General features: G+C 37.6%; 4 protein-coding genes and 1 pseudogene across 16 annotated transcripts; 3 read left to right on the top strand and 2 right to left on the bottom strand.

Moving 5' to 3' along the window:
* The first annotated feature begins 29,163 nt into the window (after positions 1–29,163).
* LOC118894499 lies at positions 29,164–29,964 on the top strand (annotated as a pseudogene).
* Positions 29,965–96,430: 66,466 nt separating this feature from the next.
* NPHP3 (nephrocystin 3) lies at positions 96,431–139,505 on the top strand. 9 transcript variants are annotated; one of them, XM_036850926.1, is made up of 29 exons: positions 96,456–96,562; positions 97,082–97,141; positions 98,984–99,109; positions 99,683–99,833; positions 101,603–101,755; positions 103,153–103,286; positions 104,688–104,848; positions 106,878–107,034; positions 109,596–109,670; positions 110,994–111,167; positions 113,111–113,214; positions 114,192–114,306; positions 114,563–114,706; positions 115,192–115,289; positions 116,703–116,805; positions 117,234–117,316; positions 118,733–118,871; positions 120,948–121,112; positions 127,721–127,815; positions 128,396–128,518; positions 129,907–130,096; positions 130,249–130,490; positions 131,493–131,568; positions 132,779–132,906; positions 133,791–134,031; positions 136,856–136,981; positions 137,565–137,680; positions 138,264–138,440; positions 138,843–139,505. In XM_036850926.1, exons 2-29 carry the CDS (start codon positions 97,124–97,126, stop codon positions 138,889–138,891), a joined length of 3,663 nt encoding a protein of 1,220 aa, XP_036706821.1. In that variant the 5' UTR covers positions 96,456–96,562; positions 97,082–97,123; the 3' UTR covers positions 138,892–139,505. The 9 variants fall into 9 exon arrangements, 8 of the variants coding, with proteins under 8 accessions (XP_036706817.1, XP_036706816.1, XP_036706814.1 ...); XM_036850925.1 differs by lacking the exon at positions 96,456–96,562 and adding an exon at positions 96,748–96,856; XM_036850922.1 differs by lacking the exon at positions 97,082–97,141 and having other exon boundaries at positions 96,431–96,856; positions 98,993–99,109.
* A 2,582-nt stretch (positions 139,506–142,087) lies between these two features.
* UBA5 (ubiquitin like modifier activating enzyme 5) lies at positions 142,088–163,749 on the bottom strand. Of its 4 annotated transcripts, none has more exons than XM_036850643.1 (13): positions 163,303–163,749; positions 162,977–163,209; positions 157,380–157,425; positions 156,812–156,901; positions 153,130–153,239; positions 152,196–152,282; positions 151,440–151,524; positions 150,559–150,663; positions 150,243–150,370; positions 146,260–146,395; positions 144,980–145,055; positions 144,726–144,832; positions 142,088–144,169 (listed from the first exon to the last, which is right to left on the bottom strand). In XM_036850643.1, exons 1-13 carry the CDS (start codon positions 163,357–163,359, stop codon positions 144,086–144,088), a joined length of 1,344 nt encoding a protein of 447 aa, XP_036706538.1. In that variant the 5' UTR covers positions 163,360–163,749; the 3' UTR covers positions 142,088–144,085. The 4 variants fall into 4 exon arrangements, with proteins under 4 accessions (XP_036706538.1, XP_036706539.1, XP_036706537.1 ...); XM_036850644.1 differs by having other exon boundaries at positions 162,977–163,206; XM_036850642.1 differs by having other exon boundaries at positions 162,977–163,749.
* A 131-nt stretch (positions 163,750–163,880) lies between these two features.
* On the top strand, positions 163,881–267,826 carry ACAD11 (acyl-CoA dehydrogenase family member 11). Of its 2 annotated transcripts, XM_036851125.1 has the most exons (20): positions 163,881–164,166; positions 170,877–170,976; positions 179,247–179,372; positions 180,255–180,416; positions 182,027–182,191; positions 204,990–205,131; positions 205,719–205,840; positions 207,720–207,826; positions 209,466–209,592; positions 215,039–215,116; positions 215,752–215,890; positions 220,117–220,224; positions 222,297–222,395; positions 243,398–243,464; positions 244,092–244,177; positions 247,184–247,255; positions 248,154–248,308; positions 264,547–264,663; positions 265,556–265,665; positions 266,573–267,826. In XM_036851125.1, exons 1-20 carry the CDS (start codon positions 164,018–164,020, stop codon positions 266,685–266,687), a joined length of 2,346 nt encoding a protein of 781 aa, XP_036707020.1. In that variant the 5' UTR covers positions 163,881–164,017; the 3' UTR covers positions 266,688–267,826. The 2 variants fall into 2 exon arrangements, with proteins under 2 accessions (XP_036707020.1, XP_036707021.1); XM_036851126.1 differs by lacking the exon at positions 179,247–179,372 and having other exon boundaries at positions 266,573–266,960.
* Positions 223,078–227,227, bottom strand: ACKR4 (atypical chemokine receptor 4). The gene is made up of 2 exons (XM_036851127.1): positions 226,823–227,227; positions 223,078–224,625 (listed from the first exon to the last, which is right to left on the bottom strand). The coding sequence occupies exon 2, from the start codon at positions 224,614–224,616 to the stop codon at positions 223,564–223,566; it is 1,053 nt and encodes a 350-aa protein (XP_036707022.1). The 5' UTR covers positions 224,617–224,625; positions 226,823–227,227; the 3' UTR covers positions 223,078–223,563.
* Positions 267,827–288,358: the final 20,532 nt, after the last annotated feature.

The raw sequence follows: 288,358 nt of genomic DNA, 5'->3' as shown, positions 1-288,358 counted from the left end.
CTGAGGACCTGCCAAGCCTAGGAAAACCTGGGAAAAATGGAGTCAGCTGCAGTCCTAGACATAAACTTCTGCAGCAAAGTCAGCATGGTATACAGGGTCCAGGAAGAGCATAAATCTCTCTCCTCCCCTCTGCCATGAAGACAAATGAGCTACCCTCATGTCTAGATACCATGTTGGTTGAGAAAAAAAACTCTATGAGCTTGAGTTTGGGGGAAAAACAAAACAAAACAAAAAACTATATACACACACACACATAGATATGTATAAATTCAAAAAATGAGACTATTACCATTAATTGGCATGCTTAAGTTCCCTTGTCAGCCTCCAGCAAGATGTAGACTTGAGAGCAAAATGAAATAAATTATAGAAAATAATACTATAGCATTTGCACATCTGACTTGTGTCATTCATAACCGATTAGATTATGCTGAGGTAATAACCCCACATCTCAGTAGTTTAACACAATTATTTCTTTGCAACATGTCCATTTTACATCCGTGGGGCTATGGGTGGGGAGCCTCTTGTCCACATCGCCATAATTCCAGAACCAGAATAGTGGAGGTTCCATCATCTGGAATATTTCAGGTTCTGCAGGCAGAGGTAAGAGACAAGTGGTGGGTCTTACAGCAGTAATTAGATACTTTGGTTCACATGAACTGTGCCCACAGCCCACAGGTCAGACTAGTTACATGGCCCCATCCAAATAGAAGACAGATGGACAAGAGTAACTTCCGTGGGCCAAGAAGAGAGGCGAACAGGATAGAGTGAGCATTAGAAGTCTCTACCACATAAGGCAGAGACTTATCCTACTACATAAATTATTTTTTAAAAGATTAAATTACCCAAATTTCATGTTATCTCCCAGAATGTAAAATGTAAGTACCCCACGCACCCAGGTCACCTTTTCTTTCTCAAATTTATCTCAGAACTGGTCTGGGCTTCTTCATCCCTAACCCAATCTCCCACTGCTACCTTCCTTCCAAATCCTTTCCACAGTGCCTGCATGAAATTACCCATTCCTGGGAAACTAACTTCTCTATTCTTGGTTCCCTCACTTACCCTTGACTTCCAAACACTTCCTGGCCTTTACCAAGTCCACCTGGACCCTGCAATGCTCTCACAGCAGCCACTATTCCCCTGTATGTCTCTGCTTCTGCAGCACCCATGCAGCCAAACCCCAACATTTGTAGGACTTTCATAGTCCAACATCCTGAGGTCCCAATAGTCAAAGGTTGATTAAAATAGAACTAATCAATAAAGTTCAGTCTCAGCTGTCTGATACTTTGAAAACTGCAAAACTCTGGTCCATTTAAACTGCATTAAGATTTGAGACCAATTCTAATATTTTATGACCTAAGTGCTTTTTATTTTTTAAAAAGCTTTCTTCCTGCTTTGTTGTCACCTTGCTCATGAGTGCTGATGGGGAGCCTAGAACTTCCTCTGATTGGACCATGTATGGGCAAAGCCAGAAAACGTCACCCTGATGTTTGTCCCCATAGCATACGCACTGCTTGGAAATCTGAAATCATCCCAAATAACTCGCCAAATTTGCCCACATATTTGCATTCGCTTTACCATGAGCTTCCATAATACCAAGGATTTCTTTCCTTTCCCTCCCAGTCTTTATCTAGAGGTTGTGAATCTTTCTAATCTACCCTCCAACCTGGACAAAGACAATAATTTCTTCTAAAAATTGGTCCATGGTGCTGACTTAGTATGTGGGGAAAGAAGAACTTTCCCCCAGATCTAAATCTTCAGAGGTAAAGGGTATGATTTAGCCTGATTCTTTCTGCACATTTCTGGAGGGAATTGGTGGAAGTTAAGAACAGAGTGGGTCAGGGAATTCACTGGCCTCTTGTCAGGGAGGGGAACAGCTTCATAGGAAAGCTTCTCTCTTATATGGGTGATGTCTGCAAACTCCCAAGGGCTTTCAGTAATTGTTTGCATCTTCACCATATGTCACTTCCTTGTGCCCTTCTGAGAAGTCATCCAGCAAACTGTGCAAATACTGCCTTAATGAGACTGTGAACCTGAGATACAGATACAGACCTTTTCCTGAAGCAACATTTTCATGGTCTGCAAAGTAGGAAGGAAAAAAAAAGCATTCCTAAAATTAGTGACGGAAGTTCTTACCTCAACCTTCAATCTCTTCTCAGAGGTGTTTATCTCTTCTCTACTTCCCTCCTCAAAAACTCTTTGAATTTAACAGCTTATGTTCCTGATAGTCACTAAATCTTTAGCAGATTGTATTTTCTCAAAGATGGATGCACCAATTTATATATCCTATTCCATATGCTCCTCTTGCAATGTGATTGACACTCTCCCCACTGAGAGGCAGGACCTGTATTCCTTGATCTGAACCTGGGTGAGCTTGAGACTGCCCCTACAAAGAGACTATGGCAGAAGTGAAGCGTGTGACTTCTGAGGGTAAGCCAGAAAAAGGAGACAGCGTCCACCTGGCTCTCTATTTCAGGACACTCACCCTTGGAACCCAGCCACCATGCTGCAAATAAGTCCAAACTAGTCCATGCAGAGAGACCACATGGAGAAGCCCGAATGGAGAGAAACTGTGGCCCCAAGTGGCACCTAGTACCAGCTGCTAGTTGAGTGCACGATCCTTCAGATGATTCCTGCTCCCAGCTTCACATCTTCTACCGGATGCCCCAGGCATCAGGGAGGAGGAAGCCAGCCCTGCTGTGCCCTGTCCAAATTTGTTACCCACAGAATTTGAGAGCATAATAAATGTCTGCTTTATTCCACTCAGTTTTAGGGTAATTTGTTTTGCAGCCATAGTAACTGTAACAAAATCTTTCCTGATATTTTATCTTTCGTTTCATCTTTAGATTACTCTCAGAGTGACTTTTGCAAACAATCTAAAAATTATATGATAACATCCAGAGTAGTGAAAGGGTTATTTCTGCCCATCCACATTTCAATGAAATAAGATTTTTTCCCTCCATTTGGAAAACGAAGGCAATTCTCAAGGTCACGGATGAAAACAAAACAGCTGGAACGTTTCCTATCTTTATTTCTCATAGGAAGACAATGTTTTTAAAACTGAAACTCTGTTCCTCACAAGGCCCTTGAGCCCACAGAAAATATAGTAGTTATTTTTGTGCCTCCTTGGCTTCCTTTAATTTCCAAAGAATTGAAAAGAGTGGAGAGCAGTTTCAAAAAGAGACCAATAGTAACTTCAGGGCCCATTAATCTGAGAGGGAACCAGAACAAGTGGCCTGCAGGGCTGGTTTTCATTAAGATAAAATTAGTAAGAACCTCTTTAGTAAGGAAAAGGGTGGGTGAGGAATAAGTGAGAAATGTCATGAAAATATTAAATAGTAATAAGGGATAAAACCTTTCCAATAATCTTTCTGTAATTGAGAGACAGTTTTCATTTTAACTCACATTTTCATCAAAGTTACAAGGAGATTCAAACTGAACTTCTTTTTTCTGTCTACACTCCCACACCCTCCAGTTACTCATCTAGCCTCTAGCTTTGAATCTTTCCTCTTTTCTCACAAGTCCCAAATTTGTATCTTCAGCCCAGATCTTGTCCCTACACTCTAGACTCATATCCATCTGCTACCCAGCAACTCCACTTGATGTCTAACAGGCATCTCAAGTTCAACTTCTCCAAAAAACAGACTTCTGATATCTCTCCCCAAACCTGTTCCTTTCTCTGCCTTCTCCACCTTAGGTGATAGAAATTCTACCCTTCCAACGGCTCAGGACAAAAACCTTGACATCACCTTGACCTCACTTTCACAAACCACAGCCAACCCATCAGCAAATCCTGATGGCTCTAGCCTCAAGTCATATCCAGAATCTAACCATTCTCATGACCTCCACCACTGCTAATTCCATCCAAGCCAACATCATCTCTCGTCTAGATTGTTGCCACAGCCTTCTAACAGGTCTGCCTGCCTCCATCCTTTCCTTCCTGTGGTATGTTCTCACCCCAGGAACCAGAATAATCCTTTAAGAATATAAGTCAAATCATGTGCTTCCTCAGCTTGGAATCATCTACTGGCTTTGCATCTCATTCAGAATAAATGCCCCAATCCTTAAAATGTCAAATAAGGCCCATCATGATTGGTGCCCTATTACTCCTCTCTTACCCCTCTGCCCCTGGCTCACTCTGCTCCAGGCTCACTGGCTTCCTGACTGTTCCTAGAAGATACCAAGTACCCTCCTGCCATGGTGATTTTGGACTTGCTCTTCCCTTTTCCAGGAACACCCCAAACTCCAACCCCACCCCATATCTGTGTGGCTCATTTCCCACCTCCTTCACCTTATTAACAAGGAGTTCCCTCACCACCCTATTTAGAACAACAAATACCATGCCCTCCAGGTTCCTCTTCCCTATTTTATTTTTCTTCAAAGACCTTATTACTCCTCAACATTAAATAAGTAAATAAACAGACATGTTTGTTCATTCACTTACTGCCCATGTTCCCCATTTAGAATGTAAGTTCCATTAGAGCAAGGTTATATTTTTTAGTCTATTTTGCATATGGCTGAACTTCTAGTGCCCAGAATAGTTTCTGGCATATAATAGTCACATAAATGGTCAGAATAACATACACCTGTTGATGAATGAATAAACAAACAAAGAAACAATTGGACCATAGTTGATTCACAGCCAAGCACCACCTGTGCTGAAGGCAGAAGACACGTGGAGAGCTTTAGAAAATGCCCACATCTGCCTGACCAGCTCCTGGGTACCCAAGTTGCTCTGGAAATTCTCCTGAGTGCAACGTGATGGCAGTTAGACTTGAGGGTCTTGGGTCACTCTTGTCTTCACCCCAGGGGACACAGCATTGCTCCATGAAAAGCATAAGCTTTAGTACCCAGAGACTGGTGTTAAAGCCCACGAACTGTTTGGATGATTCTGGACAAGTTACTTAACCACATTGAGTCTTGGTTTCCTTATCTGTAAAGTAAAAACAATATCAGTTATTTTTCATAACAGATGCAACAAAGATTAAATGAGCTAACATATGGAAACAATGATCTGTAAATTATAAAGGGGTAAATAAAAATAAGGGTTGTAATTATATAAGAAAACAACCTTGATTTGAGCCTACTTAGTAATTAAAGCAGAGTAACATATCCAGTGTAATTGATGGGTACCTGATTAGTCATATAAATGGCCGAAATGACTGGTTGGTTATTGCTGTGAGACTTAACTGGCCTAAAAGGGGAGGAAACTGGGCAATTTTTTAGTACCCACAAGTGGTGGGTACTCTACATTCATTATTTCATTTTATCCTAATAAAAATTCATGGGAGGTAAGTATTACAGAAGTCACATTAAAGTGATAAGTGAGGTTCAGAGAGTTTAAGTAACTTGCCAAAACTCCCTTGGTCAGGTAGCTAGGAATTACAAGGCCATTTCCAAATCACCAAGTCATGCTCTTGGACTTTAAAAATTAAAACTCCCTACCAGTGATTTTTAAATGTGTTAAAGACAGGTTGTCCATATAAAATGTAGATGAAAGGGATATCACAGAAGAATATGAAATATTTCATTAAAATTCATAGAAAATGAGAAAAGCCTGATACAAAAGGATACATACTCTTTGATTCCATTGAGATGAAATTCTAGAACAGACAAAAGCTGTGCTGATAAGATCAAAATAGTGATTACCTCATGTGTGTTGGGTGTGGGGGGCAGGGATTGATTGGGAAGGGGCTATGGGAACTTAATAGGGAGATAGAAATCTCTTATGCCTTGATAATGGGTTATATGGTGTATATATTTGTCAAAACTCATCAAACTGTATACTTAAGACCTGTGCATTTCACTGGACATAAATTGTTGTCTTAGTGTGTTCTGGCTGCTTTAAGACTGGCAGCTTATAAACTACTGAAATTTATTTCTCACAGTTCTGAAGGCTGGAAGTCCACAGTGCTAGCATAGTCGAGTTCTAATGAAGGTCCACTTATGGGCGGCAGACTTCTGGTTATGTCCTCACATGGTGGAAGGGGCAAGGGAGCTCTCTCTGGGGTCTCTTTTATAAGGGAATTAATCTCATTCATAAGGCCTCTATGAATTTGAGGGGGGATACAAAACCATTCAGACCATAGCAATTGCATTTTTAAGGTTTAAAGTCATAAAAATTAATTTTTTTAGGCTTGGAACCCGAGTGAAAGGTAAAGGCACTGTTTTAAGGACTTTTATTAAACCTCAGGAAAATCCAATGATGTAGTTTGGAAATCAGACTCATCTCCAAGATGAAGCTGAAACAATATAGAGTAATTTTTATGGTCCACACAGTCAGCAGGGGTGGAGCTAGGATTCAAACTCTAGTGGGATGTAATTAACCCCCCACTACAGCTGTCTCTGAAGATGGCTTGTCGTGACAACAGTGAAGCTGGAAAAGGGAAGTTTGGGTTCATTTTTTCCAAATATATACCAAGTCTTTAGCCTCAGCATCATGTGGATAAAGAGAATACATGAATACTTAGTAGCCAGTCCAGACCTTATTCAAAGAGGTGCTTTAGTAGGAAATTACAAGGAAAAATGATAATCTGTGAACCATAGGGATAGAAATGATTAGATTTTGTCTCTTATACTACAATGCATCTTATTTCTGTTTCTTCATAATTCACCTTACTTAAAATTTTAAAAAACATTTAATCTTACCTTCATAGGAATAAATAAAGTAAGCATATGGCTTTGAGTTGTAACAAAGAATGAACATTATATTGAATAACCACCATAACCAAGATTAAAGTCATTTCAAATGAACCCCATTTAAAACTAATGTGGAAGTTTTAGCCACATTGTATCACGTGGCCTATTTTCAATACACCTCCCTATGTACAATAGCTTTGATTTAATGTGGTAGAAGAGGCAAGGATAAAAATGTCTCAGAATATATAGGAGCCATATGGAACATTATTTCCCTGAAGTCCCTTCCTTCAATGACTGAATTCACTACATCTTCCTTAGAAAGGCAAAATGGTAGGTAATTTAAATTCAAACAACCATGCAGGACATAGACAACTTAGCAGGTCACAAAAAAGAATTCAGAGGAAGCAGAGAAGATATTAACCACCATAACGAAACAACGGAAAATAAATAATAGAATCTCGCTTACCACACAGGTCTCTAACTCTAGGGAATAAAACTTCCTTGATATTTTTCTCAAGTGAGACATTAAACAGAAAGGCCTCGGAAGAGAAAAGCATTTACTTGGGTGAAAGAAACATAAATAAAATAGTTACATGATATAAATAATGGTAATACTAAAGAATATAACTGGTGCATGCAAGCAAAAACTTTTGCAGAGGAGTTCAGGTCTGTTACAGGAGGCCTTAAAACAGTGCTGTCCACTAGAACTTTCTGTGGTAGTAGAAATGTTCTTTATCTGTTCTGTCCAATGTGGTAGCTGCAAGCCACGTGTGGCTAGTTGAGCACTTAAAATGTGGCTAGTGTAACTGAGGAACTGAAGTTTTAATTTTATTTAAGTTTAATTAATTTAACTTTAAATAACCAAATGTGGCTAATGGTCATTGTATTGGACAGTATAGCCTTAGAATGGTTTCAAAGAAATAGACAAATATTTGAGACTGACCTTATCTTCAAAGAAACCCCTGATGACTCTATCATTTCCCAAACTGACTTTTGAACGTTAATCAGTCTGTATGGTTTAAAGAGTTCAATTTGTTGTAGACACCTGCTGTTCCCAGGGGTGAAACTTATAGCCATGTCTGATGAAAGTTTGCCCCATAGTAATGAAATGGACTGTGACATTCAGAAACACTCTCACTCCTCACGTTGGCCCATGAGATTCCCAGAGTATGGCCTTACACAGAGTTGATGTAGTCCTTTATCTGATTCTTAGATTCTAAACCAAGAAAATAAAAAGGTCTCCGATGGGTTTCTTGGGAAGAAAATAAAATTGGTCTGATAGCCTGGCCTCTCTTCAGCAAAAGCTTGTTGCTGTTGTTAATAGATTTCTTCCATGTGGCCAGCTCTGTCACATGCTATAATGCTATAGCATTATAATCCTCTAACTTTCTATCCTCTACCAAATAAATTTAGTCCTTGGTGGAAACCACCCGTGGAGTCTATGTGGTGAAATTCACTTCAACTAACCAAAGCATTAAGCTTTTGTTATGAAGAAGAAAACAAATTTAGCTAAAGATGGAATGCAGATTTCATTTAATCAACTGGTAATAACTGCCTGGAGCAGTTATTAATAATAAATTAATAATATCCCTAATCTTATATATAGAAAACCCTTAAGACTTCACCAAGAAACTATTAGAACGAATAAATGAATCTAGTAAAGCTACAGGATACAAAATCAACATACAGAAGTCAGTTCCATTTCTATACACTAACAAAGAACTATCTGAAAGAGAAATAAGGAAAATCACATTTCCAAGAGCATCTAACAATAAAATACTTAAGAATAAATTTAACCAAGGAGGTGAAAACTCTGTACTAAGAATAAATTTAACCAAGGAGGTGAAAACTCTGTACTCTTAAAGTTATAACACATTGATGAAAGAAATTGATGAAGAGGCAAGTAAATGGAAAAATACCATATGCCCATATATCAGAATAATAATATTATTAAATATTATTATTAATAAAATGTCCACACTACCCAAAGACATCTATAGATTCAATGCAATTCCTATCAAAATTCCAATGGCATTTTTCACAGAAATAGATACAGCAATCCTAAAAGTTGTGTGGAATCACAAAAGTCCCCCAATAGCCAAAACAATCATGAGAAAGAAGAACACAGCTGAAGGCATTACACTTTCTGTTTCAAACTATGTTACAAAACTATGGTAATAAAAACAGTAAGGTAGTGGCATAAAAACAGGCACCCAGACCACTCGAACAGAATCAAGAGTCCAGAAGTAAACCCACACATATACCATCAACTAATATTTGACAAGCCAAGAATATTCAATGGGGAAATTATATTCATATGGAGAAGAATGAATTTGGATTTGTATCTTACACAACTCAGAAAAACTAATTCAAAATTGATTAAAAACTTACATTAAGACCTGAAACCATAAAACTCCTGGAAGAAAACATAAGAAAAGCCTCCTTGGCATCGGCCCTGGCAATGATTTTTTGGATATGACACAAAAACCACAAGCAACAAAAGCAATAAACAACAAGTGGGACTACATCAAACTATAAAAAGCTTCTGCACAGCAAAGGAAACAATCAACAAATTGAAAGGGCAACCTACAGAATGGGAGAAAATATTTGTAAGCCACATATCTGAGAAGGGGTTAATATCCTAATTATATGAAGAACACATACAATTCAATACCAATGAGACAAATAATCTGATATTAAAATGGACAAAGACTTGAATAGACATTTTTCCAAACAAGACACACTAACGGCTAGCAGGTGTATAAAAATGTACTCAACATCACTAATCACAGGGAAATGTAAATCAAAACCACAAAGAGATATCACCTCACAATTGTTAGATTGGTTATCATCAAAAAGCCAAGAGATAACAAGTGCTGCTGAGAATGAGGAGAAATCACTGTGCACTGCTTGTAGGGATGTAAACTGCTACAGTTACTACAAAAAAAGTATGAAGTTTCCTCAAAAAATTAAAAATATAACTACTGTATGATCCAGAAATCCGACTTCTGGGTATATATTGGAAGGAAAAGAAATCACTATCTTGAAGGGATATCTTCAATCCTATGTTCATTGCAGCATTAATTATAGCCAAGAACTGGAAACTACCTAAGTGTCTGTCAATGGATAGATAGATGCATAAAGAAAATGTTCTGTGTGTATATATATATGCAATGGAATATTATTCAGTCATAAAAGAAGGAAATCCTGATGTTTGCTGTAACGTGAATAACATTTGAGAGCATTATGCTAAATAAAATAAGCCTAACAGAGAAAAACAAAAACTGTATGATCCACCTATATGTGGAATCTAAAAACGCTGAACTCATAGAAAAAGTAGATTGATGGTTGCCGGGAGCTGGGGGTGGGGGAGATGGGGGTATATTGGTCAAAGGGTGTAAACTTTCAGTTACATGGTAAATAAGTTCTGGGGGGTTAATGTACAGCATGGTGATTACAGTTAACAATATTGTATACTTGAAAAAAAAATAATGTCATGAGGTGCCTTGAAGCGCACTTAGGTTTAGTGGAAAATCATGCTGTAATCATTTAGTAATATTTTCCATGGGCTCACAAAAGGGGACTTGTGGCTTCTGAGCTGTCTATCTGCAACCCCTATGTGAAACAATGTTGTGATACACAGTTGAGGAAAACATAATCTAAACACATTTGCCACTAAATATCCAACAAGAGAGCATTATAGATATAACAGAGAGCACAGAGATAATAGAGATCAACTGCAACGGGAAAAATTGTGGCTGGTATCATGGAAGAGGTGGCATTTGAGCTGGATTTTGAAAGATGCGTGGATTGTGGAGTGATAATGTGGAGGTATTACTGGCAATAACAGACACAGGGATGCACAGCATGTCAGAGGAAGGGCAGATGTGTGACAAAGGTAGAAAGAGGTGCACTGAAAGATACTGCTGAAAAGACAACATGGAGCCAAATCCAGAAAGGCTTTGGATGTCATGCTACAGAACTTGTTTTTTTTTTTTTAAATAAACTTATTTATTTATTTATTTATGGCTGTGTTGGGTCTTTGTTGCTGTGCACGGGCTTTCTCTAGTTGCAGTGAGTGGGAACTACTCTTCATTGCGGTGTGTGGGCTTCTCATTATGGTGGCTTCTCTTGTTGTGGAGCACAGGCTCTAGGCGTGCAGACTTTAGTAGTTGCAGCACGCGGGCTCAGTAGTTGTGGCTCACAGGCTCTAGAGTGCAGACTCAGTAGTTGTGGAGCACAGGCTTAGTTGCTCCGTGGCATGTGGGATCTCCCCGGCCCAGGGCTCGAACCTATGTCCCTGCATTAGCAGGTGGATTCTTATCCACTGTTCCACCAGGGAAGTCCCAGAACTTGTTTTGTAGTGATAGGTAGCCAGCAAAAAATTTTGAGCAAAGCTGTAGCATGGTCAGATCTGTATTTAAGAAGACAAGTTAGGCTGCCATGAGCAGGACGGGTAGGTGAAACAAGATGTCAAAGGTAGCAGGACATTCTATTAATTTACTGGTAATATACGCTTCAGAAATTGAGTTGAGAGGGCTTCTCATAACCATGACTGCTGGTTGCCACCCCAACGACCATTTTCTCTTCTTTATTAGTTTATAAAATCTTACTGTTGTTCAGGCAGGAAAATGCACAAAGAAGTTGGGTCTTTCACCTTACTTCAGGAATTGAATCATTGTTGGTCCACAAAATTCATTGCCTTTTGCTAGAGATTTTTTTCAATAGGCACAGAAAAGGCATTCAACAAAATTCAGTGTATGTGCATGATAACTTTTGGAGGTGATGGATATGTTTATTACCTTGATTTTGGTTTCACAGGTGTATGCATATGTTCAAATTCATCAAATTTTATATATTAAACATGTGGTTTTTTTGTATACCAACTATATTTCAGTAAAGTTGTTTAGAAAAACTCTTGTCAAAGCAGGAATAGAAATGAGTTTCCCCCATCCAATAAAAGCTGTCAACAAAAATGTGTAACTAATGTTTTCCCTAATAGTGAAATACTGAACACTTCCACCCCAAGATTGGGAGCAAGGCAAAGATGTCTGCTCTCGCAACTTTTACTAAGCATTGTCCTTAAGGTCTTAGTCGTGGTTTAAAGCAAGAAAATAAGTAAAAAATCATGAAGTTTACAAGGAAGAAGTAAAACTGTCATTATTCACAGTCAACAGACTATATGTAAGAAATGTTTTAAATACTCTACTAAAAAACTAGTAGAACTAATAAATGAATTAACAAAGTCACAGAAAGAAAACAAGATCAATATATAAAAATCAATTGTATTTCTATATTTTAGAAATAAACATTTGGAAGATAGTCTTAAAAATACCATTTAGGCACTATCAGGGAGAGAGGAGAAGATGGCGGAAGAGTAAGACGTGGAGACCATCTTCCTCCCCACAGATACATCAGAAATACATCTACATGTGGAACTGCTCCTATAGAACACCTACTGAATGCTGGCAGAAGACGTCAGACCTCCCAAAAGGCAAGAAACTCCACACGTACCTGGATAGGGCCAAAGAAAAAAGAAATAATAGAGACAAAAGAATAGGGATGGGACCTGCACCACTGGGAGGGAGCTGTGAAGGAGGAAAGGTTTCCACACACTAGGAAGCCCCATCGTGGGCGGAGACTGCGGGTGGCAGAGGGGGGAGCTTCGGAGCCACGGAGGACAGCACAGCCACAGGGGTGCGGAGGGCAAAGCGGAGAGATTCCTGCACAGAGGATCGGTGCCGACCAGCACTCACCCGCCCGAGAGGCTTGTCTGCTCATCCGCCGGGGTGGGCGGGGGCTGGGAGCTGAGGCTCGGGCTTCAGTCAGATTGCAGGCAGAGGACTGGGGTTGGCGGCGTGAACACAGCCTGAAGGGGTTAGTGCGCCACAGCTAGCTGGGAGGGAGTCCGGCAAAAGGTCTGGAGCTGCCAAACAACCAAGAGACTTTTTCTTGCCTCTTTGTTTCATAGTGTGTGAGGAGAGGGGATTCAGAGCGCCACTTAACCAAGCTCCAGAGATGGGCGCGAGCCGCGGCTATCAGCGCTGACCCCAGAGACGGGCATGAGATGCTAAGGCTGCTGCTGCCACCACCAAGAAGCCTAGGTGCGAGCACAAGTCACTCTCCACACCGCCCCTCTCGGGAGCCTGTGCAACCCGCCACCGCCAGGGTCCCGTCATCCAGGGACAACTTCCCCGGTAGAACGCACGGCACACCTCAGACTGCGGCAACGTCAGACCGGCCTCTGCCACCACCGCAGGCTCGCCCAGCATACGTACGCCTCCCTCCCCCTGGCCTGAGGGAGCCAGAACCCCCGAATCAGCTGCTCCTTTAACCCTGTCCTGTCTGAGCAAAGAAAAGACGTCGCCAGGCGACCTACACGCAGAGGTGGATCCAAGTCCAAAGCTGAACCCCGAGTTGTACGAACAAAGAAGAGAAAGGGAAATTTCTCCCAGCAACCTCAGAAGGAGCGGATTAAAGCTCCACACACAACTTGATGTACCTGCATCTGTGGAATAACTGAATAGACAACGAATCATCCCATATTGAAGAGGTGGACTTTGGGAGCAAGATATATTATTTTTTCCCCTTTTCCTCTTTTTGTGAGTGTGTATGTGTATGCTTCTGGGTGAGATTTTGTCTGTATACCTTTGCTATCACTATTTGTGCTAGGGTTCAGTCAGTCCGTTTTTGTTTGTTGTTTTTTGTTTTTTTTTTTAACTTAAAATTTTTTTCTTAATAATTATTTTTTATTTTAATAAATTTATTTTATTTTATCTTACTTTATTTTATTTTATCCTCTTTCTTTCTTTCTTTCTTTCTATTTTTTCTCCCTTTTATTCTGAGCTGTGTGGATGAAAGGCTCTTGGTGCTCCAGCCAGGTATCAGGGCTGTGCCTCTGATGTGGGAGACCCAACTTCAGGACACTGGTCCACAGGAGACTTCCCAGCTCCACATAATACCAAATGGGGAAAACCTCCCAGAGATCTCCATCTCAACACCAAGACCCAGCTTCACTCAATGACCAGCAAGCTACAGTGCTGGACACCCTATGCAAAACAACTAGCACGACAGGAACACAGCCCCATCCTTTAGAGGAGAGGCTGCCTAAAATCATAATAAGGCCATAGACACCCCAAAACACACCACCAGACATGGACCTGCCCAACAGAAAGACAAGATCCAGCCTCATTCACCAGAACACAGGCACAAGTCCCCTCCACCAGGAAGCCTACACAACCCACTGAACCAACCTTAGCCACTGGGGACAGATACAAAAACAACGGGAACTAGAACCTGCAGCCTGCAAAAAGGAGACCCCAAACACAATAAGATAAGCAAAATGAGAAAACAGAAAAACACACAACAGATGAAGGAGCAAGGTAAAAACACACCAGACCTAACAAATGAAGAGGAAATAGGCAGTCTACCTGAAAAAGAATTCAGAATAATGATAGTAAGGATGATCAAAATCTTGGAAATAGAATAGACAAAATGCAAGAAACATTTAACAAGGACCTAGAAGAACTAAAGAGGAACTGAGCAATGATGAAAAACAAAATAAATGAAATTTAAAATACTCTAGATGGGATCAATAGCAGAATAACTGAGGCAGAAGAACAGATAAGGGACCTGGAAGATAAAATGGTGGAAATAACTACTGCAGAGCAGGATAAAGAAAAAAGAATGAAAAGAACTGAGGACAGTCTCAGAGACTTCTGGGACAACATTAAAAGCACCAACATTAGAATTATAGGGGTCCCAGAAGAAGAAGAGAAAAAGAAAGGGACTGAGAAAATATTTGAAGAGATTATCGTTGAAAACTTCCCTAATAAGGGAAAGGAAATAGTTAATCAAGTCCAGGAAGCACAGAGAGTCCCATACAGGATAAATCCAAGGAGAAACACACCAAGACACATATTAATCAAACTATCCAAAATTAAATATAAAGAAAACATATTAAAAGCAGCAAGGAAAAAACAACAAATAACACACAAGGGAATCTCCATAAAGTTAACTGCTGATCTTTCAGCAGAAACTCTGAAAGCCAGAAGGGACTGGCAGGACATATTTAAAGTCATGAAGGAGAAAAACCTACAACAAAGATTACTCTACCCAGCAAGGATCTCATTCAGATTTGATGGAGAAATTAAAACCTTTACAGACAAGCAAAAGCTGAGAGAGTTCAGCACCACCAAACCAGATTTACAACAAATGTTAAAGGAACTTCTCTAGGCAAGAAACACAAGAGAAGGAAAACACCTACAATAACAAACCCAAAACATTTAAGAAAATGGGAATAGGAACATACATATCGATAATTACCTTAAATGTAAATGGATTAAGTGCTCCCACCAAAAGACACAGACTGGCTGAATGGATACAAAAACAAGACCCGTATATATGTTGTGTACAAGAGACCCACTTCAGACCTAGGGACACATACAGACTGAAAGTGAGGGGATGGAAAAAGATATTCCATGAAAATGGAAATCAAAAGAAAGCTGGAGTAGCAATTCTCCTATCAGAAAAAATAGACTTTAAAATAAAGACTATTACAAGAGACAAAGAAGGACACTATATAATGATCAAGGGATCAATCCAAGAAGAAGATATAAGAATTGTAAATATTTATGCACCCAACATAGGAGCACCTCAATACATAAGGCAAATACTAACAGCCATAAAAGGGGAAACCGACAGTAACACAATCATAGTAGGGGATTTTTAACACCCCACTTTCACCAATGGACAGATCATCCAAAATGAAAATAAATACGGAAACACAAGCTTTAAGTGATACGTTAAACAAGATGGATTTAATTGGTATTTATAGGACATTCCATCCAAAAACAACAGAATGGACATTCTTCTCAGTGCTCATGGAACATTCTCCAGGATAGATCATATCTTGGGTCACAAATCAAGCCTTGGTAAATTTAAGAAAATTGAAATCATATCAAGTATCTTTTATGACCACAATTACAGGAGAAGATCTGTAAAAAATACAAACACATGGAGGCTACACAATACACTACTTAATAACCAAGAGATCACTGAAGAAATCAAAAGGAAATCAAAAAATACCTAGAAACAAATGACAATGAAAACATGCCGACCTACAACATATGGAATGTAGCAAAAGCAGTTCCAAGAGGGAAGTTTATAGCAAAACAATCCTACCTTAAGAAACAAGAAACATCTCAAATAAAAAACCTAACCTTACACTTAAAGCAATTAGAGAAAGAAAAAAAAACCCCAAAGTTAGCAGAAGGAAAGGAATCATAAAGATGAGATCAGAAATAAATGAAAAAGAAATGAAGGAAACAATAGCAAAGACCAATAACACTAAAATCTGGTTCTTTGAGAAGATAAACAAAATTGATAAACCATTAGCCAGACTCATCAAGAAAAAAAGGGAGAAGACTCAAATCAATAGAATTAGAAATGAGAAAGGAGAAGTAACAACTGACACTGCAGAAATACAAACGATCATGAGAGATTACTACAAGCAACTCTATGCCAATAAAATGGACAACCTGGAAGAAATGGACAAATGCTTAGAAATACACAACCTGCCGAGACTGAACCAGGAAGAAATAGAAAATATGAATAGACCAATCACAAGCACTGAAATTGAAACTGTGATGAAAAATCTTCCAGCAAACAGAAGCCCAGGACCAGATGGCTTCACAGCCGAATTCTATCAAACATTTAGAGAAGAGCTAACACCTATCCTTCTCAAACTCTTCCAAAATATAGCAGAGGGAGGAACACTCCCCAACTCATTCTACGAGGCCACCATCACCCTGATACCAAAACCAGACAAAGATGTCACAAAGAAAGAAAACTACAGGCCAATATCACTGATGAACATAGATGCAAAAATTCTCAACAAAATACTAGCAAACAGTGTCCAACAGCACATTAAAAGGATCATACACCATGATCAAGTGGGTTTTATCCCAGGAATGCAAGGATTCTTCAGTATACGCAAATCTATCAATTTCATACACCATATTAACAAACTGAAGGAGAACAACCAAATGATCATCTCAAGAGATGCAGAAAAAGATTTTGACAAAATTCAACACACATTTATGATAATAGCCCTGCAGAAAGTAGGCATAGAGGGAACTTTCCTCAATATAATAAAGGCCGTATATGACACCCACAGCCAACCTCGTCCTCAGTGGTGAAAAACTGAAACCATTTCCACTAAGATCAGGAACAAGATAAGGTTGCCCATTCTCACCACTATTATTCAACATAGCTTTGGAAGTTTTAGCCACAGCAATCAGAGAAGAAAAAGAAATAAAAGGAATCCAAATTGGAAAAGAAGAAGGAAAGCTGTCACTGTTTGCAGATGACATGATAGTATACATAGAGAATCCTAAAGATGCTATCAGAAAACTCCTAGAGCTAAGCAATGAATTTGGTAAACTAGCAGAATACAAAATTAATGCACAGAAATCTCTTGCATTCCTATACACTAATGATGAAAAATCTGAGATAGAAATTAAGAAAACACTTCTATTTACCATTGCAACAAAAAGAATAAAATATCTGGAATAAACCTACCTAAGGAGACAAAAGACCTGTATGCAGAAGGTTATAAGACACTGATGAAAGAAATTAAAGATGATACAAACAGATGGAGAGATATACCACGTTCTTGGATTGGAAGAATCAACATTGTGAAGATGACTCTACTATCCAAAGGAATCTACATATTTAATGCAATCCCTATCAAACTAACACTGGCATTTTTCACAGAACTATAACAAAAAATTTCATAATTTGTATGGAAACACAAAAGACCCCGAATAGCCAAAGCAATCTTGAGAACGAAAAACGGAGCTGGAGGAATCAGGCTCCCTGACTTCAGACTATACTACAAAGTTACAGTAATCAAGACAGTATGGTACTGGCACAGAAACCGAAATACAGATCAATGGAATAAGATAGAAAGCCAGAGATAAACCCACACACATATGGTCACCTTATCTTTGATAAAGGAGGCAAGAATATACAATGGAGAAAAGGCAGCCTCTTCAATAAGTGATGCTGGGCAAACTGGATAGGTACATGTAAAAGAATGAAATTAGAACACTCCCTTACACCATGCACAAAAATAAACTCAAAATGGATTAAAGACCTAAGTGTAAGGGCAGACACTATCAAACTCTTAGAGGGAAACAGACAGAACACTCTATGACATAAATCACAGCAAGATCCTTTTTGACCCACCTCCTAGAGAAATGGAAATAGCAACAAAAATAAACAAATGGGACCTCATGAAACTTAAAAGCTTTTGCACAGCAAAGGAAACCATAAACAAGACGAAAAGACAACCCTCAGAATGGGAGAAAATATTTGCAAATGAAGCAACTGACAGAGGATTAATCTCCAAAATTTACAAGCAGCTCATGCCGCTCAATAACAAAAAAACAAACAACCCAATCCAAAAATGGGCAGAAGACCTAAATAGACATTTCTCCAAAGAAGATATACAGATTGCCAACAGACACATGAAAGAATGCTCAGCATCATTAATCATTAGAGAAATGCAAATCAAAACTACAATGAGATATCATCTCACATCGGTCAGAATGGCCATCATCAAAAAATCTAGAAACAATAAATGCTGAAGAGGGTGTGGAGGAAAGGGAACCCTCTTGCACTGTTGGTGGGAATGGAAATTGATAGAGCCACTATGGAGAATAGTATGGAGGTTCCTTAAAAAACTAAAAATAGAACTACCATAGGACCCAGCCATCCCACTGCTGGGCATATACCCTGAGAAAACCATAATTCAAAAAGAGTCATGCACCAAAATGTCCATTGCAGCTCTATTTACAATAGACAGGACATGGAAGCAACCAAAGTATCCATCAACAGATGAATGGAGAAATAAGATGTGGCACATATATACAATGGAATATTACTCAGCCAAAAAAGGAAACGAAGTTGAGTTATTTGTAGGGAGGTGGATGGACCTAGTGTTTGTCATACAGAGTGAAGTAAGTCAGAAAGAGAAAAACAAATACCGTATGCTAACACATATACATGGAATCTAAAAAAAAAAAAAAAAAAAAGACATGAAGAACCTAGGGGCAAGACGGGAATAAAGACGCAGACCTACTAGAGAATGGACTTGAGGACACGGGGAGGGGGACGGGTAAGCTGGGACAAAGTGAGAGAGTGGTAGTGTATATATGGACATATACACACTATCAAATCTAAAGTAGATAGCTAGTGGGAAGCAGTCACATAGCACAGGGAGATCATCTCAGTGCTTTGTGACCAGCTAGAAGGGTGGGATAGGGAGGGTGGGAGGGAGGGAGACGCAAGAGGGAGGAGATCTGGGGATATATGTATATGTATAACTGATTCACTTTGTTATAAAGCAGAAACTAACACACCATTGTAAAGCAATTATACTTCAATAAAAATGTTTTTAAAAAAATATCGTTAACAGAAGGGCACAAACACACACACACACCCATAATTTAACAAACGACATGCAAGTCCTATACACCAAAACCCTATATGCAAAACATTGCTGAGCAAAATTATAGAAGGCCTAAGTAAATGGAGCAAAAAAAAAAAAAAAAACAATGTTGGAGACTCATCCTACCTGATTTCAAGACTTATTAAAAAGGTACCATAATCAAGACAGTGTGGTATTGGTGAAGGATAAATAGATTAGTAAAACAGATTAGAAAGCCCAGAAATAACACATTTATAGTCAATTGATTGGAACAAAAGAGCTAAGGCAATTCAACTGGGAGAAGGAAAGTCTTTTTAATAAAGGGTGCTGGTACAACTGGATAAGTACATGGAAAAATATTAACATGAGATGAATTATAAACCTAAATACAACAGTTTAAACTATAAAGCTTCTAGGAGACACACATATGGTCTGGGGTGGTGGCCCAAGAATTTGCATTTCAAACAAGTTTCCCAGATGATGTGCAGGCTGCTGGCCCAGGGACCACATTTTAATATTGTTTTTTAACAGTGTGGAGCAAGAAAAAAAATACAAGTGCTAACATTTTTTTTTTTCACTCAACTCTTCCCCTTGAATAATTAGAAGGTAAAATAGTAACTTCTCAGGAATAAATTGAAACTATTAATAATTTAGGATTAAGTAGAAATGATAGAAGCTGTGAAGAAACATCTTTTTCAGCCATGTTGAATTTAGGACTAGGAAATCACAGTTTTTTGAGAAGTCTAACTGGATACAGTATACCAAGAGAAATTTACTGCCTTAACCCCAAGAAAAATAGTCGTGCATATAATATGTACCCTTGCTTATGTGCTCAACACGAAGATAAGATATTCAAGTACATTTCAGCCTGGCAGCCCATTCTGCTAGGTCATGCTCCATGATGAAATGTCATTGCCATTTCCCTGGATTAGAAAAAAGCCTTCTGTATGGAGACTTCCCTAATATTCTTCTGTGATTTGCCATTACGATCACTCTCCATGTCATGCTTCTTTTTGCTATTTTCTTTGAAGTTTTAGCCAGGCAGTTTGCAGCTAGTGCATATTCCTTAGAGCAGTAAACACGCTTCAAACAAATAGGTAGCATCAAGGAATTTTGGAGGTTTATAAAGGGGACCTTACAGATGATGATCTTACAGAGAGGCAGAGAGAGTGCAAGGCTTAAGAGCAAGGGCTATAGAGTTTGGCAGCTCTGAGTTCAAATCCTGCTCTACCATTTAACTAGGAAGGATTTCTAGAGCAGTTTCTTCAACCATTTAAGGTCTCAGTTTTCTCACATGTAAGAGGAGAAAATCTCTTGTGAAAATTAAATGGGACAATATGTAGAAAGTACTCAGCCCCTTGCTTGAGCCTAGTGTGAGTAACTATTGTAAGTATAATTGGGATAGTATCTTAAACCATATAAATGCGCATTTCTCCTTTGTATTTCCATATGAAGCATCTCCTTAGCCAGTATAAAGCATTAATCTGGGGAAGGGGATGGCCAGGGAGTATGGAGTAGAAAGGGAAGGAAAAGACAATTAGGAGATTTATTGCAGAAACATAAAGAAAATAGTTAATATTCAGATTCTAGCAGGCAACAAAAATGTTTTTGAGCACACACTGAGAGAGAGAGAGAGAGAAGAAAACTGAGGTGCTGAGCATTTTATCTGAGAGACTGAGTGTTGACCTAAAGGGGCCACATGGTAGGTTTCTTGCCAAACTGATTGCTGTCATGCCTCTCTTTGTATCCAAGCCCTTTGCACCATGACTTTGCATGCCTCCATCAGGTGAATGGTCCAGCAGACTAAACAACAAGTGCAAAGACACTGAGGCAAGAAGGAGCTTGACAGTGTTCAAGAAACACAGAGAAGGCCGGTGTGGTTGGAGTGCAGGGAGAGGGACTGGGGAATGATAGAAAGTGAAGTCAGAGAGAGGACAACACCAGATCATACATAGCCTTTGAGACTAGAAATCTCTGGCAACAGTAGAAGGAAAAGCCCAAACCACTGTGGCCTGCTTATACATGAGTACAGAAAGACCTATGGTTAAAATAGCAAAATGCTTTCATTCCAGTTGGTAAATAGCCACTGTGCTGATCCCCCCTAAAAGTCCCCACAGCTCTGGCCAGCCAGGCCTCTCCTTGAGGGCCACAAACCTTCCAGGATCCTGTAATTTAGGAATTCAGGGTAACTAGAAGCCTCTAACCCTGATCTAGTGCCATGACTACAGATGCATAACATTATCCCCAGGCAAAAGGAAGAGCATTTCTTTATATACATCTTTATGAAGTTCAAAATAAACATGTATTCATTCAATTAGTAAATATTTATTAAGTACCAACTATGGGCCAGGAGGTATTAGAGGTGTCGGGGATGAGTGAGAGTAAACAGGCCAGTTTCTGCCTTCACAAAGCTTAGAGTTTGGACTTTAGGCAAATTATTGCCTGCAGGGAGCAATTTTTAGGCAGTGGTTCTCAACCTAAACTACACAGCAGAATCACCAGAGGGTTTTTAAAAGTACTGATACCTAGGTCCCACCCCAAGAGGGTCTGATTTAATTCCTCTGAGTAGTGGCCAGGGCATTGGAAATTTCTAAAAGTCCGCCAGCTGATTCAATGTGCTACCAGGGCTGAGAACTTCTCTCCTAGAGATATGAGCCAACGTGGATGACAGAGTGGAACTGTGACATTTTAGTAAAATTTATGGTCGCAGACATAGACAGTTAAGTCTTCACTGCATTTTGACGCATAAAGATAAATCAAGATGGAAACATGATTCTTTCAAAGGTGTTTTTCAGAAAGTTCTGGAGGCCGTCTTTGTAGAATGGTGTTCTGACTAATGCTGCCTGGCAGTCGGACCCAATGTTAGGCAGGTCAACTCCACGTATTCTGCCAATACTCAGCAAAACTCTCGGCTTTGTGAAATAGAATTCCTGAGGAGAAGGACCTCTAAATGTGAACACTCCTACTCTTCCCTTCCCCCACCCATAACCTGTCTGCACGTCCCAACCAAAGCCAGCAGTCAGCCTGAGGAATGGGTGAACGCCCAGGACTCCATGCCACAGGTAAGGAATCCAGCCCTCGGGGTCAACAACCAAAACTTGAAGTTGCTTTGCACATGGATTTATTACCTCTCCAAACCACTTTCCAGTTGCTTCCTTCAGCTGTCCATCAAGTGACAAATGTTTAGGATGAAACAGAATCAGAAACTCCTTGAAAATATTTGACCCAAAGGAGAGTCAAGAGGAGCTATGGAAAGGGAAACATGCACCAAATGCTGGGCTGCAGCATAAAGATTTTTCTAGATTCATTGGGTCACAGAGAAGCATCAAAGCACATTCTAGGACAATGAATGTGCTCAGGGCTAGCTCTTGATTATTCCGTCCTAATGAAGGGGGACAATGATGTGAGTTTTCTGAAACAGCAGCTGATTTTAATGAGCAGTTTGGTTTTGACTCTGGAAATCACTACTAGGTAAATAAAAACGTACCCAGCATGTCTGACCATTTTTCAGCTGGGCAGCTTGGAATGTGGCCAAGAATGTAGAAAGAAAATGGCTAGCATTTCAAAATTCATCTGAGAAAACCCACAAAACAGAAACATCTTAGTGGAAACAGCAGAGCTCTGAATTATGATTTAGAAGGCAAGAATTCTTGTCTCTGGTCTATCGTGACCAGGTGTGTGACATGGGTAAGTAACTTCTCTCTGTGCCTCAATTTCCTCACTTTTAAAATGAGGGGACTAGACTTAAGTGATCTCCAGTAGGACAGATGGGTAAAATGGAATTTAATATCTGAGAGAGAGAGAAAAAAAATACTGATATGTGGAGAATGAAAACCACTGTCAGGGAGTAACCAAATTTGTATTTGGAGCCCAAGACACTCCTAGGGGATGAGGGCAGGAGGGGATCAAGATGCTTACACTTTTTCTCAAAAATTAAAACTAGTCAGGGTGAACTGGGGATTTCCCTGAGCTATTCCTAGAGTCAGAGAAGGGCCACGAGAACCCTAGGTAAACTCACCACCAAGGAGAAAAGATAGGACCACCAGCCCAGCTTCTGTACCGACTTAGGAGTTCAAAAGTGTAGTGCACACTGGGACCAGACCCAACCCAGGATCAGGGAGCAGGTTTGAGTCCTGGGGAAGTGGCCATGTGAGTGAGGAGCTATAATGATGGGAGTCCAAGCCAAGTTTGCCTGAAGCCCACCACTGGCTGAACTTACTCCTGAGGGCTGGGACCTTCTCTTTGGCCGCTTAAAGAAGAGCAGTGGCCCAAGCAAGCTACACTAGCAGCTTCTCCTAGAGCCACCAACCTCTGTGGAACGGCAGAGTCCCCAGTCTCAGTTGGGACTCCAGAAGTTGAAACAGAAATGACCAGGACAGCCCTGGCCTATTAGAGGAAGGGGCTCTCAGCAAAGGTCGCTGTGTTTCCTGTTCACTGGGCATGCGAGAGCTCCCACATTCAACTTTGGGCCCCCACCTGAGTGGTGCCTTATTTGCATCCCAAACTATGAATTGGGGCACTCCAGTTACAGAACTATAAGATCCCTTACAGCTCTAATATGATGTGGTTTTAGTGTACCCACACTAAAGTCACAAAGACTGACTTTATTTCAGAGTTTAGCATATAACTATACCCTTAAGTTTGTAGACATTGGGACTCTTGTGTAAAAAAAGGGAGAAACGGGTAAATTAGGGATCCATCTGTGACCATTACATAGTCTAAAATAAACACAAAAGGCGTATCACTGCTAACGATCCATGAATTCACTCCATATGCATGCATTAGAGATCATTAAAGTGAAAGTTGGGAATGCAAAAGATAATTACATAGTTTGAATATCTAAAAATTTTTCCTGATAGAGGGCAGATTTGTATGTATGTGTAAAATATAAGTGTATTACCCCCAAATGGAAACTGAAACACATGCTTGCTTTGGTGGAAGGTGATCATTATATTAATTTCCTGTTTCAAATGGCCTTGGACAATAACCATCAGCTTTGTAAACGTGCGGACCTCTTGATCCAGCAATTTCACATGTAGAAATTTAACCTGATGAAATTTTTCACCAGTATACAAAAACAAATATATATGAATGTTCATTGTCACAACATTGTTAACAAAGAAAAAACTGAAAAGAATTGAAACATTCATTAATAAGGGATTAGTTAGATAAATTAGCAGCCATCCATATGCCAGGATACTCTGAAATTATTAAAAATAGTCAAATGTACTTTTATAGCTGAGAAATAATTTTATGTCAACTGAGGGAGCTGACATTTACAGTTTGTATGTTTATCCCACATCCATTCCCTGCTTCAAATCAAATTTACATTGAGGCTGAGGCCTTCCTTGTGTCAGGGAAGTTTGGTTACAAAGAGCGCTGATCACAAAAAGATAATTCCTCACACAGGTCAGAATGGCCATCATCAAAAATTCTACAAACAGGAAATGCTGGGGAGGGTGTGGAGAAAGGGAACCCTCCTGCACTGTTGGTGGGAATGTAAATTGGTGCAGCCACTATGGAGGTATGAAGGTTCTTTAAAAAACTAAAAATAAAGCTACCATATGACCAAGCAATCCCACTCCTGGGCATATATCCAAAAAGATAGATGCACCCCAATGTTTACTGCAGCACTATTTACAATAGCCAAGACATGGAAACAACCTAAATGTCCATCGACAGATGAATAGATAAAAAAGATGTAGTATATTTATACAATGGAATATTACTCTGCCATAAAAAAGAATGAAATAATGCCATTTTCAGCAACATGAATGGACATAGAGATTATCATACTAAGTGAAGTAAGCCAGACAGAGAAAAACAAATATCATATGGTATCACTTACATGTGGAATCTAAGAAAAAAAAAAAAAGATACAAATGAACTTATATACAAAACAGAAATAGACTCACAGACATAACAAACTTATGGTTACTAAAGGGGAAAGGGGGGGAGGGAAAAATTAGGAGTTTGGGATTAACATAAGCACACTGTTATACATAAAATAGATAAGCAACAAGGACCTACTGTATAGCACAGGGAACTATACTCAATATTTTGTAATAACCTATAAGGGAAAAGAATATATATATATTTATATATACATATATGAATTTGAATCACTTTGCTGTCCACCTGAAACTAACATTGTAAAGCAACTGTACTTCAATAAAAAAAAAAAAAAACCACAAAAAGATAATTCTTAGTGCTTAGCACCAATGACAAGAGACCAGAGAAAGGTATTCTCACCATCCCACTGGCACACTTTTGAGAATGAAAGGGAGTGCTATTAATAATGACATGGAAATAACCTGGACTGTTCTGAGGAAACAGGGACACACTACCTGAACCTTTCTCTGAAGGTTAATTCATTTTCTTAGAAACCAAAGACAAATGTCATCTTTTAATAGATAAGGCCCTTGCTCTCATGGAGACTTAGGTGAGGGGAGATGGCAAATAATAAAGAAAACAAAATAATGAACAAGATAATCAGAGACTAATAAAGCTTTGAAGAAAAAATTTTGAATAGGTGAAGTGATGCAGAGTGGGGAGGTAGAGTGGTCAGGAAGACCTGCTTAAGAAGAAAATATGTGGTGGGAGACCTTAATGTCCAGACAGTGTTGGTTATGCCAAGATATGGGTGGAGCACTCCTGATGGATGACCAATGACCAATGATGCCTGAGGTCTCTGATGTGTTGAAGGAATGCACCCCATGAAAGCAGAATTTGTTGGAGGGTTAATCAAGGGGATGACATGATCTGTATCACGGTCTAGGGGAAGGAATGAAAAAGAAGGAAACAGAGCCAAAGACACCCTGATGGAGGGGGATGGATGATGTGTCTGGGGAGAAAATTAGTAAAGGCAGGAAAAGGGGGGTGGGAGCATGAGAAAGAACCATCCTGGCACCTGCTCCAGACTAGAGGTGGTATAGCTGGTGCTGAGACTGGACAGTGACAGGACTGGCTCGCCTGAGGGGCTAAGGAGTTTTTCAAAAACTCCAGGGAGATCAGAGGGGGATAGCAAGAAAACCTCAAATTGGAGACGTGTAGCCTAGCCAAGAAAAGGCTAGTGCAGAGTTTACTTTTAATCTACAAACAGCAAATGCTGGAAAGGGTGTGGAGAAAAGCGAACCCTCCTGCACTGTTGGTGGGAATGTAAATTATACAGCCACTATGGAGAACAGTATGGAGGTTCCTTAAAAAACTAAAAATAGAACTACCATACGACCCAGCAATTCCACTACTGGGCATATACCCAGAGAAAACCATAATTCAAAAAGACACATGCACCCCAATATTCATGCAGCACTATTTACAATAGACAGGACATGGAAGCAACCAAAATGTCCATCGACAGATCAATGTATAAAAAAGATGTGGCACATATATACAATGCAATATTACTCAGCCAGAAAAAGGAACAAAACTGGATCATCTGTAGAGACATAGATGGACCTAGAGACAGTCATACAAAGTGAAGTAAGTCAGAAAGAGAAAAACGAATATCGTATATTAACACATATATGTGGAATCTAGAAAAATGGTACAGATGAGCCAGTCTGCAAGGCAGAAATAGAGACACAGATGTAGAGAACAAATGTATGGACACCAAGGGGGAAAGTAGAGGGGGTGGTGTTGGTGGTGGTGGGATGAATTGGGAGATTGGGATTGACATATATACACTAATATGTATAAAATGGATAACTAATAAGAACCTGCTATATTAAAAAAAAGAAGAAAAAAGAAGAAAAGGAAGAGGGAGGGCTAAATTAGGAGTACGGGATAAACAGACACAAACTACTATACATAAAATAGATGAGCAACAAGGATTTACTGTATAACACAGGAAAAAATATTTGATATCTTCTAATATGCAATAATGGAAAATAATGTAAAATATATATATATATCTGAATCACTTTGCTGTACACCTGAAACTACACAATATTATACGTCAACTATATTTCAACTAAAAACATCTGTAACAAAGGATATATTAAAAATTTTTTAAACTCACACAACTGTACACCAAAAATGGAGAATCACACCGAATGTAAATTTAAAATTAAATTTTAAAAAGCTTTGGGGAAGAACCATTTCTCAGTAGGAATTCTGGTCTGAAGCATCGGTGCAAGGCCTCTGCCCACAGCAACCTATGAGCAAATGAAACTAGACAGAGCACAAAGGAAAACAAAAGATACTACAGACCCGCCTCTTTGCCCTGGGAAGTGCTTGCGGCATGTTTCTCCAGGCCTTCTGACTTGGGTCTTGGACTGGAACTACACCACCAGCTTTCCTGGACCTCCACTTGCAGAGGTATTTCTTGGCCTCCAAAATCAACTGTGTGGCTGAAGGGTCTTGTTGCTCCAGTCAGGTGTCAGGCCTGAGCCTCTGAGATGGGAGAGCCAAGATCAGGACGTTGGACCACCAGAGACCTCCTGGTCCCACATAATATCAGTCGGCAAGAGCTCTCCCAGAGATCAGCTCGGTGCTTTGTGACCACCTAGAGGGGTGGGATGGGGAGGGTGGGAGGGAGGGAGGTGCAAGAGGGGAGAGATATGGGAACATATTGTATGTGTATAACTGATTCACTTTGTTATAAAGCAGAAGCTAACACACCATTGTAAGGCAATTATACTTCAATAAAGATGTTTAAAAAAAAAAAAGAGCTCTCCCAGAGATCTCTGTCTCAACGCTAAGACCCAGCTCCGCTCAATGACCAGCAAGCTCCAGTTTTGGACACCTTATGCCAAACAACTAGCAAGACAGGAACACAACCCCACCCATTAGCAGAGAGGCTGCCTAAAATCATAATAAGTTCACAGAGACCCCAAATCACACCACCGGACATGGTCCTGCCCACCAGAAAGACAATATCAAGCCTCACCCACCAGAACACAGGCACCAGTCTCCTCCACCAGGAAGCCTAAACAACCCACTGAACCAACCTTACCCACTGGAGGCAGACACCAAAAACAACAGGAACAATGAACCTGCAGCCTGTGAAAAGGAGACCCCAAACACAGTAAGTTAAGCAAAATGAGAAGACAGAGAAATACACAGCAGATGAAGGAGCAAAGTAAAAACCCACCAGATCAAACAAATGAAGAGGAAATAGGCAGTCTACCTGAAAAAGAATTCAGAGTAATGATAGTAAAAATGATCCAAAATATTGGAAATAGAATGGAGAAAATACAGGCAACGTTTAACAAGGACCTAGAAGAACTAAAGAGCAAACAAACGATGAACAACACAATAAATGAAATTAAAAATTCTCTAGAAGGAATCAACAGCAGAATAACTGAGGCAGAAGAACGGATAACTCACCTGGAAGATAAAATAGTGGAAATAACTACCGCAGAGCAGAATAAAGAAAAAAATGAAAAGAATTGAGGACAGTCTCAGAGACCTCTGGGACATTAAATGCACCAACATTTGAATTATAGGGGTCCCACAAGAAGAGAAAAAGAAAGGGACTGAGAAAATATCTGAAGAGATTATAGTTGAAAACTTCCCTAATATGGGAAAGGAAATAGTCAATCAAGTCCAGGAAGCACAGAGAGTCCCATACAGGATAAATCCAAGGAGAAACACGCCAAGACACATATTAATCAAACTATCCAAAATTAAATATAAAGAAAACATATTAAAAGCAGCAAGGGAAAAACAACAAATAACACACAAGGGAATCTCCATAAGGTTAACAGCTGATCTTTCAGTAGAAACTCAGCAAGACAGAAGGGAGTGGCAGGACATGTTTAAAGTGATGAAAGCGAAAGACCTACAACCAAGATTACTCTACCCAGCAAGGATCTCATTCAGATTCAACAGAGAAATTAAAACCCTTATAGACAAGCAAAAAGTAAGAGAATTCAGCACCACCAAACCAGCTTTACAACAAATGCTAAAGGAAATTCTCTAGGCAGGAAACACAAGAGAAGGAAAAGACCTACAATAACAAACCCAAAACAATTTAGAAAATGGTAATGGGACCTACATATTGATAATTACCTTAAATGTAAATGGATTAAATGCTCCAACCAAAAGACATAGACTTGCTGAACGGATATAAAAACAAGACCCGTATATATGCTGTGTACAAGAGACCCACTTCAGACCTAGGGACACATAACAGACTGAAAGTGAGGGGATGGAAAAAGATATTCCATGCAAATGGAAATCAAAAGAAAGCTGGAGTCCAAGTGGAGAGAGTGAGCTGAGTGTTTGTGTAGTCGCGTCCCGGAGACTGGTAGCCCTTGCAGCATAGCCGACTGACTGAAGAGCAGATTGCAGAATTCAAAGAAGCTTTTTCACTATTTGACAAGGATGGTTATGGAACTATAGCAACAAAGGAATTGGGAACTGTAATGAGGTCTCATGGGTAGAATCTCACAGAAGCAGAGTTACAGGACATGCTTAATGAAGTGGATGCTGATGGTAATGGCACAATTGACTTCCCAGAATTTCTGACAATGATGGCAAGAAAAATGAAAGACACAGACAGTTAAGAAGAAATTAGGGAAGCATTCCGTGTGTCTGATAAGGATGGTAATGTCTATATTAGTGCAGCAGAGCTCTGCCATGTGATGACAAACCTTGGAGAGAAGTTAACAGATGAAGAGATTGATGAAATGATCAGGGAAGCAGATATTGATGGTGATGGTCAAGTAAACTATGAAGAGTTTGTACAAATGACGACAACAAAGTGAAGACATTGTACAGAGTGTGTTAAATTTCTTGTACAAAATTGTTTATTTGCCTTTTCTTTGTTTGTAACTTATCTGTAAAAGGTTTCACCCTACTTTCAAAAAATAAATATGCATGTATTAGGACTTCATTCCTCCATGTTTTCTTCTCTTATCTTACTGTCATTGTCCTGAAACCTTATTTTAGAAAAATTGATCAAGTACCATGCTGCATGTGGCTTACTCTGGATATATCTAAGCCCTTCTGCACTTCTAAACTTAGAAGGAGTTGGTCAAATGAGGGAACATGTGGGTTATGCTTTCTTTTTAAGTTGTTTTCTTTAGGAACTGTCAGCATGTGGTGTTTGAAGTGTGGAGTTGTAACTCTGTGTGGACTATGGACAGTCAACAATATATACTTAAAAGTGGCACTATTGCAAAATGGGTGTTTTATCCAGGTACTCATACACTATCTTTTTGTACTGCGGGTCCTGTACCAGAAACAATTTCTTTTATTGTTACTTGCTTGTTGTTTTAGCCACTTAAAGAAAATCTGCTTATGGCACAATTTGCCTCAAATCCACTCCAAGTTGTATATTTGTTTTCCAATAAAAAATTACAACTTACCTAACTAAAAAAAAAAAAAAAAAAAAAAAGAAAGAAAGAGAGCTGGAGTCACAATTCTCATATCAGACAAAATAGACTTTAAAATAAAGACTATAACAAGAGACAAAGAAGGACACTACATAATGATCAAGGAATCAATCCAAGAAGAAGATATAACAATTGCAAATATTTATGCACCCAACATAGGAGCACCTCAATACATAAGGCAAATACTAACAGCCATCAAAGGGGAAATCGACAGTAACACAATCATACTAGGGGACTTTAACACCCCACTTTCACCAATGGAAAGATCATGCAAAATGAAAATAAATAAGGAAACACAAGCTTTAAATGACATATTAAACAAGACGGGCTTAATTGATATTTATAGGACATTCCATCCAAAAACAACAGAATACACCTTCTTCTTAAGTGCTTATGGAGCATTCTCCAGGATAGATCATATCAAGCCTTGTTAAATTTAAGAAAATTGAAATTGTATCAAGTATCTTTTCTGACCACAATGCTATGAGACTAGATATTGATTACAGGGAAAAAACTATAAAAGATACAAACACATCCAGGCTAAACAATACACTACTAAATAACCAAGAGACCACTGAAGAAATCAAAGAGGAAATCAAAAAATACCTAGAAACAAATGACAATGAAAACACGATGACCCAAAACCTATGGGATGCAACAAAAGCAGTTCTAAGAGGGAAGTTTATAGCAATACAATCCTACTTCAAGAAACATGAAAAATCTCAAATAAACCTTACACCTAAAGCAATTAGAGAAAGAAGCACAAAAAAACCCCAAAGTTAACAGAAGGAAAGAAATCATAAAGATCAGATCAGAAATAAATGACAAAGAAATAAGTGACACAATAGCAAAGATCAATAAAACTAAAAGCTGGTTCTTTGAGAAGATAAACAGTATTGACAAACCATTAGCCAGACTCATCAAGACAAAAAGGGAGAAGACTCAAATCAATAGATTAGAAATGAAAAAGGAGAAGTAACAACTGACACTGCAGAAATACAAAGGATCATGAGAGGATCAACTATATGCCAATAAAATGGACAACCTGGAAGAAACGGACAAATTCTTAGAAATGCACAACCTTCCGAGACTGAGCCAGGAAGAAATAGAAAATATAAACAGACCAATCACAAGCACTGAAATTGAAACTGTAATTAAAAATCTTGCAACAAACAAAAGCCCAGGACCAGATGGCTTCACAGGCGAATTCTATCAAACATTTAGAGAAAAGCTAACACTTATCCTTCTCAAACACTTCCAAAATATAGCAGAATGAGGAACAGTCCCAAACTCATTCTACGAGGCCACCATCACCCTGATATCAAAACCAGACACAGATGTCACAAAGAAAGAAAACTACAGGCCAATATCACTGATGAACATAGATGCAAAAATCCTCAACAAATACTAGCAAGCATGGGACGAAGTGAGACAGTGGCATGGACATATATACACTACCAAATGCAAAATAAGATAGCCATTCAGAAGCAGCCGCATAGCACAGGGAGATCAGCTTGGTGCTTTGTGTCCAACTAGAGGGGTGGGATAGGGAGGGTGTGAGGGAGACACAAGAGGGAGGAGATATGGGGATATATGTATACATATAGCTGAGTCACTTTGTTATACAGCAGAAACTAACACACCATTGTAAAGCAATTATACTCAAATAAAGATATTAAAAAAAATAATACTAGGAAACAGACTCCAACAGCACTTTAAAAGTATCATACACCATGATCAAGTGGGGTTTATCCCAGGAATGCAAGGATTCTTCAATATATGCAAATCAATCAATGTGATAAACCATATTAAAAAACTGAAGGATAAAAACCATATGATCATCTCAATAGATGCAGAAAAAGCTTTTGACAAAATTCAGCACCCATTTATGATAAAAACCCTCCAGAAAGTAGGCATAGAGGGAACTTTCCTCAACATAATAAAGGCCATATATGACAAACTCACAGCCAACATGGACCTCAAAAGTGAAAAACTGAAACCATTTCCACTAAGATCAGGAACAAGACAAGGTTGCCCACTCTCACCACTATTATTCAACATAGTTTTGGAAGTTTTAGCCACAGCAATCGGAGAAGAAAAAGAAATAAAAGGAATCCAAATCAGAAAAGAAGTAAAGCTGTCACTGTTTGCAGATGACATGATACTATACATAGAGAATCCTAAAGATGCTACCAGAAAACTACTAGAGCTAATCAATGAATTTGGTAAAGTAGCAGGATACAAAATTAATGCACAGAAATCTCTTGCATTCCTATACACTAATGATGAAAAATCTGAAAGAGAAATTAAGGAAACACCTAGTTACCATTGCAACAAAATGAATAAAATACCTAGGAATAAAGCTACCTAAGGAGACAAAAGACCTGTAGGCAGAAAACTATAAGACACTGATGAAAGAAATTAAAGATGATACAAACAGATGGAGAGATATACCATGTTCTTGGATTGGAAGAATCAACATTGTGAAATGACTATACCACCCAAAGCAATCTACAGCTTCAGTGCATTCCCTATCAAACTAAGGCATTTTTCACAGAACTAGGACAAAAAAATTCACAATTTGTATGGAAACACAAAAGACCCCGAATAGCCAAAGCAATCTTGAGAAAGAAAAATGGAACTGGAGGAATCAGGCTCCCTGACTTCAGCCTCTACTACAAAGCTACAGTAATCGAGACAGTATGGTACTGGCACAAAAACAGAAATATAGATCAATGGGACAGGATAGAAAGCCCAGAGATAAACCCATGCATATGACCACATATGGTCACCTTGTCTTTGATAAAAGAGGCAAGACTACATAATGGAGAAAAGACAGCCTCTTCAATAAGTGGTGCTGGGAAAACTGGATACCTACATGTAAAAGAATGAAATTAGAACACTCCCTTACACCATGAACAAAAATAAACTCAAAATGAATTAAAGACCTAAATGTAAGGCCAGACACTATAAAACTCTTAGAGGAAAACATAGACAGAACACTTTATGACATAAATCACAGCAAGATCCTTTTTGACCCACCTCCTAGAGAAATGGAAAAAACCCCAAAAATTAACAAATGGGACCTAATGAAACTTAAAAGCTTTTGCACAGTAAAGGAAACCATAAACAAGACGAAAAGACAACCCTCAGAATGGGAGAAAATATTTGCAAATGAAGCAACTGACAAAGGATTAATCTCCAAAATATACAAGCAGCTCATGCAGCTCAATATCAAAAAAAACCAAAAAACTCAATCCAAAAATGGGCAGAAGACCGAAACAGACATTTCTCCAAAGAAGATATACAGATTGCCAAGAAACACATGAAAGGATGCTCGACATCACTAATCATTATAGAAATGCAAATGAAAGCTACAATAAGGTATCACCTCACACCGGTCAGAATGGCCATCATCAAAAAATCTACAAACAATAAATGCTGGAGAGGGTGTAGAGGAAAGGGAACCCTCTTGCACTGTTGGTGGGATGTAAATTGATACAGCCACTATCAAGAATAGTATGGCGGTTCCTTAAAAAACTAAAAATAGAACTACCATTTGACCCATCAATCCCCCTATTGGGCATATACTCTGAGAAAACCATAATTCAAAAAAAGTCATGTACCACAATGTTCATTGTAGCTGTATTTACAGTAGTCAAGACATGGAAGCAACCTAAGTGTCCATTGACAGATGAATGGATAAAGGCGTGGCACATATGTACAATGGAATACTACTCAGCCAGAAAAAGGAACGAAATTGCGTTATTTGTAGTGAGGTGGATGGACCGAGAATCTGTCACACACAGTGAAGTAAGTCTGAAAGAGAAAAACAAATACCGTATGCTAACACATATATATGGAATTAAAAAAAAAATTTCTGAAGAACCTAGGGGCAGGACAGGAATAAAGATGCAGATGTAGAGAATGGACTTGAGAACATGGGGAGTGGGAAGGGCAAGCTGGGACGAAGTGAGAGAGTGGCACTGACTTATATACACTACCAAATGTAAAATAGATAGCTAGTGGGAAGCAGTCACATAGCACAGGGAGATCAGCTCAGTGCTTTGTGACCACCTAGAGGGGTGGGATAGGGAGGGTGGGAGGGAGATGCAAGAGGGAGGAGATATGGGGATATATGTGTATGTATAGCTGCTTCACTTTGTTATACAGTAGAAACTAACACAACATTGTAAAGCAATTATACTCCAATAAAGATATTTAAAAAATAAAATAAAATAAAATAAATAAAAGACCATTCTCCACCCCTAAAAAAAAAGGTACTACAAACAAAAGTGAGCTTTTTGAAAATAGGGCTTATATCACATATTTACATTTGGATTTCTCTGACTACTCTTCAAGATTTAAATAGTCGTGAAGATGGACTAGAAAAAGTCTTCCACTTCTGTATTTTTCTGCTACTTCCTTGTATTTCCTGCTATTACTTTTCAGGTAAATGATGACAAGTTATTAAGGTAATAAAGTTTCTTTACTATAAAAAAAGGAAACTTTGGAAGAAAAAAAAAAGAATTTACTTTTAATCATATTCATTACAATCGCAATTTATCTCAGGCTTAGTCACTGGGAATTGAGCTGACTTGAAGCTCTAGGCAGAAGAGGTAATTTAGGTTGTTGGATTTTTCCTCTGTATGGAAATGCTCCACAGTGATGAATATTTTACAATTCGATCTTTTCTGGACTATGTGTCATGTTCCATTGGTCCATTTTGCCAATAACACACTGTCTTGATTTATAAAGACTTTATAAAAACTTAGTTTTAGAATAAGTCTTAAAGTCAGGCAGTGTGAGTTCTCCAACTTTGTTCTTTTTCAAAATTGTTTCACCTATTGTGCAATTTCATATTTTAAAATCTTATTTTAATATTTTGTGGAAACGTTTTTATATTTATTCAATATAGCTGCTTTGTTTACTTTTATCTGGAAAAAAAGGAAAATAAAAGAAAGGAGCGCTGTCAGTAAGGGATACTTTGGGCTGAAAGTGAATCTGTCATTTCTGTGCCTTAAACAAAGAGGGGGTTTATTTTTCCCCTCACATAACAGAAGTCTGAAGATAGGTGTCTGCTAGCATTGGTTCAGTGGCTCAACAGTGTCAGGGCCAACGTCTCTGTGGTTCTCTTGACCTCTCCCTCATGGTCACAAGATGGCAGCTACACCTACTGCCATCTTGTCCATTCACGGTAGAAAAAAGTAACTTACGTCTCCCTGTCCAGAATTGTGTCAAATGCCTCCTTTGGCTTCAAGAGAGGTTGGGTATGGTATTTTTGTCTTTCAGCCTGTGAAATAGACATAGACCAGAAAGAAGGGGTTTGATATGAGAGTCAGGATTACTAACCTGAGGTGTTGGCCACCAAAGATTGAGGAGAGGTTTTAAAAAAGCTTTTCATTGAATTCTGCACCCATGAAAAATATTAGCAAATAAAGCAGTGATTTAGAATCCAAATGAAGCCACATCACTTTCCTTCTCAATGTTGCATGGGAACCACCTCAGAGCCTCCTGATCCTGCCTCTCATGAGCATTAACTCTCCCCCAGCACTCAGGAGGCCTTGAGAGTCGGAGACACCAGCTAGAAAAACAAACCTAGTCTATTGCTGAAGGACAAGAGTGACATTGTGACCAGGCTACAGCATAGCTCTCTTTAATAAACTTTCAACGAAAGAATGTTGGAATTCAATGCATGTCCATGAATTGCCTGTTTCAGTCCCTGAATGGGGAAAACTTGGCATTTCTTCTTTTCTCTCATTCAGTAAATATCTATAGGGCTCCTATGTGCCAGGCACTGGGTGTTTTTTATTCTTCTTCCTTTTATTATTGTTCCCTGTCCTGTTTTCTTGGATTGTTATTCTCTTCAAGTGTCTATGGGGATACGTGTAAAAGTATACGACAATATGTCAAACCTGCAGAGTGCAGAGCACCGTCAGGGCCGTCAGAGCACTGCTCACACCCCTGAGAAGGAAAGCCTGAGAAGGCGTGAAAGAATCAGGTTGCAAGAGAATACCTGTGAGGAATGGTGTTTCTTACAATACTCATGTGCTTATTCACGCATTTATTTGTTCACTAAATATTTACTGAGTCCATTTGCTAGATTCTGGAGATATTCTGGTGAATGTACAGATAAGGTCTCTATCTTCATTGAGCTTAAACTTGTCGTGGACAATATTTTTGAAATATGAACTAATGTTATTTCTCCCAATAGTTCACTTTTTCTTTCCCTGCTCCCAATCAAGTAGCTAGGCTATGCTCATTGCCTCAGGGGAGAGATGGAATAAGCAGAAAGCAGAGAAAAAAAAGGAGACTTCCTATACTTTAGGAGAATAGAAATGACATTAAGCATAAACAGTATGTTAGCATGAACGGACCACACCCACACAGACACCTCACTAGATGGCAAAGATTCATCTGAGCTGAAAGGGGGAAGAGAGATGGAGGGCAAGGGAATTGCCACAGAGGCCAGCGGGGAAAGGAAGGAGCACTCCAGACCTGAAAGGGCTGTGGATGAGCACAAGCTGTATCTCAGCCCAGGGCCAGAGTGAGGAGAATTTGTAGGCACCAAGGAACCAGATGGCAACCAGGCTGCATTTACCCAACACATAGGGAGCACCCACCACCCACACTGGGTCTATACCAACTATCCTTTCCCCAGGCATCCAAACTCCGTGCCCGCCTCTTCTTCCTGGGCACACAGTTATGCTCTATTTCCCAGCCTCCCTTGCAAAAAGATGAAGTCATATCATGAAGCAGGGAGTTCTGGCCAATGGTCTGTGGGAAGAAGTGATATACACCATTTCCTATCTTGCCCATAAATACTTCCAATGCAATCCCCATGTTCCCTCTTTCCTGTTCTGCCAGGTATAAATGACAGGTTACAAGGCCATAGGAAATGGCAGAGCCAAAAGAAGGAAGGAGCCTGGGTCCCCAAGTCCCTTCTTGGAAGAGTCCCTGGGTTTCTGGTCCCACTCTGACCAGAAACATCTGTGTTATGTGAACCGAAGTTAATTTCTCTTGTTAAGCCACTAAAATGTTGAAGTTCGTTACAGAAATTTTAGCCTACTCTGACAAATATTCCAAGCAACACCCCCAGCTCAAGTAACACTTTCCTGTCCCTGGACCTAGTTCACTCCTTACCCAAGTTAGTCCATGAGGACAGGCACCTCACTACAAAATACCAGGACACGGTAAGCACCCTCCCCCAAAAGAAGGTGGGCCCCTCACAATCTACCATGTGGTACGATGATGAGAAAGGGAAAGGTCCTGCTCTTTTACTTGTGAAGCTAAACAGAACCTGCTTAAGATTTTCCCTGAGCTAGGAGATTAAGCACACAAGCATCACAGTATAGAAGGGGAAAGAAATATGCAACAAGCAAGTGTAGAGTTATATGCTGAGCTCTATGGAAGAAAAATACAAATAATCTGGAGAGAATAATAGGTGAGGATATAACTTATATTAGGGAGTGGGAATGAGTGAAGACTTCTCTGAAGAAGGAACAGTTGAACCAAAACCTAAAGGGGGAATCACAGCCAAGCAGGTTAAGAGCCAAGGGAATAGCATTCCAGGCAAAAGGAACAGAATGTGCAAAGGCCCTGAGAAAGGAAAGAGGTTGGCTTATGTGAGGATCTGAAATATGCCAGTATAGCTGTGACACAGAGAAGAGGAAAAGAGTATGATATGGGGATGGAGAAATAGGCAGAGGCAAATTCATACTGCCCCACGTAGACTTGGCTCTTGATTTTGCATTTTATTACAAGAGCCTGGGAAGGTGTTGAAAAATTTTAAGGAGGGATCATGTTCAGGACTGCATTTTTAAAATATCAAACTGGCCAAGATGGAGACTGCTTGGGAGGGAAGAAAAGAGGAAGGAAAGAGCCAATGTAGGAGGCTATTTCAGCAATCCAGGCAAGAGATTAATGGTGTGTTGAATTAGAGGGGTGGCAGCATGTATGTGGACAGAATTGGATGAGTTTAAGATATGCTTGGGAAGCTGAATGGAGTGCAGCTCTTGCATTCAATATCTTTAAACTCTAGTGAGAGATGGGAGCAGGAATAAGTGGTACGAGACAGTTCTCAGCTGGGCCCTCTAAGGGTTGAGAGGATGTGGAAAATGACAGTAACAGCAGCTTCTCCTGTCTGAACCACCATAATTTGAGCAGGGTGGTTTGGAGGAGGTTGAGGCTGCAGGGAGAGCTGGGCTTGGAATCAGAAGGTTGTAGCCCAGTTGGGTAGGTGACTGTGTGCTCACTCAGTTGTGCTGTGCTGTCGTGCCAGAGGGATAGAGCCCAATTAGGTAAGCAACTTAGAAACCTAACAAATAAGGCCTCTGCCCGGACATGATCTAAACACTATGGAGGAGGGTGGCACTCAAATAATTTCACCCTTTACCCATTCTTGTTAGCTAATGATAATAATAATAAGAGGAAGAATAGCTAATATTATGGAGCTCTTTGTGCCAGGCCCTGTGCTAAGGAATGTGTTACATTCTCTCATTTCAGCTCACTAGAACTTTAGTAAGATAGCTATAATCATTACCACTGTTTACTAACACTAGTGCTTAGAGATTAGTACCTTGTCCAAGGCCATGTCTTTAGTAACTACTGCAGCATATATTCAAACACAGTTCTGTCTTGACTCCAGAGCCAGGCTTCTACCTGTATCATCTAACATGTTGAGAAGGATTCTGAAGATGCATTTGGGTTCAATGGGGCAAAGTCAGGTAGATGCAGTCTGGTCAGTCATGTATTTGCCACCTCTGTACCAGTACTGAATGCCTCCAAAATATATCAATCCTATTTAAATAAAAGTATAATAGATGCTAGGATTAAACCTCTCTCCCCTAGCTGTCTTACTATAAAGTGAGTGCCTTATAACCATGCTGCCTTATTCTAAAAGATAAATCAATATGGATTGCATCCAACTTAGAATAACAAAAGAAAATTGTAATTATACTTTCTAACCTTATAGAATATCATATTCTAATATGTCTAATATGTCATTCTAATATGTCTAATGTCTGGTTATATTTTTCAGCCCAACTAACTAGAAAGAATATTATTTGAAGAATCCAATACACAGGGGCCTCTAGACACTTTAACACAACAATTCTAAAAACATTATGAAAGATTAAAAACCTGCTTTGAGATCCTCTTCTCTTTAGAGCTCAACTGGGGAGTCACATCAGGCTAGAAAATGGTTCTGGGGCAAAGCCAAGCTTTGAGCTGTCAGGGAAAGGCTGCATTGAAACAGAACTGCATCATCTCTAGGAACTCAATGTTAACTGGTAAAAACCAACATTGTTGTTCCTGAATGCTCTCATGAGAAAAGAGCATTTTAAACTACTAATGTGGTTTTCTTCTCCTTACCCCCTTTCCTATCCCCAGGGGAGAAAATGTTTATTCTTCTAATATAATTTCTTTCTTCTTTATGTCACCAACTGCCTCGTGATAGTATTACACTTGACAGATCTCTTATTGAGAAGTTGCCAACAACCAAAAGATAATTAGCTTAGTTTTTCAGACATATAAAAATGCCAGAGAGCAGACCATGCACAATTAATTGTAAATAGTGTCTGACTGCTCATATCTCAATGAAATTTGCTGGGGTTGTAAACAATTTTGTATCTTAAAGAATGCTTTGTGCAACAGAATGTTTTGCTGAAAGGAGCCTTGTCCCTAACTTTTAGGGAATAGGATAGGGCAGAGAATCAGCAGACATTCATGAAATGTCTACTTAGTCGGGCACATTGCTAAACTCTGAGGATACACAGAAGAGAATTGACGGTGTAATAAAGAAGGGAGAGAAGATCTGTACAACACCTCTTAGAGTGAGCAAAAGAGATTAGTATAGATATTAGAGTAGTTCTCGAAGTTGTGATCCCCAGACAAATAGCATCAGCGAGGAGCTTGTTAGAAATGCAAATTCTCGGACCCTACATGAACCCTACCGTGAGGGTGGGCCTAGAAATCACCCTCCAGGTGATTTTAATGCACACTAATGTCTGGTAGCCACTGGTTTAGCAAAAGAGATGACAATAAAGTGTAATTGCTTAGATCTTGTATGGGTTACTAGTATCTAACCAATAAATAATGAACTTAGATGCTGGGGCCTTTTGGAGTGATGTAACTCAGCCCTTATGAGGCAGGTTTGAGGTTTCAGTCATGCCAACATCTAAGGCCATTGGGTGTCCCTCCAGCTTTGATTCTTGATACATTTCTGTATTAGTTTCCTATTGCTGATGTAACAGATTACTACAAATTTAGTGACATAAAACAACAAAATTTATTATCTTTCAGTTCTGGGGGTCAGAAGTCCAAATTCAGTCTCATTGGCCTGAAGTCAAGGTGTAGGCAAATCTGCTTCCTTCTGGAAGCTGGGGGAAAATCCATTTCCTTGTCTTTTCCAGCTTCAAGAGGCCACTTGCATTCCTTGCCTAATGGCCCTACATCACCTTGACCACTGCTTCCCTCATCACATCTCCTCTGACTCTGTTCTTCCCACCGTCTTCTTTATAAGGACCCTTGTGATTATACTGGGCCACCCACATAATCCAGGATAGTCTCCCCATCTCAAGATGCTTACTTTAACCACATCTGCGACGACCCTTTGGCCACGTGGGTGGCATACTCACAGTGTCCTGGGATTAGGACATGGACATCTTTGAGGGGCATTATTCAGCCTCCCACAACTTCCCCTTCAGTGTTGTTGGGAGAACAGGGAAGGGGGATGGGGCAGGAGGTATTGAGTTACAGAGTTTATAGGAGGATAGGATTAATAAGTTAGTTCATGTTAAATAAATAAATAAATAAAGTCTGTGGGTTCTGGAAAAAAAATAAGTTATTTCAGTTGTTAGGTTGTTTCACTGTGTTGGGTAGCCATTTCTCCAATAAAATCTCAGTCAAGCATGCGTGGCTTGGGGTACCCAAAAAAAGCAGAGTCAATATGGTCAGCAAGGCCCAGCCCTCCTGAGCAGGCCTGCTTATCCCTGTGTTCACCTGCCTACTGGACATCACTTAAGCAGACCCAGAACTAAACTCTTCATTCCTTGTCCCTATCCTGTCACCCCCACCCCAACCTGTTTTTCCTCCATGAGTCCCCAACCCAGAAATCTACACCATATCTTAGGTTCCTCTTTCTCTTTCACTCCCAAACACCCCCCCCCACCACCACCACAGCCGCCCCACATCAAATCAGCCACTGAGTTCTATCAATCCCATCTCCCAGATATCTCTCTTCATCTTCCACCACCCTAACCAGGCTTGTCTCAAGGGGCTCACCATTCCTTACCCTGAGTTTCTGCAAGAGCCTCCTAACTGGTTCCTCTGGCTCTGGTAGTGCCACCTTTATCACCACTACTGGGAGAGTATTTCCAAAACATAAATCTGTCACCCTTTTTCTATGCTGCTTAAAACTCCCCAATGTCATCTTAGAATAAAGACCAACCCCTTAACAAGGTGGTTAAGGCTCTTCAAGAGCACCCTTAACTTACCTGGTCAGCTTCATGTTAGCCATTCCCTCAACAAATTATTTACAGATCCCAGAATGTACCTTGATCCCTCACACCTCCTACCTTTTGGACAGACTCTTTTCTTTGCTGGAACATCCTCATTCAATTCTGTACCTGGCTGGAGTGACAAATCTTTAAGCCTTCCTCTAGGCATATTGCCCTGGCCTCTTACATCTAACTTAGCACCCACTACTCACCCTGGAAACACTTATTTACCCTAAATTATAGTTAATGATTTAATTGTAATCATCTCTCAGACCATTAGACTGTGAGCTCCTTAAGTGTAAGGATTATTCCCAGGGCCCAGCACAGTGCAGGGCACATAGTAATTGTTCAATACATTTCTTAGTTGAATTGAGATATTACACTGGGAAATGCTAGCTAAGAAAACAAAAAGGAGTGGGAGTTAGGAGGAGAGTTAGGGTAGAGTCCTAAGTGCCTAATAACTGGAGCAGATCAGAAAATTTTAGGGGACACCCATTGGGACATACACCCATGAGGACATAAAGAATAAAAAGAAAGGATTTTCAATAATGTCAGCTGTTCCTGAGGAGCAAAGCCAGAGAATAGACAAGTAAGAAAGCCACCCATGCCATTCAAGACAGCAGCTTCAAGTGGAATATAGAAGGTACAGAAGAAGGTGAGGGAAGATGGTCTGGCTTACAGGGTGTCAAGCACTCTACTGTGCTTGAACTTTACTGTGCATCACAATCTGGGGAGACCTTATTCAAAATGCATATTCTGGTTCAATCAGTCTGGAGGTGGGGGCCCTCAGAATCTGCATTTTTAACAAGCGTTCTGACCAGTCACTTTGAGAAACACTTGAATATGTTGCAGTAAGATACTGACTATAAACTACATTCTAGAGAATGTTGAGATAAAAAAGGAAGAATGTGGGCAGTATATAATTTGAGGGTGTTAGGTAAAAATGTCAAGAGGTGTGTATCAGTAACAGCCAACCACTAGGAGATGTGTGTGTGCACACACACATACAGGGATTTTTTATGGGGATTTGACCTTATGGAATTATGGGAGCTGGACAAGCAGTCTCTGTGAGGCTGTCTTTGCGTCTGGAGCTGGAGTATGAAGTCCACAGGGTAAATAGAAGGGAAGATGGATGGAAAGTGGAGGAGATCAAGAGCAGTCCAGAACCCACAAACATGAGCTGGAGCCGCACAAGGATGGACTGAGACCCATGTCGTTTCTCGCTGCCTCTGCGTGGGGTGGTGTGGTTCCAACTTCACAACTTCAGAAGTTGGAACCTTCCTAATGGAGCTAAATTCATACAGGCTAAATTCCTAGGCCTGGCCTAGAAATGGGAGCACGGAAGGAGGGTCCAGGGGAAGGTAGGGCAGTTGCAGACCAGGCTGCTGCCTCACGGCAACCATGGCAACCGGTAAGTGGCAACGTGTGCAAGCTACAAAATGGCTGCTACTTCACTTCCACCCACCCAATCTCCCACAAGAATCTCACTTTGGCCCAGATAACTAAAAATATACAGGGAGGAGAATTCTGGGAAATGCAGTTCAGCTTAGCCAAGTTAACACATTACAAACCCACCAAAAGGGGGTGTGTGTGAAGAAAGGACAGGGATCACCAGATGGAAAGGCTGGGGAGTCAATTAAGAGGGATAATTGATGGAGCAATAGCCCAGCAAAATAAGGAAGGCAAGGGGTCTGGGCTTTGATGTTTGAAAGGAGGGACATCCTTCCTCTATCATAAATAGAAAGAAGCAGGGTAACAGGAAAAGGGAAGGCAGGGCTGGAGTGGGGAGGGAGTGGGGTACCTTGCACCAAAGCACAATTGTTAGAAGAAAAGGAAAGGAGGCAGACAACTTGAGACCCCATGTGGGGAGCACGGCCGTTCTCAAAGATAAAGAACAACTTGTGTCACTTTCATTCTGACGGTCTTCACATAAGAAAACTTTCAAGAGCAACCAACTCAAAGACAATCTGCAGTCTTCTGGTTGTGGGTACAGGATGAACTGATGTTCTTCCAAAACCCAAACTGTGACATAGTTTTGAAATATGGTTATTAAGCACATCACTATGAAGTTAAGGACGTTTACAGAGCTCACATCTTAGCATATGGTCTGCTTCTTCCTCGTTGAAGTTGTTGGCAGCATAGCTGCTCACAGCTTGGTGTGCTGTGCTAGCACCAGCATGAGAATTTAAGGAATGCCACGCCATGTCAGCCAGTCCATCTAAGATTTCTGGCAGAGAGAGGCCCCAAGGGGAACTTCATGGGGAAGGCAGAGCTCTTCTTTAAAACTTAAACCTACAAGTTAAGGATGTACCCAAACACCAACAAAACTTCCCTAATCTGAGTCTATTGTGAATGAATGGCCTAATTCACCTTCAGCCAATTTATTCTTTGTCTTCACTTCTTCTTGGGGTAGTGATTTGTCTTAGTTGACTTTCTATGCAAAATGGAACAGTTCCTCTTTTTATTAACTTTAACTCTTCTGGTTTCAGGCTTCAAAGAAGCCCTCCAGCTCTAATAGACAAGATTTGATGAACAAGACCCATTCAAACTCTCCTTACTTGATTTTATGAACTTTTGTCATGTCTCCTTGACCTTTTACTTTCTGGACTAGAAAATTTTTTTTTTTTTTTTTCTCCTGAAAAGAATCCATTTGGAGAAAAGAATTAGACTTGAATATAGATTATCTGGACTTCACTTGCAGTTTTCCTACTTGCTTGGGCAAATTAATCTCTGAATCAGTTTCTTCATCTTTAAATGGGGATATCAACAGATACCTCACATGTTAATTATAAGGATTAAATGAGAAAATACATGTATTAGGGCATAAGCTAAAAAGAACCTAAAATATAGAGGCTTAAGTAAGACAGAAATCTGTTTCTTATGTAGTATTCGGAATTAGTGGCTGGTAGTTGTCTCTACATTCTCAATATACAGCTCTCATTTGTGGATGGGTCATCTCCCAGCCAGCGGTGTGGAGGACAGAGATAGTGGTGGCAAAGAGCTTCCTTTTTAAGGTGTGACCCAGAGACCACACACATCACGGTTGTTTATACCTCACTGGCCAGAATGTAGTCATGTGGTCACATCTAACAGCTAGGGGAGCTGGGAAATGTAGTCTCTATCTGGATGGACATATGCCCAGTTAAAATTGTAGGGAAGTGGTTTGTTATTAAAAGGAAGGATAGAATGGATATTGGGGGATAATGAGCAATTTATATTAGCTACCCTGTCACTATTACATAGATTTCTATTATGGTTTAAAAAAACATGACCTTCTATTTCTCATTCCCCTTCCTACTGACAAAGAATCCTATATAGCCAGCAACTTGAAGGAATAGAAGATGAGTTTTTTTAAGGCAGAGAACCATGTCTTACTCGTCTCTACATCTTCAGAACCTAACACAGAATTTTTCTTAATAAATGTTTATCAAAGTGAACAATCATAATCATTCCTAGAGCCCTCATCTGGGTTAAACCCTTTTTGTAACATGTGGATTGTAGACTTTCCAGCTGTAATGAGCTGTATATATGCCATATATATAACACTATTGGCTTCACCTACCATATGATCCAGTAGTTTGCATAGTGAAGCACTTAATATGTTCTTGGTGTGTTGTATTTTTGAGGAGAAAAGAGTAAAATCTAAAAAAAAAAAAAAAAAAAAACCTAGCTCCCAAAGCAAGGTCATGTTCTCTCAAGGTGACTATTTAAATCAAACATGAGGCCATTAACTTTAAAAATGTTTACTATTCATTTTCTTGGCAATCAGAGGAAACCTAACACAGAAACAGCCACTGGGAGCCATAATCTGGTGTACTTAGCTATGTGATAATATCCTGTAGACCCCCTTTCTTCATAACTAGTCCCAGAATGGAATTGTTTTGCCTGAGGTTGGGGAAACCAACTGTAAGTTTTCACAGAATCTCAAATCTTAGATTCTGCCAGTTATGTGTAGTTGCATAAGGTGAGTAGTCTGGGGAAAAACTGACTTAGCTACAAACAGGAAGGAAATATACCAGGAAAACAGAAAAGAATTTAACATTATTGGGCGTCTATCCCGTATCTGACATTGTGCTAGAACGTTATTTAATTTAGTTCAGATAACAAGTTTAAATGAGATAGGCTTTGTTACAGGAAATTTAAGGTTAAATAAGTTAAATAACTTATAAAAGATCACTGTTGCACATTGGGTTTCTAGGAAGCAGACACTGAGACAGAGATTTGTGTTCAGAAAATTTATAGAGCGTATCCTCATGATTAATACCTAGAGAAGAAGGGAAGGAAGCAGGGTTGGACAGAGGGAGGATGCAGTCTCAGTGAGGCCTCAGCTGATCCCATGGGGAGCCCTAGAGCTGTGATGGCCCTTAAGAGTTGTTCCAAGTTGGGGTGAGGGGGCCAGGATTTTATACTCCATGACAACAAGTTGGATGCAATCTATAGCACTTGTAGCAGCAGAAGAAAATAAATTCTTCAGTCCAGAATAGGGATCCGAGCAACACAACTCAAATTCCGCTATAGTTAAACAGCTTGGAAGTAAGTAACAAAGTCAGAATACAAACACAGCTCTGACACCAAAGCCCATACACTTTTCTACTGTGCTTGCTCCGGTAGGCAATCAGCTAGTTGGTTACTTATACATTCTAACATTTTAGAAAATGGTAAACAGGAAAATAATTTGCATCTGGTTCTGGAAATATGGACTTGGTGTCTTACATCATGAGATTTTCCCAAGTTTTATGTAAATAATTCAACCTTGGATCCACTGTTTTTTATGATTAACACCTTAACTAAGGTTATACACAAAAATTTCCTTACTTCTTAAACTAGATCCAACCAAAACAATAAGTATGCTAAAGACTTAAAACATACTCTATCTAGGCTGATTCATTTGATAACTTCCAAATGCTTCATCTTAGAATTCTCTTAGAAATCGGGAATCATTGAGTAGCATAATTTGTGTCAGATGTGTGGCATTTGTTTCTAAATATACTTGATCACCTAAGGCCTAATGTTTAAGTTCAGATATTGGTTCAGAACTCCCAGGAGAAAAAGATGTACAAGGATTCAGAAAGACAATAAAATGCATATGCCTCTCACCTTGATGTGGAAGCCTGAAAAGTATAGCTAAAATTTATCAGCCATGTTCTTCAACTTGAAAGTTATCATGACTGAGCCAAAGTAAAACCCATGGTAGATAAAGCATTCATCCATTCAACAACATAGGTTCTCTATTTACAGAGAACCTATGGTATACAAGGATCAGTGTTGACCAGAGGGCAGACAGCAGAAGCAAGAAAAACTACAATCCTGCAGCCTGTGGACCAAAAACCACAGTTACAGAAAGATAGACAAGATGAAAAGGCAGAGGGCTATGTACCAGATGAAGGAACAAGAAAAAACCCCAGAAAAACAACTAAATGAAGTGGAGATAGGCAACCTTCCAGAAAAAGAATTCAGAATAATGATAGTGAAGATGATCCAGGACCTCGGAATAAGAATGGAGGCAAAGATTGAGAAGATGCAAGAAATGATTAACAAAGACCTAGAGGAATTAAAGAACAAACAAACAGAGATGACCAATACAATAACTGAAATGAAAACTACACTAGAAGGAATCAATAGCAGAATAACTGAGGCAGAAGAACGGATAAGTGACCTGGAAGACAGAATGGTGGAATTCACTGCTGCGGAACAGAATAAAGAAAAAAGAATGAAAAGAAATGAAGACAGCCTAAGAGACCTCTGGGACAACATTAAACGCAACAACATTCGCATTATCGGGGTCCCAGAAGGAGAAGAGAGAGAGAAAGGACCAGAGAAAATATTTGAAGAGATTATAGTCGAAAATTTCCCTAACATGGGAAAGGAAATAGCCACCCAAGTCCAGGAAGCGCAGAGAGTCCCATACAGGATAAACCCAAGGAGAAACACGCCGAGACACATAGTAATCAAAGTGGCAAAAATTAAAGACAAAGAAAAATTATTGAAAGCAGCAAGGGAAAAATGACAAATAACATACAAGGGAACTCCCATAAGGTTAACAGCTGATTTCTCAGCAGAAACTCTACAAGCCAGAAGGGAGTGGCATGATATACTTAAAGTGATGAAAGGGAAGAACCTACAACCAAGATTACTCTACCCAGCAAGGATCTCATTTAGATTTGATGGAGAAATCAAAAGCTTTACAGACAAGCAAAAGCTACGAGAATTCAGCACCACCAAACCAGCTCTACAACAAATGCTAAAGGAACTTCTCTAAGTGGGAAACACAAGAGAAGAAAAGGATCTACAAAAACAAACCCAAAACAATTAAGAAAATGGTCATAGGAACATACATATCGATAATTACCTTAAACGTGAATGGAATAAATGCCCCAACCAAAAGACATAGACTGGCTGAATGGATACAAAAACAAGACCCATATATATGCTGTCTACAAGAGACCCACTTTAGACCTAGGGACACATACAGACTGAAAGTGAGGGGATGGAAAAAGATATTCCATGCAAATGGAAATCAAAAGAAAGCTGGAGTAGCTATACTCATATCAGATAAAATAGACTTTAAAATAAAGAATGTTACAAGAGACAAGGAAGGACACTACATAATGATCAAGGGATCAATCCAAGAAGAAGATATAACAATTATAAATATATATGCACCCAACATAGGAGCACCTCAATACATAAGGCAACTGCTAACAGCTCTAAAAGAGGAAATCGACAGTAACACAATAATAGTGGGGGACTTTAACACCTCACTTACACCAATGGACAGATCATCCAAAATGAAAATAAATAAGGAAACAGAAGCTTTAAATGACACAATAGACCAGTTAGATTTAATTGATATATATAGTACATTCCATCCAAAAACAGCAGATTACACGTTCTTCTCAAGTGCGCACGGAACATTCTCCAGGATAGATCACATCTTTGGTCACAAATCAAGCCTCAGTAAATTTAAGAAAATTGAAATCATATCAAGCATCTTTTCGGACCACAACGCTATGAGATTAGAAATGAATTACCGGGAAAAAAACGTAAAACAGACAAACACATGGAGGCTAAACAATACGTTACTAAATAACCAAGAGATCACTGAAGAAATCAGAAAGGAAATCAAAAAATACCTAGAGACAAATGAGAATGAAAACACGACGACCCAAAACCTATGGGATGCAGCAAAAGCAGTTCTAAGAGGGAAGTTTATAGCTATACAAGCCTATCTCAAGAAACAAGAAAAATCTCAAGTAAAAAATCTAACCTTACACCTAAAGAAACTAGAGAAAGAAGAACAAACAAAACCCAAAGTTAGCAGAAGGAAAGAAATCATAAAGATCAGAGCAGAAATAAATGAAATAGAAACAAGGAAAACAATAGCAAAGATCAATAAAACTAAAAGTTGGTTCTTTGAGAAGTTAAACAAAATTGATAAGCCATTAGCCAGACTCATCAAGAAAAAGAGGGAGAGGACTCAAATCAATAAAATCAGAAATGAAAAAGGAGAAGTTACAACAGACACCGCAGAAATACAAAGCATCGTAAGAGACTACTACAAGCAACTTTATGCCAATAAAATGGACAACCTGGAAGAAATGGACACATTTTTAGAAAGGTATAACCTTCCAAGACTGAACCAGGAAGAAACAGAAAATATGAACAGACCAATCACAAGTAATGAAATTGAAACTGTGATTAAAAACCTTCCAACAAACAAAAGTCCAGGACCAGATGGCTTCACAGGTGAATTCTATTAAACATTTAGAGAAGAGCTAACACCTATCCTTCTCAAACTCTTCCAAAAAATTGCAGAGGAAGGAACACTCCCAAACTCATTCTATGAGGCCACCATCACCCTGATACCAAAACCAGACAAAGACACTACAAAAAAAGAAAATTACAAACCAATATCACTGATGAGTATAGATGCAAAAATCCTCAACAAAATACTAGCAAACAGAATCCAACAACACATTAAAAGGATCATACACCACGATCAAGTGGGATTTATCCCAGGGATGCAAGGATTCTTCAATATATGCAAATCAATCAATGTGATACACCATATTAACAAATTGAAGAATAAAAACCATATGATCATCTCAATAGATGCAGAAAAAGCTTTCGACAAAATTCAACACCCATTTATGATAAAAACTCTCCAGAAAGTGGGCATAGAGGGAACCTACCTCAACATAATAAAGGCCATATATGACAAACCCACAGCAAACATCATTCTCAATGGTGAAAAACTGAAAGCATTTCCTCTAAGATCAGGAACGAGACAAGGATGTCCACTCTCACCACTATTATTCAACATAGTTCTGGAAGTCCTAGCCATGGCAATCAGAGAAGAAAGAGAAATAAAAGGAATACAAATTGGAAAAGAAGAAGTAAAACTGTCACTGTTTGCAGATGACATGATACTATACATAGAGAATCCTAAAACTGCCACCAGAAAACTGCTAGAGCTAATGAATGAATATGGTAAAGTTGCAGGATACAAAATGAATGCACAGAAATCTCTTGCATTCCTATACACTAATGATGAAAAATCTGAAAGAGAAATTAAGGAAACACTCCCATTTACCACTGCAACAAAAAGAATAAAATACCTAGGAATAAACCTACCTAGGGAGACAAAAGACCTGTATGCAGAAAACTATAAGACACTGATGAAAGAAATTAAAGATGATACCAACAGATGGAGAGATATACCAGGTTCTTGGATTGGAAGAATCAACATTGTGAAAATGACTCTACTACCCAAAGCAATCTACAGATTCAATGCAATCCCTATCAAATTACCAATGGCATTTTTTACGGAGCTAGAACAAATCATCTTAAAATTTGTATGGAGTCACAAAAGACCCCGAATAGCCAAAGCAGTCTTGAGGGAAAAAAATGGAGCTGGAGGAATCAGACTCCCTGACTTCAGACTATACTACAAAGCTACAGTAATCAAGACAATATGGTACTGGCACAAAAACAGAAACATAGATCAATGGAACAAGATAGAAAGCCCAGAGATTAACCCACGCACCTATGGTCAACTAATCTATGACAAAGTAGGCAAAGATATACAATGGAGAAAAGACAGTCTCTTCAATAAGTGGTGCTGGGAAAACTGGACAGCTACATGTAAAAGAATGAAATTAGAATACTCCCTAACACCATACACAAAAATAAACTCAAAATGGATTAGAGACCTAAATGTAAGACCAGACACTATAAAACTCTTAGAGGAAAACATAGGAAGAACACTCTTTGACATAAATCACAGCAAGATCTTTTTTGATCCACCTCCTACAGTAATGTAAATAAAAACAAAAATAAACAAATGGGACCTAATGAAACTTCAAAGCTTTTGCACAGCAAAGGAAACCATAAACAAGACGAAAAGACAACCCTCAGAATGGGAGAAAATATTTGCAAACGAATCAACAGACAAAGGATTAATCTCCAAAATATATAAACAGCTCACTCAGCTCAATATTAAAGAAACAAACACCCAAATCCAAAAATGGGCAGAAGACCTAAATAGACATTTCTCCAAATAAGACATACAGACGGCCACGAAGCACATGAAAAGATGCTCAACATCGTTAATTATTAGAGAAATGCAAATCAAAACTACAATGAGGTATCACCTCACTCCTGTTAGAATGGGCATCATCAGAAAATCTACAAACAACAAATGCTGGAGAGGGTGTGGAGAAAAGGGAACCCTCTTGCACTGTTGGTGGGAATGTAAATTGATACAGCCACTATGGAGAACAATATGGAGGTTCCTTAAAAAACTAAAAATAGAATTACCATATGACCCAGCAATCCCACTACTGAGCATATACCCAGAGCAAACCGTAATTCAAAAAGACACATGCACCCGAATGTTCATTGCAGCACTATTTACAATAGCCAGATCATGGAAGCAACCTAAATGCCCATCAACAGACGAATGGATAAAGAAGTTGTGGTACATATATACAATGGAATATTACTCAGCCATAAAAAGGAACGAAATTGAGTCATTTGTTGAGACGTGGATGGATCTAGAGACTGTCATACAGAGTGAAGTAAGTCAGAAAGAGAAAAACAAATATCTTATATCAATGCATGTATGTGGAACCTAGAAAAATGGTACAGATGAGCCGGTTTGCAGGGCAGAAGTTGAGACACAGATGTAGAGAATGGACATATGGACACCAAGGGGGGGAAACTGCGGTGGGGTGGGGATGGTGGTGTGCTGAATTGGGCGATTGGGATTGACATGTATACACTGATGTGTATAAAATTGATGCCTAATAAGAACCTGCAGTATAAAAAAACAAACAAAAAACAAAAACAAAAACAAAAACAAAAACAAAAAAACAAAAAAACAAACAAACGAAACAACAAATACTAAACTTTCATTGGGTTATTTGTATGGAAATATGTTAATATAAATGTTTCAGACATTACATGAAATTTCTAAAAATCTTATATTTGTATTTGTATGGAAATATGTATGGAAATATGTTAATATAAATGTTTCAGACATTACATGAAATTTCTAAAAATCTTATATTTGTATTTGTATGGAAATATGTATGGAAATATGTTAATATAAATGTTTCAGACATTACATGAAATTTCTAAAAATCTTATATGTTCTGGTATAATGTTATAAGTAATAATCCTAGTTATTACTTTAAAATGTATATCTCAGAAATAACTAATTTTCTTGTCAACTGCATTATTATGAACTTTCATCAAATCTTTAAAAAAAAAAAAAAAAAAAAAAAAGGATCAGTGTTAAGTACTCTAAGCACCCTGGCCATGACTTAGCTCTTTCAGAGAAAGCTGATCAGCTTTCCAGCTGCAACGTAACAATATCTTCTTGCTGTCTTGTTTTAGAACAAACATTCTATGTAACAAGTGAAGCCAAATATCCTTGTCAAATGTTTTCATGTATATATAATTATATATAATGTTTCATATATATATTTTATATATGTAATTATATCTAATGTTTAGATGGGACAAAGTTCTGCAATTTGTGATTATGGAAATCAAAAGAACTGGCATGTTTGTTACAATCTCCCTTTCAAGCTAGCATAAGAAAAAGCAAGTCATGTATTTCAAAGTATACACTGAAAAAGGTTAAAATTAAGAACATCTGGAAAATTTTTCACTTGTATATGGCATTGTATTATAATTTGGTCCTGCCCTCCTCCACAGTATCCCTGCCCCAGACACTGAAATGTTTTCTTTCCTCTAGTACAGTGGTTCTCATAGTGAGGTCCCTGGACCTACAGGCATCAGCATCACCTGGGAACTTGTTAGAAATGCAAATTACTGGGTCCCTCCACACTCTCCTAAATCTGTAACTTGGGAGGTGGGGCTGAGCAATATGTGTGTTAATAAGCCCTCCAGGTGATTCTGGTACATGCTCATTTCAGAACCATGGTTGTAAGATTACACATTAAACTATGTTTTTCAATTTCCACTCAATAAATGTTTATTTGGAGTCATGTAATAAGTGCTATACATTATTCAACCTTTGTCACTGGCACTTGTGCATCATGTCTCATTATTTTAAATACATATTTACATAATACTGCATATTATGTATGTTGGACACAATTGTGTTTTCACAAGCTCTCCAGGCAATTCTGATGCATGCTCAAGTCTGAGAGGCACTGCTCTAACTCATTATCCTTTAGTCCTGCCCTAAACAGAAACCTGGCATGATCCACAGCAATAAATATAAACGGTGTACTCGTCTTTAAAGAACAAGAGGCAAGCAAAGATCTAAGAATTCTTGGCAGCACAGAGCATAATTTTGCATTTCCAAGCAATGAAATGCATCAGCTAGAGTGGCAAATTCTGCATAAACATTTGGGCTTGAATCTCCATTCTTTAATCTCCTGTCTGTTGCTTCTCAGGAAATCATTTAATCTTTACAATAGTTTGTTTCCTTGGAGGGCTTTGCCTTGGGCATCTTTATGGTGCCCTCCAGCTCTTATGTTATGGGATTCGAAGCACCTCAATCAATATGTATATTATTATCATTTTTCAGAGATACCCATATTTTTCCATTTCATGTTGTTACTCAAAAGCATATCAAAACTCTTAGAACCCATAATAAGAATACAACCCAGTTAAAAAGTGAGCAAAGAATCTGAATAGATATTTCTCCAAAGAAGATATACAAATGGCCAATAAGCACATGAAAAGATGCTCGACATTATTAGCCATCAGGGAAATGCAACTCAAAACCACAATGAGATACCACTTCACACATGGCTGTTGGGAATGTAAAATGGTGTAGCAGCTTTGGAAAACAGTTTAGCAGGTTCTCAAAAGACTAACATAGACTTCCCATATGACCCAGCAATTCTACTCCTAGGTACATACCAAGAGAATTGAAAACATGTCTACGCAAAAAGTTGTATGCAAATGTTTATAGCAGCATTATTCAGAATAGCCAAAAAGTGGAAACAATACAAACATCCATTGATGAATGGATAAATAAAATGTGATGTATCTATACAATGGACTATCCTCCAACAATAAAAAGGAATGAAGTAAGGATACATGTTACAGTATGGATGAAACTCAAAAATATTATATTAATTAAAAGAAGACAGTCACAAAAGACTACATATTGTATGATTTCATGCATATGACATTCCAGAATAGGCAAAACCATAAAAATCCGTAGATACAGAAAGTAGAGTCGTGGCTACCTAGGGCTGGCAATGCTGAGGGGAAATGGGGGAGGGAGGTGACTGTTAATGAAAAAAAAAAAGTTCTGAAATTGATTGTAGTGTTGGTTGCACAGCCCTGTGAATATACTGAAAACCATTGAATTGTACTCTTTAAATGGGCGAGCTGTATGGTAGGTGAACTATATCTCAATAAATCTGTTACCAAAAAATAAAAGAATATCAGAATATTCTCTCCTGCTCAATTTCTCCCCTTGTCATATCAAATGGCCATCAGTGAGACTAAACTAATATCTTTATGAGTATAATAGTCTGGAATGAAGTACCATCCTACTGTTATTTAAGTCACTATTTGAATACTCAAGCAATGTATTAGATGCAATGTAGATTGGTCAACTCATGATAATTCTATGTTACTTTTAGTCAAACCTAAACTCCTAACAAAAGGCATTTACAAAGATAAATGCTAGAAGCCATCTCTTTTATTATTATACTGTAAATGACCATTGCAAATTAATGGCACGCTTTGAACTGGGCATAAACAGGACATCTACAGAATGAGCAAACATTTCTCAACTCTTTCTTTAATCCTTGAATTCATTCAGTGTGAATTCTAAAAGTGGATGTGAGGGGGTTGCAAAAAGGAAACTTTATCTCTTCTGAAGCTCACTGCCTTTTTAAGTTACACACACACAAATGGTGCTTTGAAAACTTCAGCTAAATTATGCACATGAAAATAAACAACAATCTAGAAAGTAAATTCCTAAAAGACTACATTGATGAGGCTAATCACAATAACAAATTGGGCTTACAGAGCATGCTGAATGTCTGTGGCAATTATCCCTACTTGTTTTATTTGCTCAAGTTTCAGGTAGACCAAAAGACATTCCTTGTGAAAGTCTCCATGACTAATTTTTCCTTAATCAAATCAGGAATGCAAATTTCCTTTCCTAATAAGTAGCACAGAGCCAGAGGACATAATTTTCACGATCGAAAGGACTTTGGATACAGGAGGACATTTCAGAAATCTGGGCCAAATGGTATTTTAAGACTTTAAGAGCTAATAAGAATCTGTGTTATGTTTAACTGCACATTACAGTGAAACAAAATCTTTAAGCTGTGAGAACATAAATAGTTGATTGCTGCTGGTTAATTATGGCCTAGCCTATCAGACTGACAAAAAATCACATCTTCAGAGACTACTGTTTGTATAATTGTTAACATTTGAGGGAATGAGGAGCTGCTTTAAAAAGCTGAAATTTATACAGATTCTATCCTTATGAAAATGTAAGCAGGCATACATTTTTGCATATAACTTCATGAACATACCCCAAGAGGGTTCCACGAAACCCCCTTTCATGAGTTTAAGAACCCACGAAAACTTGAAAAAAGAACCAGAGATAGCACGACACACCCATAGCTATAACAAAAAAAAACGTTGGCAACACCAAATGTTAGCAAGGAAATGGAAAAACTGGAATTCTCACATACTTTGGGAAACCATTTGGCAGTTTCTTAAAAAGTTAAACATGCAACTACACTGTGATTCCACTCTTAAGTATTTACCCCAAAGAAATGAAAACATGTGTCTATACAAAGTCTTATATGAGACTGTCCTTAGTCCATTCTTGATAGCTAAAAACTAGAAACAACCCAATGGCCATTGACAGGAGCATGGATAAATAAATTATGTTATATTCATACAATGGAATCCTATACAGAAAAATATAAAAGAATGTGCTACTTATATCCACAACAATGTGGCTAAATTTCAAAAACATTATCCTGAATGAAAGAAGCCAAGCACAAGAAAGTATGAAGTTCTAGAACAGGCAAAACTAACACACTGCAATAGAAATCAGAACAATGGTTGTTTCTTAAGGGTGTGATGGACTAGAAGGGGGTACATAGGATCTTTATGGGTGTTGGAAATGTTCTATATCTTGATGGAAGTATGGGTTACATAGGTGTATGAATTTGTCAAAATTGATTGAACTGTATATTTAAGATCTATGTGTTTCAATTCATGGAAAGTATACTTTAATAAAATATTTTTTAGAAACAGAGATGAATCAGGGATCTGTAAGTATAAGTAAGAGAATTCAGACTTTTTTACTACATACTTAGGCCAGTATTACTAAAAGCACTGGAAGAGATAGTACTGGAGAAGCACTGGAGAGAGAGTATTGCTTCTTTAAGTTGATTGCTCTAGTAGAAATATGACTATTTTGTAGAGTTTATTTAGCATTTTCCTACATCTTTCATTTGATTCTCATGGCAGCTCCATGGGGGAGGTAGTATGATCACCCTCCCCATTGTGCAGATGATAAAACTGAGGTTCAGAGAGGTTGAGGGTTCTATCCAAGGTCACACAGTCCATTTGCAGCAGAGTTAGGGCCAGAACCCCTATTTTCTAAAGGAGGTTTAGTGCTCATTTTACCTCTACACTTTTAGAGAGAAGAAAGTTATGATAGCCAGAGAAATATCTGAGTTAGATTCTAGAACATGGATATTACTTAGTGAATTAAAAATCCAATGAATTTGACACACGTCATTAAGAGGTTCTAGCCCCTTGTTTTTAGGGTTTAATAATACTTAGTTCACTGAAAAAGCATGGCTGGACCATGCCAACAACTCTCTGGGTTAGTGTGAGTTTCTCTGTTACTCACTATCAAGTTTCACTAATCATTTTAAGGATACATGCAATTAAGAGGCACAGGTGAAGCAGGGAGGAGTCCAGGATCTGGAGTGTGGTTCCCCAGGTCCTCTCTTCCTGCATCAGACATGTACTCTTTAGCCCATGGCAAATAGATGTGTGGGTTACCTTACACAATAGGGAGACTTTAGGTTATGAATCATCTCCATTTTTACCCAGATCATTATGACTTAAATGGAATCCTCCAGGGAGCCATGATTCATAACTCAAAGACTCTAAATTAGTCTTCCATAAGCAATCCTAATCCAGGGTCGGTTTTGCTAAAAGTGTTCCATAAATGGTATGTCTCTTGCTAGTCAGTCTCATTAGTTTATTTACCAGGAGGCCGATTATCAGCATATTCATAAAGAGATTACATTGGGTCACTTGCTTTCTTTACCTCCCAGGAGTGTCCTCCTGGTTACACAAGACAAAGGATGGTAGGCTAGCTGCTTAACTTCTTCCTCCAGGACTGAAATCCAAGTGATACACCACAGACCACAGTCCACTGCTGCCACCACTTACTTCTCGAAATCTCGTATCATAAGGAGGCTTTTCATGAGGGGACTGGAGGGCACAGAGCTGGTGAGGCATATCTGAGCACAGCCATCCCAAGGACCAGGTAACTAGGCCATGACGCTGGCAGTGATTTAGAGGAGTGAGTGATGGGGGGACTAGTGCTATATAAATAAAAAAATTAAATGTTGGAGTCCACTTTTTTTTTTAACATCTTTATTGGAGTATAATTGCCTTACAATGGTGTGTTAGTTTCTGCTTTATAACAAAGTGAATCAGTTATACATATACATATGTTCCCATATCTCTTCCCTCTTACATCTCCCTCCCTCCCACCCTCCCTATCCCCTCCCCTCTAGGTGGTCACAAAGCACCGAGCTGACCTCCCTGTGCTATGCGGCTGCTTCCCACCACCTATCTATTTTACGTTGGGTAGTGTATATATGTCCATGCCACTCTCTCACTTTGTCACAGCTTACCCTTCCCCCTCCCTATATCCTCAAGTCCATTCTCTAGTAGGTCTGTGTCTTTATTCCCGTCTTGCCCCTAGGTTCTTCATGACCATTATTTTTCCTTAGATTCCATACATATGTGTTAGCATACGGTATTTGTTTTTCTCTTTCTGACATACTTCACTCTGTATGACAGACTGTAGGTCCATCTATCTCTCTACAAATAACTCAATTTCATTTCTTTTTATGGCTGAGTAATATTCCATTATATATATGTGCCACATCTTTATCCATTCATCTGCTGATGGACACTTAGGTTGCTTCCAAATCTTGGCTATTGTAAATAAAGCTGCAATGAACATTTTGGTACATAACTCTTTTTCAATTATGGTTTTCTCAGGGTATATGCCCAGTAGTGGGATTGCTGGGTCCTATGGTAGTTTTATTTTTAGTTTTTTAAGGAACCTCCATACTGTTCTCCATAGTGGCTGTATCAATTTACATTCCCACCAACAGTGCAAGAGGGTTCCCTTTTCTCCACACCCTCTCCAGCACTGTTTGTAGATTTTTTGATGATGTCCATTCTGCCCGGTGTGAGATGATATCTCATTGTAGTTTTGATTTGCATTTCTCTAATGATTAATGATGTTGAGCATTCTTTCATGTGTCTGTTGGCAATCTGTATATCTTCATTGGAGAAATGTCTTTTTAGGTCTCCTGCCCATTTTTGAATTGGGTTGTTTGTTTTTTTGATATTGAGCTGCATGAGCTGCTTGTAAATTTTGGAGATAAATCCTTTGTCACTTGTTTCATTAGCAAATATTTTCTCCCATTCTGAGGGTTGTCTTTTCGTCTTGTTTATGGTTTCCTTTGCTGTGCGAAAGCTCTGAAGTTTCATTAGGTCCCATTTGGTTATTTTTGTTTTTATTTCCATTTCTCTAGGAGCTGGGTCAAAAAGGATCTTGCGGGAGGAGGAGCAAGATGGCGGAAGAGTAAGATGCGGAGATCACCTTCCTTCCCACAGATACAGCAGAAATACATCTACATGTGGAACTGCTCCTACAGAACACCCACTGAACGCTGGCAGAAGACGTCAGACCTCCCAAAAGGCAAGAAAATCCCCACGTACTTGGGTAGGGCAAAAGAAAAAAGAAATAACAGAGACAAAAGAATAGGGACGGGACCTGCACCAGTGGGAGGGAGCTGTGAAGGAGAAAAGGTTTCCACGCACTAGGAAGTCCCTTCGTGGGCAGAGACTGCGGGTGGCAGAGGGGGGAAGCTTCGGAGCCACGGAGGAAAGCGTAGCCACAGAGGTGCGGAGGGCAAAGTGGAGAGATTCCCACACAGAGGCTCGGCGCCGAGCAGCACTCACCAGCCCGAGAGGCTTGTCTGCTCAGCCACCGGGGCGGGCGGGGGCTGGGAGCTGAGGCTCAGGCTTCGGTGCTAGCCGGGAGGGAGTCCGGGAAAAAGTCTGCAGCTGCCGAAGAGGCAAGAGACTTTTTCTTGCCTCTTTGTTTCACGGCGCGCAAGGAGAGGGGATTCAAAGCGCCGCCTAAACGAACTCCAGAGACGGGCGCGAGCTGCGGCTAACAGCACAGACCCCAGAGACAGGCGTGAGCCGCGGTTATCAGCGCGGACCCCAGAGACGGGCAGGAGACACTAAGGCTGCTGCTGCCGCCACCAAGAAGCCTGTGTGCAAGCACAGGTAACTCTCCACACCGCCCCTCCCGGGAGCCTGTGCAGCCTGCCATGGCCAGGGTCCCGTGATCTGGCGACAACTTCCCCAGGAGAACGCACAGCGCGCCTCAGGCTGCTGCAACGTCACGCCGGCCTCTGCCGCCACAGGCTCGCCCTGCATCCATACCCCTCCCTCCGCCTGGCCTGAGTGAGCCAGAGCCCCCAAAACAGCTGCTCCTTTAACCCGGTTCTGTCTGGGTGGAGAACAGACGCCATCAGGCGACCTACATGCAGAGGCGGGTCCAAATCCAAAGCTGAACCCCGGGAGCTGTACGAACAAAGAAGAGAAAGGGAAATCTCTCCCAGCAGCCTCAGAAGCAGCGGATTAAAGCGCCACAAACAACTTGATGTGCCTGCATCTGTTGAATAACTGAATAGACAATGAATCATCCCAAATTCAAGAGGTGGACTTTGGGAGCAGGATATATTAATTTTTCCCCTTTTCCTTTTTTTGTGAGTGTATATGTGTATGCTTCTGGGTGAGATTTTGTCTATATAGCTTTGCTTTCACCATTAGTCCTAGGGTTAGGTCTGTCCGTGTTTTTTTTGTTTGTTTGTTTTTACTTAAAAAAATTTTTTTCCTAATAAATGTTTCCTTAATAATTTTTTCCTTATTTTCTATTTTTAGAAATTAAAAACAAATTTGTAATGCTTTTTAATATTTTTTATTTTAAAAAATTAAAAAAATTTTTTTTTCTTAATAAATTTTTTTCTTAATAATTTTTTTCTTATTTTTTACTATAAAAAATTAATAAATCTAGTTTTAAAAATTAAAAAAAAATTTTTTCTGAATACATTTATTCTTAATAATTTTTTTTCTTATTTTTTATTATAATAGCTTTATTTTATTTTATTTTATTTTATCCTCTTTCTTTCTTTCTTTCTATTTTTTTCTCCCCTTTATTCTGAGCCGTGTGGATGAAAGGCTCTTGGTGCTCCAGCCAGGCATCAGGGCTGTGCCTCTGAGGTGGGGGAGCCAACTTCAGGACACTGGTCCACAAGAGACCTCCCAGCTCCACGTAATACCAAATGGCAAAAATCTCTCAGAGATCTCCATCTCAACATCAAGACCCAGCTTCACTCAACGACCAGCAAGCTACAGTGCTGGACACCCTACGCCAAACAACTAGCAAGACAGGAACACAGCCCCATCCATTAGCAGAGAGGCTGCCTAAAATCATAATAAGGCCACAGACACCCCAAAACACACCACCAGACGTGGACGTGCCCACCAGAAAGACAAGATCCAACCTCATCCACCAGAACACAGGCATTAGTCCCCTCCACCAGGAAGCCTACACAACCCACTGAACCAACCTTAGCCACTGGGGACAGATACCAAAAACAACGGGAACTATGAACCTGCAGCCTGTGAAAAGGAGACCCCAAACACAGTAAGATAAGCAAAATGAGAAGACAAAAAAACCACACAGCAGGTGAAGGAGCAGGGTCAAAACACACCAGAACTAACAAATGAAGAGGAAATAGGCAGTCTACCTGAAAAAGAATTCAGAATAATGATAGTAAAGATGATCCAAAATCTTGGAAATAGAATGGAGAAAATAAAAGAAATGCTTAACAAGGATCTAGAAGAACTAAATTGCAAACAAACAGTGATGAACAACACAATAAATGAAATTAAAAATTCTCTGGAAGGGATCAATAGCAGAATAACTGAGGTAGAAGAACGGAAGAGTGACCTGGAAGACAAAATAGTGGAAATAACTACTGCAGAGCAGAATAAAGAAAAAAGAATGAAAAGAACTGAGGACAGTCTCAGAGACCTCTGGGACAACATTAAATGCAGCAACATTCGAATTATAGGGGTCCCAGAAGAAGAAGAGAAAAAGAAAGGGACTGAGAAAATATTTGAAGAGATTATAGTTGAAAACTTCCCTAATATGGGAAAGGAAATAGTTAATCAAGTCCTGGAAGCACAGAGAGTCCCATACAGGATAAATCCAAGGAGAAACACGCCAAGACACATATTAATCAAACAATCAAAAATTAAATATAAAGAAAACATATTAAAAGCAGCAAGGGAAAAACAACAAATAACACACAAGGGAATCCCCATAAGATTAACAGCTGATCTTTCAGCAGAAACTCTGCAAGCCAGAAGGGAGTGGCAGGATATACTTAAAGTGATGAAGGAGAAAAACCTACAACCAAGGCTACTCTACCCAGCAAGGATCTCATTCAGATTTGATGAAGAAATTAAAACCTTTACAGACAAGCAAACCCTGAGAGAGTTCAGCACCACCAAACCAGCCTTACAAGAAATGCTAAAGGAACTTCTCTAGGCAAGAAACACAAGAAAAGGAAAACACCTACAATAACAAACCCAAAATATTTAAGAAAATGGGAATAGGAACATACATATCGATAATTACCTTAAATGTAAATGGATTAAATGCTCCCACCAAAAGACACAGACTGGCTGAATGGATACAAAAACAAGACCCATATATATGCTGTCTACAAGAGACCCACTTCAGACCTAGAGACACATACAGACTGAAAGTGAGGGGATGGAAAAAGATATTCCATGCAAATGGAAATCAAAAGAAAGCTGGAGTAGCAATTCTCATATCAGACAAAATAGACTTTAAAATAAAGACTATTACAAGAGACAAAGAAGGACACTCTATAATGATCAAGGGATCGATCCAAGAGGAAGGTATAACAATTGTAAATATTTATGCACCCAACATAGGAGCACCTCAATACATAAGGCAAATACTAACAGCCATAAAAGGGGAAATCGACAGTAACACAATTACAGTAGGGGACTTTAACACCCCACTTTCACCAAGGACAGATCATCCAAAATGAAAATAAATAAGGAAACACAAGCTTTAAATGATACATTAAACAAGATGGACTTAATTGATATTTATAGGACATTCCATCCAAAAACAACAGAATGGACATTCTTCTCAAGTGCTCATGGAACATTCTCCAGGATAGATCATATCATGGGTCACAAATCAAGCCTTGGTAAATTTAAGAAAATTGAAATCGTATCAAGTATCTTTTCCGACCACAACGCTATGAGACTAGATATCAATTACAGGAAAAGATCTGTAAGAAATACAAACACATGGAGGCTACACAATACACTACTTAATAACGAAGTGATCACTGAAGAAATCAAAAGGGAAATCACAAAATACCTAGAAACAAATGACAATGGAGACACGACGACCCAAAACCTATGGGATGCAGCAAAAGCAGTTCTAAGAAGGAAGTTTATAGCAATAGAAGCCTACCTCAAGGAACAGGAAACATCTCAAATAAACAACCTAACCTTGCACCTAAAGCAACTAGAGAAAGAAAAATTAAAAAAAAACCCAAAGTTAGCAGAAGGAAAGAAATCATAAAGAACAGATCAGAAATAAATGAAAAAGAAATGAAGGAAACAATAGCAAAGATCAATAAAACTAAAAGCTGGTTCTTTGAGAAGATAAACAAAATTGATAAACCATTAGCCAGACTCATCAAGAAAAAAAGGGAGAAGACTGAAATCAACAGAATTAGAAATGAAAAAGGAGAAGTAACAACTGACACTGCAGAAATACAGAGGATCTTGAGAGATTACAACAAGGAACTCTATGCCAATAAAATGGACAACCTGGAAGAACTGGACAAATTCTTAGAAATGCACAACCTTCCGAGACTGAACCAGGAAGAAATAGAAAATATGAACAGACCAATCACAAGCACTAAAATAGAAACTGTGATTAAAAACCTTCCAACAAACAAAAGCCCAGGACCAGATGGCTTCACAGGCGAATTCTATCAAACATTTAGAGAAGAGCTAACACCTATCTTTCTCAAACTCTTCCAAAACATTGCAGAAGGAGCAACACTCCTCAACTCATTCTATGAGGCCACCATCACCCTGATACCAAAACCAGACAAAGATGTCACAAAGAAAGAAAACTACAGGCCAATATCACTGATGAACATAGATGCAAAAATCCTCAACAAAATACTAGCAAACAGAATCCAACAGCACATTAAAAGGATCATACACCATGATCAAGTGGGGTTTATTCCAGGAATGCAAGGATTCTTCAATATATGCAAATCAATCAACGTGATACACCATATTAACAAATTGAAGGAGAAAAACCATATGATCATCTCAATAGATGCAGAGAAAGCTATCGACAAAATTCAACACCCATTTATGATAAAGGCCCTGCAGAAAGTAGGCATAGAGGGCCTCAACATAATAAAGGCCATATATGACAAACCCACAGCCAACATCGTCCTCAATGGTGAAAAACTGAAACCATTTCCACTAAGATCAGGAACAAGACAAGGTTGCCCACTCTCACCACTATTATTCAACATAGTTTTGGAAGTTTTAGTCACAGCAATCAGAGAAGAAAAAGAAATAAAAGTAATCAAAATTGGAAAAGAAGAAGTAAAGCTGTCACTGTTTGCAGATGACATGACAGTATACACAGAGAATCCTAAACATGCTACCAGAAAACTACTAGAGCTAATCAATGAATTTGGTAAAGTAGCAGGATACAAAATTAATGCACAGAAATCTCTTGCATTCCTATACACTAATGATGAAAAATCTGAAAGTGAAATTAAGAAAATACTCCCATTTACCACTGCAAGAAAAAGAATAAAATATCTAGGAATAAACCTACCTAAGGAGACAAAAGACCTGTATGCAGATAATTATAAGACACTGATGAAAGAAATTAAAGATGATACAAATGGATGGAGAGGTATACCATGTTCTTGGATTGGAAGAATCAACATTGTGAAAATGACTCTACTACCCAAAGCAATCTACAGATTCAATGCAATCCCTATCAAACTACCACTGGCATTTTTCACAGAACTAGAACAAAAGATTTCACAATTTGCATGGAGACACAAAAGACCCCGAATAGCCAAAGCAATCTTGAGAACGAAAAATGGAGCTGGAGGAATCAGGCTCCCTGACTTCAGACTATATTACAAAGCTACAGTAATCAAGACAGTATGGTACTGGCACAAAAACAGAAATATAGATCAATGGAACAGAATAGAAAGCCCAGAGATAAACCCACGCACATATGGTTACCTTATCTTTGAGAAAGGAGCCAAGCATATACAGTGGAGAAAAGACAGCCTATTCAATAAGTGGTGCTGGGAAAACTAGACAGCTACATGTGAAAGTATGAAATTAGAACACTCCCTGACACCATGCACAAAAATAAACTCAAAATGGATTAAAGACCTAAATGTAAGGGCAGACACTATCAAACTCTTAGAGGAAAACATAGGCAGAACACTCTATGACATAAATCACAGCAAGATCATTTTTGACCCAGCTCCTAGAGAAATGGAAATAAAAACAAAAATAAACAAATGGGACCTAATGAAACTTAAAAGCTTTTGCACAGCAAAGGAAACTGTAAACAAGACCAAAAGACAACCCTCAGAATGGGAGAAAATATTTGCAAATGAAGCAACTGACAGAGGATTAATCTCCAAAATTTACAAGCAGCTCATGCAGCTCAATAACAAAAAAACAAATAACCCAATCCAAAAATGGGCAGAAGATCTAAAAAGACATTTCTCCAAAGAAGATATACAGATTGCCAACAAACACATGAAAGAATGCTCAACATCACTAATCATTCGAGATATGCAAATCAAAACTACAATGAGATATCATCTCAAACCGGTCAGAATGGCCATCATCGAAAAACCTGGAAACAATAAATGCTGGAGAGGGTGTGGAGAAAATGGAACACTCTTGCACTGTTGGTGGGAATGTAAATTGATACAGCCACTATGTAGAACAGTATGGAGGTTTCTTAAAAAACTAAAAATAGAACTACCATACGACCCAGCAATCCCACTACTGGGCATATACCCTGAGAAAACCATAATTCAAAAGGAGTCATGTACCAAAATGTTCATTGCAGCTCTATTTACAATAACCAGGACATGGAAGCAACCTAAGTGTCCATCATCGGATGAATGGATAAAGAAGATGTGGCACATATATACAATGGAATATTACTCAGCCATAAAAAGAAATGAAATTGAGTTATTTGTAGTGAGGTGGATGGAGTTAGAGTCTGTCATACAGAGTGAAGTAAGTCAGAAAGAGAAAAACAAATACAGTATGCTAACCCATATATATGGAATCTAAGGGGAAAAAAAAAAAAGGTCATGAAGGGCCTAGTGGCAAGACGGGAATAAAGACACAGACCTACTAGAGAATGGACTTGGGGATATGGGGAGGGGGAAGGGTAAGCTGTGACAGGGGGAGAGAGTGGCATGGACATATGTACACTACCAAGCGTAGGGTAGAGATCTGGTGGGAAGTGACCACATGGCACAGGGATATCAGCTCTGTGCCTTGTTCCCACCTAGAGAGGTGGGATGGAGAGGGTGGGAGGGAGGGAGATGCAGGAGGGAAGAGATATGTGAACATGTGTATATGTATAGCTGATTTACTTTGTTATAGAGCAGAAAGTAACACACCATTGTGAAGCAATTATACCCCAATAAAGATGTTAAAAAAAAAAAAAAGGAAATTCTTCCATCTAATTCAACCTGTGAGAAATGCCCCAGGAAATATTTGTCAAATAAATAAATCAGTAAGTGAATGAATTAATCAGTCATTAAAAATAGACATTTATATGCTGAAAATGATCCTGCTCTTTTGAAGGAATGATCTGTAGTTAATACTGTTTTTGTCAAGTATTTTTCTGTTCTAAAATTAAAGTCACAGGGAGTGTGGCCAAGATGGCAGAGCAGGAAGACCCTGAGTTCACCTCCTCCCACAAGCACACCAAAAATATAACTACTTAAAGAGCAAATATCTATGAGAATGACCTGACGACTAGCAGAAAAGGTTTTCCACAGTTAAAGATATAAAGAAGGAACAACCACAAGATTGGTAGGAGAAGTGAAGATGCAGTAGAGTCAAAACACACACTCCCAGGTAGGCAACTCACAAACAGGATAATCACAATTCCAGGGGTTTTCCCAAAGGAGTGAGGGGTCCAAGCCCCACATCTGGCTCCCCAACTCGGGGGTCCTGCATGGGGAAGAAGAGTCCCTTGAATGGCTGGCTTTGAAGGCCAGTGGGGCTTGTATACATGAGAGCCACAGGGTGTAGAAAACAGAGACTCCACTTAGAAAGGGTGCATGCAAAATCTCACATGCTCCAAGACCCATGGCAGAGGCAATGATTTGAAAGGAGCCTGGGGCAGACCCACCTGCTGATCTTGGAGAGCCTCCTGGAGAAGCAGGAGGCAATGAGAACTCCCCCTGGGGACACAGGTGCTGGCAGCAGACATTTTGGGTATCTTGTCTACCATGAAGACACTGGTACTGACAAGCACCATTTGGAGTACTCTTGCTAGCCTAATAGTTCCTGGGGGCTTACCTGCCCACCAGCAGGCCAGCACCAGTCCTGGGACACCCCAGGCTGAGTAGACAGCTGCACAGGGACCTGGCTCCACACACCAGCAGATGGCAGCCACTCCACAAGGCAGGGCCTGGCAGCCAATTAGGCCAAGTCAGTCCCACCTATCAGCTCACCCACAGTAGTCGGCCCCACTACAACAGAAGGGCCCACACCCACACACCTCACAAAGGAAGCACCCCTAGAGCATATAGCTTTGGTGACCAAAGGGGAGTGTGCTGCTGGGCCCCATAGGATGTATCCTACATAAGTTCATTTCTCCAAGATCAAGGAAATGACCTACCTAATACATAGAAATAGGCACAGAGAATTAAGCACAACGAGGACAGAGAGGAACAAGTTCCAAATGAAGGAACAAGACAAAACCTCAGAAGAAGAACTAAGTGAAGTGGTGATAAGCAATATCTGATAAAGAGTTCAAGGTAATGATCATAAAGATGTACAACAAACTAAGAAGAATGGATGAACACAGTGAGAAGTTTAACAAAGAGTTCGAAAATATAAAGAAGAACCAAGCGAAACTAAAGGATACATAACTGAAATTTAAAATACACTAGAATGAATTAACAGTAGTTTAGATAATACAGAGGAATGGATCAGCAGACTACAAGACAGAGAAATGGAAATCACTCAAGCTGAACAGAAAAAAAAAGAAAAAAGAATTTTTAAAAATGAGAAGAGTTTAAGAGACCTCTTGGACCACATGAAGCATACTAACATTGCATTATAAGGATCCCAAAAGGAGAAGGAAAGGCAGAAACCTTATTTGAAGAGAAAATTGATGAAAACTTCCCTAGTGTGGGAAAGGAAACAGACATGCAGGTCCAGGAAACAGAGTCCCAAACAAGATGAACCCAGATAGGTCCACAACAAGATATATTGTAATTAAAGTGGCAAAAATTAGAAATAAAGAGAGAATTTTAAAAGCAGCAAGAGAAAAGCAACTAGTTACATACAAGTGAACTCCCCCCCTAGGACTATAACTAAGTATTCAGCAGAAACTTTGCAGGCCAGAAGGGGATGGCACAATATTTTCAAAGTGATGAAGAGGAAAACCTACAACCAAGAATACCCTACCTGGCAAATTTTATATACATATAATTTATATATATGTATATAACATATATGTAATGTGTGTGTGTGTGTGTGTGTGTGTGTGTGTGTGTGTGTATACATACAGGCTGTTATATATGAAACTCATGGTAACCACAAACCAAAAATCTATAATACATACACACAAAAAATAGAGACAGGAATCCAAACATAACACTGAAGATAGGCATGAAATCACAAGAAAAGAGAGCAAAAGAAGAAGAAAGGAACAGAAAGAACTAAAAAACAACCAGAAAACAAAATGGCATTAAGTATATACCTGGCAATAGTTCCTTTAAATGTAATTGGACTAAATATTTCAATCAAAAGACAAAGAGTGGAGGAATGAATACAAAAGCAAGACCTATATATATGCTGCCTACAAGAGACTCACTTCAGATCTCAAGACACAGAGACTGAAAGTGAGAGGATAGAAAAATATATTCCATGCAAATGAAAAGAAAGCTAGGGTATCAAACTTATATGAGACAAAATAGCCTTTAAAACAAAGACTGTAATGAGACAAAGAAGGACATTACAAAATGTAAAGGGATCAATCCAAAAAGGAGATATGACAATTGTAAATATATATGCACCAACATAGGAGCACCTAAATACAAAATGCAAATGTTAACAGAAATAAAGGGAGAAATTGACAGTAACACAATAATAGTAGGGGGATTTAACACCCCACTTACATCAATGGATAGATCATCCAGACAGAAAATCAATAAGGAAACAGTGGCCTTAAATGACACATTAGACCAGATGAACTTAATAGATATATACAAAGGTAAAATACACATTCTTTTCAGGTGCACATGGAACATTCTGCAGGATAGATTACATGCTAGTCCACAAAACAGGTCTCAATAAATTTAAGAAGACTGAAATCATATCAAGCATCTTTTCCAATCACAATGGTATGAGACTAGAAATCAACTACAAGGAAAAAAACTGCAAAAAACACAAACGCATGGAGGCTAAACAATGTGCTACTAAACAACCAATGGGTCACTGAAGAAATAAAAAAATACCTAGAGACAAATGAAAATGGAAATGCAGCAATCCAAAATCTATGGGACGCAGCAAAAGCAGTTCTAAGAGAAAAGTTCACAGCAATTCAAACCTACCTCAGGAAATAAGAAAAAATCTCAAATAAATGATCTAATCTTACACCTAAAGGAAGTAGAAAAAGAAGAACAAACAAAACCCAAAGTTAGTAGAAGGAAAGAGATCATAAAGATCAGAGCAGAAATAAATGAAATAGAGACCAAAAAGAAAAAGAAAAGAAAAGATCAATGAAACTAAGATCTGGTTCTCTGAAAAGAAAAATAAAATTGATAAAACTTTATCCAAACTCATCAAGAAAATAAAAAGGGCCCAAATAAACAAACATAGAAATGAAAGAGAAGTTACAACCAACATCACAGAAATACAAAGGATCACAAGAGATTACTACAAACAGTTATATGCCAATAAAATGGACAACCTAGAAGAAATGGATAAATTCCTAGCAATGTACAATGTCCCAAGACTGAATCAGGAAGCAATAGAAAATCTGAACAAACTGATTACTAGTAAAGAAATTGAATCCATAATCTTTAAAAATCTCCCAACAAACAAAAGTCCAGGACCAGACAGCTTCACAGGTGAATTAAACCAAACATTTAAGGAAGAGTTAATGACTATACTTTTCAAACTATTCCAAAAAATTGAAGAGGAAGGAATGTTTCCAAACTCATTCTATAAGGCCAACATTCACCCTGATAACAAAACCAGACAAAAACACCACAAAAAAAGAACATTACAGGCCAATATCCCTGATGAACATGGATGTAAAAATCTTCAACAAAATATTAGCAAAAAGGATCAAACACCATAATCAAGTGGGATTTATCCCAGGGATGCAAGGATTGTTCAATATCTGCAAATCAATCAATGTGATAAAGCACATTAACAAACTGAAGAACAAAGATCATATGATCATCTCAATAGATGCAGAAAAAGCTCTTGACAAAATTGCACATCCAATCATGATAAAAGCTCAATAAAGTGAGGATAAAAGGAACATACCTCAACATAATAAAGGCCATATATGACAAGTCTACAGCCAACATCATATTCAGTGGTGAAAAGTTGAAAGCGTTCCCTCTAAAATAAGGAACAAGACAAAGATGCCCACTCATGCCACTTTTATTTAACCTAGTATTGGAAATTCTAGCCACAGCAATCAGACAAGAAAAAGAAATTTTAAAAATCCAAATATGGGGACTTCCCTGGTGGAGCAGTGGTTAAGAATCTGCTTGCCAATGCAGGGGACACGGGTTTGAGCCCTGGTCCGGGAAGATCCCACATGCCATGGAGCAATTAAGCCCATGAGCCACAACTACTGAGCCTGCGCTCTAGAGCCCACGTGCCACAACTACTGAAGCCCGTGTGCCTAGAGCCCATGCTCTGCAACAAGAAAAGCCACTGCAATGAGAGGCTTGTGCACCACAATGAAGAGCAGTCCCCACTTGCTGCAACTAGAGAAAGCCTGCGCCCAGCAACAAAGACCCAACACAGCCAAAAAAAAAAAAAATCCGAATTGTAAAAGAAGTAAAACTGTCACTGTTTGCAGATGACATAATACTATATATAGAAAATCCTAAATACACCACCAAAAACCTATTAGAACTAATATTATCAAAAAGATAACAAATAACAAGTGTTGGTCAGGATGTGGAAAAAGAGAACTGTCATGCACTGTTGGTGGAGATGTAAATTGGTGCAGCCTCTATGGAGAATAGTATGGAGATTCCTCCAAAATTAAAAATAGAACTACCATATGATCCAGCAATGACTCTTCTGGGTATTTTTCTTAAAAAAAAAAAAAGTCTAATTCAAAAAGATATATGCACCCTATGTTCATTGCAGCATTATTCACAATAGCCAAGATATGGAAGCAACCAAAGTATTCATCAATAAATGAGTGGACAAAGAAGATGTGGTATATGTATACAATTGAATATTACTCAGCCATAAAAAAGAACGAAATCTTGCCATTTGTGAAAACATGAGTGGATCTAGAGGGTATTATGCTAAGTGAAATAAGTCAGCCAGAGAAAGACAAATTCTGTATAATTTCACTTATATGTGGAATCTAAAAAACAAAACAAATGAACAATCATAACATACAGCAACAGAGTCATAGATACAGAGAACAAACTGGTGGTTGCTGGTGAGGGGAATGAGTGAAATAGGTGAGGGAGATTAAGAGTTACAAACTTAGAGTTGTAAAATAAGCCACAGGGATTAAATATACAGCATGCAAAATATAGTCAATAATATTGTAATAACTTTGTAACGTGACAGATTTTGTATGGTAACTAGACTTATCATGGTGATCATTTTGTAATGTATAAAATTATGGATCACTATGTTGTACACCTAAAACTAATATAATATTTTTACGTCAGTTATACTTTTAAAAATAATTAATTAATAAAAATAAAATTGAAGTTACAGGATTCTAGAAATTCACTTTGAGGTAGTTACCTGAGGGACAAGTCCTCAAACAGAACTTAGGGTTATAAGCAAGCTCAAAACCTGTCAATATTCTCAGATCTGCCCATAAGCTGAGAACTTCCTGACATGAAACAGAAATTTACCATGAAGTTTACTAAGTAGCTCTAGCTGAAAAAGAATGAAACAAGAAGTCTGTGCTGGCGGCAGCTGAGAAGCAACAGAAAACTGTAAGGGCCCATCTTACCATTAAAGTCCTCTCAAACAATTAGGCTTACACCCATACGTAAGTAGATAAATAGAACAGACCTAGACACATGCTGGTGAATACGGCTCAGATAGGTTGGATACGTTGGAAAGAAATGGACCAGAGGTGAGGATAGGACTTCCAGAAGTCATCTCTCCCTGTAGTAGCTCAAGGAAGAGTAAGGGAGATGATACTCCACCAGTGGGCTAAAGCTCAGGGCAGCTCCATGTGGGGAGGAATAGAGAGTCCTGTTGTAACAAAGGGGCCAGTGGAGCTTCAAGGAGGAATTTAGTGCAGCCCAGGGCCAGGGAATGCAACTCCAGGATCTAAATCCAAGGTAAGTTCCTACTAAAAGTTTGTTAAAGATATTAAAATGTTCCCCAAGAGGCCAGATGCAGTGGTAGCCCAGAGTGGGGGAAGCCCTGGATGGACTCCAATACCCAAAATCTTACTTGACAGCTCCTCTCAGGGCCCTCAAATGACCTTCAAACTCAACATATCAGAAACAAAAAACTTGTTACCTGAAAGCTAGGTCTCAGCCCTGCTGCCCCTTCCCTCACCCTCCATATCCAATTCTTTTTGTCTGACCATTTCTCTCCGTCTCCATCACGATGCTAGTTCAAGCCACTCCCTTTGTTTGTGTGGATTTAGAAGTAGTCTCCTAAAGAATATCTCCTGAACCACTTTTGTCTCCTATAGTAATCTGTTCTCACCCGCTACCAGAGAGGGCATCTTTTCAAAATGCAGATCTAGTCATGTCATACTGTTGGTCAAAACGCTTTAAAGGCTTCTCACTGCTTTGAAGATAAAGGAGAAACTCCTTATGACAGTCTACAAAGCCCGGAATGCTCTGGCTTCTACCCACCTCTCTATAGCCTTTCTAGCTCCACACTGCCCTCAGCCATCTGTTCTGGCCATTTTGTCCTTCTTTAAGCCCTCTGCACTCACTAGATTCTGTCTAGCCAAAGTGCCTCTCATCTAGGAATTCTACCTTATCCTTTCAGACTTTAGCTCAAACAGCTTCTCTCCAGGAAAGCTTTCTTGACCTCCCTGGCCAGGTTAACCCTCTCTTTTCTGGGTGACTCATACTGGGAATTGCTCTACAGTTGCAATTTAACATTGATTCACACAATTTGTTTTTATTACTATTTCTCTGTAGATTCTCTAAGCTCCATGAGTGCAAGGTGAGGGTCTGTTTATTTCTCACCATTAGACCTCAAGCTCTCAGAAAACAGCAAACAGGCCAAGCATTGTTGAAAAACAAAAATGAATGAATGGCACAGAAATGTAAGCCAGAAAGAGCCAGGGACCACCTGAGTGCCTTTCTTCCTGTTTCTGATCTCCCTTATATGTGACCAGTAATGGTTTTAAAACATAGTTTGTCACAAAATGCTCCCCTAGTCCAGGAACTCCTTGGTGAATGTCCTAAGACCTGACTGATGCAGAGTGAGATCCCTGGTTATAACTCCATCAAGGGACAAGGCTTTGGGCACTGTCAAGCCAGCATCTATAAGTCTTATTGATGAAATTAGGATTTTTCTTCTTGCAATGTAAGTGTAATTTTAATGGCTGGTCATCTTTGAGATGTATAGAGTATAAAAATTGTGAAACCTAGGACAATGGGAAAATATTCTTATAATAGTATTTAACATGTTATGCTAGAAATGAAAGAGAAAAGTTATTTTTGAAGACCTTATTAATGAGATAATCTAGAAGAATCATTGCTAGAAAAAGAATTTTTAATCAAATGTAACATCTACATGTATTTTCTGTTAGAGAAGAAACTCTCTTTCAAAGGCTTCCATAAAAGATAGAACAAGTGAGGAATCATACCTTCTGGTTGTTTAATTCACTTCTATTCATATGTTTCAGACCAAGACTCTCTACTTCTTCCATCAAAGTTCTCATATTTAGTGTATTATTTTCAAATAATCCACAGTAAATATCCATAATATGCTTCCTAGTATGACTTTAGTCATTTAAGAACTTTAGTTCTAAAGTCCACGTGTTTGTTTGTTGAATGAAAAGTCTGCTCTTAAGTGTTTTTAGAAATTCCAAAAGGCTCTGTTTTGAAGCACCAAGCCTACTGAAAAATAAACATGCTTTTACAGGCAAAACACACATACTCATGCACATGTGCACATAGATATACATAACATAAAAGTTTTAGAATATCATCAGTAATACTAACATAACTCATTTACTGAGTGCTTACTATGTGCCAGCACTGGGTTGAACAATTTATAGATATTATCTCCTCCCACCCACTACAACTTTGTGAAGCAGACTATATTTCTGTTCCCATTTTATCATTTTAAAAATTCTGATAAAATACTAAGGCTATACTAAGAGTTAAACAAATTGCTTAAAGTTATATCCGTTAAGGGTAATAACCTTGGTTAAATAAAACAGTCTGAAATGGAACAATTAATACATAAACAAACTAAATTGTTGATTGTTAATCAATTTTTGGCAGGGTTGCTGAGGGTCTGGCTTTCCCATACACACATCAGCATAACCTAAAATACCAAGGACTGAAAGAAGGCAATTACTACAGAACAAACAAGATGCTGATTAATATATCATCCTTTCCATCCCAAATAAAAATTTCATTTATCTCACTCACATAATTCAAAAGCTAAAAAAATAACCATGTAGAAAACACCAATTAATAGTTTGCAGTGAATAAATGTTGACTTTGTCTCTGATTAATGCTCTGGAAATAATTAGAATTGATTCCAATAAAGTGGTCTTTCCTGGTTGCTAAATTTCAAGGAGTGAAAATCAAAAGTTCAACATAAATAGACAAAATCTTCAGGAAATCGGGTAAGAGTCACCATTCTGAATGATTATTGTCATCCTGTTTGTGTTTCTATTTCTCACAGGAGTTTTAGTTAAAATCTTAAACAGTCTCATGCTTGAAAATTTTGTCTTTCCTGATTTAACAAGAAGCCCCATGCAGGGGCAAAATTTGCAAAGTAATTACCATGGAGTGGTCACATTATTTCAATATTTGTCAGGGACCATCTTTATCCCTGTAGAACATATGTGTCCTCATTCTACTCTACTGCTCTGTGCCCCCAAGACCCTCGATGCTGTTCTTGATGCAGTCAACATCATTCTTTTCTTTAAGCATTATAAAGCATATTCCTAAAAAATAATTCTGTGGAATCTACTCTACTGAACTGAGACACATGTCAAGTTAATGTCAAAGCTACATTGGCAATGCACTAGAATGTTAGAATAGAGTTCATTTCTTCACTCTAATCATTATTTAAGCAATCATAGTTCTGATTTTATAATTCTCTTTTGGGAGTTGTGATACATATTTCAAAAATCCCCTGAGAATTGGAATATTTCTCTCTTGACCTAGAAAAGGGAAACTATAATAGGTTTCCTGTTGAATTAACTCCCAAAAAAGAACTGTTTGGTAAATTTATTTAAAAATATCTCTCTTTCCATTTGCATTAAGAAAAATGTGACAAAATGAAAACACCCAGTATTACCTTTGCCTAGTGTGCTACAAAAGGAACTCATTCTTAGCATTCAGTCATTGAGGGAGCTCTGGACCAGGTGTCAGGAATTGAATTCTAGATGCTGAGCACTCCGCCACTCACCTTTTCGACCTGCTAAGGGACTCATAGGTACTCTCCATCCAGAACCAAGCTTATTCATCTCTGAAATGGGCTCACAGTAAAAGGCCTACACCAACTTATTTATATCAGCTGCACAAAGAGTCACTGGTCCAAGTGTTCAAAAAACAAAAAATAGACACTTGATTCAATAAAATGTAAACCATAACTGCCAGTATTGGCACTGTAGTTTATTCTATGAGCATCTAATTAGAATACTTTAATGTTCTGTAGGAAAGTACAACGGGGGAAAATGGGCAATTTTGCTAAGCTAGCCTCACCGAGTTAAATCTATTGACGGTACTTTAATAATCCTGTATTTAATATCTTATTTCCTAATTAATTTTCAGAAAGATTCTCAAAAAACTTCAGACTTCCTTACTTTCCAATATGTCTATATGGATACTTATGTGTGGAAGAAAGATGTTTTCAGGGAAAGTAACTAAATTAATAGCATTTAGTTAGGTCCTTTTTTACTGATAACTAGTAGAACTATATTTTGTCCAAACAACAGTCCATCTAACTTAAAATAAATTTAGATAATAACAAGCTTTCTACACAGCCAACAGAAAGGAGCTTACTCCACAAAGGTCAGTGGATTGGTTCCATTTGTCATGCTCTGCAGTGGTTAACAAGAGTGTAGACAGGATGTTTATCATTGTTAACACTAGAATTTTTTATTTCATCATTTCAACCACTTACTTAGTTTGCCATAACAAAGCACTAGCTTAATATGCAGCAGTGAGCTTTCCTTCTGATTTAAAAGCTGTATGAATCTCTGACAGTTCTGAGCAATGCTTTTTATGGCTTTGTTTGCCTTTTTCTAAAATGAAATGACAATTCATTTTCCATAAATAAGCTGAACAGTCTTTGCAGCAGATATTTTTCCTTTGAAGTAAATTCAAAAGAGATTTTCAGATGTGTATATATATATTTTTCTTAAGTTGCAAATGGAAAACACCTCCAAAAGTTTTGCCTTATGACATCTGGTAGAAAGCCTTGTAAAGCTGGATACACTCTACAGGCAAATGACAAACCCTCTGAAAGTCATAATTTACAATTCTTTTTGAACACATAATTTTCCACATGTTAAGATTTGGTGGTTTCTTTCCTGTTATATTAGAAACACAATAATAAAGCCATTGCTTTAGAACAAGAAAGCCTGTTGGCTCTTGGGCTAACAGATTTTATAAAAAGTACAAATTTTGAAGTGTCCTATTTTTCATTTGGAGGTAGCTGTGCTTTTTAAAATTTACTTACTTACTTCCTATACTCAATGTAGAGCTATGGAAAATCTCCAGAGTAGAAGGCAAGAACTTCAGGTTCTGGTCTGGGCCTAGCATTAGTTTTTAAGAAACACTAGTTTTTGAGAAAAATAGTGAAACTCTTTGGGTCTCAGTTCTCACAACTATAAAACTAGGCAAGATAGTCTTCAAATCTTCCAAGTCTACAACTCTGTGAGTCTATGATTTCATAATCCAAAGGAGGGAATTTGATATAAGTAAGATGGCTTGAGTCCATAAGGAATATTTGTGAATTCTAGTATTAACTACCAAGGGGAGTAGCTGCCCATGTAAGGTTTTAGAAAGCACAGCTGTGTCTGATAGTAAAGGGAGTGTTTAGAATGCATCCTCTCCATTAATTAAGGCTTTTCTTTCTTCCTCAATTTTCCTAGGGTATTGTATACATTGGCAATTGAATCTGCTTTCAATGACATGTCTTTTCTCTTAAGGAGCTGTTTTTATTAAATATAATAAATTTATTTTTATCATAAATATAAAATGATACATGTATTTTATTACATTCTTATCTCCTACAAATATATAAAAAAGAAAGTGGATCTCTAGACAGCACACAATATGTTAAGTTAAAATAGCTTATAGGCATAATATTTTGCATTTAATTATTCTATACTATCATCTAGGAGTTACATAAATTTTTAGCATTTATCCATAGGTATGTGGATTATCTGTATTTTATACATAGGGAAACAGGCAGAGGATAAACATGGGATCTACTCCTGAATACATAGTAATCTCTGAGCAGGTCAAAGATGAAAGTCCTTACTCTCCCATCCCAGTGGAAGCTATTATGCTTAGCTCACCATTACTACCTTTCCCCTGCCTCTGGAATTTTATAATTCATATATTTCTAAATATCTTTATAGCACTGACAAAAAATTGACTAGAACCACTAACAACATCAAAAATCATAAGCAAAAACCACAAGCAAAAACTGGCAATAATATGAGTATAAAATGAAACGAGACTAATACCTTTAATATATAAATTCGTGGAACAAACAGCAAATAAAGATAGGATCCTTATTGATAAATCATGGACATGTGAGCATATTATATGATCTGGCTATTCAAAAATGAGGAAAACAAGTTTAATAAATCTAATTTAAAAGTACAAACTCATTAATAATAAAAGAAATACAAATTGACACTATAAGAAATATCTTCTTTAACATGCCAAAGGAAAAAATATTTACAGAGGGCTAACACTCATTGAGAGGATATGATGAGATCACTATTCTCATATGCTGCTAGAGGGAATTTAAGCTGTCACATTTACTGGAAAGTAATTTGGGGATGTAATGTGTATTAAGTGTCTTAAAGATGTTCCATATTTTGGGCCCAGTGATTCCCCTTCTAGGAATGCACCCAAAAGAAATAATCTAAAATGCACATATATATGCAAAAAACCCACCATTTTCACTGCAAATATTATTTATAACAGAAAACAACCTAAATGTCCCAAGATAAATAGTTAAATAAATTATGGCACATCCATAGCATAGAAAGTTATACAGTCCCTAATAATATTCATGAAGTATTTTCAGTGACATGTGAAAAGGTTGATGAAATAGAGGGGGAACAAATTACAAAGCTATATACATAGTGTATCTCCAGTATGTTAATATTTAAGGTAGATCATAGACCTAAACATAAAAATAAAACCATAAAGCCCTTCAAAGAAAAAATATGAGGATATTTTCATAAACTGAGAGTGGGCAAAGATTTCTTACAATGTAGAAAGTGATAACCATAGAAGAAAAATTTGATAAATTAGATTTCATCAAAATTTAAAACTTGTGCTCATCAAAGGACAACATCAAGAAAAAGAATAGGCAAACCACATACTTACAGAAAATATCCACAAATCATGTCTGACAAAGGACTTATATCCAGAACATATAATGAATCACTATAACAACAACAACAATGACAGCATAATAATAATAATAAATTATTTAAAAATAAGCATACTCACAGCAGACACTTCACAAAGGAAAATATACAAATGGCCAATAAGCACATAAAAAAAGTGTTCCACATCATTCATCATTACGGAAATACAAGCTAAAATCCCACTACACATCCACTAGAATGGCTAAAATACCAAAGACTAAAAATACCAAATGTCGGCAAGGATGCAGAGCAACCAGACTCTTACACATACCTAGCTGGAATGTACAATTGATACAACCACTTTAGGAAAAGGTTTGGTGGTTTCTTATGAAATTAAACATACACATATCCTTCGACCCAGCAATTCTACTCCTAAGCATTTATCTGAGAGAAATCAAAACTTATGTCCACAAAAAGGCTTGTACAAGAATGTAAATAGCAGCTCTAGTCACAATAGCCAAAATCTGAAGTCAACTCAAGTGTCCATCACTATGGGAACAGAAAAATTGTGACGTGTTCATGCAACGGAATCCTACTGAACAATGAAAAGGAATTAACTACTTTTCATACAACAACATCGATGAGTCTCACAGATATAATACTGAGCAAAAGAAAGACAAAGACAACATACTGAGTCATTTCACGTATAGAAATTTCTTAAACAGGCAAAACAAATATAAGGTGTTACCATGTGATACTGCAGTCCCAATCCTGGGCGTATATTCAGAGAAAACTCTAATTTGAAAAGATACATGCACCCTAATGTTCATTGCAGCACTATTTACAATAGCCAAGACATGGAAGCAAGTAAACTTCCACTAACAGATGAACGGATAAAGAAGGTGTGGTATATATACACAATGGGACATTAATCAGCCATAGAAAAGAGTGAAATAATGCCCTTTGCAGCAACATGGATGGACCTACAGATTATCATATTGCGTGAAGTAAGACAGAAAGACAAATATCATATGATATCACTTATATGTGGAATCTTAAAAACTGATATAAATGAACTTACTTATAAAACAAATAGACTCACAGACATAGAAAACAAACTTATGGTTACCAAAGGGGAGAGCGGGAGCTGGGGGGAGAGATAAATTAGGAGTTTGGGATTAACATATACACACTACTATATATAAAATAGATAAACTACAAGGACCTACTATATAGCATAGGGAACTATATTCAATATCTTACAATGATCTATAATGGAAAAGAATCTGGAAAAGAATATTTTATATATATATAATCACTTTGCTGTACACCTGAAACTAACACAACATTGAAAATTAACTATACTTCAATTTAAAAAAACAAATGTAAGTTAAAGTAAAAAATGTTGTCTCAAGAATGAGAAGAAGAGCAAATAGGGACAGTCTGGAAAGAGACATGAGGGAATTTTCTGGGTAGGTTAAAATGTTCTCTATCATGGTAAGATATGCGTATTGGTCTGATAGGACTGCCATAAGAAAACACCACAGACTGGGAGGCTTAAACAACAGAAATTTATTTCTCACAATTCTAGGGACCGACAATTCAAGATCAAGGTGCTGGCAGATTTAGTTTCATTCTGAAGCCTCTTCCCTTGGCTTGTAGGTGGCCATTATCTTGCTGTGTGCTCACGTGATCCTCTCTGGGTGCAGAGAGAGATCTCTGGTGTCTCTTTCTCTTCTTATAAGGACAGCAGTCCTATCAGATTAAGGACCCATCCTAATGACCTCACTTAACCTCATTATATGCCCTATCTCCAAATACAGGCACAATGGGGGTTAGGGCCTAAAATTATGAACTTTAGGGGGACATAATTCAGTCCATAACAGAACAGTTACATGAGTAGATCCACATGCCAACATTGCATAGTTATGATTTGTCTTTTCAATGTTCATAAATTCTACCTCAAAAATATTATAAATTGAGGGCTGGAGAGTGGATAAAGGAATAGATGAAACAATAATTACATGAAATAATAATTAGAATGTTGAACAATTTTGAACTTTGTTGATATGTATTCAGTATTCAGTATTCTATCTACTTTGTGTAAATCATTCTATTTACTTTGTATATGTTTTACAGTTTTTATAATAAAAAGTCTAATAAATAAAGGAAAATGACGTGTCAATGGAAGATACTTTGTAGAGATGACAACTCTGTGTGACATTCTCCTGAGTTGAGCTCCATCTTAGGTATGTTTGTATTGTGTTTCTTGGGCAGGTCATCTTCTGGGCTTGATTCACTCATCTAGAGAATGCACTCATAATATAGACTTATTGAGTGTTCATTAGGTGCAAGACACTAGGCACTATGATGGGCTTACCTGACATTATCACCAAAGTCCTATTCAGCATTTAAATTCTATCACCATTTTATGTCATCAATGCAGATCACCCTCTCTTTTGCTACATATAATTCTCATGACTTTTAACCTTTATATCTTGTGTTTATTTTTCCTTCCTGTAGAGATAAGATTCAATAGGCCAGTGCAGCAGTTATCTTTCAGCAGATTTGCTGTCTACTGAAATCTTTTGGTCTAGTGAGATTTCTGGAAGATACATTCAAGGAAATAGATGACACCCACAGCCAATATAATACTCAATGGTGAAAAGCTCAAAGACTTCCCACTAAAATCTGGAACAAGACAAGGATGCCCACTCTCACCACTTCTATTCAACATAGTACTGGAGTCCTAGCCACAGCAATCAGACAAGACAAAGAAATAAAAGGTGTCCAAATTGGAAGGGAAGAGGTAAATCTGTCATTATGTGCATATGACCTGATACTCTATATAGAAAATCCTAAAGACTCTACACAAAAACTACTAGAACTGATAAACGAATTCAGCAAAGTAGCAGGATACAAGATTAACATACAGAAATTGGTTGCACTTCTTTACACTAACAATGAAATATCACAAAATGAATGTAAAAAAAATCCTTTTTTTAAAATCCTATACCATTTATCATATTTTTAATTAATTTTTATTGGAGTAGAGTTGATTTACAATGTTGTGTTAGTTTCTGCTGTACAGCAAAGTGAATCAGTTATATATATACATATATCCACTCTTTTTAAGAAACTATTCCCATATAGAGTATTGAGTAGAGTTCCCTGTTCTATACAGTAAAACAATCCCTTTAAAAATCATATCCAGAAAAAAAAAATATGTAGGAATAAACCTGACCAAGGAGGTGAAAGATTTATATGCTGAGAATTATAAAACATTAATTAAGGAAACTGAAGGTGATCCAAAGAAATGGAAAGATATCTCATGCTCTTGGATTGGAAGAATTAATATTGTTAAAATGGCCATATTACCCAAAGCAATCTACAGATTGAATGCAATCCCTATCAAATTACCCAGGACATTTTTCACAGAACTAGAACAAATAATTCTAAAATTTATATGGAACCATAAAGACCCAGAATTGTCAAAGCAATCCTGAGGAAAAAAAACAAAGCAGGAGGCATAACCCTCCCAGATTCAGACAATACTACAAAGCTACAGTAATCAAAACAGCATGGTATTGGCACAAAAGCAGACATATGGATCAATGGAACAGAATAGAGAGTGCTTAAATAAACCCACACACCTACTGTCAATTAATCTTTGACAAAGGAGGCAAGAATATACAATGGAGAAAAATTCTCTTTAGCAAATGGTATTGGGAAAGTTGGAAAATGCATGTAAATCAGTGAAACTAGAACACATCCTCATGCCATACACAAAAATAAACTCGAAATGGCTTAAAGAGTTAAATATAAGACAGGACACCATAAAACTCCTAGAAGAGAACATAGGCAAAATATTCTCTGACATAAATTGTAGCAATACTTTCTTAGGTCAGTCTTCCAAGGCAACAGAAATAAAAGCAATAATAAACAAATGGGACCTAATCAAACTTAGAAGCTTTTCTACAGTTAAAGGAAACCATAAACAAAATGAAACGACAAATTACAGACTGGGAGAAAACATTTGCAAATGATGAGACCAACAAGGGCTTAATTCCCAAAATATACAAACAGCTCATACAACTCAATAACAAAAAACAACCAACCCAATCAATAAATGGGCAGAAGACTTAGACATTTCTCCATAGAGTCATAGACGTAGAGAATGGACATGTGGACACAGAGGGGGAAGGGGAGGGTGGGACGAATTGGGAGATTTGGTTTGACATAGATACACTACCATCTGTAAAATGGATGCCTAGTGGGAACCTGCTGTATAGCACAGGGAGTTCAGCTCAGTGCTCTGTGACAACCTAGATGGGTGGGATGCGGGGGTGGGAGGGAGGTCCAAGAGGGAGGGGATATAGGTATACATATAGCTGATTCATTTCATTGTACAGCAGAAACTAACACAACATTGTAGAGCAATTATACTCCAATAAAAAAAAAAAGAAGACATACAGATGGCCAAGAGGCACTTGAAAAGATGCTCAAAATTGCGAATTATTATAGAAATGTAAATCAAAACTACAATGAGGTGCCACCTCACACTAGTCAGAATGGCCATCACCAAAAAGTCTATAGGACTTCCCTGGTGGCACAGTGGTTAAGAATCCGCCTGCCAATGCAGGGGGCACGGGTTCAAGCCCTGGTCTGGGAAGATCCCACATGCCACGGAGTAACTAAGTGTGTGCGCCACAACTACTGAGCCTGCGCTCTAGAGCCCACGAGCCACAACTACTGAGCCCGTGTGCCACAACTACTGAAGCCCGTGCGCATACAGCCCGTGCTCCACAACAAGAGAAGCCACGACAATGAGAAGTCCGCTCACTGCAACGAAGAGTAGTCCCCGCTTGCCGCAACTAGAGAAAGCCTGCACGCAGCAACGAAGACCCAACACAGGCAAAAATAAATAAAATAAACAAATTTTTTTAAAAAAAGTCTATAAATAACAAATGCTGGATTGGGTGTGGAGAAAAGGGAACCCTCCTACACTGTTGGTGGGATGTAAGTTGGTGCAGCCACTATGGAAAACAGTATGGAGGTTCCTAAAAAAAAAACAAATAAAAATAGAGTTACCATATGATCCAGCAATCCCACTCTTGGGCATATATCTAGACAAAACTATAATTCAAAGAGATACATGCATCCCTATGTTCATTGCAGCCCTGTTTACAATAGCCAAGACATGGAAACAACCTAAATGTCCACCGACAGATGAATGGAAAAAGAAGATGTGGTACATATACACAATGGAATGTTACTCAGCTATAAAAAAGAGTGAAATAATGCCATTTGCAACAACATGGATGGACCTAGAGATTATCATACTAAGTGAAGTAAGTCAGAAAGAGAAAGACAAACACCATATGATATCACTAATATGTGGAATCTAAAATATGATACAAAAGAACTTATCTATGAAACAGAAACAGACTCACAGACCTAGAGAACAGACTTGTGTTGCCATGGGGGAGGGGAGGTGGGGAAGGGATGGATTGGGAGTTAGGGGTTAGCAGATGCAAACTATTATATATAGAATGGATAAACAACAAGGTCCTATCATATAGCACAGGGAACTATATTCAATATCCTGTGATAAACCATAATGGAAAAGAATATAGAAAAGAATGTATGTGTGTGTGTGTGTGTGTATAACTGAATCACTCTGCTGTACAGCAGAAATTAACACAACACTGTAAATCAATTATACTTCAATTAAAAATATATAAAAAATAAAAATTAAAAAATAGTAGAATAACCAAAAAAAGAAAATAGATGACAATATGGAGAATTTTATGAAAGAACTGAACTCTTTTCAAGGAATTAAACTAAAATTCTAGTATAAATAAGCAAATATAGCTAAATGAATAAATATGAGAATTAAATAGATGATTTCAAAGGCAGATTAAAGTCAGTATAAGTGAGGATTAGTGAAACTGAAGATAGTTAGTATAAAACATCCAGACTGAAGTATGAGAATAAAATAATAGAAAATGTAGAAAACAGATAAGAGACATATAATGTAAAGTGAAAAAGTCAAACACACATTTAATCAAAGAACCAGAATAGGAAGAGAGAGATTTGGGCAAAAATATTTGAGTCAAAGAGATTGGCTAGGATTTGTAAAAATTATCAACCTAAGATATCAAGCCTTCAGCTCAAGAAACTAAAATCCCAACCAGGATGCAAAAATCAGTCAAACTGCTGAAAATGAAAGATAAAGAGCAGATCAAAAAGCAGGCATGGAAGGCAGGGGTAGGGGGGGACACTATCTTCAAGGTCTCAGTAATAAGACTTATAGCTGAATGTGGAACATAGTAATGAAAGCTAGAAATCAATGGAATGACACATTTAAAATTTTAAAAAGCTGCCAGTCTAGAATTCTATATTCAGCAAAAACATCCTTCAAAAAAGAAAGTGAAATAAAGATGTTTTAACACAAACAGAAACGGAGAGTGTTTGTCACCAGCAGACTTTTCCTAAAAGAAGATTACTAAGGGAATTTTCAAGTGACCCCAGATGGAAGCAGGAGAATGCAGCAAGGAATAAAAAGCAACAGAAAGGGTAAAAAGGGCATAAATATGAATAAGCATCAACTATATAAAAAGAATTGTGTCTTATAGGATTTTAAATATATATATGAATAAAATGCATGACAACAAAAGCACAAAAGTTAAGGAGAGTATATAGAGTTTAAGTTTTTAAATTCTTGCATTATATGAGAAATGCTAAAAGTTCTAATTCATAATAAACTCTAATAAACCACGGATACATGTTGAAATGTTTATAGCAACCATGAAAAGATTAATACATAAATGTATAACTAGCAAGCAAATATGGAGAGATGGAATAATATTTTTAAATACTTGAATCTAAATGAAGGTAAGATATAATTTTTTTCCTTTTAAATGGAAGTAGAACTCCAGAATCTGTTGGATCTAAGTCTTTGATTTATTTTGAGGAAAAAAGTTTTTAAAAGAAGAGGAAAAAATAAAAAATTAAGTCATGAGTATTGACAATAAATATTGTCAATTTATATGTGGCTTCTGTAAGTATTGCATTTAAGTCCACGAAGTTACTAACGAAAAATTACCCAGGACCGGAACTTCGCCACAGAGTTCAATCATATACAGAAATTACTTCTAAGGAAAGAAAAGTAATTTCAAAAACATAGGTAGTTCTGGGAAAGCCAATTTACTCTAAGAAGTTGAAACATTCAAGATAATTTAATGTGGAGGAAAGAGAGACAAAAATTACTTTTTAGGAGATGATGAGATGCCTGATATTTTATTTCTTAAGGTAAAGAAGGATATAATTTACTCAAAGGATGTTTGTTCATAATCCAAGGAAATAGTATTTGATAGATGTGGTTTTATCCTCTGAGACCTCACTGCAGCAATGTTCTGTGAAACCATATTAGAATTAAGAATTTTTATTCTTTTAGTAACTGGGTAAATCTCCCAATGTAGAGTTCAAAGAGGATATTTTTACATGAATATATTATCTTTATAGCAAAATCTTTTAAAAGAATTAATTATATGTGTGTATGTACACACACACGCACACACAGAGGCATGAGTGGAAGTAACTGACATCCACAGTTATTCTATAAACTGAAATTTCAAGATAACTTAAATTTCTTGATGAAGGGCCACCAACATCTTTTTTAAGGAAATATATTAACTACTTACATATTACATATTACCTACTTTTTAAAAAATGGAAATTAAAAAAGTATTACATACTTTCCAATATACTTAAAACAACTAAAAACATAAAATACATACTTTTATGGAAAATTAAGGTATAATTATTATTGGCATAGATTATTATACTATCTTACAATGTTCAAAGGGACAACAGGAATGCTAAACTCCTTTTTTAAAAATTCTACACTACCCCCTTTAAAAACAAATTCTCCTAATTTTTACAGTTTCCCTGCTTCCTCCTTGACTTCAGGCCACAGCTGCTGTTTTCACTACTGCAGTGTTCCTGCCCTGTAATCCACTGTAAATTTGGGAGCCAATATCTAACATAATAGTGCATAGGACCTTTATGGCAACCTCAGATCCTCTCCGGTGAATCAGGTGAATGTTGGCCACAGAAAGTGCAAGGACTTTTACAGACATCACTTTTCTCCTTTTCCATTTGTGGCTTTTGGGTGGAATTTCCCATCGGTGAGGTTTCCCTATAAGTGAACTACAAGGAAGTGACAGCCATATGTTCATTGACTTTTATTAATGATGCATATAATGTCAGACCTACTTCCATCTGAACATCAACCTTTTAACTTATTCAGGAAATTGGTTCTATTTAGTTCCCAGATGCAAGTGGGTAGGGTTGGGTGGGAGGTGAGGGAACAAGGAGCTACCATCGACTGAGAAGGGATCATGCGAGATAAAGCTCAGTCACCCTGTGATATCAAATATAATTCTTACAGCCGGTCTATGACGCACCTATTGACAACTCCATTTTACTATTAAGGAAAAAAACAAGACTTGCAGAAAAAAGGCAAAGGTAAAGTGACTTGCCAAAAGTCACATTGCTAGAAAATAGCAGAGCTGGGATTAAAACCCTGGTGTGTTTCAGTGCCTCCTTTTTTTCCCTTCCACTACACCAAAGCTTTGGAAAATCTCAGGGATTAACTGGAAAGGACGAATGCTGGAGAATGTTCTATGGTGAAAACATAGCTCCAACGTTCTGAGCAATATTGTTGTGGCTCTAAAACTGCACAGAGATGAAAAAGATGGCATCAAAATCTAAAATCCTCTAAAGAAAAAGTGAACAACACTTTTTAATTTTTTAAGCATAAATTTCCTTTATTAAAATATAGTAGACATTCAGAAAAATGCAAAAATCATAAGTTTAAATCTCAGTTAATTTTTATAAAGTGAACAACTCATGTTACTACCTCCCAGATCAAAGAATAGAACGTATGGCACCCTAGAAGGCCCCAGGCTCTCTCTCATACACAAAGAAACTACTACTCTGACCTCTATCATCATAAATTATTTTTGTCTGCTTTGGAACATGCTATGAATGACATCATGAAACATGAATTCTTTTGTGTCTGCTTATTTCACTCTACATTTGTGAAATGTAATTATGTTGTTGCCTGTTGAAGTAATTTATTCATTTTCATTATTGTGTAGTATTCCTCTGTGATTATACCACCACATATTCATCCACTTTACTGTTGATGAGAACCTGGGTAGTTATGATACTACTTTTCAAATTCTGGTACATGTCTTTTGGCAAACATATGTATGCATCTCTGCAAGGTTTGTGCCTAGGACCAGACTTTAAGAGATACTAGGCGACAATTTTCCAAAGTGCTCATGTCAATTTACATTCCCTCAGATTAGAAAAGTTCCAGTTGCTCCAAATCCTTGTCCTTTCAGACACTTAAAATTGTCTGTCTTTTTCATTTTATTTTAGTTATTTGGATGGGTATGTAGTGGAGTCACATTTTTTCCCAGTTTTATTGAGATATGATTGAAAATACCATTGCGTATTTAAGGTATACAAAGTGACAATTTGATATATATATATTGTGAAGTGATTACCACAATATGGTTAGTTTACACATCCATCAGTTCATATGTTACCATTCTTTTGTGTGTGTGGTGAGAACATTTAAGATCTACTCTCTTAGCAAACTTCAAGCATACAATATTTTAACTACAGTCATCATGCAATACATTAGATCCCCAGAACTTATTCATCTTATAACTGATATTTTGACTGATATCTCTCCATTTTCCCTACCTCCCCCACCTCTGGTAATCACTATTCTACCCTCTGCTTCTACGAATTCAACTTTTTTAGATTCCACATACAAGTGAAATCTAAAAGTGTCTTTCTGTGTCTGGCTTATTTCACTTAGCATAATGCCTTCCAGGTTCATACACATTATTGCAAATGGCAAAATTTCCTTCTTTCTTAGGGCTGAATAATACTCCATTGTGTATGTGTACCACAGTTTCTTTATGCATTCATCCATCAATGGACATTTAAGTTGTTCCCATGTCGCGGCTATTGTGAATAATGCTGCAGTGAATATAGGGTGCATGTATCTCTTTGAGATAGTGATTTAATTTCCTTTGGATATATACCCAGAAGTGGGATTGCTGGATCATATAATTGTTCCAGTTTTAATTTTTTGAGGAAGCTCCAGAGTGTTTTCTATAATGGCTGTATTGATTTACAGTCCCACCAACAGTGGGGCATAATTGTTCCCTTTTCTTCATACTTTCACCAACAACTATCTTTTGTCTTTTTGATAATAGCAATTCTCATAGGTGTGAGGTGGTATCTCATTAAGGTTTTGATTTGCATTTCCCTAATGATTAGTGATGTTGAACACCTTTTCGTGTACCTGTTGGTCATTTGTATGTCTTCTTCAGAAAAATGTCTATTCAGGTCCTTTGCCCATTTTTTAATTGGATTATTTAATTTTTTGCCATTGAGTTGTATGAGTTCTTTATATATTTTGGATATTAACCCTTTATCAGATATATGGTTTAAAAATATTTTCTCCCATTCCACAGTTCACCTTTCATTTTGTTGATTGTTTTTTGCTTGTTGTTGCTATACAGAAGCATTTTAACTTGATGTGATCCACTCATTTATTTTTGCTTCTGCTGCCAAGACCAATGTCAAGGAGCTTTTCCTCTATGTTTTCTTTGAGTCTTCTTTCCTTTTTTTCTTAGCCCAACTCCAGTTTTATCAGTTATGTTTATCTTTTCAAAAAAACAACTCAGTTTTGTTGATCTTTTCTATTGTTTTCCTATTCTCTGTTTCATTTACTTCTATGCTACTCTTTATCATTTCCTTCTGTAGGTGTCCTCTTCATAGTGTTTAACAGGCCACAAACATGAACAGGGGTGATATCTAAGATTTCATAACCTGAGGATCGATGTATTCCTAGAAAATCCGAGTTAATATGCTAAGAGCATGGTTCCAGAGAATACAAAATACAATGGTATTTGAGTTGTTTTTATTCTGCACTAAGCATAAATAGTATTCTGTGTGCTGAGCTGAAACAATACCACCTGATCTAACATTGTTTCTTGAGAAAATATGGTTCAAATACTAAATACTATCCATATATTTCTTATGAAGAAATATAGTTCTTTCTTGCAATAACAGATCTCAGCTGACTCCCCAGTGTCTGACTTAAGTCAGAAAAGGCATATCCTTTCTCAATTTTATACAGTAGTGAAGAAGACTACATTTTTTCTCTGTAGGAGCTGGTTAAATCTGGCTCCTTGACTGCTTCCTGCCATGTGGGTCATAAGTGTGGGTAAGAAGTGATGTCACTAATGACAGTCTTAAGTGGACATTGGGTACCAGATTTGGGATGTGTGGTTCCATAAAAGAAATTAAGGTTACATTTAACTGTACAGCTGAATGTGAGTAGGGATGGGAGGAGTGGGGAGAACAGTCCTGAACTTCAGAAACAAAGGGACATGCCTCAGCAAGCAAGCAAGAAATGGCTTCTTGCATCTCAGAGGCTGCTTCTGCCCCAGAAAAATAGACCTATTTTATTTGTTAAACAAATGTCCAAAATGTGCAGTATGCTTTAGAACCACAAGTAAATATCTTTGATAGCATATTCTTAACAAGACCCACTGCAGCTCTTTTCAAAGCATGGTCTTCTATATACCCATACATTTCCTTAGTCCAAGGCAAAACGGCCCAGGACAACCCTATCTTTAGAGAACATACTTCATGAGGAATGGATACTCCATATTTAAAATATTCTTATCCAACTTCCCTTCCACTGCAACTGTGTGTGTTGCCTTTGTTTCACCCTTGTACTCACCTAGGCATTAAACCCCTCGCCTTCACCAATTTCTGCAAAAAAAAAAAAAAAAAAAAAAAATCAAAAAATCAAAAATCCAATCACAGCAAGTTTTTTGTGAGAGTGGAAGTTTATTGAAGATTTGGGACATTTTGGGGAAGTACTATACAACATTCCACCATCTCTCTACATTCTTCCTTCCCCTTTTTCCACGTCTTCAATCTCTTCCCCTTCCCAGTTCAAAGTAATTCAGTATGGCCCTCTATCAGTCAGGACAGGCTGGGATGTGCTGTGGTACAAAACAACCCCCAAACCAGTCACTTAATACAAACATTTATATGGGAATGAGACCTTCATTGATGTGCTTTGAAAGTACCCACAGAGATAATCTGAGCCTAAGCTCTACGTTTATATCTTTTGCACCATGGATAGTTACTCGGATATTGAAAATATTACAATATGCCGAGGAGGACCTTATAGTTCCCTAAAAGGGGAACTTTATTTTGGCCTAATGATTGCTAAATAAGAATTTACTTCAGAATCATGTGGGGACTTTAAAAAATTCAGATGCCTGGGCCCCATCCACAGATATTTTGATTCAGTAGATTTGATGTGTGGTCCAGGACTCAATTTTTAACAAGCTCCCCAAGTACTTCTGAAAATTATCGAGGTTTGAAAACTACCCCTCTAGTACAGGGGTCAGCAAACTACAGCCCTCAAGCTAAAGCAAACCCTGCCATCTGTTTTTGTAAATAAAGTTTAATAGGAATGCAGACATGCCCATTCATTTATGTATTGTGTATGGCTGTTTTGTGCTATAATGGCAGAGTTGAGTAACTGAGACAGAGACCATATGGCCCACAAAATGTAAAATATTTACTATCTGGTCCTTTATAGAAAAAGTTTGCAAACCCTTACTCTTGTCTATTTCATGACTAATTTCCAGAGTCATGTGATTACTTGTGATGGGAACTAAGTAAGGCAATGCAGATGATCACTACTGAAAACAATAATACCTGGACTGAATTCTTTACAATCTTTATCTTCATATGAGAAAAATGATTGTTTTTTATATACAAATTACCAGCCAAATTTTTTCCTGAGTTATACTGTCCCCTAATGGTAGAAATGTTAAATCACAGATGCTTAATCAGATTAGATGTTCCCCATTGTTAATCAATTCCTGAAATCAGTCACTATAGACTTTGTAGCAAGGGACTTTAGGAATCAGTTCAGGTGGTAGAACTGAGTAGGACTAAACGGGCTCAGAGAAGGTTGGCAATTTTAATGAGAATTAGAATCCCTTCCCTCTGTAAAATTCCTTTCTCTTCAAAGTCTATTACTCTTTGCATATCCAATTAGATAGTCATTTATCCCAAGGTGATACATTTCTTGGGGACATTTCGGCCATTTGTGATGCCATGCACATCTCCAAAATTGAAGCACAATACTATCAATATGGTCAAAATCACATGTGCACTCACTATGATGAACTATGATGAAAGGAAAGAAAGCTTAAACAGGAATCTGGATGCATATACATATATGCCAAGATGGTTACCAAGAGGGATTGCACACATGTTGGCAATAATGAGTCAGCAGAGGATGAAACCATTGGTTTTCCCCTTGACTAATGATTAAAATCCTCTGAGTCGCTTTTAAAACATGATGATGGCCAAATCCTGCCCCCCGTCAGAATCACTTGGGACATCTGTTAAGGTGATGCTGGACATTTGTAAGGTGGACCACACTTTGCGTAGGAATGAATTAGATCATCCCTAGCCACTAGCCACAATTTTCATGCAAACTCAGTGGTTCTGAGATCTTAAAGTATGTAAGTACCACTTGGAAGCTAACTAAACATGCAAATTTGCAAGCTCCAGTCTCACAAATTAAAACTCAGTGGATCTCAATTTCTAACAAATGTTCCAAGAGATTTGAGAGTCACAGTCTGAGACCAAACATACACTAACCTACACAAATGATATTTATTCTACAAATTACATTTTTTTAAAGGCAGCAGCATTGTTTATTAATTTTACAAGCTACCTGACCAAATGTGGGGAAATTTTTCTCATGTTCCAGGTGTGAGAAGAAATTACCATCAAATTCATTGGCTTAAACTAACAATTTTATTACATTTCATGATTTTGTGGGTCAAGATTTGGGCAGAGGTCGGCTGGATGATTCTTCTGTTCTCCTTGTGGTACTGATTCAAGTCACTTAGTGGTACCCAAGGAGCAAATAGTTTGGCCTGAAGAGTCCAAGATGGCTTCACTTCACATGCCTTGGCTGGAAGGCTGGGCCAACTGGGACTGTTGCCTGGAATGCCTACACACACAACCTCTCCAGTCTGGCAGCCTTGGCTGGAGTAGTAGGTCTCCTTACATGGCAGCTCAAGGCTCCCAGAGAGAGTGTTCCAAGACACAGAAAGTGGAACAGAGTCATTTCTGCCATAGTCTACTGGTCAAAGCAGTTCCAGAGCTCAACCAGATTCAAGAGGAGGAGTCATAAACAGACTGGAGTCATGGGTGTGTGACCCTTTGAAAAACCTCAAGTGCAGCTGCATAGGAACCTGAACTCAAAAGGACTCCATGCTTGGTTTATTGCTGTCTTGAAATTCTTTATAATTTTTGAACAAAGGGCACTACATTTTCATTTTGCACTGGGTTCCACAAATTATGTAGCCTGTCCTCATCATAAACCTCACCTTTCAATGGATAGAGTATTAAAAAATTTGTAGCCATCTTTAACAGGTCATAAGCTGCCTGCCAGAGACTTCATGCCTCACCATAGTTCTGTATTCAAAATTATCCTTTCAAAATGAAGACTGATGTTTGTGGGTTAAATTCAGCACAAAGAAGGGAAACAAATTATGAGGTTGGAAACAAACAAATTCTGTGATAAGTTTAGGATTAAGAAATATGTTGGAAACCAACAACACTGAGTATCTGCTAGCACCCTGTAACTGGTCACCTCTGGGTTCACTCACTCAGTTATGTCACTTAGGCATTAACCAACAGTTATCCAAGGTCAGTATGTGTGCTGAATTTATACATATTGTCCTAGATGAGAAAGACAGCCAGTAATCACTATATAGAAAGGAGTCTCCATGGTCTCAGCACACCTGGATTTGTTTTGGGGGGCATCTGCAAAACTATGTGAAGGTTATTAGGGAAGGCAGTGACAACTCCTATGCTTTTTGAGAACCCCAGCCACATCTGACATCTTTTTGGGTCATCAGTCATTTGCACTACATTATGTTCTCAGCAGGAGTTCAATACGATTGCTGGTGATGAATCTAAGCAACAAATGGCATCATAACAATAACAACTACCAAAAACCAAGATGAATAGAATGGGGACACAATTAATGGAGAACAAGGTCAGGAAAAGTTAAGTACAGTATTTTGCACAAAGGCAAAGATTATTGAATTGAAAATATTGATATGATAAACCCTTGAAAGGTATGATTATTCAGGGAAAGTTTCTTAGAGAAAGAAGCTAGACTTTGAAAGAAATGAGGGTTGGCAGAGTACTGAAAGGAAACAGAAACTACGTTGGTATAAGGACAAGAAGAAAATCAGCCCGACTAGGGTGGAAGAACACGGGTAGAGGGATGTTACTGGATAAATCAGAGGTGAGGAAAGGAGAGTCATTGCTCCAGGGCACTGGTCCTAGGCTGCAGAATCTGAATTTACTCCATAAACTATGGGAAGTTATTGTTTGCTATTGGTTTGGAGGGAATGAGTGATGGCTTTTTATTTTAGTATGCAAGCATAATAGTGGAAGTCTCCAGCTGATGCACATTCCAAAGGAGGTACAAGACTAAGATGCAGAATTTTTCAAAGGAGGTGGTCAGAAACCTAGTGAATGATTTCCTGAACCACTGATCCACATTGAGGGTACAAGTATTAGAAGCTGGAGATCAGAAAGGACTTTAAAAGGGAGGAGTTCTTGAGATACTTGATGGTGGGAATGTTTCCCCTTATCTCAGGAGACTATTTGAAGAAGTTAATATGTATCTCTTGGAGTTTGAAGAACACAGTGGCCTGGTATCTGATTCCCTCCTGAAGAAAATTTAAAGGGGAAAAGAAAGGATGACTAGCTACTTTGATGGAGGGAGTGAGAATTGGCCTGCATTCCCAGAGTTCTTTGAGGTGAAAATGTGTTTCCTGTTGTGGTAGACGATGTGATGCCTAAAAGACTTGTTCCTCCAGCCACTGGAAGTGATGCCAGCAGACAGTCCTCAACTGTCAGTCTCCCAGGGGATTGCTTTGGCTGAAGAAAGCTGATGACTGGCTGGTATGGGGGTACAAAGTCCCAGCCCCCCACCGCAATTTAGAACAACTCTGCAGAGCTATCCCAGGATCAGAACTCCCTGTAGATTGGCTAAGGCCTCTGTTGAGGCTGCAGCAAAGCTCAGCTTCTCCCACTGACCAGTTTTGCTTCTTTCCCTTCCTTTCTACAGGTGTTGACCCCAAGGACACTCCCAAACAAACATCTTGCATGGTTATCTCCATTTCAGAATCTGTTTCCCAGGAAACCTGACCTGTAACACCTGTAGATCAGATGTGGACCCCACCAGCAAGTGAACTAGCATGGATTATCTTGGGTCTGTCCAAGTGGGACCCTGTAGGGAGGAATAAACATCAGCAGACAGGATCCTTAAAGTATCACTGAATTCCTTACAGCTGGGGAAGCAGTGAGCACCAGCTGGAATATAGCTGCACCAGCCCAGGTCAAGAAAACCGAAGATTAAAGATTTCCAGTTATGAGGGGGAGGGAGTCTTTGAAGAACTTACAAAACTATCTCTGAGAAGGGCCAGTTTTAACCTTTTGCCAAGTCCAAAGAGCACAAACATCCAGTTCACAGCAGTGTCAATTAAATAAAGCCTTTCCCTCCCCTCTCCTGTCCTCCTTCCCAGGGCTCCAAACCTGGAGAGGTTAGAAACGCGGCGGAGGGGCAAGAACACAAGATAGCGTAAGAGAGAAGATGCCAACCCCACGCTTTTCTTGACTTAAAAGTTTAAAACTGTTTTCCCATCTCTCTCCATTTTTCATGATATCCCTCAAATTCTGTCATGGTCTATCCTTTCCTTTACTTGGTGAGATGCCCCATATTCCTCTAAAGTGCTGTCTGCAGTGTCCCTTGCTGCAAAAAGTCGAAACCTCACCTTGTCCGTAGGCCCTGACGCAGCGCAGTGGTGGACCTGCGCGACCGCCACGCTGCTCGCTCCGCCCCGCGCGCTCCGCTGTCATTCCCAGCCCAGCCCTGCTGCCCCGCCCCATCCGTTCCGCTCCTCTGGCCCCGCCTAGCCACCCTGCCCCGCCCCGTACTACCCGGCTGCCCCGCCCCGTCCTTCTCGTCCGCCCACTGGCCCTCCCCTTCTCGATGCTCTCGCCCCGCCCCTTCCTGCTGCCCCGCCCCGTTTGGTCCCGCCCCCTCCTGGTAGCCTGGTGGCAAGGAGCGGCGGCCGCCAGCGCCATGGGGACTGCCTCGTCGCTCGTGAGCCCCGCCGGCGGGGAGGTGATCGAGGACACGTACGGGGCGGGCGGCGGCGAGGCCTGCGAGATCCCGGTGGAGGTGAAGCCCAAGGCTCGCCTGCTGCGCAGCTCGTTCCGCCGGGGCGCGGGGGCGGCGGCGGGGGCCGGGCCGGGTTCGCTGCCCCGCGGGGCGGGCGGCGGCGGGCTGCTGGGGGCCAGCTTCAAGTCCACTGGCTCGTCGGTGCCCGAGCTGGAGTACGCGGCGGCCGAGTACGAGCGGCTGAAGAAGGAGTACGAGATCTTCCGGGTCAGCAAGAACCAGGAGTTGTTATCCATGGGCCGCCGCGAGGCCAAGCTGGACACGGAGAACAAGCGGCTGCGGGCAGAGCTGCAGGTAACGCCGGGCCCGGGCGCTCACCGGGGACGGCCGCGACACCCGGGAAACTGAGCCCCGGGGCCGCCTGCCCACCGCCCCGCAGCCTCTTGGCCGCACTGCCAGCTGGACCCTGGACGCCTGACTGCTCTGCATTTTAATTTGAGGGGACATACTGTCTTGGGGTCTAAACTGATTCCTTAACTAACCGCTCCCCCCTTTTCTATTTCTGGTCCATTCATTCAGATGCCTTGAAGCAGTTAGCCTGGAAGTGTCCTGAAGCAGCAAATGCTAATCTCCAGAGAAGTAGGTCCACACGGAGCACACATATACACAAAAGATTTTGGTGACATCTGTTGAGGCAACTCATCAAACCCTTCCTAGTAGTTTTTAACCACGCCTCGCCCTCCCACCCCCCACTCCCCTACCCCCCACTCCCCTACCCCCAACCCCCCTACCCCCCCACAAATTTACATAACTCGGAGGTGGGGCTTCTGTCTCGGTTTCTTTTTTTTTAAAAATTTTTTTAAAATTTATTTTTATTCTTTTTTAAAATATATTTTTAAATTTATTTATTCTTGGTTTTTTTTGGCTGCGTTGGGCCTTCCTTGCTGCAGGCGGGCTTTCTCTAGTTGAGGCGAGGGTGGGGGCTACTCTTCATCACCGTGCGCGGGCTTCTCACTGCTGTGGCTTCTTACTGCTGTGGCTGCTCTTGTTGTGAAGCACGGGCTCTAGGCACACGGGCTTCAGTTGTTGTGGCGCACGGGCTTAGTTGTTCTCAGCAGGTGGGATCTTCCTGGACCAGGGCTTGAACCCATGTCCCCTGCATTGGCAAGTGGATTCTTAACCACACTGCGCCACCAGGAAGCCCCTGTTTTCGTTTCTTTGTGAAGTTCCATGGCTGTTGGATTTCAGTGACCTTGAAGTGAATTTTTCTGGCAGCCCCTGATTTTCACCACCTTAACTGCTGTGGTTGAAAACGTTCCCTAGGTATAGTCAAATTTCCTTAATCCATTTGATTAAATTACTCAAAAAACAATTATTACATGCCCTCCCTGTAAAAGATCTATTTTAACTGATTATTAGGAAAGCTATTTTTTTGTGAGCAAAGTCGTGAGACTTTGTGTCATCAGTTTGGGGCCCCTCTGAGGGTTGTAGTTTGTTTACTCTATTTTTCTTTACTATGGAAGAGACTTCTGGACAGCCCAGGTGTTCCTGAGCTCATTACAGTAGGAATAGAATAAATACCTCAGACCTGATTTTTCTAGAAGGAAGAAGCCTTCTTCCTTCTAGACTAGTCCTTCTAGTCAATCCCTCTCCACCCCCACCCCACCCCCATTAGCTGTTGTATAATTAGCACTGTTATCTGGGAAGACATAAGCAGTTTTATCTGTTGTCTTACAGATTTTCTACTGGGCAGTCTTAATGCATTTGCATATATGAAATGGACTTATGCATTTCAGATATCTGATTGCATGCATCCAAGCCATTGTCTTGGATTCACTGCATATTGCAAAAGACTGAGGTGGAGGTAGAAAAGAAAGCCAGACCAACCAAGGTAGAGTGCACTAAGTGTTGACAAATGTCACAGTCCCAGGTTATTCCTGTTACCAATCCTGATTCCTTATGTAACCCTTTTGATTCCTTTCTCACATATCTAGACATTTTTTAGAAACCTTCTGTATTTATTTAATCCATTCAGTCAGACATTTACTGGAAGCCTGCCGTGTATCAGGCACTGCAAGTGCTTGGGACTAGCAAGAGGAGTAAGACATGGAGCCAAGGAGTGCACAGTCTCACAGAAGTAATTATCCTTCAGGTTAAGCCTTACAAGTTGTACTTTTTGTTCTCTTAAAGATGGGAAAGCTGAGGTGTAGTGAAGATTAAGAACTAGTGCAGTATTTCAAAGAAAAAGCATAAATTTCCATTGAAAGCTTAATGTCGAATATCTTCATTTATAATTCAAGCATATTTGCGTTTTTTTTTTCCATTATGTGTTTGAATAGAATGGCAATATGCCATTCTTGATAACTGGTGAAAAAGTAAGTAGATTTTTAAAATTCTAAGATATTTAATATGTATATAAGATAATGTAAAATTTGGGAGGCATGCTATTTTTGTTAGAAATAACAAGGTAAATTATTCCAGGCACTTCAGAAAACTTACCAGAAGATACTTCGGGAAAAGGAAAGTGCTTTAGAAGCAAAATATCAAGCAATGGAGAGAGCAGCTACTTTTGAACATGACAGAGATAAAGTTAAGAGGCAATTTAAGGTAAATTTCATACATCTTTATCCCCAAAGTGATATGGAATAAAAGCAGTATATTTTAAAAGTTCATATAATACTGCGATGAATAACCAGAAGTAAATGATGTAGGAACCATGAAAGTTATAAGAACTAAACTAAAGCACTTTTTACATTTTTGAGTTGGACGAGGTAAACTTAAGGTAGTTTCAAAGAAAAGGTATAAAAGTGAACATTTTAATAGGAATTTGGGGGGGGCGGGAAGGAAAGTGTTTCTATTAGGGGAAAGCATTTAGAATGTTTGGGGATGTTTTCTATGGGTGAGCATTACTGGCATTAAATGGGAGGGGGACAAATTTGCTAAACATCAGGTAGCACACGAGGCAGCTCCACACTACAGACACACATCCTGCTGGAATTCCAGTGGGTTCCAGTTACAAAACAGTGATGTAGAGGTACTCAGATTATTCATTCTACAAAAGGGGAGATCAAGGACCAAATGAATATTGATTTTATGAAAGAAAGAATTTTCCCTTAAAAGTTTATGATACAATTTTTGATTATGGAAAAGGGTTTCAAAATTAAAATCCTTCTTTTAAAGATTTTTAGGGAGACCAAGGAAAATGAAATTCAGGATTTATTGAGGGCCAAGCGAGAGTTGGAGAGTAAACTTCAGAGGCTACACGTTCAGGGGATCCATGTATTTGATCCTGGAGAGTCTGATTCAGATGACAACTGTACAGATGTTACTGGTAAATTTATTTCCTATTTATAATATTTTGAGATTTCAATATAGGTATAATGATTATAGAGCCAACTTTGAATCCTTTTACTTATAAGTAATTGCTGTTACAAATAGAGTTGCACTTTCTCTTTCTCAGTTGTTATGACAGCTCTTTTCTATGAAGTCCATGATGTAGAGGCTGAGGTTCCTTCTGTCTCATTGCTCTACCAACCTTAACCCATAGCTTTTCTCTCTCTGGTCTAAGATAGCCCCTCTAAGTCCCAACATCACATCTACAATTTAGCCAGGGGGAGGGAGGGAATACCTTACTTTCCTTGAAAGCACAATCTGAAAGATATACAGATAACTCCTACTCAAATCCCATTGGCCAGAACTCTACCTAGGAGGATGGGAAAGTGTAATCATTAGGGGGAGAGCCATGTGTCCACATAAAGTTTGGGGTTGTGTCACTAAAGGAAGAAGGGGAGAATGGATGTTGGAGGACAGTTAGTAGTCTCTGTCACATTATTTTTCCACATAATTGATATATTCTTTACAACTATCAGAATATCTGCATAATATTTCATTGAGTGGTTTCCAGTGCAGTTTTGTGAAATACTTTTAGAGTTTTTGTTTTACAATTAAACATAGAAAGTGTTTTTTCTAGAAATAAAGAAAAACTGGAATCATAGAATGAAAGGGTCCACTGTGTTCCAAGGAAATAATAATGAAGTGTGATTGATTTTGAGAAATATTCTATTTTAAATGCGGTGGAAAAATGCAGTCACTCTCCCATTTATTAAAAAAACTATAATTATATTCTTACAAACTGATGTATTTTGGAGTGAAATACGGCAACTGATAATTCCCTCTTAATTTTCATTTTAGTACCATTGGAATTTGACTAGCATCCTGGGACTTTTATTACTAACTTTTGAGAAAAAAAGTGAAGTGATTCTTAATGGCATTAGTCCTAGTGATTATTTCAGTATTGACATATGTTAAAATGTACAGGGTTTCAAAACTATTATATTCTAATTCTCTTAGCAAGTTAATAAAAATGAGTTAATATTTCCTCATGGGTCTTTCTTCCTATTTCAATATAAACATGAAGAAGGAATGCTTGAGGGAATGTCACTCATTATTTGTCACCCACAAATAATAATCTCAGTTTTGCCAGAGATTTAGCCCAAATACCAGTTTACTTATGTTTAGTCAAGGATGCCATGAATTATTATTTATTTAAAAAAATCAACGTGTTCATAAGTACCTATTGATTCAGAAATTAATTTTTTTGCTCTGGGAGGTTAAAGAAAATGTGCTCTTTACATCCTTAGCTTACATACTAATGAATTACCAATATTAATTACTGGTGTGCCAGTAATAGTCTTCCTTTGAAATTCTTTCCTTCACATTTTACACTGATACCTAAATCATATAGTTAGGAATGTTTTTTAGAATTTTTTTGTTGGGGGGTGTTTTTAACTCCTCTCTGTTATTATAATTCTTTTGGTTATTGTATTCCTAATTTCTTTTCATCTTTCTCTTTTTAATCCCCTTTTTAAGTTTGAGATGATAACCAGAATTATGTTAACCACCACCTTAGAACTTGCCAGAAGTTGGTGGCAAAGTACTTTCAAAATCATTGTTTTGATTTCAAAATCAAAGTTTGAATATCTGTTGTATTTATAATATTGTAGTATTTTTTGCATTAGAAATCCATTGAATATATATGATAAGTTTTTGAAATTTCAGTGAAATTTGGTTTTCATTAGATGAAATCTCTTGCTTTTACAGCTGCTGGACCCCAGTGCGAGTATTGGACTGGTGGAGCCTTGGGAAGTGAGCCCTCCATAGGGAGTATGATTCAGCTTCAGCAGTCTTTCCGGGGCCCTGAGTTTGCCCATAGTTCTATAGATATAGAAGGACCCTTTGCTAACGTCAACAGAGGTAACACACACCATTTGCCAATTACCTTGGTTAATGGTAGTGACTGTTTGTGTACTATAATCTTGTGCTGGGAAAACTGCCATCAGCAGAGCATGAGACTTGTGTTCTGGGTGTCTTCCACTGTCAAACCATCATGTACTGGTGCTTGTCACTGACCAGGAGTGATGAAGTTACATAATTCACATCAGGATCAGATGGTGCCTCCCAGCCAGACTGGCCAATAGGTTCTAATAACTGAATTTCTGGTCTGAGTTCTCGGATATTTTAGTTGAGCGGTGAGAGCCTAATGTAGATTAACTGAAAAACAGTAGTGTTTAGTCTTTCCCTCTGCATCTTTGATGGTGTTGAAGGTTAGAGAAGTTGTGGAGTAGAGTACAAAACTTCAGTTATATAATATAGTATTCTTATTCATTATCTTTTATATAATTTGGTATCCAAAACAGCTCTTAAGATCTGTTCAGAATTTCAATACCACCTCAGATCTGAAATGTTATAAGTAGCTCCACTCTTTTCTTAAAACTTTGAAATATAGGGACTTCCCTGGTGGCACAGTGGTTGGGAGTCCACCTGCCAATGCAGGGGACACGGGTTTAAGCCCTGGTCAGGGGGGATCCCACCTGCCGTGGAGCAACTAAAGCCATGGCTGCTGAGCCTGTGCTCTAGAGCCCGCGAGCCACAGCTACTGAGCCCACGTGCTACAACTACTGAGGCCCACGCGCCTGGAGCCCGTGCTCCATGACAGAGACAGGCCACTGCAGTGAGAAGCCCGCGCACCACAACAAGGAGTGGCCCCTGCTCACTGCAACTAGAGAGAGCCTTGCGTAGTGGCGAAGACACAATGAAGCCAAAGCTAAATAAATGAATAAATAAATTTTAAAAAAACAAACAGAAAAACCTGAAATTATTTATCTATTAGCAAAATGAAGATTATTTTTTTAATTATGCATTTTGAAGTAGTCAAATATGTCTTAAAATATTCATTCTCACTAACTATCTTTTGGTTATTTTTTGTTTTGTACCATTCTTGAACTTTCATTTTGACTCAATGTATTTCAAGAATAATAAGTAGATAAAACTATAGGCCAGCCTGGGAATGTAGGCTCTCCTCAAGTAGCAAACTAATTGAACAGCCCATGTTGCCTAGTTCCCTGACATTTGATTGGAGCCACGGGTACCCCAGCAAAGACCACTGGTGGCATTGATTGCTTTAATCCCCAGGATAGAATTTGAGGTTAGAGAACTGATTGCCTTCTAATATCTTATTCTAGAAGCTTTGTCGGTATTACAAGTGAGATCAAATGATGCCTGTTGTTTTCTTTCAGACTTTTGGGGAATCATCTTGTCAAATGTTTTCTAGTAATCTTTTTTCAGTAACTTATGAGAAATTTTATTTTCAGATGACTGGGATATTGCTGTAGCTAGTTTATTACAAGTTACCCCCTTGTTTTCACATTCTCTGTGGAGTAACACTGTCAGATGTTACCTCATTTATACAGATGAAACCCAGCCCGAAATTGATCTTTTCCTTAAGGTGAGGACATTTATAAATTCTGTATTCACTGATTTAAAATAAAGTTAATATTGTGTCCCGGTTATGATACTATTGATTGCCTGAACCAAGTAGTTTACTACCTACTAGATTATGTCTTAAAGAGTTGGAAGCATCTTGGGCTTTTCTTAAGAAAATGTCTTACTCAGTATTATCAGTATATTCAAATTAAGACCTTGGATCTTTATGCTTTTGAATGCTTCATTACACGTTCTCCACAGTGTTTATGGCCCTTACTGATGGTGCCTGCTATAGTTAATACCTGCCAGCTCTATTCTTGAATCTGTTTCAGATTATGGCAAAATTTAATCCTTGTCATGGTTTTAAATTTTTCAAGGCAGCCATTGGGGTTAATCTAAGGCAGGGGTCACCAAACTACAGCCTGTGGGCCAAATCTGGCCTGCAGTCTGTCTGTGTATGACCTAGAGCTAAGATTGGTTTTTACAGTTTTAAACGGTTGAAAAAAATCAAAAGAAGAATAATATTTTGACATGAAAATTATATGAAATTCAAATTTTGGTGTCTATAAATAAAGTTATATTGGAACACAGCCACGTGCAATGTATTGTCTCAGGTTGCTTCTCACTAATGGCAGAATAAATTATGATGGAGACTAAATGGACCACAAAAACCTCTGCCAAAACAGCCAAGTTCTTAAGCTGTTATTAATTTGCCATCTTGCCCTTTACAGAAAAGTTTACCAACTACTGTTCTAACTGAATTTTAAATAAATATGCATGTCACATGCCATACCTGCTATATTAACATCATCCAGATTGTTGATTAATAAGTTCATTTAGCTTTCCTTTTTGATAATAATCAATTTTGGTAAAAAGACAAAGTATTTTGAAAACCAAAGCTTCTACTCAGTATAGGCTGTTCCCAAACACATGTTGAGGGAATTACTAATTTATTGTGTAATAATAATCATCATTACTAAGTACCTTAATTTGTTATAGACCAACATATTTTTATATCTGTTTGCTTTAGTGTTCTAATATATCACGGCGGACACTTTTTACTATATAAATCTATGGATTTACATTTTTCACCCTATAACAATAAACAGAAGTCATTTGTAATAATAAAAATAACTACCAAAGCAAAATAGCCTAATACTTTACTCCTGTTGTTTTAAGTTTATTATGAGATGAATCATTTTCTGAGCTAGGAAACAGGAAAGTTGCTAAGCTATTACTATTTTTATTTTATAGAGAAACTTGCCTTTTCTCTTAAAGGTTTTCTTTAAGATGTGATCATATATTTTTTAAAGTTTTAAATCAGAGAATATCCAACATAACCTTTTTGATTTTAAGTAGTATAAAGCTGACTAGATCTTTAGTTAAATAAGCTGTGCTTTCTTATGTTTTAATTTGTTTTTAGGACTATTCACCTAAACTTAAAAGAATGTGTGAGACAATGGGATACTTTTTCCATACTGTGTATTTTCCAATTGATATTGAAAATCAGTACCTCACTGTAAGAAAATGGGAAATTGAGAAGAGTTCATTAGTTATCTTATTCATTCATTTAACCTTACCAAGGTAAGATGAAAATTTTATAATTTATTATAGAAGTTAAACTCATAAATAGAATTGAGATTACCAGATGAACTTGAAAGATAAGTTCTAATTGCACTCTTATAATCAAAAACAATCCATGAAATTCAATAAATTCTATGACTTTTAATACGTGAATAAAATAAAAAATTAAAAGTTTCACACTGTTAAGCTTGTTTAATAGGTTATAAGATTAACATCATTCATGTAAAGATCATTTTAATCAGGGGTCAGCAACCTATGGCCCTCAAGTCAAATCCCGTCAGCCACCTGTTTTTATAAATAAAGTTTTATTGGAGCACAGGTATGTTCATTCATTTATGTATTGTCTACAGCTGCTTTCACACTACAACAACAGAGCTGAGTATTTCAGCAGAGACTGTATGGCCCGCAAAGCCCAAAATGTTTACTAGCTGACCCTTTACAGAAGAAGGTGGTGACCCCTGATTTCAATAATCAGCATTAACCTTCATTATTTTCTTTCTTCAGATACAGATTTAGAGGCACTTGAACACTTGCATAGGTGTTAAATCATATTTTTAATTCTCTGAGGAGCTAACTACTTAAATCCAGTAAAGTGAGCAGTTTTCTTATAATGTGAAATATAATCACACCAATGAATCTAGTCTGCAAATGAAGCTTTTTTTTTTTACCAGTTAGATATATAGATAGAAGACAAAATAAGATAGATAGGAGGTTAAATGAGAAGTTAATTTTTCATTCTGTATTTTCTGTCTCATTGGATTTAATCCTTCCAAAGCATTTTTCTCTTTTTATTGAGGACCAACTCTGACTTTAACTGTGTTTGGAAGTGTTTGGAGCCCTAAACTTTATGAGAGTCCCTGCAGTATAACCTATCATTGATCCTTAAGACTCTACCCAGAGGCCAGGTGGCCAGGGAGCTACGTGGTCAAGGAACCTTTTCCCAAAATAAGTTTAAGGATTCCTTCAACTTGATTTCCTTTAGTTGGAGTCCTTTACCTCCCCTTCCCTCTTTTATTTTCCTGTTTTGTTTTTATATTAAGAATATATCCTGTTTTATTCTTTAATATCTAGGTAGTATTTTATCTTAGGTGATAGTATATGTCATTTGTTGTTTTTCTCTTGTTAATTCTTTAATCGTTAAAACCATGTTGTTTTTTCTTTCTGTTTTCTTCTTTTTGCTTTTTTTTTCTGTTTCGTATTGGGGCAGGTATTTTAGTTTTTTATGCAAATTCTGAATCATATAATGGCTTTCCCCTGTATACACACACTAATTTGCCTTTCTAGACAAACTTTCATTTAATGCTTTTTAGAAAGGGGAATTGTTTAGTTTTCCTTGTGATGTAGAAAACACTAGTAGGTTATTTGAAGATTTTTCTGGAATTTAAATAGGAATAGTACAAACTGTAGTTAGGGTACATTGAGCATAGTTAGAATTTTTTTTTAACCTTTACCACGGTCAAGATTTTAATAGCTATCTAACCTTCCCCATCTGCCTCTGGATCTTTCTTACAGTGTATCTGGGGTATAAGGGTTCAGATCATTTATTGAATGAGTAAAGGCTAAAGGACTAGAGAAGAGAAAAATCTTGAAACCTTGAGGCTGATGATATTTGTGTTTTAACTTGAAATTATATAATTGTGAATAGAATTAGGTTTTCCATTTATTTGCAAAGTCTCATGAGTATGGACCATTATTTTGAGCAGTGTTTAACAGTATTTTTGAGAAGTTTTTTTTAAATTAGATTTTAAAAAATTAAAATTATGTATGCTTTAAAATTTAATTTATTGTACAGTTGATTGTACCTACTCTCATTGTCTGCTAGTGAATATATTATACTTTAATATTGACACTTAGCTAGAATAGAGCTATAAAAACATCCATTTTTGGAAAGTTTCACTTATTCTGCAGCGGGGCCTTTTCTGGCCACTTGTCATTGTAGTAAATCCCCCTTCTTGGCACTTAGGTTAATTGACTAACTGTGTGCTGCCACAGTGCAGTGTAGCACAAGAAATACTGATTTCCAATCTAGCCTGTTACTGGAAGACTGTGAAGAAGCTTTTCTGAAAAACCCTGAAGGCAAACCACGATTACTTTATCATCGTTTGGAAGATGGGAAAGTCAGTTCTGACTCTGTCCAGCACCTGATTGATCAAGTTTCTAACCTGAACAAGACCAACAAAGCCAAGGTAAAATTCATAGGTTGTTTTTAAGAACATGCTTGGCAGAGAGAGGTGCTGGCATGTTTGGGGAGAGGAAGGAAGCCAGCGGGGCTGGAGCAGAGCGAGTGAGGGGATATGAGTAGGAGCGGTCACGGGGGCCGATGCTGAAGAACCTTGTTTTTTTTACTTAGAGTGAGGTGGGGAGCCATTGAAGGATTTAACAAAAGAGGAAGAAATGCTATTCTGACAAGACTCTCCTGGGCTGCTGTGTTGAGAACTGACTGTGGTTTGGAGGGAAGGTAGTGGGGTAGGGCAGAGGTGGAGAGCTGTTGCCGTCATCCAAGTGAGAGATACTGGTAGCTTAGACCAGGGTGGTGGTAGAGGATGTGATAAAAAGCAGTAGGATTCTGGATAAATTTTGACAGAGCCAATAGATTTCCTAACAGATTAGTTGTGGACTATGAGAGAAAGAGAGGCATCAACAGCAATATGTGCCTAAAAAGTGTATGATCTGTAAGTGGATAAATCAGAATCTTTACTGTGCTTTTTTCCCAAGCACAGAGTCCTTCTATCTATTGTTGACCAAGGATTAGTGTAAGGAGGAGCCTTTTCATAGTAACCTTTCCTGAAAGCATTGGGAAAAGCCAAAAACTGATGACTAGTAGAAGGATTTGATCATCCCTATATGCGTGGTGGGATATATTTTAGAATAGAGATTACAGGCTTTGCATTACTGCATGCTGAGATAACTTGGTAAATGTTTATAGTTAGTGTTAAGAATACAATCAAAAACAACTCTAGGATTTTGATGAAGTTTCTGTTTCTCTATGCCTAGCCAGAAAATAAGATCAAATATGAATACAAGCATTTTTCTTGAGGCCAGCATAACATAGTGAAGAGTCTAAGACAAGAGTACATTTTTATTACAGTTAATCTCCAGAGCCATTTCATTCTTTGTTTGAATTATTTTAGTACCAGCCTAGTTCACTAGGTGCCATGACGAAAGATATTAATCTTTATCTTTTTTCTATTTTTTCTATAAATATTGCTTTTAAAAATTAGTATACTAGAGGATGAATTTTTTTATATAGGAGTCAAATAAGATCTCTCTACTATGATTATAAATTTAAATGTAGGATAAACTTCTTTGCTTTATTGGCATAAAGATGGATTTTGAAGGTTATGTGTATTGAATGGTACAGAAATACATAAGATGAAATTAAAGTAGCTGTTTAACTCATGTGTGTGTGTCAATGTGTAGGCATGCATACATGTGTGTACACACGTGTACGTGTGTATATGTGTATGTGTGTTTACAAAAAAAAAAAATGACCTTTATTCAGGACATCAAGAGAAGGGACACTCAGCAGAGTGATTAAAACAATAAAGGCCGGTGTTGGTTTTCCCAGCTTTGGAATGCTCATACCCAAAAAGGTGAATTGATTAGCAAGGTATCCACAAGTTCTTACCTGAAGCAGAAATGTGAGAATTCAGCCATTGGAATTTTCCTGAAAAAAGACCATTCCTTTCACCCTGGGCCAAGCCCCCCAGCCAAGCAGGGGAGGAACTGAGAGTGACAGTTGGGGGGCGGGGGGTGCCTTGTCCTCTGTACTGGCTCCCCAACCTGTCCCCCAAGTGAAGGTCGTGGAGCTGCCCTCAGCCTTGGCACATGGCCCCTCCCCCCACCACTCCTCTGGATCATTCCATAAGTAACCCACAGATTTGCTGAGCACCTACTGTGTGCCAGGCCCCAGCCCACAGGAGAAGGCAGAGGGGGCCCCATTGTCTCCCACGAATGAAAGGTTCCCTCTGACCACTACAGCCTGGGACCCCAACCCTTCCATGTTTCCTCAGGTTACCCTGGTTACCCTTCTGAAACAAACAGGCAGAAAGCAAGCACTATTCAGGGAGGGCTTTTATATGAACCTACGTGTTCAGGTTATAGGACAAGAAGAAAAAAACAAAAACTATTTCCCCCAAGGCTGTGAGCTGAAAAGAATCAAGCCAAATTTAGGAATATTTTCCACACTCTCTGCTCCACATGATAAAATTTACTTCTGTTTGCATCCAAGTGCTGGCAGGGACAGAGGCTCCATGGCCTCACTACACACCATGGGGGTGCAGACGCTGCTACCAAGGCCCCAGCACACACCATCCCACCTCTCTGGTTCCTTAACAGGTTCCTGCTGTCACATGTCAAAATGTGCAGGTGTGTGCATCATCCAGACCAAAGTGGACTTTCAGTGGTGACACCAGGTCCTGGACAGAGTTTTGGTATCACCAACTCCAGTCACTTTCTCAGATGGACACATAAGCAAAAAAGAAAGCATACTTTTTGTTTTATTTGCAACATTGTTCACACTAAATCCCTTGTGTGACCTTAGATGAGTTTTTTAACTTGCCTCAGTTTCCTCTTCTATGAAATGGAGAGAATAACAGTGTCTCCCTCATAGGGTTGTGAGGGTAAATGAGCTAATATACACAAAGTACTTAGAACAGTTCCTAACATATAAGCACTCTAAAAGTGTTTACCGCCCCCTCCTCCTCCTGTTATTTTCTTGTTGTTAAACTTCTTTTTTTCCCCCCAGATCATTGATCACTCAGGAGATCCTGCAGAAGGAGTCTATAAAACCTATATTTATGTAGAAAAGATTATTAAACAGGTAAATGTGCATTCCCTGTAAGATTTCTTCTCAAATATCTTAAGAGTGATTTCAATAAAATTGGGTTTTCCAGAGAAAATCGCTTGTTTGGTTGTTTTTGAAAACAATACCAGGGTAAAGTGCCCTCGTTTCTGGCAAGAGTCCATCTGGTGGTATTATTGTGTTATTCCCAGTACCATGTATCTGTATCTCTCAGTTGTCTCACAAACGATTTGATGTTTTAATATCCGTTAAGTATAAAATGGATTACAAAAGTGGTAGGTAAAAAGGAAGTAAGTATATGAGGGATAATGTTCATCCTATTCAACAGAGAGTCTCCTTAGATTCTGTGTGCACCTTGAGTTTTTGTATATTAGAAAAATCTGTCTTAAATTTTTCCACCACATTATCCCCCTAGCAATAGAGAGGGGTGAAAACACACCTCTAGGTGTCTGAGATCATGGATCACAGAGGTGTCTCAAACTGAAAGTTTCTATGATGTCTCAGTATTATCTTGAAACTTTATGTGAATTATATATTCTGCTTGATGTTTACCTGTCTTTTTTTAATATTAAAAATCATTTAAAATTATGTATCAGCAAAAATTCTAATAATGATAAGAAAAAGAAAAAGAATTCCCTATCTTCAAGTAAAATGGGCACCAGATGTTTAGCTTGCGTTTATCCTTACCTGCTGGCCCCTCCCTCAGGGTACCGGGGACCCTATTTGAGAAGTAAGGGACTAAATTACTTTTTAAAATTAACTTGTGTTACAAGTATGCAGATTTGTTATCAAAAAAAAGAGTGAGCCCCAAAATAAGATGAATTGAACAGAGTAAATGGCAGTAAGTGAAAATGGACATATTGACCAACTTTACCATTTGTACGACAACATATTTTCAGTGATTAATATAAAGACTAGACATCATAGCAGAGATATTTGATATCAAGAAACCCCATCTTAGTAATTAAATGCTTGTAAAAATGTAAAGCAGCATATTTCTTAGGCATTAGCACGGTCTTTAAAATTGTTCGCCAGCCAGATATAGCCAAAGATATTGTGTAACATCTTTCAGAAACCAGATTCCCTCTAACTTTATTTTTAATGAATGAGAGTGGTGTTTGTTTTTATTATTTTAATATTTCTTTACTTCTTTTCTTTATTTTTAAACTATTGCTTATTTTTATAGTTATAAATTGATCCCTGGAGGTACCATACAAAGGCCATAGGTTTGGGCTTGCCCTCCGAGGTAGGTGAGGGCCATCTTAGGCCTGTGTGCTGACAATACTGTACAAGGTCTTCACTTCCTTTGTTTGCTTTTGTGTGCTTGCTCTTGGTGTTCAGGACATCCTGGGCTTTGAAAATACAGACCTGGAAACTAAGGATTTGGGCAGTGAAGATTCTATTCCAGAAGAAGATGATTTTGGTGATGTTCTGTGGGACATACATGATGAACAAGAGCAAATGGAAGCTTTTCAGCAGGCTTCAAATTCAGCCCATGAGTTGGGATTCGAGAAAGTAAGCATTTGGAGTATTGTTCCAACAAAGATCAGTTGCTGCTTAAAGCCTGTGTCATAATTGTGGTTTCATCTAATTATAGTCAAGGTTAAGGATTGTGCTAGTATCTGCCCTCATGGCTTAATTATCCATGTTGAGACATGTGCTTAGGTTTGTATCATATGAAAGATGTGTGAGATTCAAATATACTTATGAATATCAAACATGTTTAGTTACAGATTAGGATTTATCAACTACATGTTTATTATGCTACCATCTGCAATTCACCAGACCAAGTTTAGGATACCTAGGAAACTTGATGAAAATAGTAAGGCTCTCTATTGTTCCAATTATTGGAGGAATCAAAATACCAAACATTCAGAAAACAAAGCAGAGTAGTTAATGCAGTAGGCAGGTCAGTCCTTCAGCATCCTTAAATATCTAAGCAAATAAACAAAACTAGAAGTGCACAAAGAATCTGTGTTCAAGTTCAAAAATACTTAATAATATTTTAAAATTAATATAAGAACTAATATCTTAAAGAATATTACAGTAGCTGTCACTAACAGCTGTATTTTTATAGGATTTTTAATGACTTTCATAATTTAGACTCTCAGTGTTTATGTCCTGGTTCCACCATTTCCTCACTATGGATTTTGATCAAGTTACTTAGCTCTAAACTTTGACTTTCTTGTCTGTAAAATGAGGGTAACTAATAACACCTGTCTCACACGGTTGTTTGGGGGACTAAATCAGGTCATGCACATAAAGCACTTGGCACGGTACCTGGCATATGGTAAATGTTAAATTGTTGTCATTTTATAAGAGAGGCATTGCTATCACTATTTTATTATATAAATGAAGAACCTAAGGTCCAGATTATAGTTTGCCTAAGAGCATACAGGGTGTAGATTGCAGATGTGAGATTTTAACCTAGGTCTTCTGGCTCCAAATCCTATGCTTTCTTCTATGGCAAGGGGTCTTAATGTGGGAAACATGGGTCTATAAATGGGCTTTAGTTGGGACCATGAACTAAATTGTTAGGATTTACAAGGTCATAAATCAATTAAGCCCTTTTCTTCTTGAGAAGTATCATTTCTATGAGAAATATTTGAGTTCCTGGGGAATATGATATGACAAACAGAAAAATTGATTGAAAAACTATACCAAGTAATTATTTATTGTAGTTGCTGGAAATTTCTGCTACCCTAAAGCTCGCATAAACTACTTATTTATTACACATTCTTTTGATTCCTCATCAGCTACCATTTAGACCACTGGTACACTTAATAAACATCCTAACCCCCAAGATGACTTTGGAAACTCCTTTATAACGACTGAGATATTTCAGTTTTCTGAGTGTGTCCTTTTCAGCTCTGAACGAGGTTTTCCTATCTGGGGAAAGCCTAGGAAATAGGAGTTCTTGGACTTTGCATGGAACACATGCAGTTTCAGAAAGATCTCAGGTGTCCTAGCTTGGTTCTCAGTAGCATGTTGGGAGACTCCAAGACCCCAGACAAGACCCCCTCTTGTTTCTCTGGAAACTGAGATGGTCTCCAGGACAGGTGTTCTTCTGACCAGGAGATGTAGGATGCCTGCTGGTGCCCTCAAGGCCATCTGTGGTACTTTCCATGGTTCAAGAACTTAAGGTAATGCAGTAGTCTCCCTGCAGCGTTTTGCAGGACATCTGAATGGTGCAAAGCCCCATGGGGATCTGAAAGGTTGCCCCTCATCCATTAATACTCTGGTAGGAGAAATTGGGGCCCATTCTTAGTTTACTACTTTGGACATATTTAACTGGCCATAAAAATAAGCAATTATGAGGGTGCTATTGATTAAAAGTAGATTTCATTTTTTCATGCAGCTTTTCTCCACTGATTTCAGAGGATAATCAGAAATTGACTCTATTTAGTATTCTAAGAGGCATGTTCTTCTTCACAATTTAAATTCATTTTTATTTCTAGTATTACCAACGCCTTAATGATCTAGTGGCAGCAGCAGCACCAATTCCACCCCTTCTTGTATCTGGAGGACCAGGCTCTGGAAAGTCCCTTCTTTTATCAAAGTGGTATGATTCAGTGCAATTAAATTGTTATCGTTGTCATCATTTGAATTACTGAACTCGTTCAACAAAATGAATTATTGAATGTTTACCTTGCTGCAGGGCCTGTACTGAACATTAAAAAAGCAAAAGGAGTAATATAACAGACTCATGCCCTGAGATAGATACAATTTGAAAGTTAGAGAGAAGATACAGAATGAGAAAGGAATAGGAAATGTGAGCATTTGTGATTGTGTACATAAATTATGTAGGTCAGAGCTAAGGGAGTGGTCACTGTGGCATGGAGTTAGGTGAATTATAGAGGGCATGTGCCTTTATTTTCAATTACTGGCTTTGTCTTAAAAGTTTCATTGGGATTTTAAATATTTGAAACAAGACAAAGACTGACTATTTAGAGTAGAATAAATCATAAAGAATATCAAAATAAAGGATAATCTTTACTGCGAATGCAAACTAGTTCTTCAAATTATGGACTAAGGTTCATATAAGCTAATAAACTCTTAGTTTTATTTTAGTTCATCATATTATTGAAAAACAAGTGGTAAGACCATTTTCTTTCACTCATAGTTATTATTTACATTGAGGAGTTAGTGTATGTTGTTTCCTTTTTATTGCCCTTTTATTCAGAGTCATGTTTGGAAATACTATTTTTATACTTAACAAAGAAACTTCCTTTTTCCTTTAATAACATACTTGTAATTAAAGGTTAATGCTCATTTTACTAATACTTTAACCTCAAATGTATAGTGTTTTGGTTTACGTTAGTAACACCAATTTGTAATTAAAATGAAGCTATAATTTTTAATGGTTTATTTAAAAGAATCTAAAAGTGGTGTAAAAATGGAAGTTTCCCATATTAATTCAAAATTGACTGACCATGTAATTACTAACAGGTAGCATTTGGTGCTTACTGCATTGTGAATTCTTTTTTTGTTGACCGTAAAGGAGCTTCATCAGTCTTATAAAAGGTCTTTTTCTTTCAGGATCCAGTTACAACAGAAGAATTCCCCTAACACACTAATTCTTTCTCATTTTGTGGGGAGGCCCATGTCAACCAGCTCAGAGTCTTCCTTGATTTTTAAACGACTGACTCTAAAGGTAGAAAAATATACCGTCTTTTGGAGTTATCAGAATTTTTATTTAGATTCAGAAGTTGTCAGGCCTGAGTACCTGATGATAAACCAATTTTCAGTATTACACATTTGTTTTGGTTTTGCATAAGGTTAAAAATTGTACTCAATGCAGTTGGGTCCTTTTGGTGACAATTTTGGCTTAAAATGCAGAGACAGAAATACTTCTCACCAGTTGTGATACAGTGTAGCTACTTTAATTTGCATGTGTTCTCACCTTGTAGTTGATGCAACATTCTTGGTCAGTATCTGCTCTGACACTGGATCCTGCTAAGCTTCTGGAAGAATTTCCACATTGGCTGGAAAAACTCTCTGCCCGTCATCAAGGCAGCATCATCATCATTATTGATTCTATAGATCAAATTCAGGTACGTTTTCACTTTGTAACCTATTGATATACTCAGAAAGAGACAAAAATATTAGTAGTGACTATAGCAGACATTTAAATCATATGTTTGTGAGAAGAAAATCTTGATGTTGTTTCTTTTATTTCTGCTTAATTTCTAGAGAGGAAGCATGTGGATAAAAAAATATATATATATATATGCCAGTAGATGCTAGTATCTTATTGGGAAGGACCAACTGTATTTTCACAATTAGCAAATATTGTTCATTTTGACATGGTTTTAGGGCCTTGACATTTCCTTACATGCCCAGAATTCAGATCAGTGATAGTAGTGTTTTGCCACTTGTTCTTCTAATATTCTGAGATAAATCATCCAAAAAATAAGATTTTATCCTTAATAATAATGAGAAATTTAATGAGAGTTTCATTTTACTTGGGGAGCTGTTATTGGGTTGCTTTTGAAATATTTTGAATTAATAGATGGAATTTTGTTTTTATATTTTTAAGCAAGTTGAAAAACACATGAAATGGCTGATAGATCCACTGCCAGTGAATGTAAGAGTAATTGTTTCTGTGAATGTGGAAACATGCCCTCCAGCATGGAGGTAAGTGCTAAATTTAATTCTTTCAGATTACATGAAATTTTTAAAGTAAGGTTTTTGATATGTGTATTTCTCATATTTTTCATATGATGTCAGTGAGAATGGGGAGAAGTGGACAAATTCAAGAAAAGGATGCAATCTATAGGATTTGGTGGGAGGTTAGATCAGAGATGTGAGGAAGAAAGCTAGGATAGCTCCCAGGTTTCTGGCTTGAGAAATTAAGTAAACTGTGGTTCCATGAACTGAGATGGGAAACACAAAGGATGGGCAGGTTTGTGGAGCAAAGGTCATGACTTTTGTCTTTGGACATGGTTTGTTTGAGTTGCCGATTGTAGCTCCAATTGGTGATGTCTAGTAGGCAGTTAAATTTATGGGTGAGGAAAACGGGGAAGGCCGGGCTAGGAAAAATAGACCAGAGACCTGTGGTCCTGAAATGCAAGCTTACCTTAACAGTCCTCAAAAAGGGATGCAGTGGCTGAGTTCTGTAAGGCAGTGTTTCTTGACCTATTTTTGCCTCCCCACCCGAGGAGCCCTTTAGTGATTTTCTTCCTAATCACCTGCCAAGAAATGTTAATACTGTACATACATCATATATCGATTCATGAATATAAACAGATATGTGTGTATATTTGTGCTTTATGCATAAAGAGAGTAAGATTTCCCCTCCCCAACAAACAATTTTCACCACCCCATTGAGAATGGATGTTGTAGGGTGTAAAATCTAATTGGATTACAAGTAATCTGTGGACGAAGACTGTCTGATACTATTCCTCACAGGCACTAATACCTATGTTGTTTTACTGATGGTATAGAACATAGAACTGGAAATGTTATACACTTCATGTATAAGCTATTTATAACAGTGTTTGTTGTGATTAATTGCTAAAAAATGAAATAATATTACTTAATATGATTAACAGATTAATTTTTTTATTTTATGAAGGCAGTATAAAAATTTAATTCTTGTAATAGACTTTGACTTGTCTTGTGGGTAGATTACAGCTTTGTTGTATTATTAAAAGAGAATTTCATTTTTCTTTTTTTTTTTTTTTTTAATTTTTTATAGCTACTTTTATTTTTATTTATTTATTTATTTTTGGCTGTGCTGGGTCTTCGGTTCGTGCGAGGGCTTTCTCTAGTTGCGGCAAGTGGGGGCCACTCTTCGTCGCGGTGCGGGGACCGCTCTTCATTGCGGTGCGCGGGCCTCTCACTATCGCGGCCCCTCCCGTTGCGGGGCACAGGCTCCAGACGCGCAGGCTCAGTAGTTGTGGCTCACGGGCCCAGCCGCTCCGTGGCATGTGGGATCTTCCCAGACCAGGGCTCGAACCCGTGTCCCCTGCATTAGCAGGCAGATTCTCAACCACTGCGCCACCAGGGAAGCCCAAGAATTTCATTTTTCTTTTCTTTAAATAAAAGGTTGTGGCCTACACTTCATCTTGACCCTTTAAATCCGAAAGATGCAAAATCTATTATAATCGCAGAATGCCACTCTGTAGACATTAAATTGAGTAAAGAGCAGGTAAGTATTTTTAATTTTGCTGCTTTCTTTTACTCTCTATAGCTTTCCTTCTAAAAACACCTTATATGAGACTTAAAATTCAATATACGTACTCTATATGGTTCTAAGGAAAATTGGAACTTAGTAATAATTACCTTCTTAAATGCATTTACTCTTAAACTAATAACAGATATAGAAGAAGCAATAAAAAAGACTTTGGTCTTAAGGTTTACTTTACTATATTATATTAAGCAGTATTTTAAAAGCAAAAAAGCATTTGCATGTTGACGGCATCTGTGGTCCAGTACCACACGGCAGTGATGCCGCTGATGAGGTGGCAGGAACCGTGTTATTTCTGCAGGGATATTTGTTGATGGCTTGGTTGTAAAGACCGCTTAATTCCAGGGTGGTTTTGTATTTCTGTTTTGTTTTTTGGTAAACTGGTGCAGGAGAAGAAGCTAGAACGACACTGTCGTTCTGCTACAACCTGCAATGCCCTTTATGTCACTCTTTTCGGCAAAATGATTGCGTGGTAAGTGGTGGTTATTTTATGTCATCTTCAGCATGTTTATGTTTGCTGCAGAACGCTTCTTCACCGTGTGAAACTGAAAACTGATCATTATGACAATCTCTTGGGCCACTAAGATTCTGTTTATTCTAACAGTGATACTAACAACCGTGAGAATGTGACTTATGACTGAAGATTGCTGCTAGTCCTTGAATATCAGACCTTGTTGGATATATCTGTCTGGTTTTCATCACAATAACTTTCTCCTGACTGGAGGTTGCAAAAGAAGGCCATCTTTGGTCTCAATTTGGGGCCCACCCAGGAGTGCTCATTGTCGCCTCCTTGAGGCCCCTAGCTCTGAGAAAGTGAGGAGACAACTGAGGCATAAAAATGTTATTTCAGGTGTCTTTCACTATCAGTAGGTAGGTATGTAGGTAGGAATTTTTAATTGTCTCTGTTCCCACGTCCTGATAAACCTTTCATCTTACAATAGGTCTTCTATTTTAGAAATCCATTCATAATTTGCCTTTAGATAAGCAGTAGAGAGTTTTACTACTTTTACTTCTTCATCAGTACAGCCTCACCTAGTTTGTCTGTTCACAACCAGAGGTAAAAAAGATCAACACTTGTTTTGGTATTCATCACAGTAGGTTGTAATCCTAGCACAACTCATATTCTAGACACTAAATCTAGTACTCTTGTCTCTTAATTCCACATTCTCACCTGAAGCACCAAATTTGAAACAAAAAAAATCTTCTGAAACTTTGAATTGTCCATGATATTTTCACTGTCCCCAGAGTTGTGGCGGTACATCTGTGAACATCAGTGGCTTGCATAAGTACAGTTCAAGAGTCATGCATTTCATAATAGTTATTGAAATTATCTCTTTTAAGAGGGACTGTGGAACCATTTTTTTGTTTTACCCTATTCTTTGCATATCTTTATATTTAAAAAAGAAACTACTGGTAAATATTGTGTAATATTTTAAAATAAACCCCATTTACTGATTTTTCTTTAGCCTGATGTTTTCCAAATTCTGGTTCTATTTTTTTTAATTTAATTTGCATGGCTAACTAATAATACTTATTTATAATTATTTTCCTGCTTCCTGTATGTAGGCGGCAGGCCTCTAGGTGATAAGAACCATGTCTCACTCATTTTTATGTTCCATAATGTATAGTAATTACTTGACACATAGTTAAGTCCCAGCATATGTTTATTGAATTGAATTAAATGGTAATACACTAAAATAACTGTGATGACTCTAGCAACCCCATAAAACTAATGTTTTCCTGTGTCATGTTTTATTGAATTGCTGTTGTTATCAGTTAAACAGTACAAAACATAGAGGTTAAAATAGAGCATTGTTTTTATTTACCCCAAATTTTTCACAGATGTTGGCAGACTGTAAGAAATTAAATCTGTTCTCAATTCCAACAGTGCTGGGAGAGCAGGCAATTTAGATAAAATCCTTCTTCAGTGTTTCCAGTGTCAAGATACTGTTTCATTATATAGACTTGTTCTTCAATCTATCCAGGAGTCCATGACAAATGATACGGATAAAGAACTAATGAAACAGGTAAAGTGTAATAAACTAATAAAGGGAAGATTATTTTGCCTTGTTTGTATTTGTGTGTGAATTGAAGTAAACAGTAAATCCTTGTAATGCTAAATATGTTTCGAGCATATACTATACCCACTACCATAGTGTGCTGTGGCCAGAAGTGATATCTCAGGGAATTTGCATTTTCCTGATTATCATGGAGATTTTTTATCTTTTCATGCTTCTTGGTTATTCTTGTTTCCTCTTAGGTGAATTGCTTGTTCAAGTCCTTTACTCAATTTTTAACGGAGTTGACTTTTTCTTGTTGATCTGTTAGGAGTTTTTAAATGTTCTACATATTGAATACAAATCCTTTGTTATAGAGTTTGCAAATCAGTGTCTTTTTCCTGTTCTTGTCTTTTAACTTTATGGTGTCATTATACAAAGTTTTATTTTAATGAAGTCAGATTTATCAACAGTTTCTTTCATGGCTTATGCCTGTTGTATCTTATTTTTTTTAATCCTTTGCTATCATAAAAGTATTCTTATATTTTTTTCCCTTCAAAATATTTTATAATTTTGTTCTTCATGTGTGAGTCCTTAACTCATATGATATATTTTTATTTATTGTGTGAGGAAGGAATCTACTTCTTTTTTTTTTTTTTTTTTTTTTTGGCTATACGACTTGTGGGATCTTAATTCCCCGACCAGGGATTGAACCTGGGCCACGGCAGGGAATTCCCAGGAACCTACTTCTCAATCTTTTAAAATACAGCTAGTTAATTGTTCATTTTATTTAATACATCTTTTCTACTGATTTGGAATGCCATCTGTCAAGTATCAAGCTCACATATAATCATGAGTCTGTTTCTAGGCTCTTCTGTTCCAATTTACTATTCCTTGTCAATACCACTGTCTTAACTATTAGAACTTTAAAGTAAGCTTTGATATTTGGTTAGGCAAACCCCCTCTTAATATTTTCCACAGTTGTCTTGGCTCATTTCCCACATGTATTTTTAGAATTGGCTCAGCAAGTGCCATGGAAACTCAATATGCAATTTTAATTGTAGTTGCATTGGATTTAGAGGCTAAGTTGGGGGAAATTATCATATAAGTCTTCTTCATGGAAAGCTAAATAGCTCTCCATTTATTTAGTCATCTTCTTGAATGATGATTTTCAATAATATTTTATCTTTTTCCCCATAAAAGTCTTAAACATCTTTTGTTAAAATTTGTTTCTAAGGACAAAATTTGTTTCTGTAGTTAAAATAGCATTTTACAATTGTTTGTTGCTGGTTATTCAATTTAATTTTTGGAAATTTACTAGCAACCTTGCGGAACTCTTATAGTTTTAACCTGGATCCATTTTTATGTCGATTTCTCAGGTTGGGGGTTCCCCTGGGTTTGACTTTTCATTCTGCCTCTAAGCCCACAGTCTTCTGTCTGTTGGCTGTTTCCCTCAGGCACTCCGTCACTAGGGACAGCCTTTGAAAGGTCCCTGTGTTGGCAAGCATTCTATCATAGTTCCAGCTCCTTGCTTCACAGAGCTTAAAGGCTCCCCTTCCATCCTGACTGTGGGTGTGAAAACCCAAGCTAAATTACGGGACTGCTGCTTATCCTCTCTCCCCACTTCACCCAGGGACAGCAGCTCCAGCACTTAGCCCTCTAATTTTCAGTTTCCTATTTATTTGGGATACTTGGGGGATTTCCCTTTCTTTTCTGCAGGTTCAGCTGTACTTTTGGAAATGTTTTGTTACGTGTTATCTGACATTAACAGGCATTTGTAGTAGGAGAACTGTTTTCTTCCACCATCTTCCCAGAATCAGAACTTTGTCATTAGTTTTAATAATACATTTCCTGCAGTTTTAATTTTCACTAAACTTTTTCTATATGTGTGTTATCTTTGGTGTGCTAGACTTTATATGTACACTATCTTATTAGTGCCTTTTGGAAAGTGTGTTTTATTTTAAGAAATCTGTTTCTTGTTTTATTAAATCACTTGAATGATAAATTCAAATAAGTTAAAGTTTAAAAGAATTGTGGAAATTTTAATGGCTGTTAGTTACTAATAGAGGTGCTTTATAATCATTGTTAATTCGTTTTTCTACCTAGATTCTCTGCCTTGTAAATGTTAGTCACAATGGTGTGAGTGAATCAGAATTGATGGAACTCTATCCTGAGCTGTCCTGGGCTGTCTTGACCTCCCTTATTCACAGTTTACACAAAATGTGTTTGTTGACTTATGGTTGTGGTTTGCTCAAGTTTCAACATCTACAGGTAAATGTTATCTTAATAAGGTTTTTTTCACTTATTGAAATGTCCACATATCATCGCATATGTATTATGCTATATAATACCACATCATTTCAAATATTTCAATTACAAGACAAAATTGAAATCTCAAATTTGGCATTACAAAAATGTTTTCCAGTGATTTTAGGTTAGACACAAAATTTGGCTAATATTATTCTCATGAAGTAAGTACCTTTGTGAAATGGCTATTACTTTAAAAGGTAGTTTTTTCAATTTTATGTTTCATTAAATTGCTGGTATATTATATATGTTTTAAGAACTTTGGCTCTGTAAGTCACTCTGCCTCAATTCACAGCCCAGCTCTTCACAGCTTAATGTAACCTTGGGCAAGTTCTCTGAGCCTTGGGCAGATGTTTGCAGCTTACCTCAGGGGTTGTAAAGATAATTAATTGAGGTGGTGAATAATTAATTGATCCTGATGAGGTCCTAGGCATGATGTCTAGCACATAGTAAATAATGACTAATATAACTTTTTTTTTCCATATACTAGTTTGCATCTGCTAATACCAAACTCCCGATCCTTCCCTCCCCCACCCCCCTTCCCCTTGGAAACCACAAATCTGTCTTCTATGTTTGTGAATCTGTTTCTGTTTCACAGAAATGTTCATTTTTGTCATATTTTAGATTCCACATACAGTATTTGTCTTTCTCTTTCTGACTTACTTCACTTAGTATGATAATCACTAGGCCCATCCATGCTGCAAATGGCATTATTTCATTCTTTTTCATGAATGTCCATCTGTCAATGGACATTTAGATTTTTTCCATGTCTTGGCTATTGTAAATAGTGCTATTGTGAACATAGGGGTGCATATATCTTTTTGAATTATAGTTTTGTCTAGAAATATGCCTAGGAGTGAGATTGCTGGATCATATGATAATTCTATTTTTAGTTTTTTAAGGAGCCTCCATACTGTTTTCCATAGTAGCTGCACCAACTTACATTCTCACCAATAGTGTAGGAGGGTTCCCTTTTCTCCACACCCTCTCCAGCATTTGTTATTTGTAGACTTTTTAGTGACAGCCATCTGACTCGTGTGAAGTGGTACCTCATTGTAGTTTTGATTTGCATTTCTCTAATAATTAACGGTGATGAGCTAATTTCATGTGCCTATTGGCTATCTGTATGTCTTCTTTGGAGAAATATCTATTTAGGTCTTCCACCCATTTTTTGATTCAGTTTTTTGTTTTTTTGTTATTGAGTTGTATGAGCTGTTTTTATATTTTGGAAATTAAGCCCTTGTTGGTCGCATCATTAGCAAATATTTTCTCCCAGTCTATAGGTTGTCTTTTTGGTTTTTTTATGGTTTTCTTTGCTGTACAGAAGCTTGTAAGTTTGATTAGGTCCTGTTTGTTTATTTTTGCTTTTATTTCTATTGCCTTGGGAGACTGACCTAAGAAAACATTGGTACGATTTATGTCGAAGAAGGTCTTGCCTATGTTCTCTTCCAGGAGTTTTATGGTGTCATGTCTTTTATATTTAAATCTTTAAGCCATTTTGAGTTTATTTTTGTGTATGGTGTGAGGGTGTGTTCTAACTTCACTGACTTACATGTGGCTGTCCAACTTTTACAACACCACTTGCTGAAGAGACTGTCTTTTCCCCATTGTATGTTCTTGCCTCCTTTGTTGAAGATTAATTGACAGTGGGTGTCTGGATTTGCTTCTGGGCTCTCTATTCTGTTCCAATGATCCATATGTCTGTTTTTGTGCCAATACCATGCTTTTGATTGCTATAGCTTCATAGTATTGTCTGATGTCTGGGAGGGTTTGTTCTTTTTCCTAAGGATTGCTTTGGCAATTCTGGGTCTTTTATGGTTCCATATACATTTTAGGATTACTTGTTCTAGTTCTTTGAAAAATGTCATGGGTAATTTGATAAAGATCACATTAAATCTGTAGATTGCTTTCGGTAGTATGGCCATTTTGACAATATTAATTCTTCCAATCCAAGAGCATGAGATATCTTTCCATTTCTTTGAATCATCTTCAGTTTCCTTTATTAATGTTTTGTAGTTCTCAGCATAAAAGTCTTTCACCTCCTGGGTCAGGTTTATTCCTCTGTATTTTATTTTTTTGGATGTGATTTTAAAAAGGATTGTTTTGGTTTTTTTTTTTTTTTTTTACATTCCCTTTCTGATGTTTCATTATTAGTGTAAAGAAATGCAATGGATTTCTGTATGTTAATCTTGTATCCTGCTACCTTACTGAATTTGTTCATCAGTTCTAGTAGTTTTTGTTTGGAGTCTTTAAGGTTTTCTATATGTAGTATCATGTCATCTGCATATAATGACAATTTTAACTCTTCCCTACCAATTTGAATACCTTTTACTTTTTTTCTTGTCTGACTTCTGTGGCTAGGACTTCCAATACTATGTTGAAGAGAAGTGGTGAGAGTGATCATCCTTGTCTTCTTCCAGATTTTAGCGGGAAAGCTTTTATCTTTTCACCATTGAGTATTATATTGGCTGTTGGTTTGTCATAAATAGCTTTTATTATGTTGACATATGTTCCCTCTATACCCACTTTGGTAAGAGTTTTAATCATGATTGGATATTGAATTTTCTCAAATGCTTTTTCTGCATCTATTGAGATGATCATGTGATGTTTGTCTTTTCTTTTGTTGATGTGGTGTATCATATTGATTGATTTGCATATGTTGAACCATCCTTGTGACGCTGGGATGAATCCAACTTGATTGTGGTATATGATCTTTTTTATGTGTTGTTGGATTCAGTTTGTTAATACTTTGTTGAGAATTTTTGCATCTATATTCATCAAAGATATCTACCTGTAATTTTCTTTTTTGGTAGTATCTTTGTCTGGTTTTCATATCAGGGTGATGGTGCCTTCACAGAGTGTCTTTGGGAGTGCTCCTTCCTCTTCAATCTTTTAGAAGAGTTTGAGAAGGATAGGTATAAGTTCTTCCTTGTACTTTCAGTAGAATTCCCCTGTGAAGCCATCTGGCCCTGGACTTTTGTTTGTAGGGAGTTTTTAAATTACAGATTCTATTTCACTTCTAGTTATCAGTCTGTTCAAGTTACCTATTTCTTCTTGATTCAGTTTTAGTGGGTTGTATGTTTCTAGAAAGTTGTCCATTTCTTCTAGGTTGTTGAATTTGTTGGCATGTAACACACAGCCTACTCAGGGATGCTGCCATATAAAAATAGCCCTCCAAGACCACAGTAGATAATTGTTTCTCCTAAACTCATAGAGCAAGAGAAATATAAGTAAAATGAATCAGAGGAACCACTCCCAATTAAAAGATCAAGAGAATTCCTCTGAAAGAACAAACAATGAAACAGACCTCTTCAGTCTAATAGACACTGAGTTCAAAAAAGAGATAATGAAAATACTGAAGGAATTAAGAAGGACTATTGATAGAAATACAGATTACTGTAAAAAGGAACTAGAAACTATAAGGAAGAGCCAAGAAAAATTAGAAAATTCACTTGCTGAAATGAAAACTGAGCTAAAGACAATGAGTAGCAGAATGAATAATGCAGAAGAATGAATAAGTGATCTGGAAGATAGAATAATGGAAATTACCCTATCAGAACAGTAGACAGAAAGCCAAGTGAAAAAAAAAATGAAAGCAATATAAGAGACCTATGGGATAATATAAAGCATGCCAATCTATGCATAATAGGGATCCCAGAAGGAGAAGAAAGAGAAAAGGGGATTGAAAATGTATTTGAAGAAATTATGGCTGAAAACTTCCCAAACCTAAAGAAGGAAACAGATATCCAGGTTCAGGAAGCACAGAGGGTCCCAAACAAGATAAACCCAAACAGACCTACACCGAGACATATTATAATAAAAATGGCAAAAGTTAAACATAAAGAGAGGATTCTAAAGGCAGCAAGAGAAAAACAAAGAGTTGATTACAAGGGAACCCCCATAAGGCTATCAGCTGATTTCTCTACAGGAGTGTTGCAGGCCAGAAGGGAGTGACAAGATATATTCAAAGTTCTGAAAGGGAAAAACCTGCAACCTAGGAAATTCTACCCACCAAGATTATCATTTAGAATAGAAGGAGAGATAAAGAATTTTTCAGACAAGCAAAAACTAAACCTATACTAAAGGAAATATTGAAAGATCTTATCTAAATAGAAAAGAAGTAAGAAACTAGGGAAGAGAAAACCACAATTGGAAAATAAATCACTTAAATAAGCCAGTACACAGATTAAAAAAAAAAAAATTTCTGTGAAAGTGATGATTCACAGAATCACACATGAACCATAATGAACAGCAAAAGGACAAACATGAAGATGTAAAAGAGGACATCAAAATCATAAAATGTGGGAGAAGAGCATAAGAAAATGTAGATTTTTTTTCTAGAATGTGTTTGAGCCTATGTAACTACCAGTCTAAGGCAAGTAGGTATAGGAAGGGGTTAACATACTTGAAAAACAGGGTAACCATAAATCAAAAACATACAATAGATTCACAGAAACCAAAAAGAAGAGAACATAAGCATAATACAAAAGAAAATCATCAAACCATGAAAGGAAAAACAAAAAGAAAAAGAAAGGGACAAAGAAGAGATATAAAATCAATGGGAAAACAAGGTTTAAAATGGCAATAAATACATATCTATCAATAATTACCTCAGCTGTCAATGGACTAGATGCTCCAGTCAAAAGACACAGTGGCAGATTGGAGAAAAAAACAAGAGCTGACAATATGCTGCCTACAAGAGACCCACTTTAGAGCAAAGGACACACATAGATTGGAAGTGAGGGGATGGAAAAAGATATTTCATGCAAATGGAAATGACAAGAAAGTGGGGATTGCAATACTCATATCAGACAAAATAGACTTTAAAACAAAGGCTATAAAGAAAGATAAAGAAGGACACTATATAATGATATAAGGATCAATACAAGGAGAGGGTATTACACTCATCAACATATATGCACCCAATATAGGAGCACCCAAATACATAAAATAAATACTAACAGACATAAAGGGAGAAATTGATGGGAATACAATAATGGTAGGAGATTTTAACACCCTACTCACATCAATGGACAGATCTTTGAGACAGAAAATCAATAAGGCAACAGAGATCCTAAATGATTCAATAGAACAGTTAGACTTAGTTGATATTTTCAAGACATTACATCCCAAATAAAGCAGAATACACATTCTTTTCACGTGCACATGGAACATTCTCTAGGATTGACCACATACTAGGACACAAAACAAGTCTCAACAAATTTAAAAGTATAGAAATTATTTCAAGCATCTTTTCTGACCACAATGGCATGAAATTAGAAATCAACCACAGAAAAAGAAACTAGAAAAAAAAACAATTACATGGAGACTAAGCAACATACTACGGAAAAACCAGTGGGTCAATAATGAAATCAAAGAAGAAATTTAAAAATACCTTGAGGCAAATGACAATTAAAACACAACCATACAAAATTTATGGGATGCAGCAAAAGCAGTTCTTAGAGGGAAGTTCATAGAGATAAGAAAAATCTCAAATAAACAACCTAACCCACCATCTAAAAGAATGAGAAATAGAACAAACAAACCTAAAGTCAGCAGAAGGAAGGAGATAATAAAGATCAGAGAGGAAATAAATAGAGATTTTTAAAACAATAGAAAAAATCAATAATACCAAGAACTGCTTCTTTGAAAGAGTAAACAAAATTGACAAACCTCAGGACTTCCCTGGTGGCGCAGTGGTTAAGAATCCGCCTGCCAATGCAGGGGACACAGGTTCAAGCCCTGGTCCGGGGAGATCCCACGTGCCGCAGAACAACTAAACCCCTGTGCCACGGTGACTGAGCCTGCACTCTAGAGCCCGTGAGCCACAACTACTGAGCCCACGTGCCACAACTACTGAAGCCTGTGCACCTAGAACCCGTGCTCTGCAACAAGAGAAGCCACCGCAATGAGAAGCCCATGCACCACAACGAAGAGTAGCCCCCACTCACCACAACTAGAGAAAGCCTGCATGGAGCAACGAACACCCAATGCAGCCAAAAATAAAAATTAATTAATTAATTAATTTAAAACATTGGCAAACCTCTGGCCAGAGTCACCAAGAAGAAAAGAGAGAAGACCCAAATAAACAAAACAAGAAATGAAAGAGGAGAAATCACAACACATACCACAGAAATACCAATATAATTCTTATCATCTGCAATGCCATGGTTGATTTATACATGTAAACAAATGTAAATGAAGTCTTTCATTTGAGTATGCTGTGTTATATATGCAGGTGTGGAATGTTTGTAATTTCACAGGCTTATCTTTCTCCTTTATTGTATATCACTTAAATATAATTTGCTCTTTTTAGTACTTTTGCAAAACACATTTCAGATTTTTAATGTATTCACTAAACATTTGAATTGAATTATATTTTGAGTTCTTATAGGAATTCTCATGTCAGTTTATCACATAAATATATACCAAATATTAAAGTATTCTAATGCTCTTTCTATTATACAACTATAAAATTGAAATAATTGTAAATTTCTTTTTACAAATTCATTGTTAGATTGTACAGTGACTTACAGAAAATAGACTGTAATGTTTTTTCTTTTTCTCCATAGGCTTGGGAAACAGTGAGGCTAGAGTACATGGAAGGTCCCACCATTATTTCTTCATATAGGCAAAAGCTAACCAACTATTTCACCATGCAGCTAAGGTATTGTAAATGTCCATGTTGTTTTTCTGTAGCTTCTGCAACACGCTCTACCTCTGTGTCCTTATTTCTCTTTCTTGCGTAACTTAATGTATAAAAATTTCCTTATGATTTTAAAAGGTTAAGCCCTCTCCTATTCTGTTAATGCCAAAAGAACAAAAGATGATTATGTAAGTCAGTCTTTTAATATTATGCTGAAGATTTAAACTTAAGTGATATCAATGCAGGATCATTTTATTATTTTTATTTTATTCTAGTTAAATGGTTTAAGTAGTTTAAAAATATGTGTGTGTCTGTTTATATCTGTGTGTGTATATTTGTGTCTATTGATTTTTTTTTTAATAGTTCAATTTTAGGAAAATAAACTTTAGAGTTTGGTCAGTGGTCCTGAATATCACTTTATTTTCATAGTTAGATTGGTCAAGTTTCTGACTTTGACCTAGTTTTCTCAGCATTAGATTATACTCAGAGTCAGGGATATATCTCAAATGTCTCTCTCCTCCTTTAGCATTTGTCTGTAGCCTTTTGAAGTGATCTCATTGTAGCAATGTATTATTGAATGTTGTCCCTTCTCTTCTAATAGTCAGGACCGAGTGACTTGGAGGAGTGCAGATGAACTGCCTTGGCTATTCCAGCAGCAGGGAAGTAAACAGAAGCTGCACGATTGCCTTCTTAACCTCTTTGTGTCTCAAAACCTCTATAAAAGGTAAGAAACTTATTTGTAGGACATCTTTTCCCAGGAAAACAGATTTAAACAGTTGTTCAGTGTAACAAAGAAAAATGGCATTCTTCATTTAAAAATTAGTCCAGTTTCAGTGGTAACTGAAGTATAAAACGGTGTGGGAGAAATTTTAATACAATTTGCAAATTGCCACAACATCTACTTTTTCCAAGAGGTAAACAAGAAAGATAGAGTATTGCAGTTTTCATAAAATCAGACCTGGAACGCTCTTGAGATAGCTTTGTATCTTAATCTTTCACTGAAGCAGGTTTAAATCCAGACCACCCAGAGAGGCGGTTCATGATGTCTGCCTCTCAGGGTATTCAAATATTTCATAGTATAGCCTTCAAAACAGACTCGGCTCTACAGAGGATCTGGCTGGTGTCAGAATTTAAAGAAAGGATTACCCTTTTTCATAAATGTCTTTTTTTTTTTAAGTTTTTATTTTGTCTTTTTGTCTTTGCCCTATGGCATGTGGGATCTTATTTCCCCGACCAGGGATTGAACCCATGTCCCCAGCGGTGGAAGCACCGAGTCTTAACCACTGGACCGCCAGGGAAGTCCTTCATAAATGTCTTATTGTCTCTTCTGGTGTGTTTGAATTTGCCTCTGGCAGAACCACCTTTTTATGAGACAACCTTCTGACCTCTAAGCCCTACGACGGGGTTTTTCTGTCTCACCTGGAAATTTACTCACTTCTCATAATTTAGATGCATAATTTGTTTTGCTTCTTAGTGAACTCTCTCAAATTTCTTTGTTACACCTTATAGATTATTTCTGATCTCCATCCCAGTTTTTCATGATTTTATTTGAAATCAGATTCATCCTTTAGTTTACCAGCTCTCCCATCCTACTTAATACCATCAACAGATGAATAAGCTTACTTTTATCATTCAATTCCTTGATGAAAATACAAAGCAGATATTCTGAGTTTGCCTGTGTTTCATTAGTTTCTTCTGTTCTGATTTCTATCATTTAAAATAATTTTTGGGTGAACTCAGCAGTTGACTGCATATCATGAAATGTCTAAACAGGATTATGATAGGTTTCCATTGGTGAGTAACCATAATGATATTAATGGTAGCAGCCAACACTATGGAGTACTTGCTACAGGCTATAATCTCCTTACAGTAACACCTGAAGCAGGTGGTGTCGGTGTGCCCCTTCTGCAGATGAGGATGATGAGGTGTAAGAGAGCACACAGCTAGGCTGCTGTGGACTCAGATGGCAGTCCCAGTCTACACCCTTACTTCACTACACTGGACTAGCCTACTAATAAACTATCAATAGCTTGATATGAATTGTGGCATCTTCACTCAATAGTGGGGTTTAAAGTTTCTTTTTCATTAAATTACTGTTATTTGTTGCAACAGAGGACACTTTGCTGAGTTGCTGAGTTACTGGCAGTTTGTTGGTAAAGACAAAAGCGCGATGGCAGCAGAATACTTTGATTCATTGAAGCAGTATGAGAAAAACTGTGAAGGCGAGGAGAGCATGATTTGCTTAGCTGACCTTTATGAAACCCTGGGGCGATTTCTCAAGGATCTAGGCCTTCTCAGCCAGGTAACTTCAGCAGGTAGTTAGAGACTGTGTGGGTTTTCATGTTTATTCTTCTCTCCTTCCTAGGAGTTAATGCAGCTTTTATTTGTTGTGCTAATCAGATCTTACAGCATTTCACTCACTTTAATTGGCCTTTAACCTTTTTCTTCCCCCAGGCTGTGGTGCCTTTGCAGAGGTCTCTAGAAATTCGAGAAACAGCTTTAGATCCAGATCACCCACGAGTAGCTCAGTCCCTCCACCAACTAGCGAGTGTGTACGTGCAGTGGAAGAAGTTTGGCAATGCTGAACAGCTATATAAACAGGCATTGGAAATCTCAGAAAATGCCTATGGTGCGGACCATCCACATATTGCTCGCGAACTTGAAGCACTTGCAACTTTGTACCAGAAACAAAATAAGTAAGATTTCAATTGGTAATTCTCTGGTTTTATGACAGGGAGTTACAGTTCTTAATGTACTTGTGTGGGAGGCTTTGTTTTGTGGCTGTGTATTTTTCCTTGTCCCATATTTTCCTTATCCTATATTCTTTTGAATCCACCATGTTCAAATATTATTCTTGGTCTGGGGGGTGAACAAAAAAGTAGAACTACAAGATTCATCTCTATTTCAAGATGTGCAAAGGATAGAGCATGGACTTTGGAGTCATATAGTTGGGTTTGAAACCGGGCTTCTTTGCTAACTCTGTAATATTGAGTGTACTACTAATACAGGGGGCAGCAAACTGTCGCCCACATGCCAAGTCCAGAAGGTCCCCTGTTTGGGACGTAGAGTTGTAGTGTAATACAGCCACATTTTTTTCATTTACATATTGTCTGTGGTTGCTTCCATGCTTCAACAGCAGTTTTGTAGTTGCAACAGTGACCACGGGACCCACAAAGCCTAAAATGTTTACTATCTAGCCCTTTACAGAAGAAGTTTGCTGATCCCTAGTATAATAAGCCCTCTGAATGATATCTCTTCCTCTATCTGAAATCATTTGTTTTGCTCAATCATAAGTGATACATATTGGAATTTTTTCTTTTAACTTCTAGAAGTATTTCACACAGATTTTGTGTGATTTTCACATTTCTATTTGACAAAAAATTAACCTGTGTGGAAGCTGATATAGCAAACTAAAGTTTTGGATTTTCATTTAGTTAGATCACCCTTTAGAGATTCAAAATGAGTTTAATCAGTTAAAAACAGTTAAATGTCAGCTACTTGGAGGACTAGATTTGTTTTGTTAGATTTTGTTTTATGAAAGTTTTTGTTAAAGATTTTTAATTCCATATGACTATCACTTCTAGAAATAATGCTGTATTTAATTAGCCAAAAAACTTTACACTGTTGGTTTCATTTCACTGAAGTATGACAGTTTGGACGTATGTTTCTTTCGTTTGACTTTTTTTTTTTTTTTTAAGATATGAACAAGCTGAACATTTTAGAAAAAAATCTTTTAAAATTCGTCAGAAAGCTACAAGGAGAAAAGGCAACTTGGTAATGAGAGATTTCTTTTGTGTTGTGTTTTGAACGAAAAGGAAAAGAACATCTCTGAATATCATAATGTAGATGCATAAACCTCACATATTTAAGAACTTTAGATTTTAAAGTGACTTCTACGGAAGTACTGATTAACATTTTCTTATTTATAATACATGTTTAAATATTAGTATCACTGAGAAGTACAAATTAGTAGACTTTTAAAAAGTGGAACTATGTATTGTAATCGTTTTACACTACAAACATATCATGTTTTACACTTTAAACTTACACAATGTTATACGTCAATTATATCTCAATAAATCTGGGGAATTTTTTTTTTAATTTTTAAAAAGTAGAACTATTCAGTTCATTTAAAGGTTAGATTTTAGAAGATGGACTTAAAAGTTGTTTCAATTCTTTAAAGGGTTGGAAAACAGAATAAAAGAAATTTAGTAAATATTTTATGTTAGATTCAAATGCCAAGAAATTATTACCCTTGAGTGCAAAAAATTTTTCATTTTTCTAAGCTGCTAATAAAATCTAAATATAGCATATTTGTTTGTTTTAACTTAAAATGCTATGTGCAATTTTTTAAATTGAAATATATTTGACATCTAACATTGTATAAATTTAAGATGTACAACATGTTTATCTGATGCATTTATATATTATAATATGATTATTACCATAGCGTTATCTAACACCTCTATCACATCACATAATTATCATTTCTTTTTTGTGGTGGGAATAATTAAGCTCTAGTCTCTTAGCAAGTTTGATGATTTTAATACAGTATTTTTGCTTATATTCGCTATGCTGTACATTTGAGCTCCAGGACTTACTTGTCTTCTAGTTGCAAGTGCTATGTGCAATTTTAAGTACCTGATATTTAAATGTTTAGTAATAGGGTTAATAAGTATATGCATATTAATTCTGTTTCCTAATATTTTTGAAGCACTTTGGGATTCAGTTCATTTTGCTAAAATAATCTCATAATTATTTTCACAAAATAGTTTTTTAATGAATTTAAGAATGTGACGCTACATGGAAGTATATATATTTTCATAAATCATTAGATTAATTCAGTATGATACTTAAAGTAATTGTAATCTACTTTAAAGGGAAAAAAAGGAGAAAGGGTTTTTTCAGAACCCTAGTATATTGCTTCAGAATCAAAGATTGCACTTACTTGGTGATTGTTGTGAATTTCTTGTGTTTGCTCCAGTATGGATTTGCCCTTTTACGTAGACGGGCCCTACAGTTAGAAGAGCTCACGTTAGGTAAGGATACACCTGACAATGCTCGGACCCTCAATGAACTGGGTGTGCTCTACTATCTTCAGAACAACCTGGAGTGAGTACCATGGTGTTAATAATGAAAACAGGTATCCATTTTGTCTCTTAGATACAAAGCTGTTTTACATTTCTATCAAGCTAAGCTAGAAAAAATTGATAGAAACCATGCCAAATTTCATGTATGATATGTTATGAACATGGCCACACTTAACAAGGACCATGACATTTTCTCTACTGTTTCCTTTCACATTGTTTCTTTAGTAACTAAAAAGTTATTCTCTAGCTTCCCTAGTATGTTTTATACGTTTATGAAAAGTGAGTTTGTGTAGATATTGTACATAAGATCTCACATAAGAACAAACTTGGGACTAAAGAATGTAGGTGGCTGCTAGTTTTATTCTTCAGTTTATTTGAGCATAAAGTCTCACAAAGGCATTAATATTTATGAGAAAGAGGTGTTTTTGGACTTCTTTGTATGTCAGAAAAATATAACAAATTTGACACTTTGGATACCAGAAAAACACAACAAATATTTAGCCCACTTCACAAAGGGTTCTTTTATTAAGAATTATTTAGTACTACAAAGGGAGAAAGAAAGAATACCAAAATGTTTTGAGTTTGGCCTAGTAATTTTTAAGATATAAAAAATTTGTTTTGGAAACTATTTATGGGTTTGTCTTTTAGAAGTGAAGTGGAGGATTGAGACAATCGTCCAGATACTTTAGGCTTTCACACTATCAGGAAAGCATTTTTAGTTTTTGGAAAAGGGCAGGAAGAGATGAGGGGGTGGGAAAGAGGGGGAGAGGATTTTGAGCTGAATCCTTCATTTTAACTATCTTGGATTTAAGAATAAAAGTGCTTCAGTTCTCCACCTAACTATGGCTAGGGATTCTCACTTCTAGAGAATAAATTGTTTAAACCATTTGTGGCTTTTGTTCATAGAACAGCTGACCAGTTTCTGAAGCGTTCCTTGGAGATGAGGGAGCGAGTTCTAGGACCAGATCACCCTGACTGTGCCCAGTCTTTGAATAATCTAGCGGCTCTATGCAATGAAAAGAAACAGTATGATAAAGCAGAAGAACTTTATGAAAGAGCCTTAGACATTCGGAGACGAGCATTAGCTCCTGATCACCCTTCTTTGGCTTATACAGTGAAGCATCTTGCAGTCTTGTATAAGAAAATGGTAAGTAATCCTTGGCATGCCTACATGTGTTTTATAATATACCAATTAAGCCATAATTGCTATTAGCAAAATAATTTATCTTCTGATGGATAGATTATTTCTATGAGCTTTTAAATCATAGTGATTTAGTTTTTCAACAAGTAACTGAGTAGAACATTTAAAAATATTATTTCATCAAAGATGACACAAACAGATGGAGAGATATACCATGTACTTGGATGGGAAGAATCAATATTGTGAAAATGACTATACTACCCAAAGCAATCTACAGATTCAGTGCAATCCCTGTTAAATTACCAATGGCATTTTCACAGAATTAGAACAAAAATTTTACAATTTGTATGGAGACACAAAGGACCCCGAATAACCAAAGCAATCTTGAGAAAGAAAACTGGAGCTGGAGAAATCAGGCTCCCTGACTTCAGACTATACTACAAAGCTACAGTAATCAGGACAGTATGATACTGGCACAAAAACAGAAATATAGATCAATGGAACAGGATAGAAAGCCCAGAGATAAACCCACACACCTACGGTCACCTAATCTATGACAAAGGAGGCAAGAATATACAATGGAGAAAAGACAGCCTCTTCAGTAAGTGGTGCTGGGAAAACTGGACAGCTACCTGTAAAAGAATGAAATTAGAACACTCCCTTACACCATACACAAAAATAAACTCAAAATGGATTAAAGACCTAAATGTAAGGCCGGACACTATAAAACTCTTAGAGGAAAACATAGAACATTCTTTGACATAAATTGCAGCAAGATCTTTTATGATCCACCTCCTAGATTAATGAAAATAAAAACAAAAATAAACAAATGGGACCTGATTAAACTTAAAAGCTTTTGCACAGCAAAGGAAACCATAACAAAACAAAAAGACAACCCTCAGAATGGGAGAAAATATTTGCAAACAAAGCAAATGACAAGGGATTAATCTCCAAAATATACAGATAGCTCATGCAGCTCAATATCAAAAAAACAAACAACCCAATCAAAAAATGGACAGAAGACCTAAGTAGACATTTCTCCAAAGAAGACATACAGATGGTCAACAAACACATGAAAAGATGCTCAACATCACTAATTATTAGAGAAATGCATATCAAAACTACAATGAGGCATCACCTCACACAGGTCAGAATGGCCATCATCAAAAAGTCTACAAACAACAAATGCTGGAGAGGGTGTGGAGAAAAGGGAACCCTCTTGCACTGTTGGTGGGAATGTAAATTGGTACAGCCACTATGGAGAACAGTATGGAGGTTCCTTAAAAAACTAAAAATACAACTACTATATGACCCAGCAATCCCACTCCTGGGCATATATCCAGAGCAAACAATAATTCGAAAGGAGGCATGCACCCCAATGTTCATTGCAGCACTATTTACAATAGCCAGGACATGGAAGCAACCTAAATGCCCATCGACAGAGGAATGGGTAAAGAAGATGTGGTACATATATATAATGGAATATTACTCAGCCACAAAAAGGAATGAAATAGTGCCATTTGTAGAGATGTGGATGGACCTAGAGATTGTCATACAGAGTGAAGTAAGTTGGAAAGAGAAAAACAAATATCGTATAATACCACTTTTATGTGGAATCTAGAAAAATGGTACAGATGAACTTACTGGCAAAGCAGAAATAGAGGCACAGATGTAGAGAATAAACTTACAGTTACCAAGGGGGGAAGGGGAGGGTGGGACAAATTGGGAGATTGGGATTGACATATATACACTACTATGTATAAAATAGGTAACTAATGAGAACCTACTGTTTAGCACAGGGAACCCTACTCAGTGATCTGTGGTGACCTAAATGGGAAGGAAGTCTAAAAAAGAGGGGATATATGTATATGTATAACTGATTCACTTTGCTGTACAGCAGAAACTAACACAACATTGTAAAGCAACTATACTCCAATAAAAATTAATTTAAAAAAATAAATAAAAATATTATTTCAGACTTAACTGGTTTAGTTTTTAAAAATACATTCTAAATACAAATGCATTTGTCAGCACTCTAATTGGAACTTATTCTTCTATTACATTTCAGAAGTTCTAAAATTCAACCAGGATTAGGTTTGCTGTGTTAAGCTACCAGAAACATAACGAATCACCCAATTGTTAGGGCTGAAGGAGGAGTCTCTTATAGCTGGTTAAATGACCATTTTAATTTCATTCTTTCTTTTCTTTGCTTGCAATTAAATGTAACCATTCTTTACCATAGGGTTCTAGCCTGAGTGATATTTGGAGTGTTTATAGCTGCTCTCAAAAAAAAAAAAAAGGAGAACAAAGAGAAGCAGAGAAGTCTGCTTTCATTTAGCACAGTTACAGAGTTAGACTGTATTTATACTTTGTTTGTAGGACCCTTGCTGGTCCTCCTGGTACTGAAGTTGATGTTTTAGTATGAAGGATCCATACTTGCTATTTCTGCCTAACTTTCAAGTAAAAAAGAAATAATTAGAATAATCTGGAAAGGATTTGGTGGAAAACAAGTTTTTATTTTGATGCTATCTCTAAATTACGTATAGTAGCAAACATACTCTTTACTTCATCAGAAATAGTAATAATGGATGATACTAAAGGACTTTCTGAGTTATCAAAGAAAATGTTTTCATATTCAATGTAGCTGTACTTACATGTTCTATTAGATGTCAGTTATCTATAAACTTAACCATTAAACTGGGAGGAAATGCTTCTGAACTTTTTTCCTCAAAATTACTTTTTAATATAAAATTGTATTTATGGAACAAGCTCTGATCAGAAAGTATTTATTGCTTTAATATTTTTGTTAGATTTCACTTTTGTTTTTTAGGGGAAACTTGACAAAGCTGTACCTTTGTATGAGCTGGCTGTTGAAATCCGGCAGAAATCCTTTGGCCCAAAGCACCCTAGTGTAGCTACTGCCTTGGTGAACTTAGCTGTTCTTTATAGCCAAATGGTAAGTTCCCACACTGTAATTCTTTATAAGTGAATGGTTTTAACGTATGAAATATAGGTAAACATGTATTAGATATGGCACAGTAAAAATAATTAAAGGACATTTAAGGTTATCTACTAATGCTCCCTTTAATACTTGAGAAATTATTGAAGTTACATTTGTAAGATAGTCCCTTCCTCTTAGTGTAAACCACTGAGTGTTTAGTTCATTGCATAGGCTTAGTTTTTTAAAATTCTGGAGACTCCCTACATCTCTATATCTAATATTGTTCTTAAGCTCTATCATTTGCCTGTGATGAGTGAAAAACAGGTATGGTACCCTGTGGGCAAAAACAGGTTTGTGCTTATATAATTGGATTAATGTCATTGGTTACCAAGCCGAGTCTAAAACTGAAGTTTCTGACTTTTTATTATACTGCTTCTCCCATTATTATTCCTAAATTAATCTGTTTATCCACACCTTGTAGGAGGATATTAACTTTTTAAAAGTGCTTACCCAAGTAGGTCAGCTTAGTCTAGAATACCTTAATAGTAATTTCAGAAACGCAGTGTGTTCAAGTGAGCATTGTTTCTTTTTTAATAAGAAAAAACACATTGAGGCCTTGCCGTTATATGAAAGAGCATTAAAGATTTATGAGGACAGCCTGGGTCGGATGCATCCTCGAGTTGGAGAAACATTAAAAAATTTAGCTGTGCTTAGGTAAGAATTTTTCACTTTCCTCATGCAGCCAAAATCCCTTTTAAAACATCTTTGACTCATCATAGAGCACAAAATATTTATTGCTGATATGCTTTTTCTTGTAGTGGGAGGGGTTGTTTTGGGTTGATCTATATACTTCAAGAGATACTGAAGTAATATCCAGAGTGGAATGAAGGTGACATGATCTATTTTGTAGAGGAGTGTATCATGGCAAATAGTGAAGGACGGTTTACATTTGCATCTAACTGGTTCTAGGGTAATCTGGGCAATTTGCTGTCCTCAAAGCTGATTTACCGTTAAGTACATGTTGATTTTTGCATTGTGTTTATCTCAGGATGCTAACTCCCCTTAGCAGTTTCACTGCATCCATTACAACATAGTCTTAATAGTGCCCCTATGAGACACTTAACAGCACAAGACAGAAAGGAGAAGAGTTTGGGTATTCTGTTTTATTGGCCTGCCTGAATGAATGCACTGGAAAAAATGAGCAATTATTCACAACTTGTTTTTCTGTATCCTATAAGGTCATCTAGAATTGTTAAAATGTTATATTCTCATTTTGAGAATTTTTTTTGTCTCAAAGCTATGAAGAAGGGAATTTCGAAAAAGCTGCTGAACTATACAGAAGGGCAATGGAAATAAAAGAAGCAGAAACGTCTCTTTTGGGTGGAAAAGCTCCCTCCCGACATTCATCAAGTGGAGATACGGTTAGCTTGAAAACAACCCATTCTCCTAATGTTTTCCTTCATCAAGGACAAAGGTAATAGCAGCAACTGCAAATTCATTGCAAATGCAACTTAGGATAAAATAATTAAGAAACATTTGGAACATTAGAATTTAAAACTTATAAAAATAGTTTTTAAGAAAACTCATTTTTGTGTGATTTAACTGATATTTGTATGAAATTGTATTGGACTACATTGAAGTTTGAGTCATGATTGTTTTTAGTTGTTTAAAAGAATTAATTTTCCTATTGTCTGGGAACCAAGGATGTAGACACATTAGAATCCTAAGATGACGTGAAGAGTTGATCATGGAGAGTAGACTGGTCTCTGTTCTACAAGAGCTGGCAAAGCAGCTAAGACAAGGGGTTCAAGAATTCCGTGATTCTTCTCCTCTCTCAAGTTACTTTAGCCTCATCGTTCCTCATCTTGCTTTTCAGCAGCAGTCTGGCCCAGTTCTCTACCTCAAAGAAAAGTTTCAAGGAGTAAAGGGATAATGTTGATGGAAAGTATGAATTGTCTTCTGTAAAACGAACTAGTAATAGGAATCTCTGACTGCTACATTTTTTTTATTCTACCTTTTCATTCAGCAGATTGGGCCAAGCCCTCTGCTTTCCATGCTCTCTACACTGTATATTGTTTTTACTGTGTAGAATGTACCTGCACAATCTGAAGTCATTAATGCAGTAATAGGTCAAGCTCTTTGGCATTCTTTGACCTTTCCCAAAATATGGACATGACCTTCTTTCTTAAATGGCCTAAATCTATCTCTTCATTTATCTTGGACTCAACTTAGTTGGCCATTTTATACTGAAAATTAAATATTTTTATAGATTTTATAAATATTGCCAATTTGGGGTAATGTTTTATACCATTTATGTATTTATATATAAATAAAATCTTCAATATTAATACTTGTAAGATTCCAACATGTATTAATTGTAAAGGTGAAAGACGTAATAACCATATTTTACTGTTTTAGAATAAAAGTGGAATTTCAAGTTCTCTTTTTCCCACTCCAGTTTATATTGGGGTGGCCAAAAGTTTCGTTTGTTTTTTTCCGTAAGATGGATCTAATAACACTTAGTTGTCTTTAACTTCATTCGAAACAATGTTGTTAGATTGTATGTGACAGCTATCATATCATCGGTGTGCATTTTAAAAAAGATTTATCAAAATTGGTGAATTTTTGTGTAGCCATTTTAATATTGAAGATGGAAGAAAAAAAGCAACATTTTCAGCATATTATGCTTTATTATTTCAAGAAAGGTAAAAACGCAACCAAAACACAAAAAAGGATTTGTGCAGTGTATGGAGAAGGTGCTGTGACTGTTTGAATGTGTCAAAGTGATTTGCGAAGTTTCATGCTGGAGATTTCTCGGTGGACTATGCTCCATGGTTGGGTGGACTATGCTCCAGGGTCGGGTAGACCAGTTGAAGTTGATAAGGATCAAATCGAGACATTAACTGAGAACAATCAATCACATTATACCACGCGGGAGATAGCTGACATACTCAAAATATCCAAATCACTGAAAATCATTTGCACCAGCTTGGTTATGTTAATTGCTTTGATGTTTAGGTTCCACATAAGTTAAGTGAAAAAAACCTTCTTGACCATATTTTCGCATGTGATTCTCTACTTAAACGTAATGAAAACGTTCCATTTTTAAAACAAATTGTGACAGGCGATGAAAAGTGGATACTGTACAATAATGTGGCATGGAAGAGATTGTGGGGCAAGTGAAATGCACCACCACCAACCACACCAAAGGCCAATCTTCATCCAAAGAAGGTGATGTTGTGTACATGGTGAGATTGGAAGGGAGTTCTCTATTATGAGCTCCTTCCAGAAAACCAAACAATTAATTCCAACAAGTACTGCTCCCAATTAGACCAACTGAAAGCAGCACTTCATCAAAAGCGTCCAGAATTAGTCAACAGAAAACACATTATCTTCCATCAGAATAACACAAGACTGCATGTTTCTTTGATGACCAGGCAAAAACTGTTATAGCTTGGCTGGGAAGTTCTGATTCATCCACCGTATTCGCCAGACATTGCACCTTCGGATTTCCATTTATTTCAGTCTTTACAAAATTCTCGTAATGGAAAAAATTTCAATTCCCTGGAAGACTGTAGAAGGCACCTGGAACAGTTCTTTCCTCAAAAAGATAAAAAGTTTTGGGAAGATGGAATTATGAAGTTGCCTGAAAAATGGCAGAAGGTAGTGAAACAAAAGGGTGAATATGTTGTTCCATAAAGTTCTTGGTGAAAATGAATAATGTGTCTTTTTTTATAATATAATAATACAAGAGGATTATATTTATATAATTAAGAAAAATGTTGAACATTACAAAAAATACTAGAATGTTGTCAATATTCACTGAGTAGTTTGCTCAACTTGAGCTTCAGTGACTCCGTAGGATTTTGGTTAATGTTCTCTAAGGCTTGGCTACTCAAGGTGGTCTGTGAACCAGGATCATCAGTGCCACCTGGGAGCTTATTAATTCAGACAGCCTCTCCCCAGATTCATATGCACATATGTTTGAGAAACAGTGGTCTAATTCTAAGGCACTAGAGTGGTGACTTAAAAGAAATGAGGTAGGATCTTACAAAATGAGCATCATTCTTCCCCCTTCTGGGAGAAATTCAAGAGGGAAAAAAGAAGATAAATATAACCATAACACATCTTTCTGGTTATGGCCAGCTGTGAAAGGCACAAAGTAATTGAATTTACAAATATACCAGCTGTGAAAAGAACAAAGTAACTGAATTCAAATATACCAGACATTGATTTTAGAATTAATCTTTTAGAGTTTAAAATTTGGTTATTTAGTGGTATAAGAAATTTAACACACTATAAGTAATATATTAAATTTAAATGCCTTAAACTTTAGGAAATAATCTGAGATTAATATTTTAGAAAAACCCTGAAAAAGGAAAAACTAGCAAAAGAATAATATGCATTTTTTTCTTTGTTCCTATAAAATCTGGACTTGAAAAATATACAAAAAGTGAAAACTTATATTATTCTAAGTGACTTTATGGTAAGTTTGTTGGGGGATGATGACTACTTCAAAAGGTTTAAGTTTAAATATAATTTTTAAGACTATATTTTTAAAAAAGGACTATATTTTGATCTTACTAATTATACTATCAACTCAAATGTTTTCATGTAGAATGCCTAGTTAAAAAGATAAAAATAGCTGAGACATTCATTTCTTTGTATTTGAGGTACTCAAATAGGATAATTATGTGCGCATTAATATACACCTTTCACAATGAAAAATGTAGCTTTCAGACAATTATAAATCGGAATTGGTAGGCTCCAAACTATGGTAGTTATAATTAATTTTCATTCATTAATACTTTACAGAAAGAAAAATATTAAAAAAACATGTGATGGGGGTGGTCAAAGCTTCATTAATATTGTTAAATGTGTATTACCTTTTAATAGGTATTCAGGGAGTAATTTTACATAAAGAAACCCATACTACATTATTTTTTTTTTTTACTATTTACGTAAAACATTTGAGTAGTACCACAAATTAACTTCCCACTAACAATTAAAAAGAGATTAAAGTTGAACATATTGTTTGTTTTACTGTAATTTAGAGCCTTTGTGCTAAGGCAATTTTGGGAGTGTTTCCATCTTTCACACTAGAAACAATAGTGTTATAAATCTGGTCAAGCACTATGGGTTTATTTAGTAATGTAAAATCCAGTGATGATTAATTTTTCATAGCTGCCTACATATACAAGTTTTCATGGCATACAGATTGTCAAGACAGCTCTCTAGGTTACAAAAGATATTTGTTATCAGATTTTTTCTGCTGAAATAATAACTTTAATGGAAGATATAAGACAAAAAAATTACATAAGATTTGGTACAGTATAAGACACCAGCAGGGTACAGTGCCAAATTAAGAACAGAAAAAAGGTCTTTAGAAGATAGCAGGTTCTAATATATATATATGTATAACTGTTTCAATTTGTGTACACCTGAAACTAACACATATTGTAAATCAACTATACTCCAATAAAAATTTAAAAAAAAAAAGGATAGTAGGTTCTAGCTATTTATCAAACTATATAAACTTATAAGTAAAGCATTACCAAATTAGTGTACCAGAGGTACCAAATTAGTGTACCAGAGGTACCAAATTAGTATACCAAAGGAATGGGACTTAGAAAGACTGCATTTCTTTTTTGAAATTCAAAGCATCTCTAGGAACTAGAAAAGTTATTTTACAGATGACTACACTAAAATTTTAAACAACAACAAATGACCTACTAAGGCAACGTAAATATGTTTCAAGGCTAGAGAAACTATCCCCATACTTTCCTGGCATCACTCTAAACATAAGAATTGCAGTATGCTAAAATCTCAAAGCTAATATATTAAACATATTCGATATTTGGGGCTTTCTGAAATTATTTTTAGAATTTTACTTTACAAGTGGGAAATGCACTTTTAATTTTTTAATGACATTTTCCTCCTAGAGATAGAATTTAGACATTTATATCTTTTCAGAGCAAAAAAAGTCATCAGAATAGGAGACTAGCATAGTACCAGCCTACAGATAATGGTTACACATGCATGTGTCTTTATTACTCTCCAAACCATTAGGAATTTATTTCAAACAAGGTTCTCTAAGCCTTCATTATTTGTATGCAAAATCCAGAGAAAACCAGTTTATCAAATTACGATTTAGTGGTCACGATCAGGGAGAATGATACTCTTCCCTGTGAAGAAATACATGTCAGTCGTTGCAGAGGCAATTTTGACCTCTTTTATTGTCTGTTATCCAGGACAAACCTTTGCCAATATCTAATTACCCACGGAATCAAATTTAAATAAAATAAAGTATTAGAAGGTAGCCCATATGATGGGTATAATTTAGATGATCTTAGCCTAAATTTATCTTTTGCTCCTCAATAAAGCACACTGACTCAGATATATGTTCCACAGATGATATGCTTTTTCTTAATCAGTGCAGAAATATAATTTGTACATCCTGAAAATATTTTTATCTGTCTATCCATGAAGAAAGCTTCCTCTTATTTGACTCTGTCTTGTTTTGAATATATAATTCAGAGGTTTACAAACTTTTCCAATGACTGTATTTCAGCTTGTGTTTCATCAGGAAACATTTGAAAGGATGTTTTTATTTTATAGGTTTACTATTTGAAATTCATTGTTGCTCAAGTTAGTAGTAGTGGGCAGTTTTCCTGTAGAGAGCAATTCCAAACACAATGAGTAGATGCCTGCTGGCTCTAATCAATAGGTTGTACCTCTTGTCCTTTCCCTATACTTGACCACACACTATTCTGTTGTCCATGGCCTCAGGCAAATCAAATTGGTCCTTTCTTCCCACCCCTCCCAAAAGGCCAAAACAGTTCAATGGCTAAGTTTTAAATAAGATTTATAACTGCCTGCAATAATCCTTTGAAGTTTTCTTACTAGAATGAAACATAAGTTTTAGGAGAGTTTCTGATTTAGTTGTGGGGGGGAGAGTAACAAGCAATAGTCACAGTATTTTTAAACAGTATAACAATTCAGTGAAGATTATACATCAACTGATGTTGCCCTAAGTTTTCTCAGTTTTAAATGATTTTCTTTTTAATTGCTAGGGAACAGGTTTAGACACAGGAAATAAAATACAGGCCAGTCCATTATTTACATGTTCTTCATCTTGGCCATGAGGTCTTCCAAGCTTTCACCAGAATCTTCCACTGTTATTTCAGGTACAGAATCTTCTTGCTATCCATAAATGAGGGAAACATGGTGAAAAAATAACCAATTAAAGTTCTTAATGCTTAGGAACATATAATCAGTAAGCCTTAACCATGTTCAACAAGTTTACAAAGTAAACTTTCTTTAATAAATATGCCTTCTAATTTTTAGGAGAGACAAAATCCTTTATTTTCCCCACCAGTCTTTTGATTTGCAAGGCAGTAATCTCAATGTTCTTGAGATCTCTACTGAAGTGGTATTTTTAAATGATATTGTGGCTAAAACTTATCAATATACAAAAAAAAATGGTATTGTCATTTAATCAAAATCTATTTCAATTGATCCACCAATGAGTGAACAAAACTATTTTACATCTATGTTTACAAACAGCATAAACTGTGCTGTGCCTGTATTTCCATATTAACACTGAATACCTCTCTCTTTCACAAATCTTAATGCCTATAATGTAAAACACCTAAAATAGGAAATACTGCATTGGCATTATAAAATAGGTTGTAGATGAAAGAAGATAAATAGACATTTTCTCTTATATTTACTTATGGTAAACAGATTTTAGATGTACCTTTTGGGGAACTGTATATGCCACTGTAATTCCTTCAGGTAAGTCAGGAATTGGACCTGAAGAATTTTTCAGTTCCTCTTCTGAAACCTCAGATACCAACTCAATACCTGTAAGGTTAAACTTGATCTTAAAACAGTTGTTAGGAACTTAATGAGCAATAATCATTCAAAACTCGTATATCTTAATTATAATCAGTTTCCCTCCCATAAAAGATTGTTTTATGCTGCCATTTCAATTTATGAAACAATTCTTACCCCACTCATTGTCGTCATGTATTATCTCTTCCTCTTCTTGAACAACCTCCTGTGTGGGCAGTGCTGCTACCTTTTTCTGTAGAAATCAAACAGTATCAGTGTTTTTACTCATTTTCAGTTCTCTGAAGCATCAGTCAGAATTGATCAGAACCAAGAATTCAGATAGGCTTTTTTCTAAGGAAGACATACAGATAGTCAACAGACACATATCACTAATCATCAGGGAAATGCAAATCAAAACCAAAATGAGATAACACCTGTCAGAATGACTGTTATCAAAAAGACAACAAATAACAAGTGTTGGCGAGGATATGGAGAAAAGGGAAACCTTGTGCACTGTTGCTGGGATTGTAAATTGTTGCAGCCACTAAAGAAAACAGTATGGAGGTGCCTCAGAAAATTAAAAATACAACTACCATATGATCCAGCAATTTCACTTCTGGGTATTTTTTTTTAAGAAAACAAAAACACTAACTCAAAAGATATATGCACTCCAATGTTCACTGCAGCACTATTTACAACAGCCAAGACATGGAAGCAACCTAAATGTCCATCAACAGATAAATGGATAAAGAAAATGTGGTACATATATACAATGGAATATTATTCAGCCATAAAAAAGAATCTTTACTATTTGCGACAACATGGATGGAACTAGAAGGTATTATGCTAAATGAAATAAGTCAGACAAAGACAAATACCATATAATCTCACTTAAATGTGGGATCTAAAAACAAAACAAAATGAAAAGAGACTCACAGATACAGAAAACAAATGATGTTGCCATAGGGGAGGTGGGGGGTGAAATAGGTGAAGGGGATAAAGAGGTATAAACCTATAATTATATAATAAGTCATAGAGATATAATTTACAGCATAAGGAATATGGTCAATAATATTGTAATAACTTTGTATGGGGACTGATGATAACTGGACTTATCATGGTGCTTATTTCATAATGTATGCAAATGTCAAATCACTATGTGGTACACCTGAAACTAACATAATATTGTATCAATCCATCAAGTATATTTTAGTTTAAAAAAATTAAAATTAAAAAAAAATTTTTTTTAATGAATTCAGACAGGTTTTTTATCTTACCAAAAGCAAGAAAGGACTTTGAACAGAATTTTCATGTTAAAGCATGGTGAATAAATTAAACCTTTAAAAATCCAGAATCCATTTACCTTGTATTCCAAATCTAAATAATTTTTTCTTCTTTTTTAAGTTATTGTCCTATGCAATATGATCTCTCATGCATTGTGACACATTGACATATACCTTATATTCTTCCTGTTGCTTCCTACAATTTCTGTCATCACACTGAGGATTTGGCTTCATGGACATAGTAGGGAAAAAATCCTGCATTGCATTGTATCCAAGGTAAAAACTAACAGTACCAAAATTTAACAGAAACCTAGAAAAACAAATCAAAGTAGACTTAAATAAAGAAATAAAACCATAAAAGTATTAGAAAAAAGTAACTGACTTTTTAAAAAATGACTTTGAAGAAGGTAATGATTTTTGTAACAAGCAACCCAGAAAACAAATTTCTTATCTTGTTTACAGGGCCTGGCTTATAGTAGATTTTGTTGAATGAATGAAGTCAAGAAAGGCTACTCCATTTCATCAACCATAGAATGCACTATTATTTTTTGAACATGTAATAAAGATAAAATGCTGCCAATTAAACTATGACATGTCAACAACTTTAAGAAGCATATTAATTTCACAGAAGTTAAAATGTGGCAGAAGTGTATCTTAAAAATCTCTGAGATATGGTACTAAATCTAATTTTTTTAAGTTTTTTATATATAACTTGCTGCAAAGTTTACAATCTTAAATTTGTATTAAATCTCAATAAAATTTTACAGAAGTATTCACCCATGTAATATTCACTACCAGATCAAAATATAGTTGGCACTCAGTATCTGTGGGGGATTGGTTCCAGAACACCCCCCACCCACAGGATACCAAAATTAAGCCCCTTATATAAAGTGGTATAGTATTTGCATATAAGCTGTGCACATCCTCCCATATACTTTAAATCGTCTCTAGATTACTTATAATACCTAATACAATGTAAGTGCTATGTAAATAGTTGTAAATACAATGCAGATGCTATATAAACAGTTGCAAGATTGTGGCAAATTCAAGTTTCGCTTTTGGAACTTCCTGGAATTTTTTTTTTTTTTTTAATATTTTTGATCCACACTTGGTTGAATCCACAAATGCAGAACCCAAGGAAATGGTGGGCAGACTGTATAGTGCATTTCCAGTAGGCCATAAAGCTCCCTGTGCTCCCTTCCAGTCAAATCTGATTCCTTTTAGAAGCTTATAGAAAAGCTGAAAAATCATGTACAAAAGATAAACAACAAAAGGAAAAAATCTGCAAATGCATGTTCTTAATATACAACAAGGAAAGACAAAAAAACTGAGCAAAGGATGTGAGAAGACAATTCACAGAAAAATATAAGTGCTCAACCCTTTTCACAACTGGAAATTAAAATGAGATACCCATTTTTCACCTATCAAATTGACAAAGATAAAAGAGTTTGATGACTCTAACACCATATACAAAAATAAACTCAAAATGGATTAAAGACCTAAATGTAAAACTGGGTACTATAAAACTCCTAGAGGAAAACATAAGCAGAACACTCTTTGACATAAATCACAGAAATATTTTTTTGGATCTGTCTCCTAGAGTGATGGAAATAAAAACAAAAATAAACAAATGGGACCTAATTAAACTTAAAAGCTTTTGCACAGTGAAGGAAACCATAAAAAAAATTAAAAAACAACCTACGGACTGGGAGAAAATATTTGCAAACAATGCTACCAACAAGGGATTAATTTCCAAATATACAAACAGCTCATATAGCTCAATATCAAAAAGACAAACAACCCAATCAAAAAATGGGCAGAGGGCTTCCCTGGTGGTGCAGTGGTTGAGAATCTGCCTGCCAATGCAGGGCACACGGGTTCGAGCCCTGGTCTGGGAAGACCCCACATGCCGCGGAGCAACTGGGCCCATGAGCCACAACTACTGAGCCTGCGCTCCGCAACAAGAGAGGCCGCGATAGAGGCCCGCGCACCGCGATGAAGAGTGGCCCCCGCTCGCCGCAACTAGAGAAAGCTCTCGCACAGAAACAAAGACCCAACACAGCCAAAAATAAATAAATAAATAATAAATAAATAAATTAAAAAAAAAAAAATGGGCACAAGACCTAAACAGACATTTCTCCAAAGAAGACATGCAGATGGCCAACAGGCACATGAAAAAATGCTCAATATCATTAATCATTAGAGAAATGCAAATCAAAACTACAATGAGGCATCACCTCACACTGGTCAGAATGGCCTTCATCAAAAAGTCTACAAATAATAAATGCTGGAGAGGGTGTGGAGAAAAAGGACCCCTCCTACACTGTTGGGGAGAACAGTGCAGCCACTATGCAGAACAGTATGGAAGTTCTTTAAAAAACTAAAAATAGAGTTATCATATGATGCAGCAATCCCACTCCTGGGCATCTATCCAGAGAAAACTCTAATTCAAAAAGTTACATGCACCCCAATGTTCACAGCAGCACTATTTACAATAGCCAAGATATGGAAGCAACCTTGTCCATCAACAGATGAATGGATAAAAATGTGGTATATATATACAATGGACTATTACTCAGCCATAAAAAAGAATGAAATAATGCCATTTGCAGCAACATGGATGGACCTAGAGATTATCGGACTAAGTGAAGTAAGTCAGACAGAGAAAGACAAATATCATATGATATCACTTATATGTGGAATCTAAAAAATTGATACAAATGAACTTATTTACAAAACATAACAGACTCAGACATAGAAAACAAAGGGGATAGTGGGGGGGGGTGAGGAGGGAGGAGGATAAGTTAGGAGTTTGGGATATACACACTACTGTATATAAAATAGGTTAACAACAAGGACCTAATGTATAGCACAGGGAACTATACTCAGTATCTTGTAATAACCTATAATGGAAAAGAATCTGAAAAAGAATATATATCACTTTGCTGTACACTTGAAACTAACACAACATTGTAAATTTACTATACTTCAAAAAAAAAAAAGTTTGATGATACCCAGTGTTACCAAAGGTGTGGACAAACCAGGTACTCCCACACTGTCATGGAAATGTACCATCCTTTTGAAGGAGAAATTTAGTAAATCTGTCAAAATAAGTATTGCATAAACTTAGAAATTCCACTTCTAAAAATTCACACTGTACAAAAATCTACTCTACAAAGATATATGCAAGATGCTTTTTGCAGCACTGTTAATAATAGCAAAAAAATCTGTAAGTAGCTTAAATGTCCATCAATAGAGGGCTGGCTAGATATGACACATCGGTAAGAGAATACTTTGTAGCCATGATTTTTTTTCCCCTTCTTCATAACATACTGTAAAATGTTGTGTTTAGATTAAGACCTACTGAAATTTGACAGGCTATTTGTCTCATCTGAAACAGCCCTAGACAGTTGCCTTGAGAGTTCTTATGTATGCCGGTATTTCTTTGCTGATGGCTGATAAATGATATTAGAGTGCCTCCCTGTATCATGTTGCAATTTGTTCTTATTATACTGGATGCTTAAGAAACATAACTAAGCTTATTAACACTGTAAAGTGAGGAAAAAAAATGGCCTGATCAAGGCACAACTAAAGCAGTTCTGCTTTTCATAAAGTATGAGTTGGTTCAAAAACTCTATGACATTAATTTTAGCTTCAAAGAAATGTTTGTCTTTATTAGTTATAGTTTAGATGGTGTGGTTGCTGGGTATCTGTTTATGGATAGCAGAGATATTACCCTAGTTAATGTTTAATCACATTCATATTATTTTTAGAAATGTTAAACCAAGATAGTGGAAGCGAGTGTGTTTATGCCTAAGTCTTCACCCTTTGGCCAGATGTGCAGAAATTTAAATCATTTGGTTAATGCTTCATAAATAAATATACCAGTACCACTGTACCATTTAACAAGAACTATGCCAAATGGAGAGTAACACAAATATGTGTGTGTTGATATATGTAATATTAATTAATATATATTTAAATTAAATATATTTATATATAAAAGTATACACATATTATACATATATAAAATTTTAAAATATGTGTATTTAAAACTAAATTAAAAAAACAAATTAAATACTTAGCTAGTCATTCCAATATTTGAAATGTTTGTCAAAAGCAAACAAGACTATTCAGAAAAATTATCCTTCACTCACTTTAACACATTTTGTACCAAGATCCCAGCAACCACTCCCATAGTGGTAGGAAGACTGGCTGCACAAACACCTTCTCGTTTCAGAGTCTTCTCATCAATATTTGCAGCAACTACAAGCGGTGGAGCACACTACATGAAAAAGAATAAAAGAAAATATATTTCAAAAGAAAGGGAAAAAAGTATAAGATATTCCAAATAGTATTCCATCACATTCATTCAAAGTTTGGTTTTTCTTCGAATTGTAAACATCTTCAATGCCCCTAGGAACTCCACTACTTAACAGTGAAAAATAATAACCCAAAATGAATCATGCATACCGCAAAACAAGCAGATTCTCCAGGAATTATGAGCTGTATATGCCCTGAAACTGCATTTTCACTGACCCCAGACTCCATCCATGTTTGTCCAAGCTCATTACAAGCCTTAACAGAAATAGGTGAAAACACAAGAAAGAACATAAAAAAGCAAGAAGTAATTTACCATAAGTTCTTTTCATGAAAAACTGGAGTTTAAATGAATTACAAAGGGTTTTTAAAAATTAATTTTCAGAAACATAGAAGAAAGTTGTAAATAATAGAATTCCTTAGCAATCGCCACTCTCCTTAAAAAAGAAACTGACAGCATTCAGGTAAGCAGTCAATATAAATATCTAATTAAACTGAACCATAGTTTATTGGATTTCTTATTAGATTAATGTAAAACTTCATTTTTCTAAAATAATTTCAGCAACAAAAAAATGCAAAATGTCATTTGCAAAGTTGAAAACACAGTAATTCAAAAGAAAAAGAATTCAGTTTTATTTTTGAGAAATCATGTGTGTAGGCAATTTATACACATTTATACATTTACTTAAAATAAATCAACAAAAGTAAAAACCAATGCCGACCAAGAATAAGACAGTATTATAAGATATTCATTCATTTTAAAAATTGTACATCAAAATTATCTGCTGTTTTAGTTTGCTCTATTGGCATGAGAGAGTAGGATACTGAAACATATGCCACACCAACAAGGCTAGACAGGTCCCATTAGAATAAATTTCAAAAACAGGATGAGAGAACATTAAAAACAAATAAAACACATTATCAAAGGGTTTAAATGCAGAACTATTTTCAGAATGCGGAATATATACTGACAGAATATACAGGAAAATAGATAAATCCATGAATATAACACATTATACAACAGGAATACTCACTGTATTTATTGTCATTCGAGCTTCAAAATTGTCCACACAGCTAAGAACTAGGTCAACAGGTTTTCCTTCTTCTAACCCACCATTACTAGGCAAAGAAAATAAATTTTATTTGAAAAAAATCAGGACACAAAATACACTCTAATTAGACTTTATCTGTTCAGTCAATACATTTAGTCTTTCAGTAAATGTTTGAGTATAATTATAACATAGCATTTAATATTAAAGACCCAGTATATATTGAGTACTCACTATTACGAACATAATATCAATGATATTACAGTATTTCTTATATAAGATGTACAAGGGTGCGAGAAATATAAAATCTGTTCACAAAAGTTACCATTTCCCTATCAGCTTTCACAGACTTTTACTCATGTTTCACTACAAATGTAAATGTAATAAAGTTAACTGAATACAATTGAATATTTCAATGGTGTTAGTCTGCAGAAAACTACTTTCAGATAGAAATATAATCTATAACACAGAACTTATAATTGAGGACCCCTTGTTATATCATTATAATAACAGGCTTTTTTAGACTTTTTTATTTTGTTGTTACTATAGTTTTTTGGACAATATATGCTTTTTACTGAGCTCCCAATACATAAAAATTACACAAAAAATTTTAAAACTATTTTAAAAACAAAATATATATCAACCTACCAACTCAATGAATTAATCAATCATTGACAGATTTTCTAATAATACTTAAAATGAGCTGGACATTGTGCAAAATATTCATAAATAAAATTTTACCTTATTCTATTCATGAAACGTTCAAAGTTTTCTACTGTGGTTATATTGTAGTTGTGTACTTCAAAAAGAACATCAGGATTAATGTTCCTAAGAGGGAAAAACGGAATGATTATACAAACTACTAGTAAAACAGAGAAAGCAAGACAAAGATAAAGAACTAAAAGAGCTAAAAATCATTTAACAGACGTTAGAGAAATGGAATTCAAGCCATTCAAAGAAAATCCAAAGTCCTCTTCTACCTCTTTTGTCCCACTTCAAGGACCAGGTTCAAAACATGTAGACTGTCAGAAGGATTACAAAAATATTCCCACAATCTATGTGCTGGGAATTAAGCCTTTATTACGTCTGTTAGCTACAGTTCAGCCTGACAGAGAGCTTCTTTGTTACTTATCCAATTCAGTGCAAATATGTTTAGGACCACAAAGAAACGTCCTAGAGTAAGGGTTGGCAAACTCTGGCTCTTGGGCCAAATCTGACTACCACCCTGCCACCTTTTTTTTTTTGTAAGTTCTGCAAGCTAAGAATAGTTTCTACATTTTTAAATGGTTGCAAGAAAAGAAAAAAGTCAAAAGAAGAACAATATTTCATGACGTGAAATTTTATATGAAATTTAAATTTCAGAGTCCATAAATAAAGTTTTTATTGGAGCAGTTGTGCTCATTCACTTTTATTGATATACTGCCTACAGCTACTACAACTGCAAAGTTGAGCAGTTTTGACAGAAACCATATGGCCCTCAAAGCATAAAATATTTACTATCAAAAAAGAGGCTGCCAACCCAGATCAAAGAGGTAAGAAAATTCTTTTTGTATAAGTGAAACCTGCATTTTTATAAAGGAAAATTCAGGTGCATTTATATGTTAGTTTAACTCATACCAAATACACACAGGAAGATTTCACCAATTTCACTGCCTTCAACTGCTATTCCATTTACCTCAAAGTATGTTCTGCTGCTTGAACTTTACTTAATCCTGCTTGATGAGGTTGGAAGAAAAGTCTATTCATATTGGCCAGTTCCACCTTGTCATAGTCAAAGAGCAGCAACTAAAATGAAAATAGTGGTATTCCGATGAAAAACGTACCAAAAAACAAACTAAAAATAACAAACTAGTCAGCTTTCCACCTGATGGGTTTAACTGTTTGACAGTAATAATATTAACTAATTCTGAAATACTAGGTGCCATATATTAACTCATTTAGTGACCATACAATATGTAAGTACTCGTATCCTCATTTTAGAAATAAGACAACTAGGGTACTTGCCCAAAAGCCACTCAGCTAATATGTAGTGAAAATGGGATTCAAATTCAGGCATTCTCAATCCAGCATCTGTACCCTAAACACAACGCTGTACTGCCTCTCTAAATGATTATCTCAAAAATTAATGTTCATTCCATTTCATTGCAATTTTTACAAACTGTGCCAAAATCCTACTTCGTTCCAATGTTTGGCTAAAAACCAAGAACCCATTAGATAAATGAAATTTTTAAATAAGATAAAAACAAATGCTGTAGCTTAAAACCATAGTATAACACAATTCCTTTCATGAATAAGGCACTATATATACTCATGCCATGGCTAAAACATTATTCCAAACAGAATTATTAACCAATCAGTTAATTGCTGTTTCCTGCTATATATTTAGGCATGACAGCATTTGTCAAACACACTCACACAACTTTAAAATGGCCGAAAGGTCCATTTCTTATCAGTAAGAACAGGTTGAACCCAAGTATATCCGAAGTCCCTTTTTTATTTTTTAAATTATCTAAAATTATATCTTTATTGGATGAGACTAAGAGTAGATTAGACGTTGCAGGGGGAAAAGAGGATCAATGAACTTGAAAGCAAAGCAATGCAATTTATCCAAAGTGAAGGAAAAAAGAACCAAAAAAAACAAAAAACAAAAAACTGAGCCTCTAGACCTATGGAGTAATTCAAAGCAGTGTAAAAATGATATACAGTTCCCAAAGTCCCTCCTTCTTTATCTAAAATTCTGTGACTTTGTAATGTAATTCTCAGCATCCTAAATCTAACAATAATAACAAAAATGGGATTTTCTTCTTCTCCATACAGAAACTAAAAGAAGTTAACCCAGCCCATAAAAACAACACGTAGGTAACTCTCAGTATCTTGCTAGAAAAGATATCACTTATACTCTCTATGAAACTTTCTAACCCTATTTAGAGTCTCCAAAATTTGGTTTATTTAAGCTCAGTCAACAATATTTATTAGGTCAGGCCAAGTTTTAAATCTGAGTTTCAGCCTCATAGCTGGTTTATGAGTAAGTTGTAGGAAATCCTAAATTTGGGGACAGGAGGTGTGAGCAGTAACTGTGTCACTAATTAGCTCTGCTTCTGGGTAAGTCACTTTCACTGTTTAGGACTGTATCCTTATCTGTAAAATAAGGCAGTTAATCTAGATCTGGTGATTCAGTGTGCCCCAGGAATTCCAGAACTTTCAGGAATAAGAAGTGGGCTCTGGATCTCCAATCCTCCGCTTCCCTACTTAACCCCATGAAACAGCTTCTTGTTTCTCTGTTTTACATATTGAAGAAAAGAGTTCTGAAACTTACCTAAGTAGATCCTTAGCTTACAAACTTGAGTTTACATTGGAACCACTGTATTTAAAAAATACAAATGTGTAGGTCTCATCCCCAGAGGTTCTGATTAACCTATTATGTGGTGCAGTCTGAACATAAGAATTTTTTTAAACATCCAAGGTGATTCTAATTACAGCAATATTTGCTAACTGTTCTAGACCCTTGCTACTCAAAATGTGGCCTGGGATAACCCCGTCAGCATCACATGAAGCTTGTTAGAAATGCTGGAGTACTTCCTCAACTTTAATATGCCTACAAATCATCTGGAGTTCTTTTTAAAATATAGATTCTGATTCAGCATGTCTTGGGTGGGGCCTGGGAATCTTCACGTATAACAAGCTCCCAGGTGATGCTGTTCTTAAAGCATAGTCCCCGGAACAACATCATCAGAACCACCTGGGAACTTGTTAGAAATGCACATTCTTAGGTCCACCTGAAACCTATAGAATCAAAACCACTGGGGTAAAGTCCGGCAATCTGTGTTTTAATAAGCCTTCCAAGTGATTCTAGTGCACACTCAAACCTGCGACCAGCAAATCTCCATGATCTCTACCACCCTTGATCAATCAGCCAAGGCATGTATGTCAGGTATAAGCAATTATTGGCTAGCTTTTATAAACTTCTTGAAAGGCTTTAAAATGTTAAACATTTTTAGTATTTTGGTGTTGTCTTTTCTATATTGATAAATAAGTGCCAACTTTGAAACCACTTTCTTTTAAGAATTTGGGGCATGGAGTGGACCAACATATTAAAAAGCACTGATAAAGCAAACATTTTTCCACAAAGTTTAGCAAAATGATATACAACTGTGGAAAACTTATGTATTCAACCACTATCTATCTAACATCATGGACTCTGGCTTTATAAATCTAAGATTGTTAGGCTGATTTCTGGTACAAAGTTAACTTCTCCTTCCTACCCAATCAAATCAATTTTAGAAAAAAGTATGGGACTTCCCTGGGAGTCCAGTGGTTAGGACTCAGCGCTTTCACTGCCACGGTCCCGGCAGTTCAATCCCTGGTCAGGGAACTAAGATCCTGCAAGCCACGCGGTACAGCCAAAAAAAAAAAATTTAGAAAAAAGTAAAAAAAAAAAAGAAATGTATGGGTTAAAAAAAATCTGGAGCATTCACTAGTTCAAATTCAAGAGGAAGAAAGGTAGATGCTTTCTAGTTTGTCTTGTATAAAAACTGTGTTTAAAAAATTTTTTTGGATGTTTCAGTGTTTCACTACACACTTTATCAATTTAACAGCCTTCTTTCCTAACCTTGTATGTCTAAAACACTTAAATCCAAACAAAAAAGTTCCTGAACACAATCAGGTAGTCCTTGTTTAATTAGTAATAATATTAGCTTCCTTTTGGGTGGGTTTATGTCTTAACCCCATCCACTGGGGTAGAAAAAACAACCTGAATAAATACACCACAAATCATGGACCTAGAGTCTATCATACAGAGTGAAGTAAGAAAGAGAAAAACAAATATCGTATATTAACGCATATATGTGGCATCTAGAAAAATGGTACAGATGAACCTAATTGCATGGCAGGAATAGAGACACAGACATAGAGAACAGACATGCGGACGCGGCGGTGGGGGGTTAGGGAGGTGGGATGAATAGGGAGATTGGGATTGAGCTATATACACTACCATGTGGAAAACTGCTAGTAGGAACCTGCTGTATAGCACTGGGAGCTCAGCTCGGTGCTCTGTGGTGACCTAGATGGGTGGGATGTGGGGGTGCGGGGGGGTAAGGGGGGTGGGAAGGAGGTGCAAGAAGGAGGGGATATACGTATACATATACTGATTCACTTCGTTGACACCAGAAACTAACACAACATTGTAAAGCAACTATACCCCAATTTAAAAAAAAAAAAAAAACCTGGGATAGAAAATAAATAAATACACCACAAATCAATAAGCCATTAGTAAGGAGAAAAAAAATTCTAATTTGTACCTGATTTACTCCAGAAGTGATTGGGTTCCCTAAATGATAGACAAAGAGAGATGTTTTTACCTTACCAATGCCACATCTTGTCAGCATTTCAGCAGTCACACTGCCAACTCCACCAACACCTACTATTGCTACAGCAAAGGTACGGATTTTCTGTAAAATGCAAAATTATATATGTGTTGGTTAATAATTCTTCATCGGGGCTTCCCTGGTGGCACAGTGGTTAAGAATCTGCCTGCCAATGCAGGGGACACAGGTTCGAGCCCTGGTCTGGGAAGATCCCACATACCGCGGAGCAACTAAGCCCATGAGCCACAACTACTGAGCCTGCGCTCTAGAGCCCGTGAGCCACAACTACTGAAGCCCACGCACCTAGAGCCCGTGCTCTGCAACAAGAGAAGCCACCGCAATGAGAAGACTGCACACCGCAACGAAGAGTAGCCCCTGCTCGCTGCAACTAGAGAAAGCCTGCGCGCAGCAACAAAGACCCAATGCAGCCAAAAATAAATAAATAAATAAATAAATAAATAAATAAATAAATAAATAATAATAATTCTTTGTTGGAAATGTCATCGAAAGTTATTTTCATTTATTGAAATCGTCTTCAAAAACTTGGAAGGGTTTATCTTACCTCATAGTCACTTACAATTCCCATTCGTTTCAATGCCATCAGGCGGCTTAAAATAAAGGAAAAAAATATTTTAAGGCTTACAATCTTTTAATTAATAGTGATATAGGTAAACATACATCATCACAGAAAATAAACTGTGAGAGAGGAAACAGTGAGTGTGAGAGAGAGAGAGAGAAATCTTTCAGCTAATTTTTACCAGATGAAACTAAATCACTTCAGCACTGATGCCTGAATACCCTCCCTCCAAGATGTAGCCTGTGCAACAAGATTTTTTAAAAGTTCCTCATACATTCTAATGTGCAGTCAAGATTGAGACCTATTGACTCAAATGTTAAGTTTCCAGAGAATGGGTCAAAGTGAAATTTCAACATTTTCCTATGCTTATTAGTATATGTAAATATTTAGTGTTTAACTCAGACTTAATGTTTAATGTTTAACATCAGAATAATCTCATGGCTGGAATTCCATTCACTTGTTGCCTCTGCCCACAATGGATAATGTCTACTTTCAGTAAGCACCTCTTATACCAAGGACTCTAAGAGATATTTACCTAGTCACTGCTAGTCTGTTATCTTCTTCAGTATTTTAGGTTTTTTTAAATACATATACTTTAAAACTATACACATATACATATAATCCCCATTAGTTTACACTTTAGTAAGAGTCAAATAGTTCTATTAGGCTTGTTAGGAAACTCAGCAGTGTTCTGGCCTGCTCCCCCATTTTCCTCTCCTCACTCATTTTTAACTCTGTTACCAACATATCTCTAAATAACATGCTAACATTGTTATTTCTTGACTTTCAGGTTTAGGTACTATCTGAAGATTTCAGTCTTTATCATTAAACACAAATATTTCCCATCTCACCAGCCTCTTGATATTGTTATATGGTCATTTTGGTTAGATGTTAATACTGTTCACAACTGGACAATGTAGTATATTAGAATTTACCCTTTCCTGTATGATCCCCACCCTTGAAGTTAATAATTGTGTTTGTTCTTATGTTTACTTTTCTATGTATTTTCACAAATTCAACCCCAGTTGTCTAAAATTCCTCTAGATACAGTGATATACATGAGGTGTTCTAGCAATTTCTTCTTAAAGATATACTAGAATCTTCTGACATGTCCCCATGTGCACATTTACTGCACATACAGCTCCCATCCTGCGTTCTCCCTTCATCATATTACAAATTCTCTTCATTTCTTCATCCTGTATTAATCTCCTGCTTCTGGTACCTTAGAGCTCAATGGTTCTAAAGTGTGGCCTATGGATCAGTGGCCTATGGAATTTGCTAGAAATATCATTTCTTGAGTCCCCACCCTATAATCACCAAGCGAATCAAACTTTGAATGTGGGGCCTAAACAATCTGTGTTTTAACAAGCTCCCCAAGTAATTGTGATGCACACTAAAGTTTGAGAGCCTCTGCTGTAGATTATTTCTTAATTTATTCTCTTGCTATGGTTGGAAGAACATCTTCTCATAGCTTTGTAAAGGGTACAAGGAAGGTAAATTTTGAGAACGTGTATGTCTGAAAATGTTATTTACCAAACTTCTTAAAAATGTTTTATCAAAATGTTTTATCAAAATTCTATTTTTAGAAATGTATTATAAAAATGACAAATTGAAGGGTATATAATCGTTGAAAGCTACACCTACACACACACACGCACACTTAGTCAATAGTTAAACTTGGTATAGAATTCTATGTTAGAAACATTTTCCTTCAAAATTTCTAAGGTGTCTTCTAGCTTCTGAAATCTCATGATGTCCCTTAGAGTGAACCTATTCTCATCAATTGTGCCGAGTACTTGTTGGACTCTTTCAAATAGGAAACATGTTTTTTCAGTTCTGGGAAATTTCCTTGAATAATGTGATGATGCCCTTGTTTGGTTGGTTTGTTTTTCCTGGACTTTCTGAAACTTCTATTATTTGGAAGTTGGACCTCTTGGACTAGTCCTCTACTCTTAATTTCTTTCTCCTATTGTCCACCATTTTAGTTTTCTGCTCTGTTCTCTGGATTTCTTTCAACATTATTTTCCAAATCTTCTATTGAGATGTTCACTTTTGTTATCATTCTCCATTTGCAAGAATTCTTTTCAATTATCTGAATGATTTCTTTTTGTAGTAATTTGTCCTGTTTCATTTTTACAATATCTTTCCTTTCTGAAGATACTAATAATAATATTTGGGTTGTGTTCCCCTTACATAGTCTATTCAAGTAACTAATTTTATTTTCTTTCTTTCACATTAGGAGCTTCTCTCATCCTTTATTCTGCTCATATTTAAGAGCCAGACACTAATAAAGGCAAGGATGTGGGCATTGCTTGTTTGACTTCGGGCTTCACTGTAGGGTGATCTGGCTGGGTTGTTTAGTTGAGAAACCCACAATGTCAGTGTCTTTCAGTCTCTCTTCTTGGTGCTCTCAGATTCCCTAGAGAAGAATCTTTCAATTTCCAGCCTGAAAAGTCTTTATGTCCATAAGTTTGGGGGTGTTAAATGGAAGAACAAGGTTGGGAGTCCTAGCATTCAGTATGTAAACATTTAGTTAATCCCCTTTCTTCAGGTATGAAGACTTGCTTCAATTATTAATATAAATCATCTATTCTACTCTCCAATGAGTAAATCTCTAGTCTTCTCTCCTGATAGAGAAGAAGTATTTGCCCAGCTACCCAAAGTGAAGTAGTGAACCTCGGTTGTTTCTTCAACAGATTTTCAGCCATATCTTTCTTAGCCCTACCTTAAGCCCTTCTAGAAATACTATGCCTATTCTTGAGCTTTTGGGGAATTCTGTTGTATAAACTGGGTTGCAGCCTTTAGAGTCAATTTCTTTGGATCCTTTAAATCAGTTATCAGTCATCCATCCCTTTTCTAGATTCTAAAACTGTCTAACTATAATCTTTTAAGTACAGGGACTCACCCATCCCCCAATTACTTATAGAAAGCCTCTATTTTTTCAGTGGAGGTTTATTCCTTTTTAAAAACTCCTTTACTTTCATTTTAGTGGGATTGGGTAGACAGTGATAATATATGCCTTTGATCAATCTGCCATCTTTACCTTGATGCTCTCTTTAATCTTTATATATAACGCTGAGAAGAATGCAACCTCCTTTTACGAATGGGGAAAAAGATTCAGGTTAATTAACTTGCCCAAGATTAGCTAAATGGCAAACAATTATTCAGAGTTGGGTTTTTGAGCCAGTATTTAAAACCAGGTTTTCTAATTTCAAAGCCTCTGCTCACCTCTTCATTTAGTCAACATGCTTCTAATTATATTACATACCACATAATTTTACAGTTACTTGTGTTGATCATTATTCTACAACCACTGAATCTCCCAAACTAAAGCAAAAGGTCTTTGAGGGTCAGGGGCTTTATATTATATTTCTATTGTATCACTTGATGCAATTAAAATGATGTAGGAGACCTACAAATCCCTCTCCTATATTTTTTCTGATAACCATGTATCAATACTTTATCATATTTCTTACCACTCATATTGTAATCCCATGTTTACTTTTCTATCTATCTCACACTCACCTGGTAACCTCTGGAGAGAAATGACCATGTCTACTTTGTATTCCCAGTGTCTATGCATAATAATAAGTGGTAGATAACATTATCCAGGACGGCTGGAGATGAAAAGGTGCTAACTAAATATTTGCTGAATGAACAACAATTCAAAAACTTAAGGCTGATCTTTATCAAATTTCCATGTACTAGTGCAGAGATTTGGGAGACAACTGCCATCTCCTAAGTAGCAGTTTTAATAAAGACAAATGGTGCAAATAATATAGAAAATACTAAATGTTTAAATTTGAGTTCTGAATGTTAGGTTTGTGGTCATTACAATGTCAAGGAATCATCTCACATTAAAATGATGTCTGAAAGATGATTCTAAATATATGATCGGACTTCCCTAGTGACGCAGTGGTTAAGAATCCACCTGCCAATGCAGGGGACACGGGTTCGAGCCCTGGTCCGGGAAGATCCCACATGCCACAGAGCAACTAAGCCCGTGCACCACAACTACTGAGCCTGCGCTCTAGAGCCCGTGAGCCACAACTACTGAGGCCCACGTGCCACAAATACTAAGGCTCACGTGCCACAACTACTGAAGCCCACACACCTAGAGCCTGTGCTCCACAACAAGAGAAGCCATCAAAGCAATAAGAAGCCCGCGCACTGCAACAAAGAGTAGTCCCCGCTCAACTAGAGAAAGCCCGCGCGCAGCAACAAAGACCCAACGCAGCCATAAATAAATAAACAAATTTGTTTTAAAAAATAAATATATGATCCACATTCCTTTGCTTTTCTTGGAGGGAATATTTCAAAATTTTCATTTGTAAAATTGAAAAATGTTTAAGAATGCCAAATGGAATAGTTTCCACTCATTCTAATTAGAGATGTCAATTCATGCTTATTCAACCTCTAAAAATTTTGGATGGTTAACCCTTCATATGTGTCAAGTAAAATACATGCACCCTGTCAATTATATCTCAAAAGTGAAAGAAAAAAAAATTTTTAAAACGTAGTAAGATAAATGAGAGAAAAGCAAGAATCTGGCATGATTTCACTTAATTTGGGTTAAAATGAACTCTTTTGTAATTATGGAACAATTATAATTTTGGTCAGGTTTTTCTATTACAAATAAAATAGTAATTAACATCTTTGTGCCTAAATACTGGTCTGCATTTTAGGTTGTAAAAAAAAAAAAAAATGAAAATGCACCCTAAGACTTCCACTGAGGCTTTATATGTCATAAATAAAACCCTTCTTTAAAATCCAAACTCTCCTGCTCTTTGAAGAGAAAGAGCAACAATAATATCTTTCCTGTTTCACCTACTCTAAAACTATCCAGTTTTTAGCCACACTACTTAATGGCTTATTTATTTTTACTGGGGAGACAGTTCCATGTGAACTTTGGAGTAAGACAAACCTAATGCCAGTCCAGGCCTTTTTAGCTACTGTTAGCTCTATGACCTGTGGCAGGTCACAGCAGCTCTCAAAAGCCTCATTTTTCTCACTTATAAAATGGGGATAAAATAATAGCAGCAATCTCCTAGGGTTGTGGTGAAGAGGAAAAGTGACAGTGCACGCCCGCTGAATTAACAAATCTTAGGAAAAGAAGAAAGGAGAGGAGCAGACAGGCCTGGGGAAGTCCAATGGTTTTAGAGCTAATCCAGCTCTCTCCACCATGCCCCCAATTTAAGAAACACTGGGAAGACTTTATGAAGCTCCCAAGTTTAGGCTTAGCGGGTTTTACATCTGGCGTCTTCTGAAAGTTTTTACTCTCAGTTTTACGCAGAGCAAGGAAGACTAATAGAGGCAGGGACGGTAGTTAACTGGATACGTGTCCTCAGCAAGCACAGGAGCAGCACCATATGGCTGATTCAGTTGGGTTTTTTAAAAAGAGGAAGAACACGTTTCACCAGTACTAAGACTTGGTCTTGCCCGTTTGGGAACAGGACCCCAGAACAAGAAAAGGGAGGTGCGAGGCCGTGTGAGCTGGAGAGCAGCGGGGAGCGCCTCACTCCTGACCACCTGGGGACGGTGACCTCGCCCCTCTCCCCGCCCCGACCCGCCACGCAGGTCACCTGTAGGGGTTGGAATCCACCACCTCGGGGCTCATCTTTTCGATGCGGGCCCGACCGCCTCCTCCATCGCCGTCCCCCAGGGCCCGGCGACTTCTCTCCTGGGCCAGTTCCCGCTCCAGCTCCTCGACCCGCTGCTGCAGCCGCTCCACAGACTCGGCCATGGCTGGGACCCCGGCCGCCAGCGCTCCCAGCCCCGGCCGTCGACGTCGCCGCCGCCCCACGCTGTTGGCCTGCTGGGCCCGCGACGGGTATGTGAGGAGGCACCTTGCGGCGGCCTTCCTAGCCCACAACCCTGAGGAAGCCCTCCCAGCGCCTCCCGGACTGACCGTCTCCGCCGCTCCCGCGGGCCTCTCAGCGCGCCGTTTCCGGTGCGTTGCAGTCATCGTTCCCCCTCAAAGAAAAACCAGCCCTTTCAGTTTCCCTCTTCGCCCGGGCCGAAGCAGGGCCCGAGTCATCAGGGTCCAGAGCCGGCGGCCTGCGATGTTGCCTTTCCAACCGTGCGGCCAGGAGAATCACCAGGATCTTTTATTCCTGGGCTCGAGGTCCTGACGGGCCCTTTTCTGAACCGGACCCTATAGGTCTTCCGCCTGCCGGTGCATTAAATTTGGAGGCGGAGGAGGCCTCGGCGTTTGTATTTACCCGTAGTGACTAAAGTGGTTTTGCTTTCTTTAGAATTGAGGCCTCCAACTCTGAGGCTGACTGAAAATTTTAAATCCAAACACACGAGGCCCTTCTGGCATTTCCTGACACAGCCCAAGTCCTAGGCCAGTGCTGCCCAGCAGCGGCACCTGGCGGGGGGTGGGGGGGGCGGGGGGGGGCGGGGGGTGGGGGGGGGCGGGGGGTGGGGGGGGCGGGGGGGTGGGGGGGCGGGGGGGGGGTGGGGTGGGGGGGTGTGTGATTGGCTGGAGCCGCGGGCCCGCCTCCGCGTGGTCGTCTCGGACTCGCCCCAGGCTGTGGAGCGGCGCTCCCCTGCCAGAGGTATCCGAGCCGTGGAGACTTGTGGTTTCTCTGACTTTGTGGTCTGAGGCGGCAGCACTGATCATGGAGACCGGTGCCTCCCGCGAGCCCGAGACGGCCGAAGTGCTGCCCCAGCACAAGTTCGACTGCAGGTCTCTGGAGGCCTACCTACACCAGCACTTGCCCGGCTTTGGGGTCGAGCCCGAGGCCAAGCTGACCGTTGCCCAATACAGGTATCGACGCCAGCAAAAACAGATCTGTGCCTTGTGTTTTTCTTCCTCTGGCCTTGGGTGGGTTCCCAGTTTCCCCCATTCTGTTTGTTTTTCCGCAATGAAGCACTCTGCAGGCGAGAGCTGCCGTCACCGGTCCCTTGCATTACATTCTGAGTATTTCCACTTCAAGGGCAGTGATGGAAGCACGATAACATTCACGATTCCAACTACAAGAAGGAATCTTTGTTAACAACTATATTCACTGAGGCAATTAAGGTTAGAAGGTCTGTGGGATATAAAGAGGCCTTCGCTCAACGTTTGTCCTACAACCTTTTTTTCTGAGAAGCGGATGTAATTCCGTTCACATTGGCATCTTCTTGGAGGCTGAGTTAATGGTACCAGTTAGGGGATCCGAATTCTTATCCTAGATCTTCCATTTAACAAATCACAGCACCACTTTGGGCTTTAGTTCTTTCTGAAGTAGGGGAATAGAACTGGGTGACCGTTCTAAGAGCACTGTTCCCCACCGTGAATCTGGCTCTAGTCTGATGTTGTATAATAGAAAATAATTTTCAAATAGACTTTATTCTAAAAGTAGTATTTTGATAAACAGAGCTATAGAAGCAGTCCTGGCTTCCAGAAAACTAGACGTGCCACTTACTGACTGGGAATTTAAATACTATGGTACATGAACTCTCTGAGAACTAGTTTCATAATCTGTAATAAATATCTGCCTGTTCTGCGTGATGCTGATAATTAAATGAAGTAATACAGGTGAAATGGCTTAACACTGTAACAGAACTGTATACCAGTGGCATTTATCACTGACATTTATATTCCTTGACTACTGATTTCAGAGAAATTAAAAAATAGTGGAAAGGAGATGGATCAGAGAGGGTTTGGGGGTGTGGAATTAAAAGGCACCCTGTGGGAATTCCCTGGTGGTCCAGTGGTTAGGACTCGCGCTTTCACTGCCCGGGGCCGTGCGGTGCCGCTGCCAAAATAAAAACAACAACAAAAAATAAAAATAAAAGGCACCATGTCACAATAGATATTGTAGGATGAAGGAGAAGGTGGAATAAAAAATGGCTGAACTTTCTAGCCTAGAAGCCTTGTGTTATAAACAAACTAACAGCTCAGAGTTCAAATTTGCTATGGGAATCTGAACAAGTTATTTAACTCTTTTGAGCATTGAATCCTCCTTTGGCAAAATGGGGATAGTAATATTTCTCTCCTAGAGTTGTTGAATTATCTAACTGAGAGTTAATTCTGAATTAAGTTGAATGTTAAATAAACCAGAATTGTGCTTGATAAATGGAATTAGTTGTGGCGTAAATAGTATATATGTGTGGAACTATCTCCACAAAGAATACACATTTATTTCCAAGACACATGAAAAAGTTTATGAAAATTGAAGACATGTTAGGCCACAAAGGAAGTTTCAGAAATTCTAAAGCGTCATTCTTAAAAAAAAAAAATTCAGAATATAAATGCCAAAAGTTTAGAAATCAAGAGAAGATAGCTAATAAATACATTTTAGAAACTAATTGAAATACAGATTAAAGAGCCAATAATCTACAGAAAATAATGGAGTTTATCAAAGTTCAGTATGCAAAAATCAATTGCATTTCTTGACTTTAGCAACAAAAATGTAAAAATATAATTTTCAGAAAGATAAAATTAATAAGAGCAACAAATATAAATTTCTCAAATATTAATCGAATAAAGTATGTGCAAGACCTTTGTAAAGGAAATTATAAAACTGTATTAGGACCTTAAAAAGAACTAAATAAATTGAGAGATGCCATGTTCACAAATAGGAGAATTCAGAATTGTACGTTTCTCTTTTTTCCCAACTGATCTATAGATTCAGTGCAATGACGATCAAAATCTTAATTTTTTCCCTAACTTGAAAAATTACTCCTAAATTTTATGTACAAGAGCAAAGGGCTAAGAATAAGCAAAAACACTCCTGAAGAAGAACAAAGTAGGAAATTTGAATTAAGATGGCATATTATTAGCACAGAGATAGACAAACATCAATAAAATAGAGTCCACAAAAAGACCCACATGTTTATAGAACTTTGACATATGACAGTGGTGGCACAGAGAATCAGTGTGTGTGGGGTTGGAGGGAGAAAAGATTTTTCAGTAAATTATACAGCAATAATTATTATCTGTATGAAAAAATTGAAATTAGACCTGTCCCTTACTCTACCTCACACAGTTCCAGGTGGACTACAGACTTGAATGGTAAAGGCAAAACTGTAAACATTTGGAAGACATATAGGAGAAGATCTTTATGACTTTGGAGTAGAGGATAAAATCTTTAAAAAGACAAAAGCACAAACCATGAAAGAAATGATTGATAAATTTTTAGTGAAAGAATCCTTAAAGTGAAAGAACAAAAGAAAATATTTTCAGTGTATATAATGGATAAAAGATTAATATCCAGAACATATAAAGAACTACAATAGCCCAACAGAAAAATGGGCAAAAGACTTGAAGATACTCAACCTCATTACACTGTAATAATTGGGGAAATGCAAATTAAAATGACAAGATACCATTTCACACCATCATATTCACTTTGTTTTTTTTTAATCTGACAATATCAAGCAGGATATGAGATAACAGGGACTCATCCACTATTGGTGAGGGTATGAATTAGTATAACTACCTTGGAAAACAATTTGGCACAGTTTTGTAAAGATGAAGCTGGGAAGACAAAGCCCTATGACAAAGCAATTCTATTCCTAGTTTTATACTCCTGAGGAATTCTTGTACCAGGGTATCAGGAGATAATCTACAAAAATGTTCATTGCACTGTTTGTAATAACAAAAATACAGGAATAAAACACAATGTTCATCAATAGTAGAATGGATGAATAAATTGTAGTATATTCACGTGATGGAACACCATACAGCAGTGAACATGATTCAGCTGCAGCTATACACAACAACACAATCAAAAACTGGACAAATAAGCAGTATATTGTTTAAGGAGATAAACTTAAAGGGAATGATATATTTAAAAATCAAGACAGTAGTTACTCTGAAGGGAGGGACAGGGAATTCCCTGGTGGTCCAGTGGTTAGGACTCAGCGCTTTCACTGCAGTGGCCCAGGGTCAATCCCTGGTGGGGGAACTAAGATCCCTCAAGCAGCACGGCACAGCCAAAAAATAAAAAAAAAAAAAAAATGAAGGGAGGGCCACAAAGAGAGCTTCAGAAATACAGTAACTTTTTTCTTTCTTAAACTGGGTAGTGAGAACACTGGTGTTTGTTGTGTTATTCTTTATGCTTTACAAATTTTGTAAGTATTTTTTATCTATGCAAAATTTATTTTTGGAATTTGCAAAAATTAAATCATATTAGAAATAAAAATATTTAGATTTAAACAATAATGAAAGCATTGTATAACTTGATAGAACAAAACTTATGATTTCCAGCTATGTGCATAATATGTGCCTGGCACTGCTCCAACCACTGGGGATATAACAAACAAAAAAATCTTCTTGCCTTTTTGGAACTTCCATTCTATTTGGAGAAGATAGATGATAAATAAAATCACTTTCTAAATATTACAGTGTAGGAAAAGGTGATGTGTATCATGGAGAGAAACAAAGGAGAATAGGAAATGTTTAGGAGGAGGGAGAAGAAAGGCCTCAGTGAGAAGGTGACATTCAGCAAAGAGAGATGGGGATGTAAGCCATGTAGCTATCTGGGGAAAGAGTATTCCAGACAGAGGGAACAGCAAGAGCAAGGGCTCTCCCGTGGGTGGAGAGACTACAAGCCAATGTGCCTGGAGTTGTGTAAGCAAGGGCAACAGGAATTCTGTTGGCTGTTATAAGGGCTTTGGCCTTTACGTTAGTCGAAATGGTGAGAGATTAGGGATTTGGGGGCAGAGGAGGGAAGTGATTTGTCTTTTTAAACAGAATCTCTTTGCCTATTGTGTTTGACTGAAAGAGGCAAATACAAGGAGACCAGTTTGGAGTGTATTGCAATGACCCAGTACAGAGCAATTAGTGGTATGGATCAGGGTAGTAGTGTAGGATAGGTGCAAAGTGCTCATATTCTGGATTTATTTTGAAGAATTTACTGACTGATCAGATGTGGGGTATGAAAGAAAAAGAAGAGGAGACAAATACTGTTCCATTTTTGTCTTGGCAACTGGAAGGATGGAGTTATCATGAAATGAAGTAGAGATGACTGTAGACAATCAGACTGGAAGGGAAATATCAGGAACTCAGTTTTGCAATGTTAAGTTTCAAGATGCCTTTTGGAGTGGATATGTGTAGTAAGCAGGCAGATATATGGGTCCAGAGGTCAGGGCAGAGATCTAAACTAGACATTTACATTTGGGAGTCATTGAGATAGAGAGGGTATTTAAAGCTATGAGATCTTACCTAGATGATGAGTCTACATGAAGATACAGAAGGTCTATGAACTTATTCCCAGGCATCCCAATATAAGAAGTTGAAGAATTAAGGCGGAACCTACAAAGGCGTCTCAGAAGGAGTGGCCAGAGAGATGGGGAGAAACATGGTCTGATACCATAGCAGTATTAGTGACCTTAAAAAAGTAATTTCAGTGGAAAGATAGGAATGAAAGCTTGATTGAAATGGGTTCAAGAGAAAATAGGAGGAGAGGAGTTGGAGCAAGGAATATAAACAACTCTTGAATTTTTCTACAAAGGCGGAAATAAATGTCTTATGTAGAGGGGGAAGTGGGGTCAAGAGAAGTCTTTAAAAAAAAAAAAAAAGGCAGCGTGTTTATATGCTGATGGCAGTGATCCAGAACAGACAGAAAAATTTGTGTAGGACAGAGGGCTAGAACGAAGTCCTTGAGTAGACCAGAGTAGGATGGGATCTAATTCACAAGAGAAGGCATTGTCCTTAGATAGGAATGTAGACATTCTTCAACAGGCTCTGTAGGGAAGAAGAGTATATGGTACAGGTGCTTCTATGCAGTAGATATGGTAGTGTAAGCTTGTGGAAGTTCTCACCTGACTGCTCCTATTTTCTCTGTGAAATAGGAAGCTAGGTAATCAGCTGAGAGTGAAGATGGTGGGAAAAGTGCTGGAGGTTTGAAGAAAGAGGAGGAATTGTGAAATAGTCATCCAAGAGCATGGGAGAATGAACAGACCAAGGAAGTATATTATGATTGCTGGCAGCATTCACTCTGAGGTTCATAGTCATGAATTTGAAGCAAGAGTAATTATTTTAGTAGATATTGTTGATACTTTGCCCAGATTCTCTTGGATTCCTTTTTACTGTTTCCATGCACACCCTCATTTGGTGGCTTCTGCTTCCAGTAGCCAGCACCTATGGCTCTTTTATAGACTGTTCTTGCCTACTGGAGCCTCTTTTGCCCTGAATATTGTAGTGCCTAAGATGGCACTGGAATGGAGGTACTAGTGGGAATGAAAGAAAGGAAATTATGATCAGAGATAGAAATGCTTAAAAAATAGGATAATGCAGTGCTTGAGTTGTTATTGACAAGGTATAGGGTGTGTCCCATAGAATGAGTGACAGTTCTCTTGGATATATACCTAGGAGTGAAATTGCTAGATTATATGGCAGCTGTATCTTCAATAAGTAGCTTTTAGTTTTCCTTTTATATTTCACCTGGGTCATTTACCATCATAAAATGCCAGTGCTTCATATATGACTGCATTATCAAAAATGCATCCAATCAGACATTTGGCATTAAAAAATGTCTTTGTAAGGTTCATTGCAACTTGATGCTTTGGAGCATCACAAATAAATTGTCCCATGTCAAGATAGACAACACAGCTTGAAGTGGTCCCATTTCCTGACCATTGTGGCAATGATCTCCACTTTCCTATGCTAAAAGGCACCCCCCACCCAGGATTAGGTGGTGCCAAGATGATTGCTGGGGAGGATGGGTCTGGCATATCAGAGTTAGAAGTAGACACTGGACGTACTGCTGCAGTCAATCTGGACTGCTCTTGTTCTTTGCAGATGGAGGCTGGAGGCCTAGGGAGAAACTTCAGAAAAAAAATGTTTTTAACTTTCCCCTATTACCTGTTACCTCAGGGATTAATTCGTCTGTTTTTTTACTTTAAGGCCTCTCTTTCATGCTGTTGAATTATTTAAAAGCTGTGTAAATGAAGGTATAGATTGAATAATTTTGGTAGTTGGAGTGTATTTCCTTAGTTCACGTGAGAATTTCTGTTCACAAGGCAGAGAAAGCCAGTGCCCTGGTGTCTGTGAGTCACCTGGGGCACTGTTGCACTTCCTGGCCCAGATATCCACTCTAGGACCTTGCTTATCAGAATTCCCACTTTAGAGAGCTGTACTTGGAGTTCTCTCTCCAATGGCAGATGAGGGAATACCAATCCAGCTGTTCCAGCATCCTTTAATTAATTTTCTGACTGATTACCTACAATCTCTTCTCCCAGCCTTTCTTTGCTTAGATCTAGACGTTGTTCTAGGGACGCTTCTGATAAAACTCATGATTTGCAGGTAGGAAGTGTGGTCTTCTCTTCTACCTGTGTAGGTTGTAGATTCTCCAGCTGCCACTGTGTTACCATCTGCTGTATATCATCCAAAAGCTCATGTTCTTAGCTGCTGATAGCACCCCTCTTGGCTTTCCAGCATTGAAATGGGTTTATTTTCATTTTGTGTTTTCTTTTGAAATTTAAGCAGGATTTGGGGAAAAGGAAAAGTATATCTTTGTTATTGACCTTTTCTCTACTCTTATCTAGATCAGGACAGTCCAATCCAACCTTTTATCTCCAGAAGGGCTTCCAAGCATATGTACTCAGAAAAAAACCACCTGGTTCACTTCTTCCTAAAGCACATAAGGTATGGTATACAAACGCAATGATAAATTCCTTGTTGACTAATAAATGCATTTTATACACACAAAACAATTTAAATTGCTTTTAAAAATAATCTCACAATTATTAAATATAGAAAATACATTTTATTTCTTAGATGAAAATTTCACTTGAATTGTATCCCCCCCACTTTTAGTTTTTATTAAGGATTTGAGTTTGAAATCTGAGGCTGTGTTTAGGCTGTTAATCCTGAGCAATATCCAGTCCTCTTATGGATTTGATTCCTTCCTATACAATTAGCTAGAAATACAGTCACCCAGTAAATATTTTCAGTGCTACTCATTTATAGATATTTTGTACTTTGGTTAAATTATGTTTTAAAAAGCACATTATTATATCTTATAACAATATATATACTCACTGAATACTTTAATATATTTGATATGACAATTCCCTGATCTTTTGGTGATAAAAAGAAATATTTAAATAATCATTTTTATAGTATTCTCTAAATTGACAGTGAGAATTATAAGAGATTTTTGTTGAAAACTGACTCTGTTTTCAGAAAAACGGATATTATCTATAGATTTTTAGAGAAGAGAACATTAAAAGCATGATGCATATTTTGAGTATTATTATAATCATGTATAACAGGTGCTTCCCAGGCCCAGCTGACTAGAGATGGGCCATTGAAGGGTGGGTTTAATATCACAGTAATGGAAAATGCAGATTCTGACCTTCTTGGTCCCGTATCATATTCCCAGAAAATGAAGTGACTTGGATGCTTAAGATAGAAAAAGTTTGGTAACTTTTATTAAGCCTCAACACGGCATGGCTGAAGGAAAATCCCCACTTGTAGGGGGAGATTTATGCCCCAATAAACAGCTGGGTTTGTCTCCTCTTGATAACGACCTAGATGTCTAGAAGACATCAGAACATAACATAATGCTTTCAGCCCAAGGATCTGGAGTACTTTTGTTTCGACTTCCTTCATTTTTCCCAAATCTGCATTGGAAAAAAGCAGTGTTCCCACACTACCATCCACTTTATGACCAGCCTCCACCACCCCACCCCACCCCACCCCCCTTTCCCAGCACTAGGTGGTTATAAACACTTCTTTCTATAGCCATTGGCACCACTGGCTGCTCTCACCTTGGTTATGGGTTTAGTCACTTCCCTGCTGTAGTTATTGCAGCAGTAGCTGCTTTATCCCTGTTGTGAAAGTGAGCTGCATTGTTTCTTTTCCTTAGAAGTGGTCAGCCACCACTGCCTGAGTCTGGGGAAGTGAACTTTGCAGGCAGATGAGTTGGCATCAGAGTTCTGCAGTAAGCTGTGTCCCTGGGTCCTGAGTGATAAGCCTGTACATCTGTCCTGGTTAAGGAAGCCCTTTTCTTCTCCTGTCTTATTTGGGCTCCTGCTTCAGTACCAGCTTGCTTCTCATTGCCTTCTTACCCAGTAGTTATCTTGAGCTCCACAGCAGCCCTGGGTACCAGGAAGGATCCCCACACCCCTGCCTTGGAAACAAGTTCCTCCATTGATCTCCCGGAGGAGTGGGTGCATTTCCTTTCTACCGGCACCCACTGGCCTTCCCCAGCACTCTGTAGTTGACTGTGCCCAGAGGGTTGGAATAGAGAACCCCCATGGGAAACTGGAGTTGGGGGAGTAGGGAGCAAAAGCAAGAGTGAGCCAGCAAGCAGGGAACTGATAAGAAAAAAAAGGGATGTTTTTATGATGATACATGCGATATATTGTGGTCAGGAAATGTCACCTTCATATTATCAGAGTTAGGAATAAGCTCCATACATGTGCCTATCCTTTTAGCCTAATTAAATGATCAATTTTTAGTGCTGGCCTAATTTATAATTGTAATAATCACACTAAGACTATTTTTTTAAAGCAATTATTATATTTTTTTGAATTTTATTTTATTTATTGTTTTATACAGCAGGTTCTTATTAGTCATCCATTTTATACACATCAGTGTATACATATCAATCCCAATCTCCCAATTCATCACACCCCCACCCCCACCGCCCGCTGCTTTCCCCCCTTGGTGTCCATACGTTTGTTCTCTACATCTGCGTCTCTATTTCTGCCCTGCAAACCGGTTCATCTGTACCATTTTTCTAGGTTCCACATATATGCGTTAATATACGATATTTGTTTTTCTCTTTCTGTCTTACTTCACTCTGTATGACAGTCTCTAGATTCATCCACGTGTCTACAAATGACCCAATTTCGTTCCTTTTTATGGCTGAGTAATATTCCATTACATATATGTACCACATCTTCTTTATCCATTCATCTGTCGATGGGCATTTAGGTTGCTTCCATGACCTGGCTATTGTAAATACCGCAGCAATGAACATTAGGGTGCATGTGTCTTTTTCAATTATGGTTTTCTCCAGGTATATGCCCAGTAGTGGGATTGCTGGGTCATATGGTAATTCTATTTTTAGTTTCTTAAGGAACCTCCATACTGTTCTCCATAGTGGCTGTATCAATTTACATTCCCACCAGCAGTGCAGGAGGGTCCCCTTTTCTGCACAACCTCTCCAGCATTTGTTGTTTGTAGATTTTCTGATGATGCCCGCTCTAACTGGTGTGAGGTGATACCTCATTGTAGTTTTGATTTGCATTTCTCTAATAATTAGTGATGTTGAGAAGCTTTTCATGTGCTTCTTGGCCATCTGTATGCCCTCTTTGGAGAAATGTCTATTTAGGTCTTCTACCCATTTTTTGATTGGGTTGTTTGTTTTTTTAATATTGAGCTGCATGAGTTGTTTATATCTTTTGGAGATTACTCCTTTGTCTGTTGATTTGTTGGCAAATATTTTCTCCCATTCTGAGGGTTGTCTTTCCGTCTTGTTTGTAGTTTCCTTTGCTTTGCAAAAGTTTTTAAGTTTCATTAGGTCCCATTTGTTTATTTTTGTTTTTATTTCCATTACTCTAGGAGGTGGATCAAAAAAGATCTTGCTGTGATTTATGTCAAAGACTCTTCTTCCTATGTTTTCCTCTAAGAGTTTGATAGTGTCTGGTCTTACATTTAGGTCTCTAATCCATTTTGTGTTTATTTTTGTGTATGGTGTTAGGGAGTGTTCTAATTTCATTCTTTTACATGTAGTTGTCCAGTTTTCCCAGCACCACTTATTGAAGAGACTGTCTTTTCTCCATTGTATATCCTTGCCTCCTTTGTCATAGATTTGTTGACCATAGCTGCATGGGTTTATCTCTGGGCTTTCTATCCTATTCCATTGATCTATATTTCTGTTTTTGTGCCAGTACCATATTGTCTTCATTACTGTAGCTTTGTAGTATAGTCGGAAGTCACGGAGTCTGATTCTTCCAGCTCCGTTTCTTTCCCTCAAGACTGCTTTGGCTATTTGGGGTCTTTTGTGTCTCCATACAAATTGTGAGATTTTTTGTTCTAGTTCTGTAAAAAATGCCATTGGTAATTTGATAGGGATTGCACTGAATCTGTAGATTGCTTTGAGTAGTATAGTCATTTTCACAATGTTGGTTCTTCCAATCCAAGAACATGGTATATCTCTCCATCTGTTGGTATCATCTTTAATTTCTTTCACAAGTGTCTTATAGTTTTCTGCCTACAGGTCTTTTGTCTCCCTAGGTAGGTTTATCCCTAGGTATTTTATTCTCTTTGTTGCAATGGTAAATGGGAGTGTTTCCTTAATTTCTCTTTCAGATTTTTCATCATTAGTGTATAGGAATGCAAGAGATTTCTGTGCATTAATTTTGTATCCTGCAACTTTACCAAATTCATTGATTAGCTCTAGTAGTTTTCTGGTAGCATCTTTAGGATTCGCTATGTATAGTATCAGGTCATCTGCAAACAGTGACAGTTTTACTTCTTCTTTTCCAATTTATATTTCTGTTATTTCTTTTTCTTCTCTGATTGCCGTGGCTAGGACTTCCAAAACTATGTTGAATAATAGTGGTGAGAGTGGACATCCTTGTCTTGTTCCTGATCTTAGAGGAAATGCTTTCAGTTTCTCACCATTGATGTTTGCTGTGGGTTTGTTGTATATGGCCTTTATTATGTTGAGGTAGTTTCCCTCTATGCCCACTTTCTGGAGAGTTTTTATCATAAATGGGTGTTGAATTTTGTCAAAAGCTTTTTCTGCATCTATTGAGATGATCATATGGTTTTTCTTCTTCAATTTGTTAATATGGTGTATCACATTGATTGATTTGTGTATATTGAAGAATCATTGCATCCCTGGGATAAATCCCTCTTGATCATGGTGTATGTACCTTTTAATGTGTTGTTGGATTCTGTTTGCTAGCATTTTGTTGAGGATTTTTGCATCTATGTTCATCAGTGATATTGGTCTGTAGTTTTCTTTTTTTGTAGTATCGTTGTCTGGTTTTGGTATCAGGGTGATGGTGGCCTCATAGAATGAGTTTGGGAGTGTTCCTTCCTCTGCAATTTTTTGGAAGAGTTTGAGAAGGATGGGTGTTAGCTCTTCTCTAAATGTTTGATAGAATTCACTGTGAAGCCATCTGGTTGTGGACTTTTGTTTGTTGGAAGATTTTTAATCACAGTTTCAATTTCATTACATGTGATTGGTCTGTTCATATTTTCTATTTCTTCCTGGTTCAGTCTTGGAAGGTTATACCTTTCTAAGAATTTGTCCATTTCCTCCAGGTTGTCAGTTTTATTGGCATAGAGTTGCTTGTAGTAGTCTCTTAGGATGCTTTGTATTTCTGCGGTGTCTGTTGTAACTTCTCCTTTTTCATTTCTCATTTTATTGATTTGAGTCCTCTCCCTCTTTCTCTTGATGAGTCTGGCTAATGGTTTATCAATTTTGTTTATCTTCTCAAAGAACCAGCTTTTAGTTTTATTGATCTTTGCTATCATTTCCTTCATTTCTTTTTCATTTATTTCTGCTCTGATCTTTATGATTTCTTTCCTTCTGCTAACTTTGGGTTTTGTTTCTTCTTCTTTCTCTAGTTCCTTTAGGTGTAAGGTTAGATTGTTTATTTGAGATTTTTCTTGTTTCTTGAGGTAGACTTCTATTGCTATAAACTTCCCTCTTAGGACTGCTTTTGCTGCGTCCCATAGGTTTTGGATCGTCATGTTTTCATTGTCATTTGTCTCTAGGTATTTTTTGATTTCCTCTTTGATTTCTTCAGTGATCTCTTGGTTATTTAGTAACGTATTGTTTAGGCTCCATGTGTTTGTGCTTTTTATGTTTTTCTCCCTGTAATTGATTTCTAATCTCATAACGTTGTGGTCAGAAAAGATGCTTGATATGATTTCAATTTTCTTAAATTTACTGAGGCTTGATTTGTGACCCAAGATGTGATCTATCCTGGAGAATGTTCCGTGTGCACTTGAGAAGAAAGTGTAATCTGCTTTTTTGGATGGAATGTCCTATAAATATCAATTAAATCTCTCTGGTCTATTGTGTCCTTTAAAGCTTGTGTTTCCTTATTAATTTTCTGTTTGGATGATCTGTCCATTGGTGTAAGTGAGGTGCTGAAGTCCCCCACTATTATTGTGTTACTGTCAATTTCCTCTTTTAGAGCTGTTAGCAGTTGCCTTATGTATTGAGGTGCTCCTATGTTGGGTGTATAAATATTTACAATTGTTATATCTTCTTCTTGAACTGATCCCTTGATCATTATGTAATGTCCTTCCTTGTCTCTTGTAACATTCTTTATTTTAAAGTCTCTTTTATCTGATATGAGTATTGTTACTCCAGCTTTCTTTTGATTTCCATGTGCATGGAATATCTTTTTCCATCCCCTCACTTTCAGGCTGTATGTGTCCCTAGATCTGAAGTGGGTCTCTTGTACACAGCATATATATGGGTCTTGTTTTTGTATCCATTCAGCAAGCCTGTGTCTTTTGGTTGGAGCATTTAATCCATTCACGTTTAAGATAATTATCTATATGTATATTCTTATTACCATTTTCTTAATTATTTTGGGTTTGTTTTTGTAGGTCCTTTTCTTCTCTTGTGTTTCCCACTTAGAGAAGTTCCCTTAGCATTTGTTGTAGAGCTAGTTTGGTGGTGCAGAATTCTCTTAGCTTTTGCTTGTCTGTAAAGCTTTTGATTTCTCCATCGAATCTGAATGAGATCCTTGCTGGGTAGAGCAATCTTGGCTGTAGGTTCTTCCCTTTCATCACTTTAAGTATATCATGCCACTCCCTTCCGGCTTGTAGAGTTTCTGCTGAGAAATCAGCTGTTAACCTTATGGGAGTTCCCTTGTATGTTATTTGTCATTTTTCCCTTGCTGCTTTCAATAATTTTTCTTTGTCTTTAATTTTTGCCAATTTAATTACTATGTGTCTTGGTGTGTTTCTCCTTGGGTTTATCCTCTATTGGACTCTCTGCACTTCCTGGACTTGGGTGGCTATTTCCTTCCCATGTTAGGGAAGTTTTTGACTATAATCTCTTCACATATTTTCTCTGGTCCTTTCTCTCTCTCTTCTCCTTCTGGGACCCCTATAATGCGAATGTTGTTGTGTTTAATGTTGTCTCAGAGGTCTCTTAAACTGTCTTCATTTCTTTTCATTCTTTTTTCTTTTCTTAAGAATTTCACTTTTATTTATTTATTTATTTATTTATTTATTTATTTTTGGCTATGTTGGGTCTTCCTTTCTGTGTGAGGACTTTCTCTAGTTGTGGCAAGCAGGGGCTGCTCTTCATCGCGGTGCACAGGCCTCTCACTATCGCGGCCTCTCTTATTGCGGAGCACAGGCTCCAGACGCACAGGCTCAGTAGTTGTGGCTCACGAGCTTAGTTGCTCCACGGCATGTGGGATCTTCCCAGACTAGGGCTCGATCCCGTGTCCCCTGCATTGCCAGGCAGATTCTCAACCACTGCACCACCAGGGAAGCCTCATTCTTTTTCTTTATTCTGTTCCACAGCAATGAATTCCTCCATTCTGTCTTCCAGGTCACTTATCTGTTCTTCTGCCTCAGTTATTCTGCTATTGATTCCTTCTAGTATATTTTTCATTTCATTTATTGTGTTTCATCTCTGTTTGTTTGTTCTTTAATTCTTCTAGATCTTTGTTAAACATTTCTTGCAATTTCTCAATCTTTGCCTCCATTCTTTTTCCGAGGTCCTGGATCATCCTCACTATCATTATTCTGAATTCTTTTTCTGGAAGGTTGCCTATCTCCACTTCATTTAGTTGTTTTTCTAGGATTTTATCTTGTTCCTTCATCTGGTACATAGCCCTCTGCCTTTTCATCTTGTCTATCTTTCTGTGAATGTGGTTTTTGTTCTCCAGGCTGCAGGATTGTAGTTCTTCTTACTTCGGCTGTCTGCCCTCTGGTGGATGAAGCTATCTAAGAGGCTTGTGCAAGTTTCCTGATTGGAGGGACTGGTGGTGGGTAGAGCTGGGTGTTGCTCTGGTGGGCAGAGCTCAGTAAAACTTTAATCCACTTGTCTGCTGATGGGTGGGACTGGGTTCCCTCCCTATTGGTTGTTTGGCCTGAGGCGACTGAACACTGGAGCCTACCCAGGCTCTTTGGTGGGGCTAATGGCAGACTCTGGGAGGGTTCACGCCAAAGAGTACTTCCCAGAACTTCTGTTTCCAGTGTTCTTGTCCTCACGGTGCCACACAGCCACCTCCCGCCTCTGCAGGAGACCCTCCAGCACTAGCAAGCTGGTCTGGTTCAGTCTCCTATGGGGTCACAGTTCTTTCCCCTGGGTCCCAATGAGCACACTACTTTGTGTGTGCCCTCCAAGAGTAGAGTCTCTGTTTCCCCCAGTCCTGTCAAAGTCCTGCAATCAAATCCCACTAGACTTCAAAGTCTGATTTTCTAGGAATTCCTCCTCCCATTGCCGGACCCCCAGATTGGGAAGCCTGACATGGGGCTCAGAACCTTCACTCCAGTGGGCGGACTTCTGTGGTATAAGTGTTCTCCAGTTTGTGAGTCACCCACCCAGCAGTTATGGGATTTGATTTTATCGTGATTGCGCCCCTCCTACCGCCTCATTGTGGCTTCTCCTTTGTCTTTGGATGTGGGGTATCTTTTTTGGTGAGTTCCAATATCTTACTGTCAATGATTGTTCAGCAGTTAGTTGTGATTCTGGTGTTCTTGTAAGCGGGAGTGGGAGCACGTCCTTCTACTCCACCATCTTGAACCAATCTCTCACACTAAGACTACTTTTAAGGAAAATACTAAGGAAATCATTATCCTCTGGGTTATTTGTTGATACTGTTTTAAAATTAATTTCTAGCCTTAATGTTAGCTCTCAAGTAATTATTAAATTTCTGTATTTCTGATTTTTAATTATCTATCATCCTATTTAGATTGATAGAGAATTTAAAGTCCAGAAAACTTTGTTTTCAATTGGATTCCCCATTCCCAAACCTTTATTGTACTGCAGTGATGCTTGTGTCATTGGAACAGAATTTTATGTGATGGAACATGTACAGGTAAATTAACACTTAATTGTACTTTTTGTTGCTTTTATTTTTAATTGTGAAATTAGGTGTTAATAAATGATAGTATATTAGTCTACATTGTAGGTAGTTAGTTTGCTTTGCAAGGGCTTAAACTTTTTTCTTTTTCTTAAAACAACAGAAATTTATTCTCTCAGTTCTGGAGGCTAGAAGTGTGAAGCCAAGGTGTCAGCAAGATTGGTTCTCTATGGAAGTTTTGTTTTGTTTTGGTTTCGGTTTTGTTTTTTTAAATTATTTTTTATTGAGATATAGTTGATGCACAATAGTATATAAGTTACAGGTGTATTACATAGTGATTCACAATTTTTAAAGGTTATACTCCACTTACAGTTATTATAAAATACTGGCTCTATTCCCTGTGTTGTATTAAACTTTCATTTTATTTTGAGCACCCACAGTTTGAGCGGGATGAAGTAAACTAGGAACAAGTTTAGTAATTAGGGCATATTGGCTTAGTCTTCCTCTAGGTGTCAGTAAAGAGCTATATGTAATGGCAATACATAAACCATCCAAATAGTAGGGGAAAAAAACTATTTCAAATAGGACATCAATCCATTAAAAATAAATCCAAATTGTTTTAAGGGTTTTTTTTTTATAAGATGTTACTTGAGATTAGTTTTTGTCCTTTAAGTTCATCTTGGTGTATCCTTGTATTTTCCCTTTGGCATGTACACTCTTATGTTAAACATGTTTCACAAATGACAGTTTTTCTAGCGCATTCTACAAAGAATTGGTTTTGGTTGTAAAACTGTATCCTGATCTTTTTTGTAGGCAACAGGGGATGATGACACAGCAAATAATTGGTTTGAAAAGATTTATTTTGTTTTATATTATCTGTTGTAATTGCTCCCATAGGGCCGAATCTTTCGTGATTTCACAATTCCTGGAGTTAGCCCAGCAGAACGCTCAGCCATATATGTGGCCATGATAGAAACCTTGGCTCAGTTACATTCCTTGAATATACAGTCACTGCAGCTGGAAGGATATGGTAGAGGTGCTGGGTACTGCAAAAGACAGGTAATGCATCCACACAAAGAGCTCCTTTTCTCAAGTTGTTGGAAATAATATTAGTTAAAATAAAAACCTATTATTTTATACTTTTCTGAAACTTGGCTATAACTTTTAATATCAGCTGTCAGATTGACTTGTTTTAAACATAAAATAATTTTATATTTTTAGATCAGATTTTGTTCAGCAAAAGCTTCTGTAACAGCATGTACATAAATACAGATTTAAAGCTGTTTCTATCTCGTCACTTAATTTACCAATATATTTTCTATACAATTTTCCCTTTTTAAATTAGTTTAACAGATATTTATTAAGCATGAATGTATGTTTAATATGTGCTGAATACTGTGTTAAATATCAGGAAAATAGAAATAAGTTCTTCCCCTAAAGGAACTTACGGTCATTTTTGAGACATCTATACCTGAATCTCATTTACATGAGACTTGAAAATGGTGTAAAAGAGTATGTAATCTGGTAGTAAATTGTTTGGTACTCATCATGAAAGCTGTTCCATTCAGAGGATAGATATCAGTATGCCCTTGCTTAGGTTGGGGAAAGCTTCCCGGGAAAGATATGTCTTGTACTGTGTATTTAAGGAAGGATAAAATCTAGAGCAATAGGGAAGAGATGGTGAGCATTTCAAACCAAAGGAACAGCAAGACCAGATATGTATGGGGCTGTTTCCCTTTGTACGTATGTCTTTTTGAGGGGGCAGAAGGGAGAGAAACAGGAACTAAGGTTTAGGGAATACTCGTTATGTGCCAGCTCCCATGCTAGGTGAGTTGTTAGACCTAGTGTTTTTTAATCTTTGTAACAACCCTAATACATAGGTATTACTACCCCCATTTTGCAGATGAGGAAACTGAGGCTTGCAGGTATTAAGTAATATACAAATAAGTGGCTTAGACATAATTTAAACCCAACCCTCTGTGATTCCAAAGATGAAGATCTTTACTGTACTAAATTGAACAGAGATACCTTAGAAAGTGGAGAGAGAGATATAAGTAGATAAATAATATTATTTCAGTTGATGGAGGACTTTGAGAATAGGTTGTCTTATTTGCATTCAATTCTAAGAACAATAAAAAAATCTTTGCATTTTTCATATCTATAATATATTTTTGAAGATTCTTTAGAAGATTCTATGGGTAATAAGGGGATTAAAATGAAAAATAAAGATCTCCCTTCTTCTTCTAGTCCCCATATTACAGTTTTCAAGGATTACTTATTTCTTGTGACCCTTCCAGAAATTTTCCATGTCTATTTTTTTGGTATGTACGTGTGTGTGTTTGTGTGTGTTCTTGTTTTTTTTTTTCTCCTTCCACATAATAGTTGCTGAATAAAGACTAGAACCCACGTCTCTTGATTCCTAGGCCAGTATTTTTTTTCCTGATAAAAGTCAAGGTAAGTAAAATGGAACTAGATGGAAGAGAAACTTAAATGTTGAAGTTTTCAGGCTGATATGAGTGTTTAGGCTAATATGAGTATCACGGCATTTGTCCTGAGCATTTAACACTAAAACAAAATTTGATATAATTGAATTTTGTTTTAATTTTAGAATTGCTGGATCTTATATTCCACTTTCAGCTCTGTCATTTTTTAAATTTATATATCTTTAGGTATCAACCTGGACAAAGCAATATCAAGCTGCAGCTCATCAGGACATCCCTGCCATGAACCAACTATCTGACTGGCTAATGAAAAACTTGCCAGACAATGACAATGAAGAAAATTTGATTCATGGAGATTTCAAACTAGATAACATAGTTTTCCACCCTAAAGAGGTATTGGAAGCCCTGTTTATAAAAAATTGAGTATGTCTGATTTGGGATACACATACTAAGTAGATGTTCCCCCAGAGCACTGAAGGAGCCCACCCCATCCCCATTCTTCCCCTATATTCAAAACTAACTTTACCACTCACAACTTTTAGAAATAAGTCCTGCAGATATTCTGGCATAGGTATCTGCCCACCTTAAAAGGCTGGGTCTAATCATCTGATTTACTACTTTAAAAGGATTTGGGAATTTACATGCATGTTGCTGTTTTCTTCAAAGAAATTTTTCAGCTACTAAATATATTTAGCTTATCCACGTTCTTGCTCTTTCTTCTGGTTCATTTTCATTTTTTTCCCTATCTGATAAAGAATTTTTAATTTGATTATTATAAGCTCAGAGAGGACAGAATTCCAAAAGACTCTTTTGAGGCTTCAAAAGAATTTGTATGAGGTTAATGTAACCTTGCCCTGTGTAAATGTACACAGTGTAATCTTTATAAAGAGTACAAACAAATCAGAACTATAACCCTCCTCCACTGAGCATAGTGAGGCATAAGATTGGAGGAGTGTGGTGGGAATGAAGAAAGTACTTCAGTTCTCCTCTCTTTACCTGTATGCCTTTGGACAAGACATTTATTTGGCCCTTAGTATTCTGATATTGATGTGAATGATTTACAGTTCCCTGAATCTTCCTTCTTAGGAGAAAATTTTCTGGGTTCATTAGTTTTCTCAGAATGCTAAGATGTTTTAGGGCAGGAAGAGCTGTTCTAAATTCATGTGCTAAGCTTCTGGGTTTCATGTTCGTTTCATACAGGAAGAGGACAGGATGAAAATAACATTATAAATTGCATTGCTATCGTAATTCAAAGTACTACTATATCAATTGAAAGTTCAAATATAATATAAAGACATACGAGCACATTCACCATCAAGACAGAAAATTTTTCACAGAAAAGTCAGTTTGGGTATTTAAATTATGTATATATAATTATACGTATGTGTGCATATGTAACTTATTGTTAATGGTATGGATGAATTCTGAATTATAACTGTTAAATATAGAATAAGAAAATTAAAGATTGCTAATTTATAACCTGGAAAAATTAGAAAAGCATATACCTTAAAACAGCAGGATCTGGTCTATATTTTATCTATTTCATTTGGTTCATTAATATTTTTGGAGCCTATCTTTGAATAAGTCAGCATTCTTTATGTGTTCTATCAATATAACTACAGTACTTTTACATTCATTACTTAAGCAAGAAAGGAAAAATTCAGACCTAAATCTCCTTAGTTATGTGTTGTCTACCAAAATGTTTAAATATGCTGAAATTAAATATTAAATATGCTGAAAGTAATGGCAGGTAAGTTCCAAATAGTTATTCCCTTTTTATATTTAATCTCATGTTAGAAAACCATTTTTTATAGGATTAAAGTTGCCAAACAGGAATCATCTAACTTAAGTTCTGTGTAGGCAATGCTAATTTGTTACATATATCATTATCTTTTATGTTTTAGGGTTATATAGTAGCTAGTAAAATGTCTTCTACTTTATACCCAGTAATCCCATAATTATTAGTTAAATCAAAGTTAATCAATTTCTGTCTCATATAAATATGCGTAGCTAATTGTTTTTTTTTTAATAGCTACTTTATTTATTTATTTATTTTCGGCTGTGTTGGGTCTTCATTTCGTTGGAGGGCTTTCTCTAGTTGCGGCAAGCGGGGGCCACTCTTCATCACGGTGCGGGGGCCACTCTTCACCGCGGTGCGCGGGCCTTTCACTATCGCGGCCCCTCCTGTTGCGGGGCACAGGCTCCAGACGCGCAGGCTCAGTAGTTGTGGCTCACGGGCCCAGTTGCTCCACAGCATGTGGGGTCTTCCCAGACCAGGGCTCGAACCCGTGTTCCCTGCATTAGCAGGCAGATTCTCAACCACTGCGCCACCAGGGAAGCCCTGTGTAGCTAATTTTTTATGGAAGTAACATACAGTTGACAAAGTACAAGTCAACTGGCATTTATTTATTGCCAACTATGTGCTCTGAAACATGGGGTTAGAAGGAAAAACAGCTCTTAATGAGCTCAAAATACAGATGGAGAGAAAAGATACTCGGGTAACAGCAGAGAACAATATGTACCCAAATGCTAAAGTATATCATACAATAAAACTAAGAGAGTAGTCAAAGAAGGAAAACATTCCCACTGTGGACTGGCATTAAAAGCTATGAAACTTTAGAATTTAATTCTAGTCAATAGTTTAATTCTAGTCAATAGTTCCATCTCATTTTTTAAATTTCATAAAGAAGTAGAAAATTAGACTATGTTTGTTTTTTCATGAAGGCACTTCACAAATTGGAAAATCAGTCCCTGGGTGTGTATAGGTATGTGCTCAACTGTATGTATTCCTAGGGGTATGATTGAAAGCTTTTTATTTTTCCTTTGAGGGTAAGGATTATACCTTTAATTAATTTTTTTCTTACCTTTGTGTCTAGAGTCTATATGGTAGATGCTCAATAAATGAGGACCTTCTAGACTAAGAGCTCCTATAAAGCAGTAAATGCATCTTATTCATTTCTGCAAGTAGTTACATGTTTCTGAATGAATCTATGTTAAAAGAATTGATTTTAATTAATCACTAAGGTACTATTTCCATCTCATTTATTTATGCTTAATTTTTATTCTCTACCAGTATGACCTTAACCCCTTTCTGTGCCTCAGTTTTTATTGTAACTTTTTATTTTGAAATCATTAAAGACTCACAAGAAGTTGTAAAATAGTAGAGGGCCCTGTGCATCCATCATCCAGATTCCCCAAAGAGATCTCACACAACTAGAGTATATTATCAAAGCCAGGAAACTGACATTGTGTGACTTGTGTGCCTTTTGGATTGGGGGAAAAAAAATTTCAGGGTGCCCAAGGAGCTGAAATGAGGTAATTGATATGGAGCAACTAGCTGGTACCTGGCACAACTGGTGCTCAACTTATTTCAATTCTCTTCTTCTTTTCCATTCTTTTCCCCTCTGTTTTTCTAAGATTGCCTATCAAGGTCTATTCTTTAGAAAAATTGGGGTAAAAGCAAATCTTTACTTTTAGTAGATATGTACTAAAACCTAAACAGTAGTTATAGGGGATGAAATTATAGGAGATTTATAAGTTGTACATTTCTGTAATGTTTAAGGTTTGAGGTTTTATTGGGTTTTTTTCCCCCAAACAACAGCATATTTTATTTTTGTCGTCAGAAAACACAACAATTAAGAAAGAAAACAAAAACAATTTTAAATGATAAACCATCTAGGAATGTGTGTGGTAAACCAGTAAAGAATTACTAAAGGCAATAACAAAACTAAAATATATCATTCAATTTCACAATCCCTAGTTATTTTCTAGTTACTGATATGTAAAGTATTTGAAGAATGTTTGAGCAAGTGTTTCAGTAGTACAAAATGCTCACTGCAATGTTTAAAAGAAATCCAGTTTTCCTGGAAAATATCATTAATTTTCCAAATATAAATCTTACCCATCTGGCAGAGAAATGTTTAAGACTTTGAAGTTTAATGTACATATTACCATTTCAACTTGAAAAATAAATATATTTAATAAACCCATAGATATTTTATCTGCATTCATTAATTAGTAGTCAGATGTATTTACGATAAATATAAGGACACTTTCTTCTGAAGTCATCTGCCTTGCAGCCTTTTATATGTTCTCTTATGAAAAAAAAATTTGTTATGCAAAACAAAACTTGTGTTTTTAATGGATTTTTCTTTTTAATTCCCCCACTATTTCTAAGATGTCAGTGTAGTTAGAGAAAAGCTTAGTTATAAAACTTAATTTTATTGCTAGAAAAGACAGGGGGATTGGGTTTTTTTCCAATCTTTTTACTTTCCAGATGTTTTTAAATACCCTTAATATGCTCTTTCGTCATAAAGCCAGGTTTTGAACTCAGACCTACTGACTTCCAATTCCATATGATTCCTTCCACACTGTACTGCTGCTTATCTCTGTTGGAACTGGTCAGCGTTGGTAATCTAGAAACTGAAACGCTTGTCTTTGACCACAGCCTCACTACCTTCTACTTCTTTTATTTCTTTATACCTCACGTGAGATGCTACAAATTTGATTGCTCTTACTTTAGAATCCATGAACCCCTTATGACTTCATTTGACTTCTCACCTTGCCTGGCCCAGGTGGGCATGATCAATCATTTCAAGAACTACCTTCTTTTTTTTTTTTTTTTTTTTAAACATCTTTATTGAAGTATAATTGCCTTACAATGGTGTATTAGCTTCTGCTTTATAACAAAGTGAATCAGTTATACATATACAATATGTTCCCATTTCTCTTCCCTCTTGCATCTCCCTCCCTCCCACCCTCCCCATCCCACCCCTCTAGGTGGTCACAAAGCACCGAGCTGATCTCCCTGTGCTATGCGGCTGCTTCCCACTAGCTATCTATTTTACATTTGGTAGTGTATATATGTCCATGACACTCTCTCACCCTGTCACATCTCACCCCACCCCCTCCCCATATCCTCAAGTCCATTCTGTAGTAGGTCTGTGTCTTTATTCCCGTCTTGCCACTAGGTTCTTCATGGCTTTTTTTTTTTCTCCTTAGATTCCGTATATATGTGTTAGCATACTGTATTTGTTTTTCTCTTTCTGACTTACTTCACTCTGTATGACAGACTCTAACTCCATCCACCTCATTACAAATACCTCCATTTCATTTCTTTTTATGGCTGAGTAATATTCCATTGTATATATGTGCCACATCTTCTTTATCCATTCATCTGTCGATGGACATTTAGGTTGCTTCCATGTCCTGGCTATTGTAAATAGAGCTGCAATGAACATTTTGGTACATGACTCTTTTTGAACTATGGTTTTCTCAGGGTATATGCCCAGTAGTGGGATTGCTGGGACGTATGGTAGTTCTATTTGTAGTTTTTAAGGAACCTCCAAACTGTTCTCCATAGTGGCTGTATCAATTTACATTCCCACCAACAGTGCAAGAGTGTTCCCTTTTCTCCACACCCTCTCCAACATTTATTGTTTCTGGATTTTTTGATGATGGCCATTCTGACCGGTGTGAGATGATATCTCATTGTAGTTTTGATTTGCATTTCTCTAATGATTAATGATGTTGAGCATTCTTTCATGTGTCTGTAGGCCATCTGTATGTCTTCTTTGGAGAAATGTCTATTTAGGTCTTCTGCCCATTTTTGGATTGGGTTGTTCGTTTTTTTGTTATTGAGCTGCATGAGCTGCTTGTAAATCTTGGAGATTAATCCTTTGTCAGTTGCTTCATTTGCAAATATTTTCTCCCATTCTGATGGTTGTCTTTTGGTCTTGTTTATGGTTTTCTTTGCTGTGCAAAAGCTTTTAAGTTTCATTAGGTCCCATTTGTTTATTTGTGTTCTTATTTCCATTTCTCTGGGAGCTGGGTCAAAAAGAATCTTGCTGTGATGTATGTCATAGAGTGTTCTGCATATGTTTTCCTCTAAGAGTTTGATAGTGTCTGCCCTTACACTTAGGTCTTTAATCCATTTTGAGTTTATTTTTGTGCATGGTGTCAGGGAGTGTTCTAATTTCATACTTTTACATGAACCTGTCCAATTTTCCCAGCACCACTTATTGAAGAGGCTGTCTTTTCTCCACTGTATATGCTTGCCTCCTTTATCAAAGATAAGGTGACCATATGTGTGTGGGTTTATCTCTGGGCTTTCTATCCTGTTCCATTGATCTATATTTCTGTTTTTGTGCCAGTACCAAACTGTCTTGATTACTGAAGCTTTGTAATATAGTCTGAAGTCAGGGAGCCTGATTCCCCCAGCTCCATTTTTCGTTCTCAAGATTGCTTTGGCTATTCGGGGTCTTTTGTGTTTCCATACAAATTGTGAAATTTTTTGTTCTAGTTCTGTGAAAAATGCCAGTGGTAGTTTGATAGGGATTGCGTTGAATCTGTAGATTGCTTTGGGTAGTAGAGTCATTTTCACAATGTTGATTCTTCCAACCCAGGAACATGGTATATCTCTCCATCTATTTGTATCATCTTTAATTTCTTTCATCAGTGTCTTATAATTTTCTGCATACAGGTCTTTTGTCTCCTTAGGTAGGTTTATTCCTAGATATTTTATTCTTTTTGTTGCAATGGTAAACGGGAGTGCTTTCTTAATTTCACTTTCAGATTTTTCGTCATTAGTGTATAGAAATGCAAGAGATTTCTGTGCATTAATTTTGTATCCTGCTACTTTACCAAATTCATTGATTAGCTCTAGGAGTTTTCTGGTAGCATCTTTAGGATTCTCTATGTATAGTATCATGTCATCTGCAAATAGTGACAGCTTTACTTCTTCTTTTCCGATTTGGATTCCTTTTATTTCTTTGTCTTCTCTGATTGCTGTGGCTAACACTTCCAAAACTATGTTGAATAATAGTGGTGAGAGTGGGCATCCTTGTCTTGTTCCTGGTCTTAGTGGAAATGGTTTCAGTTTTTCACCATTGAGGACAATGTTGGCTGTGGGTTTGTCATATATGGCCTTTATTATGTTGAGGAAAGTTCCCTCTATGCCTACTTTCTGCAGGGCTTTTATCATAAATGGGTGTTGAATTTTGTCGAAAGCTTTCTCTGCATCTATTGAGATGATCATATGGTTTTTCTCCTTCAATTTGTTAACATGGTGTATCACATTGATTGATTTGCGTATATTGAAGAATCCTTGCATTCCTAGGATAAACCCCACTTGATCATGGTGTATGATCCTTTTAATGTGCTGTTGGATTCTGTTTGCTAGTATTTTGTTGAGGATTTTTGCATCTATGTTCATCAGTGATATTGGCCTGTAGTTTTCTTTCTTTGTGACATCTTTGTCTGGTTTTGGTATCAGGGTGATGGTGGCCTCGTAGAATGAGTTTGGGAGTGTTCCTCCCTCTGCAATATTTTGGAAGAGTTTGAGAAGGATAGGTGTTAGCTCTTCTCTAAATGTTTGATAGAATTCGCCTGTGAAGCCATCTGGTCCTGGGCTTTTGTTTGTTGGAAGGTTTTTAATCACAGTTTCAATTTCAGTGCTTGTGATTGGTCTGTTCATATTTTCTATTTCTTCCTGGTTCAGTCTCGGCAGTTTGTGCATTTCTAAGAATCTGTCCATTTCTTCCAGGTTGTCCATTTTATTGGCATAGAGTTGCTTGTAGTAATCTCTCATGATCTTTTGTATTTCTGCAGTGTCAGTGGTTACTTCTCCTTTTTCATTTCTAATTCTATTGATTTGAGTCTTCTCCCTTTTTCTCTTGATGAGTCTGGCTAATGGTTTATCAATTTTGTTTATCTTCTCAAAGAACCAGCTTTTAGTTTCATTGATTTTTGCTATTGTGTCCTTCATTTCTTTTTCATTTATTTCCAACCTAATCTTTATGATTTCTTTCCTTCTGCTGGCTTTGGGGTTTTTTTGTTCTTCTTTCTTTAATTGCTTTAGGTGCAAGGTTAGGTTGTTTATTCGAGATGTTTCCTGTTTCTTGAGGTAGGCTTGTATTGCTATAAACTTCCCTCTTAGCACTGCTTTTGCTGCGTCCCATAGGTTTTGGGTCGTCGTATCTCCATTGTCATTTGTTTCTAGGTATTTTGTGATTTCCCCTTTGATTTCTTCAATGATCACTTCGTTATTAAGTAGTGTATTGTGTAGCCTCCATGTGTTTGTATTTTTTACAGATCTTTTCCTGTAATTGATATCTAGTCTCATAGCGTTGTGGTCAGAAAAGATACTTGATACGATTTCAATTTTCTTAAATTTTCCAAGGCTTGATTTGTGACCCAAGATATGATCTATCCTGGAGAATGTTCCATGAGCACTTGAGAAAAATGTGTATTCTGTTGTTTTTGGGTGGAATGTCCTATAAATATCAATTAAGTCCATCTTGTTTAATGTATCATTTAAAGCTTGTGTTTCCTTATTTATTTTCATTTTGGATGATCTGTCCATTGGTGAAAGTGGGGTGTTAAAGTCCCCTACTATGATTGTGTTGCTGTTGATTTCCCCTTTTATGGCTGTTAGTATTTGCCTTATGTATTGAGGTGCTCCTATGTTGGGTGCATAAATATTTACAATTGTTATACCTTCCTCTTGGATCGATCCCTTGATCATTATAGAGTGTCCTTCTTTGTCTCTTGTAATAGTCTTTATTTTAAAGTCTATTTTGTCTGATATGAGAATTGCTACTCCAGCTTTCTTTTGATTTCCATTTGCATGGAATATCTTTTTCCATCCCCTCACTTTCAGTCTGTATGTGTCTCTAGGTCTGAAGTGGGTCTCTTGTAGACAGCATATATATGGGTCTTGTTTTTGTATCCATTCAGCCAGCCTGTGTCTTTTGGTGGGAGCATTTAATCCATTTACATTCAAGGTAATTATCGATATGTATGTTCCTATTCCCATTTTCTTAAATATTTTGGGTTTGTTATTGTAGGTGTTTTCCTTCTCTTGTGTTTCTTGCCTAGAGAAGTTCCTTTAGTATTTGTTGTAAAGCTGGTTTGGTGGTGCTGAACTCTCTCAGCTTTTGCTTGTCTGTAAAGGTTTTAATTTCTCCATCGAATCTGAATGAGATCCTTGCTGGGTAGAGTAATCTTGGTTGTAGGTTTTTCTCCTTCATCACTTTAAGTATATCCTGCCACTCCCTTCTGGCTTGCAGAGTTTCTGCTGAAAGATCAGATGTTAACCTTATGGGGATTCCCTTGTGTGTTATTTGTTGTTTTTCCCTTGCTGCCTTTAATATGTTTTCCTTATATTTAATTTTTGACAGTTTGATTAATATGTGTCTTGGCGTGTTTCTCCTTGGGTTTATCCTGTATGGGACTCTCTGTGCTTCCAGGACTTGATTAACTATTTCCTTTCCCATATTAGGGAAGTTTTCAACTATAATCTCTTCAAATATTTTCTCAGTCCCTTTCTATTTCTCTTCTTCTTCTGGGACCCCTATAATTCGAATGTTGGTGCGTTTAATGTTGTGCCAGAGGTCTTTGAGACTGTCCTCAGTTCTTTTCATTCTTTTTTCTTTATCCTGCTCTGCAGTAGTTATTTCCAGCATTTTATCTTCCAGGTCACTTATCCTTTCTTCTGCCTCAGTTATTCTGCTATTGATCCCATCTAGAGTATTTTTAATTTCATTTATTTGGTTTTCATCGTTGCTTGGTTCCTCTTTAGTTCTTCTACGTCCTTGTTAAATGTTTCTTGCATTTTGTCTATTCTATTTCCCAGATTTTGGATCATCCTTACTATCATTATTCTGAATTCTTTTTCACGTAGTCTACCTATTTCCTCTTCATTTGTTCAGTCTGGTGTGTTTTGACCCTGCTCCTTCATCTGCTCTGTGTTTTTCTGTCGTCTCATTTTGCTTATCTTATTGTGTTTGGGGTCTCCTTTTCACAGGCTGCAGGTTCGTAGTTCCCGTTGTTTTTGGTATCTGTCCCCAGTGGCTAAGGTTGGTTCAGTGGGTTGTGTAGGCTTCCTGGTGGAGGGGACTTGTGCCTGAGTTCTGGTGGATGAGGCTGGATCTTGTCTTTCTGGTGGGCACGTCCACGTCTGGTGGTGTATTTTGGGGTGTCTGTGGCCTTATTATGATTTTAGGCAGCCTCTCTGCTAATGGATGGGGCTGTGTTCCTGTCTTGCTAGTTGTTTGGCATAGGGTGTTCAGCACTGTAGCTTGCTGGTCATTGAGTGATGCTGGGTCTTGATGTTGAGATGGAGATCTCTGAGAGATTTTTGCCGTTTGGTATTACGTGGAGCTGGGAGGTCTCTTGTGGACCAGTGTCCTGAAGTTGGCTCTCCCACCTCAGAGGCACAGCCCTGATGCCTGGCTGGAGCACCAAGAGCCTTTCGTCCACACGGCTCAGAGTAAAAGGGAGAAAAAATAGAAAGAAAGAAAGAAAGAAAGAGGCTATAATATAGTGAAGTAAAATAAAGCTATTATAAAGTAAAGCTATACAGACAAAATCTCACCCAGAAGCATTTACATATACACTCACAAAAAAAGGAAAAGGGGAAAAATTAATACATCCTGCTCCCAAAGTCCACCTCCTGAATTTGGGATGATTCATTGTCTATTCAGGTATTCAACAGATGCAGGCACATCAAGTTGATTGTGGAGCTTTAATCCGCTGCTTCTGAGGCTGCTGGGAGAGATTTCCCCTTCTCTTCTCTGTTCGCACAGCTCCCGGGGTTCAGCTTTGGATTTGGACCTGCCTCTGCGTGTAGGTCGCCTGAGGGCGTCTGTTCCCCGCCCAGACAGAACGGGGTTAAAGGAGCAGCTGCTTCGCTTCGGGGGCTCTGGCTCACCCAGGCCGCGGGGAGGGAGGGGTACGGAGGAGGCGGGGCGAGCCTGCGGCATCAGAGGCCGGCGTGACGTTGCAGCAGCCTGAGGCGCGCCCTGCGTTCTCCCAGGAAAGTTGTCCCTGGATCACGGGACACTGGCAGTGGCAGGCTGCACAGGCTCCCGGGAGGGGCGGTGTGGAGAGTGACCTGTGCTCGCACACAGGATTTTTGGAGGCGGCAGCAGCAGCCCCATCGTCTCACGCCCGTCTCTGGAGTTCGTTTAGGCGGCGCTCTGAATCCCCCCTCCCCGCGCGCCGCGAAACAAAGAGGCAAGAAAAAGTCTCTTGCCTCTTTGGCAGCTGCAGACTTTTTCCCGGTCTCCCTCCCAGCCAGCTGTAGTGCGCTAACCCCTTCAGGCTGTGTTCACGCCGCCAACCCCAGTCCTCTCCCTGCGATCCAACCGAAACTGAGCCTCAGCTCCCAGCCCCGCCCGCCCCGGCGGGTGAGCAGACAAGCCTCTCGGGCTGCTGAGTGCTGCTTGGCGCCGAGCCTCTGTGCGGGAGTCTCTCCATTTTTTCCTCTGCGCCCCTGTTGCTGTGGGGTCCGTGCTGATAGCCGCGGCTCGTGCCCGTCTCTGAAGTTCATTTAGGCGGCGCTCTGAATCCCCTCTCCTCGCGCACCAGGAAACAAAGAGGGAGGAAAAAGTCTCTTGCCTCTTCGGCAGCTGCAGACTTTTTCCCGGACTCCCTCCCGACTAGCTGTGATGCACTAACCCCTTCAGGCTGTGTTCACACCGCCAGCCCCAGTCCTCTCCCTGCGATCCGACCGAAGCCCTAGCCTCAGCTCCCAGCCCCGCCCGCCCCGGCGTGTGAGCCGACACGCCTCTCGGGCTGGTGAGTGCAGGTCGGCACCGATCCTCTGTGCGGGAATCTCTCCACTTTGCCCTCCGCACCCCTGTGGCTGTGCTCTCCTCCGTGGCTCCGAAGCTCCCCCCTCCGCCACCCGCAGTCTCTGCCCGCGAAGGGGCTTCCTAGTGCGTGGAAATCTTTCCTCCTTCACAGCTCCCTCCCACTGGTGCAGGTGCCGTCCCTATTCTTTTGTCTCTGTTGTTTCTTTTTTTCTTTTGCCCTACCCAGGTACGTGGGGATTTTCTTGCCTTTTGGGAGGTCTGACGTTTTCTGCCAGCGTTCAGTGGGTGTTCTGTAGGAGCAGTTCCACGTGTAGATGTATTTCTACTGTATCTGTGGGAAGGAAGGTGATCTCCGCGTCTTACTCTTCCACCATCTTCTCTCCTCCCAAGAACTACCTTCTTTATTATCAATGAATTAATAATTTTTTGACTGGATGTGTGTGCAAGTAATGTAAGAGTTATAAAGTTTCCTGACCTTATATTGTTATTCCAGAATCTTCTCACCTCTTGACTTTATATATAATCTCCAACCCTGATCTTGGTTCATTGTATTTTTGCTACAGAATGAAGTTGTAAAGTCACGTTAATGGGGTCTGGGACATATCTATGCTGCATAATTTCATCTAGGTTGGAACTTCATCTCTTTGTAAAATCTGTGACATTTTTTTAAATGTTTTTTTCAAATCTTTTCTATTCTTCTCGAACTATCAAGTTGCCTTTTACATCTAGACTCCCACTCTCACATTTGGACTTGATTCGTTTTTGTCCTTTTAGTCACTTTTCAGCACAAGCTACTTTCTAGGGATTACATACCCCTGGAAGTTCTCTTGATGTTGTTGAAGACATTTCAGTCCACTACACAATGTTTCCTTCATGCAGACTGATGGGTGACATTTTTCTTAAGCCATTGCCAAGAAAAATTGTTACTTTTTAAAAATTAAAGTATAGTCGATATATAGTATTATGTAAGTTACAGGTGTACAGTATAGTGATTCACAAATTTTAAAGGTTATACTCCATTTATAGTTATTATAAAATATTGGCTATATTCTCTGTGTCCTTATAGCTTATTTTATACATAATACTTTGTACCTCTTAATCCCCTACCTCTAAATTGCCCCTCCCTCCTTCCCTCTCCCCATTGGTAACCACTAGTTTGTTCTCTAAGTCTATAAGTCTGTTTCTTTTTTGTTATATTCACTAGTTTATTTTTTACATTCCACATATAAGTGATATCATGCAGCATTTGTCTTTCTCTGTCCAACTTATTTCACTTAGCATAATACCATCCAAGTCCATGCACGTTGTTGCAAATGGCAAAATTTCCCTCTTTTTTATGCCTGAGTAGCATTCCATTGTGTATATATATATATATATCATGTCTTCTATATCCATTCATCTGTTGATGGACACTTAGGTTGCTTCCATATCTTGACTATTGTAAATAATGCTGGTATGAACACTGGATACATGTAACTTTTCAAATTAGTGTTGTTGTTTTCTTCAGATGTATACCCAGGAGTGGAATTGCTGAGTCATATTATAGTTCTATTTTTAGTTTTTTGCAAAACCTCCATACTGTTTTGCACAGTGGCTGCACGAATTCACATTCCCACCAACATTGTATGAGGGTTCCCTTTTCTCCACATCCTCACTAGCATTTGCTATTTGTGTTCTTTTTGATGATGGCCATTGTGACAGGTGTGAGGTGATATCTCATTGTGGTTTTGATTTCATTTCCCTAATGATTAGCGATGTTGAACATCTTTTCATGTGCCTGTTGACCATCTGCATTTCCTCTTTGGAAAAAAGTCTATTCAGGTCTTATGCCCATTTTTTAATCAGGTTTTTTTTTTTTTTAAATATTGAGTTGTATGAGCTGTTTATATATTTGGGATATTAATCCCTTATTGGTCATATCATTTGCAGATATTTTCTCCCATTCAGTAGGTTGTCTTCTTATTTTGTTGATGATTTCCTTTGCTGTGCAAAAGCTTTTAAGTTTAATTAGGCCCCATTTGTTTATTTTTGCTTTTATTTCCTTTGCTTTAGGAGATAAATCTAAAAACGTATGGCTACAATTTATATCAAAGAGTGTGGTCTGTTTTCATCTAGGAGTTTCATTTCTAGTCTTACATTTAGGTCTTTAATCCATTTTGAATTTATTTTTGTATGTAGTGTGAGAAAATGTTCTTATATCATGCTTTTACATGTAGCTGTCCAGTTTTCTCAGAACCAGTTTTGAAGAGACTGTCTTCTCCATTATATATTCTTGCCTCCTTTGTCATAGATTAATTGACCATAAGTGCGTGGATTTATTTCTGCATTCTCTGTTATATTCCATTGATCTTTGTGTCTGTTTTTGTGCCAATACCATACTGTTTTAATGACTGTAGCTTTGTAGTATAATCTGAAGTCAGGGAGCATGATTCCTCCACTTCTGTTCTTTCTCAAGATTGTTTTGGCTATTCAGGGTCTTTTGTGTTTCCATAAAAATTTAATTTTTTTTTGGCCACACTGCACGCCTCGTGGGATCTTAGTTCCCCTACCAGGGATTGAACTTGGGCCCTTGGCAGTGAAAGCACAGAGTCCTAACCACTGGATCTCCAGGGAATTCCCTCCATATAAATTTAAGAATTATTTGTTCTAGTTCTGTGAAAAATGCCATTGGTATTTTGATAGGGATTGCATTGAATCTGTAGATTGCCTTGGGTAGTATGGTCATTTTAAGAATATTAATTCTTCCAGTCCAAGAACATGGTATATCTTTCCATCTGTTTGTGTCATCTTCATTTTCTTTTGTCAGTATCTTATAGTTTTCCAACTGCAGGTCTTTTACCTCCTTAGGTAGGTTTATTCCTAGGTATTTTGTTCTTTTTGATGCAATGGTAAATGGGATTCTTTCCTTAATTTCTTTTTCTGATAGTTCATTGTTAGTGTATAGAAATGCAACAGATTTCTGTACATTAATTTTGTATCCTGCAACTTTGCCAAATTCATTGATGAGCTCTAGTAGTTTTCTGGTGGTGTCTTTAGGATTTTCTATGTATAGTACCATGTGATCTACAAAGAGTGACAGTTTTACTTTTTCCTTTCAAATTTGGATTCCTTTTATTTCTTTTTCTTGTCTGACTGCTGTGATTAGGACTTCCAATACTATATTGAATAAAAATGGCAAGAGTGGGCATCCCTGTCTTGTACCTGATCTTAGAGGAAATCCTTTCAGCTTTTCACTGTTGAGTATGATGTTAACTGTGGGTTTGTCATGAATGACCTTCATTATGTTGAGATATGTTCCCTACTCTATGCCCACTCTCTTGAGAAAAATACCATAAATGGATGTTGAATTTTGTCAAAAGCTTTTCCTGCATCTATTGAGATGATCATATGATTTTTATTCTTCAGTTTATTAATGTGGTGTATCACATTGATTAATTTGCAGATATTGAAAAGTCCTTCCATCCCTGGGGTAAATCCCACTTTATCATGGTGTATGATCCTTTTAATGTGTTGTTGTATTTGGTTTGCTAGTATTTGGTTGAGGATTTTTGCATCTATGTTCATCAGTGATATTGGCCTGTAACTTTCTTTTTTTGTCATATCTTTTTCTGGTTTTGATATCAGGGTGATGCTTGCCTCATAGAATGGGTTCAGAAGTGTTACTTCCTCTGCAGTTTTTTGGAATAGTTTAAAAAGGATAGGCATTAACTCTTCTGTAAATGTTTGGTAGAATTTACCCATGAAGCCATCTGGTCCTGGACTTCTGTTTTTTGGGAGTTTTTAAATTACTGATTCAATTTCATTACTGGTAATTGATCTGTTCATATTTTCTATTTCTTCCTGGTTCAGTCTGGGAAGATTGTGCCTTTCTAAAAATTTGTCTGTTTCTTCGAGGTTGTTGATTTCATTGGCATATAGTTGTTCATTGTAGTCTCTCATGATTCTTTATATTTCTGTGATGTCAGTTGTAACTTCTTTTTCATTTCTGATTTTATTGATTTGATACCTCTCCCTTTTTTTCTTGATAAGTCTGACTAAAGGTTTATCAGTGTTGCTTATCTTCATAGAGAACCAGCTTTTAGTTTCATTTATCTTTTCTATTGATTTTTTTAGTCTCTATTTCATTTATTTCTGCTCTGATCTTTACGATTTCTTTTCTCCTACTGACTTTGGGTTTTGTTTGTTCTTCTTTTTCTAGTTCCTTTAGGTGTAAGTTTAAGTTGTTTATTTGAGATTTTTCTTTTTTCTGAGGTAAGCTTGTATCACTATAAGCTTCCCTCTTAGAACTGCTTTTGCTGCATCTCATAAATTTTGGATCATCATGTTTTCATTTTCATTTGTCTTTAGGTAAGTTTTTATTTCCTTGTTGACTTCCTCAGTGTTCCATTTGTTGTTTAGTAACATATTGTTTAGCATCTTGTGTTTTTTGCAGTTTTTTTCTAGTACTTGATTTCTAGTCTCTTAGCGTTGTGGTTGGAAAAGATGCTTCATATGATTTCAGTTTTCTTAAATTTACTGAGGATTGTTTTGTGGTCTAGCATGTGATCTATCCTGGAGAATGGTCCATGTGCACTTGAAAAGAATGTGTATTCCGCTGCTTTCAGATAGAATATTCTATATATATCAACTAAGTCCATCTGTTCTAATGTGTCATTTAAGGCTTATTGATTTTCTGTCTGGGTGATCTGTCCATTAATGTAAGTGGGGTGTTAAAGTCCCCCACTAGTATTATGTTACTGTCGATATCTCCGTTTATGTCTGCTAATATTTGCTTTATGTATTTAGGTGCTCCTATGTTGGGTGCATATGTATTTACAATTGTTATATATTCTTCTTGGATTGATCCCTTGATCATTATGTGTAGTGTCTTTGTCTCTTGTAACAGTCTTTATTTTAAAGTCTATTTTGTCTGATATAACTTTTACTACCCCAGCTTTCTTTTGATTTCCATTTACATAGAATACCTTTTTCCATCCTCTCACTTTCAGTCTTTGTGTGTCTTTAGATCTCAAGTGAGCTTCTTGTAGGCAGCATCTATACAGGTCTTGTTTTTGTATCCATTCAGCCACTCTGTGTCTTTTGACTGGAGCATTTATTTCACTTACATTTGAGGTAATTACTGATATGTAAGTTCTTATTGCCATTTTGTTAATTGTTTTAGAATTGTTTTGTGGGTCTTTTTTTTCCCCTTTCTTATTCTTTTGTTCTCTTGTCATGTGATGTGATGAGTATCTTTAGAGTTATGTTTGGATTCCTTTTTCTTTTTTGTATGTATATCTATTATAGATTTTTGGTTTGTGGTTATGATGAGGTAGGTGGGTATACATACATATATATATATATATATGATTGTTCTAAGTTGCTGACTGCTTAATTTCAAATGCATTTTAACAACCCTGCATTTGTACTCTCTTCCTCTCATGATTACTGTTTTTGATATCATATTTTACATCTAATTGGTTGTGTATTCCTTACCTGCTTATTGTGGATATTAATGATTTTACTACTTTTGTCTTTTAATCTTCCTACTAGCTTTGTACATGGATAATTTCCCACCTTTACTTATGTTTGCCTTTACCAATGAACTTTTTCATTTCATAATTTTCTTGTGTCTAGTTGTGGCCTTTTCTTTTTTGCTTAGAGAAGTTTCTTTAACATTTCTTGTAAACCTAGTTTGGTGATGCTGAACTCTTTTAGCTTTTGTCTGTCTGTAAAACTTTTGATCTCTTCATCAAATCTGAATAAGAGCCTTGCTGGGTAGAGTATTCCTGGTTGTAGGGTTTCCCTTTCATCACTTTATTCTTTTTTTTTTAATTTATTTCTTTAATTTATTTATTTTTAGCTGTGTTGGGTTTTCTTTGCTGTGCACTGGCTTTCTCTAGTTGTGGCGAGTGGAAGCTACTCTTTGTAGTGATGTGTGGGCTTCTCATTTTGGTGGCTTCTCTTGTTGCAGAGCACGGGCTCTAGGCACGTGGGCTTCAGTAGTTGTGGCGTGTGGGCTCAGTAGTTGTGGCTCGCAGGCTCTAGAGTGCAGGCTCAGTAGCTGTGGTGCACAGGCTTAGTTGCTTCATGGCATGTGGGATCTTCCCGGACCAGGGCTTGAACCTCTGTCCCCTGCATTGGCAGGTGGATTCTTAACTACTGCACCACTAGGGAAGCTCCCCTTTCACCACTTTAAAGGTATTGTACCACTCCCTTCTGGCCTGTAGAGTTTCTGCTGAAAAGTCAGCTGATAACCTTATGGGAGTTCCCTTATATGTTATTTTTTGCTTTTCCCTTGTTGCTTTTAATAGTCTCTCTTTATCTTTGCTTTTTGCCATTTTAATTAAAATGTGTCTTGGCATGTTCCTCTTGGGGTTAATCCTTTATGGGACTCTACACTTATGGGACTTGGATGTCTATTGCCTTTCCCAGGTTAGGGAAGTTTTTAGCTATTATGTCTTCAAATATGTTCTCATCCCCTTTCTCTCTCTCTTCTCCTTGTAGGACCTCTATAATGCAAATGTTATTGTGCTTGATGTTGTCCCAGAGGTCTCTTAAACTGTCCTCATTTCTTTTCATTATTTTTTCTTTTTTCTGTTCCACATCAGTGATTTGCACTACTCTGTCTTCCAGCTCACTGATCCATTCCTCTGTATCATTTAGTCTACCGTTGATTACTTCTAGTATATTTTTTCATGTCATTTATTGTATTCTTCATCTCTGTTTAGTTGTTCTGCATATTTTTTGACTCTTTGTTAAGAACTTCTAACTTCTCGCTCTGTGTATCCATTCTTCTCCTCGGTTTTTTCATCATCTTTACCATCACTACCCTGAACTCTTTCTTAAGTAGGTTTCCTGTCTCCACTTCACTTAGTTCTTTTTCTGGGGTTTTGTCTTATTTCTTCATCTGGAGCATGTTCCTCTGTCACCTCATTTTACCTAAGTTGCTGTTTGTATTTTTATGTATCTGCTAAGTTAGTTACATTTCCCGACCTTGGAGAAGTGACCTTCTGTAGCAGATGTCCTATGCATCCCAGCAGTGCACTTCTTTCTCATCTCCCAAGCTATATGCTCTAGGGGTTCCCCCTATGAGGGCTACCTGGGACCTTCTCTTGTGGGCAGCTGAATATGTGGGCAGTCTGGTAGGTTTGGTTAGCCCCCAGTCTGGTTGGTTGCTACGCTCTGCCTTATGTGGAGGCTGCCGGCTGCTGGTTGGCGGGGCTGGGTCACAAGGCCGCTGACTGAAGAACTAGCCCAGGGGGGCCCCAGGGCTAGTGCTGGCTCACTGGTTGGCAGAGTCAGGGTCCAGAAGACTCCAGGGTTGTTGCCCACCTTCCTGGTGGGTGAAGCCAGGTCCTGGGGTTATTTCCAGACTACTGGAAGGCAGAGGAGGTCCTGGAGTCAGTTGCAGGGTCCAAGGATTCCAGAGATGGTATCAGATTGCTGCTGGTGGGGGGTGGGTTTCTGACACAGGGTCGGGGGTGTCCAGAAGCTTGAATTAGCCTGCTAGTGAACAGGGCTGGGGCCAAGCTTGTCCCAGGGCAGGGTCTCTGGCCTGTTGGTAGATGGGCTGGGTCTGCAGGCTGCCAGATTGTGGTTTTCTTCCATCTGGTCCCTGCCCACTGGTGGCTGGAGTTAGGTCCTGGGCCCTCTGGTAGGCAGGGCCATGTCCAGAGGCAGCTGTGGGCTTAAGGGGTCTTAAGGCAGCCTGTCTGCTGATGGGTGGGGCTGTGTCCTTGCCCAGTGGGTTGCTTGGCTTGAGGCGCCCCAGCACTGGCGACTACAGGCTGTTGGGCCAGGGCAGGGCTGGGTCCTGGGGGTAATAAGCCAGAGGGAGGATTCCACAATGGTGCCTGCAAACACCAATGTCCACATGGTAGAAGGAGCTCCCAAGAATGGCTGCCACCAGTGTCTGTGGCCCCAAGGTGAGCTGCAGTTGCCTCCTGCCTCTCTGGGAGACTCTCCAAGACCAACAGGTAGGTCTGTCCCAGGCTTCTATCAAGTTATGGCTTTTATTTTGGGTCCTGGAGTGTGTGAGATTTTTTGTGCACTGTTTAAGAGTGAAGTCTCTGTTTTCCCCAATCCTCTGGGACTCCCATAATTAAGCACCACTAGCCTTCAAAGCCAAATACACTGGGGGCTCATCTTCCTGATGCAGGACCCCCAGAATGGGGAGCCCAACGTGGGGCTCAGACCTCTCACTCCTGTGGGAAAACCTCTGCAGTGTAATTATTCACCAGTTTGTGGGTCATCCAACTGGGGTTATGGGACTTGACTATATTGTGAGTCCACCTGTCCTACCCACCCCATTGTGGTTCCTTCTTTATGTTTTTAGTTGTAGAAGATCTTTTCTGGTAGGTTCTGGTCTTTTTCATTGATGGTTGTTCTGCTCATAGTTGACTGATCTCTTGACTGATCTCTCCATGAAAATTGTCACTCTTGAGCAGCTGGGTTTTTTTGCTTTGTTTTGAAGTACAGTTGATTTGTAATATAATGTTAGTTTCAGTTTCAGATGTAAAGCATTGTCATTCAGTGTTTTTGCAGATTATACTCCATTATAGGTTATTATAAGATAATGAGTATAATTCCCTGTGCAATACAATATATCCTTGATGCTTATCTGTTTTGTATATAGTAGTTTGTATCTGTTAATCCCATACCCCTAATTTGTCCCTCTCCCCTCCCCTTTCACCTTTGTAACCACAAGTTTGTTTTCTATATCTGTGAGTCTGTTTCTGTTTTGCCTATGCATTCATTTGTATTATATTTTAGATTCCACATGTAAATGATATCATACAGTATTTGTCTTTCTCTGTCTGACTTATTTCACTAAGCATAATATTCTCTAGGTCCATCCATGTTGCTGCAAATGGCAATATTTCATTCTTTATTATGGCTGAGTAATATTCCATTGTGTATATTACCACATCCTCTTAACCCAATCATCTGTTGATGGGCACTTGGAAGCAACCCAAGTGCAGCTGGTTTGTTTTTAATCTACATGCACTATAAACATTGTGACTGATTATGCTTCATACTTTATTTTGTCCATAGAAAACTCAGAGCAAATTCTGCTGTCAACACTAAAAACTATATATCAATATGACCTGTGACATTTAATTTTGTGTAATAACCTACTCTTAGCTTTATCACTTTATTAAAAATTATTATCTTTTTTCCTACCTCCTTCATCTATTGTCAGTCCTACTGTATTGCATGTGTTTCTTTTGTTTTGAAAAGGTAATATACATACATATTAATAAAATTCAAGGGACTTCCCTGGTGGAGCAGTGGTTAAGATTCCGCCTGCCAATGCAGGGGACACAGGTTCGATCCCTGGTCCAGGAAGATCCCACGTGCTGTGGAGCAACTAAGCCTGTGCACCACAACTACTGAGTCTGTGCTCTAGAGCCCGCGAGCCACAACTACTGAGCCTCTGCACCACAACTACTAAAACCCGTGTGCTGTAGGGCCTGCATGCCACAGCTACTGAAACCTGTGTGCCTAGAGCCCGTGCTCCACAACAAGAGAATACACTGCGATGAGAAGCCCGCACACCACAGTGAAGAGTAGCCCCCGCTCACCGCAACTAGAGAAAGGCCGCGTGCAGCAATGAAGACCCAACACAGCCAAAAATAAATTAAAAATTAAAAAAAAAATTCAATATGGCAAAAAGCATACCTAGAAAATAAAACTCAATGTAGAAGATAATCAACAAAATGAAAAGCTTCAGTTGTGCTGAGGTTTCAGAAAAACTCTCAGAAATCATTTTAAGTTCTTTTGCAGCTAAATGAATTAGTAAATGTTCACCTCATCCACTAGAAGTTATGCTGTGCTTTTTATAGCTCTGTACACAAACAGGAATAGACAGGATTCTAATAAACCATTGCTAATTAATTTATACTAATTGATGATTTGATGAACCATCAGTTTTTCTCACTGGCTATTGTTTTATAGCTTTTTGGGTAATTACTTTTAAAATGTTTCAAATTTCTTGAAACTTAACTCCGGGGAAAATTCCCAATTTTCAATTAAAAAAAGGTAAACATTTATAGCATAATTAAGTATATCATCTTCTTTTCTTTGGACATCAAGAGCACAGAAACAAACAGAATGGTATAGAGAAAAATGCGTCCAATCCTTTTTTTAAGCAAATTTAACAAATCTAGCTAACATGGTAACATAATTCAATATAACCACAACCATAAAAAGTCTTATGAAGTCAAACCATAGAGGAAGCAGTGATCAATTTTTCCCATAGTCATAGTGGTAAGTTTTTTATTGCCTGCTATATGCCAGGCTCTGTACTTATTCATTGAATAAATACATTTTGGCCACCTACTGTATGTCAGGTACTTCGCAGCTAGACACTGGTAAACAAAATAGACATGTTACCTGCTCTTATTTCATCTTCACACTAACTCTATGCAAGAGGTGTATGTTATGGCTGCAAAAATTGAGAATCAGAAAGGTTAACTAGCTTGTCCAGAATTACACAGCCAGTAAATGGTGGAGCTAGGACTTGAATACAGGTCTGTGATTCCAAAGACCACATTTTTCCTTAAAGCTACAATAATGTGTTCAAGTGTGTGAGAGAAGCAAGGGAGTGCAAGCACACACAAAGTTACATAAAGGCATGAAACCCAGTAACTTGCATTGCCTAAGTGAGCTTTGCTGTTTTATCTGGCTTAGATAACCTTGTCTAGATTATTGCTGCAGCCTCCTCATTGCCTCCCCTACAGTCTATTCAAAATATAGCAGCAAGAGTGACCTTAAAATACAAATCCTATCATGTCACTCCTCCCATAAAGAACCCTCCAATGGAGTGTCTCCTCCCATATCCCATCCCCCCTGCCTCAGTCCCATGAAGTAACCATAGCCATTGCTATCAGTTTGGTGTATATTCTTCCAACTTTGCATATTCATTTGTACCCTTTTTATTTAAACAAATAGGATCATACTATGCATATTATTTTACAAATTGCCTTTTCCCCTTGTATTTGCAGTTGAATGTCCTGTGTTCTTAACATAAAGCTATATAGTCCCTTGACACATATTGTTACAAAATAGAATGAGGAAAACTTTCTGTGTTATTGGTTCCAAATTACACAACTCTTTTATCATGTTGCTATATAATGGTGGATTTTGCATTCATAAAACAAACAGCATCTTTTATAACAATTATAGTTTTATATCTACAGCATGAAATAACTTACTTTAAAAAATTACTATTGTCATAGGAGTGTAATATTTGTTATGTTGTAAGATTCATTACCAGAGCATAGATTCTTAAATTATAAGTAATTGTTAGAATTTCTTCTTTACTATAGTTACTCCCAGTTGAAACTTTTCAACTGCTTTTGCCTCCGTTCATTAGTAGACATGTTAAGGCTGTGTAAAGTAAAATGCAGAGCTGTTGGCCAGTAATGGAACCAGGGGACTTGGCTCTATTTGATAAATGAAATGTGCCACTGTGGGTAAAGACTGCAAACTACAGCCTCACATTTGCTTTTGATGGAAAATATGATTTTCAATATATTCTATTTCATTCATCTCCTTATTTTAGTTGTTTTGGATTTAATATATTAAAACCTTTTTATTTTTAATTACAGTCTCGAGTTGTAGCTGTACTAGATTGGGAGCTTTCAACCATTGGTCATCCTCTGTCAGACTTGGCTCATCTCTCTGTGTTCTACTTTTGGCCAAGGACCATTCCATTGTTAAGTCAAAGTCCTCATTTGCAAGAAAACATAGGTATGAAAACATAATGTTGCCTAAATTGCTATTAATATAAAATTATATTTATTTTTCTTCATAATTAAAAAAAGGATTATATTACAATCTTAGATAAATAGCTTTTGTTTCTTGAAATGTTTTTAAATCATTTTATTCTATCGATTTTTTTGAATATATCATTCCACTTCTAGTAATTTGTTACAAAATATAATCATTTGTATATAATGTTCTTTTGGAAATCAACATTTAGAGCATGTTTTGTTTTATGGGTTATAATTATATGGATCATAATGTTTTAATTATAATATATTTTATTATTATACATAATTAATAATATAAATAATAATATAATATATTATTTATATTATAGAATATAATTTATACTATAATATAAGTAATAATATATTATTATAAGATATTATATCATATTATAATTAATATTTTAATTATAATATTATATAGATTATAATGTTTTGTTATATGGATTAATGTTTTGTTATATGGATTAATTTTATATTCAGTTTTATATTTATATGCAATATGACATTTTAAAATATTCACCATGACATTCTTATTAAAGTTTATAGTATGTACTGTTTTTATAGGGATACCATCAATGGAAGAACTGATTTCAATATATTGCCGCTGCAGAGGAATTAATTCTAATCTTCCTAACTGGAATTTCTTTCTTGCCCTTTCATATTTTAAAATTGCTGGAATAGCACAGGTAATTAATTTTTTAACATGTGTTTCACCATTACTTATTGATGTACTGTTGACAATATTTTTGGTCTTTGGGGCTTTTATATTCCTTTTTTTGTTTTTTTGTTTTTCTTTTTGGCCACATCATGTCTCTGCTTGTGGGATCTTAGTTCCCCTACCAAGGATTGAACCCAGGCCCCCGACACTGAAAACACAGAGTCCTAACCACTGGACCACCAGGGTATTCCCTTATATTCTTATCTTTAGATCAATTTAGTTTCCATAATAACAAATACCAGACATGGATAAAACATAAATCCAGAGTTTACAGAAGAGGAATTTGGCAAGGGAAAAAGTTGAGTAGCAAAATGTGGTATCACTTTTTGGTATAATAAACCAAAAAGACGGAAGAAGGGAGAGAGAAAGACATAATGACAAAAAGAGAAAAAGCATTTGAGAATTGGTTATTTCCTGAATATCCAATATAAGAAAGAGTTAAACTCCTTATATGATATCTGATTCAGATTATAAAACCCTATTAATCAGGGCTGATGAGGAGGAAGGAATTATCATTGTATTTCCCAAAGCCAGCACAGTACCTAACATACAGAAGCCTCTTAATTATGTTTTTGAGTGAGCAGATAAGCTAAATTGTCCATTTTCCATTTTCTAATAATGTGATAGTTATGTGATAAATTTTGAGAGAAAACTGAACATAAATTCAGTTTTTTAAATTTACAGTTTAGACAAATGCATTCTTCATTATACTAACTCAGCTCCCTTATACTTTGAGTCTTAGTTTATTTAAGAAATTGAGATGCTTCATCTCTGGCAAGGGGTTAGGGCTTGGAGGAAGAACAAGTAAATAAGAGATTTTAGAAACAAAAAAGAATGGGAAAAGAAGGATTAACGAAAATTATGGTTATTTTTCCCTGTCCTCAGAGTTCATGCTGTCCTCCAATAACTGAAATGTCTAGGAAATAGTTGTCTTACATCTCATCCTGTAGTTTAGAATCATATTAATCATATTAATCATGTTGATTGGATGCATTTCTCAAAATAGGTTTATGGTATGTTTCTATATCTGTCAATTTCCAAAGTGAGATAACAGACAGGCTTTGAATTTAAAATGTATTTTCATTTCAAATAAAAGCTTGACATGGTTTATGATTGAAATTAATATGTATGTCATAAACTATGTAGTTAATAGCCTTAGAGATGATCATAAACATTCCATTCTAACTAGAAATGTGAAATTGGAAATGACGGAAAGACTGCTACAGTGTTTTATTGTACAAAGAATTATATAAAGAAATAAACTAATGAAATTCAGTTGATTGTGTTTGGGACAGGGAACAGGAGAGTATATTATGTTGGAAACACAGAACATGGAGAATTAAGAAAGAAAAACAGATGAGCATTCAACTAACACTGTTCAAAAGAGAATAGTTTCACCTAAATTAGGGGTCCAAAAAATGAGATAAAGTATTCTTAGAAGTCTCCCATTGCCTTCTCTTTGGTTTTATAGTTTTTAATTTTATTTTGGTTTCTTTAGATTTTTTTTTTTTCTCCACTGTGAAGGGAGAGCAATGATCTTTAGAGGTGGTATAACTTGCCAATTTGGTATCTTTAGTAATTGCTAAACTCATTTTAAAGTTTGGTTTGTTTTCCAGTTATAATTCTGTTATGATGAGAGTATGTTAACTAAATAATACAAGTGTAATTCTTTAATTTGGAGTGGTATAATTATTCCTGCATGTAAATTAATAGAACTGATAGTCTGATTTATATCTTAGTACCTTGTAAGTTTAGTGATTCATGTAGCCGGGAAACTGTGGAAAGACTGGATAGTTGAAGAATAGTTTTCCATGAATTTTAATCACTTTGTATTAATTTACTTATAGGGAGTATATAGTAGATATCTTCTGGGAAATAATGCATCTGAAAGTAGCTTTCAGTTTGCCAATATTGTGCAACCTCTGGCAGAAACTGGATTACAACTCTCAAAAAGGTAAGCAAAATATAGATTCTGTGGCTAACTCAAATTAGAGCCTTTATTAGGTATGTGAAGGTCATAAACTTTAAGGGGATAGGGATTGTTTTTATTGCTTACAACACCAGAATTGCTGCTGCCAATCATGGTAAATTTTTTTTAGTAAATCTCTTTTATGCTTGAAAATAAATTGACCTTAGATTTAAAGAAAATACCCATTTAATGATTTAAAGGGGTTTTTTTTTGCCAATTTGAATGTATAAACCTTTAAGATATTGATAAAATTCTCAAATGTTTCCTTCTAATGTTTAAGTTACTTACATATACCTGTTTAAAGTTATGTATTATATAAGATGATTTATTAAGTTTAGAAATGTTGCTCTCTTCCACCATGACATTGCATGAAACTGTATTCAGACATTTCATAAGAGTATTTGAAATTCATATCTCCATTAGTGGAGCACTTTTTTTTAATGGGATTTATTTATTTATTTATTTATGGCTGTGTTGGGTTTTCATTTACTGTGCGAGGGCTTTCTCTAGTTGCGGCAAGTGGGGGCCACTCTTCATCGCAGTGCGCGGGCCTCTCACTATCGCGGCCTCTCCTGTTGCGGAGCACAGGCTCCAGACGCGCAGGCTCAGCAATTGTGGCTCACGGGCCTAGTTGCTCCGCGGCATGTGGGATCCTCCCAGACCAGGGCTCGAACCCATGTCCCCTGCATTGGCAGGCAGACTCTCAACCACTGCGCCACCAGGGAAGCCATAGTGGAGCACTTTTGAACATCTAATACACTTTTTCCAAACACACTCCCATCTAACAGGTGTGATGGAGGGGAGAAATAAATTAGGGGGTTGAGATTAACATATGCACACTACTATATATAAAATAGATAATGATAGTCAACAAGGACCTACCATATAACACAGGGAACTCTACTCAATACTCTGTAATAACCTATATGGGAAAAGAATCTGAAAAAGAATAGCTATATGTATATGTATAACTGAATCACTTTGCTGTATACCTGAAACATTGTAAATGTTGTAAATCAACTGTCCTCCAATATAAAGCAAAATTTAAAACAAACAAACCAAAAAAACAGTGTGATATATAGCACTTACTGAATGCACAGATGATGCTGTCCCTGGAAATTCTGCCCAAGCCACAAGTATCCATGGCATATCATTAGGACAGTTGTGTTTTACAGTTCATCTCATACATGAATATTTGTTATCTCCACAACATAACAAATGATGATACTGCTCTTCATAATGATCTTTAAAGGTCTTGTTTATAATGATATCCAGCAGTTGTATTTGTGAGGCATATACTAAGAGTAATTATTAAATTTATATTCAATTTCTTTGCCTTCTTGTTTAGAGATTCTGATATGTGGCTTCAATAAAGATTTTAAACTCCCACTGATTGAGGTCATGCCAGGCTTAAGTTTTCTCCAAAAAGTGCTTTAAGCACTAAAGTTTAATGTTCAAAATAAAGTGATTCTGCATTCCTTCCATAACATGAAAGACAAAAAACTCCAAAATATGGAAACTTCTTCTGAGAGATGTTTTTGGGAAACTGGGGGAAGACTTTACATTCTATTCAGAAATCTATAATAATGGTTTTGCACATCTTTGTAACTTTTTTTTTATAAAGAACTTTCAGTACTGCACTTCCACAGACTGATACTACCAGACAATTGTTTGTACAGACTAGGACAGGCCAGGAAGTTCTTACTAGGGTGAAGCAGTTCATGAAACAACACATCCTCCCAGCTGAAAAGGTAAGTATTCTATAAACAAACAGAATGTATTTGTGCTCCAAGACTATTGATGAATTACTTCTGTTATCTCTGCTTCTAGGAGTACCGTGGTATCATTTCTTTGCAGTCAATCCTTACCTAGATGCCCCTCCTCACCTTAGCACTGAACTGCTACAGAACCTGATCCTGAGAAATTCCAAGCTTCTAAAATATGCCAAGGGAATGCCACAGATAAATCTGTGGAGTTAAAATTAAGTCAGAGGGAATTAGCAGTTTACAAAGTTGAGATCTTCAAATATTTTAGAGTAAAATGCTACTTTGGGGGTCTTTTCTTAAGGCAGTGACTTTCAGCCTTTTTTTTTTTCTTTAATGGGCCCCTTTGAAAATTGAGAACTGTAGGCTAAACAAGAGAGGCATACCCAGAAAATTTTGTATATCATTTCAAGCTGTTCACAGATATTACCATCACTTCCCCCACAAGCTACTATTTTAAGGTGTTAAGTTTCAGTAAATTCACTGAGAGTAGGCAAGTTATGTGACACATTCATTCATTCAGTTAACAAATAATTATTAGGTACCTAGTAATGGGTTAGGCCATTGAAAGTAAAAAGAAGACCAAGAAGACAGGGCTTATGCTTCTACAGAGCTTATACTTTAGCATGAAAGAAAGACATTAAGTAAGAGATGATAAATGCTGTGAAGAAAAGATAAAAATTATTATAAAAATTTATATATATAAAATATACTATGTATAAAATAGATAATCAACAAGGACCTACTGTATAGCACATGGTACTCTACTCAGTACTCTGTAATAACCAATATGGGAAAGGAATCTGAAAAAGAATATACATATGTATAACTGAATCACTTTGCTGTATACCTGAAGCTGCCACAACATTGTAAATCAACTATACTCCAGTATAAAATTAAAATATTTTTAAAAAATAAAATTCTGAACTCTTGGGTGTTAAAAAGAAAATGCAACACTTTGAGTTCAAGATGGCAGACTGAAATCAGCATTTACCTCCCCTCACACAAATAAAATCCTCTTGAATTAACAATAAAGAAATTTTAAAAAAATGGAATTGGTAAAGGCACAAAAACAGGAGAAGTACACATCACAGGACTAAAGGTTTTGAAAAGAGAATGGAAGAGGATTTGGGAAGCAGAGTGGATCATACCAAAGAATAAACCTTAACACATCTCAGAAGAATTTCGAAGTAAGAGAGGACTGTAACTCAGGTGGTAACGATTTTTTTTTTAAACAATGGAATCCCCTATGATTGCCTGTTGTGGAGAGCAAGAGTGAGAAGAGGAAGAGAAATCAAGATGTTTGATTAAGAATTAACCTGTAATAGGTGGGCTGCTTGAGTTGGTTTCTAACACTCCTGGGTAGCAATGGTGTTTGCCCCAGACAAAAAGCTGCCAGAGTACTCTAAAAACGCATATGATGTGTTTCAAAGAAGCCAGGGTTTCGAATGACGGTTAGTGCTCCTCCATTTTTTTTTTTTTTTCCCAATGGCGGGTTTGGTGTAGACCCCAGCTTTCCTATCAGCCTTCCTGATTTATTCAAAGGAGACTCAAATTGGGAGAGGAAACCAAGTAGCCATGTTCTTTCATTCATAAATGTAAATGAACGATCCAGGGAAGCATGTAGCACAGAAGAGGTGTTACAAATTGGGTTGTGATACATCTGCTGAACCTCATATCATGCAGCTACTAAAATATTTACAAAGAATTTGCAATAAAGGAAAATGTTTTATGATAAATTTAAAAAGCACTCTAGTTTTAAAGGAAAGATTATCAACATTTTGTGTGGCAAGGAAAGCCATAATCATTTTGTGTCTGCAGATCTTTCAAATCTGGAATATATCTACATTTAATAATGTGAGCTTTTTCTTTCTTTAAAAACTTGTACTAACATCCGTAAAAACATTTTATCCTGTAGAATGATTCTGTACTGTACTAATCCCGGTTTATGAACATACACATTTGAAAAGTAATTAGCTTTTTCAAAATAGAAGGGGGGAAAGCCTATAAAATTCTATCCAATATGATTATAACTACATTTATAAAAACTAAAACAGTCATATTTAGAAAATAAGATTGTATCATATGATACACTAACATCTTGATAGTACATATCTTTAGCTAGTAAGACTCTTGATGACTTTTTCTTAATACTTTACATATTTTTCCAATTTTCTATAATGGGAAAAAATAAGATCCGTTTATGCTATTCTAATGACCTTTTGAAACTCCTTGGATATCATAAAGTAAGAACATCAGAACCCATCATCCATTTAAATGTTAAAAGGCAATTCTTCCTGGGGGGAGGAGGGGAAATTGGTTGAAGGTAGTCAAAAGGTGTAAACTTTCAGTTATAACATAGCTAACTAGGGATGTAATATACAACATGATAAATATAATTAACATTGCTGTATGTTATATATGAAATATGAGTTCTCATCACAAGAAAAAAATTTTTTCTATTTCTTTAATTTTGTATCTATATGAGATGATGTGTGTTCACTAAACTTATTGTGATAATCATTTCATGATGTATGTAAGTCAAATTATTATGCCATATACCTTAAACACATACAGTGCTATATGTCAATTATATCTTAATAAAATTGGAAGAAAAAAAGAAATTAAAAAAAAGGGCAATTCTTGCTATTTAAAATGGAGTCCTAATAAAATAGCATGTAAAACAGGAACTAGCAACATGACATATTTGAGAACACACTTTTAACATAATGATAACATTAGTCATATTTTCCTACTGAGTTTAATAATATACTAGGGAGGAACTGTTGCTTCTTTTTTTCTAACGGACTTAAGTTTAAAGTAAAAAACATATTATATTGCAAAATTATTTGTAGGCTCAGATTTAAGATTCTGAACCAACATAATACAAAGCAGTACCTCAATCAGTGAATGAGAAAGTTAGATGTTAAAGGTGATATTTGGGGAGAATTGATCAGGCACCAAGCATATTTTCTGCTTTCTTTTTTCATCAGTAAACTCTTTTTCATACTTAAAGAATTAAAGAAAGCTTCTTTGTAATGAGATACTTTATTTTAATTCTGACTTCTACCATACCACAAATAGATTTTGCAAATCTCCAAATCGATAGACTTTAGAACAGGAAGTATTAAATAATACAAATTTTTAAATAATTATATAAATGGCATAATTTAATTTCTCAGAACTGTAGTGTCATAGAGAGGTAGTCACAGATGGGGAATTTGTACATGTATTACATAACATATATCTTATCAAACACAATTGCATTGACTATTTCCATAGTAATGTGAGGGATGGAAATAATAAACAACACTAAACAGGAAATCTTCCAACTTAACTGACTTCCTGACAGAATGACAAGTGCTATTCATCCTGGTGCCTGTGAAAGAGCCATCCTTTGTCTTCTTGAAGTTTTAACTAAATATAACTGTATTCTAGACTAGCCATGCTTCAATAAAAGGAACATTTTAACACATTACTTATATGACTGTAAATTGGTGGAACAATTTTAGAAAATAATTTTGTAATTTGGAGTTTTGGCCAATGTTCATAGCCTTTAATTCAGTAATTCTACTAGCCTATGTGTAGAAAATAAGTACAGAGATGCTTTAATAGCAAAATATTGGAGAAGGCCCTTATAGTCCAATATTTTAGTTCATCTTGATTTAGTTGCACAAATTAGAGATTATTGTTATTGTTTTTTATGTGGCTAGTTTTTAAATATCCATTTACCCATGTATTTATCACCTTATTTACTATTCCTTCTTACAAGTCAGATGTTTCTTCTTGGATCAAGTTCCTTTAATGAGAATCTCCTAATAAACTTTTACCTTTTTTTTTTTCCTTTTATTTTCCTTTTTTTGCCTGAGAAAAGGGAAGTAATGATTCTCTCTGTATCACCATATCTTTTAACCACTCATATTTTCCTTCTATTGAATTTCTGTGCTTCATTCAAGAAAGGAATAATTTCTTCAGATCCTTCTTTCAATTTATTATTATTATTTTTTGGCTGCATCTAATCTACTTTTCAACCTTGCATAGAGCAGTGGGTCTCATTATTTGGATTGTGTCAGAATTGCCTAGAGAGCTAGTTAAGATTACAGAAGTAGGGATACAGAAGTAGACTCACTGAAGTAGGATAGGGCCTGTGTTCTTGTGTTTTACCAAGTGATTCTGATGTCACCAAAGTTTGAGAACCACTGCCATTGAATTTTTAAGTTTAATTACTATGGTTTTTCTTTGCTTCAAGTTGCATTCAGTTCTTTTTCAAATTTATCTGGCCAAGTTTGATAGTCCTTTGTCATCCTTTTAATTCCTTCCTTTATTCTTGAAATCTACTGGACACAAATACTTTATATTCTGTGTTTGATCTTTATTCTATCTGTGGCCTTTGCAGGTGTGATTCTGTTTTGTTGAACTATTGTTTTTGTTAATTCTTGCTAATGGTGACTTGTTACCTTGAGTGTTTAGTATTTTTTCATTCTGAACTCATGTTCTTTGGAACGGAATTTTCTCTGCAGGGATTAGTTAAGGCTTTTTATAAAAGCTCTTTTCCTCCAGAGTGAATTTGCTTTTGCTTCTGCCAGGTGCTTTCAAGCATTGTCACCAGGAACACTGTAAACTTAATTTTTGACTCAAAATTTTAGGGCCCCATAGGTCTGTGAATTAAGATCTCAAACTTGGCTGAAGACAGGCTCAGGTTAGAAATGTTTCTTTTTTCTGTTCCATCCTGTGAATGGCCTTTATTCCCTTGGTCTACCACTGAGGGGTGGGTTTTTGGTTTTGTTTTCTATTTTTTTCCAGTTAGGTTTTGCTGATCAGGCATCCTGGCTTTGGTGGAGGGAAGTGGTGATCTCTGATCCTCCCTCTTGCCTTGTTTGGGGCATTTGGTTTCACCTCCTGACCCCTGCCTATGTGGCCCACTGCAAACTAGGGCCCAGGCGAACATAGATCAGCCTACATCCCCCAGACGAAGTTGGTTCCAGTGCTCACTCACACCTGAAGAGTCAGGCTTTTGTATTCCTGGCCTCTGAGGAATTTCCTTATTTTCTTTCCAGCACAGCTATGTATTATTACTACATGTATTTTTTAAAATTATTTTTAATATTTTACCCAGCATTTTTAGTTGTATTATCCTGGGAGGGGATTCTATGACCATCTAGTATGCCATATTGCTGAAAATGGAACACTCAAATCTTGGTACAGTATTTTGAAAGTTAATCCTCTAATATAGAGGCAGCATAATTTTGTGAGGAGCAAACATCTAGAATTTTTTATACTTCTGTGTCTGGTTTTAGAAAGAAATTTTACTGATTCAGTAGCAGCTGAAAAAGCTTCTTCACCTAAACATGTTTACTTTGGATATTAGCAGTTTATGGCATTATTTACTTTTCTAACTTTAACTAATGAACTTTTTTTCCTTTTATACTTTAAGGAGGTAATTGAGTTCTATGTTCAAAATGAAAATTCAGTAGACAAGTGGAAAAAACCTTTAGTGATTGATAAACTCAAGGTAAGAAAAATAAGAGAATCTTAAAAGTGGAAAATTTATATACAGGCATTTTTTGAGACCTTAGTTTGTTGTTGCTTCTGTTGTTATATATGTAGAGGATAATTGTATCAATTATAACTTTTTAAAAAGAAAGTTAAAAATAGAATCTGTAATATACAAATTAGGTTACGTAGTGTGTGTGTATGGTATGTGATGAAGACAGCCTCTTAACAGCTGTTCAAATTAAAAATACAATCAACACTACTCATTTGAGACTGAAGTTGAGGCAGGGTATTCTTCCCACATGGGCTTAATCCAAATTTCATGTTTTCAAATTTTAACACATGTTAGGAATTGAAATGGACAAAATAGTATATTTGGCATAATTATGCTCAGATGTAGGAGATTTTATAATCGCTGTGATTCAATAAGAAGTACTCAAGTAAGCAAATTTAGTTTTTCAGCCAAATCTAAGGAAGCTTAACTGTTAAGAAATTGTTGATTTATAGTGAATTAATAACTACTTGCATTGTAAGATACAATGAAATAAATAATTTCATAAGTTCAAAAAGCGTAAATACCAGTATCTTTTAAAAACAAATAATTTTAGGTCATGATAAATTATGATAACTCTGGCATATTCATCACCTTGACAGGAAATGGCCAAAGCAGAAGGCCTCTGGAACTTGTTTTTGCCAGCTGTAAGCGGTCTCAGCCAAGTAGACTATGCCTTGATTGCTGAAGAAACAGGAAAATGCTTTTTTGCTCCAGATGCCTTTAACTGCCAAGCACCAGGTTACTACATTATTTAAAAACAGAACTTTTCTCAGATATTTTGAGCAGTGTTTAAAATTTCTCTATTTTTTGACAAGGAAGTTTTTCTACACAAAGTCATTGATCTATAAATTTGTCTATAATTTTACTTTCAGTTACTTTTATTTAAATATTTTTAAAAATGGACCTAAAGTTCTCATTGGATTATTCTTTTATTAAACATCATTACATTAAGAGTATTAGTGAATAGAAGTCACCACCAAAGGGATTGGCCATATAAGGTTTCCAGTTTTCTAACTGGGTATTAAACATATCTATGGTTAGTTAGAATGGATAGAGTTTTAAATCTTTTGGTTAGTCTCACTATCTCTCCATTTACTCACCAATTATTTGTCAATTGCCTACTATATGCCAAGCAGTATTTTAGGAACTATCATGAAATAAAATACACAAAGATTCCTGCCTCATGGAGCTGGCATTCTAATAGACAGAGACAAAAATAAACAATAGCTAGATTAAATAAGTAATTATATAGTAAGTTTGAAGATGAAAAGTGCTTTGGGGAAAAAAACTAGCAAGGTAGGGGAGCTCTGGAATGCTGAGGGACAGGTAATGTGTATAACAATTTAAGATGAAAGGCTCAGAATAGGCCTTATTAAGAAAATGACATTCAGTAAAGACTTAAAGAAGGTGAGAGAGTTAATCATGCTGAGATCTGGGGGAAGAGTTTTCATAGCATAGAGAACATAAAATGCAAAGGCCCTAAAGCAAGAGTGTGATTGGTGTATTTCAAGAATAGCCAAGGAGGTCAGTGTGGCTGGGAAAGAATAGCAAAAGATATCAGAGAGGAAAGAGCCTTGTATGTTGGGACTTATAGGGCAGGTGAGTGCTTATACTTTCAGTGAAATGGGGATTTGAGCAGAGGAGTGACAAGATGTCACTTCAGTTTTAAAAGGATCCCTTTGGCTGCTATGTTGAGAATTAACAAAAGGAGAGAAGGAAGTAAGCAGGGAGTCTTGTTGTGATGGTCTTGGTGAGAGATGATGGGAATTTATTCAAGGGAGTAGCAGTGGAAAGAGTGAGAAGTGGAAAGATTCTAAATATATTTTGAGGGCAGAGCCAAGAGGATTTCCTGATTGGTTATGAAGTATTAATGGGGGAGTCAAGGATGCCTTCAAGGACTTTGGCATGAAAAATTGGAAGGATGTGGGAGGGAGGCCAACTTTTCTTTAAAAAGGTAATATGGAAGGAATAAACCAGGAATGTAGTCTTCAGAAGGTGTTTTCAAACTCAATTTGCAGAAGGAACCCCCTAAGAAGCTTTTAAAAAATCCGGATTCACAGGCTTCATCCCTGGAGATTCTGACTCAGTAGGTCTAGGGTAGACCCTTGATATGTCTTTTGTCTTTTTTCCCCCAAGTTGCTGTGGTTATTTTTGATGCTTCCAGTCAAGGACTGGCATTTGATTTGTAGTAGAAGGATAATTGTATAATATCCTATAGTGTCCCTGCACAAGTTAGGCCTCAGTTTTGCCTTTTGTGCTTATTGTATGGCCCTGGTACTGAAGCCTCCCAAAAAGAGTTAGTGAAGTGGGGAAGTGCCCAAAAGAGGTATGTTGGATGTCAGAGAAAACACAATCTAGTTGCTTCTCGAAGTGTTTCCACACTGGACTTTGACTCTCATTTCTTAGGAATTATTAAGATAGTCCATAAACCTCTGATAATGGTTGAACTTGTCCCAGATATGGTTTTCTCTCTTCAGAACACTGATTTGTCTATTTACTGCTGACTACATTTTAATCCAATAATGAGGCTACTGTAAAAGTAAATAAATCTATTCACAGAGTTTCTATAGATTTGATCTCTTTATGTGTAGCTATTATATCATGCTACATAGGTAGCATAATTTTGTGGAAAGAGAACTGGTAGTCTTTTGTTTAAAACTTTTTTTATTGCCACTCATAGTAAGAAATATATTTTATATTGTGACCCAATATGTAGCGTATGAAGCTCTATGTGTGTGTTCATGGATGGATAGATTTATGGAAATGAGGAGGGGAGAGACATATATTACTGAAAAAAGACTTCATGAAACAAGTTTCCCTTACTACATGAATTCATATATTTTCCACTGAGTCTAGTCTAATGTATTCTATTTTGATCTATTTTCATTTCTCAGAGAATGCTAGTCATATTCCATTGAATTAATTTTATGACACACTAATGGGTCATAATATGAAAAATAATGCTATAGAAGGCATCCATTGCAGATGCAGCTCTGCCGCTATTTTTCCATTTGACCTATGAACTTTTCACTAGGTGGTCATAGACTTTTTTCTAGTATTAAAATTTCACTAATCTATCGGTTGTAATATGATACCACCAAACTGCTGAAATTTTAAAATTCGCAAGAGAAATACATTTTCTTTGACCAAAGTATGATAAGCAACTGTCCTCAGCAAACAAGATGTGTAAAACCATAGGTAGAAACCTAGGCATTTTCTCTTTGTAGTGGAGATATCTTCATGAAGGCCTTTGGGCTATTGTGTTTTAGAGCATTGTGTTTTGCTTTATACAAAGCAGATAAAGAAGGGAATATAATTGATGTCGATTAAATACTTAAGAGTTTTCTTAAGTGTATATGAGATGAATTTCTACTCAAGATACCCAAATTATTTCCCAAATAGTTATAAAATATTATGGTACACATACGTAGTCTTCTGATTTGCCTTTTGTTTTGGTTTGGTTTGGTTTCTTTGCCCATCAATAAGTCATACAATATTGTATATTGGAATGTTGAAAATAGTCATTTTAATTCTAAAGCCGTTACTAGAAAATTTGGGGACCTTTAGGCTAATTTGGGGGAAATTTTTTCTTTTTGTACAAGTAATTTATCTAGGCTTTTTTTTTTTTTTTTTAACGAACCTATAAATGGTAACTTTGGTTTGTCAGATTCTCAGAATAAACTAATTTTTGGAAAGTTTTTATTCAATATTTACCTCATTCGAACTACAAGAAACACTGGATTTAAAACAAGCAAAGAAAACAATGAACTTCATTAATTATAATTCAAGACTCATTTTCTCCCTCAGTTGAAAAGAATTTTAAGCTTGTGTTAATCTACTAGGAATTGTGTGCATTTTAATATAACTTCGGCCCTGTTAGGAGTGCCTGAACAGAGTACAAACATGTTTTGAGAGACTTAACTTAGACTTAGCTCAATTTTCATAGGCATTTCAATAGCTGTCCTTAATATCATTGTAAGAGACGATATTGAAAAATTCTTCCTCAAAATCTTATAAGTAATCAGCATTCAAGAGAAAGGTTTTAGAGAGTATTTTTAGAAATTTGATGGGAATGAAAATCAGAGAAAGGCATCTAGAGCATTTTGCTCCACAGCAGACATGAAGCATTCTTTTTCACCTGAGAGTGATACTGCAGTGTATCATGTATTGCACAATGCCCTCTGAGGGCTGGAGAGGGTCTTTGAAGTTATCTATTGTCATTTTCTATCCAGGGCAGGGATTCCATGTTTAGCATCCTTGAGATATTACCTAGTACTTTTCTAGGTGGTATGGGATCACAAAAGTAAGAGCAGTGTTAGCAGTAAAAAGACAATAATTACTATGTGAGGTCAAAGGAAGGAGATATTTCTGATTGGGTAGCTGGAGAGTCTTCACATTGGAGATGGCTCAGAAGCAGAAGTTTACTTAGGAGTGACAGGTAGAATTTCACCGGAGAGAAGGCCTGGCCCAAGCAAACAGGTGGAAGTTAAAAAGCACAGGGTGTGTTTGAGGAACAGGAGTCTCAGTAATAAGTAATGTTAATTGTTCTCTAAAAGCATTGCAGTCACTCCAAGCAGAGTATATTTGCAAGATAGCAGGCAAAGGTTAGACCAGTAAATTATTTTCCTCAGTCCTAATTGAGTTAAAACTCATTAGAGCCATGCTTCATTGGGATGAAGTAGACAAGTGTCTGTGATTCAGAACAAGTTGAATAAATAGGCACCAAATGCCATGTACTTGTAACTACTTATGGCATACCTTCCTTGTAAATTGTATTTACTATTATGTTTAGTCTACGGCCATGCGACACTGAATGCACCCAATCTCGTCTGTTATGTTTCAAAATATATTTGTTAGTAAATATTTGCTCTAAAAAGATTCATGTCTGTTATCTATATAAAGTTTGGATTTCACATTGATAAATTTTTAAATGCAAAACAAGTGCTTTTCCTTATTACGTGTAGACACAGGGAACATGGAGGTGCTTCACCTATATGGAAGTGAGAAACAGAAGCAGCAGTGGCTTGAGCCTCTTCTTCAAGGGAGCATTGCCTCTTGCTTCTGTATGACAGGTAAGAGCAAATCAGTCACATTCTCCCATTGTGCAGCCACTTTTCCCGGTTATTATGGAGGAACTGAAGAAATGTGGGATGTGGCTCTGTGTTTCAGGCAAATTTGCCTGTGACCAGAAATGTCAACATATTTGTTGTGAGCCCAATTTTAATTTTTGGCATTTTTAAATGTGCGGAATAAAATTGTCCTCCCCTTTGGGAGGACACCAGATGATGTTTTCTGGTAGCCTGCTTTAGGCATTAGCAGCAGAGTAAACTTAGTTTTATAACCTTTTGACTTGCATCTAAAATTGCCACCTGTGGGTGTTTAAGATCTTTTTTACCCTAGTGTATGAAATATTGACCTTTGTGATAATTTTATATTGACACTTAAAAACTACTCAACTCGGGCTTCCCTGGTGGTGCAGTGGTTGAGAATCCGCCTGCCAATATAGGGGACTCGGGTTCGAGCCCTGGCCTGGGAAGATCCCACATGCCGCAGAGCAACTGGGCCCGTGAGCCACAATTACTGAGCCTGCGCGTCTGGAGCCTGTGCTCCGCAACAAGAGAGGCCGCGATAGTGAGAGGTCCGCGCACCGCGATGAAGAGTGGCCCCCGCTCGCCGCAACTAGAGAAAGCCCTGGCACAGAAACGAAGACCCAACACAGCCAAAAATAAATAAATTAAAAAAAAAAAAAAAAAAAACTACTCAACTCTGCCATAAACCCAGAAAAATAGAACTTTCACCAGTGTTGGTCATATAGCTCAAATTATAATCATGTGGGGTAATTAAACTAGGAGCATGTTAATAAAAATGGGTTTTGGTACATTTGTACATAGGAAACAGTAATTAAGAACTCTTCAAAGGACAAAATCATTGTTTCATATTTGAGTTTAAAATTAAACTCAATTTCATCTGGCCATAATTTGGGGCAGATTTTATTGTCCTTCTATAACATTGCATACACTTATAATAGCAAAACTGACCTCCATTTAAACCAGTAAGAGGCATTTATTGAGCACCTGCTGTATGCTGTGTTGTCTACAAAGCTCTAATTAATTACAAAATAAGTAGAGTACACACCTCCTTTTCTAAAGAAAGAGGGTCTCTAGTTTCAGAAAGAGAACACATAAAATATCTTAAGGATCCATTCAAAAGAGCAGCACATTAACAAGTGCAGATTACTATGATTGAGAGCTAGGCTATAAGTTCTAAAATGCAATGCAGTAAAGCAGTCTTGTAAAAGTGTCCTGTGGAAAACTTTCTGAAGACATTAAGTGTTGAGCAAGCTTTATAGAATGCAAAATAAATAGATTGGTGAAAGCATTCCTGATGGAATTTGCAAGGCACAGTTAGAAGTTGTTTAAGATACTACAGAAATAGAGTCACAGATGTCAAAAACAAATTTATGGTTACCGAGGGGGAAAGCGGGGGAGGGAGGGGGGAGATAAATTGGGAGATTAGGATTAACATATACACACTACTATATATAAAACAGATAACTGCTGAGAACCTACTGTATAGCACAGGGAACTCTACTCAATACTCTGTAATGACCTATATGGGAAAAGAATCTAAAAAAGAGTGGATATATGATTCACTTTTCTGTACAGCAGAAACTAACACAACATTGTAAATCAACTATACTCCAATAAAAATTAATTTAAAAAAAAAGAAGTTGTTTAAGATACTAAACCTATGGTGGGGAAAGCTGGCTTGCAAATATGTAGTACAGATTTTCATTGTGGGAAGTAAAGAACGATGTTTTTAATGCACGTTTGATGATTGGAGAAAAGATTGAGTTGTATCCCAAGTCATATATCACTGAGAATGCCAAGAACATAATTCGCATAGTTGATCTATCTGAGTTGTTCTAAATACTTCATTTATTCATTCATTCTTCCAATGCACATTTATCGAATACCTACTATGTGTAGGTTGTAGGAGAACCAGGGGGAATGGGGGAAGGGTAGGAAGATGAAAAAGACAAAGATGCCTCTGTCCTCAAAGAGTTCACATTTCTTTAACTAAGTGTCTTTTGTAAACTAATGGTATCTGCCTGCCTGTAAATTCAGCCTTTGCTTATTTATAGAGCCCGATGTAGCTTCAAGTGATGCCACAAATATTGAATGTAGCATCCAGCAAGATGGAGATAGCTATGTAATTAACGGCAAGAAATGGTGGTGCAGTGGTGAGTATTCTATTGATTCTTCATGCCAGATGCTGTGCTAGAATAATAAGATACATAGTTATTCATTTCATAACCACAGTTCTTTAAATTCTGCCTTTGAAAGCATTTTCAAATTTACAAATACTTGATAAAAAGTAATTTTAAAACAACGTCTTGACTAGGCGATGTTTATTTAAGATCAGAAAACGTCTTTTTTTTACAGTTTGTGAGAGAAAAAATTTATATTAGTGCACACTATTTTTGACCATTGTTATTTCTATCAAAATTAAATTTTAATAGGGGCATATTACATGGACTATAATAATTTATATATAATTGTTTTTAAAGAGATAAGCAGTCCAAATTATTAAAAATAATTTATTGTGGTACATATTTTCATTGTTTAAAAATACAAGTATTTAAGTGAAAAATAAGAGTCTTTAGACATAGAAAAATATATTATTTAGTCAACCCTCAGTAATAGACTCACGTAAATGGATGAGCCCTTTAGGCAGTTATAAAAATTGAAACCTAGATAAATGTGATTGTCTGAGGATTGCTTCTAGAGTATAAATGATAAATCTAACAGGATAACCAGCTTATAACTAAAGAAAGTTGACATCATAAAAGCAAATTACATATTTAGAAACTTACCAGTAATATAGTACAATAGCCAGAAAAGCATTTTATGTTTTTGTTTTTGTTTTTGTTTTTTGATTGCCAATTGTTATTTTTTCTGGAGTTTTATGAAATCTCTTACAAATTAAGAAACAAGAAAAAGAAAAAGACATTAAATTTTGCTGTATAGCTATTCAAGTACTAAAATTATGCAGGGAAATTGTTCTTATATTAAAATTTAGATAATTTAAAATAATTATAAATGCCCCTTAATTTAAATTTCTTTAATAATCTGTTTTAGATGACCTAAATTATAGTGTTTTTCTTATGTATGACTGTTACTACTATTTTCCTATATTGTTAATTTTAATTTCCATGTTTTATGCATTTACTTTTTGTTTCCTCTTTTTCTTGGCTTCTACCCCACTCCCCTTCCCCACTCTAACCTCTTCTTTGTTATAAGTTGCCACCACAGTGTTTGAGATTTGAATTTCAGAAAAATGCAGATGTTTTATCTGAGGGAGAAGCCTCATTCATGTGTATCGAAGCAAGAGACAGAGCAGTTTTATATTTAAATGCTGAAAGTACTGGTTGGCTCTGTAACATCTTCAGAATCGAAAGGAATCTCCTCCACATTTTGTCTTTGTCTTCTCCAGGACCCATATTTCTTGGCAACTTTCATGATGTAGTTTTTAAAAGAGTTTCCCATAAAAACATACAGGACCGGGTTGAGGCAGCTGTGAAAGAGTGCAATGCTCTCTGTGATTTGGATGGCAACATCCATACGTTTGCTCATGTCGCAGTTGGTGATCAGGGAGTAGATGACATCTATGGCTTGGCAAAACTTGACAATGTTATAAGGCAGCTGAGTGACAAGGAAAACTATGACCACTGTGAGCAGAACTTTGAGGGGCCGAGATTTTGTAATGTTTGGCATCTTGATGAGTGTCTTTGCCGTGATGAAGTAGCACACTGCCATAATAAGAAAGGGTATTACAAATCCAACGCAGATTTCCAGCATTTGAATTGATGCTTTCATTGATGTTCCTAGGTGGTGTGGAAAGATGGGAATGCACCTAGCCTTGTGATTTACTGTATAAAAAACCAGCTGAGGTATACTCAGCAAGATGGCAGCCATCCAGACACAGAAACAGATGAGCCGGCATTGTTTTTGCACTCCCAATTGACTGGGGGCTTTAGTTACTGCCCAATATCTGTCTATGCTGATACAAGCCAGAAACTGCATTCCAGAGACAAAGTTGACTGTGTACAAGGCTGAAGTGACTTTGCACATGATTTTCCCTAAAACCCACCCATGAACTGCATTAACTGCCCAAAAAGGCAGAGTGAATAGAAGGAGTAAATCTGCCACTGCCAAATTCAGGATGTACACATCTGTTTTGGTTCGCCGCTTTTTGTAATGGGCATAAATCGCCACTATTATGGAATTGCCTGCAAGTCCAATGATGAAAGCTATTGTGAAGAAGGCAGGCAGGAAAACTTTTGCAAATTTTCTGACCTCTTCTTTTATACAGATCACTTCATACTGACTATAGTCATGAGTGTCATTCATTTCATTTTCCTCATAATAGTAATCTGTTGACTGGTTGTGTTCCAAAGCCATGGCTCCAATCTAAATGGCAAAAAGAATACAGGATATTTATTTTAATATTGCTTAAGTGGAAACGCTTTTGATCTAGCATATGTTTTATTCTTTTATTAGAGAACAGATTGTTGCCATAACATATGTGAGCCTGAATCTGCCACTCTTTGAAACTCTTTATTGGAAGCCACGTTGGAATATAACCCCAAGAGTAGTTTTTCATCCCTTGTTTTTACAAGTCTGTGTACAGGAGCTGGGATTTACAGAGGGAAGATAAAAATAATACCCTGGGGAATTTTATTAATCATTAAACCCTGTAACTTTTACATATACAACTTTGTGATTCTTACACAGTATATTGACAATAAATTAAATTTTAAAATTAAAGTAATTTTATTTATTTAAAATAAATATTATTTTTATTTATTTATGAATTTATTTTAAAATAAGTTAAATATATTATCTCAGCATTTTACTTAATTTTACTGGTTGGCTTTTATAAAACAAAGTCTCCTCTAGTTAGCTTCCCTCCAAAACCTGTCACTACATGCTGATTGTAAACTACTATTTGGTAGCACTGTTGTTCCACTAGTCACCTAAGCCTTCAGCCTGTACCATCCTTGATTTATCTCTTATCTTCATCCCTGATTTCCAGTCAGCCCCTAAATTCTGATTTTACCTCCCCAATAGGTCTCAAATCTGTCTCTTCCTTTTAATCTGTGCTCCTTGACACATCCACACAATTCGACCATCATTATTACCTGGCCTATTACAATATCTTCCCAACTGGCATCCTACTGTTCTTATTCCTCCTTACCACCTCCTTGTCAAAACATTTTTCTTACTGCCATCAGAGTGCTCTCTCTCTAAAATGTCAATCCATCATTGCTGCTTATTAGCTCCTCACCTGAAAGACACATCTCTTCATCTGAAAGATACAATCTAAGCTCCTTACCATGACACCCAAGGCTCCTTCCATAATGTTGTCCTACCCATGGTTCCTGCTACATCCCTCTACTGTGCACCCTGCACGGTAGACAGTAACAATACTGATTTGCCAGCGATTTTCTGGCACACACCATGCTGCAGCACATGTCTACATCATTACTCATTCTGTTCTTTTATCTGAGGGACTATTTCCTGCCCTTCCCTTGAAGGGCCAGTTCCTACCCAGTTAACTTAGATGTCACCTCTCCAGAAGACTTTCCCGATCCAATAACTGTATCTGCATATCTCTCAGAGAACTGACCCCATCCTATGGAAGACATGTTTCTCAGACTACCTTTTCGCTCTGTGCTCTAAGTTCCCTAAGACTATGACCTCTTGGATTTATGTTTATAATTAATACCCAAAGAGAGTGCCTGGCACACTCTAGGTGCCCAGCAAATATTTGTCAAACTAAAGGTTTTACCAATAGGTATAAAGCTATTACTCTAGAATGGAAAGATGATACTCCAGGAATCTCATGTCTCTTCATTAAGTTATTCTACTCTACTGGCTATTAACACCCTGTAGTATTAAGATAGGCTTGCACAGAATTCACAAGTTTTAAAATATATGTAATAATAACTTTCAGTGTTTTTATTATAATGCTGAGTTTTGTTATGCTTTTTCCTTAGACCTTCTGTCTCCCTTTATCCTTAAAGTTATTTGAAAAGTTCCAATCTGGAAGACTACTCTAGTCTTCGTTTTCTTATATGTTAATTATTAATACGGTAGGAACTTTGTTCTTTCCTTCTCTTTTATCACACAAATCTTGAACCTGGTGATAAGGTATAATATGGCCAAACAGTATAAGATATTAAGGAAAGATATTTTAAAAGAATTAATCATACTAAAAATATGAGTAAATAAGAGTAGGAATGGAAACTATTTGCAGAAGTGATCCTTCTGGCAGAAACATAGAAACACATTTAAATGCCTTTGTAATTATCATAAGAATAAAAAAATTCAACAATAAAACAAAGCAGGAAAAAATGATATAGCAAAACCTATTATTAACAAAGTTTTATAAGCAAGTAATGGTATTAAAATAATATTTTCTTCCTGCTATATTCATATTTTTGTTTTAAGGTTAACATGTATAACTGTTTTCAAATAGCTCTTTTTTGCACATGTAAACTTTTATGCATCAAGACTCCCTCTATATACATAAATATACCAAACCTTTGGGCTTAAAAAAAAATCATATAAAAGTCTGAATGAAAAAAGAAAGAAAAAAACCAACCTGTTTCTGTCGGCAGACAGGAGCAGTCTTGAGTGCAGAGAGTAAGATAGAATGACCTCTCTAACTCAGCATACTTTTATTTTCGTTTTATACCCCGCCTTTGTCTTACATCCAGTAAGGCTTTCGGGAAATTTAACCTTGTGAGCACTTGATCTTTTATTTTATGTATAACCATCCTGTGAACTCAAATCCAAGTTCTTAAGTGTCCTAGGTTACAAACTTGAAGGAATTCAATCTCGTTTCAAAAACTACAGACCTTTCGAAGTTTCCACTTAGCCAAAGGGAACAGGAACGTGCCTGCAGCTGAGGTACTGACTGCCAAACCAAAAGAATTCACCAGAGCGCCTCAGGGCAGCTAACAAGTATTTACTTGTAGGTAGCATCTAGACAAATACTCTCTAAAATTATTTTGTCTAGGAAAGAAAACAAAAATGATTGTAACCTAGAAAGTTATCTTTTTGAAGACTAAATTATCAAAAACTAAATTCTAAGTAACCATTAGGCATTTATAGTAGAATTAAAATTTTTATACCACATCATTTTGTATTTTGCTTAAGCTATGAGACTCCCCTTGGCCTCACTGTACTCCTTATCTGTCCTTGACCCCAGAGTATGCCTTTCCCCACGACTTTAAATTCTTGTGCCTTCCTGTAATCTTCTTCAATGACCAGCTACAAACTTTCAAAATCCTTCTGTCTGAAAAGGCTATCTCCGGCTATCTCCCCCTCCCCCTACTTCCAAACAAATGAAAGTTAGAGAAAGAAGAGAAATGTATGCAGATTTAACCCTTGGCCTTGACTCTCCTCACATTTGCATAACAGTTCCCTTATTTACTTTCTCTAGGCTCAGTCTCCCCCTTCAGAAGTTATTTCAGACCAATGCCTTTTTTTCTCCAAGCAATTGATCTAACTTTCCTGTTGATTCACAGAAAAGAGACTCTAGAGCACTGGGGCCTTCATCTTCCCACAGTATGTGTCTGGGGGTACAGCCAACTTCTCCTCCTTGTTATCCACCAGTCTTTGAGAAGAGTTATTTGCATGCCGCTAAACCACCTCACCAAGAAAAAAGTGCCTGACCAAATGTAAAATAGATAGCTAGTGGGAAGCAGCCGCATAGCACAGGAAGATCAGCTCAGTGCTTTGTGACCACCTAGAGGGGTGGGATAGGGAGGGTGGGAGGGAGGGAGACTCAAGAAGGAAGAGATATGGGGATATATGTATATGTATAAGTGATTCACTTTGTTATACAGCAGAAACTAACACACCATTGTAAAGCAATTATACTCCAATAAAGATGTTAAATAAATAAATAAATAAAACACTTGCAAATTGCAAAAAAAAAAAGAAAAAAGTGCCTGGATTTGTAGTGTTAGATATTTTCCATGGTGTAAACACTCCCACCATGGCCAATTTCAGCTACCAATGTGAAGTAACTGAGGGCAAAGTTGCTGAGAGATGAGCATATCAGCCTTCCTTAGCAGATTCTAGCGCAATGCTTCCAAAAGAGGCATCTCTTCTCCTTACCATGGCTGATCATTACTCTGATCTCTTACTGCTTTCTGAGGGATACTGCTCTTAAATTTATCCCTGCCCTCTCTAGACTCTCTGGTCTTTTGCCTTCTCTTACCTCTTATTCTTCTCTATCTTATGTATTTTGGGGGCAGGAGGAAGCAAACAAGCAACCTTCCACTAAATTCTTAGAATGGCCTACCCTCCATCCCTCATTGCCTCTCTGACTTATTTCCTTCTCCTCCCCTTTGCTTGCTTATTCTGCCACACCAACCTCCTTGCTGTTTTGAAATGTGCTAAGCACATTCCTTCTTAGGGCTTTTGTACTGGCTCTTGTATCTGCCTGGAATGTGCTTCCTTTTAATACTTGCAAGGCTCACTCCCTCATGTATTTCGAGTCTTTGTCCAATCACCACCTCCTCACTGAGGCAACCCGTGACTATTATATTTAAAATATCCTTCACAAACAAAACAAATGAACAAACATAACAAAACAGAAACAGAGTTATAGATACAGAGAACAAACTGATGGTTGCCAGGTGGGAGTGGGATGGGGGAGGAAAGAAATAGGTAAGGGAGATTAAAAGATTACAAACTCTTAAAAAGAGATTACAGGGCTTCCCCCGTGGTGCAGTGGTTAAGAATCTGCCTGCCAATGCAGGAGACACGGGTTCAAGCCCAGGTCTGGGAAGAACCCATATGCCTCGGAGCAACTAAGCCCACATGCCTCGGAGCAGCTAAGCCCACATGCCACAACTACTGAGCCTGTGCTCTAGAGCCGGAGCTCTGCAACAAGAAAAGCCACAGCAATGAGAAGCCCGTGGGCACCGCAACGAAGAGTAGCCCCTGCTTGCCTGAAAACCCAATGCAGCCAAAATAAATAAATAAAATAAATAAATGTATTAAAAAAAATACATCTTTGTTGATATGTATACATTTAATACATTATTCCATAGCGTGCACCAAATTTTCAAAAAAAAAAAAAAAGGACTACAAACTTCCAGTTGCAAAGTAAATGAGTCATGGGGATGAAATGTATAGTGTGAGGAATATAGCCAATAACTAAGTAATATCTTTGTATGTTGACATATCATAACTAGATTTATCATAGTGGTCAGTTTAAAATGTTTAGAAATATCCAGTCACTGTGTCGTGTAACAGGAACTAACATAGTGTTGTACGTCAATTGTACTTCAAAAACAAAACATAAAAAAAAGAGATCAGATATGTGGTTGCAAGAGGCAGGTGGAAGGGGAAGGGAATTGGATGAAGGTGGTCAAAAAAGGTACAAACTTCCAGTTATAAGATAAATAAGTAGTAGGGATGTAATGTACAACATAATAAGTAGAATTAACACTGATGTATGTTATATATGGAAGGTGTTAAGAGAGTAAACCCTAAGAGTTCTCATCACAAGGAAGAAAATATTTTTCTATTTCTTTCATTTTGTATCTGTGTGAGATGATGGATGTTCACCAAACTTATTGTGATAATCATTTCATGATGTATGTAAGTCAAACTTATACAGAGCTGTATGTCAATTATATCTCAATAAAACAGAAGGCAAAAATTAAATAAATTAATTAAACTAAGTACCCTTCACCTGCCTATACTCCCAATCAACCTTACCCATAGCACTTTTCATGTGCTAATGTACCATATCATTTATATTGTGTTTGGTGTCTAATGTATCTCGCCCTGTATTAGAATATAAGCTTCATCAGATTAGGGACTTTTGTATGATTTGTTCATATATAAATATATAGAATAGTGCCTGACACATAGTAGATACTCAATAAATATTTTGAATTAATAAATAATTCTACTTTCCCTTCTGATTATTGTCCCATTTTACTTGCCCTTGATGCTGTAGTTCTTTAATGACTAATTAAATTTATGAATGAATGAATCAGTCAATCAATCAACCAATCAATCAGTGCTTAAGTAACTTATCTTCCACAGACTTATAAATTTAGCAATGCAGCTGGAATTTTATTTTATTTATTTATTTTTAAATACATTTATTTATTTATTTATTTTTGGCTGTGTTGGGTCTTCGTTTCTGTGCAAGGGCTCTCTTCAGTTGCAGCGAGCGGGGACCACTCTTCATCACGGTGCACGGGCCTCTCACTATCGCGGCCTCTGTTGTTGCGGAGCACAGGCTCCAGACGCGCAGGCTCAGTAGTTGTGGCTCACGGGCCCAGTCGCCCCGCGGCACGTGGGATCCTCCCAGACCAGGGCTCAAACCCGTGTCCCCTGCATTGGCAGGCATTGGCTGGAATTTTAGATCCAGATCTTTAGTCTTAGACAATTTCTACTTTTTCATACTATCTCTTATGCATATGTATAATTCCATGATGTCATCTATTATAGAATTTTGATACATATTTATAGATATTTAAAAGTATCCGTCCTTTTCCTTCATTTCCTCCCCCATGTACTTTCAACCACGTACTTTCTTGTAAATAGGATTCCCTTCTTGTAAATCAGTTGTAAAGCTATAATCTTTACATCTTTTCAATTCGGTCATTATTTTTGCTAATTCAAACACATACCCAGCCCTTGGGGCATAAAGGATCTCAGGATCAAGCTTCTTCTGGTAGTATATAGTGAGTCACACCTGTGTATGAAACATGGTGAAACTAGCTCACTGACTGACCTTTTCCTATATTTTCCTCCTCAACAGAACTAGAAGAGGTGTTTTAATAGGGAATACTTGACAACATTTGGAAGTCAATCATAAAGCTTGGAGGATAGGGAAAGGCATCACTTACCTTAGGCAACTCTTCAGAGTATTTACTTGATGCTTCTTTAGCGCCTTTTTTTTTGTACCTCTCTTCCACCATAAGTTGATTCCAACTGGCTTCTCACCATAAATTGTCTCTCACCCTTCCTCACCGGTCCTAACATAGCAATGTCCCTTGTTCCTGTAGAATCTCTCTCTCCACACCCATTTCTCATCTTCCTCTTCTAGTGCCATTTTTCTCAGTATTAGGTGCTTGGGAAGCAATCTGACTAAACTATATTTTACATTTTCACTGAAAATGTCTTCGATATTGAGATATAAATTGAGCATTATTTAATAATCTTATGATTACTCTTTAGTGTCCATACTACGTATTGAATTCATATTGTATATGAGTTTTTCATTTAGCATTTTTGCTTAAGCATTTTCATGTTATTCAAACTCACTATAAATGACATTTTTCATAGCTAAATAATATTTTATGTGGATTATCATAATTTGACTTACCATTCAACTGCTATAGGACTTTTTGAATGTTCCAGTGTTTTGCTATTACAAATAATGTTATAGAGAGCATCTTTGTAGATATGGTAGGAAACTGCACTTAATCTAATCTTACTGAGGGATGTTGAAGAATGGGAGTAACCATGTATAACTATCCGTTTTCTTATTACACTAAAGATAGCATTCTGTAGAGTAATCTTAGAGTTCTTTCAGTTAAGTGCATAGAAATCTTCCTTATTCTTTTTAGAAGGGTTCCATTATGTGGACATACCATATAATAGTCTCCTATTGATGGATATTGATTTACGCCCAATTCTTTGCAAGTATAAACAATACTGCTACAGTTAATAATCTACATCTGTCAGTTCATTCAGAAGCAGCTATATCTGTAGGATAAATCCCAGAAGTTGAATTGGTGGATCAAAGGATAAACGAATCTGTAATTTTGATGGATATTGCCAAATTGTACTCCATAGGGATGGTGTTACTTTGCACTTTCACCAATAATATATGGAAGTGTCTATTTCCCTAGAACATTGCCAGTTGAATGTGTTATTCCACTACCATCTTGCTGTCTTAAATGACTTGTAACAGATTCAGTACCCTTCCCCTGCCCTTGCCAGCTATGTGTGAGATATTTTCCCTAAATTGTTTTTTGCTTTAATTTTGTTTCTTACTGTACAATAATTTTATACAGATAAACCAGTCAATCTTTTTCCTTTGATTTCTTTCTTTTTTTTTTTTTTGGCTGCGTGCAGGGATTGAAGCCGGGACCTTGGCAGTGAGAGCTCAGAGTCCTAACCGCTGGACTGCCAGGGAATTCCCACATTTATTATTTTTGAGGCTTAAAATTTCTTTCCCATCCAGAGATTTCAGAGATACTAAATTGCTTTTTCTTCTAGTTTTTTTAATGTCTTTTTATATAAATACATTTATTTATTTATTTATTTTTGGCTGGGTTGGGTCTTCGTTGCTGTGCGTGGGCTTCTCACTGCGGTGGCTTCTCTTTTTAGCACGGGCTCTAGGCATGTGGGCTTCAGTAGTTGTGGTGCGTGGGCTTCAGTAGTTGTGGCTCGCGGTCTTTAGAGCACAGGCTCAGTAGTTGCGGCACAAAGGCTTTGTTGCTCTGCAGCATGTAGGCTCTTCCTGGACCAGGGTTTGAACCCATGTCCCATGCATTGGCAGGCGGATTCTTAACCACTGCACCACCGGGGAAGCCCTTTAATGTCTTAATTATTTAAATTATTTTTGAATTTTCAATTCTGATCTATTTGGACCTGATTTTGATCCAACTATATTTTGTAATAGTGACAGCATGTAACATTTATTGAATACTTATTAAATGTAAACCTTCCTAGCAGTAGAGTAAGTGAATTTCAAAGGTTGTTTCCCCTATTAATAATAGCACATATTCCAAGGGCACACATGAGATTGTTTTTTTTCTTAACCGAATGATAAACTTTTTTTTTAACAAGTGGAAATTTCATTGTAAAATGTTACTTAACTCATATTGGTTTTTTATTCATATTTGAATTAAAGCTAAGTATTAATATTAATGCTAAGACCAAATGAAGTTTAAGTATTTCACCTCAGAAGTTCAATGTTGGTAGAAGAAATAACCTTCAGACTTTGTACATGGCTAACTGCACTTCATATTATATTATTGTTTATATCACTTTTTTTATTGTTACAGACCATATCCATATCCAATAGTCATGTTTTTCTCCACCTGTCATCTTTCCTTGTGTTAGAGAATGATTTTGTTTGATTGATAACCATGTGGTTGTAAGAGCCTGTGAAATTAAAACTCATCAGCAAATATCAGTAAAATGTCCTTTTCAGCCTGACTTAATCCTGGCATTTGAACAGTCTTGAAATACCACAGAGTCTGGATTAAAAACAAAATTATTTTATCTATGCCATCTGTTTTCATTCATGAAGGCCTGTGACACAGCAGATATATTTAGATGTTTTCTGGTCTATTCAGATTTCCTTTAATATATTTAATTTATGACATTTGGTATCCTGTTCATTAACTAAAATAACATGAGAGCATAAACTTCCTTTAGAAGAAGGACATTTCTGTTGCTGCACCTGCCAAATTATGCTTGTAGCTAAGATGAGATGATATATTTGTGAGAGAGTTTTCCCATTTTCTGAAACACCAAGGTTAAATCAAAATATTTCAAAATTTACAGCTTATATATTCACCCTTACTTTCTCTACTTAATGACCCCAAAAAGGAGAGCCAATTTAGAAGGTTTATCTTTTTAGAATCTGAATTGTTTTCCATATTAGATTGAGCAAAGCAGAATTAAAGAATTATTTGCCTCGTTTCTTGAATTTCTTCAAAATTTACCTGATATCTGAAATCTGTTGGGCACTTACATAAAGCTGTGGCAACAATTTTTTATGATAGAAAGAGCAAGACAAGAAATACTATTGGGAAATATTAGAGAGAAATATAGAATTGGAAAAAGATGGCTTTCAGTTAGGGTTTGAGGGAATTGTAGAGAAGATTTTACTTTTGAAGGATTCAGCTTCTGTTTATCTAGAATTAAAATCCATGAAACCTTAAAATATTTACCCAAAATATTCTTGATTACCAGGATAGAAAGTAAACAAAGAAAAGATCTGTAATGAAAATGAACCCCAAGTCATACCATTATGTCCTAATCTGATTTTCAGAAGTACACCCACCAAGGAAACAATGTGTTATATGGGGCAAGTGGCCTGACTCTTCAACCTAAGGGCCTCAAGTCTTCCTATGAGTAAAAGCTCAAAAACCCCAAGTAGAAAAATATCCAGTTGAAAAATTAGAAGTAAGCCTTTCTGGAAAAGACTCTTTTCTCAATAATTTCTAGCTAAGAATCAAAGCATGATTACATATTATTGCAGAGCCAGGACCAATCAAGGGTAAAAAAAATTCCCCCAGCCCAGTGTTTTCAGATAAGAAATTTCAGTTAAGATCCACAGTGTAATTTAAGTATTATCATCTACCATTTGAATCATCCTAATGATCTTCGGGTTGATCCTCAGATTTGTGGAATTCATTTTATATGTATTAACACCTATAAAAATCAGAAGGACACACTGTTGTAAAAGTAACTAAACACAATTTGGAAAGTCAGACATGGTTCAATAAATGAGGATAGTCAAGTGGGCTCAACATCTAGAGTATAACATCTTAGATTTTTAAAACAATTTTGAAATATGTGAATGGGGAAATCTTTTCTCATTAAAATCTGGAAGATGTAGCAGCTGAAACATCCTTCTTATAAAAAGTTCTTTCAGAACTGATTGAAAAGTAGATTCCATTAAATTTGGAGAAACCCAAATTAGATCATTGGTTTTAAAACAATTGCATTTTAATCTTTTTTCTTTTTGCCCTGAATATCAATTTCTTTATTCGTCCAATAATTTGTTTTCCAATACCTCTTATATATGTATATCATTTCACACAAGTGAAACTCTGTTGGAAAAATTTTTTTAAGTGGGAATTGACACATATATTTTTAAAATTTTTATTGGAGTATAGTTGCCTTACAATATTGTGTTAGTTTCTATTGTACAACAAAGTGAATCAGCTATACGTATACATATATACCCTCTTTTATGGATTTCCTTCCCATTTAGGTCACCACAGAGCATTGAGTAGAATTCCCTGTGCTATACAGTAGGTTCTCATTAGTTATCTATGCATTTTAATCTTAACTGTATTTTACTTTACATGTGTACTTCACAATACAGAATAATTGAGGGGAATAGAATTGTTAGCTCTTGGTTTTATTGGTTTAAAATTTTTAGAGCTTCTAAGATTCCTAATTCTGCTTCCTAAATCATATTTTGAGGTGATCATTGCATTTCTTTTTTTTTTTTAAACATCTTTATTGGAGTATAATTGCTTTACAATGGTGTATTAATTTCTGCTTTATAACAAAGTGAATATGTTATACATATACATATATCCCCATATCTCTTCCCTCTTGTGTCTCCCTCCTTCCCACCCTCCCTATCCCACCCATCTAGGTGGTCACAAAGCACAGACCTGATCTCCCTGTGCTATGCAGCTTCTTCCCACTAGCTATCTATTTTACATTTGGTAGTGTATATAGACCATTGCATTTCTAAAACTTCAACTGACACTAATGATAGGTACATGATGCAAAAAACCATCACACTGGATAAGTGAAGACCTGGTTTTGGCAAAGTTTAAAGGAGAGAACTCTAGGGGAGTACCACGTCTAGTGTGATGGAAAAAGCACCTAAAATTGACCTTCTCACAGATAACAAATAAAAACCTACAAAAAATAACTACTGGGGCTTCCCTGGTGGCGCAGTGGTTGAGAATCTGCCTACCAATGCAGGGAACACGGGTTTGAGCCCTGGTCTGGGAAGATCCCACATGCCGTGGAACAACTGGGCCTGTGAGCCACAACTACTGAGCCTGCGCATCTGGAGCCTGTGCTCCGCAACAAGAGAGGCCGCGATAGTGAGAGGCCCGCGCGCCGCAATGAAGAGTGGCCCCCGCTCGCGGCAACTAGAGAAAGCCCTTGCATAGAAACGAAGACCCAACACAGCCAAAAATAAATTAATTAATTAATTAAAAAAAAAAAAAAAACTACCTGAAGAGTCTGGGGAGTGACCAAAGATAGGCTGATTTTGTAGCAGAGTCAGAATTTGGAAGACGAGACAGGAGCTAGGTCTCATTTTAAGGCTTTGGCCTAGGGACTTCCCTGGTGGTGCAGTGGTTAAGAATCCACCTGCCAATGCAGGGAACACGGGTTCAAGCCCTGGTCTGGGAAGATCCCACATGCCGTGGAGCAACTAAGCCCATGCACCACAACTACTGAGCCTGTGCTCTAGAGCCCACGAGCCACAACTACTGAATCCCGTGCACCTAGAGCCCATGCTCCACAACAAGAGAAGCCACCGCAAAGTGAAGCCTGCACACTGCAATGAAGAGTAGCCCCCGCTTGCTGCAACTAGAGAAAGCCCACACGCAGCACACGAAGACCCAATGCGGCCAAAAAAAAAAAAGGCTTTGGCCTAAGTACACAATGTGGTGTGAGAATGCTGAAGCTTCTCTAGATAACTCGGGTCTTTGTGTACTAAGGAACCAGAGGAGAGTGTCTGGGGCAGCCATCACTCCCAGAAAATGATAGAATAGGGTGGGATTCCAGGAAAGGAGAAACCTGGAAAAAGCGAGCTCTATTTCATGTGTAAACTTTGCCCAAGTCTCTGGCTTACTCGTGAACCAAAGTGATTCACAGGGCAGACTCAAAGCACCTTGCAGCTAAATAAAAAGAGCTAAACTGAAATGTGACCTCCCATTCACCTTAATTGAGACAGACTCTGAAGTTTGACTCTACTTAAGTTAATTGCCCTATAAAACAAAAAACATTAATGCTTTTCGAGAGATAGAACAGAATCTAGAGTCTTCAAAACAAAGGAATCATAATGTCCAGAATACAATCTAAAATTACTCATGAAATGAAGAACCAGGAAAACATGATCCACTTTCAAGGGGAAAGCCCAGCCCTCCAAATGACTCAGATGTTGGAATTATCAGGCAAGGACTTAAGACAGCTATTATAAATTTGCTCAGTGAGGTTAAGAAAAATAAAAAGAAAATATCAGAAGATAAATAGAAAACATGAAAAAGAACCAATTAGAAATATTAGAATTGAAAAGTAAAATATCTGAAAAAAATTCACTGTATGGGCTTAATAGCATAATGGAGATGACAGAGGAAAGAGTTAATGAACTTGAAGACAGACCATTAGGAATTATCCAATTTGAAGAAAAGATGGAAAGAAATGAACAGTCTTAGGAAACTGTGGGACAATATCAAAAGGTCTAAACTATGTGTACTTGGAGTTCCAGAAGAAGAGGCAAGAAGGAGAGATGGTCATTTAAAAGAAGAACATCTGTATAATGGAATATTATCCAGTGCTAAAAAGAAAGGAGCTACCAAGCCATGAAAAGACATGGAGAAACTTTAAATGCCTATTATTAAATGAAAAGGCTATGATTCCAACTATATGACATTCTGGAAAAGACAGAACTCTCTGGAGACAGTAAGAAGATCAGTCGTTGCCAGGGTTGGGGGTGGGGAGGGATGAGTAGGTGGAGCACAGAGGATTTTTAGGACAGTGAGATATATAATGATAGGTACATGTCATTATACCTTTGCCCAAACCCATAGAATGTACAACATCAAAAATGATCAGTAATGTGTGTACAGGTCTATGAAAATACTGTGGAATAAGCCCAGGAAGGATGGATAGTGTTGCAACGGGTCCTTCTGTAAGTAAAAACAATCAGAAAGCAGGCTTTAAATTCTCAAAGTGTGATGGGAACTTTTATCAAGTAACAGTCAATAGAAAGTTAAGAATCAGTCTTAGAGATTTATTCAATGCCAGTTCTTGCCATCATGTTTTTTCTGTTTTGTTTTGGTTTTTGTTTTTTTGGCTGCACTGTGCAATTTGCGGGATCTCAGTTCCCCAACCAGGGATTGAACCCAGGCCACTGGCAGTGAAAGCCCAGAATCCTAACCATTAGGCCATCAGGGAACTCCCTTCTTGCCATCATTTTGAAATTGATAAACTGGGCATAGTTCAGAAAGCAAACCTGATGCCTTTATGGGAGATGGAGCCACATTCGTGCTCTGCGTGGGTTCACTGCTGCAGGAAAACGTTATGTTTTCTCTTAAAGGCAAAATGCTTGTAGTTTTGCCTCTTTACTTTGTATTTACTTTTAAAGTTGCATTTGTTCACCTACCAGTGTATACAAAATCCTATATTTGGGATACTTTTTCTATAATAAAATGTTATCATTTAAAAAAAAAAAATAATGAACTATAATGTAAACTATGAACTTTGGGTGGTTATGAAGGCCAATGTAGGTTCATCACTTGTAAAAAGCGTACCACTCTGGTGGGCAGTATTGATAATGGGAGAAGCTATGTATGGAGGTGGGAAGGGGGATATGGGAAATCTCTGTAACTTCCCCTCAATTTTGCTATGAACCTAAAACTGCTCTAAAATTATATATATGTATATATATATAATATATATATTATATACAAAATTCTAGAAATCCTATATCTGCCATTTATTATTGGTTGGTATACAATAAGTATGTTTAACCTGAATTAAAGGCCTTTGTTATCTAATATCAATACACATACCACAGACTTTTCAAAGCATTGTAAAGTGTTCTACTGGGACAACATTTAATTTCTGTTATATTTGTGAAGATGCTTATGTTTTTCTTTTAACAAAAAGCAGATTTATTTCTTTTCAATATAAAACTTTTCTATTGAATTTTCTTTGAAGCAACTGGTAATAAGATTATGATGCAAAAGCACAGAAGGGTGGAGAAAATGGTCTTGCCCGTTATCTTATATATAATATGTCATATTTGTCTTAGTCCCAGGATAAGGTAATAAGTCATATATTTGGGAAAAAATAGGAGACAATTTTGCTTAACATATTTATTATGTGATTACAGTGTTGCATCAAATGGCCAATTTAATGCTGTTTTTTTAAAAATGTTCTGCTCCTGTCAGTTAAAAGTCTTCCTTCCCTTCCTTTCTAGTCATAGATAAAATCATATATGTATATATGATTGCAAGTTCTGACAATTCCTTTGGCTTTGGCCATGGAGAAAGCAGTCTTGTAATTCAAGCTCTAAATCAGTTTAAGGTGTTTCCTTATTCCACTACCAGCCTGGGGATGAACAGAATCACCCATTTTAGGCACACTGCCTCCCTCCCTTCCCCTCCTTTTCCCAGATGAAATCTATTTTTAGTGTTTTTATCATTTTAGGCATTTCATAAGGCAGAGGTGTGCATGTAGGATTTCTGGAGTTATGTATTATCACTTAGAAGAAGTGGGGAAATGCCACACTATATGCAGGAAATGGCTCCTCCACAGTCCAAAGATAAAACGTTCAGATTAAAGGGAGATTAGGAAAGAGAAAAAACATATTGCAGTTTATTCAGCAGGTCTCTCAGTTTCCTTCTCCGAATTAGAATCTACAGATTTATTCACAAGATAATAGGCTGGTTTTTTTTAAATTTTTTAAAAAAGTGGTAGTAGTTATTGTTATTCGATTAGAAATGGTAACAAATCTGAAAATATTTAAGAACATACTGTTTCCCATCCCTTCACACAACCATACCATACCCTAGAGAAGACTCCAGGTTTCTGTTTTTAGTTCTCTGGTTTCTGCTATAATTTTAGGTAAAATGTTTTTTTCTCTCTCCCAGTTTATTCATTTTAGACACTACTTATTGATTCCCCAATTTTATTAAGAACAGTTTCACTCATATGTATTATAACTTTCTGCCCTTTCATAATGTAGACATTTATTATTTCAATTTTTTGATTGATTACCTTTTACACTTTAGATGATACCTCTAAATTTCTCCTCTGCATCCCCATTCCACAGAATCTCTTCAAGCTCCTCTTTATAACCTAAAGTTACGTGAGTGCACCTACCCCTTTCTCTACCTTTTATTCTTCCCTTCCATATTTTACCTTATGTCAGCCACAGCTTCTACTTTTACATTGTCAGAATTACTAAAATGTATTTCTGTCTTGCAACCATAATCACTGTTGACCACAGAATGACTCTAAACTTTGAAAACCAACACTTACCTTATAGGACTATGCTAATATTTTTCAATGCTGGTCTGAGTAGTGTATTAGATAGATTTCTTGTCCTTCTCTAACTGATTCAATATAATATCACCTTGGCCAGTGTAAGGAGAGTGTTTCTAAGCATCAACATCAGTTAAAATAGTTTTACACTCTATGTATTACTTAAATTCATGCCATACTGTAGTTTCTTTTATATTTAGACCATGGTTCACTTGTACATTTACAAATTATTTTCCTGCAGTTTCTAATTGCCATTTCTCTTTCATTTCATTATTTGCTTTTATATCTCCTTCCCCTTATCCATCACACACACACGCGTGTGCACACACACAGACACACACCTTTAAATTGTAACTTTAATTCTATTGAGTTCTTTCTTTTCTGGAGACCTCTCTCCTGGAGTCTTTAGTCTTCCCATTCCAATCAGTTTTACAGTTTCTTTATTTTGGTCAGTCATTCTCTTTAATGCTGCAGACTCTTCACATACTACAGATCCTTGTTTTTCTATTCATACTTAAGAAAAAAGGAAGAGTAGCTGGTTGAGGTTTCCTTTGTTTTAACAGCTCTTTTCCAGCCATTTTTCTCTCCTGAGTAGCAGTTCCGCAAGGAAACTTTTGGTGGAGCTGGGCGGGGACTCACTTTAGAGTCTGCTGATGGGAAGCTAGCTTTCAAGCTACAGGCCCCCAGGTCTCAGAATGACTTTATTCAGTTTTTTTGTAACATACTCTATACTTTTCTCCCTCAGGCTAAGTGTCAGATACCTGCCTGTGAGAATGCCACCTGTTACATTTGCCCAACTATAAATACTGGACTAATCCCCCTTTGGTAGCCTCACTTCTCAGTCATAACTTCTGACTCCAGAGTCAGAACCCTCTCCCTTTGCAGTTCCTTACATCATTTGCTAGGCTCTGACTTCTCTGTGCATTTCATTGGTCAACTTGCCTCTATCTGTTCCCCAGATATTTATTGAAAGCTCTCATTTGTTGGTGACCACCAACACCCCTAATCCTGTTGCCTCACATTCCTTACTTCCTTTTCTGTTATGGTTATGCCTTCATTATACTTTTAGGTTTTTACTTCAGTGAGATCTCAGGAGCGATGGGAAATAAACACATATTTCTGCTATCTTGAATCTCTCCAAGTTGGTTTTAGAAAAGCTATCAATTCAGTTTCCGTTCTAAACTCTAGGAAATATTAGATTGTTTCCACTCTATAGTTTTCTCTGTTTATTTAGTATGTCCTCATATAGACTGAAAACACTGCAAGAGCTGTAGTTGTGCATTCTGTTTCATCCATTTCTTCTATAGAGCCAGAGATTCAATTGTAAGGAGTTTCAAAATTTCAGATGTAAGTGCCAATGTTTAAAGTAGACCCCTTTTCTCTAGTTTTTCTATTCATTTTTACCCTCTCTTCTCTTTCTTTACCTCTCCTTGCCTTGGTCTCTGTTTCTCAACTAATCATCTTTCTTCTAGTGCTGCTTCTTCACTATGTCCTTTACCCCAATCCCCTCAATCTATAGAGTTAAGGCATCTCTTTCCTCTGGGCCCTACCCTCCTTTACTCCTCATGTTCACTATTACGTGACCTATTTGCAGACATTTCAGTGTACCACCCATGTTTCTCCTTTATATCTTTGCTACATATTTAGGTCTCCCAGGAATACTCTGAATAGCTTTGCAACTCAGCAGTTTCCAACTCATGGCCAACCTTGTTTCATCCCTACTCTCATTCCCTCCTCTCCCTATATTATTTTGAAATAAATCCCAGACATCACATTAGTTCTTTCACAAACATTTCAGTGTGTATCTCAATATGGGTGCTTTTAAAAATGTAACCACAAAACCATTAGCACACCTAAAATTACTTAATATCATTACATATCATTACATATTCAAATTTCTAATGTTTCATAATTGTGATTAATGCTTTTTAGTTTAATTGAATTAGGATCCAAATAAGGTCTAAAAATTCCTGTTGGTTGATACTCTTTTTAAGTCTCTTTTCATCTCTTTTTATCTGTAAGCTCCCTTCCGTTTTTCCCTATCCCTCTTTTTTCCTTTTTACTGCAATTTAATTGTTGAAGAAACTGGATTATGTGTCTTGTAGATTTCCCACCATCTGGATCTCACTGAGTACATCCTTGCAGTGGCCTTTAATATGTCCCATAGAGTTTATCCTTTAAATCCTGGGATTTTATGGTGTTATTCAACTATTTGACATAATTCCTAACATTTCACATTTAATCTTCATATGATTTCACATCTCCTAAAACCACTTTTTATAAGAAGTTATGTGTTTAACTTAATCTGACCCAGTTGCTTGCAGTCTTATAATTAGAACACCAGTTAAATGGTAGTTTCCCTGAGGGACTAGGTGCTTAGACTGGTGAAAATGAAACTTACTTTTTGCGAGAAGGCCCCTTTGGGGAATTGATATAGACCTTAAACTGTAGTTAAATAAAAGTTTACATTAAAATGAGAATAGCTTTATATTTTCAAATTTTAACCCTTAATAAATCAATGAATGAGAACCTAGGCTTACTGAAGGTGGAATCAGAGCCTCATATATGTGGACAGCTCCAAGTAAACCATCTTCAGCTACTCCATAGCATAACTAGGGCAAATGATGTAATCTGGGATAGGTACTGAAATCCTCAGACTCACCCTCACCCAGCCCCATGGCTGGGGAAATTAGGTCTTTCTCAGTCACTGGTTGGGGAGTAAATATCATGAGTTTTAGTACTTCTTGTCCATATGTCAGAAAATATGGGATCTAAACAGGAGGAAATAAGCTAGAAGAAGTTCACAATCTTTCTAGCATGCTGATGTCTGAAATGGTATGAATGGGAGAGCTGTCATTTTGTCTTAAGGGCTGCAGCTCTTTCACGGCTTCTTTGACTTCTGGTTATTTTCATGCAGCAGCTCTCATTGCGAAATCCATTCTTGGCCTTGGCTAGTGATTTTTCTTGGGTGATATACAGTTTTGTACATAGCATTATTTTTTTTAATGAATTAAGGGTTTTCTTCCTGTATGTTTGTTTGTTTGTTTTCCCAGAGGTAAACTTAGAAAGATTAGAACTTTTAGGGTGAAATGTCAGACTAAAAATTTCTTTTTATGATATATTGTTCTCATTTTCTCTCTGGTTTTAGGAGCTGGGAATCCAAAGTGCAAAATTGCAATTGTTATGGGAAAAACTAACAATAACTGTGTAATCAGGTAATAAAACAATAGTGATTGAGAAATCTATGAGGAATAAGAGTCGGTCTTTCTCTGTATCTACTTAATTTACTTAAAACGCACCATTTGGGCTCACAAATCATAATAATATAAAATATATTATGACATTAAATGTCACATGTTTGTATTTCACAATTATTTTGCTAAAAGATATATTTAGAAAACATTTTAGGGAGTGTTGCTGTACATTCTTCACTGTGGAATTTCCTGTATTAAAAATGTTGCTGAATCCTCAAAGCTGTTTGGATCAGATTATAAGATATATAAAATTTTTCAAAACTGTTTGTAAGTTAGACATTTAGATCCAAGGCAATAGTCTTGAAATGTTTAATGTATTGAATATCAGTTGCCAGTTACCACTTTGAGCAATGAGAAGCCTCAGTTAAATAATTTTCACATATTTTAAAATCATCATTGTTCCAGATCACAGCCTGCATCTGAATGTACTTAATGTATGTTTTTTACACAGTTCCCATTCCAGACATCATTGCTTACATAATTACATGATAACAACAATGAAAAAGTGACAGTTGAGACTCTGCCTAACATCTGTTTTATTTTTCCACTTAGCACACTTTTCCTAACATCTGTTTTTCTTTTGACCAGACACAAACAACACAGCATGATTCTTGTTCCCATCAACACACCTGGAGTAGAAGTAGTAAGGCCCTTGTCTGTTTTTGGCTACCTGGGTAAGTACTCAATCAACCTGTCCGTGTATTTGCAAGCAGGAAGACTAGAATATGCAGTAACACTGAAGGGACTAGACAGCTTTTTTAAAAAAAATATTTATTTATTTATTTGACTGCATCAGGTCTTAGTTGTGGCACACAGGATCTTCATTGCGGCATGTGGGATCTTTCGTTGCAGCGGGCAGGCTCTCTAGTCGTGGTACGCAGGCCCTAGAAAGCGCGGGCTTAGTAGTTGCGGCACGTGGGCTTAGTTGCCCCACAGCATGTGGGATCTTAGTTCCCTGACCAGAGATCAAACCCACGTCCCCTGCATTGGAAGGTGGATTCTTAACCACTGGACCACCAGGGAAGTCCCTAGATAGCATTTTAATGCACAAGATGGGTTCTTAGAAATCTTTTGACGTTTAATAAAAATACGAGTGGAGTTCAGAACAGAACAAATAAAAAGAGAGGTGGTGCAGCATTCTACCATGTTTTGTCTGCTTTTGGGAAAGGGCAGACTGGTATTCAAGGAATAACGACTCTGTCTGCCAGCCTTCTCTTCATCATCCAGGAGAATAGATTAATGAAATACACCTGGAAATTAAATCTAGGTAACCCACAGTAACATTCATTTTTGTTTTCAAGTTTAGCTTTCTTAGTCAATCAACCTCAAGAGCTATTAATAAGCAATGGGTTTTGACTGATTTGAATGCAAAACTTTTCCTTCCTTCTGTCCTTGGGCGGAATTTCTAAGAAGCAAGGATACTTTTGCTCAGGCTCATGTTCACTGTTTCCTTGCCAATCAGGTTGCTCATTCAGCAAGTATTTGTTGAGTGCTGAGCACCATTCCAGGTACTTAGAATGCATTAGTGAACACAGTAGACCAAGATCTCTGCCCTTGTGGAGCTTACATGCTGGGGGAAGGAGACAGAGAGTAAATACAAACATGTAAATAAGAAGTTATATAGCTGTCAGCCGGTGATAAATGTTATGAAAAAGTTTACTGAACTTCAGGTTTTGTGGTGACCCTGGCTTTCTGTTTATTGTTGAAAGTGGCTAATGAAAATATTCAAGTAGTGGATATAAGACTTGCAGTTTTATGGAACATTTGACATCATCATTTTCTGTAGGCTGCAGCTGGAGAATGCACCCACAGGTTAAGTGTGTTGGCAAACATGAAAAGATGCTCAACAACACTGATTATTAGAGAAATGCAAATCAAAACTACAATGAGGTATCACCTCACACTGGTCAGAATGGCCACCATCAAAATATCTACAAACAGTAAATGCTGGAGAGGGTGTGGAGCAAAGGGAACCCCTCCTGCACTGTTGGTGGGAATGTAAATTGATACAGCCACTAAGGAGAACAGTATGGAGGTTGCTTAAAAAACTAAAACTATAACTACCATATGACACAGCAATCCCACTCCTGGGCATATACTATGAGAAAACCATAATTCAAAAAGGCACATGCACCCCAGTGTTCATTGCAGCACTATTTACAATAGCCAGGACATGGAAGCAACCTAAATGTCCATCGACAGATGAATGGATAAAAAAGATGTGGTACATATATACAATGGAATATTACTCGGCCATTGAAAGGAATGAAATTGGGTCATTTGTAGAGATGTGGATGGACCTAGAGAGTGTCATACAGAGTGAAGTAAGTCAGAAAAGCAAATATTGTATATTAATGCATATATGTGGAATCTAGAAAAATGGTATAGATGATCTTATTTGCAAAGCAGAAATGGAGACACAGACATAGAGAACAAATGTATGGATACCAAGGGAGGGGGGAGGGGGAGGAATTGGGAGATTGGGATTGACACATATACACTATTGATACTATGTATAAAATAGACAACTAATGAGAACATATTGTATAGCCCAGGGAAATCTGCTTAATGCACGTGGTAACCTAAGTGGCAAGGAAATCCAAAAAAGAGGAGATATGTGTAGCTGACTAATTTTGCTGTACAGCAGAAACTAATACAACATTGTAAAGCAACTATACTCCAATAAAAATTAACTTTAAGAAAAAAGGATTGAATTATAAAGAAAAGAAAAGTGTGTTGGCAAGATGGGGATGAACAAGCTCACTGGAGCAAACTGTGTATGGGAAGTTGTTGGGTTGCAGAGCAACAGCCTGAAAGACCACCAAAATGAGTTTATAATGTTGGTTCCCTACAAATACCCTCCATTGTAGAGCCTATGTTTGAAATTTCAGTATGACAATTTCACCAGCACCTCTCCAACTCCCTGTGCCAAGGCCAAAAGAAACAGTGTGGACATAGTTGATTATTAATGTCTATTCTGACTGGGAAAGTGTGTGGAGTTAGCATGAGATTATCTGCAGAATTTGGCAGGGAGGAGGGGTGATGTAAAGACAAAATGTGAATGTGTTTCCAATCTCAGTCACATGCCAGCATTTTCAAGAGGCAAACACACAGTGAACAAGCCTAGACTGGGAGCAAACATACCTGAAGACCCAGACTCAGCTTTGTCTCTAATGCTGAACCTGCTCTGTCCCTTCAAGCAGGTTCTTCACATCATCAGGCATTGGTTTCCACAATGGTCAAATCAGAAATTTGAATTACATTATTCACTTTCAATTTTTGAACAATTGGAACTTTTTTTTTCCAAGCAAAATTTTCTTTGGAAGCCCGTATATAAAAAATTTCAAAGAAGAAGCAATAATAAAACAATAATAAAATAGTCTGATCAGAGCTGTGGAGCCGTCTTCCTTTTTCATAGCTCTACAACTTCAGAGAATGAGCTCAGAAACCTCTTGATGAAATGATATCTAAAATCTCTTAAAATTTCTAAAACAGTTGATAAGTTTTCTGGGCTACACAGTGCTGGGGGTTCAGGGCTCTGGTCTACCTAGGAATGTATGACATATGAGGCCTTTAAATTCCACTATCTCTGAGTAATTATATTTCAGTAGATTAATTATCTGTGACTGTTTTTTGGTCAATTCATTTTGCTTTTTAAAATTTTATTCTCTATTTTATAGATAATCTCCATGGAGGACATTTTGAGATCCATTTTAATCAAGTGCGAGTTCCTGCCACCAATTTAATACTAGGTGAGATAAGTTTGGAAAAATGACTCTCTATTATTTTGTTTTAAAATAATTTCAGGGCTAAATCTGGAAAAGATACGAAGTATACCATAATGTAGATACTTTCCCCTCTTATTTACTCCATTTATAAAGGAAAATTTTTTCCTTTGGTGGATTTTTCTTACATGGAATAATAAGGTTTTATTTAAGTATTTGATGTGGTATCACATCAGTTGAAAACACAGCTAAATACAAAAATTATACAATTCAGAGCAACACACTTTTTCCTGAAACATGATCTTCAAACCTCTACTTGTTTTACTAAAACCTCACTACTTTCTGAATTCAAGTCATATACACATTAGAAGCATAAATAACTTTGAACACTGTATGCCTGGAATGACTCCATCCTCTTGCTTGTTGGAATCCTACTCAACCTTCAGGGAACACCTCTGATGCCACCTCTTTCAGGAAGGTTCTTGTGTTCCTCATCTCATCCACTCAACAAGCCCCTGATCCTGCCAGGCCCTAAGATTACCATGATGAACAGACAGCACCTCCCTCCTTTACCTTTCTTGTCCCTCTCCATATCCCTTATCCCTAGCATCCTTGCCCCTCTTCTAGGTTCTAAACTCGGGTCTGTGTCTTATCTACCATTGTAACCATTGCAGCACTAACAAAACAACTTATGCAGAGTAGGTACTCAAAAGACAGTTCTTAAATTTGATCCACGTTTTTGTTGATGGTGGTTTAAAATACATAGAAATCAAAGTTCCATAAAGGTATAGTGAACCTTTTTACAGAACTGACTTTTTTCCTACTGGAATGCCATTTTTATTGAGGGCAGCTCATTAGTTTCTCAGGATTTGTGTAAATAACAAAACAAATAGGCTGTGGTCATGTTATCCTTTCTTTCTCACAGGTGAAGGTAGAGGATTTGAAATTGCCCAAGGCCGCCTTGGACCTGGCAGAATCCACCACTGTATGAGAACAATAGGTTTGGCTGAACGTGCTTTACAGATCATGTGTGAACGGGCAAAACAAAGGGTGGCCTTTAAGAAGAAACTGTATTCACATGTAAGGATAATTACTTATTTGAATTTATTGTAGCCCAATGCACTACACTAACCTTGAAACAAAACAGCATTACTTGATCAGCAAGAGATTTCCTCTGCATAAACAAGGAGAACATATGTTTTCCACAAAACATATTTATGTCTGAATTTAAATATAGTCTGACCAGAGGTAGTTATCTTTGTGAAAGATTAAATAACTCTTTAAGTGCTGCAACACCTCAGCACACAGAGTGTGGACAATTCCTTCAACTTTCCCAGACTCTCGTTCTCTAGAGAACCTCGTACAGTAGCCCTCTCTGTGGACATGAGAAGGCTGTTGTAAGGAGGAAGGAAGCCTTGTCCTTTGGCTTTCTGGAAGGAATTAGGACAGATAAGTGGAGAGATATAGGAAAATAGCCTAAAACTCAGTGAAATAAGAGAGATATAAAAATGGAATGGACTGCTTTAAAAAAGAAGTGAGCTTCCTGTCAATGGAGAAATGCAAGTAGAAATGGGATCAACATTTGGTGGGATGTTCATGATATTTTGAATTCTCATCTCTAAATTATGCACTACTGAGTCTGTTGTTTACAAAGTACAGTAAACAATATTGTTACATCCTTACATCCAAGCACTATAATCCAAATTAGAGAATATTTATCAAGAGAAAAAGAGACGGTACTTCCCTGGTAGGGCAGTGGTTAAGAATCTGCATGCCAATGCAGGGGACACAGGTTCGAACCCTGGTCCAGGAAGATCCCACACGCCATGGAGCAACTAAGCCCGTGCGCCACAACTACTGAGCCTGTGCTCTAGAGCCCACGAGCCACAACTACTGAGCCTGTGAGCCACAACTACTGAAGCCCGTGCACCTAGAGCCTGTGCTCTAAAACAAGAAAAGCCACTGCAATGAGAAGCCTGTGTGCTACAATGAAGAGTAGCCCCACTCGCCGCAACTAGAGAAAAACCTGCACACAGCAACGAAGACCCAATGCAGCCAAAAATAAATAAATAAATAAATAAATTTATTTAAAAAAAAAAAGAGGAAAAGACGCTATCATTTCAGACTTCCTTGCTTACAAGAAATGTTGAAGGGAGCTTTTAAGCTGAAATAGAAAAATTTTAAGAGAAATGAGATATCCAAATCATCTCCCCAAAAGCCCTTCTAAATTTTAAGGAGGCAAGAAAAATTATTATTAAATATTTAATACTTATGATTGCTAACATGTAGTGTTAGGTCACACTTGTAGTGATAAAATTGTATTCTAGAGAACCTCGCTAGACATGTTTGCTGGACATGTGTATTTTGGTACATTTTATAAGATTGTCACAAATGTACTTTACAACCCCTTGTAAAGTACATTTGTGACAATCATAAAAATTTTGCAGTATATTTTTTAACTTGAATTCCTATAGGCCATGTTTGCTTTTTTTTGAGATATTATTCAGCATATCTATGATTTAGTTGTAACACTGTTCTTATGGAAAAATAACAGCCTGCTTTATGGCACATACCTAGGAATAATTTGTGGAAGAACCCCTTTAGTTAACATTGAGGGCAAGGGTTCAGCTGTTAGATGGGCACTGTTGGAAAAGGTAAGAAGATGTGAATGTTTGAGGCCATGTATACAACTCCACAATGCTGATGGAGTAGGAGCTAAAGAGTTGCTCATGGCATCAACTGTCACTTCTTACACTTTTCTCTTTTCAAGATTGCCTGGGAGGAGCTTCAAGATGGCAGAAGAGTAAGACATGGAGATCACCTTCCTCCCCACAAATACATCAGAAATACATCTACATGTGGACCAACCCCTACAGAACACCTACTAAATGCTGGCAGAAGACCTCAGACCTCCCAAAAGGCCAAAAACTCCCCACGTACCTGGGTAGGGCAAAAGAAAAAAGAAAAAAGAAAAAACAGAGACAAAAGAATAGGGATGGGACCTGCACCAGTGGGAGGCAGCTGTGAAGGAGGAAAGGTTTTCACACACTAGGAAGCCCTTTCAAGGGCGGAGACTGCAGGTGTCAGAGGGGGAAACTTCGGAGCCACAGAGGAGAGCGCAGCAACAGGGGTGCAGAGGGCAAAGCGGAGAGATTCCCGCACGGAGGATCGGTGCCGACCAGCACTCACCAGCCCTAGAGGCTTCTCTGCTCACCAGCCGGGGCAGGTGGGGGCTGGGAGCTGAGGCTCGGGCTTCAGAGGTCAGATCCCAGGGAGAGGACTGGGGCTGGCTGCGTGAACACAGCCTGAAGGGGCTAGTGCGCCACAGCTAGCCAGGAGGGAGTCCAGGAAAAAGTCTGGAGCTGCCGAAGAGGCAAGAGACTTATTCTTGCCTCTTTGTTTCGCGGTGCACGAGGAGAGGGGATTCAGAGAGCCGACTAAATGAGCTCCAGAGACGGGTGCATCAGCACAGACACCAGGAATGGGCATGAGACGCTAAGGCTGCTGCTGCAGCCACCAAGAAGCCCGTGTGCAAGCACAGGTCACTATCCACACCTCCCCTCCTGGGAACCTGTGCAGCCCGCCACTGCCAGGGTCCCGTGATCCAGGGACAACTTCCCCGGGAGAACGCACGGCGCACCTCAGGCTGTTGAAACGTCATGCCAGCCTCTGCCGCCACAGGCTCACCCTGCATTCCGTACCCCTCCCTCCCCCCAGCCTGAGTGAGCCACAGCCCCCTAATCAGCTGCGCCTTTAACCCCATCCTGTCTGAGAGAAGAACAGATGCCCTCAGGCGACCTACACACAGAGGCGGGGCCAAATCCAAAGCTAAACCCCAGGAGCTGTGCGAACAAAGAAGAGAAAGGGAAATTTCTCCCAGCAGCCTGAAAAGCAGCGGATTAAAGCTCCACAAACAACTTGATGTACCCTACATCTGTGGAATACCTGAATAGACAACAAATCATCCCCAAATTGAGGTGGTGGACTTTGGGAGCAATGATATATATATTTTTTCCATTTTCTCTTTTTGGGAGTGTGTATGTATATGTTTCTGTGTGTGATTTTGTCTGTATAGCTTTGCTTTTACCATTTGTCCTAGGGTTCTGTCTCTCCGTTTTTTTTGTTTTTTTTTTTTGGTATAGTTTTTAGCACTTATCATTGGTGGATTTGTTTTTTGGTTTAGTTGCTCTCTTCTTTCTTTTTTTTTTTATTACTTAAATTTTTTTTTCAATAATTATTTTTTATTTTATTAATTTTATTTTATTTATTTATTTATTTTTCTTTCTTTCTTTCCTTTTTTCTCTCTTTAATTCTGAGCCATGTGGATGGCAGGGTCTTGGTGCTCCAGCCGGGCATCAGGCCTGTGCCTCTGAGGTGGGAGAGCCAAGTTCAGGACATTGGTCCACCGGAGACCTCCCAGCTCACGTAATATCAAATGGTGAAAATCTCCCAGAGATCTCCATCTCGATGCCAAGACCCAGCTCCACTCAACAACCAGCAAGCTACAGTGTTGGACACCCTATGCCAAACAACTAGCAAGACAGGAACACAACCCCACCCATTAGCAGAGAGGCTGCCTAAAATCATGATAAGGTCACAAACACACCAAAACACACCACCAGAGGCAGACCTGCCCACCAGAAAGACAAGATCCACCCTCATCCACCAGAACACAGGCAATAGTCCCCTCCACCAGGAGGCTGACACAACCCACTGAACCAATCTTGGCCACTGGGGGCAGACAGCAAAAACAACAGGAACTACAAACCTGCAGCCTGTAAAAAGGAGACCCCAAACACAGTAAGATAAGCAAAATGAGAAGACAGAGAAATACACAGCAGATGAAGGAGCAAGGTAAAAACCCACCACACCAAACAAATGAAGAGGAAATAGTCAGTCTACCTGAAAAAGAATTCAGAATAATGATAGTAAAGATGATCCAAAATCTTGGAAATGGAATGGAGAAAATACAAGAAACATTTAACAAGGAACTAGAAGAACTAAAGAGCAAACAAACCATGATGCACAACACAATAAATGAAATTTAAAATTCTCTAGAAGGAATCAAGAGCAGATTAACTGAGGCAGAAGAACGGATAAGTGACCTGGAAGATAATATAGTGGAAATAACTACTGCAGAGCAGAATAAAGAAAAAAGAATGAAAAGAATTGAGGACAGTCTCAGAGACCTCTGGGACAACATTAAATGCACCAACATTTGAATTATAGGGGTCCCAGAAGAAGAAGGGAAAAAGAAAGGGGGGCTTCCCTGGTGGCGCAGTGGTTGAGAATCTGCCTGCCAATGCAGGGGACACGGGTTCGAGCCCTGGTCTGGGAAGATCCCACATGCCGCGGAGCAACTAGGCCCATGAGCCACAATTACTGAGCCTGCGCATCTGGAGCCTGTGCTCCGCAACAAGAGAGGCTGCGATAATGAGAGGCCCGCGCACCGCGATGAAGAGTGGCCCCCACTTGCCGCAACTAGAAAAAGCCCTCACACAGAAACAAAGACCCAACACAGCCATAAATAAATAAATAAATAAATAAAACCTTAAAAAAAAAAAAAAAGAAAAAGAAAGGGACTGAGAAAATATTTGAAGAGATTATAGTTGAAAACTTCTCTAATATGGGAAAGGAAATAGTTAATCAAATCCAGGAAAGGCAGAGAGTCCCATACAGGATAAATCCAAGGAGAAACACGCCAAGACACATATTAACAAAACTATCAAATATTAAATACAAAGAAAAAATATTAAAAGCAGCAAGGGAAAAACAACAAATAACATAAAAGGGAATCCCCATAAGGTTAACGGCTGATCTTTCAGCAGAAACTCTGCAAGCCAGAAGGGAGTGGCAGTACATATTTAAAGTGATGAAAGGGAAAAACCTACAACCAAGATTACTCTACCCAGCAAGGATCTCATTCAGATTCAACAGAGAAACTAAAACTTTTACTGACAAGCAAAAGCTAACAGAATTCAGCACCACCAAACCAGCTTTACAACAAATGCTAAAGGAACTTCTCTACAAAGGAAACACAAGAGAAGGAAAGGACCTACAATAACAAACCCAAAACAATTAAGAAAATGGTAATAGGAACATACATATAGATAATTACCTTAAATGTAAATGGGTTAAATGCTCCAACCAGAAGACCTACACTGGCTGAAAGGATACAAAAACAAAACCCACATATATGCTGTCTACAAGAGACCCACTTCAGACCTAGGGACACATACAGACTGAAAGTGAGGGGATAGAAAAAGATATTCCATGCAAATGAAAATCAACAGAAAGCTGGAGTAGCAATTCTCATATCAGACAAAATAGACTTTAAAATAAAGACTATTACAAGAGACAAAGAAGGACACTATATAATGATCAAGGGATCAATCCAAGAAGAAGGTATAACAATTGTAAATATTTATGCACCCAACATAGGAGCACCTAAATACATAAGGCAAATACTAACAGCCATAAAAGGGGAAATCGACAGTAACACAATCATAGTAGGGGACTTTAACACCCCACTTTCACCAATGGACAGATCATCCAATATGAAAATAAATAAGGAAACACAAACTTTAAATGATACATTAAACAAGATGGACTTAATTGATATTTATAGGACATTCCATCCAAAAACAGCAGAATACACTTTCTTCTCAGGTTCTCATGGAATATTCTCCAGGATGGATCATATCTTGTGTCACAAATCAAGCCTCAGTAAATTTAAGAAAATTGAAATCGTATCAAGTATCTTTTCCTACTACAACGCTATGAGACTAGATATCAATTACAGGAAAAAAGCTGTAAAAAATACAGACACATGGAGGCTAAACAATACACTACTTAATAACCAAGAGATCACTGAAACAATCAGAAAGGAAATCAAAAAATACCTAGAAACAAATGAAAATGAAAACAGATGACCCAAAACCTATATGATGCAGCACAAGCATTTCTAAGAGGGAAGTTTATAGCAATACAATCCTACCTTAAGAAACAAGAAACATCTCAAATAAACAGCCTAACCTTACACCTAAAGCAATTAGAGAAAGAAGAACAAAAAACCCCAAAGTTAGGAGGAGGAAAGAAATCATAAAGATCAGATCAGAAATAAATGAAAAAGAAATGAAGGAAACAATAGCAAAGATCAATAAAACTAAAAGCTGGTTCTTTGAGAAGATAAACAAAATTGATAAACCATTAGCCAGACTCATCAAGAAAAAGAGGGAGAGGACTCAAATCAATAGAATTAGAAATGAAAAAGGAGAAGTAACTACTGACACTGCAGAGACACTGCAAAGGATCATAATTGATTACTACAAGCAAATCTATGCCAAAAAATGGACAACCTGGAAGAAATGGAAAAATTCTTAGAAAAGCACAACCTTCTGAGACTGAACGAGGAAGAAATAGAAAATATAAACAGACCAATCACAAGCACTGAAATTGAAACTGTGATGAAAAATCTTCCAACAAACAAAAGCCCAGGACCAGATGGCTTCACAGGCGAATTCTATCAAACATTTAGAGAAGAGCTAACACCTATCCTTCTCAAACTCTTCCAAACTATAACAGAGGGAGGAGCACTCCCAAACTCCTTCTACGAGGTCACCATCACCCTGATACCAAAAGCAGACAAAGATGTCACAAAGAAAGAAAACTACAGGCCAATATCACTGATGAACATAGATGCAAAAATCCTCAACAAAATACTAGCAAACAGAATCCAACAGCACATTAAAAGGATCATACACCATGATCAAGTGGGGTTTATCTCAGGAATGCAAGGATTCTTCAATATATGCAAATCAATCAATGTGATACACCATATTAACAAACTGAAGAAGAAAAACCATATGATCATCTCAATAGATGCAGAAAAAGCTTTTGACAAAATTCAATACCCATTTATGATAAAAACCCTCCAGGAAGTAGGCATAGAGACAACTTACCTGAACCTAATAAAGGCCATATATAACAAACCCACAGCCAACATCGTCCTCAATGGTGAAAAACTGAAACCATTTCCACTAAGATCAGGAACAAGACAAGGTTGCCCACTCCCACCACTATTATTCAACATTGTTTTGGAAGTTTTAGCCACAGCAATCAGAGAAGAAAAAGAAATAAAAGGAATCCAAATCAGAAAAGAAGAACTAACGCTGTCACTGTTTGCAGATGACATGGTACTATACATAGAGAATCCTAAAGATGCTACCGGAAAACTACTAGAACTGGTCAATGAATCTGGTAAAGTAGCAGGATACAAAATTAATGTACAGAAATCTCTTGCATTCCTATGCACTAATGATGAAAAATCTGAAAGTGAAATTAAGGAAACACTCCCATTTACCATTGCAACAAAAACAATAAAATACCTAGGAATAAACCTACCTAGGAAACAAAAGACCTGTATGCAGAAAAATATAAGACACTGATGAAAGAAATTAAAGATGATACAAATAGATGGAGAGATATACCATGTTCTTGGATTAGAAGAATTAGCATTGTGAAAATGACTCTACTACCCAAAGCAATCTACAGATTCAATGCAATCCCTATCAAATTACCACTGGCATTTTTCACAGAACTAGAACAAAAAATTTCACAATTTGTATGGAAACACAAAAGACCCCAAATAGCCAAAGCAATCTTGAGAAAGAAAAATGGAGCTGGAGGAATCAGGCTCCCTGACTTCAGATTATACCACAAAGCTACAGTAATCAAGACAGTATGGTACTGGCACAAAAACAGAAATATAGATCAATGGAACAGGATCCAAAGCCCAGAGATAAACCCATGCACATATGGTCACCTTATTTTTGATAAATGAAGTAAGAATATTCAATGAGAAAAGACAGCCTCTTCAATAAGTGGTGCTGGGAAAACTGGACAGCTACAGGTAAAAGAATGAAATTAGGACACTCCCTAACACCACACACAAAAATCAACTCAAAATGGATTAAAGACCTAAATATAAGGCCGGACACTATAAAACTCTTAGAGGAAAACATAGGCAGAACACTATGACATAAATCACAGCAAGATCCTTTTTGACCCACCTCCTAGCGAAATGGAAATAAAAGCAAAAATAAAGAAATGGGACCTAATGAAACTTAAAATCTTTTGCACAGTAAAGGAAATCATAAACAAGACGAAAAGACAACCCTCAGAATGGGAGAAAATATTTGGAAATGAAGCAACTGACAAAGGATTAACCTCCAATTTTAGAAGCAGCTCATGCAACTCAGTATCAAAAAAACAAACAACCCCATCCAAAAATGGCCAGAAGACAGAAATAGACCTTTCTCCAAAGAAGACATACAGATGGCCAAGAAGCACATGAAAAGCTTCTCAACATCACTAATTATTAGAGCAATGCATATCAGAACTACAATTAGGTATCACCTCACACCAGCTAGAATGGGCGTCATCAGAAAATCTACAAACAGCAAATGCTGGAGAGGGTGTGGAGAAAAGGGAACCCTCTGGCCCTGTTGGTGGGAATGTAAATTGATACAGCCACTATGGAGAACAGTATGGAGGTTCTTTAAAAAACTAAAAATAGAATTTCCGTATGATCCAGCAATCCCTCTACTGGGCATATACCCAGAGAAAACCATGATTCAAAAAGACACATACACCCCAATGTTCATTGCAGCACTATTTACAATAGCCAGGTCATGGAAACAACCTAAATGCCCATCGACAGACGAATGGATAAAGAAGATTTGGTACATGTATACAATGGAATATTACTCAGCCATAAAAAGGAATGAAATTGGGTCATTTGTTGAGACGTGAATAGATTTAGAGACTGTCATACAGAGTGAAGTAAGTCAGAAAGAGAAAAACAAATATCGTATATTAACGCATATATGTGGAACGTAGAAAAATGGTACAGATGAACTGGTTTTCAGGGCAGAAATTGAGACACAGACGTAGAGAACAAATGTATGGACACCAAGGGGGTGAAAGTGGCGGGGGGCTGAGGGTGGGAGTGTGATGAATTGGGTGATTGGGATTGACATATATACACTGATATGTATAAAATAGATGACTAATAAGAACCTGCTGTATAAAAAAATAAATAAAATTAAATTAAAAAAAAAAGAAATAATACAGATAGAAACCTTGTACCTTTGACCCAGTTTCCCCCAATTGCAACATCTTATCAAACTATAATACATTATCAGAACCAAGATATTGTCATCAATACAGTCAAGATACATAACATTTCCATTACCACAAAGAGCCCTCATGTTGTCCTTTTATAGCTGCACCCATTTCACTCTCACCCCTCCTCCCTCCTTAACTCCTGGCAACCACTAATCTGTTCTTCATCTTTATAATTTTGTCATTTCAGGAAAGAAATTATACAGTATTTAAACTTTTGTGGTTGGTTTTTTTCATTCAGCATAATTCTTTGGAGATTCATCCAGGTTATATGTATCAGTAGCTGGCTTCTTTTTATTGTTGAGTAGTATTCCTTGGTGTGGATTATCACAGTTTAACTATTCACCTGTTGAGGGATATTTGGGTTCTTTCCAGTTTTGAGCTGTTACAAATAAAGCTGCTATAAACATTCAAGTATAGGTTTTAGCATCAACTTAATTCTTTATTTCTCTGGTATAAATGCCTAAAAACTCAGTTGCTGGGTCATACAGTAGTTGCATGTTTAGTTTTTTAAGAAACCACCAAACTGTCTTCCAGAATGACTATGCCATTTTTCATTCTCACCAGCTGTGTATGAGTGATCCAGTTTCTTAGGAGAACATTATGTGTAATGTTGGCTGTAGATTTTTTGTAGATGTTCTTTGTTAAGTTGAATTCCCCTCTATAATTAGTTTTCTGAGAGTTTTTATCATGAATGAATGTTGAATTTTGTCAAATGATTTTTCTGCATTAATTTGTATGACCATGTGATTTTTTTTTCATCTTGTTAATATGATGGAGTACATTGATGGATTTTCAATACTAAACTAGCTTTGCATCCTTAGAATAAACCCTACTTTGTCATTATGTATAATTCTTTTTATTTTTTTGGAAAGTTTTGGTTTTTTAAAAATTTACTATTTATTTATTTATTTTGGCTGTGCCAGGTCTTAGTTGCAGCATGTGTGATCTTTAGTTGCAGCATGTGGACTTAGTTGTGGCACGTGGGTTCTTAGTTGAAGTATGCAGACTTCTTAGTTGTGGCCTGTGAACTCTTAGTTGCTGCATGCATGCAGGATCTAGTTTCCCGACCAGGGATTGATCCCTGATCGGGACCCCTGCATTGGGAGCACAGAGTCTAACCCACTGGCCCACCAGGGAAGTCCTGAGAGTTATGTTTTATTTGGTGGAAATTTTTAGGACTTCAAGCCTGAGAGGCAGCATCTCAAGTAACCCTGAGAGAACTGTTCCTAGGAGGGAGCCAGGATATATAGGAGTTTTGCAACAAAGGGCATGTAGTCTGAACGTCAAAGATTATTGTTAATTAAAGAAAACCAGATTGTCTAGATTTATGTTAATTCTTCTTTAAACATTTGGTAGAGTTCTCCAATGAAACAATTTGGGCCTGGAGATTTGGTCTGGGGTTAGTTTTTAATTTACAATTCAGTTTCCTTAATAGCTATAGGGTTATTCACATTATCTATTTTATATTGAATGAATTGTGGTGGTTTGTATTTTTTGAGGAAGTGATCCATTTTGTCTAAGCTGTCAATTTTATGTGTTTAGAGTTGTTCATAATATTCTCCTGTTATCCTATTGATGTCTGCAGGGTCTTCAGTGATATTCCGTTTCATTACTGAAATTGGTTATTTGTGCCTTCCTTTTCCTTTGTCTGTCTTGTTAAAGGTCTGTCAATTTTACTGATCTTCTCAAAGAATATATATTAATTATTAATATATAAAATTATACAATATAATAATTGATATGACAACATTAACAAGATCTTTGTTTCATTGATTTTCTCTATTTTTTTGTTTTGTTTTCAATTTTATTGATTTCTGCTATTTATCATATCCTTTCTTTTGCTTTCTTCAGGCTTATTTTGCTCTTTTTTTATAGGTTCTTGGTGCGGTAGCAAGGAGTATTGATGTGAGACTTTTCCTATTTTCTAATCTATGTGTTTAGTGCTGTAAATTTTCCTCTCAACACTGCTTTACCTGTATTCCACAAATTTTTATGTATTGTGTTTTTATATTAATCCCATCAGTGTATTTTTCAATTTTCCTTGAGATCCTCTTTTTAAAAAAAATTTAATTAATTAATTTGTCTATTTTAATGCTATTCTTTAAAAAAAATTTTTGGTCTATTTTCTCTCTGTGGTTCAGATTGGGCAATTGCTATTGTCCTGTCTTCCAGTTCACTGATTTGTTCCTTTGTCCCCTCCATTCTGCTGTTGAGCCCATCCACTGAGCTTTTTATTTAAATGGTTATATTTCTCAGTTACAAAATATCCATTTTTTTCTTCTTTATTTCTTCTTAGTAATTTCATTACTAAGACTTAAATTCCTTTGCTGAGGCTTTCTATTTTCTCATTTGTTTCAGTTGTGTTTCTATTTACTGATTGAAGCATTTTTATCATAGTTGCTTTAAAATCTTTGTCAGAAATTATAACATTTCTGTCATCTCAGAGTTGTCATCATCATAAATTTTGAGACTTCCTGGGTTTTGGCATAACAAATAATTTTTTATTAAAACCTAGACATTTTCATATTATGTTATAAGATTCTGGATCTTATTTAAACTTTCTATTTTAGCTGGGTTTCTCTGACACTGCTCTGTTAGAGGAAGGGGTTGCACCTCATTACTGCCAGGCAGAGGTAGGTAGAAGTCCAGCTTCCCGCTCAGCCTCCACTGGTAGCTGAGGAAAGGGGTGCATTCTCATCACCGGGTGGTCCCCAATGACATCATAGAGGGGAGGGAACTTGTTCCTGGTGTTGCTCCTTACTTGACACTCTCTGTCTGATACCACCCTGGCAGGAGTGTTGAGGTACCTCATCTCGCACTCACAAGGGTGGAAGTCTGTGCTGGCATGAGTAGGAGTGGGGCCAGTGCTTTTTTCTTTAGTATTGGCTTGGGTAGAGTGGTTATTCTCTAAGTTTTCTGTCTTTCTAGCTGCCCCTTCCCAATCCTTCAGCTAAAGACAGTATTTGTTGAGGCTGTTTTTTGTTTGATTTTTGTCTGTGCTCATTGGTATTTCCAGGTTGCTGGCTTCTTCAGCTCCAAGTCTGGGATATATGAGACAAAGAGGAAACGGAGGGAACTTACTACCATGTTGTTCTTCTGTTCCCAAAGTCCCTGGCTAGTCTGGCTTCTTCTCTCTACCTTTCAGAGTCTTCTTGTGTTTGTTCTTTGGATGATGCCCAAGATTTTAGTTGTACTTTGCAGGAGGAATAGGGGAAAGTACATCTATTCCATCTTCCTGGAAATAGAAGTCTTTGGAAATACCAATTTCATAATTTGTGCAAGTATTCTATAAACCACAATGTGGAGCTCTCTGGGAAAACCTGAACTGGAGAATAGGGACTGGTGCTGAAGCCGAGGTAGTCTGCTCCACTCTAGATCTGGGGCTTGGGAAACACACACTCAGGCATGTATGCAGAGCACATAAATTTAGCAACTTAGATGAAATGGATCAATTCCTCAAAAGCCACAAAATACCAAAACTCACTGAATGTGAAATAGATAACCTGAATGGTTCTACAAGTATTAAAGAAGCTGAATACACAGTTTAAAATATCCTGAGAAAAGAAATCTTCAGGCCCAAATGGTATCACTGGTAAATTCTGCTAAACAGTTAAAGAAGAAATAACACAAATTCTACACAATCTCTTCCAGAAAAATGAAGAGGAGGAAGCACTTGCCAACTCATTTATGAGACCAGAATTACACTAATCCAAAACCAGACAAGAACAAACTACAGACCAGTATAGATGCAAAAACCTAGCAAATGTAATCCAGCAATATGTAAAAAGAACAACCAAGTGAGGTTTATCCCAGGAATGCAAGGCTGATGCATATTCAAATATCAATCATTAAGAAAATTAATCATTGTAATGTGCCATATTAACAGCCTAGAAAAGAAAAACCACATGATCATATCGATTGATAGAAGAAGGCACTTGACAAAATTCAGCATCTATTCATGATAAAGCTCTCAGCATACTAGAGATAGAAAGGAATTTATTTAACCTAATACGGAGCATCTAAAAATTCTACAGCTAACATCGTACTTAATAATGAAAGACTGAATATTTTCATTCCCAAGATTGGGAACAAAGCAAGGATGTTTACTCTCACCACTGCTCTTTTTTTTTTAACACTTTTTAAAATTGTATTTATTTATTTATTTTTAGCTGTGTTGGGTCTTCATTGCTGCACGCAGTCTTTCTCTAGTTGGGGCGAGGGGGGCTACTCTTCATTGCAGTGCGCAGACTTCTCATTGCAGTGGCTTCTCTTGTTGCAGAGCATGGGCTCTAGGTGCGCAAGCTCAGTAGTTGTGGAACGTGGGCTCAGTAGTTGTGGCTCATGGGCTCTAGAGCATAAGCTCAGTAGTTTTGGCACACAGGCTTAGTTGCTCCGTGACATGTGGGATCTTCCCGGACCAGGGCTCGAACCCATGTCCCCTGCATTGGCAGGCGTATTCTTAACCACTGTGCCACCAGGGAAGTCCCATCACCACTGCTCTTTATCATCATAGAGGAAGTCTTAGCCATTGTGGTGAGACAAGAAAAAGAAATAAAGTGCATAGTTGGCGGAAAGAATAGATAAAACTGCCCCTCTTTGCAGACAACATGATTGTGTAGAAAATCCTTAGGAATCTACCAAACAGAACAAAACAATCCTCCTAGAACTAATAATAAGTGAGTTTAGCAAAGTCATAGGATTGAATCAACACATAAAATTAATTTTATTTCTGTATACTAGCAATGAACAATTTTATTTCTGTATACTAGCAGTGAACAATCGGAAGCTGAAATTTTTAAAATACCATTTACAATAGACTAAGAAAGGAAATAGGTACAAATCTAACAAAACATGTATAGAATCTACATGCTAAAAATTATAAAAGTGTAAAAGAAACCAAAAGAAGCCTAAATAAATACAGAGAAATACTGTGTTCATGGATTGGAAGGCTAACATAGTAAAGATGTGAGCTATTCTCAAATTGATCTATAGATTTAATGTAATTCCAATCAGAATCCCAGCAGAACATTTTTGTAGATATAAACAAGTTGATCCTAGAATTTATATGGAAATGCAGAGAAACTAAAATAATAAAAGAGTTTGAAAAAGAAGAGTAAAGTTGGAGGAATCACAGTATCTGAAGACTTACCGTAAGCTACGACAAAACAGTGTGGTATAAGGAGAGACACATAGGTCTTTGGAACAGAATAGCAGGTCTAGAAATAGACTCATAAAAACATGGGTCAATTGACTTTTATATATAGGTGAAAATATCACGAAGATAAAAGTCTCCTGACCTGGTATTAGGCAAAATGTTCTTAGACATGCACCAAAAACATGACACATAAGGGAAAAAAATTGACAAATTGGACTTCATTAAAATTGAGCACTTTGGCACTATGAAAGTCACTATTAAGAGAATGAAAAAAGCTATGGACTGGGAGAAAATGTTTGCAAATTGCCTATCTAACAAATGACTGAATAATGAACTCTCTAAGCCCAGCTCTCTAAGCCCAATTAAAAAATGGGCAAATGACTTGAACAGACTTGTCACCAAACAATTTATAAATGGCAAATAAACACATCAAGAGGTGACCAATATCATCAGCAATTAGGGAAATGCAAATTAAAACCACCATGAGATATCTCTGCACATTGTTAAAATGGCTAAAATTTAAAAATACAGATGATAGCGAGTGCTGATGGTTTGGAGAGTAACTGGAACTCATATACTGCTGGTGGGAATGCAAAATGGTACAGTCACTCTGGAAAACTTCGACGGCTTCTTATAAGTATTTACCACATGACCTAACAATTCCACTCCTGGTATTTGCTTTAAAAAGTGAAAAGGTATGTTCACACAGAAACCCATATACAGATATTTACAGAAGCTCTGTTAATAATTCACCAAAAACTGGAAACAACCCAAATGTCCTTCAACAGGTGAATGGAAAAACAAGTCGTGGTACATCCCTACAATGGAATACTACTCAGTGATAAAGAGGCGTGGACAGTTGATACACAGAACAATTAGGATGAAATTCAAAGGAATTATGCTGAGTGAAGGAAGCCGGTCTCTAAAGAATACATGCTAAATGATTCCATTTATATGACATTCTGGAAAAGGCAACAGTATAATAACTGAGAACCATTCAGTGGTTGCTAGAGGGCAGAAGTAGGGCTAAAAAGGGGCAGCATGAGGGAGTTTTTTGGGGGAAATGAAACTGTTCTGTATCGTGTTTGTGGTTATACCAGTATATACATGTGTTAAAATTCATAGAACTGTTCACCAAAGAAAAAGTTCATGTTTACTAAATAAATAATAGTAATAACACAACAAAAGATGCTGGACCATTCTCACACTGAAATATCTTAGGAATTATCTAGATTGTCAATAAGCAGGTCCACCACCTTACATTTAACCAAGTTTCAATGGGAGTGTGCAGTTAGCATTCAGAAGGGCCAGTAAGGAGTGTCCTGGCAATAAAACAATTGCTCAGTGAGACCATCTTGACTTTAGACACCAGGATATCCAAAATAAATTATTTCTCTGAGCAAATAAAGTTTTTTTCTAAAATCCGCCAATGTTACCTGCAGCATTCCATGGGTATGTGGCTGGCTGGTTATTTCAAACAAATTAACTCTTCCATTTAAAAATATATAGAGGACTTCCCCGGTGGCACAGTGGTTAAGAATCTGCCTGCCAATTCAGGGAACACAGGTTCGAGCCCTGGTCCGGGAAGATCCCACATGTCGTGGAGCAACTAAGCCCATGCGCCACAACTACTGAGCCTGCGTGCCACAACTACTGAAGCCCGCATGCCTAGAGCCTGTGCTCTGCAACAAGAGAGGCCACCACAATGAGAAGCCCACGCACCACAACGAAGAGTAGACCCCACTCACTGCAACTAGAGAAAGCCCGCATGCAGCAACTAAGACCCAACGCAGCCAAAGATAAAATAAATAAATATATTAAAAATATATAATAAAAATAAAAATATATAGAGTAAGGCTTGAGAACAGTCCTTGGCGTAGAGGATGTTTTCACCAAACTACCAGTCTGTGTTACATGTGGACCTCTGACACCAGCTTATCTCCTCCTTCTTCTGCTGCCCTTTGCTCCTCTGCAGGAGGTGGTGGCTCACTGGATCGCTGAAAGCCGCATTGCCATTGAGGAGATCCGCTTGTTGACCTTGAAAGCTGCCCACAGCATTGATACTCTGGGCAGCTCTGGTGCTAAGAAGGAGGTGAGGCCCCTTGGACCACCATCTGCCAAGCCTTCTCCAAGAAGTTTGTCCCACTCTTGGGGCATTCCAGGTTTCATGGTGCCTTGAGGGCACTCAGAATATCGGAAGCTTCCATGTGATTTCGGTTTAAAAATTATAAATGTATAATTTATACATTTATACAATCACCCTTGCTAGTTTTCCTTTCACTGGGCTGCTTTAGGGAATGATTTTCAGGATGCAGAATATCTTCAGCTTTCTTGAGATGCAGCAACAGAAGGTAGAGAAGGTAAATACCAAACTTTATACTGACTTGGAATTGTACCCGGTATGTTACTTTCTGCTAACCTCTTGACCTTGGGCAAAGTATCTGACCTGTCTGCCTATGGCCTAGGGTTCTAGCGAAGACTGACCAAGTTGATACAGAATGCAGAGCACTGTGCTGCCAACTAGAAATGTTTCATAGAAGACACCTCTCATCCCCTGCCTTCTTATGTTTCTGGCTTATTTGGAATAAGAACATGATTGTTTAATTATAAAAGCAATGAAATTGCCAAGGGAAAACTGATTATCGAAGACTTTTTAACTCTTTATGATCCCTAAGGTGATGAATGTCACTTATCAGTTGCCTGAAATCCTTTCAGAAACAAGACAATGCAAGTAATAAATAAGTTAATAAAATGTGATTTGGAAGAGATATCTCTTTCCAAAAGGTCTGTGTTGACTGAAATATGTCCGTTAGCTGCATTAGTGGATCTTTGTTGGCTTTCATCAAAGATCGTGTTTCAGTGGTGTGTGTATGTGGGAAAGTTCCCTTGTTTCTTTTCACAAAGAAAATACAGATTATATCAAATTTTATCACATTGTGTATTGTCTAAGAAAGGAACATTCTTTTTATATCTTGTTTATGTAGATTGCAATGATTAAAGTGGCTGCCCCTCGGGCCGTCTGCAAAATTGTTGACCAGGCCATCCAAGTGTGTGGAGGTGCCGGTGTTTCCCACGAATACCCTCTGGCTAACATGTGAGTAGATGTCATTTAATCACCATCTACATTTGATGGGCTTGGAGTTAAAAATCTACAGATGGCTTGATACTAACTGTTTATGAAGAAAATAAAGATAACTAACTTACTTTAAAGCATAATTGAAGGCTAACTGAGGCAATATAGGTATTTTACTATAGAGCTCCGTACCAATAAATAGTTTTATGATTACAATTGTCATTTCACTCAACCATGTTCACTTTTACACTGAGAAGATGCACTGAGGGTTCCTGGGCTGTAAATAACTCATGGGGGTTCACCCTGGAACAGGAAGGAGAGGAAGGGAGCAGAGCAAGGCTTAGGTATGCACTTAGGACACTTTACCACCCACACCCGGAGGCCGTGGCCAGACTGCGGCAGTGCATGCCAGCCACCATCTCATGTCCACATGTGCTTGCTGGGATCAAGAAGGAATACTCTCCACTGCCCATCACCACCAGGCATGGTGCCACCTTCTCTCTCACACTGGAGATAAGAGGCTGGTGCCCCATCAGTTTATCCCCCATCAATTTTTAATAAGAAAGAACTAAATATATAGTACTATATATTTATAGTATATAAATGTTATATATTCTTCATGGCCTGTGGATTACCTAAGATATCTCCTAGTTCTAGCAAATACTAGTACCTACAGCAAACCAAGACTGAGATTAAGCCCACTGCACTGTGCCATTTAAGATTCCACTCCCAAGATGAGGACTTGAAAATGGCATTTCACAAGCCCTTGGGCTGACTTTCCTTGATTTTCCCTGTGCAATTTTCTTATCACTGCCTTGGCGAGATTTCAAACAATAATAATCTTGGCTTAGAATCAGAGTGACTGATGTTAAAGCATCAGGTTCCTCTTTGATAAGTCCTGCCATCCCTGCTCTTTGTGTTTTTGCAGGTATGCCCTAACGCGAACTTTGCGCTTAGCAGATGGGCCCGATGAAGTTCACCTCTCGGCAGTCGCAAAAATGGAGCTGTGGGACCAAGCCAGAAGCCTGAGGGCCAAGGTGTAGAATTCATTGGCTCCAGCATTTGTATCTCATTCAGCTTTTGCAGCAGTTTAAGCACAGGATTAATTACTCACTTTGGTAAAGATTTGAGCATCTATTTTAATCAATGGGTTTTGTCATTTCAAGGGTCACACTTAAAATCTTATAATTTCAAGGGTTTCAGTGAAAAAGGAAATTTCATAGCTGTTGTCATTCAGTCTAACACCTAAGTGTATAGCATTTATTTTTTAAACGCTCCTCTTGTAAAGAAATCATGAAATAAATTGGCAAACTAAAGCATAGCGTAAAAATATTTTCACTTTTTTACTTTCAGGAATTGTTCCATTTAAATAAATAGTCAAGGAATATTTAATCACTACTTTGTAAAAAATATTGTGGGATCCCCTTTTTAACATTGGTTTTAGGGGCTGGTTTAACACTTTGTAGTAATGTTTGCCCTGGAGAAGGATGGATGACTGATTGGGTTATTTTAGAGTTTGTATTGCTATAAGCCTCTTCATAATTCAACAGGAAGCATTTATACATAAAATCCGATTGTTACTAGAGGACATGGCATCTTATGAGAAAATATAATTAAGAAAAATTTTAATTATGTATAAAATGTTGATGCTAACAGTGGATAGTTTAACCTACAAGAAAGTTATGCAGTTTTGAGAGGAGATTAAAGACAGTATTCTCTGAACACCATTCTGTTAATAGCAACACCCTAAGCCAACATCATTGGGGCACTTTAAGTCAGCGCTGCCGAGGACTGCAGCCCGGGCCATGTTGTAAGTCTTGAGCACCTGAATTGTGGTCAGCATAACTGAGGAACTGAATTTTTGATTTTTTAAAAATTTAATTAATCTAAATATAGATTCTCAACTCAGTTACTGGAAAACTTTTAAGTATGCTTGGAATAACTTGTGTATGTGAATTGTCTTTTGCAAATATAAATTTTATGAAATCTAAATACGGAGCAAGTATTTTGAATGAAAATTTAACATCCAAATTAAGAAAGTATATAATATATACCAGATTTTGAAGACTCAGTACGAAAAAAAAATTAGATGTCTCATTAATACTTTTTTAATATTGATTACATGCTGAAATGGTAATATTTTGGATATATTGAGTTAAATAAAATATATTATTTAAATTAATTTTACCTGTTTCTCATTACATTTTTAGTTTGTGGAATTGGAATAGTTACTGGCAATTTTTTTTAATTTTCAAATGAAAGTATTTTGAGTTTGGAAAGCTTTAAAACTGTTTTATTAGAAAGCATACACATCACATGAATTTACTGATGCGTAGAGATTATTTCAATCATTATTTAAATGTCATCTTGGAGTGGGGTTAGGGCCAGACATTTATGAAGCCCATGTCATGTGGGCTTTGTAAACATTTGCCTTTGAGCCTTAACCTCGCTGCACCTCGTATTTCTTTTTGTATGTTGGGATTAACTTTTAAACCTAGAGGACCCTTATCTACTGAGGGCTTGTGTGGGAATCACTGAAGCCATATAGAAGCACTTTGATACTTGTGAACCACAATAAAGTACTTTATAAGGCATCCTTATTTAAAGTGGATAAAATCTTATAACCCAAGCTGGTCAAGCTTATTACTAGTTTTAAAAGCTGTGACTTAGGAGAAATCAGGATTGTTTCTGAACAATTAGAATTAAAAGTTATATCTGGTAGTTGTAATTTTGTGATGATTTTTTCTTCTTTGAGAAGAACTGGCTATATTGGTGGTTGATTCATTTCAGTTGATCTGTTTTTATCTATGTCTGTCACATCCACAGCCATCCCCCAATGTGATCCATATTCACCTCTCTCACCTACCTTTAATTTATTCAGATAAAATCATGTTAAAAAAGAGTAGTAAAAGTTGTTGAAACAGAAAATTCCAGTCTCCAAAGGATAAAGTAAGACCAAGGGAACTATGCCTCAGTAGTCACAGTGAGTGAATGACTGACTGTAAACATGGGAGTGGCAGGGCCATTTCTGGGGTCTCCTCAGGCTGTCACTGTGGGTCACTCTGAGCAGTCCACCCAGGACAGTCAGCCAGGTTTGCCAGGAATTTGAACCCACACAGCTGTAAAATGAGAAGTAGCCCTTCAGGGTGACCCCACACAGGAAGGCAGGAAGAAGGGGAGAGCTCACCAGTCAGGGCTTTAACCAAGATTTGTGGTGTGGGCAGCAGCAGGGGAGGAGGGGCTGTGGCTGCCCGACAGGAAGTCACCATAAAGCTCTACACATAAGCAGTCACAGAAGGTGTGGCAGTGCTTATCCAAAGGAGCAGCCAGTTAAGGATCTCTGGGAGTTGATGTTCTAACCTCTTAAGAACACACAAGAGAAATTTCAGCTGATCACGGGGGAGCTGATTTCCTCATCAACCTGTTTACAAGGCTTTCCCCAGGTCCACGTCACTCCAGCTCTTCCCACAACTCTGGTCTACTTACATGTCATAGGCATGTGTGCATTTTGTCGAAGAAAATAAAGTGGGTGACAGCAGCAAAACCAATAGTAGCATGTAGGTGATTCAATAGATAGGCTGCATAAGGCTTGCAGACAAATACATCTCCCGTTTTTCTTGAATTAAGCTACAACAGTTGCTGGGAAATTCAGAAGAAGGCACTTCTCACCCAGGCTTCTGAAGGATTTAAATTAGTAAAGTTCTTAAATAAAGGATATTATTAAATGAAATGTATTTAAGAAAATGACTGCTATGAACAAATGCTTGATTTCAGTCAAGCCAGGTAGCCTCAGCCAGACCTCTCTTTTTCCCAGGCGCCTGATGATCCCTCCCAAAGAAGCAGAATGGAAGGGGTGCAGGCCAAGCAGTGGGCCTCCTGTTAGCACTTGGGACCAATGTTTGTCTGTTGCACCTATTTCCCCACTCTCCCTTTGCCTGGATTACTGTGGTAGTCTTCTAACTGGGCTTCAGATCTGTTCTCATAGCGGCCAGCCTGAACCTCTCAAAATGCTGCAGTGGCTTTCCATCTCACTAGGAATAAAACCCTAACCCTCACCTTGGCTGACAAGGATCCACCTGAGCTTGTCCCCAGTACCTCTCTGCGCTCACCCACCTGCCTCCCTCCAAACAGCCTCTGGACTGTGCTTGCAACAGACCAGACCACCACAGCTGGGCCTCGGAGTCTTGGCTCTCACTCTTTTCTCTGCCTGGGAAGACCTACCCTGAGATTACCAGATGCCTGCTCCAAAGTCACCTTGTTGAAAGGTCCTTTCTTGAGCACTTGTTCTGAACTAGCACCACCTGCTAGCACCACTCTCTAGCCTCTTTACCTGCCACTCTTTTCACAGCACTTATCACTTGACATATCTACTTATTTATGGTCTGTCTTCTCACTAGAGTCCACTTTTTTTGTGTACTGGAACCATGCCTGGCTGGTATGCATTCAAAAAAAGTATGAATGAATGAATTCATGTGCATGGATGCTCTCCTTGTCCCTGATTTGCAGTTGTTGAGAGGGCAAATCATTTACTTATAGGTCTGCAAACAGAACAGAGCAGAAGCCTGAGCACCAGCCCATGAACACAGTGGTTGGACAACAGACCCAGAGTGGGTTACGGGTAACTGGAGAAACACTGGGGCTGAAAAGGGATATTAGTGCCCCAGCAGTGTGGGGCGCACAGCAGTTTGGACAGATCAGTTGATGAAATAGGTGTTTAATGAGTATTTTAACAATTCAGAGAATGCATGTTTACTTTTTTAAATTTTCTTGATGTGGAATGCAGCCTAAGTAGCCAGAGTGCTGTGATCAGCTTGAGATACAGAGGGAAGTCAGAGTAACTAAGAAAAACAAAGTCACATTCAGTAATTGTTAGAATTTTCCAAATAAACAGTATTCTGGGAAGTGTCCTCACTTAATTCAGGGCATCCAAAGAGCATTCAGGGTTTATGATCCTGACAATATTTTTATTTCTTTTTTTGTTATCTCTTTCTCATTGTGATTATGTGATTATCATGAAGAAAATCCACAAACATTCTAGCGTAAGAGTGTGGTTGCGATAAGCTCTGTGAAACAATGGCTTTTATCTGCCTTATCTTCACCCCAAAGTATGTGAAGAAACAAAGGGTGATTGTCCTGAGCAGTGCCTTTCTGGGGCCCGCCTGACTGTCAGGTGGAGAATGGCATGTGGCCAGAAGCGTCTTTGCCCGCTGTGTCGATGGTTGTTACCAGCTGGTGGAAAGTCTCGTTTCACTCTTTTTTTTTTTTTTTTTTTAAACATCTTTATTGAAGTATAATTGCCTTACAATGGTGTGTTAGCTTCTGCTTTATAACAAAGTGAATCAGTTATACACATACAATATGTTCCCATACCTCTTCCCTCTTGCATCTCCCTCCCTCCCACCCTCCCCATCCCACCCCTCTAGGTGGTCACAAAGCACCGAGCTGATCTCCCTGTGCTATGTGGCTGCTTCCCACTAGCTATCTATTTTACATTTGGTAGTGTATATATGTCCATGACACTCTCTTACCCTGTCACATCTCACCCCACCCCTTCCCCATATCCTCAAGTCCATTCTCTAGTAGGTCTGTGTCTTTATTCCCGTCTTGCCACTAGGTTCTTCATGGCTTTTTTTTTTTTTCCTTAGATTCCGTATATATGTGTTAGAATACTGTATTTGTTTTTCTCTTTCTGACTTACTTCACTCTGTATGACAGACTCTAACTCCATCCACCTCATTACAAATACCTCCATTTCATTTCTTTTTATGGCTGAGTAATATTCCATTGTATATATGTGCCACATCTTCTTTATCCATTCATCTGTCGATGGACATTTAGGTTGCTTCCATGTCCTGGCTATTGTAAATAGAGCTGCAATGAACATTTTGGTACATGACTCTTTTTGACCTATGGTTTTCTCAGGGTATATGCCCAGTAGTGGGATTGCTGGGTCGTATGGTAGTTCTATTTGTAGTTTTTTAAGGAACCTCCATACTGTTCTCCATAGTGGCTGTATCAATTTACATTCCCACCAACAGTGCAAGAGGGTTCCCTTTTCTCCACACCCTCTCCAACATTTATTGTTTCTGGATTTTTTGATGATGGCCATTCTGATCGGTGTGAGTTGATATCTCATTGTAGTTTTGATTTGCATTTCTCTAATGATTAATGATGTTGAGCATTCTTTCATGTGTCTGTTGGCAATCTGTATGTCTTCTTTGGAGAAATGTCTATATAGGTCTTCTGCCCATTTTTGGATTGGGTTGTTCGTTTTTTTGTTATTGAGCTGCATGAGCTGCTTGTAAATCTTGGAGATTAATCCTTTGTCAGTTGCTTCATTTGCAAATATTTTCTCCCATTCTGAGGGCTGTCTTTAGGTCTTGCTTATGGTTTCCTTTGCTGTGCAAAAGCTTTTAAGTTTCATTAGGTCCCATTTGTTTGTGTTCTTATTTCCATTTCTCTGGGAGCTGGGTCAAAAAGAATCTTGCTGTGATGTATGTCATAGAGTGTTCTGCCTATGTTTTCCTCTAAGAGTTTGATAGTGTCTGGCCTTACACTTAGGTCTTTAATCCATTTTGAGTTTATTTTTGTGCATGGTGTCAGGGAGTGTTCTAATTTCATACTTTTACATGTATCTGTCCAATTTTCCCAGCACCACTTATTGAAGAGGCTGTCTTTTCTCCACTGTATATGCTTGCATCCTTTATCAAAGATAAGGTGACCATATGTGTGTGGGTTTATCTCTGGGCTTTCTATCCTGTTCCATTGATCTATATTTCTGTTTTTGTGCCAGTACCAAACTGTCTTGATTACTGTAGCTTTGTAATATAGTCTGAAGTCAGAGAGCCTGATTCCCCCAGCTCCATTTTTCGTTCTCAAGATTGCTTTGGCTATTCGGGGTCTTTTGTGTTTCCATACAAATTGTGAAATTTTTTGTTCTAGTTCTGTGAAAAATGTCAGTGGTAGTTTGACAGGGATTGCATTGAATCTGTAGATTGCTTTGGGTAGTAGAGTCATTTTCACAATGTTGATTCTTCCAATCCAGGAACATGGTATATCTCTCCATCTATTTGTATCATCTTTAATTTCTTTCATCAGTGTCTTATAATTTTCTGCATACAGGTCTTTTGTCTCCTTAGGTAGGTTTATTCCTAGATATTTTATTCTTTTTGTTGCAATGGTAAACGGGAGTGTTTTCTTAATTTCACTTTCAGATTTTTCGTCATTAGTGTATAGAAATGCAAGAGATTTCTGTGCATTAATTTTGTATCCTGCTACTTTACCAAATTCATTGATTTAGCTCTAGGAGTTTTCTGGTAGCATCTTTAGGATTCTCTATGTATAGTATCATGTCATCTGCAAATAGTGAGAGCTTTACTTCTTCTTTTCCGATTTGGATTCGTTTCACTCTTTTAAAGGAGTGAAAGTGGAGGCTGCAGATGCCTCCTCGCCCCCCTGCCCTGGCCTCTCTGACTTCCTTTTCTACTGGTTTTTCCTTACTGCATACCAGCCATACCGGCCTTCTGCTGTTCCTCGGATGCCCCAGATTTTTTTAAAAATTAGAAACGATATATATTGTTTCCTGTTAAAATAGGGCACTCTTATGAGAAACAAATGTGCAAAAAGAACATTCCTGTGTTTTCTCACTTATCCCAACAGACCTGGACTATTGATTCCAAACCTTCCTCACTCTGTACAGAGGAAGGCTCTCCACCTACTCCCAGGAAATTAGGCTACTCTAGTTTTAACTTTGATTACTCGCATGCATGAAAAACAGATCAAAACCCAACTGTTAAAAGGCTACCTGTCCCTAGGCACACAGGCCCAGTCCACTTGGACAGACAGACAGACGTGAGCCTCAAGTCCACATCCTTCTGTGCAGGCCAGGATTAGAGGTACCCTGGTAGTCAAGTGGGTGCTGCTGGCTAGGGATTGAAGAAGACCCCAGCTCCTGGTCAGCTGGCTGAAAACATGCAGCCTCCAGTGAGAGGCTGAGATCCCTCCTTTTTTTTTTTTTTTAATAAGTTTTATGCATTTATTTATTTTTGGCTGCGTTGGGTCTTTGTTGCTGCGCATGGGCTTTCTCTAGTTGCGGCAAGTGGGGGCTACTCTGTTGTGGTGCACGGGCTTCTCATTTTGGTGGCCTCTCTTGTTGCAGAGCACGGGCTCTAGGCCTGCAGGCTTCAGTAGTTGTGGTGTGTGGGCTCAGGAGTTGTAGCTCACGGGCTCTAGAGTGCAGGTCAGTATTTGTGGTACACGGGGTTAGTTGCTCCACAGCATGTGGGATCTTCCTGGACCAGGGCTTGAACCCATGTCCCCTGCTTTGGCAGGTGGATTCTTAACCAAAGCAGTCTCTCTGACCGCTTTGCTTGAAGTTAGATTTAAATTCCAAATCCATTTGAAACCTCTTTGCAAGAAGTCTCCTGCCAACCCATCAAGACAGCTGGACCAAATCCCAAAGGAGTAAATAATTTGACAGGCAAGCACATAATATGTTGTAACCCTCACGTAGGGAAGCCCTGAAGTCCCTTCTTAGCAAGGAATATTTTGGGTGAAGTAGGGCACCCACCTGGCCACAAACGGTATCTGGTCTAGAAGCTACGTAAATTCTTTTGTGATCCCTTAAACCAACAAAAGTGAATTCAAGTTTCAGTTATACAAAGTAGAGAATGTCATTAAGGCAAGGGTCTCATCATGTCCTCACACAGACTCTGACCCCCCCCTCCCCCGCCCCTCCCCATCAGGATCACTGCCTCTTGTGGGCAACAGCTTCCAGCGTCCAGAAGCCTTGAGCAGCCTTCAGCCTCACAAGTTGGGGGTGGCCCAACACCACATTCTCAAGGCTTGCTCCCTTCCTGTAAATGTAACATTCTAGGTGTTCCCTCTGTGATCACCCTATCTAAATGTCTCCGCCCTTCTAACACACACACACACATACACACACACATGCACACACTCCTTACCCCCTTCCCTGGTTTGGCTTTCTCCTGAGAATGTCCATCTTGTAACATACTATGTATCTTTCTTTTTTATTTGGCGTATTATCCCCCCATTTCCCAATAAGAAGTATACTTGTGTGTTTGTCTCACTGCTACACACTTAGTGTCTAGAACAATGCCCAGGGAGTGCTTAAATAAATCCTCACTAAACATCTGTTGACTGCTGGAGTGCAGGGATCCCAGGAACTTTGCTTTCCTTTCCATCAGAAGTATGGTAGCACAAGCTCTTGTTTACTCACTGGCCATGCAGTTTCTTAAAAGAAGATGCTCTAAAGCCATGCTTCTCAATCCTGGCTGAGCATCAGAATCCCCTGAGGAGTTTCAGCTGCTCCAGCCCAGCCCCAATCCAGTGCTGGTGATGGTGACTTCAGTGGTAACTGATGCACCAGGGATTCTGGAGAAATGAGGGCCTAGAGACTCACTCCCTTCAAATTCTGGTCAGATCTGTTTTCGGGTGTCTAGCTGAAAACCCCGGGAAGAGACTGGCTAACGTGTGCTAAAGGGAATCTGCTAGGTGGGCATGGAAGCAGAAGACCAAGAAAGCCTGGAGGGTCTCACCAGGAAAGGACACAGGGAGGGAGAGTGACCGACAAGCAGGGCTGACCTCCCTTGGCCTCCCCCAACTCAGTCTGCGCCTCGCCCGCTGCCTCACCCGATCAGGCTCTGAGGAGCGGCTGGTTGGCCAAGCTCAGCTCACAGGCCACTGGGGCCTGTCTTGGAACAGGGAGAGAAAAGAGAAATATAGTGCCTGCCACATGTGTGATTTTAAATTGTCTAGTGCCACATTTAAAGAAGTACAAAGAAACGTGAGAAATTAATTTTAACAATATATTTTATTTAACCTAATATACCCAAATATTATCATTTCAACATGTAATCAATATAAAAAATTACCAGTAAGATATTTTGCACTTTTTCCCCCCGAATCCAGAGTATATTTTACATTTACAACACATCTCAATTTGGAAGCTAACTTTTCAATGGAAATACTTGAACTGTAAAAAGTTAACTGTCTGTGGGTTTCATAAAATTTATAGTTGAAAAAGTAGATCCACATACTTGAATTGTTCCAAACACATTTATAAGTTTTCAAAAACTGAATTGAGCATCAGTTTTTAAACTTAAACAAATTAATTAAAATGAAATTAAAAATTTAGTTTCTCAGATACATTTCAAGTGCTCAGTAGTCACACGTGGCCAGTGGCTACTGTCCTGGCCAGGAGGTTACTGAGACACCGACCAGCCAATCACACGCAGTGCAGGAAAGGCCTTGAGGCATTAGATACAGAGAACAGATGCTCAGCAGCCAAAACCACCGTTTACTACTGTAGCTAAGGGAAGGTAGTGTTTTTATATCTTCTATGCTTTTGTCTGGTGCAGGAAAAAGTTAACTCCAGTGCATTTCCTGTAGTTCGAAAAAAACAAACAAACAAAACAAACTCATCATGACAGGAACTGCTAAGCATCTCTAGTTTACCAAGGGTCCTGTGGTAAACCATTCCTGAAGATCATGTGAGGGAAAATTGCTGTTTGTTCAGGGCAGTTAGGGTTTCCAAGTAGGAAAAACGCTTGGCTCTAATACACGGAAATAGAAGGGTGTAAACTCAGTCTCTTGAGGTCACACAGTTGATTTGTGTGCAGAGTCCACCCCACTTGGTGGAAATTAATGATGATCTTGTCATGGGAAATGGAGACAATACTTTTTATAGAATTCAAGCTGTGATCATCAATTATTCTCTCCCAACCCATCTTCTGCAAATTGTTTATGATGAGGCTTTTGGCTTGAGGGGAGATGGCCCCCAAATGGATTACTTGCTGCATTTCATTCCATTTAGTCCATCACAACTCCTGTTATCTGTCTCCAAGATGCTAAACAAACTTTCTGCTACTCACGGACTAAGCCGTGAATGCAGCTGGAGGGACGGCCCACTCATCAGGTGTGGATGTTCAGTGCCTACAAGGGCAGGCTCCCTTCTCCGAGTGCTGACAGCACACAAGCCTCCATTCACAGCCAGCTCTCACACGTGACCTCAGGCCAGACCCACCCAGACCTGTGGACCCTGGCAGTCTCTCTGACCGCTTTGCTTGAAGTTAGATTTAAATTCCAAATCCATTTGAAACCTCTTTGCAAGGAGTCTCCTGCCAATCCATCAAGACAGCTGGACCAAATCCCAAAGGAGTAAATAATTTGACAGGCAAGCGCATAATATGTTGTGACCCTCACGTAATTAGTTAATGATTTTATTTGTTCTTTTTAACCTCTCTTTTGCTGACAAAGTTTGAAAAGCCATCCAGAAGAAAAGAGAGGCAGAAGCCACCAGTCACAGAAGCTTTGCCATTTGCTCCAAGTGGAGCATGAGTGCTGAGGGACTTAAAATAGTTCCTTCCTATTCAGTGTTGCTGCCTCATGATTCTTTAAAGTATTAAATCAAAAGGACTTTGTATTTCTATCTAGGTGAAGCAACACGACATTAGACCAACTGGAATTGAGAGAACACCAGATTAATTTTAGAGCCGAGGCAGAGAACACCCTGGTCCCAGGCAATTCCCCCAGTCCTTCCTGAGTGCCCCTGGGGATGCACTTGCCCACAGACCCATGTTGTCCTTGCCCTCAGGAGGTCTTTCCGTCAGCTGACAACTCCCTTAACCTAAAACTCCCACCCATTTCTACAAGAAAATGCCAGGTTTTCATCAATCACACAATCTTGAGAAAATAAACTGGTACTTACGTGGAAAATGACGGAAAATATTTTTAGAATTTCTAAGACCCCATTTCCACTGTAGAAAGTCGAGGACAGTGCACAAGATGAGTCTGAAGCAACTTCAGCTGAAGGACCTAGAAGCAGGAAGCAAAGGAGGATCACAGGTGGGATTTCTCCTCATTTGGGACCTCTAGTCCCAGCCCCAAACCTCAGGGGATCAGATTCTGAGCAGCTGGCATTGTTGAAAATATTGGGTTGGCCAAAAAGTGCGTTTGGTTTTTTCTGTAACATCTTATGGAAAAAACCCAAAAAAACTTTTTGGCCAACCCAATACCTAGACGTCAGAAGAGACTGCCCTGGAACAGGAATTTGTAATTTTGTAAACAGCCCACGCAGCACTGGCTCAGACCCAGCCTGGGGCTCTATTAATGCCAATTGGTAAAAGTTGCTGTTTGCTGTTACCGTCAATTTTATACTATGTGAATTTGGTTGTTTTTTTTTTTTTAATTATGAAAAACGGATTTATACAAGCACAGTTCAATTCATTCATCAAGTACTTATGGCATGCCTGTTATGTTCTAGATATAATACTAAATTCTGGGGGATCTAAGATGGACAAGACAGACATGATCCCGGCACACACAAAACTTACTTCTTATGGGGAGATGGTCAAGTAAATACAATTATTTCATTGGTGGAGTCCACGATATCAGGGGATCACTGGAGGTTCCCAGACCTTAAGAACAAGAGGTGTGGGAGAAATGTTCTGGGTGGAACAGTATATGGGAAGGTTTTGGGGAAAAGGCTGGCAAGCTCTAGAAACTGAGAAGTTCACTATTTTTGGAATGATACAGAGATAGTAGGAGAGATGATGCCAGAGAGAGAAGGGGCTGGAGTATGAAGGGCTGCAGGGCCAAAGACGAGCCACTGGACTTGGTCCTGAGAGAAGTGAGGAGTCATGGAAGGGCATTGAACATGGGATCAAAAAGGTCATACCTGGTTTTAGAATTGTTGCTCCATGAAAAATGGATTGGACTCGAACCATGTTAGAAGTCAGACACCAGGTAGGATCCTGTTGCCCTGAACCAAGGCAACTTGTTGGAGGGCTTCACAATGGGGAGACAGACTGGAGATAGACTCTAGAGATATTTAAGGTGTAGAAGAAACAAAACGCAGTTAATTGAAAGCAACGTGGTGAGAAAGAGGCTGAAATCAAGGACGATGCTCATGGCTTGGTGTGGCAACTGGCTAGGATTGAAGAGTCACTCTTTTATTTAATGGATTTTATAAGTTTTATTTTTCACTTTAAACGTTTGACGTAGCTGGGATATACGTGCATGTAAGTAAATGAGGTAGGGCCACTCTGTGGATCCTTTCTTATGGGAGGAGGTATCTATACGAAGGCTAGCCAGTTGCTTGATTAATCCATTTCTCCTCTCTCAACCCCCCCCCACACATGTCTAGTGGACAGGCCATCTTTACCACACGCTGTCTATCATGTACTTGGACTGATAGTTTGTTTGCTTCTGTTGACCTTTTGTTTACAGTGCCTATGCCACACAGTTTTAATTTTCTGTAGCTTTTTAATATATTTTAAAATCTGGTTGAGCAATTCGTTATCCAATTTCTTTCTTGTAGTTCTATAGTATTCTCACAAGTGAGCCATAAAATCATTTTGTTGGGATTTTGACTGAGATTGCATTGAGTTTACTTTAGGGACAACTGACACCTCTACAATATCGAATCATCCTCCCCAGGAATAAGACATGTCTACCTGTTCCATAATTCCTCTATGTCCCTCTGTAGAGGGCTAGTCTTCATAGAAATCTTGCACATTTCATGTTAATGTTATTCCTAAATATTTTGTTCCTTTAGTTGTTGTGGATAATATTTTTTCTATTGTCTTTCCCACACAGTTTGAATGTACAAAATCTTCTTTTTTACCTTTTTTAAAAATTGAAGTATAGTTGATTTACAATGTTGTGTTAGTTTCTGCTGTACAGCAAAGTGACTCAGTTATACATATATATATTCTATTTTCATATTCTTTTCCATTGCAGTTTATTATAAGATATTGAATATAGTTCCCTGTGCTTTACAGTAGGTCCTTGTTGATTATCTATTTTATAGATAGTAGTTAATCCCAAATTTCTAATTTATTCCTCCCTTGCCCCCTTCCCCCTCAGTAACCATAAGTTTGTTTTCTATGTCTGTGAGTCTATTTCTGTTTTGCAAATAAGTTCATTTGTATCATATTTATTTATTTTAAGATTTTTTTTTTGATGTGAACACTTTTAAAGTCTTTATTGAATTTCTTACAATACTGCTTCTGTTTTATGTTTTTGGTTTGTTTTTTTTTTTTTGGCTGTGAGGCATGTGGGATCTTAGCTCCCTGACCAGGGATTGAACCCACACCCCCTGCATTGGAAGGCAAAGTCATAACCACTGGACCACTAGGGAAGTCCCTATCATATTTTAGATTCCATATATGTGATATCATATGATATTTGTCTTTCTCTGACTTACTTCACTTCGTGTGATAATCTCTGGGTCCACCCATGTTGCTGCAAATGGCATTATTTCATTCTTTTCTATGGCTGAGTAGTATTCCATTGTAGGTATAGATATGTACCACATCTTCTTTATCCATTCATCTGTAGATGGACATTTAGGTTGCTTCTATGTCTTGGCTATTGTAAATAGTGCTGCTATGAACATTGGGGTGCATGTATCATTTTGAATTAGAGTTTTCTCCAGATATATGCCTAGGAGTGGGACTGCCATATTGTATGGTAGCTCCATTTTTTAGATTTTTAAGGAATCTCCATACAATTCTCCACAGTGGCTGCACCAATTTACATTCCCACCAACAGTGCAAGAGGGTTCCCTTTTCTCCACACCCTCTCCAGCATGTATTGTTTATAGACTTTTTGATGATGGCCATTCTGACCAGTGTGAGGTGGTACCTCATTGTAGTTTTGATTTGCAATTCTCTAATAATTATCGATGTGGAGCATCTTTTCAAGTATCTGTTGGCCATCTGTATGTCTTCTTTGGAGAAATGTCTATTTAAGTCTTCTGCCCATTTCTTGATTGGGTCATTTGTTTCTTCGATATTGAGTTGTATGAGCTGTTTTTATATTTTGGAAATTAATCCCTTGTCAGTTGCATCATTTGCAAATATTTTCTCCCAGTCCGTAAGTTGTCTTTTCATTTTGTTTATGGTTTCCTTTGCTGTTCAAAAGCTTATAACTTTGATTAAGTTCCATTTGTTTATTTTTGCTTTTATTTCTATTGCCTTAGGAGACTGACCTAAGAAAACATTGGTACAATTTATGTCAGAGAATGTTTTGCCTATGAGTTTTATGGTGACATGTCGTATATTTAAGTCTTTCTAGGAGTTTTATGGTGACATGTCGTAAGCCATTTTGAGTTTATTTTTTCTTATGATTTGAGGGAGTGTTCTAACTTCATTGATTTACATAAGGCTGTCCAGCTTCCCCAGTACCACTTGCTGAAGAGACTGTCTTTTCTCTATTGTACAGTCTTGTCTCCTTTGTCTAAGATTGATTGACAGTAGGTGTGTGGGTTTATTTCTGGGGCTCTCTAGTCTGTTCCATTGATCCATATGTCTGTTTTTATGCCAATACCACATTGTTTTGATTACTGTAGCTTTGTAACTGTCTGAAGTCTGAGAGTGTTTTGCCTTCAGCTTTGTTCATCTTCCTCAGGATTGCTTTGGCAATTCTGGGTCTTTCGTGGTTCCATATAAATTTTAGGATTATTTGTTCTAGTTCTGTGAAAAATGTCCTGGGTAATTTGATAGGGATTGCATTAAATCTGTAGATTGCTTTGGGTAGTATGGCCATTTTAACAATATTAATTCTTCCAGACCAAGAGCATGGGATATCTTTCCATGCTTTCCATAAAAAAGCTGCTTTTTAAAAGTTTTGGTTTTACTGATTTTTAATTTCCCTTTAATATGTATTGATTTGTTAATTTAGTTTTTATTTTTAATCAAAGGTGTACATGTCTGAGTTCAACAGTCAAATCACTGTTCAAAGCTAGTCATGAAAACATCAGTGGTTCCTCCTTCCCACCCTTCCAACATGCTAACTTCCCATTCCCGTAGGCAAACACTTTAAAACTTTTAAGCTAATTGATAAACATGGCTATCTACTTCTAAATAATGCAAGTATGCTACTACTCATCTCCCAGTTTTTATTTTGAAAAATTTCAAACCTTCAGAAAAGTTGCAGGAAGAGTAAAATGAACACCCAAATATCCTTATCTAGATCCACATTCCTTTCTCTTTCTCTCCCTCTCTCTCTCCCTCTCTCTGTGCTATTTGACAGTTAGTTGCAGACATCATGTCATTTATCCATAATACAATGACCACACTTGGGGAATTTGATCTGGATAAAATACTGTTATTCATATATACTCTGGTATATTGCTAATCCTTGATTTTTTTCTAGTTTAACCATTATTCAGTTGTCTTTCGTCTTCTCCCCTACCAAACTTACACTCCCACACACATCCTTCCTGCATTTCTATTCTCCCAATATAATCATGGTGGCATTATAATTATGTAAGTACCAGTCAGAATCTTACAGGTTATATGTACAATGTTATTTTGCTGTCCAGCTCTTCTAAACTTTTCCTCAGGTACATCAACCTCCTTCCTCTTACAATGTTCAAACACGTAGGTTGTCTATCAGTTTCATCTTCTTGAAGAATTTGTTCCCTGAGCCTCTGGTCTGCTCTGGCCTGTTCCAGTCTGGTCATGCTCTAAGTCAGCTGCAAGCTGTTGCCTTACTTTAGGATCTCTTTTCACCACCATTTGGAGAATCCCACCTTGCTTTATTGGTTACCCAACTTTGGTGGAAAACATCCTTCAGGAGCTTCTTACAAAACATTCATGGGAGACCCTGTGTATTTGGAAATGTCTTAATCCCCCCCCCCCCCCTTCATTTAATTGGTAGTGTGGCTGGATCTAGAATCTTAGGCTGGGAAATCATTTTCCTTTAGGCTTTTGAAGGCATCACCTCCTTGTCTTCTAACATTCAGTATTATTGAGAAATCCAGGCTATTCTGATTCTTGTTCCTTTCTGAGAAATGTTCTCCCCTTCTCCTGCCACACCCAGGAAGCTTATAGGAACTTCTTGTTTCCATATTGTAAAATTTCACAATGACATGAATGTGTCAGGGTTTATTTTCATCCATTGGGCTGGGCACTGGGACAGTTTGACTTTTTGATTTTGTTCTCTGCTCATTTTAGTCAGCTCGGGCTGCTATAACAAAACACCATATACTGAGTGGCTTAAACATACTTTATTTCTCACAGTTATGTAAGCTGGAAGTCCAAGATCAAGGCACGGACAGATTCAGCATCTGTTGAGGGTTGTTTCTGGTTTCCAAATGCTGCATTCTCACTATGTTCTCACTTGGCAGAAAAAACTCTCTGGGGTCCCTTTTATAAGAGCACTAATCACATTCATGAGGGCTCCACCCTAATTCCATCATCTTGAAGATTAGGATTTCAACATAAGAATTTGGCGGGGGTGGGGGTGGGGGGGGGTGGGGGGATGGGGAAACGACATAAATTCAGTCCATAACATCTACTTTAAAAAACTAGTATCTCTTTCTGAATCTAAGTTTTTTGGATAATGGGCCTCCTGGGCTGGGCCTCTTGCTTAACTTTTATTCCTGTTTTTCTATCTCCATCTTTTTACTCTGTTTCTTAAGGAAATTTCCTCAACTTTATCTCTCAAGGTCAACTTTGTCTCATGGTTTTTCATTTCTGCTATTTTAATTTTTTAAAATGTACAAGACCTGGTTTTAATTCTCTGAATAAAAGTATTTTTTAAAGTGGCATCCTGCTGTTTTGTGGATGCAATGTTTATCTCTGAGGGTATTAACTAACAATAGTTTTCTTTTCCAATGTTTTCTTCTTCCTTCTTTGTTTTCCCCAAATTGCCTTTTTCCCCCCTGTTTTGGCCTCTTCCATGCTTCTACACTCCTGCCTGGAGGTGTGCATTTGTCAGTATTCAATGTAATAAGGTCTGACTGCAAAGGTTTTCTACCATGCCAAGCTGTTCTAGGACAGTCCTGGTCACATGAAGAGTGTGGTATCATCCAGCTCTGTAGCAAATGATAAAGTTTTCTGCTCTAAACTCAAGAGGTGCATAAATACCCTGAACTCATCTTGCTTGTTTTAGAGCTAACAAGATTGTCTCTGGCCAACTCTTGCATTTAAAGCCAGAGGATATGCTCCATTTCTTGTCTTGGAATGCTGGGACACCAAACAGATGCATACAAGGGGCTGTTTGGAGTCCTGTACAATATCAGTGTGTAAGGGTGGGGTTTGAGCTTAAGTATCTAAATTTATGCACAACCAAATATTTGTAGAATTACTTCCATATGACCTTTTTTTCTGAAGACAAATGACTCATTTCTTCAATGACTCAAGCCACACAGCTTCATAAGCCTTTCCCTGAAATAAAGAGATTGAGGACATGGGGTTCCTCTTCTCCTGTTCACAGACATTGCCACACTTGACAGGGGCCAGGGAATGAGGCAAATATTCCCTCACAGATATTGAATTTTATTATATGTCATTGGAGAGTAACTGAAAATTGTCAAAAATTTATACACAGTAATCACATAACATTGTTATGAAAGCCATACACCTTTTCAGTGTTGAAAAATATAGGCATATGGGACTTCCCTGGTGGTCCAGTGATGATAAAGAATCCGCCTTCCAATGCAGGGGACACAGGTTCGATCCCTGGTCAGGGAACTAAGATCCCACATGCCATGGGGCAAATAAGCCCAGGCGCCACAACTACTGAGCTCTCACGCCTCAACTAGAGAGGCTGCGTGACGCAAACTACAGAGCCCTCGCGCCCTGGAACCCACACACCACAACTAGAGAGAGAAAACCCGTGTGCCACAACTAGAAAGAAGCCCATGCGCCACAATGAAAGATTCCCTGTGCCACAACTGACCCGACACAGCCAAAAATAAATAAATAAGTAACAAAAGAAATCTTTAAAAATATATAGGCATAAACATTCTTTGTATGTATAACTGAGACTTTCCATTAACAATTCTGGGGCCTTTATCTACTCTTACAAAGTCATTTCCCTAAGCTGGGCTAAAATGATGGAAATGTACACATTTTCTTTTGTAAGCCATATGGAAAAACAAACTTTTTAAACTGGCCATCCTACGTCTTCGTGGGGCCCTGGAGCCCACAGTAACCCAGCCTCATCTTTTACTCCCTGAATTTGGAAGTTATGGATGGTCCAGATGTGAAATTCTTTGCTCTAAATGCTAGATGATATATTAAACAACGTATGCAGTAAACACTAGCAATAGGAAAGTGCTGATGAGCAGGATAGAGTCCTGGATGTTCCCACTACGGTGGAGGATAGAAAGAGCCTGTTTCATGATAAGTCCAGTTATTTGTGAGACAACAGTATCAAAATTCTTAGAAGTCATCTAGCACTGGGGTTAGAGAGGGACTGAGTTCTCTTATATAAAATATGTGCCTTTATACATTTTTGCATAGATTGCTTATCTTTTTTGTTTTCTTTTTAAAATTTTATTTATTTTAATATTTATCTTTATTTATTTATTTATTTATTTAAAAAAATTTTTTAAATTAATTAATTATTTATTTATTTTTGGCTGTGTTGGGTCTTCGTTTCTGTGCGAGGGCTTTCTCTAGTTGGGGCAAGTGGGGACCACTCTTCATCGCGGTGTGCGGGCCTTTCACTATCGCAGCCTCTCTTGTGGAGCACAAGCTCCAGACGCGCAGGCTCAGTAATTGTGGCTCACGGGCCTAGCTGCTCGGCAGTATGTGGGATCTTCCCAGACGAGGGCTTGAACCCGTGTCCCCTGCATTGGCAGGCGGATTCTCAACCACTGCGCCACCAGGAAAGCCCTATCTTTATTTATTTATTTGGTTGCACCAGGTCTTAGTTGTGGTTCGCCAGCTGCTTAGTTTTGGCATGCGAACTCTTAGTTGCAGCATGCATGTGGGATATAGTTCCCTGACCAGGGATCGAACCCGGCCCCCCTGCATTGGGAGCGCAGAGTCTTAACCACTGGGCCCCCAGGGAAGTCCCGGCTTATATTATCTTTTATGAGATTCTTAACAGTGAAATATTACCTGACCAGACCAACCTAGGCATTTTAGAGAAGAAATCTATGCCCAAGATCAGAATCCCAAGCAGGTCAGATTCTACCTGTTAAGGCAGTGTTTTCTCCCCCTTCACCACCTCACCGTCTAGGAGGCTGGCACTGTCTAGGACGTGTTAGGTGTTTATGTCGATTATCTCTGATCTACAGAACAGAGGGAGGTGTTAATGAGCCCCATTTGAAGATGAAAGGTCACACGGTGAGGGTCAGAACCGCAGCCTGGATGGCCCCAACTCCAGGGCCTATGCTGGTTCCAGGACAAATTGCTGCCTCTCTCTTGCTCTCAATTAAACAGACTGGGTGACACAAGACCACAGGGAGACACAGAATTCAACCCAAAGTCCACACAACCACTTGGGGTTGATGTGAATGAGGATGGACTATTTAGGATGAACACCTAGGTCCTTGGGCATCCAGTAGTGATTCTGATATAATCTGGATACTCAAAATTTAACACATTAAAAAATCAACAAAACGGGAAACACACACTTGGTCCCAGGAGCCAACCAGTTACCTACTTCTAACCCAGTGCCCATTCCAAACTTTGGTGTGTGCTGTAGACCAGCCTTGGAGGTTTGCCTTCCCAACTTCCGGACAGGCTATCTGTTCTTTACAAAGGTACTGAAGCTGAATTTATACCAAGTGCAACCAATGCTCAGGTGGCTCTGGTTCTGATCAGCCCTTATCCTGCTAATCTATGAGCAAACTCTCCTCTCCCTTCTGCTACTGGTCCTCCAGCCAGCACCAGTGTATCAGTCAGCTCAGGCTGCCATAACAAAATACCAGACTGGGTGGCTTAAACAACAGACATTTATTTCTCACAGTTCTGGAGGCTGGGGAGTCTGAGATCAAGGTTCTGGCAAGGTAGGTTTCATCTGAGGCCTCTCTTGTTGGCTTATAAGCAGCTGCCATCTCACTGTATGCTCTTATGACTTTTTTCTGTGCACACAAGGAGAGAGAGAGCAAGCTCTCTGGTGTCTCTTCTTATAAGGGCACTAACCCCATCATGAGGGCTGCACCCTCATGACCTCATCTAACCCTAATCACCTGCCAAAGGCCCTACTTCCAAAGACATTGGGGGTTAGGGATTCAACATATGAGTTTGTGGGGGTGGGGCACAAACATTCAGTCCATAATGACAGCTTCGCTTAAGTCTTGTCCTCTTCCCTCTCTTCATGAAAGCAGCATGAGTTCACCTGATGGTGAAACTACCCCATACTGCAATAGCAGTTCAGTCATTTAAAAATACAACTGACTTAATTAACTCATTAGACAGAAAGCACATTCATCCAACTCCACGTAACCCCTATTTTCGATCTCAAGAGGACTGAACACCCTTGGGTCAAATCTAATCTGCAGGTACTTTTTGTATGGCCCACTTGGTTTTAAAAACTTTGAATGGGTTGCCCATATTTTAAAAGTCAACTTCACATGGAAATCCAGACTTGATCCTATCTTCCTGAGCATGGGAACATTTAGCACACTGTGACTGCTCTTCCCCCAGAAGGTCTCAGTGGAGCCAAGCAGAGGCTGCTCTCCAATTGGCACAGCTGCCATCCCTCTGCACCCGCCCACCGGACCTTTGCAGGCCAAGGTTTTAGCCCTGGTCTCTTCATAGGGTAATGGAAACTGGAGGCTGGTTGCTGTTGTCCAGGTATCCCTGCCTGCTAGAAATCAGCTTTCCAAGGAATTCTGTATTCTCTAGCTTTTTCTAATCCACCAACTCCAACCTCTGAATTCTACATTTCATTTTATAGTGAGACTCATTTGACTGTGTAAACAGTCTGTGTTTTAGTTTTAGGACAGAACTCTTCATTCAACTCAGTTGTTAAGCGTCCTCAATTTGGAAGTAAATTTAAGTCATTCTCTGGGCCTTGCCTCTTGGACCTTATCTGATGGTAAACAGGCAGCAGCTTAAGGGAAAAGATGTTTTAGTGTGTAGGAAACAGATGGTCTTGCTGACCAAAGATTATGGCATCTCTGATTTTGGAGCCAAGATAATGACTTTTTAGTTAGCGATTACATAGCAACATGATTATTTTAAAAACTAACAAAAAATTACAAATCACTTTATGTTGACCTAAAGTGTCCTTGGAATTTGTTTTACCCTATTCCTGATCCCAAGTATGAAGACAATGAGAAAAGTTGCTATTGATACAACAACTCATCATTATTATCACTCTTCTTAGGTCTCACAGTTCTCAACACCCTCTCACAGACGTATTTAATCCTCACAACAGCCCTGAGAAGGATGGGTTAAGAATGATCATTATTTTATAGAAAAGGGAACAAATGCAAGGGAGCCTTTGCATTCCTTGCTTACAGCCCCTCTGGCCACTAAAAGGGAAGTGCTTATACCATATAGGGGGCCGTGCATTCCAAGCTGGTAGTTAAATTCCTAGTCAACAGTTTGCCAGAAACAGACTGAGTTTATCTGCAATACTTTTTGCAAATTGCTCTTCCCCAAATCCTAGTAAAGTTTAGGCATTTAGAGACATTTCATCACATAATGGACAATATGCATTAGGAAAGGGATCACAGAATTTCTGGCCTGAAAAGGGTTCTGGAGCTGATTATCTAGTGACAATCCTTGGGCTTACATATGACTTCCAAGAGTGGTCTCTTGCCCGTTTCCCATGTTCGTCCCCTGCATTGCTCCTTAGATGGGCTGTGTGTTACTAGTGTCTTTCAGTTTTGCCACCTCTCACCACCTTCCCCCACCAACAAACACACCAAATTGATCATAGCCCACTGCTATTTTAAAACACAGCTCTCATTCCTGAACCACATCTGGGCCTGCATGCC

This window comes from Balaenoptera musculus, chromosome 4 (genome assembly GCF_009873245.2).
Source record: "Balaenoptera musculus isolate JJ_BM4_2016_0621 chromosome 4, mBalMus1.pri.v3, whole genome shotgun sequence".
Taxonomy (NCBI): Eukaryota; Metazoa; Chordata; class Mammalia; order Artiodactyla; family Balaenopteridae; genus Balaenoptera; species Balaenoptera musculus.
Note: the sequence above shows the minus strand (reverse complement) of the source record. Positions and strands in the feature narration are given on the sequence as shown.

What these genes read in the sequence shown, in the direction of transcription:
- ACKR4 (XM_036851127.1), bottom strand. Translation starts at nt 224,616, where the DNA reads ATGGCTTTGGAACACAACCAGTCAACAGATTACTATTATGAGGAAAAT.
- UBA5 (XM_036850642.1), bottom strand. Translation starts at nt 163,359, where the DNA reads ATGACTGCAACGCACCGGAAACGGCGCGCTGAGAGGCCCGCGGGAGCG. An exon ending in CGTTTCATGAATAGAATAAG is followed by an intron (nt 151,525 to 152,195) that starts GTAAAATTTTAT and finishes TTCTTTGCCTAG; the next exon opens with TAATGGTGGGTTAGAAGAAG. An exon ending in CATATACAGTTCCCCAAAAG is followed by an intron (nt 144,170 to 144,725) that starts GTACATCTAAAA and finishes ATTTATGGATAG; the next exon opens with CAAGAAGATTCTGTACCTGA.
- ACAD11 (XM_036851125.1), top strand. Translation starts at nt 164,018, where the DNA reads ATGGAGACCGGTGCCTCCCGCGAGCCCGAGACGGCCGAAGTGCTGCCC. An exon ending in CTGACCGTTGCCCAATACAG is followed by an intron (nt 164,167 to 170,876) that starts GTATCGACGCCA and finishes ACTCTTATCTAG; the next exon opens with ATCAGGACAGTCCAATCCAA. An exon ending in TAGTGATTGATAAACTCAAG is followed by an intron (nt 215,117 to 215,751) that starts GTAAGAAAAATA and finishes TCACCTTGACAG; the next exon opens with GAAATGGCCAAAGCAGAAGG.
- NPHP3 (XM_036850919.1), top strand. Translation starts at nt 96,464, where the DNA reads ATGGGGACTGCCTCGTCGCTCGTGAGCCCCGCCGGCGGGGAGGTGATC. An exon ending in GGCTGCGGGCAGAGCTGCAG is followed by an intron (nt 96,857 to 98,983) that starts GTAACGCCGGGC and finishes AAATTATTCCAG; the next exon opens with GCACTTCAGAAAACTTACCA. An exon ending in CTGTTCTTTATAGCCAAATG is followed by an intron (nt 136,982 to 137,564) that starts GTAAGTTCCCAC and finishes TTTTTTAATAAG; the next exon opens with AAAAAACACATTGAGGCCTT.